At 35.5% G+C, this 229,036-nt stretch overlaps 5 protein-coding genes and 1 long non-coding RNA gene across 13 annotated transcripts; 1 reads left to right on the top strand and 5 right to left on the bottom strand.

The window, feature by feature from the left end:
• Positions 1–6,613: 6,613 nt before the first annotated feature.
• LOC127853245 (transcription initiation factor TFIID subunit 8-like) lies at positions 6,614–24,364 on the bottom strand. Its single transcript, XM_052387584.1, has 6 exons — positions 24,162–24,364; positions 12,559–12,657; positions 11,059–11,121; positions 8,717–8,841; positions 8,092–8,239; positions 6,614–7,382 (listed from the first exon to the last, which is right to left on the bottom strand). The coding sequence occupies exons 1-6, from the start codon at positions 24,286–24,288 to the stop codon at positions 7,144–7,146; spliced, it is 801 nt and encodes a 266-aa protein (XP_052243544.1). The 5' UTR covers positions 24,289–24,364; the 3' UTR covers positions 6,614–7,143.
• A 12,895-nt stretch (positions 24,365–37,259) lies between these two features.
• LOC127853228 (uncharacterized) lies at positions 37,260–83,769 on the top strand. 4 transcript variants are annotated; one of them, XM_052387521.1, is made up of 16 exons: positions 37,260–37,441; positions 39,607–39,791; positions 65,748–65,858; positions 66,424–66,501; positions 67,384–67,500; positions 67,662–67,933; positions 68,612–68,805; positions 70,684–70,889; positions 71,259–71,719; positions 72,088–72,218; positions 72,628–72,842; positions 73,188–73,414; positions 74,010–74,168; positions 74,616–74,745; positions 75,016–75,115; positions 75,280–83,769. In XM_052387521.1, exons 2-16 carry the CDS (start codon positions 39,639–39,641, stop codon positions 78,867–78,869), a joined length of 6,144 nt encoding a protein of 2,047 aa, XP_052243481.1. In that variant the 5' UTR covers positions 37,260–37,441; positions 39,607–39,638; the 3' UTR covers positions 78,870–83,769. The 4 variants fall into 4 exon arrangements, with proteins under 4 accessions (XP_052243481.1, XP_052243482.1, XP_052243479.1 ...); XM_052387522.1 differs by lacking the exons at positions 37,260–37,441; positions 39,607–39,791 and adding an exon at positions 45,168–45,806; XM_052387519.1 differs by lacking the exons at positions 37,260–37,441; positions 39,607–39,791 and adding an exon at positions 51,050–51,464.
• A 777-nt stretch (positions 83,770–84,546) lies between these two features.
• LOC127853247 (MOB kinase activator 2-like) lies at positions 84,547–136,949 on the bottom strand. 3 transcript variants are annotated; one of them, XM_052387587.1, is made up of 5 exons: positions 136,779–136,949; positions 96,288–96,454; positions 93,690–93,786; positions 91,490–91,614; positions 84,547–90,018 (listed from the first exon to the last, which is right to left on the bottom strand). In XM_052387587.1, exons 1-5 carry the CDS (start codon positions 136,793–136,795, stop codon positions 89,726–89,728), a joined length of 699 nt encoding a protein of 232 aa, XP_052243547.1. In that variant the 5' UTR covers positions 136,796–136,949; the 3' UTR covers positions 84,547–89,725. The 3 variants fall into 3 exon arrangements, with proteins under 3 accessions (XP_052243547.1, XP_052243545.1, XP_052243546.1); XM_052387585.1 differs by lacking the exon at positions 136,779–136,949 and adding an exon at positions 114,708–114,958; XM_052387586.1 differs by lacking the exon at positions 136,779–136,949 and adding an exon at positions 103,173–103,645.
• A 12,549-nt stretch (positions 136,950–149,498) lies between these two features.
• Positions 149,499–181,522, bottom strand: LOC127853233 (NAD-dependent protein deacetylase sirtuin-3-like). Of its 3 annotated transcripts, XM_052387554.1 has the most exons (12): positions 181,290–181,480; positions 174,363–174,543; positions 173,807–173,953; positions 169,406–169,641; positions 166,791–166,891; positions 166,554–166,604; positions 165,497–165,613; positions 162,897–163,017; positions 158,840–158,937; positions 157,958–158,008; positions 153,210–153,222; positions 152,319–152,505 (listed from the first exon to the last, which is right to left on the bottom strand). In XM_052387554.1, exons 1-12 carry the CDS (start codon positions 181,324–181,326, stop codon positions 152,453–152,455), a joined length of 1,206 nt encoding a protein of 401 aa, XP_052243514.1. In that variant the 5' UTR covers positions 181,327–181,480; the 3' UTR covers positions 152,319–152,452. The 3 variants fall into 3 exon arrangements, with proteins under 3 accessions (XP_052243512.1, XP_052243513.1, XP_052243514.1); XM_052387552.1 differs by lacking the exon at positions 153,210–153,222 and having other exon boundaries at positions 149,499–152,505; positions 181,290–181,522; XM_052387553.1 differs by lacking the exons at positions 153,210–153,222; positions 157,958–158,008 and having other exon boundaries at positions 149,499–152,505; positions 181,290–181,521.
• Positions 177,323–178,879, bottom strand: LOC127853251 (uncharacterized). The gene is made up of 2 exons (XR_008036542.1): positions 178,467–178,879; positions 177,323–177,772 (listed from the first exon to the last, which is right to left on the bottom strand). It is a non-coding gene; the product is annotated as an uncharacterized LOC127853251 (long non-coding RNA).
• Positions 181,523–182,560: 1,038 nt separating the features above from the next.
• LOC127853238 (ruvB-like 2) lies at positions 182,561–213,734 on the bottom strand. Its single transcript, XM_052387575.1, has 15 exons — positions 213,630–213,734; positions 206,051–206,105; positions 205,430–205,554; positions 203,738–203,810; positions 203,339–203,468; positions 203,100–203,166; positions 201,888–201,994; positions 201,427–201,520; positions 196,850–196,973; positions 194,570–194,664; positions 193,102–193,220; positions 191,792–191,911; positions 187,183–187,312; positions 183,478–183,601; positions 182,561–182,854 (listed from the first exon to the last, which is right to left on the bottom strand). Exons 1-15 carry the CDS (start codon positions 213,636–213,638, stop codon positions 182,829–182,831), a joined length of 1,398 nt encoding a protein of 465 aa, XP_052243535.1. The 5' UTR covers positions 213,639–213,734; the 3' UTR covers positions 182,561–182,828.
• Between the last annotated feature and the right edge of the window lie 15,302 nt (positions 213,735–229,036).

The raw sequence follows: 229,036 nt of genomic DNA, 5'->3' as shown, positions 1-229,036 counted from the left end.
AAAAAACAAATCCAAGGGAAGTAATAAGCTTTAAATGGACATACCGGTAATTATCTGACCTGCCAAATTATATATTTTTGTTAAATAAATCAAAGCAGTAGGCGGCATTGTGTTTCTGACAAACACATCAAGGTATAAGGTCAAGGTCATCCTTCAAGGTCTAAGGTCAAAAATACAAATCCAAGGGAAGTAATAAGCTTTAAAGGGAGATAATTATTCAATATTGAAAATAGCAACTTGATATTTGGCATGCATGTGTATCTCATGGAGCTGCACATTTTAAGTGGTGAATCTACAGTCAAGGTAGTGGCTTTTAATTATTTGCTACTAAAAATAGAGATTTGTTAGAGACAATTATTTTCAAGGGAAGTAATTTATATAATTATAAATCTCAGATTATATATTTCCCTACCAAGAATTTAAGTTCTTTTCACAGTTACTGTACAGATTTTTAGCTCATCTATTTTTTGAAAAAAAATTATGAGCTATTGTCATCACCTTGGCGTCGGCGTTGGCGTTGGCGTTGGCGTTGGCGTTGGCGTCGGCGTCCGGTTAAGTTTTGCGTTTAGGTCCACTTTTCTCAGAAAGTATCAATGCTATTGCATTCAAACTTGGTACACTTACTTACTATCATGAGGGGACTAGGCAGGCAAAGTTAGATAACTCTGGCGTGCATTTTGACAGAATTATGTGCCCTTTTTGTACTTAAAAAATTGCAAATTTTGGTTAAGTTTTGCGTTTAGTTCCACTTTTCTCAGTAAGTATCAATGCTATTGCATTCAAACTTGGTACACTTACTTACTATCATGAGGGGACTGGGCAGGCAAAGTTAGATAACTCTGGCATGCATTTTGACAGAATTATGTGCCCTTTTTATACTTAGAAAATTGACAATTTTGGTTAAGTTTTGTGTTTAGGTCCATTTTATTCCTTAAGCATCAAAGCTATTGCTTTCATACTTGCAACACTTACTAACTATCATAAGGGGACTGTGCAGGCAAAGTAATGTAACTCTGACTGGCATTTTGACAGAATTATGTGCCCTTTTTATACTTAGAAAATTGAAAATTTGATTAAGTTTTGTGTTTAGGTCCACTTTATTCCTACAGTATCAAAGCTATTGCTTTCATACTTGCAAGATTTATGAACTATCATAAGGGGACGGTGCAGGCAAAGTTATGTAACTCTGACTGGCATTTGGACGGAATTATGGGCCCTTTATACTTAGAAAATTGAAAATTTGGTTAAGATTTATGTTTTGGTCACTTTACCCCTAAAGTATCATAGATATTGCTTTCATACTTGGAACACTCACAAACTATCATAAGGGTACAGTAAAAGGACAAGTTGCATAACTCTGGTTGTCATTGTTACGGAATTATGGCCCTTTTTTGACTTAGTAACTTTTAATATATGGTTAAATTTTGTGTTTCGATCCACTCGAAGTATCAAGGCTATTGCTTTCAAACTTCAAATACTTACATGCTATCATGAGGTTACTGTACCTGGCAACTTGAATTTTACTTTGACCTTTGAATGACCTTGACTCTCAAGGTCAAATTATTAAATTTTGCTAAAATTGCCATAACTTCTTTATTTATGATTAGATTTGATTGATACTTTGATGAAACTACTCTTACCTGACATACCACAATAGACTTCACCCAAACCATCCCCCGTGCCCTCCCCCCCCTCCCCCCCCTCCCCCCCCCCCCCCTAATTTTTTTTTTTTTTTTTTTTTTTTTTATAAGATCATCTCACAAATGACCACCACACCCTCACACTATACCCCCACCCCACCCCCCCACCCCCCCCCCCAAATTTTTTTTTTGATTTTTTTTTTTTTTTTTTTTTTTTTTTTTAAGATCATCTCACAAATTATCACCACACCCTCACACTATACCCCCCCCCCCCCCCCGATTTTTTTTTTTTTTTTTTTTTTTTCGCTTTTTTGGAAGATAATGTAATAAATGTCCACAACCCCACACTATACACCCCTCTTCACTCCACTCCTCCCTCCTTTGTGATTGAAAATGAGAGTCCCTTCACCTTTAAAAAGAAAATAGATGAGCGGTCTGCACCCGCAAGGCGGTGCTCTTGTTTATTATTTATAACTCAAATGATTGATTTGTCAAAGTTTTTTTTAAATGATATAATTATCATTTCTTTCCTATATAGCAGCAAATGCTCTAAAATATGCAAAACTGTTACTTTAGAGCATTTCAACTCTTGTGTTCAAGTTAAACATGCGTTAATACAAACATTGAAGTGTTACATTAAAGTGTTAAGAACAAATACATTCATTATCGATGTCAACATGTATGGATATATTTTATTTATAATTTATAAACAAGGTTTAACTACTGTGAAAATGATTTATTTCAAATATTAACAATTTTTAAAAGCTTCTGTTACACAAGCAAATTAAAAAAATTGTTGCAAAATTGTTAATTATTTAACACTGCTATTTCAAAGCTGTTGGGCACATCAACAACCATTGCTGGGAAACCAAATCATCAAAATAGTTCTTTTCTTAGATATAAGTAATGGTAATCGTTATACCGGTATTATTCCATATTATTCAACAGTTTAGAAGTTACCTTTTTGACTCAATTATCACCACACTTGCGCAGAACATATAAACGTTTTTTTTTTTTATTTTCATTTTTTATTATTTCTGGACCAAGTTCTAAATTATTTGTTAAAAAAACTTTGCTGTAAGGTTTTGGGACAGTTTTGATAAGAAGTCTATTGTGAAACCCTGTAAAATTGCCTGCTCATTACAGTGAAGTTATTTGGGGTCGCAGGTGAGTGTCTAATGGACTTTGAAACTCCTGTTTGAAGTTAGGTACTTGGATGTGTCATTTGTTGGACAAAACATTTTGTATCATTAAAAATGGAGAAAAATGTTAATGGGGTCTTATATATTCAAAATATTGGGAGATTTTGTGTGCTAGCTAAACGTTAAATCATTATTAAATGTTACTGTTAGTTGTGTGCCGTGTGAAATACTTGGCCGTAAATGGTGATTTTATTATGCCCCCCTTCGAAGAAGAGGGGGTTTATTGCTTTGCTCATGTCGGTCGGTCTGTTGGTCGGTCGGTCCGTCCACAAGGTGGTTGTCAGACGATAACTCAAGAACGCTTGGGCCTAGGATCATGAAACTTCATAGGTACATTGATCATGACTCGCAGATGACCCCTTTTGATTTTGAGGTCAAAGGTCAAGGTGACCCGAAATAGTAAAATGGTTTTTGAATAATAACTCAAGAACGCATACGCCTAGGATCATGAAACTTCATGGGTAGATTGATCATGATTCGCAGATGACCCCTATTGATTTTGAGGTCACTAGGTCAAAGGTCAAGGTCACGGTGACCCAAAATAGTAAAATCGTTTATTGATGATAACTCAAGAATGCATACGCCTAGGATCATAAAACTTCATGGGTTGATTGATCATGACTCACAGATGACCCCTATTGATTTTGAGGTCACTAGGTCAAAGGTCAAGGCCACGGTGACCCGAAATAGTAAAATGGTTTTCGGATGATAACTCAAGAAGGTATATGCCTAGTTGTATATAAAGTTGATTATTGTTATTTGGCATTTACATTAATAAAATGTAAAAAGGGTTTGCTTTTGTGCATCTTATGATATGTTATAGATTCAGAAGTACACACTAGTGTTCATGTTGCTGGAGGGTTTTAAATTTTGTATTAAGATCAGAGAGAGAAAGTGCAAGAGACAAAGCTTCTACTCCAATATTTTAAGAGTTATTCTTAACTTAACTATCTTTTAACTGTATACTTAAACTTGGAACATAATAGATAAGTAGATCTAATATAGGGGATGTGCAGTACCTTAGAGCCATAACTTGTGCGCCATCTGCTTTTGGCGCTAAACTACAGATCCCATGTTGTTTTTTTCTTTTTGTTTGTTTTTGTACCTTTATTTTGTCCAGATTATATCATGAAAACCAAAAGAGACATAAATTGAAAAAGAATAAGCAGGTAAATATATTGAGGTCATGTACAGTGCACTAGAAATATGACTATTAAGCAGGTAAATCTAGTGAGGTCATGTACAATGCACTAAAAATATTACTATTAAGCACTTAAATCTATTGAGGTCATGTACCATGCACTTAAAATATGACTATTAAGCAGGTAAATCTAGTGAAGTCATGCACAATGCACTAGAAATATGACTATTAAGCAGGTAAATCTAGGTAAGTAATCCACAATGCACTAGAAATATGACTAATAAGCAGGTAGATCAAGTGAGGTCATGTACAAGCACAATAAATATGACTATTAAGCAGGTAAATCTAATGAGGTCATGAACAATGCACTAAAAATATGACTACATGTATTAAGCACATAAATCTTGTGATGTGATGTACAAGCACAATAAATATGACTATTAAGCAGGTAAATCTAGTGAGGTCATGTACCATGCACAAGAAATATGACTATTAAGCAGGTAAATCTAATGATGTCATGTACCATGCACAAGAAATATGACTATTAAGCAGGTAAATCTAATGATGTCATGTACCATGCACAAGAAATGACTATTAAGCAGGTAAATCTAATTATGTCACGTACATTGCACTAGAAATACAACTATTGCTTCCATATGTTCAGACTTTAGACCTTTGTCTATGTTACTTATTAAGTTGTGTCCGATACATTACTCAAAAACTAAAATAGTAATCACCATAAAACTATGTATGTTGATAAATCTATTCGGACGTAATCAACTTAAAACTTTATATTAAGGGACGGTGCAATACGCATGAGCCAAAACTATTGCTATTTTGCAATGCCCTTTGGTAATGTAGTACGTTAAATTTACCAACTATTGCTATTTTGCAATGTCCTGTTAATTTAGTACATTAAATTTTCCCATGGCAACAATTATATATCAACTTCAAATGTCATAGGAAGCTACCTCCCAATAGGAGAAAATGCTGCGGAAATATCCCCATAAATACAGCTTATAATTATTTGAGTAATCAAAGCCCTTATGAATTTGTATGCTGATTTTTTTCCAGGGTATATTTGAAGTACAATATTTGGTATGTCGTAGGTAGGAAGCTTCCATGGTTCGAAACCAGATTGTAAGCATTAACTAACAATGCCCACTGTCAAAGCACTATGCAGGTTCTATTTTACGCTCGACAGTATCCGTTTTGTTTTCCTTCTTTAACTTTCCCAGACATGTACATTTTGTAACTGGCATATTTACAACTTTATTTAATTACTCACCCATTACGAAAAATATCATTGTTTTTCGGGCATATCATGACCAAATCAACTTACTTCAAGCTTCATGTGAATCATTACAACTGATTTTTTCTTTGAAGTTAAACATGAATACCTAAACTTGCTGTTATTTTCGCTTAATTTTATTCTTTGAAAATTACTAATTGATAAAACTGGGGACAAACAAAAGATATCAGCTGTAACTTCTTATTTTTTGAAATTTTGCATTCTAGGAATTATTCTTTTACCAGTTTTGGGGTGTTGTTTTTGATCAGCTACAAGTATCTATTTTTACCGAAGATCTATTTTGTTTTCCCCTCCGGTAATCCACATTTTCTTCATGATTGCATTTATACCAGATTACCTCCGCACCGGCAAACAAGATAAACTTCGTGACAGGCATTCCAATTTAACTTTCTGATCAGGGTTCTTTGTTTACTTCATTAACGACATTCCAGGTGAAATGCCGGACCGGCGATCAAGGTTAAGCTCCTTGTTAATTTCTGAGGCACGTTTCAGTCTACATTTCTTACCAGGAGTTTCATTTCGACCTCATGAATCAAGTTCCAGGATTACTTCATGAACAGACATGAAATTTGGACCTTTAATTACCAAGCAACAAGCAGAAAGATTCCATCTGCGTAAATGGACAAGTTAAAGATGCATTAAAACCACCAGGATTTACATAATTTATGTTAATTTTAAAATAATTATTTCGAGATTGTTATTCCCTCTGACCAAAAACTATAATTAAATGTACTTACAATTCATTTGTTTGGTTTTACAATAGCTTGTCATTGAGCCAATAACAGAGGTTACGCTAGATAATGGAACAAGCACATTGCTGAGAAATAGACACTGCTCGATGTAAACCCTTTGTCAATTAGTCACATTAATTCAAGAAAATAAAGAGAATATGTCTTATTCAAAAGACTTCTTCTTTTTTCGAATTCTATGTTCAATAAATATTGAACATGTTACTGTGGGAAAAAAAAAACTGTCTTAGTCATTAATTATTTCTAGTTAACAATTAGTGCGAAAACTTATATATGTTCATCGATATAGTATCTTAAATTTTTTATACTTAATGGTTGTTGCATTTTTAGACTTGATTAAGTATATTGGTTTTATATTCATTGGTCTTATCAATGAAAGGTCGGCTAAATGTGCCATGACAGTTATGATAGCTGTTGACAACTGGTGAAAATAGAAGTGCTAAAGTCTATAGTATTGGCAAGATACAGTGAAGTTTTAGATGAAGTAAATATATTCAAGGAACAGTTGGCCGAATATAAGTTTTGCAAGAATATTAATACAAATAAATACATTGTAAAAGAAGAGGAAATGAAATATTAAATGTAATGAAAACAAAACATTTATAATCAATGTTTGCAATGTAAACAATTTTCCTTTTTATATTGACATAGTTCACAATAACATTGGAAAACTGTCCAATAACACAATTTGTAAACAGTAATGAGTGAACATAAAATGTCATCCCTTTGAATTTGTGTGTATTCATAATATAACATTGTCAATCACTATTTAAAATGTGGACAAGGTAACATTAATTTCGGCAAGCTTTGCCTGAAAGATGTTACAAATTACACAGAAATTTCAACTTGAACACATAAGAGCAAATATTTTATACAACTGTGTAAGCAATTAACAAAAATGTGAAATCTCCATAAACCTTCTTTTAAAATGCTTGGAGAATTTAGTCACTGCTGATGGTGAATATGAAGAATTTGTTAACCGAGTTAACAAAACAAGCACACAAACCCATGTCCACAAACATCGACAATCACTCACATTGTCAGTATAAATTCACATATTTTTCCGACATTGTTCCCAGTAAAGCTTCCAGATTCACACTCAGCTGATCTTATACTTCTTATACTTGGGCAGTTTCACGGGCTGCAGGTAAGGATTGTCAATGAGTTCAGGATCGACTGTCTCTGACTTCTGAGCCCTTGTGCCGGGCAGGTCTGGACGGGAACCCGAGCCCTGGCGTCCATACCCCTGTATGTCAGAGGCCTCAAGGGTGTCAAGGTCCTGGTCCTTGGGCAGCAAGGCGGCTAGGTAAGGCTGGGCATGGGTCTGCACAGCAATCACTGCACGGAGAGGATGTCAATAGTTGTTAACAGGATCTACACAGCTTTGGGAAAACTATATGTCAAACATTATTCAGTACGAATGTCAGTTTCTACCAAATAATTAACGTCAATAATAAAGGTAAATTTGAAATGATTTTAATTTGCTCAGCATGTTTTGTTTCACCATACAAGTGGGGTTTTCCGAAATCTACGGTACAAAATTCTTGAGTTTGTCTTTAATATTCAACAAAAGCTCATATATTAACCAATTGTCATAATTTCAGATTACATAACATCTACTATACACCCAGATCAGAATTAAACTATTAAAAGTACTACAATTAATTGTATTATGAACAACAGTTAACAGAAATAAAGCAGCTTTTAAGTGACCTCTTAACTTGTTCATATAAAATCCTATAAAAAAACTATTTATTTCACATGAGCTAATCTTATCTGTAATGAACATTATAAAATCATAAACTAAACTAGAAAAGTAAACCATATCCACTGAGTTTTCACAACATTGTTTTCACATGTTATGATTATTTCATTTTCCCTTGGAAAGCCATAATTAAGGGATCCTTCAATCATGTTTATTATTGGAAGATCAACACTTATCACATATAACTGACATGGTCAAAGCATACATGTATATGATGATGTGGGCATATGGAAACCTTGTCCATCAAGCATGAAACACGCAATTCTTATTGGATGGTCTTACATGGGAATAGAGAATTGTCATCCTTGAAGAGGCTCTGGGTCTCTCCAGTCTTGGCCACAAATCTTGTAAGAGCCCTCTCAGTGTCACGCTTGTAAGACGCAGCTTTTTCCCGGATCAGCTGGTACTCTGACACAGGTTGAGTACCACTCTGCAAGGCATACAGAGATAAAAATTATTTTTGAGCAACTTCTTAAAAAAAGACATTATACAATAAGAGTTACATAACCTGAGTGTGTTTGACAGTTTTGACAGTTTTCCATGAACTGTTTTACAAAGTATAACACCCAAGCAGGTCCATTGAACAAGCTTAAACACAGAAAAAAATGTATGTTTGCACTTCAAATTTTGCTCCTACAAATTCATCTTCAATGAAATTTGGTGCAAACAATTACCCCATGTCTCTGGTCACATCCAAATTCTTCATATTCACCATCAGCAGTGACTAAATTCTCCAAGCATTTTAAAAGAAGGTTTATGGAGATTTCACATTTTTGGAACATATTTAAATACAGACATTAACTGAATCATTTTCAGAAATTTTTTGAGGTTTGAAATTAAGAATTTCTGTACTGTAATTTTTATCAAATATCAAAAAGAAAGAAGCTTCAAATCTTGCTGTGTATACCTCTGTGCGTATGTATGTGTGGGGGTCAGGGAAGGGAGGCAGGTGTTCCGGTATGTGGGCAGGGTGGGGCTGATTCTCCCCTGCTGATAAGACCTTCTGTATGGGAGGTGCTGCAGTCTGGACAGCTGAAACATGACAGACCACAGTTGTTAATACAGGTATGTAGATACACAGTATGTTGACGTAAGAAATTATTTTATCCTACTTTGACAGCGAATTTGGTTGATTAAAGTCCTGGTGATTAAATTTATGCTATAAATCACAGCACATGCCGAATGGGGACTACTTTTTTCCCACACACCTTGCCACCTGTATTTTTCCGTAGAGTTAAGAATGGATCCGTTTTTTTGTGTGCAATATTAGATAAAACTAAGGTTGTAAACAAATGTAGTTCCTTGTATACGACAACTAAATGTTATATTGATGTCATAAAACTTTTAGATTTGCAATTCAATATGAATAAAATTGTAATTAACTAGAGCTTTGTCACAGACGTGACGTATACGGTATACCCCCACATGCCGCATTGACACAGACTATTTGGCATGCTGTCTTCACAAAACAAGAATCTAATTTATGGTGATTGTTAAGAATAATTATGCCATTATCATTTATGGCCATTTCGACCTTTAAACTCTTGAATTCTTTCGCATGACATGCCGTCCAAGGACTGTGAACAAAATTAATGTACAGAGTCATTTTAAAATCTCACAATAAATGACATAGTTATGGCCCGGACAAGCGCATTTATGGCCATTTATTTACTTTTGAACTCCAAGTGTGACCTTGACATTGGAGATATTGACGTTAATCTTTCGCATGACACATCGTCCAATGATTGTGAACAAATGTACCAGGTAACTTTCAAATCTCTCAATGAATGACATTGTTATGGCCCGGACAAGCTCATTTATGGCAATTTGTGAACTTTGAACTCAAAGTGTGACCTTGACCTTGGAGATATCGACGTAATTCGTTCATGCGCCACACACCGTCCAATGATGGTGAACAAATGTGCCAAATGATTTTAAAATCTCACAATAAATGACATAGTTATGGCCTGGACAAGCTCATTAATGGCCATATTTGACCTTTGAACTCAAAGTGTGACCTTGGCCTTGGAGATATCAACGTTTTCTTTCACTCGACACACGGTCCAATGATATTGAACAAATGTGCCAAATGATTTTAAAATCTCACAATGAACGACAAAGTTATGGCCCGGACAAGCTCATTAATGGCCATTTTTTACCTTTGAACTTAAAGTGTGACCTTGACCTTGGAGATATCGACGTAATTCTTTCGCTCGACACACCCGCCAATGATGGTGAACAAATGTGCCAAATGATTTTTAAAATCTCACAATGAACGACATAGTTATTGCCCGGACAAACTCATTTATGGCCATTTTTGATCTTTGAACTCATAGTGTGACCTTGACCTTGGAGATATCGACATAATCTATCGCGCTACACACCGTCCAATGCTGGTGAACAAATGTTTTTAAAATCTCACAATAAATGATAAAGTTATGGCCCGGACACGCATTTTACCTTTGAACCCTAAGTATGACCTTGACCTTGGAGATATCGACATACTTTTTTAACATGACACACTGTCCCATGATGGTGAACAAATGTGCCAAGTAATTTTAAAATCTAATGATACATGACAAAGTTTTGGTCCTGACAAACTTTCGGTGTGAAACACACTTAGTGACCCCGTGACCTAGTTTTCAACCCAGCATGACCCCTTTTCACACTTGACCTAGACATCATCTAGATACAACTTGTGACAAAGTTTGGTAAAGATTGGATGAAGTTTCGGGACAGACCGACAGACAGACCGACAGACAGACCGACCAACAGACAGACAAAGTGACTCCTATATAGCCCCATTACCAATGGTAATGGGGTATAATTACCAATGATAATGGGGGTATAATAACGCACGACTCTTTGTCACAGCACAATATTCTGATTTAAAAAAATGATTTTTTGATCAGCGTTTATTGTTGGAAACGCGGAGTAAAACACTGACCTTTGTTACACTACAGTCATTATCAAAGTACGACAAACACTCATGAAAACTAATTTTGTTTAAAAAAGGTTTACTGAATAAAAAGTGGGATAAATAGAATAATAGATTAGCCAAGGCTCGTGCTTTTTGTTTTCTAAGCATCGCATGATAACCTGATCTATAATCAGCACTAACTATTATTCTCTATATGTTATAAAATTGGTTACCTGTGAATACAAATTTGACAATCATGGTTACAAAATCTGATTACTTTAAAAAAAAAATTACTCAAGATAATAACTAATTTACAAAATTAAACTTACGTGAAATAAGAACAGTTTTTCCCCCTCTATTGGCATAGGCAGGAATTGAGTCAATATGAATCCCTGCAAACAAAGCAAATGTTTCTAAGCTTTCTTAAGCACCTGGCTTTCATAAGTTAAGAAAAAACAACACATTTAAAATAAGAAACTAAATTATTGGATAGGAGTCAAATAAACCAAACAGGGGTCAAGTAAAATGAAACACAAGAATAATTCTTTCTGAGTATTTCAAGAACCGGTAAACGATAAAAATTGCATTACAATGTAACTGTATAGACATGTTTGTAAACTATGCATGAGTTGCAGCCAAAATCTCAATATGTGCTGTTAATAAGAAACATTTTATTTAAGCTTCACATCTGACTAGTGTCACTAAACAGTCGACTTGGTGCCTCCTTTTCTAGCTGGTAAGCAGTATATCAGCTAATTGGATATCCTGCAGAAAATAAATGGACAGGTGCAAAGAAATATGCCTTTTTCAAGGCAGGCATATTAATGCTTTACTGGTCATTGCTCCCTCATGTACAACTTTATCGCCGGTACACAAGTACATGTGTACTAAAAATTACCTGGGGTACGTTTAATATACTAAAAAGTACCTTGGAGTATGGCCAGGTGCCTTAAAGTGTATTTTGTGTACCCATGGTAAATTGTAGTTTACTTAAGTGTACCCAAGGTACTTTTAATAAGACCTGAACCGAAAACAACAAATTGAGTCATATTAATACTCTAAAGTATTTGTTCAGTACTAACTTTAACTTAAACTTTGTGTCTAAGGCAATATTGCAGAGTCCTGAAAGCATCGGTAACAAGAGCTCCGTGGTTTGAGGCAAATGCCCCTCATCCCAAACAGGGCCTTGAAAAAGGATTTTGTGCAACAAAACTGACCATAAGAGTTTATCTTATCATATTATAGTGACTTGGCCACTGTAAGTAAGTTTTTAGTTGACACAGAATTATGCACTTCTGTTAAATCATAGATATAGTAAATGGGTTGAGAATTTTTTAGTATTATAACTAGGGGTCATCTACTTTCCAAGGCCAATGCACATGTTAAATATCAAGCCAATCCATCAATTCCTTGACGTGTCATTAATTGGAAACAATTTTATCACTTAATTGTGACAGTGACTTGTGCCCTAGTGACCCAAATTTCAATAGGGGTCATCTAGTGTCCAAGGCCAATGCACACGTGAAGTATCAAGCCAATCCGTCACTTTGTTGACAAGTTATTGATCAGATGCGATTTTCATACTTAATGTGACAGTGACCTTTGACCAAGTGACCCCAATTTCAAAGGGGTCATCTACATGTACTGTCCAAGGCCAATGCATATGTGAAGTATCAAGCCAATTGGAGTTATTAATCGGAAACAAACTGGTCTACAGACAGACAGACCAACCGACCCGACATCCAGCTAAACAATAGACCCCCTGTTCTTCGAAGGGGGGCATAAAAACCACTGCTCAAATTTTAAGTATTATGAAATAAGTTTGATACCCTGATCAATGAGTGCTGTCAGGACATCCGTAACCATGACTTCCGTTCGACCAGACAGTTCTGTGTAGGCCTTTGAACTTTTTCCTATTTCTGTTAGCACTGAAACCAATGTTGTATTAAACATAAAAAGTAAATATCAGCAAAGACAATTTTGAAAGAGGAAACATTATTGCTTAGATTTATATCAACACATGTTTATGTTAAATGCTTTCAAATTCTTTACAAGCATCTAACTACAATTAAGTTATGCTGCTCTGCTGCTTGAAAATATTGAATGTCATATATACATGTAATGTAATCATGATTACATTTTAACATTAAATCCTTATTTTGGACTCAAGTTTTAAACAAGAGCACCGCATAACGGGTGCCAACACTCAGCTGTGGGTGCATTTTTTAATAAATGAAAGCTTGTCAGAAAAAAATAATATTTATTTTTTTCTAGAGGTCACAGTGACCTTGACATTTGACCTAGTGACCCAAATATGGGTGAGGCGTGTAGAACTCATCAAGGTGAAGCTGCATATGAAGTTTCAAAGTTGTAGGTGGAAGCACTTTTATTTTATTTTATAGCCAATGTTCAAAACCTTGACAAAATGTCAAGGTTTTAGCACTATGCGGACGACGAGATGGCTAGGACAATGCCTCCGGTTTTCTCCGAAAACAGCCGAGCTAAAAAGTAAAACAAGAGCACCGCCTTGCGGGTGCAGACCGCTCATCTATTTTCTTTTTAAAGGTGAAGGGACTCTCAATTTCAATCACAAAGGAGGGAGGGGTGGAGTGAAGAGGGGTGTATAGTGTGGCGGTGTGGACATTTATAACATTATCTTCCAAAAATGCGGGAAAAAAAATGCAAAAAAAAAATAAAAATTCAGGGGTGGGGGAGGTGGGTGGGGGGGGGGAGGGGATTCTTGGGTGCGATGGTTAGACGGTATTTCAAAAATAAAATAATAAAAATAAATATTTGTGTTTTTTAACCGTTTCAAAGGGAGGGGGGGATTCCAGAGGGGGGGAGGGGGGGGGGGGACATGGGATGGTTTGGGTGGAGTCTATTGTGGTATGTCAGGTAAGAGTAGTTTTGTCAAAGTATCAATCAAATCTAATCATAAATAAAGAAGTTATGGCAATTTTAGCAAATTTTTATAGTTTTACCTTTAGAGTCAAGGTCATTCAAATGTCAAGGTAAAATTCAACTTGCCAGGTACAGTAACCTCATGATAGCATGAAAGTATTTGAAGTTTGAAAGCAATAGCGATGATAATTTAGAAGTAAAGTGGATCGAAACACAAAATTTAACCATATATTCAAAGTTACTAAGTCAAAAAAGGGCCATAATTCCATAAAAATGACAACCAGAGTTATGCAACTTGTCCTTTTACTGTACCCTTATGATAGTTTGCGAGTGTTCCAAGTATGAAAGCAATATCTATGATACTTTAGGGGTAAAAAGGACCAAAACACAAAACTTAACCAAATTTTCAATTTTCTAAGTATAAAGGGCCCATAATTCCGTCCAAATGCCAGTCAGAGTTACATAACTTTGCCTGCACAGTCCCCTTATGATAGTTAATAAGTGTTGCAAGTATGAAAGCAATAGCTTTGATACTGTAGGAATAAAGTGGACCTAAACACAAAACTAACCAAATGTTCAATTTTCTAAGTATAAAAAGGGCACATAATTCTGTCAAAATGCCAGTCAGAGTTACATAACTTTGCCTGCACAGTCCCCTTATAATAGTTAGTAAGTGTTGCAAGTATGAAAGCAATAGCTTTGATACTTAAGGAATAAAATGGACCAAAACACAAAACTTAACCAAAATTTTCAATTTTCTAAGTATAACATAATTCTGTCAAAATGCACGCCAGAGTTATCTAACTTTGCCTGCCCAGTCCCCTCATGATAGTAAGTAAGTGTACCAAGTTTGAATAAAATAGCATTGATACTTTCTGAGAAAAGTGGACCTAAACGCAAAATTTAACCGGACGCCGACGCCAAGGTGATGACAATAGCTCATAATTTTTTTTCAAAAAATAGATGAGCTAAAAAATGGTTTCAAAGCTTGTCGGATTGACTATTTTGTTGAAAGGTATTTTCCAGGTATAAAGTGTGATGCATGCTTGAGGTAAGTTGATGGCAAACAAAACAGTAGATTAACAATTCCTATTCATAAAAAATAGTTAACATCCATATCAACTAATCCGTAAATAAGTCATCATTTAACATTTTTATCAGATGCTGTTTTAATAAGAGAACATTCCAGAATAGCCATGTGATATCTTGTAGAATATTTAGTGTACTGTTCCAGAGAAAAGGGTTTCCTGCAAAAAATAAGAAAACCTGAAGTCGAACTGATATAGGATTCCAAACACACTCAAACAGTTCGACTCACAGAATTTACTATAACAAGGGCTGTTTGTAAAACATGCATGCCCCCCATATGGGCTGTCCTTTGTAGTGGCAGCCATTGTGTGAATATGATTTTTGTCACTGTGACCTTGACCTTTGACCTAGTGACCTGAAAATCAATAGGGGTCATCTGCGGGTCACGATCAATGTACCTATGAAGTGTCATAATCCTAGGCAAAGCGTTCTTGAGTTATCATCCGAAAATCATTTTACTATTTCGGGTCACCGTGACCTTGACCTTTGACCTTGTGACCTAAAAATCAATAGGGGTAATCTGCAAGTCATGATCAATCTACCTATGAAGTTTCATGATCCTAGGCGTATGCGTTCTTGAGTTATCATCCGAAAACCATTTTACTATTTCGGGTCACCGTGACCTTGCCCTTTGACCTAGTGACCTCAAAATCTATAGGGGTCATCTGCGAGTCATGATCAATCTACCCATGAAGTTTCATGATCCTAGGCGTATGCGTTCTTGAGTTATCATTCAAAAACCATTTTACTATTTCTGGTCACCGTGACCTTGACCTTTGACCTAGTGACCTCAAAATCAATAGGGGTCATCTGCGAGTCATGATCAATGTACCTATGAAGTTTCATGATCCTAGGCCCAAGCGTTCTTGAGTTATCATCTGACAACCACCTGGTGGACGGACCGACCGACAGACCGACCGACAAACCGACCGACAGACCGACATGAGCAAAGCAATATACCCCCTCTTCTTCGAAGGGGGGCATAATTAATTTCTCTACAACATACCTGTACACACAATATGACATTGTAGGACAGTGCTCAAGCTAGAATTTTAAAATGGCAGTGGGGTATATTGTCAAAAGGGCACTTCAAGCAGGTGATCATATTGTGCACAATGTTGTATATATATAAAATAATCATAAAATAATATTTTTTAATACATATATTTATATTATGTTATATCACAAGTATTGCTGTAAGATTACATTTATTTTATAGTTAATGAAAGTATACAATCAATGACAGTAAAATTTTGCGAATTTGTTTCAAATGAAAGTCTCTGTGTGATTTTTACCATTATTACTATGTTGTATGCTGATATTATCATAAATAATCAATTAAAATGACAGTTATGTAAAATGACAGCTATTTTATCAATTTAAAAAATCCCAATTTCACCAGACTCCTTTTCCCAAAATGGCAGGAAAAACACCTGACTATTAAGAACATATCACTTTCTGAAATGGTCAGAAGTGGGTGGAGTAATGTCAAATAATAATTCCTCATATTAGCATTGTAATTTGTATATTAAGTTTAGAACAATATGCAAAACTAAAATAACATATACTTCAGTGATACATGAACCAGTTCTAATAAAATCTTTCAAAACAAGGGCTGTTTGTAAAACATGCATGCCCCCCATATGGGCTGTCAGTTGTAGTGGCAGCCATTGTGTGAATACGTTTTTTGCCACTGTGACCTTGACCTTTGACCTAGTGACCTGAAAATCAAAAGGGGTCATCTGCCAGTCATGATCAATGTACGTATGAAGTTTCATGATCCTAGGCCTAATTAGTCTTGGGTTATCATCAGGAAACCATTTTACTGTTTCGAGTCACTGTGACCTTGACCTTTGACCTAGTGCCCTAAAAATTTATAGGGGTCATCTGCCAGTCATGATCAATATACCTATGAAGTTTCATGATCCTAGGTGTAAGCACTCTTGAGTTATCATCCGGAAAGCATTTTACTATTTCGAGTTACTGTGACCTTGACCTTTGACCTAGTGATCTGAAAATCAATAGGGGTCATCTGCCAATCATTATCACTGTACCTATGAAGTTTCATGCTCCTAGGCGTAAGCGTTCTTGAGTTATCATCCGGAAACCATTTTACTGTTTCGAGTCACTGTGACCTTTGACCTAGTGACCTGAAAATCTTATGGGTCATCTTCCGGTCATGATCAATGTTCCTATGAAGTTTCATGATCCTAGGCCTAAGCATTCTTGAGTTATCATCCGGAAACCATTTTACTGTTTCGAGTCACTGTGACCTTGACCTTTGACCTAGTGACCTAAAAATCAATAGGGGTCATCTGCCAGTCATGATCAATGTACCTATTAAGTTTCATGATCCTAGGTGTAAGCATTCTTGAGTTATGATCTGGAAACCATCTTACAATTTTGAGTCACTGTGACCTTGACCTTTGACCTAGTGACCTGAAAATCATAATCGCCAAGACCATAGCATCAGTTCTCTGCGTTAGGACCACGCGTTACCTCCGTACGCCTTCATTCCTTACTTAATTTCATTTTTAAAACAATTTTTTTTCAATCGTATACAGAATTCTATTCTCCTAAGCAAGATGTAATTTTTAAAACTGAACTCCAAATATAAACGCTACAAATCGGTATAAAGTACGAACCTGTTTACCATAAATATAGATTCTAAAACGGTATGATATTTGCAAAAGTTAAAGTTATAACTCACCGGGCTGCCCAAATTAGAAGAAAAACATAATTTAAATATCTGAAAACTACGTTACGTAGGCTTTCTAATGATATATAATTTGTCAAACTTGGCCGAGAAATGAAAGTATAATTTTAAAAAAGACGTGAGTGGGTACATCAAAATGTATAACCTCAGCGCTTCAATGTACGCTTATCGATAGCTACCGGTCGAGTGACAAAGTATCGACAAGCTATTTGCCGATACGGTCCCGTTTCATATCCGTCTCACCTAGAGTCCGTGATAAAGGGTGTCAGAAAATTTACCCCCAAGACAATTCACCCCCTGGACAATTCACCCCCAAAATTTGATTTCCTTGGACAATTGACCCACAAAGACAATTCACCTCCAAGACAATTCACCCCCATATTTTTATATGAGATTTTATTGTCATTTGATTTTGTCATATTTGAAAATAAGTTGTGAGCAGAGGGCTTGGGGTTATAATTTTGACTTTGCAGCACAATTCTGACGTGAAAATAATAAATGTAAAAGAAAGATGACATTGTCTTTTTTGTCAAATGCAATTCAACCAATGTATTTTTCTATAAACTGTGTTACAACATATAAAATTGAAATAAATTAAGTATTTAATATTTATAATATTTGTGCATATGTTTTAAATAATATTATTAGGTTACTATTTTATTATTAGAACTTTGTCAAATATTGAAGTTGATTAATTAGTTTCATTGAATTCTTAGAATTTTAAATTATCACAATTACTTATTTATTCATGTTAGATAGGATAATTAATTTAATAAAATACAATGGTTTAATTGATAAGAAAACCTTAATTAAAAAAGGAAATTTAATCTGGTTGGGAGCGTGCCATTAATGGGTATCACAATCAAGCATTCACACCCCTGACGAGGCTTTATCAAACAAAATGTCAAAACAGATTCATCAAAGTGTCAAAACAGATAAACAAAGAGTTCAGTTACACACATTGACAAATAATTATGTTGGCTGGGCAATTCTAATACCTGGTAATACCTGTATTAAAAAAATCCATTTTTGTTCACCTGATATTTTGATTATTATTTTTATTAAACTACCTATAAACATAAGTGTTTCATAAAAAAAATATTTATTTTTATTCTTATTATCCATTAAGTTGTTGGATTTCCTCTCATTGAAGGATAAGTGATAGAAGTTGTGTTTTGTAATGTTGTGTATTGAAACATATTTAAGTCTGCAAATATCAGTATTAATTTCAAATCCAGTAATTCACACGATTTTCTGTTATAATTTTTAAAATGCTACTTATACATGAGTACTTCATGATTTATTAAATCCACTATAATACCGCTACTATGGTCCTACTAAAAATGTTTTGAAATGTAATGTATTTTTTACAAAAATTGTACTCAGCTTAAGTCCACTTCAATCATACAGTACGGTATGTTAACTCATTCCGTACTACAGCCTTATCTCTAAGCAAACCCAATTAGTAACAGCCTTATCTACCACTAGATAATCAGTTCCCTCATCAGCTCTGAATGCCTGACAGATTATCTGTTTATAATTTGTATTGTTACCTTTAGTGGTGTGAAAAAGGTTGTTTTTAGGTGTTGTTACTTTGTTGACTGATTATGTGACAAATATTTAAAAATAAATTATAAAATATAGTAATATTATGAAAATTTCAAAATCTTGCATAACTTATCAAATAAAAAACATTGGATTATTTCCAAATAATGTATCCAATACCATTAATATTATTTATTTATACACTTTTTACAAATAAAAGCTGTTTTAATGAATAAAAAAAATCTTAAATAAAAAACAAAAACACATATTTAATTATTTAATGACATAAAAACAATAATAGAAAGCAAAGCTCGCATTACAGTAACACGTGTATTTGACTTTAGATCTACATGTTATTGTTTTGAAAAGTTTGGTATCTGCGCACGCAATAACCGGTTATCCGCAATATCCGGTTATCCGCAATATCCAAAACTGGAACTGGAAATTTTCGAAGTAAATAACCAGTGTCTCCTGATTGATCATAATGATAAAATAGATAAAAATGATCATATTTACGGCTTTTAAATATTTTAAAATTCTTCTCTGTATTTATTGTTACTAGAGCGCTATATTTCGAATAAAGCATCAGCATTCTTCGTGTAAAACATTTGTCTTCATTCAGGGACTTTCCCATTCGATGACGTCATCACCAGATTTATTCAAGTAACAAATGACATCACCGTTGTGTGTGTACATAGCAAGTGTCAACAACGACGGCTACTCACATTTTTTATTTAAAATGATAACAAAACAAGTAAGTGCTTTTATTTATTGGACGATTGCCATTGAGGAACAAACACACGATTGGTTCTGCATGTACTCAGGTACCAAACTTTTCAAAACAACAACCTGCACAGTCAAATACTCGATTTCATAATCATTTCATATTATAGTGTATTTATTTTTCTTTCACTGTCTAAGTCATGCATTACATTTAAATTTAAAGGTGGTAAATCACATTTGAGTATCATTTCAACATGACCAAATTTTATTATCTCATAAAAAATTATATATCAGTGGTTATAATATTCTAGATATCTATTCTCTTTTAATGAAAAAAATACAACAATTTAGCTTAATTTTTTTGCCTCACAAAATGGCATGATTCAAACAAATATTGCTACCTTTGACAATATCTCATAGTGAGGGAGATAGTGCCCTTATTGATATCTGAGCTAACCTTTCTGGTAAAGAACAATCTAAATTAATTATTTGATAATTACTACAAATAGTGCAATGTTTATAGATACTATAAAATGTGATTGATTCAAGCAATCAAACGATGTGATCAAATGTGATTAATCATATTTAAAACATAAATTCAAATAAGACATAAACTAGAGCTTTTTCACAGAAGTGAAGAATACCCCCAATTGCAGCATTGACACAGAATATTTTGCATGTTGTCTTCACAAAAAACAGCCGACAACATGCTCAATGTTTAAAATGCACTAAGTGACCCAATAACCTAGTTTTTGACCCGGAATGGCCCATGTTCGAACTTGACCTACACATCATCGAGATACATATTCTGACCAAGTATGGTGAAGATCGGATGAAAACTACTTGAATTAGAGAGCGGACATCATGCTGAATGTTAAATAAAGCACTAAGTGACCCCGTGACCTAGTTTTTGGCCCAGCATGGCCCATGTTTAAACTTGGCGTAGAGATCATAAAACTTCTGACCAAGTTTGGTGAAGATATTGGATGAAAACTACCGGTACTTGAATTAGGGAGCAGACAACATGCTGAATGTTTAAAACGCAATAAGTGATCCAATGACCTAGTTTTTGACCCGGCATAACCCATATTCAAACTTGATCTAGACATCATCTAGATACAACGTCTGACAAAGTTTGGTGAAGATCGGATGAAAACTACTTGAATTAGAGAGCGGACACCATGCTCAATGTTTAAAACGCACTAAGTGACCCCGTGACCTAGTTTTTGACCTGCCATGACCCATGTTCAAACTTGGCCTAGACATCATCTAGATACAACTTCTGACCAAGTTTGGTGAAGCTTGGATGAAAACTACTTGAATAAGGGGGCCGACACCATGCTCAATGTTTTAAACGCAAAGTGACCCTGTGACCTTGTTTTTGACCCGGGATGACCCATATTTGAACTTGACCTAGACATCATCTAGATACAAAATCTGACCAAGTTTGGTGAAGATCGGATGAAAACAACTTGAATTAGAGAGTGGACAATTAATACGGACCCACAGACCGACCGAACGACAAGCTCACACCTATATACCCCCCTTAACTTCGTTTGTGGGGGTATAATAACTTTGAGGTGGGTGACGTGACAGTTGCTACCTGTAGTACGGTGGCTGACTTGACAGTCTTTACTTTTGAGTACGGTGGGTGACGTGATAGTCGCTACCTTGAGTACGGCGGGTGGTGACAGTCGCTAACCAAAATGACTTTTAAACAGAAGTTAGGAATATACAAAGTAAATTAATCCTAGTTTTTTGGTACTTAAAAAAATAAAAATATACTTACAAGTCTAAAATTATCAAAGTGTTATATCAATGGTATTAAATAACATGTTTTGGTGGGTGACATAATTATCGCTGACCTACCTTGCATTTATTCCTCAATTATGGTAATTTTAAATTACTTTGACTTTAAATGCTCAAAAAGGAAAATAAAACAAATATGCTGCATGGCCCTTGTGAAATCTTAGTACAGTATGCAACATGGAGAAATCATTGCTGATGCCAGTGACGATGATGGGCACCTGAAAATTATAATTGAGAAGGTAGCAACAGTTGGATGTTCTAAATTTTTACATTGTATGTTCTAGTTGATTGTTTAGTGTTTAAAAGAGGTAATGCCAAGAACGTACATACTAGATTAAAATATATGTCCTTGGTATATACCAATCTTTGTATACTGCACAATTTGTTGATAGTTTCATGTGTTACGCAACTTTCACCTTCAATCTACCTTCTCTTCAGGTATACATAATTATCGAAGTATAGGTCACTTTATGGTTTAGATAATTACTTATAAATATATAAGAGTCATTTAGTTGCAAGGACTGTTCTGTTGCTCTTATCCACAGTTGGCATACATGCCATACGTCCCGGATTGTCCGGGACAGTCCCGAAAATGAAGTTGTCCCGCTGTCCGGGAAATCTGTCAAAAGTCCCGGAATTTACAAAATCCATATATACATGTACCTTATCTTAAGCTTAACTGCACCTCGAATCTGTGTATATCTGCAGCATCTCCATGACAATGCCTACCCGAATAGGCAGACTACGCTACCTGTCAAAATCGATCAATTAACAGGGGTCCTGTTATCATATCGATTGTCTCACGTTCGCGGTCAAACCGAAAAGGCGGCATTGTTTAATGTGGTTGTTAATTGACTTTAATCTACTACGTCATTATTTCCCGCTGCGTTAGGGCAAAGGATAGTTGTTCACACATCTGAAGTCCAACATCGCTGAGTAAACAATTAAAAGCAGTTTATGTTCGCACGTTACTGTTTTGTTGTATTTGTTTGATTGTGATTGGTTGTATGTATTGTGAATTGATTTGAGTTGAGGATCTAACGGTACTGTATTGTTGTATTTTTTATTATATAACTTTTATAAATGAATAAAGGCGTATCAACAACTACGCGTTACACACCAGTCTTAATAACAATAACGCAGTGACGTCACCATCTATGTTTAGAACGCTTAAACTGAAAACACGTGGCTTGTATCTAGTAACGGAAGTAGTAATGTTTAATTTGACGTTAATAGATCAAGTGTATTTCGGATAGGCTTTCTAACTTTTGCAATTAACGATGCGAAACAAGAAAAAACCTACCCAAAATGCATATGTCTATAAATATCGCTACATTTTATACATGTCCCGGAAAATCGGCAAAAGTCCCGGACATTTTAACTCAATGTCCCGGAATTGGTCTGAAAAATTATGGCATGTATGACAGTTGGTATTCAAACCATATATATTTTACCAGATTTGTGCAAAATAAGGTGATTTTATCTCAACTATAAACCGTCTGCAAATAAGCACCATTTTTACAAACAGAAGCTTTTGTGGGCTTTTCAAACATTACCTCATGTGAGCTTTTGAACTGACAACATACTGTTCTTAATCATAAGAAAATATCAATTAAATGTTATTTTTATTAAATTTTCCTAAGCAAGGTAATCATGCTATTATACAGCATTGCAGTTTACCTATATATTTTTCAAAAGGTCAGATAGCTTAATTGCAGAGCAACCCAGGCCAATATCATATGATCATTATTATCAGATGGCTCATGGGTGGATTCGGGTTCGAATCCCGATCTGACCTTCGTAGGTAAACCTGTGGTTGTAAGGTTGCAAATCTGTTGTGGGTGGGGTTTTGGGCTAAAAGTTCTGTTTATCAGGTCACATGAAACCCTTTAATATGGTCCGTTTGTTGTTTAATTGTTGATTAACATAATAATTAAAAGTTCATTTCCTTATTTTTTTTATACCAGTGCATATATTATTACAAGTCTTTGAGAACTTCACGTACGTTCTTCTGTTAGGAAGTGCCTATAATAATTATATATAAATATCTTTATTAAATAATTATATTTAAATATCATCTTTATTAAAGTTTGTGTTAGTTTCTTCTATTAAACATTAATCGAGCACGCATTTAGGCTTTGCCTTATTTCATATTTAGATATTGTTAAGAATAAAAACAAACATCAATAGATAAAAAGCACAGTTATTTTTCAATTGCAAGTAATTTTATGAAAAAAAGAAAGAAATTCTGAGAACATCTTAATATGCTTTTATTAGAACTTCATATACATTAAATAGAATACAAATAACTATCCTTTGAAAACAGATATTTGTAATTACTAAATCCTAAACAAACAGCAAAATAAAACAAAAAAATATATATGGGGGTGAATTGTCCAGGGAACAGGGGTGAATTATCTAGGGGGTGAATTGTCTCCTGGGGGTGAATTGTCTCGCTTCCCATGATAACACAATAAATTTTAAAGTTTTATTTTCAGAATATCTGTTAAGAATACATCTTACACATTTATAAGCATTTATTTATAGGAGCCTTACACCGATGACAATACCCAAAACGAGTACAAGTCTAACTGTAATTTTAATGTTTATAATTTCTGTTCATAAATTAATGAATTCTCGGTTTCTTACAGCTCTGTAACATCTCTGTGAGTGTTTCAATAGCCGATTCTTCTGCCACTCCAAAGCCAACTTCTGTACAGAGAGCTGCAACCGACACTTTTAGTGCCTTTCTCCTAGACTTTGAAAGGCTGTCCATTTTAAAATAGTTTTTTTAAACAAACATAGTTATCTTGCCATGGGCGCAGCCATGTTGAATTTCTCGAATAAAATCTATCGTCATCAACTACATAGGTAACGGCTATCGTTGTCGCTGTCGTAGTTTCCATTAAACTGTTTTTTACAGAATTTAGCGCTAATGCTCATTCCTACTTATCAAATCGTAATATCGTTGTAACAAAACTAGAATATTATATCCAACACAATCAAACTGGATAGATGATAATAATCCCCACAAACTGATGATCATATTAAGGGCGTCAGTATCACCAAAGACCTATACCTTATCTATAGGTCTTTGGTATAACACGCGGCAATTAGCTCAGTCTGCAAATTGCAGGCAAAATGAAAGTGGTAAAGGTCCAGACAATTTTAAGACTTAAATTATCGTTTTTAATCGCTAAAATGGCAGTTTAATTATACACGCATTAAGAGTTTCGGTATCTAGAAGATGACATAATAATTTGTTTTGATTGATTTAATATAATTGTGTATGAAATGTATGTATTTATAGTGTATACATGTACAGATTAAACGTGTTGTTGTTTTCAACGCAGCCAATATATAGACATCGTTGCAGTCAATAAGAAATCGTTGGAAAACGCAGCCAATATAGAAAAAGAACGAATACGCAGCCAATATAGAGATAGGAGGCAAAAACGTGTGCAGTTCGAGAATGACTGTATCAATAATTCGAAGGTTTTAATTAACAGTATATGCAATTTGCAGTCTGCGCCAATTGCCGCGTTTTATGCACAGCCATATTAAGGGCGTCAGTCGTCATACGTTGCGCGACAGGTGATCTGAAAGGATCCTGCCAACTGCCGCCAAGACAGCGTCCATTGCTTGCAAGCATTTCAGAATAGATCGTTCATTCTAGCAGTTTGAAACGATTCGAGAATCACAAAATCTTAAAATAGTAAACCAGCATCATTGATTTCGCAAAATAAAACTCGAAGATACTCAACTGCATACACAATCCATGACGTGGCACATACTTTTAACTATTTATTTTAAGATTTTTTCAGCATAATTATAATACACAACCACGTCCATTATAGGACTACTTCTATTAAGCGCCCACCCAGTTGCTGCAACGTAATATTTAGGTCGCAACGTCGGCAACCATTACCGAACGTTGCCACAACGTTGCATACAAAACATTACCCGGACGTTTCATCAAACGTTGCAGTATGGTTGTCGCAATTGTGTATATGAAAGTTTTCCCGACGTTTTTTTCCAACGTTGCTGCAAAGTTGTATTTAGGTTGCATTCAAACGTTGCAGTTTGGTTGTCACAATGGTGTATATGAAAGTTTTCCCGACGTTTTTTTACAACGTTGCTGCAACGTTGTATTTAGATTGCATTCAAACGTTGCAGTTTGGTTGTCACAATGGTGTATATGAAAGTTTTCCCGACGTTTTTTTTCCAACGTTGCAGCAACGTTGTATTTAGGTTGCATTCGAACGTTGCAGTTTGGTTGTACGAATGGTCTATATGAAAGTTTTCCCGACGTTTTTCCCAACGTTGCTGCGACGTTTTTTTCCCAACGTTGCTGCAACGTTGTATTTAGGTCGCATTAAAACGCAGTATTTTTAAATTCTATTTTTTTTTAATAATATAAAATAAAAATAAAATATTAACTGCCAACCGCTCTTTCGAGTATGATCGGCAGATATGCACATGGTCGAGTCCGTTTCCTTGAAAGAACCAGTACTTAGTGTCTAAAGAGGAGATAATAAAACGCTCTTCGAGTAGGAATCGAAGCATCAATGAAAATATGATTTCTTGTAAATTTTAGAAATTCATTTTTTTTTTATATTTTACAGATCAGTTGCTTAAACTTTAAGATGCTTAAGATTAACTTTAACTCAAAATCGCCGGATAAAATATTTTGGTTAAGTTGTGTTATGCATTAAAATGGTAGAATCTAGTTTCAAAGTTTCAACAAAAATAAATAGTCAACATTTTTGTCTGATACCTTCAATTGTCGCCGTGATGTAGTGGATGAGGTGTCCGCCTATCGATCGGGAGTTGGTGGGTTCGATTCCCTCTCGGGAGCCTTTCATTATCTCCTCTATAGATAGAGAATATATGGTTGGTGCCGAGATGAGGAAAGTTTAAGTGAGGCTTAGAAAAAGGAAATAGGACGAGCTGAATAAAGCTCGCGTTATTTTTCTTTTTCGGGCCGAACCGGATAAACTTTCTCCATTTCGGCACCAACCATGTATTCTATTTATCCTGCTTCATTACGTTGACACATTTTATCAAATACAAATGCCAAATTGACATAACAATATGATTAATCTTGTCGAGCCTCCTACATGTACACAACATTCCAGACGACCGATTAACTACCGATTATGTCACGTAAAATCTGGTTCGGTAATATATTTTAAAGAAGAAAAAAGGATGATATATAATATGACGATAACATTCATAATGCGCCCCAATAAATTTCAAAGGTCACATACTACCTTAGTATTAGAACATGTAAATCGTCACAGCGTGCGTAGGAATACACTACGTCCTGTTGACCGGAGATAGGAGCATTTATTCGACCCTGCTTTATTTGGTCAATGTTTACAACAGAGGCAGGATAAACATCAAATAATGGTTCTTTCTAAGAAACGAACTCGAAAATGTCCATAACTGCCGATACTAATCGAAAAAGCGATTGGCAGTAAATAAAAAAATATTATTATTTATATTATTAAAAAAATATAATTAAAAAATACTGCGTTTTAATGCGACCTAAATACAACGTTGCAGCAACGTTGGGAAAAAACGTTGCAGCAACGTTGGGTAAAAAACGTCGGGAAAACTTTCATATAGACCATTGGTACAACCAAACTGCAACGTTCGAATGCAACCTAAATACAACGTTGCAGCAACGTTGGATGCCCACTGGGCAGCTCAGTTCATGATAACCACATTAAGAAATGGGAACTGTGTATGCACAATCCGGCGGTTCAGGGGATAGTTTTTACAATGTTCAAATTCGATTTACTTATTGTTACCAGGTATGTGTATTAACATCTACTACACATACCTGTTGTTTCTTATTGTTGTTTTCCATGTGGATCCTCTTCGTCAGACTCTCATATGTTGAACATTCTTTTTGCCATCATGCATAAAAACATTTAATGGGAAATCATATAACACTCTATAACATAAACAAAGATAAAAATACTATTGTTTAAAATGTTTCCAAATGCAAATCACATGCAAATTAGTTAATAAATTTGCAATGAAAATTGATAATAAATGTAGGTAATATAGTGCCAATATACAGGGTCTAATATTGCCATCCTTAATACCTGGTAAATTCTCACTAAATGAGATTATTGACTTAGCAGTACATTGGGGACTTCTAAATTAAATGAATAGGCACCAAATTGCATTAAGCAATAGTTGGCCTTTTGGAACATCAATATGCGGTACATATCTCTGTGAATTATTCCATTTTCATTAATTAAAGCGAAACATCTTTTTTTCTTACTTATTATTACTCCATTAAGTACTTACTATGGCCTATTTGTTAAAGCACTAATCCCTTAATATCATGGAAACCCATGGGCACTTGTTGTGTAGTTTTACAATATTGTGTGACAAATTTCAACTGGCAACCTGAGGCTATAGGACAGAGGACATAGGCTATAGGACAGAATACTGACCACAATTGACCTGTCCTCAGGCACATAAACTGATTAAATCATTACCCGATTCTTTCGTTGAGTACGATCTCTTATTATGATCTCACGGCAATAAGATGACGACAGTGCGACAATACGATGGCGAGAATGCGAGAACGCGATGGCGAGAATGCGAGAGTGCAATAGTACGATGACGACAATGCGACAGTGCAACAATACGATGGCGACAGTGCGATAGTACGATGGCGACAATGCGATAGTCATATCGTACTGTCGCTATCGTATCATCGCATTCTCGTCATCGCATTCTCGCCATCGTATTGTCGCACTGTTGTCATCGTATTGTCACATTCTCGTCATCGTACTCTCGCGTTCTTGCCCTCTGGATTTTAATGTGAAACCACGATTGTCATAACGGTATTCCGTACCATTGCCCTCGTGCTTATAATCCAAACGTCAACAGTGCGAGACAACGGGTTACCATAACGGCACAACGTAATGTTCAGGGCAATTGGATCTCCAACGATAATACGACGAGCGGGAACTCTCGCTATAGGTGCTCTAGAGTTTGAAAAACCTTAATTTCACTCACTTGAATGTATGATTATTTCTGTAAAAACCCACATAATATCAATATAAATAATTGGCGTCGCACTGAAGTGCGGCGACTAGTATGTATTTACGTTTTTTTTTTCGCTTATGGGGGGTGAAATTATTTTACGGATCAATGTATATATTTTTGTTGTCAGAATATCTTGCATAGTGGTGATTTTTTTGTAAATTAGTGTAAATAAGTACTGCATTTGTGCCTATTACATTTACTACAACATTTATTGCCAATAATGCCAAGCTTATTATTTTAATGAATAACTGATCACAGGGACTGGGCGATAATAAAAGATCACAGGGACTGGGCAAATACGCGATCCGGTGAAACTTTCTGGTTTTGTATAAAAACAAAATTTCTTTGTTCCACTATCCTAGTAACCACCTAGTTACTAATAAAGGCACTATAGAGCGCGAAGCGCGACACGTATTATTAATTGTAATAATGAGTCTTGATAAAGGAAGCAGCCGCTTTGCAATGAGGAGCACCATCACAGCACCCCAGTCTCATTACTATCAAGTCCTCCTACATGTTTTTTTTAAGAACCACATATAGAAGGCCGCAGGCCTGGCCCGTATCTTGCCAGTGGTATGGACCCTTTGGTATGGACCTTTAACACCGCTCACTTTCCAGCGTTTAAACTTCCGGGTTTACATTTAAACCGACTATTAATAGCTTATTAATATCTTAGTTAGAAGATGATTTTTCAAGCGGTTCCGTAGTGTAGTGGTTAAACGCTCGCTTCACATGTGAGAGACCCAAGGTTCGAGTCCCAGTAGAATCAAATTATTTTATTTGTGTTCTATGTTAACTTTTTGTTTTGATGTAGACATTTTGTTTAAATAAATATAATGTTTTATGAAATTACGCTTACAAGATGAAGCAGATTTTTTAAAACCTACACAGTTCTGTTCCATTAATGAAAACTGCACACGGATGCCAGTAATTAAAAAACTAATGTAAATAAAATGAACTATAAAATATTTGGGGATTACAACACAAAATCATAGATAATGGTTATTTGGGGTTATAACACAACATCATAGATAATGGTTATTTGGGGGTTATAAAACAAAATCATAGATAATGGTTATACCAGTATCTTTTTCTATTTTGTTTAAAATAATCGGCCAATATATTAATATTTACAGTAGACAAAAATCGTTCCATGTAACTTCATTGAGTGCCTTTAACACTGAAATTCCCGACGCCCTTTGATGCTTTGCATCAATACTTATCTTGTTCATCGTAGTAATATTGTTCGATGACTATATGCGTCACCAAAAAACTTTGGCCACACTCTGCTACAGTGCCTGTTATGCAGTGTTATCCGTTACAGGATGCACGTGACAAAAGATAGGACAGACGGTGTATTTCATCATCGCTAACAGCCACAACTTAAACCTCGATAATTAATTTAACAAAAACTATATAATAATCTACAACTACATAATCACGCTGGGTATGTGGATACTTTGATAACAGATGGCACTTCGGTACCAGATAACAACAAAAGCCACGCGCGAGAGGTAAGTTCATCAGGTTTTTTTTTTAAGTTATATCATAAAGATAAGTTTTTTAGATAAGGCGCATGGTCGAGTTTATAAATGGTGTATCCTTTTCTATTGCAAAGAAAAACATCACGGAAGCATGGTAGATTTTTCCCCATACGAGTATTATTTGTATGTTGTGTTTTTTTTTCTAAATATCGTTTGCATTTAGATCGACGTTATGTTCATAAAAGGTAAGAACGGTCGCAAATTAAAATATAATACTAATATACATACCTAATCGTAGTGGAGCCATGTGAACGAATAAAACCGACTAGATTGGAATGAACGCTGTTCTGGCTTTTTCTTCCCGAATGTACGCTTAGGAAAAGCAAAATTTCGAGGCTGATTAGGAATACTCATTTTGAACATTAAAAAATTACATATAAGGTATTGTTTCAATGATTTCTAATCAAATAATAACTGTTATACTTAGAGAACAAACATATTTTCAATCAAATTAATGTTTTTACGCGTATATTTACTCAAAATTGTTTTAAGTGACAGTTACCTTTGAATTAAAGAGATCAATTAAAATTAAAAGAATAGCCTGTCCTTAATCAAAACACCGACAGTGCAATCACGGAAAAGAACAATAAAACAATAACCGCAATGACATTTACCCGGGCCCCTGGTTTATGACACTTAACAAGGGATATTGACACATCACTTATATAGTATTGGCATCCTCGGAGCAGACGGGGAGAAGACATGGCTTCTGCACTGACGGCGCGTGATTACAAAACTACTGGTTTTGGGGCTGCGATTTTGGGGGATTTTACGTTTTATTTATATAACGACGAATAGCCGAAATATTGGGGAGGCGACCGCCGCCCCTGCCGCCCCATTACGTTCGTCCCTGAGCGTCTAGAAAAAAGCCTTTGCAAACAGCGTAGACCCAGATGAGACGCATGATGCGGCGTCTCATCAAGGTCTGCGCTGTTTTCTTAAAGGAATTTCTGTTATACATATTCTAAATATAGAAATAAGTATACTAAAGAAATCTCTAAGTTTGGAAATAAATTGATCCAATTTAGAAGGATGGGAGAGTCCACTAGGCATAAATGGGTTAAGTAGGGCAGTTTTCAGTAAATGACATCCGTATGTGCACTTAGTAGTGGCGAACCACTTAATACAGGAACATCGTGAGTTTAACCCATTTATGCCTTGTGGACTCTCCCATCCTTCTAAATTGGATAAATTTATTTCCAAAATAAGGGGTGTCTAGTATATTTATTTCTATATTTAGAATATTTCTTACAGAAATTCCTTTAAGTAAACAGCGCAGACCCTGATTAGACGCCGCAACATGCGTTGTCTCACCTGGGTCTACGCTGTTTGCCAAGGCCTTTTTTTCTAGACGCTAGGCATAAATGGGTTAAAAAACTAACCGTCCTGATATGACTAAAATAATGTTGAAATGGATGAAAAAACAACAACAACAGACATTGTTGTCACATACATGCTTTAATAGCTGGACCTACCACCACTCCAAGACCGACGGCGAGCCCACAGGCTGACGCTCTTGTACAATGTGGTGAAAGGGCACGTACCAGCCATCCGAATTGAACACTACCTTAAGCCACTAAGGCCTAAACGTACAATTAGGACTAAGAAAAAAGAAGACTATATACATTAGAACATCGTGTGCAATCAATCTCAGTGCTTTCAACTGATTCAAGCAACAACTAATACCTTTAAAAACTCTTTCTTTGTAAGAACTACGCCTTAGTGGAATAAACTTAGTGACGATATCGTGAATTCTCAAACTACTGTATAGAACTTTTCAAACCCAGTGTATTCCAACATCAATATTGTCAAATCGTGCACTCACTTCCGTCGATTAAAAGCCAGAATTGGTATCTTCGACGTACCTATCCAGATTCAGACCCAGAACAAAACACGTTCGAACAAATAAGCTTTTGTTGGTATTTCGTACTTTATCTCTAAGAGTTGTAATGGTTGTCGGTTTCCGTTCAAATGGCACCAAAGACATTGATTCTGTTCGCTATAAAAGTTTGAAAATTGCCAAAGTAAGCGCCGTTGGTTAAATGCATTTATTTTATGCTTTCCGGTGGTTTATAGGGAAATATCAGTGAAATAAAACTGGTATTTCATTAAACAGTGAAAAATAACAGCGAAAAATATCGATATTTTTACTGTTTTACTGTGAAATGACGTCATTTTTTTCGACGAAATGACGTCATAAATCCAGCGAAATTATCCAGTTAAACTCTTTTACAATGTAAATAAACAGTGAAAAATTCATATAATAAAAAGAAAATTTGTTGGATTCGATGGAATATCGATTTTAATTCACTCGTTATCATATAAATATATATTTTCACTCGTGGCGCAAAATCGATATTCGAATCCAACAAATATCCTCTATTTATACATGTATTGGAATCATACTGCAAGTAGCGAAATATGCCAATGCACGAACACATGAAATCTTGAATATTAAATTTTGTTGACATTGGTCTTAGCTTTCGAATCTCTTTTTGATAATTGGCGTTTGATTGAATGAAGTGTTTACACCTTTGCTTGCTACATGTCAAAGCACAACTATTTGGAACATGGTTAAAGTAATATAATAGCTCATTAACGCGGGTGTAGTTTATTAAACAATAGTATCATGTTGGACAGCACTTAGGTGAAGTTCAATTATGGTCAGGAATGTAGCTCAGAACGAGTTCTTTTATCGATAGTCATTTATAAATCTGGATTTTATTAAATACTATGCTTTTGTTAATGCGCTGGTTAATAAGAAACTGTAATTTAATTCAAACTTGGACTAGTGTTTACGTTTTAAATATAAATTTATTCCGCTGTTCATATTTCTGGTTAGTTCCGTTTCTAGAAAAAAAATGTGTTTTAAACTTATATAATGAACTATAATGAGTCGTCTGTGCTCGTGTTTTGTATTTCTATTCAGACTTGTTTCTTATGATTATATCGTGCGTCGACAAATGCTTGACCGGTTGTTATACAGCCGGGCATAATTATTTTTATTTAAATAAATTTAGATACCATTTGAAAGTGTTGAGTGTGTTTGAGCAAAGTTTTTTGTCGTACAAAGAAATATTTTTTGTCATCTCTTGATCCACCCGACCTCATTTGTGCATTCCTACAATAATAATAACATGCAGCAGCGAAAATACACAACAGGGTGCTTTAAGATGGTATTGATCCGTTACGAATCGTTTTGTACGTTTGATAAAAACAGCTGGATTTCATCGAAAAGCTTAATGCTATTTTCCCAATTAAGGGTTGATACACGGAACATGAGTTTCATAGCTTTATTGGGTTAATAGTTCCGGTGTTTCTAAACATACGTAAACACGGTAATTGGAACTGTAAAGTAACTACAACATTGAATCCTCAGTTTGGAAACCAATATAACAATTAGGTGAGTCAATTAAGTGATTTACAAATAGATAAACTGTTATATCACTACATTATTTTCTACATGATTCTGACACGTATCAGCTGAAAGATTATTTCTTTGTGTGCGGATTATACATCCACCAATGGCGTCTTTATTTTGTTCGTTAAGTTTTGATTTGAATTCCTTATAATATGTAAGTACCTCTATGATAACCTTTATGGTATACAACTGAAAGTATATTGAATAAGGAGTTCGCCTAAAATGTATTCGCATACATACCTTCGTATTTAAATATGATTGTATAGTTAACGTTTTAATGTAAACGATTTAATAAAAAATAATTTTAAGCAAAACAGAGTGGATATTTCTGTGTTTTTCAATCTCATGTGACTACATTAACTTTGACAATATGTTCTCATTGTCTGGGGACCATGAACTAATGAACTTTGAATTTGATTCAAACAAATCCTTTACTTTATTGGCTTACACAAGTCTGTTCGCCAAAGCAAATGCCGAAGCCATTGCACCAATCGCTTTTAGTATACTATATTGCATTTCCTAGTATGCACATTTGACACGAGTGTCCCTGTGTTATAGTTTTCTTAGTAAACATTACATTAACCCATTTATGCCTAGTGGACTCTCCCATCCTTCTTAATTGGATCAATTTATTTCCAAAATTATGGATGTATCGTATATTTATTTCTATATTTCGAATATTTTTTTTTACAGAAATTCCTTTAAGCAAGCAGCGAAGACCCTGATGAGACGCCGCATCATGTGGTTTCTCATCTGAGTCTACGCTGTTTGCAAAGGCCCTTTTTCTAGACGCTATGCATAAATGTGTTAAGGTTTTGTAATTGTAATACAACCTTTTGATTTTCTGCACTTTCTTTTTTTCTCATATGTCAATTACCATATTCTCGATCCGAAATCAAAGTTTAATATAACTTAACCAAATAATCAAAGATTCTCAGAGATTCACGTTTCCAATCGTCAATCGTGCTTTTTCCCCCACCATTCTTCTTTGAACCAAGACTAATTTTGCATATATTTATACAAAAATTCGTTATATATACAGATACGAAAGTAATTTATGTGTAACAAATGGAATGAAGACAATATAAGCACATGCTTGTTGTTATCTCCCCTCGAACTACCTGATAAAGTATCAATTAACAAGCAATCTCTAAGCATAAACCATTATAGAAATAATACAAAATAAGGCACAAGGATATAATGCAATTTTTTAACATATAACTTTTCTGTGATTTATCTTGGAATGAGAAATGTGAACCAAATTTTTGTTTCACTTCACAAATTTCGGGCTTCCCAAGGGAACCCACATGTGCCGACAAGGAATATGCCATTACAACGCTGCATTTGAGAATCTTAGATTTTTCATAAACTAACGAAACTTATCGTATTTCTATACAGCACGGCTTTGGGATTAACAATTTACAAATTGGGCGTTATTTCAACATATTAATACTAAGGATGATCCCAACTTGGCAATGCAATCGTCTGTCTAAAAAAAACATACGCAACCGAATTCCTTTATACGTACAAACACGCAGTTACACTATTTTGTATCCATAAAACACCGTTATGTTGAAAACATCATTTTCTATTGATAGACATGATCGTGCGTTTGATATGCATTTATATTGGCTTAAATTTCTGATAATTTTAATACTTCATTTTTTTTCTCGAAAAGAATGAGGCTATCGTTGTCTTGCTGGTAAGTTGCCAATAAGCATTTGCAACCGTATGTGCAAATAGATGGGGGTTTCATTTAAAGTGCCAATACTTTATTTTAACTAATTTTAACCATGTATGCCAAGCGTCTAGAAAAAAGGCCTTGGCAAACATCGTAGACCCAGATGAGACGACGCTTGCTGCGGTCTGCGCTGTTTGCTTAAAGGAATTTCTGTAAGAATTATTATAAATATAGAAATAAATATATTAGACATCCCTCATTGTGGAAATAAATTCATCCAATTTAGAATGATAGGAGAGTCCACTAGGCATAAATGGGTTAATGTAATGTTCACTTCTTTTGATGTAAGTGGCTGCTTCCTTTCAACATTAAATTACGTCTACCTTATGGACACCAGTGTCGTACACTCTTTTCTTTTATCAATGAACAAATAATGCACACTTGAATGAGCAATCAAGAGAAAAAGAATGGTCCTTTTTAATTATTCATATATTCAATAGAAGAATATGAAACTGGTTTTTATGCAAATACTGTAATTCGAGACTGACAGCTGCATATTAATGTGAGTTATGATTGCTTTTACATGAAAGGTAAATATGGGCCGTGCTCTGTGAAAAGGGGGTTTAATGCAAGTGCGTAAAGTGTCGTCGCAGATTAGCCTGTACAGTCCGCACAGTCTAATCTGGGACGACACTTTAGGCATATGCATTAAACCCCCTTTTCACAGAGCGCAGCTCATATATTTTTAAGTGAGGTACCTTGTTTAAATTTAGTCATGGAAAAAAATACTGTTATGATGAATTTTGCAAAGTATATAACTTTCATCCAAACTACCTGCATTTCCTAGGTATCATTAACGCAGTGACAAGGTACATGAAAGTTAGAAGCTTTAATTTAATTATTTTTTTAAGCCTTTAATGAAAACCCGTCCTTAATGAATTATTACTTATATTGATATCTATAACATTGTTAAAACTGGAATACATATGGGCTTTTTTCAGACCGTTTCGCGCGATCAGGTTTATTAGAAAGTCTATAAACATACCCGACCTGTACTAAGTCCCTGTCCCCCTGATTTCTTAACGTCGCCGGATTGCTGGCGCCGCATTTCAACGATTCATATAAGACGCGTTCTGGGAAAACTGGGTTTAATGCATGTGCGTAAAGTGTCATTTTAACATTTCGTTTTAAAAATACTCTGTATCTTATACTCCACTTTATACAAATCAACTTTGATTATGATCTTCTGCAAGACCATTACATGAAATCAACACAGTCCGACTGTACTATCGTATTTAGTTTCCTTTGCATTGATGTTCCGTTTATATCCTTCTATGCAAAACAGCTCTACAAGTTCATTTCCCATGAATAGTTTAAATACGCACATTTAAATTTAAAAAACTGCAAAACTTGAAATGTAGAACATTTGAGGTTTAAGGGCATTTCAATCGGATGCATTTTGTTATGTTATCTTCAACTTATTATTTATTCTTGTAAGGCCCAATGTTTTAATCCATATATATCATTCAAAATGCCAACGAAACTGCAATATTTATTTTTTTTAATTACAAAATACACGATGTATGCTCTTTGATTTGCATTAACATCATGAACATAAAAACCGCCAAGGCAACATCGCGACCAACAAAACAAATACCTGTATAACTATGGTTTTATGTAAACTGTTTGTGTTAATATAAATCTATTTTAAAACCCTTTTAATGTGATTTTACCTTTGAATGGGTTCAAATTGATTACCAATCCGCGCCTTTTGTCAGAAAAGTCATAAAGGTGACTGTATGGATTACAGAAATAACACTTTCTTGTCAGTCATTTTCAATAGACGGAATATCATTGAGAGACAAATGTCTATCAAAGTGCATTCAAAGATTTTTTTAATGTCCGTTGCGAACAAATATTTCTTGTTGTAGGGACTGAATCGATATATGGAAATGACATGTTCACTTGGTTCCGTTAATAGATAATGTCAGTTGAAATTTGCAGGGAGGATAATGTCAGTTAAAATTTGCAAGGAGTCGTATTAATAAATTAACACTATATCGTGTGTAAACATACGGATTGGTTATCAGATTAATCTTAGCAGACGATAACAAGGCGCGATAAATAAAGGACTTTTTGCGGATATTAGAGAATGCAGGTGGTATACCGGGGTAAATGAGGACTAAAAGTACTTCTAAAACCTGCTATTGTAAGTATCAAAATAAGTCGTTTATTACCGTATAAACTGACAGTATACTGGTAATCACTGTTACGTATAATACGTGTGCTAACCTGCATGTTTAAATATACTTGTGATATAAACATTTTTTATTTATTTTAATGTTTGACATTTTCAATGGGTATTTCCTGATTGAAGCGTCGTCCAATCTTAGTAATCACATTGCCACTGTGTTCTCTTCTTCAGGAGATTTGTAATATGTAATTTTCAAAATTACATTTCCCAAATAATTGTCTCTTTACTCCATCAGGAGGACAGTATTCTGTGCGCATCCATCCATGAACACAAGTTGTACGTCCCTGTATGGCGTTATGAGGACTGGGCTCGGTGAATTCATTAACCCATTTATGCCCAGTGGACTCTCACACCCTTCTAAAGTGGATCAATTTATTTCCAAAAGTAGAGGTGTCTGGTATATTTATTTCTATATTTTGAATGTTTCTTACAGAAATTTTCTTTAAGCAAACAGCGCAGACCCAGATGAGACGCCGCATTATGCGTCGTCTCATCTGGGTCTACGCTGTTTGCAATATCCTTTTGTTCAGGACGCTAGGCATGAATGGGTTAAACTGCCGTCTACTTCCGCATCAATGACTTTTAAGAGACAGAATAGCATTTCTGTTGATAATGATTTGAACAGTTTCCAATTGTCATTGTTTCTGCAAATGTGTTCTAACGAAGAAATCACACCCGTGGCTTTTAGCAGCCCAGACTTCATTTGTCATGGTAATACATGTACCAATGGTCAAAGTTTCTGGCAGAACTAACATGACATAGGGATAACCGATGCATTTTTGGGCGTGGCAGGACATATGTTAAATGATCGTAAATGAACAACAGTTTATAACAGATTGCACTGCAATGGGGCGGGTTGCCTACATAATCTATCGGTGATCCTTAATTGGCTATTGACTTGGCTGTGTAGAAAGAAGAGTGAACGAAACAGAAATATACACGTCATATTTATAAATGAATATGCATTGAATTAAATTACACGGATTGTCGTTGGTGGCAGTATTTTGAGGATAATGAAAATATTGTGTGTGTTTTTTTAAATACGTTTTGTGCACACTAATACATTTAAAGAATTTATCGTGATGACAAACCATCTACTGGCAGTTGAAATAATGGTTAACAATGGTCAACAGTGGACCGTTTTCACCGTAAATGACTGCTTCCTTTCAAGATTAAATGGTGTCTACCTTATTTGCACCTTGGTCGAGCGCAATTTTTATTTCTATCGGTGAACAAATACTATTAAATGAGTCATCGATCAAAAATGATTGGCTTTTGTAATTAATAAACATTTTCAATACAGAATTTCAATACGCGCGTTTGAAGCTGTTTTCACGTTATTTAAGCATTTTCTATGAAAATATTTTGCTTCGTTGGTACCAGCTGCATATTAAAGGGGCCTTTTCACAGATTTTGGCATTTTTTAACTTATTCATTAAATGCTTTATATTGATAAATGTAAACATTGGATCGTAAAAGCTCCAGTAAAAAATCAAGAAAAAAATTTAAAAAGGGAAAAGAACATTGCCCGGAGCAGGTTTCGAACCAGTGACCCCTGGAGTCCTGCCAGAGTCTTGAAGTAAAAACGCTTTAGCCTACTGAGCTATTCCGCCGAGTACTCATTCTTGACGTATTTTTTACCTTATATAAGCAATCTTCGTAGTTTCACAAAATTTAACGACAAAAACAGAACTCTCCAAATTATTCAATCGTTTCGCGTTGCAACGCTTTATAATTTTTAGGTTTTAAAATCGTCAAAAGATGCATATAATGGCTATATTAGAGCATGGTTAATGTTTAGTATTACTATTTCCTCACAAATATCATAACTAAAACGAAAACTTACGAATCTGAAACAACTTTTTTCAATTTTGTCAATTTACCAAAGCGTGAAAAGATCCCTTTAATAGGCGTCATACTTCTTATAATGTAGAATGTAATTAAGCTTTGAAGTTTAAAGACGTTAGTCAAACCAGGTGTGAAATTATTGTTTATTTAACAGCAATATGCCTACTCGTTTGGACTCAGTCATCTTAGTTTTTGCAGCTAATTAGTATCGGAGTAGTAAATCACTTGCCAAAAGTGTTCATTTTTATTCACTTTTTAATTGTAATTTACAGGTGTCCCTAATAAGAACATCACCAAGGCATGAATGGGCAGACGACCGAATTTTCCGCGTGAAAAGACATTGCAGCCACGTCTACCACGTGAACTCCCGAGAATCACGCGTGCCGCCACGTTACTTATTCGTGAGCCCACGTTTCTCAGCCGTAGGGAGCTCACCTTCTTCAACGGAGGAAAACATGTAAGTGGAGCACATATTTCACAGTTATCGATTAACTGACACTTCGAAAAAAATCGCCTCTTTTACTTTGCTTGATTTACATATAATGTACTGTAAATTCCCGCGAAGAACAACCTATTTTAATAACATAGCTTTTGCATGAACTTAAACGATTTTATGCTTCACTTTTACTTTCAACTATGGCTATATTATATCCCCGTAATGAAGTAAGAGGGCATGTACCCCCCGTTACGATCTAACCTCAGGTACGCATGAATTATCATTGACGTCTGTATGCCTGTCAGTCTGTCCGTCTGCCTCTCTGTCAGTCTGTCCGTATACACAAACTTGGACGCAGGCGTCTCTTCAACTATTTCCTGTACTGCATTCAATCAAACGTCGATTGTTTCTTATGGTATTTACATCTTCGTGTGCGAGTTTTATCATCATTCGTTAAATATAACAAACGTTATGCCCCTTTTTACATTTATACATTATATTAATTCATTACTATTAATATAAACTTTAAGCAAAATAATTTCATGGATATATTAAGGTTCACAGATCTTATATTTGTATGTTACACCGTTAAAAGTCCTCTACAAAACCTTGGTCCTGTTGTCGTAACTTGGCGCGCTCCATGTGTGTTTTTTTAATATACTCTCTAGAATTATTACATGCAGCCCCAGAGGTGGGGATTCTTCGTCATCGTAGCGATACGAGAATTAATATCGGTTATTAATTTATTTGGCAATCAAGTGTCTTTGTAAACGTGTTATTTGGGTCAAAACAGACCTATGTTTAAAGAACAAAACAGTGATCCGTGTATTTATTATATCTTTGAAAATAGCTATGACCAGCGCTTTCCGGTGGGAGTAATAAAAGTAACGTTTGTGACAAAAATGTACTTTATATTGATTCTGGAATGACGTTCGGTAAAATATATTTATTCAATCAAAGCATAACTATGCTAGACAGGAATGCAACTGCAAGCACATGTCGCAATGAATTATTAATCAGTAACAATAACACAATATGGTTATTGACAACAATACTAATGACGTTATAAGATATTAAAACGTTTTAATTTAGAACCAATGTAAAGCACTGTAATGGCTAAGAATTAAGAGGAAATCCTTAACTCATTTATGCCTAGTGGACTCTCCCATCCTTCTAAATTGAATCAATTTATTTCCAAAATTAGGGATGTCTAGTATATTTATTTCTATATTTAGAATTTTTCTTACAAAAATTCCTTTCAGCAAACAGCGCAGACCATGATGAGACGCCGCATCGTGCGGCGTCTCATCTGGGTCTATGCTGTTTGCAACGGTATTTTTTTTAGACGCTAAGCATAATTGGGTTAAACATGAACATTATCAGCTGAAGTATACACCAGTAAAAATTAGCAGATCCGCAAACAAAAGTCAATATTATAATCTAAACATTAATTGTCAATGTTGAATGTTCCAAATGTAAATCCCTCAGATTTTACATCAACCACATGAAAGCATAAAATACGTTTGCGACGTTTATTAACAAAATAGTTTTCACAAAACTGAAAACTATCGATTGACTCATTCCGTGTTCTTTCATTTGTACCAAAATTTAATTTATTCTTTTAAAATGTTAACAACAATCATTTGGAAGCTCTTTAATCAAGCACTTTTTCTGAAGTTTTTCTATAATTAAAATTTATCTATTTACCGCTATTGACAGCTTTTGGTTTGGGCTGAATGAATCTTTAATCCTTTGTCAAATTAATTTATATCATTTGTGACAAGGAATCGATTACCCGCGGTCGTGAAATTAATTAAGAAATTTAATCTTGCATTCAATTTAATAATTGCATTGAAATTTCGAATATTAAGCGGTTACTGAAAAGGTTCATATAAACATTTAGCCCGACTCTAACTATGCGATTTTGCAGATTTTAAAGTTAGTATCTGACATTCTCGCCGTTATCGTTGTTTCCCAGTGGTTTCGTAATGCGAGTCTGGTATGCAGATATATTTTTACATGTTCGCATGGAATAATAACATGTCAACAAGATTTTACTTCCTATATTTTTGTTAAAATTTTATTCAAACAATTACTCACAACCTTTTTAAGTTTATACAATTTAAAAACTCATGTACTTTCAAACATTGACATTTACAGCACTATGTAATATTTCCCTTTAAAAACATACGTTTGAATTATTTTTGCCTTCAAGATTATACACTTGAGATGCGCTCGGGGAAAACAGGGCTTAATGCATGTTCGTAAAGTGTCAGTGCCATATTAGCAATCTGCACAGGCTAATCACGGACGATACTTTTCCCTAAACTGGATTTTCTTGTAGAAGTGACTTTCATTAAAATAAATAAAAGCGGAAAGTGATGTCCTTGATTAGCCTGTGCGGACTGCACAGGTTCCTCCAGGAGGACACTTTACGCACATGCTTTAAGCCCCGTTTTCCCAGAGTGCGGCTCATTAATCAACCTTTTGTATTATGTATAATGTATAATGTTGATCTTTAGTAAGAAAAAGTGTGTTGTATCATACTAGTACATTAACATTAGCTGTTTATACTAGTTTTTGAGTGACCGTTACTATAAAGACATCGTAACTGGATGAGAACACTGAGTCTGATGTGAAAGGCATGAAACATGTTTAGCCGTACATTGTTTACACGAAGAATACAAATATTGTACGAGAGGTTTTTGCGATTTTCTCGTGTAAAACTTTGATTAGTAAATCACTTTAAGTGATTGCTCATTTACATTTGTATACGTGTATGTACGTGTTTGATTTTTCATTAACATCTGACAAAAACTCTCGTCATTTGTATATGGGAAGCATAAGAGACAACGGAATTCCGAAATAAATGTATCAATAAAGACCTCCAGTATCACTGGGCGAATATAACCGCCTGTAACTGTTCATCGATATATTTGTTGCATTATGCGACAAAGAACAAGTAATTTATTGATAAATAATATCCGATCGAATCTAGTTCTTAATCATATGTTTCCAGTGAAATTTCCGGACAATGCAGGCGTCATGGTCCGTGGTCTGCATTGACGCTGACTTATTCATGTAGTTCTTTTAATCTTCCGGTGCGTCTCTCAAATGAGCAAGCGCAATTGACCGGTAATGAGAATCAGAACGATAATCATGTATGTTTGAAAGTAACCGATTACAGATCATAGAATTGTTATGTTTTTACGATGGTATATCGATGAACACTGTATTACATAAAATAACGAACATGAATTTGTCCTACATTTTGTCAGGGAGCATTTAAAGGGGCCTTTTCACAGATTTTGGCATGTATTGAAGTTTGTCATTAAATGCGTAATATTCATACATCGGATCTAAAAAAACTCCAGTAAAAAAAACAAGAATACAATTTAAAAAAAAGAAAAAAAGTAACCATCAACAGGGCTTCAACCACTGACCCCTGGAGTCCTGGAGTAAAAGTCTACCGCTTAGATCACTTGGCCATTCGTGCTCATACAAAGAGTGATGTTTTTTTATAGTTTATATAGGCAATCCTCGTAGTTTCACAAAATTTAACGACAACAACAGAACTCTCCAAATTATTAAATCGTTTCGCGTTGCAACGCTTTCTAATTTTCAGTTTTTTAAATCGTCAAAAGATGCATATAATGGATATTTTAGAGCATGGTAAATGTTCAGTATCACTGTTTCCTCACACATATCGTAACTTAAACAAAAATTTGCGAATGTGAAACAACGTTTTAAAGTTGTGTCAATTTACCAAAACCTAAAAAGGCCCTTTTAATAGCAGTTTCAATCTATTCACCGAACTTGTATGTTTCTGAACGAACTCATTGATGGAATGAAAAAAACCTTTGCCAATGACCCTCCGCGTTTTCACACCGCAACTTTTTTATGTCTGGATAGACTTAAGACTACATAATACATGTATGTAAGTTTTTCCGGGCACAATAAAAAGTTGCGAGTGTTAAGGACGGCAATCAATCGTGAATAAGTGTAAGGGACATCTAAATGCAAGTGCGAAGACGGAAATTGATCGTCTGTTATTGTACGTGGCGAACGTTAATTGTGAAGGACGGCACTTACTTGTGAATAAAGTTAAACATGAAGGCAATGAATCACGAGACAAGGCATTATAGTAAGGGACGACAAGACATTATAGTAAGGGGCGACAATACATTATAGCAAGGGACCACAATTCATTATAGTAAGGGACGACAATACATTATAGTAAGGGACGACAATACATTATAGTAAGGGACTACAATACATTATAGTAAGGGACGACAATACATTATAGTAAGGGACGACAAGATATTACAGTAAGGGACGACAATACATTATAGTAAGGGACGACAACATTATAGTAAGGGGCAACAATACATTATAGTAAGGGGCGACAAGAAATTATAGTAAGGGACGACAATACATTATAGTAAGGGACGACAATACATTATAGTAAGGGACGACAATACATTATAGTAAGGGACGAAACGACATTATAGTAAGGGACGACAAGACATTATAGTAAAAGACGACAAGACATTATAGTAAGGGGCGACAAGACATTATAGTAAGAGGCGACACTACATTATAGTAACTGTAAAGGACGATGGATAAGAGTGACGTAAGTCCGAGAAGGTGTGCTATTTCAAGCACAACAAACTGTCGTAAATGGTGACGTAAGGGAACATAATAACTAACTATAGTATGATATGATGTTAAAGTCGAAATGCTTATTAACACGATTTAGAATTTGCATTTAAGTGTTTATGATATAACATTTGATATGCCCTTATACTTTTTGAAGATAATAAGTACATTTAACTGTATAAAACAGTTTCAATTCATGTTGTCAAAACGATGAATAATGTTGCTTTTCAATACTCATTTAGATTAATACTTTGTGTTTATTCGTGTCATGTGTAATGCCTACAATAAACTTCAACATCATGTAAACGATTACACGTCGTTCTTTATGTGAGTCGCGTTTTGAGAAAACTGGGCATAATGCATGCGCGTAAAGTGTCATCCCAGATTAGCCTGTGCAGTCCGCACAGGCTAATCAGGGACGACACTTTCCGCCTCAACTTCATTTTCGGTAAGGAGGGGCTTTCTTGAAACTAAAAATACCATTAAAGCGGAAAGTGTCGTCCCTGATTAGCCTGTGCGGATTGCAAAGGCTAATCTGGGACGACGCTTTACGCACATGCATTAAACCCAGTTTGCTCAGAACAAGGCTCATGTGATGTCTGTTCAGAGAAGAATATATCAATAAAATTATATTAAATATCTAACAAAACGGTCTTCAAAAGAAATCATAATGCTATATCTACTACAATAACGATAAAATCGAAGGATCGCGTCTGTCCAATCTGTTTAAGGCTGGAGTGAATTGCGGGTACAGTCGAGATATTATTTTTGTGCAATATGACTTTATTGGCGAGGGAATTAATTGTTTTGAAATAGGTCATTCACATCTCTTTCGCCACACAGGGTGGCTTTATGTGTGCTTTCCGTTTCCGTTGATATAAACAGCGGCAATAATTTAATGAGGATTGTTTGTTGAGGTATTGTTACGAGCGGTGAGGTGGTTATTGTCAGGAATGTAAGATCTCGATTGAAATCATATTTTGCTTCACGATGGCGTGGATCATTTAGTTTTCCATTTCGATCTCGATTGCAAAACTTGATCACCTAAACCCGAAGTTAAAATAGGATTTAATTAGATTGTGACAAGAAGTAAGTAAACGATGTTGTCATAAAAAAGATATTTTGATATTGGGAACAGTGGGCAATGCATATAAGAGGAAACTTGACGTTGTTCATTAATTTTAAGTGGTAAAACATACTATCTAGCATACAGATTGTCTGTTTGTGTCAAATACTATTTTGAAGTAAGATTTAAAAACAAACAGTGACGTCATGTCCGATTTGGAGGACTTCCCTTGGTTTATCAAGGCGAGAAGCAAGATACTGCTCTCCACCTACATCCTCAAAAACGAACCGGAAGTAGCTGCATCGGGCTTCGTGAGTTTACATTTAAATTGTTAGCTTATGATAGGAAGTGGAAACCACCTACCTACGGTATATGTGTTTTAACCCATTTATGCCTAGCGTCTAGAAAAAAGCCTTGGCAAACAGCGTAGACCCAGATGCGACGCCGCATGATGCGGCGTCTCATCAAGGTCTGCGCTGTTTGCTTAAAGGAATTTCTGTTAGAAATATTCTAAATATAGAAATAAATATACTAGAAATTCCTAATTTTGGAAATAAATTGATCGAATTTAAAAGGATCGGAGAGTCCACTAGGCATAAATGGGTTAGGGTGACGTTTAGCCCCAGCTCTTATAAATTGCTCGTCTGTTTCTTTTCATGTTTACATAGTCTTTTTCCCATCAGACAGTGACAGCCAAAGTAACATATAGTATCGTGCTAAGTTTAAAGATATTGATATGATTTTGTTTGCGGTGATTTTTAAAGGCGCCGTGTTGTCATTCCGGTTTTACGCGTACTGAAACGTATGATTAAGTAATAGCAATTAAAGTACAATATCCCACGTGTATACGACGAACAATACCAAGCAATTTATTAGTATATCTATTTGCTGATCGACAACGGCCACTCGTGCAATCTGGAAAGACAAATGTCTGACGTTAGGCGATAAGTGTCCACTAAACGACTCGTATATCGCGCTATTCAGCCGCACTTGACAGCAGATGAACGCTCCGCAAGACAGATTCAAGTTAGGTACCCGCAAAATAAAGAATACGACACACCTTGGTAATCTCTATTTATTGATACCGTACTATCAATTGATACTATTCGTTCATTTTCATCGATCTTTGCAGTAACGGTGAAACAGAATCATGTTTAAGAAATGACGATCGTTCTCTTTGGCCAGCTAAATAGTACAAGGTATTTATCAGTAATCTTCTATCTGAAACTGATATAACCTGTACATATATGCGATTAAATACTTTCAATAGTACCACCTTCTAAGCGAAATACCACGTGTTTAACAGCATACGCCTTTTTGTTGTATATTATGGCAAGCGGCTCGACGCATAATCCCAAGAAACTAGGTTTATCATGAGAACCTAGGTTTTCAAATGAGAACCTAGGTTCTTGTGAAAACCTAGGATACCAAACGAGAACGTAAGTTCTCAGAATGAGAACCTAGGTTCCCATGAGAGCCTAGGTTCTCATGAGAACCTAAGTTCTATGTGTCTATGAGAACATAGGTTCTCATGAAAAACCTAGTTTCTCATAAGAACCTAGGTTCTCAAGCGTAAACTAAGGCTTTCAAATGAGAACCTACGTTCTCATGAAAACCTAGGTTCTCAAGAGAACCTAGGTTTTCATGAGAAACCTGGTTTCTTGTGATTTTATAAACCTAGTTTCTCATGAGAATCTAGGTTCTCATTAGAAACCTAGTTTCTTGGGATTATGCGTCGAACCGCTTGCCATAATTAACCTTCCATTGCTTTGTACACGCTGCCGGCATATGTGTAGAATGATAAGCAATAGACGTGAAACAGTGAATGTTTCTCCCCAAGAACATTTTTTTAACAATGTTCAGACAATGCTAAGTAATATTCAACGAACCGTGTAGGAAACTTCTCGAGAAATGAAATTAGTAAAGTAATCGGTCGACATTGGTCTAAACACGTTAATAAAAAATTAAACTGTTTATGAAATACATCTTTAATTGTAATATTATTTTGAGACTAAAAATTGAAAGAAATTCAGATCAATCGTTACATAATACATTGTTACAGCATTTAATGAGTTTCAGATATTCAGTTCCTTTGTTCGGGCCTCAAACGACTGTACGGTACAGTTTCCTATTTTAAGTATATCTGTGATATAGTAAGCAATCATAATGGTATAAATAAAAGTTTTATCTCTATTTATAATGTGTAATAATGTATTATTCAATCGTAAGATATCGGCAACACTGAGATAAAAACTTATGCACTAAAGACTTTGCAAACATATTTCAATAACTTGAGATATCTGCAAAAATCAAGTTTTTAACGGCGTTTATTTTCATTCTGTCCAGCCCGTCTGTAATCATATGTGAACCCCATTGATCCTGCGCCCTGAATAATATGTGTCTCGTATTCCAAACGAGCAAGTTTACGCCGTCCGGCGCGTAATTCTGAAAACCTAGGTTCTCATGAGAACCTAGGTTCTCAGAGAAAATAGGTTCTCATGAACCCTAGGTTATCATGAGAACCTAGGTTCTCTGAGAACCTAGGTTCTCAGAGAAAATAGGTTCTCATGAACCCTAGGTTTTCAGAGAACCTAGGTTTTCAGAGAATCTAGGTTCTCATGAGAACCAAGGTTCAATGTGAACCGAGGTTCTCATAATGAAAATCACTGATGTGACAAGCAGTTCGACGCATAATCCCAAGAAACTAGGTTTTTCATGAGAACCTAGGTTCTTATTCTGAGAACCTAGGTTTTCAAATGAGAACCTAGGTTCTCATGAAAACCTAGGTTCTCATTTGAAAACTTGGGTTCTTGAAGCAATGTGCAACCTAGGTTCTCATGCGAAACATAGTTTCTTGGGATTATGCGTCGAACCGCTTGCCATAGTACTAGTATATTATCAAACCGTGTTTTATTAATTTGGCACTTTAACTCTAGTTTACATAATAACTATAAGATGAAGTTCATAGTAATCATTCTTGTTTATGGTCAGTCCGCAATAACATTTTTCCATCGAACAGTTGCTTTACAAGAAACTGTTAATTTCATAATATTTTCAACATGGCTTCGTTGACCAGGCGAGGAGACGACAATAAATTATAATACTGTAATACTGGTAATTTACCGGTTGTGAACAGCCCCACTCTTTCTCTCTGAAATTCGCCTTGTCCAATCGGTCACTTCATGTGGCCTCGAATTTCAGACGATTATTTTACACAGAAAAGTATTTTTCCGCAGAATACGTTTTGGAAGAACTACTAAATAAGACAAGTTGGTTGTCAACTTTGCTGGTTTATTATAGTCGATTATACTGTCTTATTATACAATTAATTTTTTGTCGAACGTTCCCTTAGAGGGGCTTTTATATAAATCAATTGTATAGCATATTTATTCGAATAGGCGGCATTGGTATTTAGGCACATATAGCGACATTTAAAATACCGGCTATACGTATTTCAAAATTAAATTAAATTGCACAATATAAATGGCCTGTGTAAATTTGTTCATCCAGCGTTGATGAAGTATACTAGTACATGTATTTCATTATGATATTTATTGACTGTTTAAGTTCCTGTACCCCTTTCACTCGATTAAATGTTTTCATTGTTGTCTATTCACGCGTTGAATACAGATTGTCAACAGGCTTTAGATCGATAGCAAGCAGAATTTAAATTAAAAAATAATAATAAAATATCGCAAAACAATAACAAGAATGATAAAAAAGAAAAAGAAAGTGTTCTTATATTGTCTGTGACAATGATATTTTTAGTCGGAAGTAAGCCCTTGTTTGTAAACCCTTGTTTGTGTCTAAGCATATAGATTCTAATTGACGTTATATATTCCAAATCTGCAAACAGTTTGCCATGTTTGTTTGCAGATATTTAAGTCAAGTGCAATGCGGAGAGTAGACATGTTCCTCTTTCCTATTTGATATTTTATGGTATTTATTCATACGGCTTGTATAAATTCGTCGTTGTTTACAAGTGAGAAAGCGGTGAATTCAACTTTATATAAACGACATCGTTTACATTGAGTAAGGTATCGAACTACAACAAACTGTATATATATAAAAAGAATATTAAAGCCAGTAAAAAGCTGACAAAACCTTTCGAATAATTATCATGGCGAGATTATTTTTAATCATTCAAAACTGACTGCTGCTGACTTATGCTGCCAAATCAATATTTATTAATTTAAGCAATAAAGATGTATTGTAACTTCAAATGCAATTACAAAATCGCTAAGAAGCGCTGCGTAAGTGTGTTTGTAAATCAAAACTTTCCAACGACCGGACACATTTTTCGCATGATAGAGTAAGTATATTCTTCATGAGAAATGTCCACGCAATCGCTTTCAATCGTACGTCATTCACACAATCTTAAAAGTTGTATATATTCATTAAAAAATATTTTAAGATATTAAAGGGGAATATCTACGGTTAATACGGTGTTATATTTTCACAAATGAGATTTGTTAAATTATTTATCAAAAGCGTTACAAAAGCCTTATTATAATTCCAATTTCGATTGATTGTTATCGATAAACGTACCTATTTTTTTCTTAGTCGGGACTGTAATTAAAATACACATGTATAGAGCATAAAATATTTTTTAATATATGGTTATTCATTAGACAATTGTTATTTTATCAAACTGTGAACAAGTCCCTTGTTTCATCAATATGCCATTTTAACTTGCTTTATATTTACTCGAAACGAGGCACTTTTTATTTTTTTAATACTGTCTTTATTTAGGGCGAAACCCGTCGACAATCATCTTTAATGCAAATCGGATATTGGGTAGTAACAAAGCCGCTATGGTTGACTCCCAGTATGATTTTCTAGCGGTTATCATACCGAAATTAAACTTTTTTTAGATTCGCGGTTCCTAAATGAGTTCTAATCCAAACTGAACCACATTTGGTTACGGATAATCCACTCATTCTTAGCTTTATTTCAACTTCGTGAATGTTATTTGTCTAAATCTTATGTGTACGCTTTAAACCGTGACTTTACAAGACGTTTAACAAATACCGTCAAGGGAAACACTTAAAATGTCAACAATTTCTGACTGTTTGAGCCTGATTGATAAACAGTGTTAATATTTACACGTGCATATTTACCAGAACCACCTTCCAAAGTGTCATCCATGACATCAACCGCAGGCTTACAGTCGCCGTCGTGATGGTTAAGCTCTGGTCGAATTACCCGCTTGTCGCCGTCGTATACTGGGCCCCAATGTGATGGTTGTCAATCAACCCTATATTCATTGACAAAATTATGAATTTTTATGAGAGCATCAATGCGTCCCTAGCGTATTTTTATTTACTGAAAATTGAGCCAGTACGATAACTACTGAGGGTTAAAGTGGTGTCAGCATTATACGTGGTCAGCACAGTATGGCATGGTCTGTTCGTGTTCACATTGTTTAATATCTGTGTGTCAAGACTAATCAAGAGTGGATACATAATCTGAAACAACCACGTCACAGTTTAGTGCTTAAATACGTTATCGTTTTCAATACAATGTCAAGATAGCTGAATTACAGATTAAATAAAACTGTCTTGCAATAAATAATTATTCATCTCGAGAGTTTGTAAAACATCTCATCTTATGTGATTTATGAAAAACGATGACACTTAAAATATTTTGATAATTGATTCAACGTACCATATTATTATACCGGAATATCAGACCATGTATTAATGTGTCCTCCTGGGATGCGGGTTTATCATTTTTGAAGTTTAAAGTTAGCGCCGGAAATGCAGGATAAATACAAAATCTGTAAGAGAAATAACGGGACTGTACCCACTTTGTTGCGCAATACGAGTTCGCTGAGTATCCACCTTCCCGTGGAAAGGCGGAGACCCCCGGGCCTTACGGACGCCGAGTGGGACCAGTGGAGGCGACTGACGTCACTTCCGGTCTGTGTGCGCAGCACTGGCGCAAATCCGTTGGCTTTATTGCGACAGGTATAGATAAGGTGTGCGATGATGTTAAAACGGTATGAAATAAAGCGTTGTTCATATATAATGTTTGTTACTACCAGGTATATAGGTTTTAGCACGAATTTAATGATATTTCTTTATTTATCGAACTATTAGCATATTCAGTATGCATTGCATATTTATCTGAGCGCGGTTAAATATCAAAGTACTTCAAATGTTTCTAATTGAAAATTAATAGGATTTTGATATAGAAAAAAAGGCTGGCATTTTCAAGGTTAAATTGAACTCTATGCATCTGAGAGTGATACATTTCATCCACACATGGCTACATTATTTAGCAGATGGTAGAACATAAAGGTTTTATTGACGTCCATAGAATATCAAATGAAATACATAATGATGCATTTGTGCTGATGCTGTTTAATGGGTATCATGATATCAATGCGTATGTTGATCCCATTAATATTCCGATCCCATTAACCCATTTATGCCTAGTGGACTCTCCCATTCTTCTAAATTGGATCAATTTATTTCCAAAATTAGGAATGTCTAGTATACTTATTTCTAGACGCTATGCATAAATGGATTAAAATGTATGCAACCGACATGTTCGGAACGCGTGCAACGCCGGCCCGTTTCCGTCCCGAGGCAAACGAGAGTTAAATTAATATACTTGTACTTTCATGCAAACATGTTTTATTACCATGAATGTTGGTAGTCTGCATTGATTTTATATAAGTAAAAGTACTGCGTCTTATGGGAAAATATGTACACTACAGGACGAATCGTGTAAATTGATATTATAGAATGTATAATATAAAAAAAACTCGTTAATTGATAAAACTACAGAAGTCTGCGAAAGTGAAGTACTTTCCGATATGTAGTATACCATTGTAGAAACATTTAATCTCTTCAAACTTGCTCGATCAACACACGATTTTCTTGTTCTTTATGACGATGAATTATTAATTTATTAGTAAATGTTTACTTAATGATTTATCAAGACGGTTGAAGTACTGTATGAGTTCCATTCATAAGTTTTACAAGTTTCTCATAAAAATATAAAAACAATACTGAGTAGGCTAATTGATTGTAAAGTGTGTGTATATTTTGATAATTTACGCGTTGTCATAAAACAACACACTCATGTCAAATAATCTACATTGAAGCACCTGTTGCAAATATTAAGACTGTGTATAATAATTGATAAATGAATAAGACATATCGCATTTAGAATTTAAATTGTTGTTGTTATATTGTTATCCCATTTTCATCCAACTCGGATGATTGAATAAACATCTGTCAGAGAATTTATCAGCTTGTTAATTAAGCAAAAATCGATGCAACAAACACCGTTTCTTGGTTAAAAAGGACTGGATGATTATTAAAGTATCAAATGAACGTTATATCTATTAAAATATTCCATTCTTCGGATGAATTGCGGGAACCTAACCCGCGTTGAATACCCGAGTTCATTGATTAAAGGATTATTATTTCTTGTTGATTGAGTCCAGTGCAAGGCTGATGGCTGCCCATTAGGCGCGCGCATCGATGACTGTCAGCGTCTGCTTAGAGTCATCAGTAATATTAACGCACTATAAAGCTGTTGGCGGAACATAACTTTAATGCAATTCTGATTATCGCTTGGGTATTTTGTGTGGATCTTTGTGTCTTATTTTGGATGTAGAATGTTTGTTGGGTAGGGTTGACCATGCTATTGTGACCGTCGATCGGGCAGGGATTTATCGTGACGTTATCTTAGTAACTTACCCTGATCTATTGTGTTTGTAAATCTATGCTTGTAGTACGCCTATCCTTATTTAAATGGCAAGGTCGCCAATTGAGGTGAATGAAATTGGTTAAAGCGATATTCAGTAGCAAAAAAATGTAAAATTAATTGGTATAATTTTTAGCGTGTTCAAGGTTTCATAGTTGAACTAGATATTAACATGTATCTACATAATAACACCAGTATTTTAAAGTCATGAACTTCGTTATTTATACTTAGTGTTTGGAATTCATTAGTTATACTTAAATTAATAACGATTTAGTTCGGCTTTCGGATAGAAATGGATAAACATACGTGAATATCTGCGTGATAAAACGTTTCCCAAACTTGGCTTACTTCAGTGAACAAGCACGAAACGATAAAGAGCAATGTCAGTTAGTGTATGAAAGTGCATGTGATATTGGTCGTTTGAGATTCTTGACGATTCATATTCGGAAGCATGTTCCAACTGAAGCCCGGGGTACTAACAGGACTTTCAGACGATGAGCGTTACGACTGGGTCAAGCTCGTGACGTCACATCCGGTTATATTTCACGGAACGACGTTTTCATGCATTCAACGCGTAGGTGCCATTTTTAACGTAACTACGACTCAGCAAAGCCGCAAAGCCATGACACACCATTACTTACTTTGGCCATTTTCCTGAGTGCCTTTGTTTTAAACAAAACGTTTAGGAAAGTTTAAACGTTATATTACAACTTACCGTTTTGAGATATTGTTATAATTTTTACGCCAATTATCATTTCTCAAAATTGATACTTTACATGAATCACTCTTTTGATAATTCATTTGTATTGAAGATTGATTGAAGGAATTTGATAGTCCTAGATACTGAATTAATTGGGTTTCATGATAAGCTATGGCGTGTTGTTTCTTTAAATCTTAGTTTTTCTTCAAGTTTGAGATAGTAACAGGAGGAGTAAAATTTGTTGTGGTAGTGGTGCAGATGCTGCTGTTTTCGGTTTTGTTGGTGGTGGTTGATGGTGATGGTATATATAATTATAAATATTTTATTTGTAATGATTATTATTATTATTATTATTATTATTATTATTATTATTATTATTATTATTATTATTATTATTATTATTGTTGTTATTATTATTATTATTATTATTATCATTATTATTGTTATTTATTTATTTATTAATTATTTAATGGCGTGGTGGTGGTGATGGTGTAAGAAGTAGTATTATTAGTATTAGTATTAGTAGTATTAGTATTAGCATTAGTAGTAGAAGTAGTAGTATAAGTAGTAGTAGTAGTATAATTGGTAGTATAAGTAGTAGTAGTAGTAGTAGTAGTAGTAGTAGTAGTAGTAGTAGTAGTAGTAGTAGTAGTAGTAGTAGTAGTAGTAGTAGTAGTAGTAGTAGTAGTAGTAGTAGTAGTAGTAGTAGTAGTAGTAGTAGTAGTAGTAGTAGTAGTAGTAGTAGTAGTTGTAGTAGTAGTAGTAAGTTCGCAAATTATTAAGCACTATTAAGTTGTCATTAGTTTCTTTTTTAAATTTAACATTATTGTAAAATATGCATTTGAGACGCTATTTTTCCACAGAATCCCAATTGTTTGGATCTTCAACTTTTCAATCGCTTGGAGTGTGGAGGCAAGGATGATACGAATTATATTCTGTGGAGCCTCAACCTCACTGAACACCTTCTCGTGCAGGCTCATGGGTTCCCTCCATATGGCAATAAATTTGACCTCGAAGTTGTTGGTACCTGCATTCCCAGAGGATGTGTATCATCGTGCACATTGGAGACTGTACGAGCCGGAATCTCTTGTTCATTTGCTACTTAAGCCTATAGTACCCCGACTGGTCTCATTCGGCAGATGTTCACCTGTTGTAGTCTAGAAAGGTGATGGTAGATATCCTCTGTTGTGTTCTGACGAGGTACTTGTATAAGTCGGGGTAGATTTCTCCCGCTGTTCATCTTTCGTTCCCGGCTTTAAATAATGTCTGCCTCGTAACGCACGTGTTTGAGAGGGGATCCACTTCATTACAATTCTGATACTTTGTAGTGCTGCTGTTAGGCAATGAAGTTTGTTGGCTGTTGATGGTTCCAAGAATGACAAAGCATCCTTTAGGAAATCTCTCTGCGTCTTGATCTACATTGCTGCGGATGGTATTTAAAGCATAGATCATGGCTTCCATATTAACTATGTACTTTGTGCAGTAGTGTCCTGTTAGAAGTGCCTCTGCCCGCCACTGTCTGTCTGGTTACAACATGAACACTTCAGCTTTCCCTCTCGTGACTGAATCTTTTGTTGACCTATCTGGCTAGGCCCCTTATACATGTTTCATTTGGTTACCTTTGTTCAAGAATGGCAGCCGTCAGGGTCCTCTAGCGCACGTCAGACCTTTACGGTGAAATGGAGGACTGTGGTAAAGATGATCTATTGTATATTTGTATTTTACCTGGAGATTGGAGAATATTGGCTGTATGATTCAGGGCATCTACATTGCTGGTTACTGATCATGACGATACCCCGGCGTTGTTGTGTTTCTTAGAACCTGTGTCTGTTTACTCTGTTATATGGTGGCCCTCTGAGAAGTTTGTCTTCATAAGCTGCTTCGTGGCTTTACATTATTTTATATTCTCTAGAGGACGAATACCCGTAGTCTGTTCTAGCTCCTTTCTTGATGTGGATGTCACTGCAACAGCTAAGATGTGCAAACTCTGGTTCGTGACTCTGTCCAGAGGCTTCTGGTTTGACAGGGCAGCCGTATTGTTTAAATCAAAATTAACAATCCTAATCTCTTGTCGCCCATAATTAATGTATTTATTTATTAAATTGGCAGTAACCAAAATGCAACTTGTAGTTTGCGTGTTGGTGTTTATATTTAGCGACGTTATTGTGACGTGTGTTTGAATACTTCCTAGGCCTAAACCATAGGGGCCTTTTCACAGATTTTGGCAAGTATTGAAGCTTGTTATTTAATGCTTAATATTGATTATTTTTAAAATTGGACCTAAAAATCTCCAGTTAAAATAAACGAGAATACAGTTTAAAAAAGTAACCCCCAACTGGGCTCGAACCACTGTCCCCTGGAGTCCTGGAGAAAAAGTCTCCCGCCTAGTCCACTCGATCATCCGCACTCATGTTATCTGCGGATGTATTTTTACGTATATAAGCAATCCTCGTTGTTTCCCAAAATATAACGACAACAACAGAACTTTCCAAATTATTCAATCGTTTCGCGTTGCAACGCTTTATAATTTTCAGGTTTTCAAATTGTCAAAAGATGCATGGAATGGATATTTCAGAGGATGGTAAATGTTCAGTATTACTATTTCCTCATAAATATCACAACTAAAACGAAACTTTGCGAATCTGAAACGACTTTTTTAAAGGGGCCTTTTCACAGATTTTGGCATTTTTTTAACTTATTCATTGAATGCTTTATATTGATAAATGTAAACATTGGATCATAAAAGCTCCAGTAAAAAAATCAAGAAAAAAAAATAAAAAAAGGAAAAGAACATTGCCCGGAGCAGGTTTCGAACCAGTGACCCCTGGAGTCCTGCCAGAGTCCTGAAGTAAAAACGCATAAGCCTACTGAGCTATTCCGCCGAGTACACATTCATGACGTATTTTATACCTTATATAAGCAATCTTCGTAGTTTCACAAAATTTAACGGCAAAAACAGAACTCTCCAAATTATTCAATCGTTTCGCGTTGCAACGCTTTATAATTTTTAGGTTTTAAAATCGTCGAAAGATGCATATAATGGCTATATTAGAGCATGGTTAATGTTCAGTATTACTGTTTCCTCACAAATATCATAACTAAAACGAAAACTTACGAATCTGAAACAACTTTTTTCAATTTTGTCAATATACCAAAGCGTGAAAAGATCCCTTTAAATTTTGTAGGCAACAGACTAAATACATTTTATGAACACAAAGGAAGACAACTATGCTCATTAAAAAGTACAAGATAATTTGCATAACACAAAATTGGTCTCCCTTGTTTCGTTATCGCAAGCTGACGAGTATGCTCGCGCTTAAGTTATTGTGATCAATTCAGTAATGGAAAGGACTGAACATATTGTTTGATCTAGTGTAAAACATTACGTATTCCTGAAACAATATTGCTATAGTCCATATCTAGTGTAAAACATTACGTATTCCTGAAACAATATTGCTATAGTCCATATCTAGTGTAAAACATTACGTATTCCTGAAACAATATTGCTATAGTCCATATCTAGTGTAAAACATTACGTATTCCTGAAACATTATTGCTATAGTCCATTTGCAAAACACGGAGTCTATCAATCTATTTCGCAAATACACCAGCTGGATGAATGCTTTATTAACATGGCTTAAGTTTATTTATTGATCAGACTCAACACAACGATCAGAAAACACTCATAATTATTTTCCAACGAGCTGTAACGTGAGCATTGTTACATATCCACTACAACACTGCTTCACCATATACATAGTACACTATATGCAGCACCACTTTTGGACGATTCAACTTTTTTTGAATGACCAACAAAGGCTGGTAGTATTTGAACTGTTAAAAAAGTATCGTTTATTTTACCGATTTATAATAATCTGGTAATTGAGAAATGTTTTAATGTTTATTCACAAGTTTACAATAAGAACCAAAGTTTCATTGTTTATTCACAAGCTTTAACCGTAAACTACATCGACTACAATGCTTGTAGTTTTAACCAGTTGAGTTTGTTCTAAAAAGGCTGCTTGAAAAAAAACGTTAACTGTTTACACACACTGTCAGGAAAATTGAAAACTGTATGTTCATATGTCCGTGCTTCTATATTTACATGAGTATGCATGTGCATATGCCGTCTGTAAAATACAGTCTTTGACTTCATGACTCATAATCTCATACATACCTTCTATGGAGACGGTGGTATATGGGGTGGTTTGGACCTGTTCAATATATAACAGAAGTTGGCGTTGGAGATGGTGGTACATGGGATGGTTGGGACCTGTTCAATATATAACAGAAGTTGGTGTTGATATTTATAACATAAATACCATAACCAAAACCATAAACATGGCGGTATGATCCAACCATTATTAGTGGCATAAGTTTGTCCAGCGGTATAAATGATGCGAAAATGGGTATTATGCTTAATATGGGTCAATAGTGCTGCAGATCAGCCCGCGCCATCGCGCAGACATGTCATAGGTTTTATGGTCTGACGACGGACACGGTAGCATAAGACTGTGCAAATGTGTGGGCTTGGCTGGAGCTACTCTGGGCGCATATGAAATAAGACCCATTTTCGCATCACTAGGGTCAAATTCTAAAACGTTTACATGCGTTACGCTTCAAGTGAAATACATCAAAGCAACGCGTAAAGGCATCGTTATAACACGGTACTTATCAATTTTTTACATTTCATATGATGAACTCCTTAAAATGCTTCTTTAAATCACGTCAGTTTCGTATATATCGTACGTATTATCATTAGAATAATATATGTAGACGGACCATCCACGCTCTTGATAAAAAACACATAGATTGCCAGTTGTATACAGGATGGAGTTTATTTTCACTTCTTGCTTCTGTTATTTTGTTGCTATAAGGTGCGATTAAACACATAATGTAGCCATTTGACGGGTTTACCGCAGAGGCTAATCAATAACACGCGTTCGTTGCAGAGTTTAAACAAGTAAGTAATGTACTTGATGATTTATTTACATGGCTTCAGCTTGATAAATATTGCTCTCGAAAAATCATCCACCACAAAGGCTCCGTGTGACTATGGTACACGCTCACGGTCGTTCCAGTCATGTTCATTGAAAATAACAATTTCCACGCTTTTAGCAAACATTCAAACATTCAAAATGTTTTTCATAACAAACTTTAGCTTAACAATATTAAATAAGCAAATATATAAATCGAGAGATAGAATTTTCCTTACAAAAGCAATGAATGTAAAAACCCGCCGATCACTTTTCCCCTATCAAATATCTTTAATTGCCGTTCCGGACTCAGATTTTTATTATTTGCATCCGTTGTTAGTTAATGAGACTTTTTGAGAAGGGATTCTAAACACTGCTGCATAATTCATGGGTTTACTTAAGGCCGCATTGCTATAGGACTTTAAATTGATGCCTATAGATATAAACTTATTAAAAATATCGGAGCACTTTCATATCGTTCATATTCATAAGTGGGTTTCCAATGCGCATTGAGTGGTGTATATCTGCTCCATAGCGTTGAAATTGTTTTATTTTATACTTGAAATATGAAAATGATATATTAATATTTGATGTTCGAGCTCCGAGGTGATTAGTAAACCATGTTTTTGTGTGATTTAAATCAATATTTGTAGATATAAAGCGATTCTGTTGTCGGGCGATTTCAACAGAACACTGGCGGTTGTGAAAGCAGCGAAATAACTACAAACATGTTTGCAAAAAAGATCAGAGTTTCAGGGGATTAAGAAGTGGTTAATTTTGTCAGTAGTCAAGAGCTTTAAAACGAAAGAAAAAACAGTGTTATTATGTGCGTGTCATATACAATGGGGATTTTGATAGCTTGATGAAATATTATATGTTTGTAATTAAAATATAAATTTATTATAATAACTCGAGATTGTTTGTAAGAGAGATTTATCGTGGGATAAGTTTTACATTTATTTGTATTTAACTCCATCGGAATAAAGATACATCAATGCGCCGGATGTAATTTCGCGTGCCCAAGGATGCACGAGAATGTCCGTGATATTTGTCGGAATGCCGCGCGGTAGGGGGACGGGTTTCGGTCGGACCTTGGGGCCGGGGGCTGGGGATCAAGTTCAGAGACTAAGGCTTGAACCCATGCCTGCCCAGGTTTCACGCAGGCGGAAGTTGAAGAGACTCCAGATGATAAATACCAATGAAACCAACTCGAGGATTATCGCTTTATTGAAGGTAGACGAACGGTCATGTATTTGTATGATAACGTCGTGCCTCGAGAAGGGCTTTCATCCCATTATTAGGAATGTAGCTTTCTTAATAATAAATGTTAAAACTTGTCAATCGTCACGATCTTGTCGGTAAGGGCATTTAATTGTTCACGGTATCAACAAAGCACACGATCATTCACAGAGTTCTATCAAAAAATTCTTGAAATATATCTGAAGAAAAACAGTTTTTACATGTACCCTTACACATTGTAGCAACTACGGGTTGTATTATGTTATTTACAGATAATGTCGTTAGATTCAATGGGGCAAAATGAACTTCAAAGACAGTCAAATGCATTACGGTGTAATCAAATACGTCTAATGCTTTTTTCAATGTAAATATAATTTATGGACAGTTTTAGTCCTAGTTGGGAAAGAATACTATCTATGTTTCTTCATTCCGCGCTTCAATAGTTGGAATATTGGAATATTCATTTTAATTATTTAATTATTTAACTATTCTACTGAAACGTCGCGTGTTCACAACTGATAAGGTCGCAAAGCCCTAGGGTATCATACTAAGACGTGTGGGCATTTCATACGAAACAAAAGTATTTAACTATCAGCACTTCTATATAAAACAGTGTTTGTTATTAAGTGTTTAAATTGTATATGCATTCTATCAAAACACGTAATTTATATAATTGTGTCAATCATAAAAACAAAATTACTCAAAGCAGTCCTTAACTTATCAAAACACGTAATTTATATAATTGTGTCAATCATAAAAACAAAATTACTCAAAGCAGTCCTTAACTTTACCTTGGTTATTTAGGTATGTTAACATGACAAGTTTGTACTACGGAGGAACAAACCATGTGATATATATATATATATATATATATATATATATATATATATATATATATATATATATATATATATATATATATATATATATATATAAAGTATAAGATTATGTAAACATGGTTTTTATTCTATCATTTTTGTTATTTCGATATACAACAATTTATTTTACAACCTGTCATCACTATTTTTTTATTAATTGAACTGAATGAAAATTATCCAGGACAAGAAAAGAAACAAAACAAATACGTTTTGTATCTTTTACTTTCTGACTTCAAGACCTGGACTCGTTTTTACATAACTTCGTGAAGAGAAAACTTAAGAACTAAGAAAAATACTTATATTCATAGATTATCCGTATGTTTCATATCCGTCTGTTATTAGTACAACCTTAAAGTGCTGCATGTATTTGATTTTTTAAAGAAGATTTTTTACTAAACGGTCTTTATCTAAATGGTACATAAAACACCTTGATCTAAATAGTTCGCTAAAAACGTTATTGGTCTAAATAGTATAAACGGGAACGAATCGTCAAATATTCTAGAATCGGCCGATATTCGCATCCAAAATTACTATTCGAATATTCGAAAAGGCCTTGATCTGAATAGTTCAGAAAAAAAGAGATTAATCTGAATATGAATTAAAATTCCTTGATCTAACGGATTCATGAAAAAGAACTTGGTCTGAGTTGTTCACTAAAATACCTTTACACATATATCTATTGCGCGACGATGAAACAAAGTGGCTATCATGTCCCCCCGTATATCGATGTCTCTTCAAGTCTTGATGGGTTTGTTTGGCCCATTCAATGAAAACAGGCATTTAAATAATCTTCAGTTTTTTATTATCCCATACATCGGGAATGATAAATTCATATTAACGTCCTGTGTATGAAAAGATGTTTAACTTCAAACAATTTATTTATTTCAAACTTAAGATTGACAATTAGTAAACCCGAAGCTTTAAATGTCTGAGTTATGTATGCCTTTTTAAAGGCGAGCAATGGTCTGATTACAATTTTTGTTAAGAAAGTAAATGAAGGTGTGTTATGATTCATAATAAGCATTGACAAAAAAAAATATAATTGATCAGCGACACGCGTGTGCAAACGCGTATTTTTATGAAACCATGGTATGTTCATAAACAGAGACATTACGAAATTCAGCATTGAAAAAAATATGAGTAGATCTGTACAGATAATTGCGGAACTTGAGTAGATAACGAGAATATGACCGTCACTACTAAAAAGGTGTCACTTTATTGATGTCCTCAGCTTCGTTTAAATCTTATTTCGTTAAATCGTTCATTCTTTCGTTGGTTCGTTCGTTCGTTTACCTATCTATATTCATTCATCAGTCAATATCGATTTATATATATTATTTATTTGTTCAATAATTTGGTTATTTTATTCGGATGTTTTATTAATTTAAATCCTAAAGGGATCTGTTCACGGTTTGGTAAATTGACAAAATTGAAAAAAGTTGTTTCAGATTCGCAAATTTTCGTTTTAGTTATGATATTTGTGAGGAAACAGTAATACTGAACATTTACCATAGTCCAATATAGCCATTATATGTATCTTTTGACGATTTGAAAACCTAAACATTATAACGCGTTGCAACGCGAAACGATTGAATAATTTGGAGAGTTCTGTTGTTGTCATTTAAATTTACGAAACTACGAAGATTTCTTATATAACGTATAAAATACTTAAACTGTGTAAACCCGGCGGAATAGCCTAGCGGCCTAATGCGTTTTAACTTCAGACTAATTCCAGGACTCCGGGGGTCACTGGTTCGAGCCCTGGTACCGGCTACTTTTTTTTTCTTTTTTAAATTTTATTCTTGATTTTTTACTGGAGCTTTTAAGATCCAATGTTTACATTTACCAATATAAAGCATTTACTGACAAACTTCAAAATATGCCAAAATCTGTGAAAAGGCCCCTTTAATACCCAATAGTTAAATTATGGCCATTAATTTTATTAATATTCTTGAATACTTCAATGGCTATTTGGATTAAAATTTACGGTGTACTTGAGTTTTATGGAAAGATCAGGGCGTGAATTACAAGGCCAGATATTTGCTCGGTTTTCAATCGCAAATATTGAAGTTGAAATAAGTAGGAGTTTTCGATGAATTGTCATACAATTTCCAAATTTCATTTTCGTTCTTTCTAAAGATTAGGTTTATTAAGTAATGATTCGATCTGTGTGGATGAATGCTCTGCCTACCTTGTCATTGTATTCTGCCGTCTCAATGCGATTAGTTTGACTGAATAGCCCGTTGACACGTGCCATTGTGCGAAAAAATTAATCTATTTAATAAAAATTTCTGTTACGTGAAAACATTTGTTGGCGTTGAAAGTGTTGGTTTAAGCTCTTTTCAGTGCTCGTATGTATTCATAGCATCGATGCAAACATGAATTGAACTGAAACCCATATTTAATTTGTCGCTTTCATCATTTAAAGGGGTCTTTTCACAGATTTTGGCATTTTTTTAACTTATTCATTAAATGCTTTATATTGATAAATGATAACATTGGATCGTAAAAGCTCCAGTAAAAAATCAAGAAAAAAAAAAAAAAAAGGAAAAGAACATTGCCCGGAGCAGGTTTCGAACCAGTGACCCCTGGAGTCCTGCCAGAGTCCTAAAGTAAAAACGCTTTAGCCTACTGAGCTATTCCGCCGAGTAAACATTCTTGATGTATTTTATACGTTATATAAGCAATCTTCGTAGTTTCACAAAATTTAACGACAAAAACAGAACTCTCAAAATTATTCAATCGTTTCGCGTTGCAACGCTTTATAATTTTTAGGTTTTAAAATCGTCAAAAGATGCATATAATGGCTATATTAGAGCATGGTTAATGTTCAGTATTACTGTTTCCTCACAAATATCATAACTAAAACGAAAACTTACGAATCTGAAACAACTTTTTTCAATTTTGTCAATTTACCAAAGCGTGAAAAGATCCCTTTAACACAATGTGAGTGCCTAATATACATACATAGAGCCACGGTTGCGATGTGTCGTTTTTCAAATACTTCATGAATGTTCAACTACGTTTAGCTTATAACACGAGAGTCACATTTGCCAAATACTTGTATTATAAACACCAGTCGTTTGATACCTAATTATCTTATATTCAAAAAGGACTATGTATCAAACAATTCAACAGCACGTGATGTAATTATAGTGTAGACTAAGCTGTTGACAACGCACGACACCCACAATCGACTGCGCCTGTCAAAATAACATACAAAAACCCAAATAACATCGCTGTTTAATTAAAGCATATACATGGACTGTATTAGACCAGCCAACATAAAAGCATAACCTCTGATGTTTAGTATTGTGCAGTTTTTCAAAACTGGGAACTGCTCATCCCTCAAAAATTACAAAATAAATCAATATATGAATACAATAAGTCATACTAATGAAAAAGTAATAATATACAATTTAAAAAATAGCTCAAAATACCTTAATTAAGATGTTGCATGATATTTAAAAAGAAGCACCACATCTAGTTAATTTGTGAATTCGTTTTATTCGTATTAAGTGATCGAATGCGGCGGAAATGATTTATTGTTGTCGAATGCTACTTATTTCTCCTTTTCGAAGTGGATATGATTTTTTTTTGAATGCGTAGTGTTATTTCACTTCAAATGCGGAAATTGTTTATTATTGTCGAATGCGTAGTGTTTTTTTCCTCTTCGAATGCGGAAATAAGTTATTGTTGTCGAATGCGTAGTATGTTGTCTCTTCGAAAGCGGAAATGATTTATTGTTGTCGAATGTGTAGTTTTTTGTCTCTTCAAATGCGGAAATGAGTTATTATTATCGAATGCGAACTGTTTATTTTTCTCTTCAAATGCGGAAATGCGTTATTGTTGTCGAATGCGAAATGATTTCTCTTCTTCGAATGCGTACATGGTTCATCGTCTTCGTATGCGTATATGAGTTATCGTCTACAAATGGGCACATCGCGTGCTAATCGACAACATTCAGTAAATAACATCAAGTTTCCCGTCGATTCAATTAGCGACGTCACACTGTTTTCTTATTCACTCAACGTATGGCCATAATTTAAATAATCTTATAAAAGCCAAACGCCGCTTGAACTCAGAAACAATCTTTTAAATCGCTTCATAACCGGTGCACGGGCAGCTCTCGGGATTTCATGACATTAATTAGAATACCGTGATCAATGTTCAACCCTACTGTGTCTGGGATGAAATTTAAGATTCTTCATTGTTTGTTCACTATAATGCTTGTTGATTCATTTATTATAACCAATAATTTTTGGATTAAGATTTAATGCAACTTGATTCTAGAGACATTACTTCATGCGGGTATATGCGCGCATAACATATGTGTGAACCGTTGTTGGTATTCCGGAAACATTTTACGATTATATGAGCACATTTCCCTACATATGAACACTAATAGACAATAAAACTGATATTCCATTCATAATGTTCACAAAATGCAAATTTAAACAACATTGAACGCAGGTCTTAAATATAATGCTGAATTTAATCTTGAAGATGAAATTAATGATTGAATACTGCCACAGGCGGTCCTTTTAGGCTTTTCCCTGCTATGAAACAAGACAACAGCACACAGTCCGCAAACACTCTCCTAAAAAAGGTTGACAATGACCCATTCATTAACTCGACCATGGTTTATTGTCATTATCATGACGGGAGTTATTGTTCCGTCTTCGTCTTTCATGATTAAACATCAAAGCAATCCAGAGTGTACATTTGTATTTGAAGGCTGCAGAAGACGGCCGGAAGCGAGCCTCCACACTTCCGCCCTTGGAAAGGGAGCCAACGTTCCAACGGAAACCCAAACACTTCAACCCATATGAGGGAACATCCGAGGAGGTAAGAGCAGATGCAGTTTTTTCACGTAAGTATCTGAGCTAGAGTTCAAATCATTATTTGAATTCATCAATGTCATTATTTCGAAAGTTCAATGTCTCATTAAAACCTAGGTACATCCATTTATTCGCTTTACTTTTTCTAACAGATGAAATGACTTATGCGTATTACACATGTTAAGTGAATGATAAATTAATAGTAAATTAATATTTTAGGTAATCTATTTAAATCTCTCACTTCTCAATTTCATAGGACGGCTAGCGCAGTTGGTAGAGCGCTAAACAACCAATCCGAAGATATGATCACGGGATCGATTCATACCCCGCCCATAATACTTTTTTTGTTACGAAACTATGTACCCGGTATACTCCTATAAATCATCGTACACCTGCTTCAAATATAACAGCTGTCTGTTACTTCATTAATATCTTACAAAACAATGGCAGCGTCCCCAGGTGAAGTGTATAAATGTTGCCTTACCTCCGTTTTATGATCGAAATAATGATAATCTTCGGTGCAATACTAGTAGATCCCAACACAATCCGTGTATGTGCTGCTGTCCTTTCAGGCAGGGGACAGTCACTGGAACAAGAGCTACGAGAAAGTCAGCATCGAGGTGAACAATAAAGTCAAGACCCATCTCAAGGTATTCTGGATATCCGAAAATATTATAGGAATTTCGTTTTAAGGATCTAATACGTACAAAATTTAACCCGTGGGCGAAAATTGTATGCATGTAATAAAAACCCACATTTTTTATTCCACAATCGCTGTTTACTTTTCCACACATTTTCATTTAACACTCATTTCGAACACGTTTTTCATTGAACGCGTGCTCTGAGTGCATTTTTATTGAACACGCGCTCCGAACACATTACCGTGGGCACGCGTTAATCATTTATCACATGATACGTATGAAGTGAAGTTACAAAACACGCGCCTCATTCAAAGGAACGATATTCATGCACGTTTTACATTACATGTATCCACACAATTTGAACACAAGATATAAAAGGCACGCGATTCGAACACGTGTTCTAATATACACGTAATTCGAACATGTGTTGCATTTGGCACATATGCACATGTATATAATAATTGAGTCGCGTTCTGAGAAAACTGGGCATAATGCATGTGCGTAAAGTGTCGTCCCAGATTAGCCTGTGCAGTCCGCACAGGCTAATCAGGGACGACACTTTCCGCCTAAAATGGCTTTTTGCTAAGAAGAGACTTCATTTAAACGAATATGTCATAAAAAAGCATAAAGTGTCGTCCTTAATTAGCCTGTGTGGACTGCACAGTCTAATCTGGGACGACACTTTACGCACATGCATTATGCCCAGTTTTCTCAGAACACGACTAATTTATTTGGACATGAGATTACACTCTGCACGATACACAAAACACATATAACAAAAGGCAGACGACAGTCATATTTCGAACGCTACACATTATGCATAAATTAAACAGCGTTAGTCTTGCGTATTAAATAGGGAAGCATTAATTAGCGTTTCTGCCCCCATTTTAGCGTCAGTTGCTGCAGCGGTTCGAGCGGCGACTGCGGCGGATGGAGGAGGCTTTTGCGGGGGAGGACGGGGAGAGGCACGGGCGCGACTACCACCCCTGGGAGGGAAAGGCGAAACAGGTGAGCACAGCATAAGTATTGGTTTTATTTTATTAAGATCGAGTGTTTATATAAATATTACTTCGGTAAACCAGTTTCGTGTAAAGGTATTATTATTATTATTATTATTATTATTATTATTATTATATACATATTTGAAGTAAATTACAATTGCTATGCAGAAAAAGTCCGGAAAGAAAGACATATTTAGCAAGTATTCCGAGACAGGAGAGAATCGTGACGCTCAGCTACGGAAGAACGCGAAGGGCGACCAACCACTGCCTGAGATCGTGACCAAGGGTGTCGATGGGACCGGAAATGGCATGCAGAAAGGATCGTCAAACGGAACGTGTGATGACGCAAATGGTCACGTTAGTGATGACGAGAAATCTGACGACAGCTTGACGTCGCCCCGTCACGAAGAAAAGTTCGATGTAGTTGAAGTAAAATCGAGGTGATTATGGCACTATTTGTTCTTACTTCCATTAATTTGCTGCTTTTGCTAACGCTCTGGAAATAAACATGCGTGTTATATATGTAAAATAACTTTACTTAATCAATATAAGTATTTGAATATTAATAACAAACATTTAAAACGTATACATGTACATGTACATACATAATTATACATTTGTGAAATGTCTGTTATCAAAGTAACGACATAAAATCCACACATCGCATGCATGCTAAAACAAGCAAAAAAAACATAAACAAACGCAACTCGTTATGTTAATATCATTTCATGTTTTCAAACTATAATATGTCTTTCTGATTGACAACGACCTTTAACAGCTACAGTTTTTCTATGAAACTATCCAACTCGTCAATTTTTTAAGTCATCTCTTTGGAACCAGATAGTTGCTCGAGGTATCAAGACATTCAAGTAGATCTACTAAAAATAAGGTATCTTCGGTCGTCCATATTTGTTCTGTACAGTGAACCAAAGGTATCCACATTAGATTTTCAAAACTGTTGTGTCTAAATGGGATACGACATTGGACTGGAGTGGGCTCAGTGTGGGCAATATCAATACAAATTCAAACGCAAAATATTTGCTACTTAAAGGAGTCAATTAGACAATTACACAAAAAGTCACATCTATACAATCTGGTATTCACTTAATCTTTGCCAGGCTAAAATGGGAAAACTTTCGCACAATGGCTGTTAGTCCGGTGCAGACGCCGCATGTGGCCCGCCCAATGACTCGCGAGCAGACAAGATTGGGCTTCTCGGAGCGCATGTCCCGGATACTGCGCGGCCACGTGCATATCACGTGTCCTCTAAAGAACAGAGCTGTGCGCGTGTACTTATGTTCGGGATTCACAGGTAAGATGAATTCTGGAAAAAGTCCAAAATAAATTTAAATGAGAGAGTTATAACCCTTAGGTTGCAATGAACATTAATAAAATATATTGGGAGATAGGCGCAATAAAGATTTAATTTTTAATTTTTATGTTAACAAAACGTATTAAGACATTAACATCTTAAAAACTTTCGAAAATAAGCTAAAATATGACAACCCGACGTATTACCAATTTACCACCAACTTGTTTTGTTAACCCTGTCTTCATCAAACATACAAAGCATGAGCATGAGACCTCAACACTTTTAGTTTACTATTATATTTGTGTACACACGCTTGAGGTTATCGCTCATACTTTGCAAGAAAACGCATTCGTTGACCAGATGGAAGATAAAGACTTCATTTTGGCCCATTCTTACCAGACTAGTCTAGTTTAGTGTGGCTAGTCTGAGTTGAAGTGAAATATTTAACAGACATAAATCACCAGCAACAACATTCACATATGTGTCGCACGCTGAACAGTTTGTACGCACAATCGTAAGAGCTGATCTCTATCACGGCTTATGGTCGGATGAGCACTGTTGGAACTCATGGCCCTCTTGTTCCCCCAACAGACGATCGCGTCAACGGTTACGAAGTCCGAATTGCTGTAATAAATAATTTGTAGGGTGAGCCCATAGCTCTCTCCGCGAGAGTTTCGAACATTGTCAGGTGTCAGCACTCTAAACTCGACTTGTTTATCACCTCTGACACACCCGTCTGTAGATTGTTCACGGAAGTGTTTATGGCGCACACATCCACTTAAAAATGAGTGATAACCACTTTAATTCGAATAAAACAGACGTTGTAAATTAAAAACGGTAACGAGCGTTTCTACAGGATTTGAATGTGCACTTACATGTTATTTAACCCATGTATGCATAGCGTCTAGAAAAAGGTCTTGGCAAACAGCGTAGACCCAGATGAGACGCCGCATGATGCGGCGTCTCATCTGGGTCTGCGCTGTTTGCTTAAAGGAATTTCTGTAAGAATTATTCTAAATATAGAAATAAATATACTAGACATCCCTAGTTTTGGAAATAAATTGATTTAGAAGGATGGGAGAGTCCACTAGGCATACATGGGTTCAACGTGTCGCCATGACTTTCATATAAAGCAATACTAGAGGGTCAGAGGCCCACGTCGCTAACCTTAGGCTTCAGGAAACTCAACTGCTCTCAGCGACTTTTGAGATGTTTCCTTAACCATTTTCAAACTTGGCCAAGATATCAAGAGGATATTCACAAGGTTTTACTATAGCCATATAAGGAAAATGCCCAGCCCCATGGCGGCCAAGTTTTTCAAGGGACAGGAACCATTCTTAAACTCAAATGTCCTGACCAAGTTTCATGAATATTGGACTGAACATGTGATGTGTAGAGGGTTAACAAGGTTTTGCTATAGCCGTTTAAGGAAAAGTCCCCCCCCCCCCTTGGCGGCCATTAAAAAAAACGGAACAATTTTCTAACACGTCCAATATATCACTGGTACAAATCTTATGACCAAGTTTCTTGAAAATCGGACAATACATGAGGCCTCTAGAGTATTAGCAAGGCAAATGTTGACGAGGCACGACGGACAGGAGCTCACCATGAGCACGTTGATTTCTACAATGCCTATTAAACGAAATACTAATATTCGAATAGTGTTTACGCACAGTATGACCTTCTATGCGCGCATTGTTGTTTTCCCTTTATATTGATGTCCAAAACTTTCAACAGTACAACATCATCGGTTTGTAGGAAAGATTGAATCGACGTCGTGTTGCACCAAAGTCCGCACTGACGTCCAGCGCGACGTCGTCCGGAAATATTTTGCTTGACGTGTATGATTAATTATAAACTGTGTTCTATGTTTGGCAGAATCCGAGGCGGAGAGAACAGTTCTTACGGAGCGAGTGTTTCCGGAACTGCGAGAGTTCTGCGCGCTCCATGGACGCGAGTTCCAGATGGTTGACCCGTACTGGGGATTGCGTACCGCCGACGCCGAAGATCACAGCCTACCGGCGGTCTGCCTGGAGCAGCTGGAGCGGTGTTCCAAGGACCCCCTTCAGCCCGTACATGCCGTTGTGAGCCCTTATGTATTTTAGAATTTGTGGGAACTGATTTACATGATTTTGCATGTCTTTTTATAATTTAATTATTTTTAATTTAAATGTTTATGTTTAAACGGGCTTATAAAAAGTATCAAATATACATTTTAAACTAAATATGCTCCCTTTACTGATTAAAATACCGGTATACTGCCGTTAAGTCTTATTTGTAAGGATGCTTGTCATTATTTTTTTCGTAATTTGTTTCGATGAATATCTCATACCTACATTAAAATGTATTATACTAAACCTATACATTAATATTTAAAGATGCGCCTGCTTTAGTACTGTACATACGGGTTGTTTTAAAATATTATACGGTCTGAACTCTTATGATTACTAAAGGTGATATTGACGGACAAGTACGGTACGCCAGTGCTTCCGAACTCTCTACAAGCAGACGACTTCGAGACGCTGTACAACCGTGTGTACCAGTCCACGAAAAGTCAGCGGTCAGCAATCGCGCAACAGATAGCCGCCATTGAGGAGACATTGCCAACAGGAAGTGACGGGGGCAACGAACAGCGCGTAAGTGTCACTAGCATAGAGGGGCAAGCCAGTAAACCGGCTGATACAAAAGAAACAAAGGGAGTCGCAAAAATGGCAAGCGATACGGCGGAAAATACTGTATCTCAGCTCCCGGAAGGTGTCAGACTGTCGCGGAAAGAAGCGGAGAAACGCGACCAGCAGCAAGTGAAAGCGCTAAAGGATAAGCTCAGTCTTCTACCGGAACCGGAACTTCTACAAGAATGGTATCGCCGTGACGACAACTCACAGACGCCTGTTTATCGTTTGCAGCCTATCAGGTATTTACGGAGAATGTCACAGGAATGTTAATGATTTGTTTGTATTTTTTTATTTAAACCAAAATGTTTGGGTTATAAACGTTACAGTTAAAGTACCACATTCAAATAAACTACCAAAATATGTTACAAGACAGATACTGAATCAAGGAAATGCATGTGTGTATACTATAGTGAGAATAATTTGTTTTGGCACATAAATTAAGTTTCGATCTGACTCAATATTTTGACTATTTAATCTAGTAGTACCGGGGTACTTTCAAATCATAGTTTAAACAATACTTGGATTTTGAAAGAACCCAATATTCCTCTAACAATAAAGAGCATACGAATTTCTAGCACGCATTCATCTGGCTGCACTCTATCCCCAGCTCGCTAATCAAGGACTACGGTCGCGGGGACGCGGGCAGGAGGGAGCAGACGAGACAAGCGTGGGAGGAGGTGCGCATCAAACTGATCAACATGATCGACCTCTATGGACACACGCACTATCGGAAGTCGTGTACGTTATTTCACTGTTACCAGTCACCCGTCTTAGATAGTCCCTATGTACCAGTGACACGTCTTCTCAGATCTTACGACAAACTTGAATTCCGACTCAAAATTCCGACTCACAAAAATGTACATTTAGTTTCTGTACGTTCATAAAATAAATGGTATGTGAAGATTGAACGAACATGATAAGAAAGACTGAAATTTAAATATCTTAAAAATTAGTGCTTTACAATTACACTATGAATGCATCGTAACGGACATTTTTTTCGCACGATATTTTTGATAAGACGATATTTTTTATAAGACGATATTTTTGATAAGACGATATTTTTGATAAGACGATATGTTTGTATAGAAGGCTTACCTTAGTGTTGTATATTTACAATTTCAATATAACACTGGTGTTTCATTTCCAGTACTTGAGATTGAGCTCGATCACCTGTTTAACGACCCTGGTTTCCATGGAGACCACTGTATCGTTGTCAACAGAACGTTTGATGACATTGACGCCAAACTTGACGACTTTGGCGCAGACGACTTTACGGATGTGACGTCAACAAAGCCGTTCCAGATTAATGTAGAAGCGCGAAATCGCTTGAGAAAGCTTCGACAAGAAATAATTCCTTCCAAGGTGATGTCTTGGAAATAACGTGTGTCTTTGTGTCCAGACCATTTCCCGATTTTTTAAATTGATGAGCGCGCGCGAGAAATACAGAATAATTTAGGTGGTATGATACCGGACTTAGAACAAAAGTCATCAGTTTTTAATTTATGGTTTAGCAACTTTAGCAAAGGTTTTAATTCGTTTGGATCCTATTACTGTCTCAACGAAATAGTTGTTGTTGGTAAAATGTCAAATCTGTATTAAAGGAAAATCCAATGTTAGTCATCATTATCATGCTAGTAATTAGTTGTATTTTCTTGATGACTTCGTTTACGATATTGTAAAAACGCGTATGTCTTGTGATATTTCTAGGTGAATGATCAGCAAATCTTTAATTTCCCGACGGTTTGGGTGCCAGGTGGCGTACGTATCGGCGGTGAGCGCTTTCACCAGATGTACTTGGACCGCATGTGCCGCCAGGTGTGTGACGTCATGAAGCGGCGTCTGCTCGACAGCTTCCGAGAGGAGGGAGTAGACACTGTGGAAGAAAATGAATTGTTCGCAGAAGTTGCCGAGCATGTGTTATTCTTTCAAGACCGGTAATTGACAGTCATAAAATGAGTCGTGTTCTGAGAAAACTGGGAATAATGCATGTGCGTAAAGTGTCGTCCCAGATTAGCATGTGCAGTCCGCACAGGCTAAAATCAGGGACGACACTTTCCGCCTTAACTGGATTTTCGTGTAGTAGAGACTTCCTTTAAACGAAAAATACCATAAAAAGGAAAGTGCCGTCCCTGATTAACCTGTGCGGACTGCACAGGCTAATCTGTGACAACACTTTACGCATATGCATTAGGCACAGTTTTCTCAGAACGCGACTCAAATCAGCAGCCCCTAAATGTGAAGATTTCGAACAAAAAATCTGAACTGTAAATACCATTTTTACATTTCTCGAACGACGATTCCACGTGTAATCAGTATTTAAACCGCGAATTGTATTTTTTTTTAAAGAAGAAAATATGAATTTTCTTACATTGCAGAAGTTACTAAATACATCTCGAGTTAGCTTCGAAAGCACTTTGACCATTTCTTTTAATTGTGAAATTCATTTGAAATTTATGACACGTTATTTAAAATTTTAGGCGCTTTTTATTTATTCACGTTTAAATATCTTATTATTTCATTTCTTCTTAGTTCACGGCGATTTCAGGGCATGAAGGAAACTCTGCAAGTAATCAAAGGGTACACTCGCTCAAATTGTCACGCGCCGCTGATCGTGCACGGGAAACCCGGATGTGGGAAGTCCGCAGTTCTTGCCAAGGCGGCGAAGGAGACTTTCAAGTGGCTGAAAGGGTTCGCATTTATTTTGAGAGAATATCACCAATCTTTGATTCGAAAGGCTTATAAATTAAGACTCGTCAAGTAAAAATGTGCCTATGAGACCACAAAACATGGCGCGAATAGATAGCGGACATGGTAGTTGCTGACAAGATTGCGCCTGTGCGAAGGAAGGTCTGCGGCTACAGTGACCGCAAAATGCCACAAGACTTAATTTCGCATAACGCGGCTCAATAATATGGAAATCCCCCCCCCCCCTTCTAACTCTAAAATTTATTTCAAATGCGGAAATGGACACTTGACAATACAACTGCATACCTTACAGCAATTGAATTTTAAATCGCACATTCTTACATAAACATAAATAGATTTTATGTAAGCTCTGATTATTGATATTTGCACATAGCCAGTTTCGCCCCCCCTCCCCTCTATCCAAAAAAAAGTGTTTTTGACCTTTTTCAGGAAGTCAGCTTGCGTTTTGGTGCGCTCTGTAGGAGCAACTCAAGCTTCCCGTAATATTCGGCATCTCCTGTATGACATATGCCGTCAGCTGTGCGTCGCATATAACGTCAGTCACACCAGTGTGCCTACGGTAATCGTATATTTATTATATAATATATATGTATTAGGTGAACTGGATAAATATTTCTCTACAATTGATGTAGTTGGAACATATCAGTAATTAACAGCATGAGAGAGCAGTGATTCAAAAAAGAAAGAAAGTTAATTAGTAAATAATTGATGAAATAAACAGATAAGAAAATTATTAAATTAACACATAAGGCAATTCTTATACACAGCTTTAAGCGTTTAAAAGTTTAACAAGTTCATAAGAAAAATCACAAAATTCTATGTTGGGTAGGACTATGTGAGCCTGGTCAACGATCTGACCACCCGGCTGTCTCTGGCCAAAAGTGAGCGGCCACTGGTCATCTACTTGGACGCCCTGGATAGACTAAAAGGTCAATGCACATAGATGCAATCAAAACGTGCTGTATTGTATAACTTTTATTTGATTTATCTTTTAATTTAAATGTCTTCGAGTTTTCAAAAATTAATAGTTTACACATTATTTCGTCATCTTTTAAACTTCTTTAATAAAGGATTTTGTATAACCTGTTTATAGATGATCACCACGGTCGAACGCTGTCATGGTTACCCAAGGTGCTTCCCGATCACGTTCACGTGATAGTCTCTACTTTACCAGACGACAATTTGGAAATTCTGCCGAGCGCGAAGTCGTTACTAGGCGATGATACGGGCATGTTCCTGGAGATCCCGGACTTACAGGAATCTGACAGCATGGTTATCATGAACCACCTGTGCAATATCCATAATCACTCTCTGACTCAATCACAATTTGACATACGTTTTAATATGCTCAATAAATGTCCTTCGCCTCTGTATCTTACATTAATTTTCGAAGATGCGCTAAATTGGCGGTCTTATACAGAAATTAATGAATCGAAACTTCCAGACACTGTCAAAAAGTTTGCAGCAGTGAAATTTGTTCAGATGGAGGTAAAGTTTGGAGAAGCTTTCGTGCGGCGCGCTCTTGGTTATGTCACAGCGGCTCGCAACGGACTCACAGACCACGAGATGCTGGATCTGCTGTCACTTGATGACACCGTTATGGCGGAAGTCGCTACCTCACATCCGCTTGTTCGACGTCGCATTCCTCCGTCAATGTGGTTAAGACTTCGAAAAGAACTAAGTATGTACCTGTGTGAGATAAGCGCCGATAACGTGCGGACTATTCAGTGGGCGCATTCGGATTTCCACGAGGCGGCAGTGGAACGCTATCTCAAGCAGCGAGACAAGGCGCCGTCATATCATAAGGCAGTGGCGGAATACTTCAGTGGAGTATGGGTGGACAAACCTAAACCATTTCCCGGAAGTGAAAAGGGCGTTTTGAGGCACGTGGCTCTCCAACCTTTGTGTTGGCAACCTAAGGACGCGAAGAATGACGGTGCCGCTCGCGTTTACAATCTCAGGAAGATTAACGAACTTCCACATCACTTGCTGCGATCGCAACAGACTCAATTGTATAAATCTGAAGCAATGTGCAATTTTGAATGGGTGCTTGCGAAGTTGTGTGGAACGTCACTGCGCGGTCTCGTCGAGGAGTACCACATTGGCCTTGAAGCTGACCCTTTGGACCAAGACCTGAAGCTTCTTTCTGATACGCTCCAGCTCTCGGCTACCGCTGTGCTTCGCGACCCCCGCCAGCTGGCCGGCCAGTTAGTGGGACGCCTACAAGGGATCGTAAATCGCGATGTTCCAGCGACCCCCGGCGATCCTCCCAAGTACCCATATTTGCACGCACTGGTTGCTCAAGCCAAGAACACGTCCATACCTGCTTTAGTTCCTTCAATATGCTGCCTCACCGAGCCAGGTGGAATCTTGTACGATCTACTCTGTGGTCACACCAAGCAGATCACTGCCGTTACAACAACAACGGATGCACAAAAGGCGCTGACGGCGGCAGAGGATAACACCCTGAAAGTATGGGATCTAAAATCAGGAAAAGTGTCTGCTACTATACACGAATTTGGTAAACATGTAAGCATACTAAGGACGGCACTGAATAATAAATACGTTATCGCTGTGGAGGCCAATATCATCCGAATATGGTCTTTAATGACAAAGGAACGTTGTCTCGTAATTGATCAGTACCTAGACCCGCCAGTTATCAGCATTGCGAGCGAAGGAAAACTTCTCGTGGCATTTTTTGACGGCGTCGGAGCTTTAAGGACATGGGACCTTGAGGATAATTTCAAACACGTATCTGAGACAAAAATTGAAGGCACTCGCGTATACAGCGACAATGCCGTTGTGCTAGCTCAGAACTCGTACGGCGATTACGTCTTACATGCCTTCAGGGGAAGCAACTCCGCTACGATTCAGCACGCGCGGACCGGCAAGGTCATCCATAAGCTGCAATGTCACGACAACTCCTCGAGCATCGTGGCTCTGGCCATCACCCGCGACTACATGATCCTGGCCTGCAGGCAGCAGTATATGAAGCTGCACGAGATCCACCAGCTGGAGATGTTCGACGCAAAGAAGGGCAAATATCTTCGGAGCATACGTGGATGCATGCAGGACAGCTTCTCCGAGATTCACATCAACCTGGTCGGATCGCACGCCATTGCAGTGTGCGCGTCCGAGGCAAGCAATACGTCCAATATCATGATATGGAACTTGGAAACGGAGGACCATAAACATCTCGCAAAGCATTCTGGTGTGTCCACTGTTAGCGCGTGCGCCGACTTCAGATATTGTCTTACAGCGCAAAAGGGAGATAACACACTTAAAATTTGGAACATCAGCAAATTTATCAATCTGCCGATGCCAAAACTTAAAAAGTCGTTAGGTGTGGCAGAAATCCACCCAATGGTTGATAATCCAAGGTACGCTGTAGCACGCCAAGTTAACCACGGACCCATCAGTATTTGGAACGTTGCGAAGGCGAAGTGTCTTGCGAACGCCGTCCGCATTGAACGCGGGCTTTCGGAGTCCTCGGACGTTGTCCTTATACGGAACTGCAATGTGGTCATTCTCACTGAGAGGGGGTTGAAAGACTCTAAACCTGTGTTTAAGACCGTGCTGATTTATGACCTCCGGGCAAAGCGCTACACAAAGAAGCTTACCAGTTGTAACGTTGTACCGTCTCAAGCACACGAGTACTTCCTGCTGGATGACGAGACGCTACTGGGCCCAGCGGAAACCAGAAACCATCTGATCACATGGAGTCTAGTAACGGGTAAAGAACTGTATCGAGTGCGGACTCAGTTTAGCGATATCGGCCTAAAGGGAAATATACGGGACGTCGATTTGGATCACTCGATGCAAATGCGAGCGAGCACAGCGAAGCTTACACCGTGGGACAGACGCACGGAGAGCAGCTCCGCGAAACGAAGACGGCGGGAAAAGGAACGCGATGAGGAAAAGAGAAATTTAGAGGAGAGACAGAAGGAAAAGCAAAACGGAATAGAACAGTTCATTGTGAGTGGCAATCTTAACATAGTTGTAGCATCGTTCTTTGCACACCACCTAGTAGTATTTAATCTTAGCTCCAAGCTACACACACAGACGCTTGAGAATGAGAACTCCATGCTGTTCCTGCATGTCGCTGCGCTCAACTTCGACGGTTGCTGTCTGGTACATGCGAACTATGACGAGGCGTCCAAGGTCAGCTACGTCTCTCTGTGGGACACCGAATCCGGGCAGGTGAAAAAGCGCCTTAAGAATGAAACAGACGTCCTTGCTATTGCCATTACCGACGATGGCAACAGAGTGGTTTTTGGTAAAGCGAACAAGGAACTACGCATTTGGGATCCAAATAGGAAATCCTCGGACTCTATGAAGAGTATCAAAGGATATGACAGTCTAGAATTCAATGTGAACAGTAGAATATTTATCCTGAACGATGGTACGCGTGCGGTTGTTTTCGCGGGGGACATTTCACTTTGGGACCTGGAGAACGCAACGCTTCTGGCCGCCTTCACGCCGGACACGCGCATCGAGGTGGTCAGCGTCGCAATGAGTGGTCAGCTGATCACTATGGGCGTGCACGAGTTCCCCGAGTTGATCGTGCTCAAGATGAGCGGAAGGGACGTGAAGCCGATCGCAGACACCGAACACGAGGACCTGTTCGGCGAAACCACGGGCGACACGTCCGACGAGGAGGAGGAAGACGAAGGGGAAGCGTGACGTGATATTTAATGGAACGTCGCTTTGGGAACATTGGTTTAAATGCATGGGTGTAGTGTCATCCCAGATTAGTCTGTGAGTCCGCACAGGCTAATCAGAGACAACACTTTACGCCTAGACTAAATTTTCAATTAGAAGAGACTTTCTTCAAACACACGAACAATTCGATAACATAAAATTTTAATCATTGATTAGCCTGTGCGGACTTCACGGGCTAATCTGGGATGGCACTTAGTGTACTTAGCACAGTCAAGTTTCCCCAGAACGCGGATAAATTGATTCCGTTCCGTCCTCGGATCAAAACTGCGGAAATCTGAATCCACATGTTAGGTAGCATGAACTATGACCGACCTCTCGATATAGCCATGTGTGCAGTGATCTTGTACTTTAAATTCGGCAGACGTTGATAATTTATCTACATGTATGTGGTTTAAGTCACAGTAAATGCTAACATGCACAAAACGGTACATTGTATTTTATCAACAAGCAATTTCAATATATTGCAATATTTAGTGCATTTTAATATATTGTTTGTACACAGACAAATATTTAGTTGTTTGTATGACTGAGTTTATTAAGTTAACAGTTAGATAGCTATTTACTCTTCATTCGTGTACTTCGTGGTGATTATAATAGGAGTCACGTTCTGAGAAAACTGGGCTTAATGCTTGTGCGTAAAGTGTCGTCTCAGATTAGCCTGTGCAGTCCGCACAGGCTAATCAGTGATTACACTTTCCGCTTTTACATTTAAATGAAGGCTCTTCTTAGCAAAACTCCAATTTTGGCGGAAAGTGTCGTCCCTGATAAGCCTGTGACAACACTACGCACATGCATTAAGCCCAGTTTTCTCAGAACAAGACACATATTATGATCACTTGAACGACTCTGTGATATTGGCTGTCTTTCGCTTATGCAAAATTAGTGTATTACTTGTTCAAATGATGATTTTCGAAAAAGAAATATATTTCTCGTTGTAATTATTAAGCAAATATGGTAGACCCATATAGTTGTCAATTCTTTATAATAAAATTGTTATGTATTGATATATTTTAAATCAGATCGTAGTTATTTGCATCTTTCATTCAGGTTTTACCCATGAATACACATGTATTTTGAACTAGAACTATGCCGGAAGTTACCTTGTTTTACTATTTGTGTGCTATTCTTATATATGTGTGTCGCGTTCTGAGAAAACTGGGCATAATGCCTATGCGTAGTGACATCCCAGATTTGCCTGTGCAAGATTTTCGGTAAGAAGGGACTTCCTTTAAACGAAAAATACCATAAGAGCGGAAAGTGTCGTCCCTGATTAGCCTGTGCGGACTGCACAGGCTAATCTGTGACAACACTTTACGCACATGCATTATGCCTAGTTTTCTCAGAATTTGACACATATATATGACATGTTTTAACATATATATTTAACTGTAGCAGAATAATTGTATGTTGCTCAATGTATATTTTATACAAACATATTTTTTGGTAAAACTGTTAAAGCAGAGACGTAACTTTAGGCTAAAAGAACTGTAGCAAAGCTGCCTCATCAGGAGCAAAGGTTAAGCACATAGTAAGTGTGAGAAGTGTTAATAAAGTCTACAGTATGCAACACGTGCTGCATAATATTTGTTACAAGCAACGGTTAATGCAGTGCACTAAAGTGTACTTTGGAGTACTATTTAAATTGAATGTTCAATTTGTATTTGCCAGTCATCATTCATGTCATGTTTTTAAGTGTTTACATGTCTTTACCACCAAAATCACTTGATATTACTATAAATGCTTTTAACAGAACAATCTTTTGGTGCTTTTTGAATGATGTATTGCTCTTGTTTGTATTTAAATCTGCATTTTTTTCCTTCTTTGCATTAAATAATATACCATTAGTTTATTAGTTTTGCTTTAACTAATAAAATGTATTTTTACTATGTTTTACTTGATAAATATTAATCGCAAACAAACTGAATTGAAAGTCTTTATAATAGACAAAATAGTAAAGTTCTTATTTAGAGGTTGCATTCCCTGTACCTCAACTGTTAGCTTTAATACTGTAAGCTACATTTATCTTTCACTACTTCAAACAAAAATCAATTATAGCCCACCAACAATATGAAGATGCATAAATGGAATAAAGTATCACAAAATATATCAATAAACACTAAATATAATTATGTTGTTGTTGTTTTTTCCCATTTTATTTTGATTTTTAGTTGTGAGCGTTAGAAAAAACAATATATATTTTAACTCGCCGCTGCGCCACTCGTGAAAATATCATTTTCTATGATCACTCGTGAATTAAAATCCATATTCCACCAAATCCTACAAAAAATAGTTCTGATAAAACAATGAAAATTATCAATAATTTTCACTGTTATTTTTCACTGTTTGAAACAGCGAAATATCAGTTTTATTTCACAGAATTCAATGTGAACAGTAGAATATTTATCCTGAACGATGGTACGCGTGCGGTTGTTTTCGCGGGGGACATTTCACTTTGGGACCTGGAGAACGCAACGCTTCTGGCCGCCTTCACGCCGGACACGCGCATCGAGGTGGTCAGCGTCGCAATGAGTGGTCAGCTGATCACTATGGGCGTGCACGAGTTCCCCGAGTTGATCGTGCTCAAGATGAGCGGAAGGGACGTGAAGCCGATCGCAGACACCGAACACGAGGACCTGTTCGGCGAAACCACGGGCGACACGTCCGACGAGGAGGAGGAAGACGAAGGGGAAGCGTGACGTGATATTTAATGGAACGTCGCTTTGGGAACATTGGTTTAAATGCATGGGTGTAGTGTCATCCCAGATTAGTCTGTGAGTCCGCACAGGCTAATCAGAGACAACACTTTACGCCTAGACTAAATTTTCAATTAGAAGAGACTTTCTTCAAACACACGAACAATTCGATAACATAAAATTTTAATCATTGATTAGCCTGTGCGGACTTCACGGGCTAATCTGGGATGGCACTTAGTGTACTTAGCACAGTCAAGTTTCCCCAGAACGCGGATAAATTGATTCCGTTCCGTCCTCGGATCAAAACTGCGGAAATCTGAATCCACATGTTAGGTAGCATGAACTATGACCGACCTCTCGATATAGCCATGTGTGCAGTGATCTTGTACTTTAAATTCGGCAGACGTTGATAATTTATCTACATGTATGTGGTTTAAGTCACAGTAAATGCTAACATGCACAAAACGGTACATTGTATTTTATCAACAAGCAATTTCAATATATTGCAATATTTAGTGCATTTTAATATATTGTTTGTACACAGACAAATATTTAGTTGTTTGTATGACTGAGTTTATTAAGTTAACAGTTAGATAGCTATTTACTCTTCATTCGTGTACTTCGTGGTGATTATAATAGGAGTCACGTTCTGAGAAAACTGGGCTTAATGCTTGTGCGTAAAGTGTCGTCTCAGATTAGCCTGTGCAGTCCGCACAGGCTAATCAGTGATTACACTTTCCGCTTTTACATTTAAATGAAGGCTCTTCTTAGCAAAACTCCAATTTTGGCGGAAAGTGTCGTCCCTGATAAGCCTGTGACAACACTACGCACATGCATTAAGCCCAGTTTTCTCAGAACAAGACACATATTATGATCACTTGAACGACTCTGTGATATTGGCTGTCTTTCGCTTATGCAAAATTAGTGTATTACTTGTTCAAATGATGATTTTCGAAAAAGAAATATATTTCTCGTTGTAATTATTAAGCAAATATGGTAGACCCATATAGTTGTCAATTCTTTATAATAAAATTGTTATGTATTGATATATTTTAAATCAGATCGTAGTTATTTGCATCTTTCATTCAGGTTTTACCCATGAATACACATGTATTTTGAACTAGAACTATGCCGGAAGTTACCTTGTTTTACTATTTGTGTGCTATTCTTATATATGTGTGTCGCGTTCTGAGAAAACTGGGCATAATGCCTATGCGTAGTGACATCCCAGATTTGCCTGTGCAAGATTTTCGGTAAGAAGGGACTTCCTTTAAACGAAAAATACCATAAGAGCGGAAAGTGTCGTCCCTGATTAGCCTGTGCGGACTGCACAGGCTAATCTGTGACAACACTTTACGCACATGCATTATGCCTAGTTTTCTCAGAATTTGACACATATATATGACATGTTTTAACATATATATTTAACTGTAGCAGAATAATTGTATGTTGCTCAATGTATATTTTATACAAACATATTTTTTGGTAAAACTGTTAAAGCAGAGACGTAACTTTAGGCTAAAAGAACTGTAGCAAAGCTGCCTCATCAGGAGCAAAGGTTAAGCACATAGTAAGTGTGAGAAGTGTTAATAAAGTCTACAGTATGCAACACGTGCTGCATAATATTTGTTACAAGCAACGGTTAATGCAGTGCACTAAAGTGTACTTTGAAGTACTATTTAAATTGAATGTTCAATTTGTATTTGCCAGTCATCATTCATGTCATGTTTTTAAGTGTTTACATGTCTTTACCACCAAAATCACTTGATATTACTATAAATGCTTTTAACAGAACAATCTTTTGGTGCTTTTTGAATGATGTATTGCTCTTGTTTGTATTTAAATCTGCATTTTTTTCCTTCTTTGCATTAAATAATATACCATTAGTTTATTAGTTTTGCTTTAACTAATAAAATGTATTTTTACTATGTTTTACTTGATAAATATTAATCGCAAACAAACTGAATTGAAAGTCTTTATAATAGACAAAATAGTAAAGTTCTTATTTAGAGGTTGCATTCCCTGTACCTCAACTGTTAGCTTTAATACTGTAAGCTACATTTATCTTTCACTACTTCAAACAAAAATCAATTATAGCCCACCAACAATATGAAGATGCATAAATGGAATAAAGTATCACAAAATATATCAATAAACACTAAATATAATTATGTTGTTGTTGTTTTTTCCCATTTTATTTTGATTTTTAGTTGTGAGCGTTAGAAAAAACAATATATATTTTAACTCGCCGCTGCGCCACTCGTGAAAATATCATTTTCTATGATCACTCGTGAATTAAAATCCATATTCCACCAAATCCTACAAAAAATAGTTCTGATAAAACAATGAAAATTATCAATAATTTTCACTGTTATTTTTCACTGTTTGAAACAGCGAAATATCAGTTTTATTTCACTGATAACATTTTGCAATTAGTATTTTCAATATGCTGATGAGCAGTGGGTAGATTTAGAAACACAATGCCCCCTGTTGCGCCGCTTTGAAATAAAATTTCAATATATCATTTCATTTGGCAGGTTTAGAAATGATCTCCCTTTTAAAGGTTATTACTTCCCTTGTATTGTATTTTTGACCTTGAAGGATGACCTTGACTTGACCTTTCACCACTCAAAATGTGCAGCTTCATGAGATACACATGCATGCCAAATATCAAGTTGCTATCATCAATATTGCAAAAGTTATGGCCAATGTTAAAGTTTTCGGATGGACGGATAGACAGACAGACTGATGGACATTTCGACTGCTATATTCCACCCTACCGGCGGCATAAAAATGTTGCTTAACAATAAGCCCATTATTTCTAAATGCAGGATTTAGTTGGCAATGACACTGACAAATCTCTTTTGTACATGACACTGGATTTCATTTGTGGGGACGCTTTTGACAATTAATATAAATGAATGTTAATGATGATGTAAATCAGATGATTTTGATTTTGTTTGCAAACATGTTTAATGGTATATATTCTCGCAAAAACATAAAACAAGAACAGTAACATTTCACCATAAGATATGTGACAAGTTGTCTCCCTTGTACTATTAGAATGCTGCAACCAAAACACATCCCTTAGCTTGGCGCTTGGTTTATGTAGGATTTTCTCCATTTACAATTATAGCTGTGATCAGTTAAAATACAAACACTTTTTCTGGGCATGTTTCATCATTCTAAGCGTTTACTAGTACCAAGTGTAAATATGTCAGATCCATTTTCAGTATAATCGCCCAAACAATAATTTTGTGACCAATATCTCCACACAAGTCATGCGACCATGTTGGGACGTGACCAGCTCTCTTCAAACGGGCTAGCCAAGACGCTGTAGATAAAATGATCCTTGTTCTGGGAATACTGGGCATAATGCATGTGCGTAAAGTGTTGTCCCAGATTAGCCTGTGCAGTCCACACAGGCTAATTAGGGACGACACTTTCCGCTTTTATGACATTTTTCGTTCTCTTCTAAGCAAAAATCCAATTTAGGCGGAAAGATTTGTCACTGATTAGCCTGTTCGGACTGCACAGGATAATCTGGGACGACACTTAACGCACATGCATTATGCCCAGTTTTCTTAGAAAGCGACTCAAATTTATAGCCAAATAATTATTTTTAGAAATATACATGTCATAAAGAAAATAATTCAAAATGACTCTTTGACAAATTGATTAAGTCAACTTGGTATTTCAGTATTTTGCGTACAGGTAATTAATACATAAACCTATTTCTTACAGACCTATTCTGTGTGAGTTCTCAAAACCAAACAAGGGTGTGTTTTGGATGCAGCACTGAATCCGTGCTGGAGGGAACCAAACATATACACCATCGTAAATAACAATCATACATCAATTATACCAAAACAAGAACAACAATAAACAATATTTTACTTTTGGTATCATAATGACTGTTTTGTGTCAAACAACAATGTGGCAAATCTTTTAGATTAACTGTCACATGGAATTTATATTTATAAAAAAAAGTTTGTATACGATAACACTTTGAAACATTACATACTTTTTATGCTCTCCTTTACATTATACTGCTAAATTCAGTATTCCAAAAAAGCTTCAAAAAAAGATCTGTCATAAATAAAATGTAATTCACTTCAAATTAAAATACAAAACTTTCACAATAAATACATAACAGATGGGCAGAAAAATGCAAAGTTTTGTTAAACTAGGAAAACACATCTTGAGAAAAATAATTGTACTGTTAATCGTTTTTGATATGATTCTAGCTATCATTTTGAAGTAAAATTGCACAATTTAATATTAATGACATGTTGATCTAGGAGAAGAAAATTTCAACAAATGGCAAACTGCTACCAGACAAGAGGTAAAACAACTATATACTTAACATTGAAGCATGCGTACTTGCACAGATATACTTGTCATGAATATACAATGTAGTAACAAAGATATCTCCTAGTGCACAAGCAAGATAAGTCGCTGACTATATCGCCAATCAAACTGGATTTCTAAATTTAAGACAGTTGTTGGCATGTTATTGGGACCAATGACAACAGAGTACCTAGGTGTCACAGAACAAGGAATTTTGTATATAATCATATATTTGATGATAGTAATTTTCTGTCTTTACATAATGAAATAAAATCAATGCATGTTATTATCAACATTTTTCCATTTTAATACTGTTATATATATCATGTGCCCATTTTTTTTTACCAACCGGAACCATTTTAAAACTTGTCCAAGATATCATGGCGACAAATCTTCTGACCAAGTTTCATGATGATCAGACAATACATGAGGCCTCTAGAGTATTAACACAGTTTTACTTAGGCAATATTAAGAAAAATGCCCCACCCCTGGTAGCCATGTTTTTCAACCAACCGGAACCATTTTCAAACTCATCTCAGATATAATTGGTACAAATCTTCAAAAAGTTTCATTATGATAGGACTATAAATGTGACCTCTAGAGTGTAAACAAGGTTTTAGTATAGCCATAGTAGGAAAAATGCCCCGCTCCTGGTAGCCATGTTTTTTAACCAATTGGAACCATTTTGAACTTGTCAAAGATATAGTAGGCACAAATCTTCTGGCCAAATGACATTAAGATCGGACAATAAATGTGGCATCTTGAGTGTTTACAAGGCAAATGTTGAAAATGCACAATGGACAAAAAGCTCAGGAGAGCTAAAACAGATGGTATAATGACAGTTATTAAGGCATAGGTGTCAGTAATAAATGCAAAGTAGTCTTTTTGTTGCAATTATGTGAAATTATTTAATAGATTTTAGTACCCACTGTGAACTCTTTTATACTTCTTGGTTATGAGAAAATTGCATATACAACATGGCATTAATAAAATAGTTCCAAGATTATACTAAACAAACAAATATTCAACAAAAGTAGGTATTGCATAATTTTGCCTAGCAGAAGTACGATACAAGAAAGAAACCTGCAGTGGAAAAACAATAATGGACATCAAAGCACACAAACTTGTCTGAAAGCATGATCAATATTGATATAGGCTTTCAAGATATTTTTTAATCATGCCAACAAAACATCATGTCACAGAAAATGCACCCAGTCTCAGTATGGCTATTTTGCTAGCAAAATAATGCATGTACAAAAATGGACGCTGTCGTTTTTTCTGAATTTTTTCTCTACTGACAGTATTAAATTACTTCTCCAAAAGTCTATTATAATATATAAGTTACAAACATAAATGCTTCATAAATTATGGAAGCAATAACAGGACATACACTCAATTATCACATCTAAACAACTTAACAAAACTTCTTATAATTTACATTTCACAATATATTCTTTCTCAATACCCACCAAGCATCAAGTCTCGTTATCCATTATAAGTGATCATTCTGATATACAAAGGATGACGAATAATTTGTTGACACACATTCAAGCAAATCATACAAAGAAGTGTTTAAAAAAGATCAACAGAAACAACAGTGATTGCATACTGCATTCAAGCCAGTAAGACCTGACGTGACTGTGTGGTATTGTTACACACAGATGCCTATTGCACTCTACATATCAAGTGTCTCTCTAATATGCTTGGTATATTAATATCATAGAGTCATAGAACAATTCAATATATAATCTAACTCTGAATAGAAAGTATTGATAATGAGGTGATGTTAAAGATGACTTTTTTTACAATTGTATATGTTTGAAGTTAAAGAATGAACAAGAGATGTGTTTGTCAGAAACACAATGCCCCCTAATGGGCCGCTTTTGTTGTTGTTGACCTTTGACCTTGAAGGATGACCTTGACCACCACTTAAAATGTGCAGCTCCATGAGATACACGTGCATCCCAAATATCAAGTTGTTATCTTCAATATTGCAAAAGTTATTCAATATTGCAAAACTTTAACCTAAAACTTTAACCTTAATTAAAGTTTTGGGACAGAATGACAGACAGACAGACAGGCAAAAAACAATATACCTGCGATCATTCGATCCGGGGGCATAAAAAAAAGAATGCACCCTTTATATTTGTGTATGGCAACTAACTTGTGTACAATCATCTTAACAAAGATTTCTTTGTACTGAATGGATAAATACACAGGCTCTTAGTTATAAAAAGCTAGACTTATCATGTTATTGCTTGTAATGACAATTCCTCATATTGTCATTAATATGTAAAGTAATAATTTAAAGGGTTTAAGAAACCACTACATAAAGAAAGCATTTCATACTATGAGAACATTATTTGATAAATGCATTTTTTCAGTTTAATAAACATGTATTAATGTTAAAAATCAAGCTTTACGAAAACTGTTTGACTTCACTTGTTTATCTATATTTGGTACATAGATATTAATTTTGCAGTATAACCTTCAAGTGAGAACGTTCATGTCTCTAGACTAGCAGACAGAACAGTTATACCATCCTATAATTTAATTCACAAACATTTGTTTAGTATTACCACTAAGCATCATGGACTTTTCAATGATACTAAAATGAAACCCATTTACAATCCAAGTCATGTGGAAACAACTTCTTAGGTCCATATGATATTATTGAATGCACTTTGACTCCTCATGATTTTAATGTCACCACAATTTTTGCTAAGAAATACAAGTTGCTGCTTTAATAACGCTTCATGTAAGTATTCACTAATGTTACAAACATAGATCTGACTAGAGATCAAAGGGTCAACTATTGTCAAAAACACCTATCCATTTACATCCCTACAGGTAAAATAAACAACGAAAGTTATGGATAAAACAAGAGATGTGTCTGTCAGAAACACAATGCCCCCTATTGCGCCGCTTTGAAGCCATATATTTGACCTTTGACCTAGAAGGATGACCTTCACCTTGACCATTCACCACTCAAAATGTGCAGCTCCATGAGATACACATGCATGCCAAATATCAAGTTGCAATCTTCAATATTGCAAAAGTTAACCTTGGTTAAAGTTTTGTGACAGAATGACAGGCCAAAAACAATATACCCCCTATCATTCGATCCCGGGCCATAACAATATCAACAATCCATCTCAAAATTGTAAGTTGCACAGTTTTAATGATATTATTGTACAAAGAGTTAAATCAAAAGCTAAATGCGGACACATTTTTTATTTTATAACAAAACATTATTCATTAAAATATTTTAAAGAAAAATATAACTTGAAATAAAAACCTTTTATCCTGAAAACAGCAACAGATTATATTGATATGAAGTTTCCTTCTTCAAAATAAGACAAGATATGTTTTGAACTGATGTCTACATAATTTGAGTACAGACATCATATTCACATTGATTGATTACACAATCAAAAAGTAAACAATTTAATAGTATTTCAATGCACACCATAACTTAATTTAAATAGTACCGGATTCGTACCTCAAAAACTTATGATAATTTTGGCAAGGTTTTTGAAAAACTCAATTGAAAATAATAATAAACATTGATGTTAATAAGTCTGATATCCATAATGTAGGATTAAGTATGGCAAGCGTATACATTTCATTTGTGGGTTGAAATGGTGTAGCATAATTATGTCACGCACACTAGCTTCATGTATCAACAGCTAAAGTGAATGAATGTCCGTCTGAGAATCTGTGTCAGGAAGTATGAGAAGTCTACTAGCTGCTACGTGTCCATGGTAACAGTGGCTAGGTTCTCAGCATCTGCTGTGGAGCATCCCCCCTCTCGTTCTGATTTGGGTCCGGTAACTGCTTGATTAACGCTTTCAAAAGTTCGTTTAACATTTCATAGTCTTTTTCCTCCATCAGGTCAAAGCGGCTGTTAAACACCATGAAGTGCGTGAACAAGCTGTTCATGTGGCCGTTCAGGTTCAGCGCCAGCAGTTCTTTGTAGTGAACGTGATATATATGAGCGATAATGTGTAGGAGATATTTGTGTATTTTCTTCACTGTGGCTTCAAACGTGGGTGGAAACTGGTGACCTGAAAACGCATTAAGAATTACTGGGTAAGAACACAGCAAATAGTGGCATACAATATCAGCATCTTTGCATTTTTACAGGCAAAATTGGTTCTTTTTTGCCATAGAACAGCCAGTGTTTTCTATTGAACTAATTCAGCTCTACTATAATGTAATCTTATGTATCTGTTTGCCCAACAAACAACAGCAAACAGAACATTATAATCAACATCCCTCAACACAAAAAAAGGTAGACTGACGAGAAAAACATCATATGGATTGTTATGCAACAATGCTTGTTTACTGATTTTGTTTCTGATGTATTCTAATTTATATACAGACGGAGGTAAATGCTCTAAACAAACAGTTTTAACTTGACATGCACCAGCCTGAAGCAGTATTGAATTACTTATATTAAGCTTATTCATGGGCAATTGTCCATAATAGAATCAAACCAACCGTGAAAATGACACTTGAAATTCAGATTCATTTTATTGTAAATAGAAACATTAATAAATAAAGCTTTCATAAGTAATTTTTTACATGATGACATTGTCGAAAAACTGTGTTCCATTGAATGTGACTTTTATTGGTTATCAACCTTATAGTTGCTTTGTCTCTGCATTATTAAGTGGTTTTGACAGGATGTTACAAAAACAGTGGGCAATGTACAGCAAATAATTAACTTATGTGCTTTCTTATTTACTATTACATCATACTTTATTAAAAAAAAGTTTTTTCAATACCAAATTATTTTTTCACACATATATAGAGAATGCAAGTGAAACATTTTGAGATGATACTTTTTTGTAGGTTTGCAACTTCATTCAGATGAAGAATAACAATAATATGTTTTTCTTTTTTAACCAAAGTTTACACTTTACTTGTCATTTATGACATCAGAAGGCCGAATACACTACCCCAAAATTATAATGAACTGAATTACTATGCTCATTGAATGCATATCACCAAGATGCTGATGATGAAAATCATCATTTTAAGGGTATTTTTTCCCGCTCTGTCTAAATCGTAATATCTAGATTTTAATCTTGTAGGTTGGATAAAAGCACAAAATTAGCAGTTGCATAATGCACAAACCAATGCATTCAGGTCTAAAGCATGAATATTTAATCGACCATTTGAAATATAAAAACACAGTTTATAAAATGATACTTTTTTGTGCTGCACGTGTCAGGTCCTGAATATGCCATTGAAATTCATATAGCATGCACAGTCTCCAGAAACAAATGCATCATTTAAACATAAGCTGCAGTAGCTGCATCAAGGTTGACGAAATGTAATACTGCCTTTAATTACTGCAAAGTCCCAGTTTTACAAATAATGTAGAACACTTCAGAATGTGGTTTATTTTGGTACTTTTATACTTGTTTTTACATGCTTTCGGATATCATGGGGCATATGAACAACTGATATGGCTACACATCTCCCTCTTAAGGATTACATTACTGATTACAAAACTGCAGATCATCCTACCAAACTTGGTTGGGAAAGTGGACTCATCTGAGATTATTTTCTGTATATGCAATGTGACGAGGTCAACATATTGTGGGCCCGTCTCTTTCCCTCTCTTTCCTCTATCATCAGTCCAACAAAATTGCCTGAAAACAAATGATGAATGCATGAATCATCATTAATAAATAATTTCTACAAAAATATTCTTTGTTGAAATCAGCAATTTGTTTTTAAACAAGATCAAGTACTTTTTGTAATCCCTGTAATAATGAGAATGATTTTCATTACACACAAAAAAACAATTAGTTATTATTTTTTACAGAATGACTGATGATCTAGACACAACCCAGAAAGGTAGATTTCAATTGAAAACAAAGTAAACCCTGCAACAGTTTTTGGATGAGGTTACAAAAATCAAATCCTAATGACGTGATATGACTTATCAACAGTACATGGTACACCATACCAATAGAGCCCTACTGCGTCATTGAGTGATTTAGACACTGATGAAATGTCTCTTCTATAGCTGTCTCATTGTAATTAGATACTGGGGTGTGTTAAAGGAAGATTTAAATATGAAAGCAGCACACTGCAAATCGCTTAGTTGCTTATTGCACACATACAGCATTACTTTTCTTTACATGAACATAAATTGAACGTTTCCATAAATGGTCAATGGGCGTATGCATTTGATTGCATTTGAGACCGTCAGACGGCAAACATGTCATCAGTTACAGTTTTTGTAAAGGCAGCTAGATTAGCAAACCAAGAAGAGGATGTGTGTTTTTGCATTGATGAGTAAGAACCTGGCAAGGACACACTACACACCCATGTTTCAATATATATGTACAAAAACATCCTTGTTTACTGTAAAATCACTTTTTAAGTTGTTAAAAATATGAATATCCGGTCCAAGTGCAATAGCTCGTTTACCAAGGTACATGTAAGTAAAAGAAAGATACTTTTACTTGGAGAAAAGGCTGATTGAAACAGATGTACATAAATTACCTTAAAGTGTTATTAATTTTAATTGTAATTCACATACACTTTTTGAAATGCTATTCAATATTTGGAACTTGATTGCCAGCTTTATGTATTGTAACTATTCAATTAATTGCCAATGGTGTACCTGTAAAACCTGTTGAGAAAATCTAACAACATCATGATTTTATGATAATGATGCATTTAAACATAATGTTTTACAAACAATACAGCTCATCCACAACTAAATCTTCTATACTTTTCACCATATATATAGCTAAGTCCATACACTTGTCATGATATAGTTTGCAATGGTCATGTTGATGTTTTTATCTTCTGAATGTCATATTTTCTGAACACTTCTGGCAGAACATTTTGCTTTACATAAATGATGCCCTTATGTTACTTAAATGGCCAGCTTGCTGAATGTTGGTAACTTCATATCTTGTTTGAAATTGATCATTATGAAGATGATTTCCTTTCAAAGATATGCATTATAATCTAAGAATTATTCTTAAATAAAAAGTCCCTTCCACATTATTGCAAGATGAATGTACAAAATAAACATGGTCTTTAGTTACATCAATTTCACAATAAAGTTTGCTAAGTTTAAATCTGCAGGGGCACTGAAGACAGTTAACATTTGTTATCCAAAATAAAATGATTAATTACAGATGGTTAAAACAAGTTCTTATAAAAAAAAATTAAGCAAACAATCTAATGAAAAACATGGCCTGTACATTTTATCATGGTTTATATTTATTGCCTGGTTTGCATTTAGCAGCAAGTCTGTATGATTGTATCTACATGTTAGACATGCTTACATGGTAGCAGTTAACAACACGTTACTATCAAACTAATACAGACTTACTTAACAATGCAACAACTTATGAGTTTCCTAATTTTAAACCATACAATTCTACTTAAATAAAAACATCAATTAAAATAACCATACCTGGGATTAAACTTCAGTTTGGGTTCTAGTAATTTTAATGAGGTCATAATAACACAGAACAAACCAAAAGGATCCTAAAGGGGCTGAGATTCTGGCTCTACCATTAGAGCATTGGGACAAATCTTCTGCAACCTTTCATGATGATTGAGCAGTAAATGTGATCTCTAGTTAAGAGTTCACATGTTTAATTGCACGACCATCAAAAGGCCATCACAAAAGCTCATAATTTGTACATTGAGCTAATATGAGCTAAACTAAAAGTTGGAATGCTCTACAGCGACATACACATTGCCCGGGCCTGTCATTGTTGCACATGTTTCATTGGTGCAGAACTCTGATACAACGCTGTACATCAGGTTGACATGATTGAAGAAGGAGACCGCTGAAACAGACATCATAAATTAGTTAATGGCAACCATTACCGCACACATCTATTATTAGTTTTCATGATTAATTTACACAAAACCATCATTGTCATTTTATAACAAAACATCTATAAATATTTTTATAAAGCTAAAATGTCTTATTTACACAAAATCGACAGTAATTTTATCACAAATCTCAAACCAGATCTGCTGCATATATATCATTATCAGTATTAAACAAGTTGTTCCTTGTTTATAAAGTTAAAAACAAGAATATCAGTGAAACTGATGGATGCTCCCCGATGATGCGCTTTGTCAATCTATGTGTTAATAACCACCTAAACAAGAAATGTGTTTGCAAGAAACACTATGTCCCCTTCTGCGCCGCTTTGAATTATTTTTTTGACCTTTGACCTTGAAGATTGACCTTGACCTTTCACCACTCAAAATGTGCGGCTCCATGAGATACCCATGCATGCCAAATATCAAGTTGGTATCTTCAATATTGCCAAAGTATTCATAAAATGAGCGATTTTGGCCACATATACTTGACCTCTGACCTTGAAGGATTACCTTGACCTTTCACCACTCAAAAAGTGAAGCTCCATGAGATACACATGCATGCCATATATCAAGTTGGTATCTTCAATATTGCCAAAGTATTCATAAAATGAGCGATTTTGGTCACATATATTTGACCTCTGACCTTGAAGGATGACCTTGGCCTTGACCTTTCACCACTCAAAATATGTGGCTCTATGAGATACACATGCATGCCAAATATCAAGTTGCTATCTTCAATATTGCAAAAGTATTCATAAAATGAGCGATTTTGGCCACATATATTTGACCTCTGACCTTGAAGAATGACCTTGACCTTTCACCACTAAAATGTGCAGCTCCATGAGATACACATGCATGCCAAATATCAAGTTGCTATCTTGAATATTGAAAAAGTTATTGCAAATGCTAAAGTTGGAGCAAACAGATCAACAGACCAACGTACAGACCAACAGACAGGGCAAAAACCCACTATAGTGGGTGGGGGACATAAAAAATCTATTATCAGCCTTGGCGACCTTGACCCAAGTGACCTCAAACCTCATCAAAAGGTATAGGTCCATGCAAGGTACCTACATGCCAAATTTGAAAGCCATTGGTAAAGTATTGAAGGCGCTTTGAGAAACGGTAGCAAAAGTGTGACGGAAGGAAGTGTATTACTAGCCTCGGTGACCTTGACCCCAGTGACCTCAAACCTAATCAAAAGGTAGAGGTTCATGCATGGTACCTACATGCTAAATATGAAAGCGATTGGTAAAGTATTGAAGGTGCTATGAGAAACGGTTGCAAAAGTGTGAAGGAAGGAAGCAAGTAAGGAATAACGGAACTACAAACTGGCAACTATATGCTCCACCGAAAATATTTTCGGGGAGCATAAAAACAATTATAAAACATTGTGCAACCATTTGGTCAACCACAATCTAGCAATAATGTTATTAAAAGCTTTTCTCTACTTTTTGCATCAAGCCATGACATTAATTTGCATTGATATCCAATATCAAAACTTCATAAATAAATGAATGAAAACAGGATTTCAGAGATGTTATTCACATTTATTTCATTTGTTTCCGAAACATAATACTGCTTAGAACAGCATTTTTTTCAGATAAGAGGAGACAAAGTCTTCTGCATATATCTTCTCTCAGTGAAATGTGTGCCACAAATCATACATCACAATTATTGAATCACTGAATGCACACAGACTATTTACTGCCTACCATACTCTGCCAGCGAATTTTTTTTTTAAGCGATCCAAGTTAGAGACTTATGGGAGCCAAGCCATAAAGCTGTTCAATACATTTGGGACGTGCTCTGTAAAAAAAGGGGTTTAATGCATTTGCGTAAAGCTTCATCCCAGATAAGCCTGTGCAGTCCACACAGGCTAATCAGGAACAACACTTTCTGCTTTATGATATTTTCTGTTTAAAGAAAGTCTTTTCTTAGCAAAAATCCAGTTTAGTCTGAAAGTTTCGTCACTGATTAGCCTGCGTGGACTGCACAGGCTAATCTGAGATGACACTTTATGCACATGCACTAAACCCCCTTTGTTACAGAGCCCAGCTCATTAACATGACAATGACCCCCTAATTATTTTGCTGGCATCACATTTGTATTCCAGGAAATGCAGAATTTCATTTAGTACCTCTTATGATATGGTGCAATCTTTTTGTCTCTGTCAAGATTGACAAGAAAAATTGGTAGAGACCAACCAGTCAAGCCAGAAAGTTAACCAGTAAAGTTTTATGTACTTGCATCACTTCTGATTGAGTTATTACTGTTCATTTTTCAGTTTATGAATTTAAAGTACGAAGTAAGTAGCCGTTGATTTAAAGCCTCTTGTTTCTGTTAAGACAATTTGTTTAAGAAACAAATCAGGGCTGAAAGCTGTTCAATTCATTTTCATTAACTTGCATCACTGCTGAAAGATTTAAATTACTTATAAAGCATTACTGCTTACCATGCGTTGCAAGCCACTCGTTTCTGTCAAGACACTCTGGTAGTGAAACTAGACTATGGAAGTCAGTATCTGTAATACGTTCCTGTACAAACTGGGCCTCTAGGTACTGTCTATACTCATCATGTGGGGGAGGGGTGGGCGAATCCTTGTCCTTCCTCCGACCCTTCCTGAAACAACATAACATAACAATGACAATAGGTTACCAGCACAATAGGTTACAAGGAAAATGCATTACCATGATATAAGGTTACTATCATGACAATGAGTAACCATGACATGGGTTGCAATGACTGGATTACCATGACAGGTATCAATTACGATGGGTTACAACTTAGTTTTTATAACAATGTGTTACCATGACAATTGGTTATGACCATGAACTGTTGGCAGTGTTCTTTTAATAATTTTGATATGATGTTTTGAAAATACTGAAGAAGGTCAGACAAGATAGACATACATGTATGAGTGATATTTTATTTTTAATGCAAAAATTAACAAAACTCTGGAATTTCTTTTTTTTTCAATTTTGTATACATTTGTATTTGTACCTTAAAAAGATTAATGTAGATACTTAGATATTATTAACAAGAGCACCGCCTTGCGGGTGCAGACCGCTCATCTATTTTCTTTTTAAAGGTGAACGGACTCTCATTTTCAATCACAAAGGAGGGAGGGGTGGAGTGAAGAGGGGTGTATAGTGTGGGGGTGAGGTGGGGGGGGGGGGGGGTACAGTGTGAGGATGTGGTGGTAATTTGTGAGATGATCTTACAAAAAAAAAAAAAAAATTTAGGGGGGGGGATTCGGGTGGGGAAAGGGTGGGGGGGTGGGGTGGGGATTCTTGGGTGCGATGGTTGGACGGTATTTCAAACATAAAATAAGAAAAAAAAATAGTTGTTTTTTAACCGTTAAAAAAAAAAATTGGGGGGGGGGGGTGGGGGGGTATAGTGTGAGGGTGTGGTGGTCATTTGTGAGATGATCTTAAAAAAAAAAAAAAAAAAAAAAATATATAGGGGGGGGGGATTCGGGGGGGGGGGGGGGGGGCACGGGGATGGTTTGGGTGGAGTCTATTGTGGTATGTCAGGTAAGAGTAGTTTTGTCAAAGTATCAATCAAATCTAATCATAAATAAAGAAGTTATGGCAATTTTAGCAAAATTTAATAATTTGACCTTGAGAGTGAAGGTCATTCAAAGGTCAAGGTCAAATTCAACTTGCCAGGTACAGAAACATCATGATAGCATGAAAGTATTTGAAGTTTGAAAGCAATAGCCTTGATACTGTAGGAATAAAGTGGACCTAAACACAAAACTTAACCAAATTTTCAATTTTTTAAGTATAAAAAGGGCACATAATTCTGTCAAAATGCCAGTCAGAGTTACATTACTTTGCCTGCACAGTCCCCTTATGATAGTTAGTAAGTGTTGCAAGTATGAAAGCAATAGCTTTGATACTTAAGGAATAAAATGGACCTAAACACAAAACTTAACCAAAATTTTCAATTTTCTAAGTATAAAAAGGGCACATAATTCTGTCAAAATGCACGCCAGAGTTATCTAACTTTGCCAGCCCAGTTCCCTCATGATAGAAAGTAAGTGTACCAAGTTTGAATGCAATAGCATTGATACTTTCTGAAAAAAGTGGACCTAAACGCAAAACTTAACCAAAATTTTCAATTTTCTAAGTATAAAAAGGGCACATAATTCAGTTAAAATGCACGCCAGAGTTATCTAACTTTGCCTGCCCAGTCCCCTCATGATAGTAAGTAAGTGTACCAAGTTTGAATGCAATAGCATTGATACTTTCTGAGAAAAGTGGACCTAAACGCAAAACTTAACCGGACGCCGACGCCGACGCCAAGGTGATGACAATAGCTCATAATTTTTTTTCAAAAAATAGATGAGCTAAAAATTACTGACTTAAACTTTAAAATCAATGTATTTTTTTTACAGTAACAAGATGTGTTTGTGAAACACAATGTCCCCCTATATATGACCTTGACCTTGTGAAGGATGACCTTGACCTTGTGAAGGATGACCTTGACCTTGTGAAGGATGACCTTGACCTTTCACCACTCAAAATGTGCAGCTCCATGAGATACACATGCATGCCAAATATCAAGTTGCTATCTTCAATATTGCAAAAGTATTCATAAAATAAACGATTTGGGCCACATATATTTGACCTCTGACCTTGAAGGATGACCTTGACCTTTCAACACTCAAAATTTGCAGCTCCATAAGATACACATGCATGCCAAATATCAAGTTGCTATCTTCAATATTGCAAAAGTATTCATAAAATAAGTGATTTGGGCCACATATATTTGACCTCTGACCTTGAAGGATGACCTTGACCTTTCACCACTCAAAATGTGCAGCTCCATAAGATACACATGCATGCCAAATATCAAGTTGCTATCTTCAATATTGCAAAAGTATTCATAAAATGAGCGATTTTGGCCACATATATTTGACCTCTGACCTTGAAGGATGACCTTGACCTTTCACCACTCAAAATGTGCAGCTTCATAAGATACACATGCATGCAAAATATGAAGTTGCTATCTTCAATATAGCAAAAGTTATTGCAAAATGTTAAAGTTGGCGCAAACAGACCAACAGACAGACCAACAGACCAACAGACAGACAGGGCAAAAACAATAAAAATGCTGCACAGAACTAACTTATCTGTAGTCCCTACAAACAGGATTACCCATAAGGTAAGATAGGCAAATTCCTATGGGCCCCGCGACTTTTGGGGGCCCCATAAGACCGTGACAAAAGATTTTGTACTTATGTACTCAGCCTAATTACTTGACATAGCCAATTATTGTATATCTATGTTATGTGGCTTGGCACTGGTAGGCTTATTTAAAAGAGTGAAATTGACTGAGGGCTGGTGTTCTGGAAGGCACTAAGCCGACAAGGGGCGTGGGCCGGGGCCCCAAACATTGCACCTCCTATGGGCCTCTGATTCGCTAATCCAGAACTGCCTATAAATATTGATCACTAACATCATTTGTATTCACTTATACCAAATTAATTTATTTTTAGCTACTGTATTGTTAGATACAGGTCATACAAAGCAATTTCTTGTTCATACTGAATGGTAACCAAGAATGTAATTGCTGCTGGATGATTAAAAGCAGCCTCAATTTCTTCTAAAAATAAACTGCAGTGTTCTCATGTCTAAAGCTAGCACCAACAGTCCTACATTAGTGAACTTTTAGGGTGACAAAATGGGTGAAAATATGATCATACCATAACAATCATTATGTTAATCCATATAATGTTCCATAAAAATTGCCAGTCTATGGATTTTGCGCTCTGGCTTTTGGACAGCTGTTGCTATTCACCTTCACGCAAAAGCAGTGGCAGGGAACTATAAGGTAAACAACCTAAGCTGATCACATTATTTGGAAATCCCCCAAGTTATATTTATACAAGTCATATTTAGCTCAAATATGTTCAGCTTTGGTGTTGTAAAATAGGTAATATCAATAAAAAATTATTTATCTGGCTTGTTGGAGCATACATTTAAATTACAAACACATCATTTTATGCTCTAATTTTAAGCAATTTGTTTGTGCTGATAATGTTTTTTTAGTCCTTTTTACGCAGGCAGAATAAAGCAACCTTCTGTATGGTATTCCTAATGCATACACGTCATATTGAACAAGTAAAAACCGCATTTAAATTAGATCATTATTGCTACTTAAGTCGAAATAAGAGGATTTAGCTAATGGGGTAAAAATACAAATACATTCTTAAACAAGGGCTGTTTGTAAAACATGCATGCCCCCCATATGGGCTGTCCGTTGTAGTGGCAGCCATTGTGTGAATACGATTGTCACTGTGACCTTGACCTTTGACCTAGTGACCTGAAAATCAATAGGGGTCATCTGCGAGTCACGATCAATGTACCTATGAAGTGTCATGATCCTAGGCAAAAGCGTTGTTGAGTTATCATCCGAAAATCATTTTACTATTTCGGGTCACCGTGACCTTGACCTTTGACCTTGCGACCTCAAAATCAATAGGGGTCATCTGCAAGTCATGATCAATCTAACTATGAAGTTTCATGATCCTAGGCGTATGCTTTCTCGAGTTATCATCCGAAAACCATTTTACTATTTCGGGTCACCGTGACCTTGACCTTTGACCTAGTGACCTCAAAATCAAAAGGGGTCATCTGCGAGTTATGATCAATCTACCCATGAAGTTTCATGATCCTAGGCGTATGCATTCTTGAGTTATCATCCAGAAACCATTTTACTATTTCGGGTCACCGTGACCTTGACCTTTGACCTAGTGACCTCAAAATCAATAGGGGTCATCTGCAAGTCATGATCAATCTACCCATGAAGTTTCATGATCCTAGGCGTATGCGTTCTTGAGTTATCATTCAAAAACCATTTTACTATTTCGGGTCACCGTGACCTTGTCCTTTGACCTAGTGACCTCAAAATCAATAGGGGTCATCTGCGAGTCATGATCAATGTACCTATGAAGTTTCATGATCCTAGGCCCAAGCGTTCTTAAGTTATCGTCTGACAACCACCTGGTGGACGGACCGACCGACAGACCGACATGAGCAAAGCAATATACCCCCTCTTCTTCGAAGGGGGGCATAAAAAAAATCTATACATGAAGTGCAAAATAAAAATCAAATTCCAACAGACCATTGAGCTCTAGCTTTCTTCCTCATCCCCTCACCAAAGAAGTTGATATGTTTTCCAAAGTATTCCATTCTTACAAACAAATAAATACTACACTCAACCAGGATTTCATTAAAAGCAAAATGCTATAAATAAGTGCACACCATCAAACTCTAAACAAATGGATGTTTGCCATTATATTCAAACGCTATTGTTTTTGAATGAGTATGTCACTCTGTTCCATACAAAATGTTAACATAAAATCACCGTTTTTTACAAGACCAAGGCAGGTTTTCAGTGAATGGTGCATATTGGCCACACTTCTGAGTGGATACACACAATATACCAATGTTATTGATACCATTCAATGTTCCAAAATAGAGCCACCTGTCAGAAGCATGTTCATAAACAAGGACTAAGGCATACAATCATGTCCTTTATAATGATTTCAAGCAAAATAGTCCTATTGAAGGTTGTTAGAAGGTTACAAGACAGAAACACACTGTTCAGTAAATGCTTGAATATTAAACACAGTATATTTTTTAATTTGATTTTCTTATCTTTTTCAAATATCATAGTGCAATTGTAAAAATAACAAATTTGTTAATATAGCTTTAATTTTCTACCCATATTTTCAGTTTTTGTGTGCTCAACATGTGTCCATGTGAAGAAAGCTGACCACCAGTGAGACAATCATCAGACATGTATCCACACAAGCTTAGATTGGATTGTTTCACCAATTTAGCCTGAAATCACTCGTGAAGATAAAGAATTATTTCACTCTCCCAATAGAGGTTCATAAACAACCAAAGTCATTTAATTTGTGGTAGGTTATCACACAATTTCCCAACTTTGCCCAAACAAGTATAGTTATCATTATCTTAGATTTCAACTATGTTAAGCAAGTTTTTAATTCATGGCATCCATGTGACATTCTCATGAAAAATGTTTAGGTCATGCTTTTGCACATTGATGTTCTTAAAAATGATATACATTTTGTATCTACTAAAAACACATGCTGTTATTGTTTCATCAATTTGTTGCCCAAATGGGAAAAGTACCCGTACTGTACTAATTGGGAAAAATAAGCACACAAAAAATTCCCAAATTGCTCAAACCAATTCCAACATTCATTTACATGCATTGTTGGCTCAAAATGTTCTGTTTCAGTGCTCATTATATTTTTTCACTTGCAAACAATGCACCTATGGAACGAAATTTTGTAGTTTTTCTACAATTGAGAAAGTAAAGAAGGAAAAAAATGTCTGTGAATACATAAATGTTATTGTTCATATTAAGCTCGTGTCCATTTAAACTTTTCTGTTCTGTTCTGTTTAATGCATCATTCACTGATGCCCTGTTCAAAATGTTTAGTACTTCAGTTGCACAGACATAAGCATGCTTAATGACAGTTACAACACCATAAATATAAACACTGCATGCATTAGTGATTATAAAAAACAAATTAATTTTCCATTAAATAACTTGTTTATCACGCAACTACAAAACATTAATGATACAATGAACACATTATAACAAGTTCATTTACATATTCATTGCCTGTTTTACAACACCTGAATGCATTTGCAAAAGGAAATCACTACCACATTTAATAATGAACTGCAACAATACAAGAATATGGAACACATAAAAGAAATTATCTCAGTGTAAAAGCTGAAAAGCTTTTTGATAAAAAGGTCATTTTTCTAGTCTTATAGTCCTTTGGACTATTACCCTTGAGTAATTTTATAGTGCACACATTTGTTGTACAGACTGAAATACAGATATAATCACTTCTAATAAATATGAACACATTATTTTAACAATTATTAAAATTTGTGCAAGCTTTGTCCAAGAATTTTGCTAGTTAGGCACAGGTGCAAAGCAGTTACATAGAGAACATTTCTAATAGGTTTTTATGACGTTTTTGAATTTGTATCTATTATTTTCATGCAATTAAAAAAAATTATTAAAGAGTTTGTGTGCATATTTAGACTTGGGAATTATTGCACGGCATTATTGTTATTTTTATAACACAATTTGGATGACCAGGAAATGTTTGCACATGAAGTAGGAAATGCAACAACGTAAGATAGGCAATTAACAATTTTTCATTTAGTAAATAAGATATAATTATGACAGTACCATGTTCATCCTTGTTTATTTGAATGAAATTTCATCAATTGTTTAACTGGTAATAGCAAAACTTACCATAAGGAAATACACTTACCAGAAATTGAACACAAACAACATTCCGGTAGTCATCACAAAAACTGAGGATCTCTCAAAATTTACAATGTCAATTTATAGTGCACAGCCAATTTCATTAAATTTCACAAAACCACCGACACTTCTTGTATCATCAAATCATGGTCATATCCTACACCTCATTCTGGTTAAGTGTATTATTCCTAGTTTCCTGTATTATGTATATTGTCACTGATTAATGTCCGCCCTGGCCTTCACATAGGATGACTTCTACATTATAAATACACCACACACAGCAGGTCCTCCCCAGCACTTCAGGTTGCAAATTGCCAACATAATTATTGCCTGTCTGAATGTCCATTAATATGATTTGTACTGAAAACCACCCTCTCATGCTGGCAGTCAGAACCAAGGATACTGTACCACTCAAATTTGTGGGCAAGATACCTACTGTATATGCAAGTACACTAGTGTATGCTCCTACTAAGAATGATTAGATAGGTGCAATATTCAGCCCAGCACATGCAAAGATATTCAAAAGGATAAACACTATCAATAAGTGTACTAAACCACTAGATTATGGCCAATGACAAGATAACTTTCTGACATGGTTTAAAAAAAAAGATTTTATAGGTACATTCAAAACAAAGGTTTCTTCCAAAATATATGTTTATTAACTTCTAACAATAGATGTATAAGACGTGCAACAGAAAAGATGCATCAAAGGCCTTTATGATTTCTCAGAATTATCATCCCAACAGTATCCTACTCTCCAAAAATGCTCTTCAATTTACTACTATTTTTAGGATAAAAGTCAAGTGCGTACAACTGTATTAACTTCCATGATGTACAATCTACTGATAGTTATCTATCAAAACCACTTTCATACTTTAAATAAAAAACAAATAAAATTTTGTACATAACACATCGGTTTTTAAGTTTTTCCAAAAATTTACTTCCTTTTTAATCCCAAATTTCACATCAAATTGTATGTGGACAAATATTAGACCCCAAATCCAACCAAATTAGCATCAGTTTAATACCAACAAGGGACAAAATTGTCACAAAACCAGGTTTTCAACTCAAATTGTGACCTTGACCTTGAAGATATTGACGTAATTCTTTCACGCGACACACCGTCCAATGATGGTTAACAAAGGTGCTAAATGATTATAAAATCTCACAATGATTAACATAGTTATGGCCAGGACAAGCTCATATATGGCCATTTTGGACCTTTGAACTTAATGTGTGGCCTTGACCTTGGAGATATTGACGTAATTCTTTCACGCGACACACCGTCCAATGATGGTGAACAAAATTAACGTGCCAAATGATTATAAAATCTCACAATGATTGACATAGTTATGGCCCGGACAAGCTCATTTAAGCCATTTGTGACCTTTGAACTCAAAGTGTGACCTTGACCTAGGAGATATTGACGTAATTCTTTCGCTTGACACACCGTCCAATGATTGTGAACAAATGTGCCAAATTTTAAAATCTCACAATGAACAACATAGTTTTGGCCCGGACAAGCTTGTTCCGCACGCCTGCCAGCGCGCCCCCCTACCCGCCCGCAGACATTCACCAATCTAATAACCAGTTTTTTTGAAAACCTGGTTAAAAATGTTAACAGCTTACAAATAAAACCAATACAGTATTACACAATAGCTTTTAAATGTATGTGACTTTGAAATAATGCACTCACTAACCTGATAATATTACACCATATATTACATGGGCAATCAGACACATGACTGTATGTCTGTACCTTATTACACAATTTTTAACAAAGGTATTGATGTCTGGATGTATCTAGTACATTGTACATCTGCCAGGGACTGGCATGGATATGGAGGTCAGTATCTAGTACATTGTATGTCAGCCAAGGACTGGCATGACATAAAGACTTCCTCAAAATAATCTGCACAAGCATTAACTCTTTCAGTGCTGGAACCAAATTTTGAAGGCCTTTGCAAACAGTTTGGATCCAGATGAGGCGCCACAGAACGTGGCGTCTCATCAGGATCCAAACTGTTTGCTATTCTGATAGTAGTCTTTGAAAAAAATCGAAGAAAATGCTTATTTTAGTAATTCAGCAGACAACATTTAAGCAGACGACAAATTTCCCAGCATGCAAAGGGTTAACCTATTGTTTCTGATTTACAAATAAGCTTCACTCTGGGAAAACAGGGTTTAATGCATGTGCATGCTGGGAAATTTGTCGTCTGCTAAAATGTCATCTGCTGAATTTCTAAAATTAGCATTTTCTCTGATTTTTTTTTCAAAGAATACTATCAGAATAGCAAACAGTTTGGATCCTGATGAGACGCCACATTCTGTGGCGTCTCATCTGGATCTAAACTGTTTGCAAAGGCCTTCAAAATTCGGTTCCAGCAGTGAAAGGGTTAATGCATGTGCATTAAGAATCGTCCCCCATCCAGTGAGTCGATGCAGGCTATTCTTGAACAACACTCTCCATATAGACAGGAATTTTTGCTTAGAAGTGACTTCCTTTAAACAGAAAATTCCATGAAAACAGGAAGTGTAGTCTCTGCGGGCGGCAATGGCTAACCACGGACAACACTCAAATCAAATGGACTCCGCACTGTTTTTCAAGAAAGAGGCTATACAAGTCAACCAGAGCTCCAGATATTTTTTTCAGCCGAGGGGTATTTCACTCATGAAATTTTTAATTGATGAGTATAAATCAAAATCCGATAATTTTAAGAAGTATTTATTTTCAAATGATCAGAATTAATAATAAACTGTACATGTACTGTTAACTCGCTATAACAAGCAGTCTTGTACACAATAAAGCAATCACTTTTGTTTTATGAAAAAAAAAATTATGGTATGTTTGCCCTTGGCTTATAAGCAGCCAATAATCTCTTTTTCCGTTTGATTTAGCAAGCCACTGTTTAGCACACACTGGCTCAATTTTTAGCCACGGGAAACATTCTTTCCAGTTAAAAATAGTCTTGTCTGTGACCTTATTTCCGTCATGTTTTTCTGCACCGATTTTATAACATCTGTTAATATAATGTCAATATTATGGCGTACTATTTTTTCTTGTGTTTCCACTGACGATGTCGACTTAAAAAATCGACCATTTTTAACTGGCTCGCCATTTCTTTTTGGTTTATTTACATGACAATAAAACACATACACATGCAGATGCTGCGGCATACATCACAAAATGAAAAGCGCTTTCGGGACAGAGACTGTCCGTCAGGCGGCCGAGATCATGACAGTCATATGAAAAATAAGCAAGCAGCAAGTTTTCGCATTACATTATGATTCAAGTGTATTCGTTGATTGCAAACCGGATTTCAATATATCTAACAGGCAGGGATCATATTTTCCCGCAACATCAATCGGTCCGGATTTAAATGGGGAAAAAGTGTCCGAAAATATATATCCGAAATCATGAAAAATTACGTTAAATATATACCATTGATTTTGCTATTCATGAAGATGGTATAATTAATGTACAAGTTAAAATCCCTTTGGCATTTTTTAAAACGGAACATACGAGTTTTCTCAATTTGTTTTATCATTTGCTATTTCATTGACATTGGTTGTTTCGTGTGCTGTTTTATCTGACTGTTTTTCATCGTTGTCAATATTATTAGTCTGTGTAAGTCTATACCGATGTTTTAAAGTGTTGTCGACTCGATAATAGCTTACAATCATGCACTGAACCAAACAAATGTCTGTGCATAGATTTGTTACTGACAATAAAAAAGCCAAATAGTTAAGAAATAATTTGTGTACGTAATAGTTTGTTGTCGAATGACCCACGCCCGATATTTAAGATGCGTAGGGATTAAATCGCGAGTGCCAAGCACGAGTGATTTGAAACCTCGCATCTAAACTTCCGGTCGTGGGTTATTCAACAAAAACAATAAAGAACACGAATTATTTCGATTCTAACACGATTTTTACTTAAGATTTATACAATGTATATTATTAATGGTGTGTACTATTTTATGTTCCGCCCATAAAAATAACTTTCGGCTGATCTGTCTATCAGATCCGCAACTTCATTTATTTATTGCCGAATTATTACGCTGGTGGAAAATGTATCGGCATATTTTGTTTAATTACAGCACGTGCTGTACGTGTATGAGGTCCGCCCACAATTATTGCAAAATATCCGATTTTTTTCTTTTTTTTATGAAAGTTTAATGTATCATGCATGAAATGCAAAATTTCCACGAGGATAACGTCGAGGTTTTCATCTCAGAAGTAAATGTCAACGATTTTATCCTGGACGAGAACACATTACGGACCGATTAGTGTGCTAGGTATAAGCCAGTGAAATCATCGATTGATATTATCGCGGGGTTATTCACACATGACTAATACACAACCACGCGAATCTTCGCTGCTTGGGGTCATATTCTGATACTAGTCGGCTGACGTGCAATAAACTGGTTCTGACCGGTTTATAGACTGCAGATAATGGTTTATCACACCTAATCGAGATAAGAATGTAATTAGGGTGTGCACTGTGTAATCGATTTCATGACATGGGAATTTTAGCAAACAGAATTAGACCGACTGTTTGGGATTTTCAATCGGTCTTTCATCACCTCAATCGGTCTAGGACCGACAAAACCGAAAAAAATATGATCCCTGCTAACAGGTTAAACATGTGCTTAGTCAGAATGGTAAGCGGGTGGTATCTGTACAACTTGTTTATTATATGTCGGCTGCCATTTATAAAGTGCTTGAAGGAAAAAGTTTTATCCATAGTGCCACACAAGAGATGAACTGAAAGCAAAAATTATATGCTTGACGTTGGGCGATTCGTGTTTTATTGAATGTGATGTCAAATGTTCGTACCATAAGCGTATATCGATTCTCAACAATGCAGCGGGGAGCCTGTATCGTCAACATCGGCCTTTATCGTTGGCCAAAATGAAATGATACCATTCTGACTGAGGAGTAAATGAGATCGGGAACCACATTCTATACATAGATGGTGATAACAGTACGTTTTTACCGCAGTGAACACAATGACGGGAATTAGTCATGTTTACATGAATTTACATGCATGTATACACCGCTAATACGCATTGAAATTGTACACGATGCTGAATCCGAATTTGGCCAGGAGTTTTTTATGCAACCAATTTTTTAATCATGCGTATTTTCTTTTGTTTCATTTGTATTTTACGCAAATACACATCTTAATTGGCCCTCTGTATACAACAGCTTCACACTCCGCTTCTGATGTGTATCAAGCAAAATATTATAATGCTTATTAATATTAAAATTCATAATAATCATGAACAAAAAAATGATGAAGAAAACATTAAGACATCATTTGAAAGTTTCTAAAGTAATAGTGTAAACAATAAACACTCTATTTGTTCAAACTAGTATTAGCAATGGAATTTTAATCATTCTTAATAGCCTTTTTTTGAATTGCCAAATCAATCACTCATTTGAAATTCAGTCAAAAACATTATGCAAAAATAACGAAGAAAAGCAACTAGTTGAAACCACCAGGTGGCTGATGTGATCAGATCACTAAACACAATCCACCTCATTACAACTGACAGTGAACCTCCTCATTACATTATACCTTGTATATCGGACAACTTTTGATGGTGACTCCAAATAAGATCTTAATTATACTGATTGTACTTGTTGAAAAATGTTTGATAGGAACAACATAGCATCATGTCAAGGCATGTTTAAAAGAGTAAACAAGAGATGTGTTTGTCAGTAACACAATGCCCCCTTTTGCGCCGCTCTGAAATAAAATTTCAATATATCATTTGGCAGGTTTAGAAATTATTTCCCTTTTAAAGCTTATTACTTCCCTTTGATTGTATTTTATGACTTTTGACCTTGAAGGATGACCTTGACCTTTCACCACTCCAAATGTGCAGCTTCATGAGATACACATGCATGACAAATATAAAGTTGCTATCTTCAATATTGCAAAAGTTATGGCCAATGTTCAAGTTTTCGGACGGACACACAGACTGACAGACTGACTGACTGACAGATGGACAGTTCAACTGCTATATGCCACCCTACCGGGGGCATAAAAATACCATGTTTTAAATCATACAAAAAAACTCACAAAATAAACAAGTGCACACACCTGTATGCAAATTTGATGCACTTATGTAAAAGTGCACAGTGAATATCTGACAGTTTGGGCTCTTAATGAATGTTTTATCAAGCCTTCAAACATGATGAGTTTTTAACGATCAAAATTATAAGTTGCAGTACATTTTTATTCACATTTTGATTAACACCAAATTTATAATTTAAAGCACATTTAATAACAAACTTGCAAACTTAACTTGTATCATTTAAACTTTTTGATATATATTATCAACTCAAAAAATCATAAAAACTTGCTGATAAGAAAACAACATAACCAGTATAGCTACCCTAATCAAAACATTAATTAATCAAATGCACATGCAAAAGTACCTATTATTCAATTCATTTCACAATGAAATCCCTTCTATGGAAAGTTAACCTTTTCAGTACAATATGAGTTAACCCTTTCCCACTCAGAGGCAAAGTGAAAATGGATATGTGCAAACAGCATAAAACCAGAACAGCCTGCAAGTAACTTGCAGTCTGTTCAGGTTTTATGCTGTTTGCTGCTCAGCAGTATCTAAGGGTTGGAAAAGAAACCTTTAAAACTTGAATAAGTAAGAAAGGTATTTAAGTAAATGTAACTTTCTAAGGGACTACACATGCTTCAATACCACAGTTGTAAAATACAACAATCAGCAGCTCATTTTTGGGGGGTCAAAATGATCCTAACTTTAATCAATAGGATTACAGAGTGATGACTAATATTTTGGATGTTTTGTTCTGAACAAATGAACAAATTTAGCCCCATTAAATCTTCATGCATTTAAATCAGTGTTCAGCACTAACAAATCTGAGTAAGGAGTCCTTTGGAAACTTTTGACTAAAAGTTAACTTTTGAAAACCAGTGAACACCTGGGTTAGACAGCTATGCAGCATAAGCAAAAACAATAAAGTGATAGATATATCCTGATGTGCTCCGGATGGAGGATGTAGCCAAGTGGGATGTGAAACTGACAGAGGCATACAGCTATCAGCCATTTGATTGACAGCCACTTACTTGTATCCAGCCATAGCTTTAATAATGACCATGGTTTATCTTGCATAAACATTTAAGTTCAATAGACTATACACACAAACAGGAATTTATTTATGATACTAAATATAATCTTCATGGTTACCAAGACCATAACATCATAATTAGTTTGTGGTTAATTTTCCCCTTGAAGAAAAGAAAAAATATTTTCAAATTTTTGAGTGTTTGTTTTGTTTTGTTTTAAAACAAGTGACTACTGATTCTCGCTTTGTAGAAATTAACAAATTTAAAGTTCAAAACCCCATCTTTGTTCTTACACTGAAATCATGAATTTCTGTCCATATGAAATATTGAAATATGAATAATTTAATTGTGAACTGCTTTTTTGCAAGATATTTGAAGCAGAAACAATACATGAAAAATCTACATGACACCAAATAAAGACAAGCTCGGCTGGCGTGTGCAACACTGCTGATCCAGATACAAGATACGATCATTAAAACTAGATCTTGCTGGGTATACAGAAATAAATCCTTTGTTAGACGAAACTAATGTTTCACATTTCTCACTAAATGTATTGAATTCAAAAATGGCAAACAGAAAAACAACGATAATATAAAAGCTTGGTTGGTGCACAGGAAAGAAAGCCCTGACAATTCTGACCACAGATAACGTGAAACAAACAAAGCCTTAATTTCAACATGCAATAATTATGGTCATTTGTTGTAACTGACCAAGTTAGAGGCCACACGCTAACAAACTGGATATCAACAATAATACAGCTGTCTGGCACAGTTTATGCCTTCATGCCATCATATGACATTTGTAGGTTACGAGGCCGAAGCTTTAGTTGTTAACATGTGTAGCTATTAGACTAGTAACTGAATTTCTAATTAACAATATGTGACCTCACATCACATTTATAGCAATAATCGATGTATACATGTACATGTAACCTTACAAACAATATGGAACATTTCCATTTAGTAAATGTTTCTAAAGAACACAATAACGTATTGTAACAAGAAATGTATTTGTCAGAAACACAATGCCCCCTACTGCACGGCTTTGATTTTTTTAATTTTTTTTTTATCATTTGGCAGGTTCAGATAAATATCTCTCTTTGAAGCTTATTACTTCCCTTGAATTTTTATTTTTTTACCTTTGACCCTGAAGCGACATAGAAGTAATGAGAATTTTTCGAAACCAAAACGCAAAACCAAAATGCAAAGTGTGACGGAAAGACGGACGGTCTAATCACTATTATGCCCTCCTTTAGGGGCATAAAAAAAAGTTTACATAATCATAATTTTTTACACAAATTACAGAGACTTGTTCACAAATTGTCAAAAAGATAGGGAACAAAATCAGGGGTGTGATTGAGGCAAAGTCAGAGGGGAGGAAAATTCTGTCAACTGATTTTTACTACGGAGTGGCGCGCATAACGCAATGGCAAACCTTAAAACAGACATTAAAATAAACAACTTCTTGGACTTCATAACAAAGTTTCTTTATAAAAACCTGTTAAACTTCACATTTAACATACTGAGGATGCAAAGTAAACAGTTAAGTATTTATTATGATCAATAGCAGCAGTTTTTCAATGTATTGAATTACAGTTAATGGGCTAAATATAAACAAACACACTTGAGTGTCCTTCTTGTGTTAATGATGTATTAACTGAGTTAAATTAATATATTTAATTTGTTCACCTTTCAATATCTTGCATTTCTCATCTTCACTCAGTTCAACGCTATTTCAGTAAACTGAACAGCGTGACAAACATAATAAAGTAGAATATGCAAATGAATCTGATTAAACACAGACCCACAGACATATAAATCAAATCATGTTTGTCTATTTCCATGTTCGAACGATACTCTTCTAAATTGTTTTACTTCGCGAGTAGACTCAACTCCAATTTGCAAACACTGGTTTCAGTTACTCAAATTCTTAACAAAATATGTGATGCTTGTATCTAAAACTTTTTTGTTGACAAACACATTTCATTATTCCTATCAGACTAGGTGATGTCAGTTGTTTATTCGATTGCTATTTGTCATTTCAATAATCTTAATTTTCTCTTCACAACGGCGCCATTTGCAACAAATAAGCTGAGCGCATTTTAAAAAAACGATTTTAATTGGAAGATTGGGAAACGACAGCCAATTATATCGCTCGTTTTAAAAATGCTTAGGCAGAATCTACCAGTGTAAAATGCGGAGAGATTTCGCAGGCCGCGGATATTTCGGGCTGCTTATGAAATACGTCCGTGGAATCGGTGGTAGCCCCTCTCCCCCACATTTTTTTAAACGAATTTATGCGAATCTCATAAGTGACCTCCGGGACAACCCGATCCTCGGAAATCCGCGGAAAAATCACACCCCTGAAAATAACTGTGCTGTCTGGTCAGGAGCTGCCCGGTTCTTATGAAATCAGTGACCAGTTGTCTTACTTTATTATGGACAGTGTTGCTCCTGGCAAGACTGTTTTAGTGCATGCTGGTCTGGAGCAACACCTAAGACCCATTTTTCCATGAAGCAGCTCTTATTGAACTAGCCTTTACTAACACTTTATCCTGTATGTATAGTAATTTTGTAAACATGCATGTTAAGGGTGTGGACTATATCTTCAGAATTAATGTCCTGTTTAACAATATCCTTTGTGTAATTTAATGATTAAGCAGCTCAATTTATAATGGAAAAGCAGTAAAACAATAGTGACAATGAATTTAATAATAGATTGCACAAATACGTTAGTTATTCTTAAATGACTTGGAAGCAATCCATGTTGACAAGCACTACCAGATACCCATGATAACGTGCAGACAAACAAAAAACAGACAGTACTTGACTAGATTACAGAAGAAAATACCAATTTAAAGAAATCTTAAAATTGAGTGTAACTCTATGTGTAATTAGTAATGTATTAATCAAGAATAATATTTATGCGCTTAGTCAAGAGAATTTCATTTGCATAAGTTTCAGCAATATTTTATTAAACCTTATATGGGAAACGCACTCAAAGCTGACTGACAAATACCGCGGTATTAAATTGTACATTTCAATTGATATGACACTTGAACTAAATCTTAATGAAGTAAACCTGTTAAGTAGCAAATGGTAACATTAATTATGCAATTGTTTTAGTTTAATGTTAGGCTACACACATTTAGACAGTGATTGAAAAAGTCTATAAAAAACAAAAACACGAGGTCAAAGATGGCCTAGATCATTGACATGTGTTATTTGAAGTGGCCAGTATCAAACCCGGGCGTCTATTAAAAAGACTACAATATAATTTCACATAGCAAATAAAAATTCAATTTAAAAGAATTTACCTTATACCCAAGCAAAACAAATGTTGACCCAGATGCATCATTTGGAAATACTTAGTAAATGCGCCCTATATGTTGCTATATTATGTCAAACATCACTATTTGCCTTTTTGTTTAAGAGATGTATTTTTTCACTGCATAAGTTTATATAAATTATGTGACCCTCTGTAATGGTCATTTCCTATGAATGATTTGAACAAGGATTGAAGAGGACTGCTAAACAACACAACACTGAAAATATTAAACCAATTAAACTTGTGGTTTCAAAGAAGGTTTTTAGTAATTTCCTTTCAGTGTATGTAAATCAATTTAACCTCAGGCATCACCTGTTTTGACTCAAGGGACTAGATTTTACAAAACTTTTTACTGGACCTCCAACTGATGCTTTATACCAAATATCAAAGCCGTGGGACCAAGTGAAGAAATTTTATTAAATTATTTACTAAATCAGTCTTATACAAATATTAGTTGACCCATGGACCAAAGGGGCATGATTAACCCTTTCCCCATCAGAAGCAAAGTGAAAATGGCTTTTGCAACCAACATAAAACCAGAACAGCCTGCGAGTAACTCGCAGACTGTTCAGGTTTTATGCTGTTTGCTGATCATCAGTATCTAATGGTTGGAAATGAAGCCTTTAAAACTTGAACTTAGTAATAAAGGTCTTTAATTAAATTTAACTTTCTAAGGGACTACAAATGCGTCAAAATTATTTATCTAAGTGGGAAAGAGTTTAAACACACAAAATGCTTCACCTGTCTTTTGTTGTTTAAGAGAAGATTTTTTTAAGTTACATTTGTATTTACTTTTTAAGTCTGTAAAAATCATGTGATAAATTTGGCAGGGCCAGTTTTACTCTTGTGGCGTTACAATGATTTAACAATCATTAACATGAGAAGGAAAACACGATAAAATATATAATTGTTTTGTATTTTGAATAATAATTTGAAACACCCATCGATTTACTCCCATGAATATCAATTGCAATCAATAGTTAATTTGCTATTGAGCAATCAGTTAAAAAACAATATGTTATTATCAAATATTCATAAACTATTCTACTGTTTTTTAAACAAATATAAACAAAACAGAAACAAATATACTATTACCATTTCAGCACAGTAAATATTCCCATCATATTAGTTTTCTTTGAATGACATTCAATCATAGGGAATTACATGCTTTTTAAACAACATTAGCCAGAAAACATTTTGTCATCCAACTGACAGGTCACATGCATTAGTCGATGTTTATTTTAGCTATTACAACTTAAGGTCACCACAGTGATTGATAATATCACCCCATTTTCACTTCACCAGATAATCACGTTTAACAAACACCACACGATAAATTAACCACAAGGTATATAAATATATACTTCATAAACACTGCTTTTGATTGGACGAAAAAATGGGCTGGTTTTTTCCTGTGAACTGAGTGGTAGATATAAATATAACTTGGTAATCAAAATGAAAACAAACATTGAGCACTAAAAGAACAACCATGAGACATATTGGTAAATTTCTAAATGCATTAACATGTCCTGGATTAGGTTCATAGCATGTCCTTGAAAAGTTAACTCACATGGCAACACTAAACCTGGATTAATTGTCAATATAAATGTACCTATTATTATTTAATTGAATGTACAACTATGTTTCTTGAATGCACAATACTCGTAATACAGATTAAAGAAAACTTGAGGGGATCAATCATGTAATGATTGGTAAACCATGCATAACTGCAATTATATAATTATTTTTTTTATAATTAAAATCACCTGTACAAGCAGAATAATTTTAAAATTGAATAATAAACATATTATTTAAAATGGGAGATTTAGGCCTACATAAAACAGGTATTTCTAGAATGAACTCAATCTATCTGACTGATGCAGAAATGTTCGCCAGATCCAACAGGTTCATGCTCTTAACCCAAACTGAAAAACATTAAATAAATTACAGGTAAACATTGATAGCCACACCCTTTGGTTGTTTTGCAAATGGTTTATAATTCACCTATTATGCAGTCCTGTGTGCTTCTTTACGACTGCAGAAGTAAAACCAGTCCCATGATTGGTTAACACTGAAATTAATTGACAATTATCCACTGGTCAAAGATGTTTATTAGTTGACACAGATTGTTATGCCCCCCCCCCCCCCCCGAATCGAAAGGGGGGGGGGGATATTGTTTTTGGCTTGTCTGTCATTCATTCAGTGTGTGTCCCAACTTTTGCATTATTGAAGATAGCAACTTCATATTTGGCATGCATGTGTATCTCATGGAGCTGCACGATTTGAGTGGTGAAAGGTCAAGGTCATCCTTCAAGGTCAAAGGTCAAATTAATGGCTTCAAAGCGGCGCAATAGGGGGCATTGTGTTTCTGACAAACGCATCTCTTGTTTTGTCATTCATTTTTTAAAGTATAATGTCTTCAAATATGTTAAACTGAAATATTAAACTGAAACATTCTCATTTTTGCCGATCAGAACAGAAGATTTTAAAGCATTATTATTTATTAACAAATTGGTATTTTCAATATACAGGTATGTCTAAGTTGCTAGCATTTAACGGGTCTTTTATTTCGAAAATCATTGAGAGAATGTTGGAAAATAGTAAATCTGTGAACATTGTCACTTTTATGGCAGGTAGCAAACAATTAGGTTAAACATTACATTGCATGGCTGTGAAAATGTCATGGTTATATTCAGAAACTCCTTTTAAATAGTATTTTTTCCATTATGAAAAGTTTAAGTTTTAATATCCAAGCAAATTTTTAAAGCAAATAATTATTTCCTGACGCAAAGAGGGCTTTAGGTTATTTTATCTTTTGATTGACTTACTTTTGATTCAAAGGTTAACTTACACTAAACACTCACCTGGATTATTGGTTAAACCAATTACGCACTTTAATCGATCAAAAATATGTACCAAGATTTGTATTGCGTAATGTTACGTACTGGGACGATTTTTAAAGCCTTTTTATTATTTTCAATGCGTAAATACGCAGATACGCATCTTATCTGGAGCTCTGAACTGTGGAAACCAGGCCTCCAACGGGGATTTAATGAATATGCGTAAAGCGTTGTCCCAGATTAGACTGTGCAGTCTGCACAGACTAATCAGGGACGACAATTTTCACTTCTTTGGTATTTTCCGTTTACAGAAAGTCTCTTCCTTGCAAAAATCCAGTTTATGCGGTATTAGTGTCGTCCCTGATTAGCCAGTGCGGACTGCACAAGCTAATCTGGGATGACACTAATTACAAAGAAGCATTAAACCCCCTTTTCACAGAGCATGGCTAAATTAAGTTAAATAATTACAACATCACTTATGTTGAAGCAAAGAATTATTTAAACAGCAGCAAAATAACTGATTTATTATGATCTATGATTTAGGTTTTTATTGAGTTCATTTTTGCATGCATTTGGTTTGAATGTAAAATAAAGGATATTGCTGTCACATTTAAATGATATATATTAAAAGATAAAACTGTTCTGGTTGAGGCTTTAAAATCAATTGGTGTCATACACGATTTTGCTGAAAATAAATAAAATTATAAATTAACAAGGGCTGTTTGTAAAACATGCATGCCCCCCATATGGTCTCTCCATTGTAGTGGCAGCCATTGTGTGAATATGTTTTTTGTCACTGTGACCTTGACCTTTGACCTAGTGACCTGAAAATCAATAGGTACTGCGAGTCATGATCAATGTACCTATGAAGTTTCATGATCCTAGGAATAAGCGCTCTTGAGTTATCATCGGGAAACCATTTTACTATTTCGGGTCACCGTGAACTTGACCTTTGACCTAGTGACCTCAAAATCGATAGGGGTCATCTTTGAGTCATGATCAATGTACCCATGAAGTTTCATGATCCTAGCCATAAGCGTTCTTGAGTTATCATCCGGAAACCATTTTACTATTTCGGGTCAGCATGACCTTGACCTTTGACCAAGTGACCTCAAAATCAATAGGGGTCATCTGCGAGTCATGATCAATGTACCTATGAAGTTTCATGATCCTAGACATAAGCGTTCTTGAGTTATCATCCAGTAATCATTTTACTATTTCAGGTCACCGTGACCTTGACCTTTGATATAGTGACCTGAAAATCAATAGGGGTCAACTGCGAGTCATGATCAAACTACCTATCAAGTTTCATGATCCTAGGCATAAGCCTTCTTGAGTTATCATCCCGAAACCATTTTACTTTTTCGGGTCACTGTGACCTTGACCTTTGACCTAGTGACCTGAAAATCAATAGGGGTCACCTGCAGGTCATGATCAATCTACCTATTAAGTTTCATGATCCTAGGCCTAAGCATTCTTGAGTTATCATCCGGAAACCATTTTACTATTTCGGGTCACTGTGACCTTTGACCTAGAGACCTCAAAATCAATAGGGGTCATCTGCGAGTCATGATCAATGTACCTATGAAGTTTCATGATCCTAGGCCCAAGCGTTCTTGAGTTATCATCCGGAAACCATTTTACTATTTCGGGTCACCCTGACCTTTGACCTAGTGACCTGAAAATCAATAGGGGTTATCTGCCAGCCATTATCAATCTACCTACAAAGTTTCATGATCCTAGGCATAAGCGTTCTTGAGTTATCATCCGGAAACCATTTTACTATTTCGGGTCACTGTGACCTTGACCTTTGACCTAGTGACCTGAAAATCAATAGGGGTCATCTGCGAGTCATGATCAATCTACCTATCAAGTTTCATGATCCTAGGCCTAAGCGTTCTTGAGTTATCATCCGGAAACTATTTTACTATTTCGGGTCACTGTGACCTTGACCTTCGACCTAGTGACCTCAAAATCAATAGGAGTCATCTGCGAGTCATGATCAAAGTACCTATGAAGTTTCATGATCCTAGGCCCAAGCGTTCTTGAGTTATCATCCGGGAACCACCTAGTGGACAGACCGACCGACCGACATGTGCAAAGCAATATACCCCCTCTTCTTCGAAGGGGTTATAAAAAGGTATGATTAAAACTTTGTCTTGACCTTTACTTGCACTCTTAGGGTAAAACTGAATCCTTTCTTTAAAAGGTAAAGGTTTTACTTTCTCTAAATGGGAAAGTTTAATACTGTAAAACCATTAAATTTCGTGTGGTACAAATTTGTGTGGATTTCGTTGTTCCGCTGAACCACGAATTTAGGTACCAAAGATTATTTTTACATTTTAAATCCGAACTCGGTCCTTTTCGAATGTCATTGCCGACATTCTTTATTGTTTTCGGTTATCTGAGATATTTGATTGAGATATGCTAGGTAATACAATATGTTCTTTTCTTGATAAGTGTTTGGTTAATAATACTTTTTAAATCAAGCACAGAATTTAAACTATACATCAACGATTGTTCTCTTTTACATGACGTCGTCAAATTAACAGTTTGCAGATTTATTACATATGTCAATTAGTGCCAATTAAAGTTAAAAGAGACATAACGGTTTTCACACCTGTATTTTGGGGACCTTATTACTCAATTGTTACTACTAGGGGACCGATTGAGCAGAGAATTGCAAATTTTGTCAAAACAACATTGATGGCAATTAGCGAGCGGGGACCCACAAGATCGCCGCTTATTCCCTCTTATCAACAATTATCGGCAACACTTTCATGGCTCAGTGCACATTAATCACAAGCCTTGCTGTCAACACACATTAACAGATTATTCTTCGTTATTACTCTGGTTGTTTTAAGAAAAGTTTAATTATTTGGACTGTCAATCTTCCCCGAAAATTTGAAATCCACGAAATTACGTGTAAACGAATGAGTTGTTTTTTTTATTAAACCACGAAATTTCATACCGATGAATTTCTTTCATTTACAGTATTTCACATAAGTATGTATGCAAACTTGGAGCAGTATGAATAAATTCTTCATTTTAAAAAATGTGTACTAAATGATTGAGTAAGTTCTTGGACTCAGAGCCAGTTTGTTTACCTTGGAATTTGCGAAGATATCACATCTTCTTCATCAGCTGATTACTGGCTTACTGACGTCACAGTCACATGACCAGTGAAGGGTCACGTAATGAAGACTGTCATAAATTAGGGTAGCTCGAGTCCCTTGTCCCTGTTAAGTGATGGCTGCGGCTGTTTGATCTCAATGGCTTCTTTTACTTTGCAAAGCGATCCTTCACCTTTCATGTGACTGTGACGTCAGTTAGCCAGTAATCAGCTGATGAAGAAGATGTGATATCTTCGAAAATTCCAAGGTAAACAAACCGGCTCTGAGTCCAAGAACTTACTCAATCATGCATTAACCAGAGCAGAGAAACCTCCATGAGCGTATACCTAATGGTTCGCGCTTTAGTTACAGCATAGCATATTTGCCTTTTTTGATAAACCAAAACCAGAATGAAACGGGCATTGCCAACGAGACATTTAAATGTTCTGTGGATGAAAATAAAGAGAAATGTTGTTCAATTTGCTGTTTGACATATGGCAGTTGAAAAAACATTTTTGTATATTTAGATATGTTTCTGAATATAGTTTTATAACACAAAAAACACTTACCAGTACCGATCACAACATCATTCAAGTTAATAATTTGCATGTTTGTCAATATACATCGATTTTGGCTTATTAGAATATACCATCTAAATGTTATGTCGTATTCCAATATACAGACATGGTTGTTACCCTATTTATACACATCTATGGAATAATAATACAATAATAACAATAGTAAACAATAGAAATGTATAATATCTATCTTATACCATCTGTAAAACTGCAATATGATTGCACGTGATGCAGGTTAATTGGAAGGGAGGCAACAATAAACACGTTACATTCAACCATTGACAAAATATGGCAAAGGGATTACACCCAACAATTGCTGTCGGAATAACTCAAGATCCCCATGAAATTGAAGTATTTAATTGATGTTATACTGTAATTGTTGACATGTCCGATCTTGGAGCAATATTATGACTAAAAATTCTTTGTCAACTTTGTAGGTCATATTAATTGGTAGACCAGGAAAATCAGACTTCCGTTAATATTGAGCCTTGGGTGGATATATAAACTTCGAGTTTTTGCAAGCAAATGTGAATCTGCATTTTCTAATGGTGGACATTTGTGACAATTTTTTTCAAAATCCATAAATAGTTGGCATTAATAGACAGGAAACTTTGCACCAACAGTCAGACAGACAGATAGACTGTCAGTATGACTGCTATATGCCGCCATCTTCAAGTAACCTCAAACAATGCGTGAGGTTCCAATGGTTGTATTAACAGTAATATGGAAATGTTGCATATTCACCTTAGCAACGGCATTATCCGACATTGGTGGGTTGCAGGGCTCAAATTATTCCATGAATAGATAAGTTAAATAAAGTTATGATATAAAAAGAAGTTATGCTCATCTAACAACAAATAATTATGTCTTTCGCCTACAGGTGATGAAAAAAACCTGCAAAAGCTATAGAAGTGCCCCCCCCCCTCACCCCCCCCAAAAAAAAACACCACAAAACACCACCACCAACAACAACTTCTGATTCACCTGATTCTAGACTAATCTGAAAAAACATGTCAAACCTATATATGTATATCAAGTATATAGTATGTATGTATGCCACAACTGTACTTACAGCATTCTTCTTAAGGTAAACATGAACATTCCACATTGTTGTTCCATCCAAAACCTCATTTTTCACCCTTCAAGGAAAGCTTCATCTTTGTATTTTGTGATTTTGACAACCTATGTCCATCAAAAACCTGTAGTTGAACAGTCCCTGTAACTTTTGTTATTAAACTATTTAACAAATAGCTAAAAGGTGATTTATATGCTAGCAATTTATTATGTAAAAAAATATTTTCTAAACAGTCAGAATAAAATATGACCAAGAATTATGCTATGAAAATTGTATAACATGAAAGTGAATTCAATTACATGATTTTATGTCTGTACAAATTATGCAATTCTCCGATGAAAAAACAATGTTTATAAAAATTATTAAAGACTGTACTGACATATTGCTGCAATTGTAAATGCACTTCTCGAAGCAAAGCAAAATGATGATCATATGTATTCTGACACTATGCAAAGACAAAGTTTTGTCTTCTGCTAACAGTAATTATTGATCAGTTAGCATAATAAAATCATCTTATTCAGCTAATAATTTATGCATAAGCCAGTCCATTTCACACCAGTCTTAAACACCAAGCATGAGATGTCATAAACAGGACCACACCTTTAGTGGTACCACAGATATAACCTTCAAATCATACTATGATCACTTTAGACACATATTACAACCACAAACAAATTGATTCTAAAACGCATTATATTCCAATAACACCATACATAATCAAGTTTTTGGACATGCAAAATACCAGCTGTCACCATATACTTCAATAACATAATGTAAATCATCAGCCAAAGGTAACTTGCATAGATGGGATATATAAATTCACATTGTCCCATCTAATCAGCAGGATGAAAGGGAAGGATTCCTTGAAAACTAAACAAACAGTTCCATAAACCCATACATGCACCATAAGGCCATAGAGTCACCCCATTCTAGCCAACCCTAAACTTGCCATATAAACATTAGTTTATGGCCCATATAAACATGTTCAAACAATGTCAAGGTTCAGCCAGGTTTAGCTGAAATGATGCAATAAATTTACTCAAGATGACTTAAGCCAGTTTATTAACTGATTAAAACTCCTCCACAGCTCTTCAGTCCTGCCATAACATAATTCTTGTACAAATCTAATTTTGTACAAATGAGATGGTACATTTATACACTAAAGCAGTGAACATCTGACTTTCTAAATTCGTTTTTTAACTACGAAGTCATGCCTTTGATCAATTTATCGAAGTTTAATTTATTTGTTATCATTAATCATGAAAACTTAAGAATTTGTCAAAATATTTATTACCAATATGACATTTGCAAAATCCTTTCAATTAAGTAAAACCAGGATATGTGAGTATCATCAACCATTGATGATTTATTTAATCTTTATTTTGAATACATTCAATTTATTATAGAAATTACAATAAAATCCAAATTTAAAAAAAGAAGTGTTTGTTCGTGTAAGCATTTTTATGTCCACCAGTATATACCGGTACTGGGGGACATATTGTTTTTGCCCTGTCTGTTGGTTTGTTTGTGTGTTTGTTTGCGTCAAACTTTAACATTTGCCATAACATGTGCAATATTGAAGATAGCAACCTTCTATTTGGCATGCATGTGTACCTCATTGAAGTGCACATTTTGAGTGGTGAAAAGTCAAGGTCAATGTCATCCTTCAAGGTCAAAGGTCAAATATATGGGTCAAAATCGCTCATTTAATATACACTTTTGCAATATTGTACATAGCAACTTGGCAACTTGCTATATGGCATGCATGTGTATCTCATGGAGTTGCACATTTTGAGTGGTGCAAGGTCAAGGTCATGCTTCCAGGTCAAAGGTCAAATGTATGGGTCGAAATCTGCAATATTGAAGATAGCAACTTCAAATTTGCACTATTGGTGATAGCAACTTGATATTTGGCATGCATATGTATCTCATGGAGCTGCACATTTTTTGTGGTGAAAAGTCAAGGCCAAGGTCATCCTGTTTGCGTTAACACCGTTTATGCTAGATTGCTGGTCAGAACCATGGGAAAGCAGAGCATGCACCATTATTTATATGATGTCTATTCTGGATTTGCATTACTTTTGTTAGAGCAATTGTCTATAGGTTAACATTATTTCATTAATGTTAATGTACTTGTTGTGTAAAAACATTGTGTAAATAATTGCATTATATGCTATTTAGTACTTATTATTACAAAAGTTACTCTTGCTTATAAATGCTTGGTATTTTGGGCTGGAGTCCTTAATCTTTCAAAAAATATTGTCATTGTCATCTTTGTCCTTTGCATTGACAGTTTAGTACCGTCAATGACATTTCCAATGCCAGTAATCATAAGTAAATCAGGATACCTACTGGTGGGCATTGTGTTTCACAAACTGATTTTGATTACATTTTGGTCTTGTTTGAAATTCATTAGTACATCTTATTGTTCTTATGTATTTAAATTTAGCACAAAAACAAATTATACATTTAAGATCCGTAATGATGCAGTCAGCAATTTTTGTTAAATGGTGGTGATAGTTATATGACATATTGAATTAATGAGCTACAGATAAAAAAAGAGCGATGATTGCCACGTATTGCACACCTGAGCTCAAGGAACACCAATGGTAGAAGGCGTGAACTGGTGACAAAGCTTTTGACCCCTACTTGACCTAGATTTAGACAATGTCAGGATAAACATTCTGACCAAGTTTCAACACGATTTCATATAAAATAAAGGCCTCTAGAGTGGTGACCAGCTTAAGGACAATGCACATTCTCAACAACACAGACAGAACATAGTGCGATCTCAGAAGAGCTAATAAAATATCATAATATAGAACACTAAACATTAATCAATGACTAGCAAATATATTAATGTAACTAAAAACTGCCCTATCCTTGTTTGACAGAATGGTAGGGGGATAAAGGTAGTACCGTAGTAATAATGTCATGACCAATCATGAAGCCATAGCCCTCACATTTGCTGAACAGCAAATACAAACTGAGCTATATGAAAAATAATTTACATGTACAATTTTACATATACATGTACTTCAAAGTCTATGACCAGTTTATTGAACAAAAAAGTGTATCTTCATCTTATTACATACAGCATTTTTGTTAACAAACATTCATGAATATGAACTCGAAAATATAACACAAAGTGTATGCAGTCTTTTAAAGACCATACAAACAATCAAGAAGGGCATGTTTCCATATTATTTATGTCCTTGGTGCAATTGAACCATTAACCACTCCTATTGATTTCTGTCAGGCAAGACCAAATCCATACAGCTAATAATCATCCAACATACAGTGAGCTGCAACCTGGACACACATAAAACCATGGGTTAAGTCAATACATTTGTACAAAACTTTTGACAGGAAATTAGCTGTTGCAATAAATTTACAATTCAGAAACCACAAATACATCAACTATTGCATTACCAACACCCCTCAATGCCAGGATCAATATAAGAATTTACTACGAATGACGGCTTTAAAATGGTGCCCAACATATCTTCTTGACTAGATAGAATCGTGCCAAAACTTTGAATAGGGGTTTCCTGAAATTTCAAAAACAAATGTCCAATCAGTTGAAATCTACACATTTTATGATAGCTGTTGAATACATTTGTAAGTGTAACATGAGGGCTCTCTTTTATGAGTCTGAATTTAGAAAAGACCTGTATTTTCTAGTTTACTGCGTGGCATACCCTGTTAATATTTTAAGTTAAACAAGGGCTGTTTGTAAAACATGCATGCCCCCCTATATGGGCTATAAGTTGTAGTAGCAGCCATTGTGTGAATACGTTTTTTGTCACTGTGAATGGTGGTGGTGGTGGTGGTTGTGGTGGTGGTGGTGGTAGCAGAAGAAATAGTAGTAGTAGTAGTAGTAGTAGTAGTAGTAGTAGTAGTAGTAGTAGTAGAGTAGTAGTAGTAGTAGTAGTAGTAGTAGTAGTAGTAGTAGTAGTAGTAGTAGTAGTAGAAGTACCGTACATTCGCGGCCATAAGTCTACCTCGGCCATAAGTCGAGGGGTATAATGTGGCTAGAAAAACTTGGTTTTTTGCCTTGACTCTGCCATAAGTCGGGGGGTAAATTTCCTCAATATCTCGGACATGTTTAAGTGACGTTTTAGTCATGGTTCTGAGGGCTTTTGTACCGGCAGTTGACATTTTTTGGGATATTAATAATAAGAATATATTTAAAACGATACATTCAACGTTTCATTTACTAATTATCACGAAAAATATATTTTATTGTTCAAAATCATAATAACATATCATTCATTATTTCGAACTTTATATATATTTCACAAATTAAAATTATTATCCCATTTAATGTAATAACTTTCAGCGTTTATATTATGAGCAGATGTTTTTGTATTCAAATGTTAGTGCTATTGATGTGAAAATTCTGTAAAATCTTGAACGCAGAAATTCATTATATGGTCAAAATAATTGTAACTTGCTCTCAAATAATCAACAACGCTTTTGCCATTATGCGTGAAACACGTGAATTTACCAACACTCGCATCGCTCGCTATATTCGTAAATCACGAGATACCCGAGGAATATTTTCTGCATTCTGGAAAAACGTCTTATCTAATAATACTTAGCAGATAATCGAAAGTAATTGTGTATTTAATATGTCCAATTACACTTTTTAATAATCCAGGGTGAGTGCGTAATATTATTATAATCAAACAATGAATGAAATCTTCACTCAGATAAGATCTATTTATTTACGAAACGATTATGCATTAATTGTGGGACAGTTGTGAATAAATCAACGAAACCACACCTTCATCCAATCAAAAAATATACCATGTGACGTTGAACAATAGCGATTGGTTAAAGGCGTATCCAACGATCGAGTAATTATTTTTGATTGGTCAGAAGTAGTTTGTAGCAGAACCGTTGTGCATATCATTAACGGATAACTATTTTAGGCGTAACGCAATAAAGACAAATGATCGAAAGGATGCCAACACTACACTTTACACTTTGATTTTAGTCAAAAGGCCGAGAAGCGATAATTGGTTGCATAAAGACACCTGCACCTGTTGACAGTTTGTATTTACACGGATTAACTTTAAATGGGTACAAGTGTCAGCAGTCGATTTTCTATTGTTCTTAGCAGACAACGGACGATGTATCGATAGATAGACAAATTGCTATGTATAATTTTCGCCACTTTACTGTATGTCACAAATGTTTAATATTTTCGTAGTTATTTTTACATGTTTTTATTTGGACTTATTACGAAGATTAATGAATTCAAAAACCAATGTAAACATGAGTATTTTGTTATCGGCGGACATTTAAGTAAAAGACGAGTCGGCCTTACCGTAAACAGTCATCATTCCTCCGCTTCGGAGATTTATTACTTTAAATAAAAAACGGCACAGAAATATGTTTTATTTGATTTTTAGTTTATTTGTATTTGAATACATCATGAGCATGGAAGAAATTTTGACGAGTTGGACTTTTCAAAGTCAATTATTAAGGTGTTGAAATTTTCCATCGAGGATATTTGAGCTACAGTAGGACCAATGCACGAATTTACGGTAGTAGTAGTAGAGTAGTATCAATATTAAGATTGTAGTCTGTCAGTAGTAGTAGTAGTAGTAATACGTCCCGTCAGTAGTAGTAGTAGTAGTAGTAGTCGAGTTGAGTCAATTTTAGGCGCGTAGTCGAGTAGTAGTAGTAGTAGTAGTAGTAGAAGTAGTAGTAGTAGTAGTAGTAGTAGTAGTAGTAGTAGTAGTAGTAGTAGAGTAGTAGTAGTAGAAGTAGTAGTAGTAGTAGTAGTAGTAGTAGTAGTAGTAGTGTAGTAGTAGTAGTAGTAGTAGTAGTAGTAGTAGTAGTAGAAGTAGTAGTAGTAGTGGTGGTAGTAGTAGTAGTAGTAGAAGTAGTAGTAGTAGTAGTAGTACCAGTAGTAGTAGTAGTAGAAGTAGTAGTAGTAGTAGTAGTAGTAGTAGTAGTAGTAGTATAGTAGTAGTAGTATGCATTACACAAATGCTGTTAGCCTTATGTTATGCCGCTTTAATAATCGCGAAGCATACGCTATATTAGGAGACGTGCGGTGCGAGTGGTACGCTGTAGAGAAAAGAGGACAACAGTTTAAAGTCACACTTTATTCTTTTGCAGCTACATTTCTTTTTTCTTTTTTTTCATATAACAAACACAACAGAATTATCAAAACATATTAAAATTCCAATAATTAAACATTTTCTCATAATTAATCTATAATTGGGGAAAATTAGCTTTTATGGAGAGAACTCGCTTTGCTTTGAATAGTAACTTAATGAAAACAATATCTTAAACTAATTATAAATCATTACAGATACAATAATAACAGACACTGCATTTGTTTGTTTATATATATCAATTACATATATTTTATATCAGTAATATTTTTGATATGCAAATAGTAAAATTACTGTGTAGCTTATTTTCGATACAAATAATAAATATAAGAATGAACTTATAATAACAGTTTTCATAAGAAGAGATACATTAATGAGCAGTGAAAATGTAATATTTCCCATAGTTAATTTTGTTAACTTACACATAAATATTTAAGGTAATGCAATCTAAAATTGCCAAACAGAAAAGTAATCATTTAACCCAGAATATAAGTTAACATGTTATTTTATCTAAAACAAACAAATATACAATTAAATGTCTTACCTGTAGAGAAAAGAGGACAACAATTTAAAGTCACACTTTATTCTTTTGCAGCTACATTTCTTTTGCTGCTATGTGACTTTACGTGTCCTTAAATAGTACTTTCCTCCCAGGTGTCAAAATGACACTATGACATGAGGTGACAATTTGTACCTTTTTAAGAACATAAAAATAAACATAAATATTTGCCAAAGGGAAATTTTGCAGAAGATATTTTTATTTACTATTGTGGAAAAACATATTGTGGTAATAAAAATAACAATTCAAAGATTTCAACTAGCCTAAGGTGAATGCTTAAGATACAATGAACAATTTTAAACAATGGCCTTTGTTTGTAAATTACTACAATTATTTGTCTTGGGAGTAACAATGTAAAATTACCAAACCTTATTTGTCTGGAAATAACAATAATCATGTAACAATGCAGATTTTAGTTATAACAATCCTAAATTACCAAATAATGTAAAATATGCAAATAAATTGTATTATTGTATATATAATAATATTTTAACTTTTATAACAATGTAAAATTAATAGTAACACTATTAAATTACTAAAAATGTAAAATATGCAAATAAATTGTATTATTTTATTATTAATTATATTTTAACTTTTATAACAATGTAAAATTGGTTGTGACAATATTAAATTAGCTAATTAAATTATTTCGTTTTCCCACATCAAATTATTAATAAATTATATTTTATATGGGGTGCATAATACTTACATTTGGTAAAATTTAATTATATTACAAGGGAGGCAAATCTGTAACAATAAATTTAAACTTATTGCATTTGTTTCCCCTGTAGTGTATTACCTCCCCTGTCCTGCTTATATTTATATTAATCAACAAAATTAAACATTATCACAATATTTAATATACAAAATATACAAAAAATCTCATATTCTGATAATATTTTTACTGATCCACTGTATTTTACTAAAAGGATTATGTTTCATTGGACTGATAATTATAGATTTAGGATTACAGACCAGTTGGTTCAGTAATATTGTTCAGAGTGTGCCCTGTTGGCCGCATATGCATTCTTGAATTATCATTCAAAAACCATTTTACTATTTCGAGTCACCGTGACCTTGACCTTTGACCTAGTGACCTCAAAATCAATAGGGGTCATCTGCGAGTCATGATCAATGTACCTATTAAGTTTCATGAGCAAAGCAATATACCCCCTCTTCTTCGAAGGGGGGCATAAACATCAGTATCCACCCCAAAAAATGTTTGCTATTATGATTTATAATAGCATTACATGTAGCAAAATACCTATACCAAGTTCAGATTGCAATAACAGGGTGCATAATGAATGGGGTTCACCGAGGTTTAAACACGGGCTGGACAGAATGTAAACACACCGTAAATTTCAAAGGGCCATAACTCTGTGAAAAATCATCCGACCAGAACCCACTGATAATATGCACATCTCCTCTTGGTAGTGAAGCTTCCCATAAAGTTTAATTGAATTCCTGTCATTAGTTGCTGAGAAATAGCCCGGACAAAAATTGTGCACAGGCGGACACACGGACGGACAGACGAAGCGGCGACTATATGCTCCCCCCAACATTTTTGGGGGGAGCATACAAATTGTTTAAAAATGTTATTTGAAGAGATATTTCACTGATCTCAAAATCGACCCTGGACGGCTCAAATCCGATTTTCAGAAAATCATCCGAATAATGGACACCCCTGTAGTATAGTTTTAAACTATGATTGTTACTTAATAGGAGGCCTTGAAAAATCCAAAAATTCGAATTTGCGAGTGAAGTTTACAGTCGGGCGAGTTAAGTTTGTACAATATTTGTCCGAATGGGTGAGTTTTTCCCATTGAGAAATATATAGTCAGTTCCAGAACTCCTGCCTTATCTATACAAATTGCGAACTATTTATTTAACCAACAAAAAATAGGTTTAGTATACTTTGAGTACTGTGTATCGGTGGGTACGACGTATCGATGTAAACAAAAACATGCTGAATGTCTGCCCAAAACCTTTTTAGTTCCAGTGCTGATTGTTTACAAGTTTTTCCCCCACTGTATTATTAACAAAAATTACCGATAAATGGCCTATCTACGGGTAAGTAGGTTCTCTTATATAACAAAATACAATGTAATTCACAAAATCGTGCACAGTTGCATAAGTAATTTGTGAAGGATTGAGAATGTATTTCCCGATTTTCTATTGCTATTTTACCGAATAGAACCATGCCATGGTAAAATGACATCATGTGGTGATGCGCACGTTAGATGGTGTTGTATTTTTACATACATGTATATGGGCATGCTACTACGATTACGATTACTCGCTCAAACTTCATGGATTTAACAGTCAATTGAAATAAAATGTTTCTTTTTTCTCGAATATTTTACCAGGGTGTTTCCAATTAACCCCTGGGTCAAAAGTAATGGGGGTTGGGGTGGGGCCGGGTCAAAGATTTTCACTATTTTTTTTATGTTATTTTACATTAACTTCTTCATTTCTACAACGATTTACTTCAAATTGATACTGAACATGTCTTATGACAATACGGTTAATCTCAACTATGCATGGCCCGATTATTAACCCTGAGGCGCCCCTGGGTCAAACATGCGGCGTGGGGATCTGTGTCGGTCTCTGTAACGCTATTTCTAGTTCGTTATATTACGATTCAATTTTTTTATTTGGAGACAAAGGCTTCATACACCGATACGCGGCTACACAAAGAAACTGCACTATTATTTTTACAATGCAAACAACATTACGGGCACAGTAAAATTTATTTTTGAAATCGGCTGCGCTAGTTTGCTACATGTCAGTGCTCTTAGCTAATTGATTAATAGTGAAAAAGACAATTTAAGATATTGGTTATTCCATGAAGAATAAAATTTTAATGTATTTTTTTTTTATCAATAAAATAAAAAATATATAACAGCTAGGTCCTTTTTACCTGGGAAATAAATGCTTATCCAGAGTATTGCTAATTTGCTACACTACCGACAATATTTAAACTGTAATTTCAGCATTTTTTCTTACCCAATTCAGAAAAGTACAGAACATACCAATTTGGAAACAAGAGCACCCCAGAACGAGTGCCATGCTCGGCTACGGGTGCAGTTTTGAATAAATGAAAGCTTGTCAGAATTTTATATTTTTTTTAGAGGTCACAGTGGCTTGACCTCTGACCTAGTGACCCCAAAATGGGCGTGGCAATGTAAAACTCATCAAGGTGCATCTACATATGAAGTTTCAAAGTTGTAGGTGGAAGCCTTTGATTTTAGAGCCAATGTTAGGGTTTTAACACGACGCTTACGGCGGACGTCAGACGACATGACGAGCTGGCTATGACAATACCTCAGGTTTTCTCTGAAAACGCCGAGCTAAAAATTAGCGCGAAAAACCCTGAAATTGGGAAAATTCGCTTCGTGAAATCTCCCGATTGGGAGTTATGGGTCTTTTCAATTGCTAGGTATCAATAGGCTTAGCACAACACAACTCAAATATTGATACAATTCATTTTGGCTCGACATGTTCAACTTCAGTGTCAGTGCTCATTTTATTTGTTAACTGGCAGATAATGCACTTTTGAAACAAAATTAACGAAATTTTCCTTTCTTTTGGGAATTTATTAGACTGCAATTTGGAATTTTGTTGTAGTTTTTCTTTAATTGGGAAAGTACCTTTTACGGGTACTTTATAAACAAGGGAAAAAATAACTCAGGGGTTTTCCTCGCTTCATTGGAAAGAGGCCCTAGCCTATGGATTTTGAGAAGAAATTGCTAATTTTGGGAAGAAATCTAGCTAAAATTACTGCTTTGGGAAATGTAAAGCTGGTGTAAGTTAGGATTTTTGGGAAAACTGCATGATTTTAAAATTTTCAATTGGGAAGGGGTCTTTAATAGGCCCCTGTTATATACCGTAATTACTCTATGTTTTCAGACACTCCTTTTTTAAGCAAAAATTTTTTTTTTTCGTGACTCTTAATTTTCGGACACACGAGTTTTAATCCATAATTAATGTCTCTAAGTTTTCGGACAGTATATTTTACAGCGCTATTTTACCAAATTTCTGTCCTGTTTTCGATATCTAAATGACACTTGATCATGGGGTTTTACAACAAGATTAACATAATAAAACATGGCAGGTGCATGCCTGAGGGCAACGGACCATTACATTTGCGTCCTTGGGTAAATAACCTTGTAAACCGGTATTAAACAATGGTTTCGCCCGATAGCATAAGCGTTATGACTATTACCACGGGTACTGCCAATTAACTGTTCAATTATCTACCACAATGGTACTACCCCTTCTCAGTTAAATAACTGTGACAAATACTAAACGCCTTCAAAGTGTGATGCACCCTATTGCAAGTTTTAGGAACAATGCAAGCTGTTAGACAACAACTATTAGAAATGAACAAACAAAGAATTCATTGTTTGCTTTTTTTATTGCGTTAATTACAGGTACATACTAGCGAGTATCAGTACATCACATGCTCATCTTTGAACTCGTTGGTCAAAGTACAACCTTGTAGTAATCTTTCTGTCAAATAAATTAGCATTTAAAATTATTTAAAATGCAGTGCAAACATATATAACTGTAATTTATACTATATGGCATGGTATTTTACAAGCGCGTGCTATTACCGGTAGTTGTTGATACAACTGACGCTATTTTCGGACACTTCAATTTTCGACTAAGTTTTCGGACACCAGAATTTTGTGAATATTTTTCGTAACTAAGTTTTCGGACACGAACAAATTTAATTATTTTTAAGTGTCCGAAAACATAGAGTAATTACGGTAAGGCTGAAAACCCCTGTCACTGTATTTTGATGCATTATATATACATAGGACTGTATTCATAGACGCTCTACATATACCTAAAAGAAAAAACTCATCCTTCATTTTCTTGTTGTTCTGTTTTTCGACTGTATACGAGTAAAGAATTCTAATTGTTTGTATAACTGATTGATAAGTGATTGTTGGACTAATATAAGTTAACAACCGCTATTAAAATGGCTTCTCTTATATTTTTATCATATCTATTCAGGCCTTGATTTTTTTTCCAGAGCCACTTGCCCTGCAGGGCGAGTAGGCCTGACTATCTTAAAGGCACTTCAATCTTCTTGCCCTGCATTTAAAAGAAATATAACAAGGGCTTTTTGTAAAACATGCATTCCCCCCATAAGGGCTCTACGTTGTAGTGACAGCCATTGTGTGAATATGTTGTTTTGTCACAGTGACCTTGACCTTTGACCTAGTGACCTGAAAATTGATAGGGGTCATCTGCGAGTTATGATCAATGTACCTATGAAGTTTCATGATCCTAGGCATAAGCGTTCTTGAGTTATCATCCGGAAACCATTTTACTATTTTGGGTCACCGTGACCTTGACCTTTGACCTAGTGACCTGAAAATCGATAGGGGTCATCTGCGAGTTATGATCAATGTACCTATGAAGTTTCATGATCCTAAGCATAAGCGTTCTTGAGGTATCATCCGGAAACCATGTTACTATTTCGGGTCACCATAACCTTGACCTTTGACCTAGTGACCTCAAAATCAATAGGGGTCATCTGCAAGTCATGATCAATGTACCTATGAAGTTTCATGATCCAAGGCATAAGCGTTCTTGAGTTATCATCTGGAAACCATTTTACTATTTTGGGTCACCATGACCTTGACCTTTGACCTAGTGACCTGAAAATCAATAGGGGTCATCTGCGAGTCATGATCAATGTACCTATGAAGTTTCATGATCCTAGGCATAAGCGTTTTTGAGTTATCATCCGGAAACCATTTTACTATTTCGGGTCACCGTGACCTTGACGTTTGACCTAGTGACCTGAAAATCGATAGGGGTCATCTGCGAGCTATGATCAATGTACCTATGAAGTTTAGTGATCCTAAGCATAAGCGTTCTTGAGTTATCATCCAGAAACCATGTTACTATTTCGGGTCACCATAACCTTGACCTTTGACCTAGTGACCTCAAAATCAATAGGGGTCATCTGCGAGTCATGATCAATGTACCTATGAAGTTTCATGATCCTAGGCATAAGCGTTCTTGAGTTATCATCTGGAAACCATTTTACTATTTTGGGTCACCATGACCTTGACCTTTGACCTAGTGACCTGAAAATCAATAGGGGTCATCTGCGAGTCATGATCAATCTACCTATCATGTTTCATGATCCTAGGAATAAGCGTTCAGTTATCATCCGGAAACCATTTTACTATTTCGGGTCACCGTGACCTTGACCTTTGACCTAGTGACCTGAAAATCAATAGGGTTCATCTGCGAGTCATGATCAATCTACCTATCAAGTTTCATGATCCTAGGCATAAGCGTTCTTGAGTTATCATCCGGAAACCATTTTACTATTTTGGGTCACCGTGACCTTGACCTTTGACCTAGTGACCTCAAAATCAATAGGGGTCATCTGCGAGTCCTGTTCAATCTACCTATCAAGTTTCATGATCCTAGGCCTAAGCGTTCTTGAGTAATCATCCGAAAACCATTTTACTATTTCGGGTCACTGTGACCTTGGCCTTTGACCTAGTGACCTGAAAATCAATAGGGGTCATCTGCGAGTCATGATCAATCTACCTATCAAGTTTCATGATCCTAGGCCTAAGCGTTCTTGAGATATCATCCGGAAACCATTTTACTATTCGGGTCACCGTGACCTTGACCTTTGACCTAGTGACCTCAAAATCAATAGGGGTCATCTGCGAGTCATGATCAATGTACCTATGAAGTTTCATGATCCTAGGCTCAAGCGTTCTTGAGTTATCGTCTGACAACCACCTGGTGGACGGACGGACAGACCGACCGACAGACCGACATGAGCAAAGCAATATACCCCCTCTTCTTCGAAGGGGGGCATAATTAAATATAAGTAGCAACCCCTACTTATTGCAGATTATCAGATGATTGATCTGGAATTCAGAGGAATTCCAATACCAGTGTGACTTTTTTTCTTCATAAAACTTACAGCTGAAAAATTCTCTTTTGAATGCACTCAAATCATATATAGTCTGTATAATAATTGGCTGTTATTTTCCATTCACATCAATGAAAACCAATACTAAGCTGCTCCCACTGATGGGTGTGACCATGGTTCTCTTTGTTTTGATTTACGGAAATGTTAACTCTGATGAATATTAATGAGCGTGGGTTGGATCGCTCAGGCAAAGTTTAAATTTTATAATGATATAAGCCGCATTTTTCTAGGACTTGCATATATCTTATGGAGGCTCCGGAGAAAGTTGGTGTATTACGATTGGTTGATAAGTCGATAGCGTGCATGTGTATTTTCAAAATCTGAACACTCGGCTTTTTCCAGTGCAAAAACTTACACATTTTCATGAACCGTCGACGTGTTTGAATCTTTGGATCAATACCATTACTATGTGAGCATTCCATATACTTGTTATGTACAAAACGACTTAAAATAATTTTTTTATTTGTATTTGTACCATATCAGGTAAGTTGTTTTAATTTGCACTTTAGTGATATATGCAGTGATTTTTTTACCTCTGCGTCCAGCGTCCTAGACGCAAAACAATTGCCGTAGACGCAAAGTTTAAGAATATGTGCATCCAAAGGACGCATGCTTTTTTCAAGTAACAAGTCCGTCCGAAATCTTATTGGTTATTATTGCACTTTCCATAAGGGGTAAAATGTAGGTAAACACGGTGTTGCGTCAAAATTGCACCGTTCTTAATAATCAGATAATCAGTTGCTTAGAACCAATGAAATTCGTCGTTAGTAAACTGTCTAGGGGTAAGCGGTGTAGTAGTAAAAATTTACGTTGTAAGTGACGTAGCGATTATCGTCTGCAAAAATGGGTCCAAAGCGAAAACACAATAGCGAAGGCCAACGGATTTTATTCGTTTTTTTTTTCAAAGTGATTCAAACGCATCTACAGGGACAACCAGTACGACCGTTTCCAGCGAAGAACCACATAATGAAAATGGTTCTAAAAAAGCTAGAAAATAACAGACCAAATGGTAAAAACTGTTTAGCTGGCTTGCCTTTGACGAGTGCACAAACAGTTTATATTGTAAATTATGCACTGATGCTAAAAAGTTAAATGGCATGACTAAAAATGCACAATGCACGAATTTTCAGCAATTAACTCTAACAAGACATGCTTCTTTGCCCGAGCACAAAATGTTAATTGAAGCACCCGTCTTGTAAAAAGACCTAAGTGTATGTTTTAAATGCCTTGTGCTAGTCAGCATATTTGTTATTGCCAACATTACATGTATGTGTTATGCTCTTCCTTAGCTAAGAGACCATTTAAAACCTGGTTACTGCTTCTCATTTGTTATGTGTGTGTGTGTGTTTTGTTGCTAAATTCATCAATGGACAATACTTGGGACTCACACTTTCAGTTTGGGACTCACACATTTTTAGTCCAGCCAGTCCCAGGACTCACATATATTACATTGTAAAAAAATCACTGTATGTGTATACTCTTTTTGTGTTTATTCACACCAAAAAATAGTTTATGTTGCTAATATTACTGATTATGCCAAAAAATAGTTTATGTTGCTAATATTACTGATTAAAGTGCCGCCCTGAATCAGGGCGGTACGTTTCTATGAAATATCTTGTTACCAGTTGCAACTCCCGGTGACCCGGAGGGTCAATAGCTGGGAGTTGGATTATTGCAACTTACTAGACATGGATTTAACAGGAATCAAATGAATCTTTGAAGGTAATTAGTATGTGACATAAACTGTTTGCATTAATTCAGAAATATTGTTACTCGTTTTCTTAACCGCTAAATAAGCGGTTACCGGATCATATTATAATTTTGATGCAGACGATTTTTTGTGTTAAACTTCATGCAACGAAATTCGCTTGTTTTTTTTTAGCCTTACCCCATAAACCAATCCATGGTATCGCGCAGATACTCGGGTATTCTGTCCAGCTTGGTATTTTTACATTTAATTCACTTCTTTCTAAATTGACAGCAGCAAATGCAATCAAAGTTTGGAAAATTGCAAAAAATGGCGAAGTTAGAAGCAAGGAAACTTGAAGAGTACTCAAGATGCATAAATTTACATTACCCTTCGCCTTACAATAAAACGGTTACATGCTACTATACTAAATTTCATTCTCTAAACCGTGTTCTTTGTACTTCTGATGTATTTAGTCATTTTGATGTTGTTATTATCATATGACACTTTTGTTCTTTTATAGGGTTTTATAAGGTGTACAAGCTGGAAAAGTGTACATCATTTATCTCTGAAAAGGTCCATCAAAGCTTTGCTTTATGGATTTCTTTACATTTTATTTTTCATTTTTTTAAGAAAGTCATTGAACATCTTAACCATATAGCTTTGATTTTAATAGGTACTAAGCAGCTCAAGTAGAACAAATAAATATTTTAAAATGTAAAAGTATATTAAAAAGCTATCACTACACATCGCCCATCAGGACTGATAGTTTTGTAACAGGGTATCCATCTGACACTAATCCTTTAATAATACTAATCAAATCAAGACTGTGAGAGAGTATCAGTGTGGGGGCTAATTGGTGAGTGAATGAAGTTACTAACACTGCTTGTTTTTATGTGAGATGTTTTAGCTATAGAGTTCACTGGTTTGATACACTAGTTAGTATAGTGTCATTCTTTCATACAGCCTCATAAGAGATAGATGTAATTTCAAATTGGCATTTTCCATTTGCCAGTATCTATTTATTCTAAGACTCAGTCTTCAGATCACTGGTGAGTGTACTTTTTATGTCCCCCACCACTATAGTGGGGGACATATTTTTGCCCTGTCTGTTGGTCTGTTTGGTCAAACTTTAACATTTGCCATAACTTTTGCAATATTGAAGATAGCAACTTGATATTTGGCATGCATGTGTATCTCATGGAGCTGCACATTTTGAGTGATGAAAAGTCATGGTCATCCTTCAAGATCAACGGTAAAAAAAAAGTAAAAGCTGTGCAGAAGGGGACATAGTGTTTCTGACCAACACATTTCTTGTTTGTTCATATAACTACATAGTATTGTATTGTTTATTGTATTGTATTGTTTATTGTAATACAAATGTATTTGCCTGATTATTGTGTATTTCGATGCAATATTAATTTGATATTGTATTTTGAATTTGTTAACAATAATTGTTTTTGTTAATTTCAGACCATCATTTTTACCATTGTCGACATATATAAAATAAATATTATATACAATAAACCCACTTGTGTTATAAAATTACACAACCCGCTACAGTATATTGTATAATAGATTTTCAGATACCATCACAAATTTCAACAAGAGGGCCTGAAAGGTCAAAAGTCGCTCACCTGAGAGGAAAGGAACTGACCTGTTCTGCGCAGCCCAAGATGTCATTAGAACAAAATGTTCTTACCAACTTTCATGACTAGTGAACACCCTGGCAGCCATGTTTTTCATCAGACCAGAACCATTTTCATACACATCCAAGATATCATTTAAACAAAGTTTCATGAAGATTCATGAAGCCATATAAGGAAAAATGCCCCGCCACCTGGTGGCCACGTTTTTCAAGCAACTGGAACCATTTTCGAACTTGTCCAAGATATCATTGGGAAAATCTTCTGACAAAGTTTCATGATGATCGGAAAATAAATATGGCTTCTAGAGTGTTAACAAGGTTTTACTATAGCTATATAAGGAAAAATGCCACACGCCCTTGGCGGCCATGTTTTTCCACCAACCAGAACCATTTTCAAACTCATCCAAGATATCATTGGTACAAATCTTGTGACCAAGTTTCATGATGATTGGACAATAAATGTGGCCTCTAGAGTGTTAATAAGGTTTTACTGAAGCAATATATAGCCATATAAAAATGTGTGGCCTCTAAAGTGTTAACAAGGTTTTACTATAGCCATATAAAAAAAACACCCTGCCACCCTGGCGGCCATGTTTTTCAACCAACAGGCATCATTTTAAACTCTTCCAAGATATTTTTAGGATGAATCTTCTGACCAAGTTTCATGAAGATCAGACAATAAATGTGGCCTCTAGAGTGTAACCAAGATTTTATTATAGCCATATATAGCCATATAAGGAAAAATGCCCCGCCATTTGGCAGCCATGTTTTTCAAGCAAACGTAACCATTTTTGAACTCATTCAAGATATCATTGAGACCAATCTTCTGACCAAATTTCATGAATATTGGACAGTAAATGTGGCCTCTAGAGTGTTAACAAGGTTTTACTCAAGCCATATATTTAGCCATATAAGGAAAAATGCCCCGCCCCCTGGTGGCCATGTTTTTTAAAGCAACCGAATCCATTTTCGAACTCATCCAAGATATCATTGGTACAATTCTTCTCACCAAGTTTCATGAAGATCAGAAAATAAATGTGGCCTCTAGAGTGTTAACAAGGTTTTACTATAGCCATATAAGGAAAAATGCCCCGCCACCTGGCGGCCATGTTTTTCAACCAACCGGCATCATTTTTGAACTTGTCCAAGATATTATTAGGATGAATCTTCTGACCAAGTTTCATGACGATCGGACAATAAAGGTGCTCTCTAGAGTGTTAACAAGATTTGACTATAGCCATATAAGGAAAAATGCCCTGCCCCTTGGTGGCCATGTTTTTAAAGAAACCAAAACCATTTTCGAACTCATCCAGGATATCATTGGGACAATTCGTCTGACCAAGTTTCATGAAGATCGGAAAATAAATGTGGCCGCTAGAGTGTTAACAAGGTTTTACTATAGCCATATAAGGAAAAACGCCCCGCCCCCTGGCGGCCATGTTTTTCAGCCAACTGGCATCATTTTTTAACTCGTCCAAGATATCATTGGGATGATTCTTCTGACCAAGTTCCATGAAGATCGGAAATAAATGTGGCCTCTAGAGTGTTAACAAGATTTTACTATAGCCATATAAGGAAAAATGCCCCGCCCCTTGGTAGCCATGTTTTTCAAGCAAACGTAACCATTTTCGAACTCATCCAAGATATCATTGAGACCAATCTTCTGACCAAATTTCAGGAAGATTGGACAATAAATGTGGCCTTGAGAATGTTAACAAGGCAAATGTTGACGCCGCACAACGGACAAAGCATGACGGACAAAAGGCGATCACAAAAGCAACTAAGAGCACGTTGTGCTCCGGTGAGCTAAAAAGCAACAAAAAGTGTTATTTGTCTGTACAATATAACTGGTATATCATATTTTAATATGTTATTACTTTAAAGAAAAGTATCTATAAACAAGAGTGCCAAACTGTCACAGCATACGCCCGTTTGAAGGTTTTGGACAACTAGATAACTTAACCATGACCCATATTTGAACTTGACCTACATATCACATGGCACAACTTCTGACCAAATTTGATTAAGATCGGATGAAAACTACTTCATTTAGAGAGCGGACACCATGCTAAATGCTTGAAATGCACTAAGTGACTCGTGACCTAGTTTTTGACCCAGCATGACCCATATTTAAACTTGATCTTGATATCATTTAGACACATGGAATTCCTTCAAAAAACATTAGTAAAACGCACAGGCTCAGCAACAATCTCTCTATTTTTACAGCAGAACTTTTGGCATTTAAATACTCTCTGTGCTGGATATTGGTCAATAAACCTACTAAAACTGCTATTTTATCAGACTCAATGTCATCTCTTGAGTCTATAAAAAACAGAAATAGCAGATCTAGGCCTGATATTTGAGCTAGCATTTTGGAACTTCATCAACAGTGCCTAGATAAATCTTTAAAGGTCACATTAGTATGGTGTCCAGCACATGTCAACATCAGTGGGAATGAGCAGGCCGACAGGGGGGCCAAAGAGGGCCTCTTGAGGGGGGGCGTAGATGCTGGGGAACCCCTGGCACCTACTGAGATCTACTCCCTGACAAAGAAATTTGTAATGGGAGAGTGGGATCTCCGGACCGACAATTTGTCTTCCTGTCGACATACTTTTACCAGACCTGTGAAAACCCTAAGGCCGCCTGACAGATACTCGGCAAGCATTGTGCTTGACAGAGCCATCATGCGCCTGAGGATGGGAACCACCCTATTACCCGGTGGCGCGGGAAAGTATGTCCTCGGTATAGACCCTGTATGTCCTAGGTGCCAGGAACCTCTCACTGCGCCCCATATGCTGCTGCACTGTCCTAACCATAAGGCGCAGAGGGACCACCTCGAAGCTGCATTGCACTCCCATGGACTAGTTTTTAACCTCTCTAACGTGCTAGACCCCAAGGGAGCAGCTAGGGGCCCGGTCTTCTCTGCCCTTGCCAAATACCTTCTGGATTGTCAGATAACTGACAAAATCTAGGTCATTGGGGGAGGGAGAGCAGCCAACACCCACCTAATTATTCAGTCTTGTGACTGTTTTTCTTTTAAACTGTGTAATCTTTGCACAAAACTGATGTAATCTAATAATTGTGTTGGTTTTGTGTCTCTTTTACACAACTTTTTTTTTAGTTTTTAATGGGTTTATTGTTCTACCCCGCCCTTTCTAAATCAGGCCAATGGCATTGACCTGATCTTCTTTATTTTGATACATTTTTTATGAGAGTATGACGTTAGTCCACCATTTACATTTGTCAGTTTTTAATATAATCATATTTTATGGCATTTCTTACTACAAGAAAGGACGAGGCTGTCCAGTAACCTGGGATTGTTGGCTGCATTGCACCCCCTCTCTTCCCCTTTGACACCCCACACTTTCCCCTTCAAACTCGAAGAGCCATGTCGGACTGGAGTGCACGGTGCAGGGCCTTATACCATGAAAAACACTTATTTAGCACTATCCAGGGTAATACCGATCCCTTGGTATTATTGTCGACTTTGTTGATACTGCTAATTTGTACCTTGTAGTACATTTAATCTTGTTATAACTGCTATTTTGTGTAGCAAATTTCCTTATTTTTGTGTAAAACTGCTATCTTATATAGCAAATTGCCTTAATTTTTTTCTCAATACTGCTATTCCTACACCATAGCAAACATTTTACTCTGTATTACACTAATTCATGTTAAAATTGCTATTTTATATAGCAAATTTCCTTAATTTCATATTAAATTGCTATTTTATATAGCAAATTGCCTCGGTTTTTCTTTTTAATTGCCATTTTACATACCATACAAGGTACTTTAGTACTATTTCCTCCATTGTTATCACCAATATATAAATAATATTGGTTGGATTAGAGCTTTTTGGGTTTGTTTTAATGCATCTAGGTAATATTTGGTCTTTTTATCATTTTACATCATACCTTTTTATAATCTTCCTTCAATTGTATACAAACCATTTTCCATTTACCGTGCACTCCCTCTGGTCCTGGGGAAACAACCATTGTAGACTCCATCACCACAATTACCTCCCTTAGTTCAACTGAGTGACATCACCCCTGCTGGCTCTTTTTCCCCCACTCACACCGGCCTACACTTTCAAAAATCTCTTCTTCTTTCAACCCTCCAGGGTGGCAACATGTATTTTGAATATATAAACGCATATTAGTACTGTACATATCGTAAATAATGTACTTTTTGTACAAGTTTAGTTGTTTTTGTCTCATTTTTAACTGTAAAGCACATTGTTTTACCCTTTATTCTTATGTGGCCCTATAAAGGTGACCGTTTGGAGACACGTAAGTCATTACCCTTAACATATAAGTTTTTTTTAACTAAACTCACTTTTAAATATTGTTTTAACGCCACTCTGGGGGGACTTCTCTTCTCCATAGCCCATTCCTCTTTAAGTTCCATACAGACAGGGTCTTAGGTTGGAGCATCACGGCTATATTCCCTGTCTGCAAGTGTTCAACATTGTGCCACACTTAAAAATACATGCTAATCTTAATACTAAATATAATTTATTGCATTACCAATCTCAATTGTTTGTTAGAAACTATATTATTGCATGTTTACATGCAAATCCCCTTCCTTTTTTCTTATGAGATCTATTAAAACAGGCTCTACCTTACCCTTTTAGTTAAGGTTTACAAATCTCTATATCTTACCATCGCTTAGAGCTCCGCGCATAACATTTAGCTTAAACAACAAATTACACATATCTATAAGTTATTATGTATGTAGATATATAGTGGCCATGTTTAACCACTTTGTGATCTGTAAAAACCTAAAATATTAATATTTTTTGCATATATTATACATATTACACTTTCGTGTACTTTTTTCTCTCCCTAGAACATTGAATTAAAAGTATTATTATGTTAATTTTAATAATAAAACTACAGATCACAAAGTCTAGACTCCAACAAACCCATTGCAGTATATACTGAACAGTGGGTCTAGTAATGATGATGCAACATACAACAGTATGTGTGTTTTCATCATCTTTACTTATAAAAATTGGGCTATTCTTTCTCTCTCTCCTTCTTAAAAAAAAACAAAATCAATCAATAACATACAATAACAACATCATATTAATAATAATAATTAATAAGAAGTACAGTAACATAACATAAACATAGTAATTTATAACTATAAGCTCTTTTGGATTTATTCATCCTTTTTCTTTCATTTTTATATTTCCTACATAGAAAATATTACTGTTTACCTTTTCAACATGCAATGTTAAGGTCGTCCGCCGTGGGAAAATTCTATTTATAAATGGATATACTTGTAATTCTTAATAAGAAATTTCGGCCAATCAGCAATCGTTTTAAAAGTGTATCAACCAATAAAAACGCCGCTTTTTAACAGCGTTAGGCACAGCCAGTGTAAAGTACTGCGTTTTTAACGCTTTTTAAATAAAGATATTTTTAAACGAATAGATTTTTATTAAGGCTAGCACCCACACTGCAAAGTTTTCTATTTATATCAATGGTACAGCCCAGTAAAATTGGGCTGTCCATTTTATGGCCGTTTTCGACCTTTTTATGCAGAGTTTTATGTTAAGCAGTGTGCTCGGGCAATGGTTTATTAACGGAAGTCCCGAGGGTAAACAATCCCATTTGTTGTTGTTTAGACACAACTTCTGACAAAGTTTGGTGAAGATCGGATAAAAAATACTTCAATTAGAGAGCGGACAACATGCTAAATCCCTGAAATGCACAAAGTGACCCCGTGACCTAGTTTTTGACCAGGCATGACCCAAATTCGAACTCGACCAAGAGATTGTCTAAATAAAACTTCTTACCAAGTTTGGTGAAGATCGGATGAAAACTACTTCAATTAGACAGCGGACACCATGTTAAATGCTTGAAATGCCAAAAGTGACCGGTGACCTAGTTTTTTACCCAGCTTGACCCATATTTAAACTTGATCTTGATATCATTTAGACACAACTTCTGACCAAGTTTGGTGAAGATCAGATGAAAACTACTTCAATTAGAGAGCGGACAACATGCTAAATCCTTGAAATGCACTAAGTGACCCCGTGACCTACTTTTTGACTTGGTATGACCCATATTCGAACTTGACCTAGATATTGTCTAGATACAACTTCTTACTAAGTTTGGTGAACATGGCATGAAAACTACTTCAATTAGAGAGCGGACACCATGCTAAATCCTTGAAATGCACTAAGTGACCCCTTGACCTAGTTTTTGGCCCAGCATGACCCATATTCAAACTTGACCTAGATATTGTCTAGATACAACTTCTGACCAAGTTTGGTGAAGATCGGATGCAAACTACATCAATTAGAGAGCGGACACCATGCTCAATCCTTGAAATGTCCTTATTGACTTCACAACCTAGTTTTTGACCCGGCATGACCCATATTCGAACTTGACCTAGATTTTGTCTAGATACAAGTTCTGATCAAGTTTGTTGAAGATCACATTAAAACTACTTCAATTAGAGAGCGGACACCATGCTTAATCCTTGAAATGCACCAAGTGACCCCATGACCAAGTTTTTGACCCAGCATTACCCTTTTCAAACTTGACCTAGATATTGTCAAGATACAACTTTTGACCAAGTTTGGTGAAGGGTGGATGAAAATTACTTCAATAAGAGAGCGGACACCATGCTAAATGCTTGAAATGCCAAAAGTGACTCGTGACCTAGTTTTTTACCCAGCATGACCCATATTTAAACTTGATCTAGATATCATTAAGACACAACTTCTGACAAAGTTTGGTGAAGATCTGATAAAAAATACTTCAATTAGAGAGCGGACAACATGCTAAATCCTTGAAATGCATGAAGTGACCCCGTGACCTAGTTTTTGACCAGGCATGACCCAAATTCGTACTTGACCAAGAGATTGTCTAGATACAACTTCTTACCAAGTTTGGTGAAGATCGCATGAAAACTACTTCAATTAGAGAGCGGACACCATGCTAAATCCTTGAAATGCACTAAGTGACCCCGTGACCTAGTTTTCGGCCCAGCATGACCCATATTCGAACTTAACCTAGAGATTGTCTGGATACAACTTCTGACCAAGTTTGTTGAAGATCGGATGAAAATTACTTCAATAAGAGAGCGGACACCATGCTAAATACAGTCAAACCTGAATTCAGCGGTCAGTCAAGGGAAATGATCAAAGTGACCGTTGTCCACAGGTGACCGTTGAATTCAGATCACAATTTTAAGAAGGTTGGTCAGTTGGTAGTATTACTACGTCTTAACCCCACCCAGTCGTTTGCATACATTGTAAAACAAATGCTTATTGCATTAACAAAGCATAATAACAGCATTAACTTACGCGTGTACATTGAATAATAGAGAAAAATATCTTTTAGATTGATTTAATTTCGTATTGTTAAATTAAACAATGACTTTATCAATGCTGGTATAATTGTTTACTCATGCATCTCATTCATTCAGTAAATAAAGCTTGTCACGTTCCGTTGACGTCACGTCCGTAAAAGTCAAAAAAGCGGATTCGGTGTCATAAACCGATAGTACAGTGTAATCGTACCGTTCTAATTTAAAGAAATAGCAGTCATTTAATTTAGTTATAATTACTTTCAACAAGTCATAAACTCTGATATATTTTCTTTTGAAGATACCCCCATAATTATCCCCGGAAAAGAAACCTTCTCAACACCTTATAATTTGTTTACTCGCAGCAGGCCGCTTTTATAATATCATAGACAATTACCGCTTTCAGACGCTTTAAACGCAAAATAGACGGACAAATAATGTGCTGTGTTTTTAATTTTCGCGACTCCAGACGACTGACGCGTGACCGTTGATTTCAGGTCAAACATGAATTTCGGAGTGGGGGGGGGGGGGGTGGGGGCCACCCGCCAGCCAAGGGTGAAACTATAATACGTCTCATTTTCAAAACGGGCGTATAAAAAGGCTCTTTTAAAGAAACAACATTAACTATATTTTATTTTAAAAAAATCATTACAAAAAACACATTTTCCAGGATTATGTACCATCTTATTTATTAAAAGATAAACATTGATATATTTTAACAAAGAAAAATTTCACAAACATACATGTCTAAATTAGAAGAAAGCTTAAGATAAAGCACTTACAAGTTTTATGGACTCCTATTAACTATGAATAAAAAGATAATACATGTAATAGTAGAATGCTTAAATATATGAAGCTATCAGAATATGATTAAAAGGGCTGGCAAATTATCACAATGACAGAACTCCAACAAGAGACCATACAAGTCTATGTCCAGACTATATTGGAAGCCATACTGTTGTTTTTCCTACATTATTTAAGCAAATTTCTTCATATCATTGCCAGTACATAGATACAAAAATCAAAAAGTAACCGTCAGACCTTCCACTAAGTAAGTTTAAAGTATCACACAATTAATGAATTTGAAATACTTCTCTGAATAATCTGTGCTTTTCAAAAATGCTTTTTTACAGTTTTAACCGTCGTATATATTAATTTGGACTTATTATATGTTAATTGACACCCATATAGATAATTTATTACTAATTCAAATTAATTAACACACAGTTCTGAACGTTTGTTTGATTGTTAATAATACAGGTAACATATCTGCCAGGAAAGAAACCATATCCATGTGTGCATGACACAGTTAAAAATACTGTTAAAATGATAATAAACATAATCACTTTCAATGAAAAAGTCATAGAAATATTCTTACAATAAAAAAGTATAGAAATAAAATACCAAAATACATTCAAAACATGCAATCAAGTTATCATTATAGTAAGATATTGTATTCCAAGGTTCCATTTTACAGTGTTTAATTAACAATAAACAATCGCAAACGCAACCTTATGGCCTTTTTTAAAACCAATACGTTTCTTTACACATTATTAATCATTATCAATTCTGAACCGTCCAGTAAAACTCATAATTAAATAACGTATAAAATTGTTGTTGGTACTAATTGAGTTACAAAGTTGGATCTTTGAAGTTAGTTTTTTATTTTCATGAACTTTTAAGAGACGCCTCCTGAATAATTCAATGACATGTTACTATACCCACATTTTACATGTGCCCTATCATAACTACACAAACCACTTTAAATTTTCAAAATAAAAAAGATGGTCACAGTAGTAAGAAGTAGTATTCCCTGATTCTGACTGCAGCAAGTTGTAATCACCATGATTGACAGAAGTTGAAAACAATGCTTAACTTGAAGAATATTTAATGTAGGAGAATTCAAACCGGACAACAATGCATGCAAGTTTGAATGTTGAAAGCAGAAAATTCTAGGAATAAACTTTGCTGGACAAAAGTGTGTCTACAGACAGACGTATTGACAGACGGAAGGATAAACGGATTAACAGACATATGGCCATGATGATTACAGTATACTTCATCTACTTTGAGGGAGGTATAATAAGATGTCTCATAAATTATTACTTATTCTGCAGTTTTACAATGGTCCGATAACAAAAAGCGTATGTGAATAATTGATGTCTCTGACAATAAAGGGAAATACAGCGAAAAAGACGCATCAACCCATTTATTCCACTGATTCAAAACTTTAATTGTAACTGAAAATAACGTTGATTCAAGTTATGATTTTTTTAGTATGGGATGTGTAGAAAAATACAGTTAAAACAAGGGCTGTTTGTATAACATGCATGCCCCCATATGGGCTGTCAGTTGTAGTGGCAGCCATCATGTGAATACGGTTTTTGTCTCTGTGACCTTGACCTTTGACCTAGTGACCTGAAAATCATTAAGGGTCATCTGTCAGTCATGATCAATGTACCTATGAAGTTTCATGATCCTAGGCCTAATTATTCTTGAGTTATCATCAGGAAACCATTTTACTGTTTTGAGTAACTGTGACCTTGACCTTTGACGGGGGTCATCTGCCAGTCATGATCAATGCACCTATGAAGTTTCATGATCCTAGGCATAAGCATTCTTGAGTTATCATACGGAAACCATTTTACAATTTCGAGTCATTGTGACCTTGACCTTTGACCTAGTGACCTGAAAATCAATAGGGGTCATCTGCCAGTCATGATCAATGTACCTATGAAGTTTCATGATCCTAGGCGTAAGCATTCTTGAGTTATCATCAGCAAACCATTTTACTGTTTCGAGTCACTGTGACCTTTGACCTAGTGACCTGAAAATCAATAGGGGTCATCTGCAAGTCATGATCAATGTTCCTATAAAGTTTCATGATCCTAGGCGTAAGCATTCTTGAGTTATCATCCGCAATCCATTTTACTGTTTCCAGTCACTGTGACCTTGACCTTTGATCTAGTGACCTGAAAATCAATAGGGGTCATCTGCCAGTCATGATCAATGTACCTATGAAGTTTCATGATCCTAGGCTTAAGCATTCTTGAGTTATCATCCGGAAACCATTTTATTGTTTTGAGTCACTGTGACCTTGACCTTTGATCTAGTGACCTGAAAATCAGTTGGGGTTATCTGCCAGTCATGATTAATCTACCTATGAAGTTTCATGATCCTAGGCGTAAGCGTTCTTGAGTTATCATCCGGAAACCATCTGGTGGACGGACGGACCGACCGACCGACATGAGCAAAACAATATACCTCCTCTTCTTCAAAGGGGGGCATAATAATGGCAAACAATGAACACAACAAAATCAATATACAGATCGTTATAGACAAAATTTCATTAATATTAACACAAATTTTCTATCAAGAAAATCTCTAATATACTTTTTAAAGATCTGTAAAGTCAAGATGAATTGGGATGAACAGTGATAAGCAATCATAATTTGATCAATGTTTTAAATGAAGGATAATTTAAAAATGTGTCATGGTACACTTTGTTATGGCTTGCTCACTGAACAAATTAACGCACTTTATGTTCAATTATCAACCCTTAAATAAAACAAGAGCACCGCCTTGCGGGTGCAGACCGCTCATCTATTTTCTTTTTAAAGGTGAAGGGACTCTCAATCTTAATCACAAAGGAGGGAGAGGTGGAGTGAAGAGGGGTGTATAGTGTGGGGGTGTGGACATTTATTACACTATCTTCCAAAAATGCGGAAAAAAAAATGAAAAAAAAACAACAAACATTCGGGGGTGGGGGGGTGGGTGGAGGAGAGGAAATTCTTGGGTACGATGGTTGGACGGTATTATTTCAAAAATAAAATAATAAAAATAAATATTTGTGTTTTTTAACCGTTGGTGGTCATTTGTGAGATGATCTTAAAAAAAAAAAAAAAAAATTGGGGGGGGGGGGGGGATTCGGGGGGGGGGGGGGGGGGGGGGGGGAGAGGGCATGTTTTTGAACAAACACAATCAATTTCGAATCCATCCCAGATATCATAAATGCCCTTTATTTGTTCTGAGCAAGTACTTTTTTTCACTAAACTTCTGCAGGTCAGCCCACCAAAATCCAACACTTAAAAATGGATAGGACAAGAAATGCTTACAGATCAATCAACCAACTAATAGACCAACCAACTTGGGGACTCCAGTGAACCCCATCAAACTTTGATTGTTGGGGTATATTACAACTTTGTGAATATGCATGGATATAACATTACTATATTTACCATACCATTTAAAGCCACACACCTTATTTGGCTTAGAAAATTTAAGAATAAATAAGAAACATTTTATATATATGCCAATTAGAATATATCTGGTGGTTACAAGGTAGTAATCCGTCTTTTTTGCGATTAACAACTTGAAAAAAAATCGCGTATGTCGAAACGGATGTTTACGTCTAGAAATCCTACTTTCGGTTTTAAAAGCGGTACCTTTTGAAAAATAATAAATTATTTGCTAACTAGGCTATAGATTTAATTGTATCTAAGCCAATTATAATATATATGGTGGGTACAAGGTAGAAATCCGTATTTTTTTAGCTTTAAAACTTAAAAATAATCACGTTTTTCGAAATTGACGCACACATGTATATGTATGAAAATCCTACTTTCGGTTTTAAAAGCCATTTGAAAAATGATAAATTTCTTGCTAACTAGGCTATAGATTTAACGACAATTTTGTACACTTTCAAATAGCATCCATATGTATTGATTAACGTGTATTTCATTTCAAGGTGTGTGGCTTTAAATGTCAGAATATGAACTTACATGTACAACTAGGACATTTACATGTAATCATGACTGCTATATTCTACACCTTTACCAGAGAATATTCTATTTGTGTTCAAGTTTTACTAAAACTTCCTGAACATGAACATTGCAGTGTACTCGAGCATGATGAAGTGTAAGATATGCAGAAAATGAAACAACAGTTATAATGAAGAGGACATTCAATTCAGCCTTGCTATTTAAATGAAGTCTTTATAAAACAAAAATAGCTAAACAATGTTACAGCATTGCTAACGCAATTCTAAATGCCAATCACTGAGATATAACTGTGTCTTAGCCATTATAATGCTTCTAATTGTTAATGCAGTTATCTGCAGCCTTGCAAAGTTTAGTCTGTGGGTGTTGAGAGACCAGATCCACTCTCAGGTACAAGATAATTGCATGATGGAGATGATGGAGTCTTGTCAATTTTATGCCTGTAGCTGATCTTTGGAATGTCAGCTGAGCCTGACCTAAACACGTCATGAGCCTTGTAGTCAATAGAACTGCTAAGCGTTCGCACATTAGTACGATGGAATGGGCCAATTCCTTTCACTTTGTTACTCTGCCTTCTCGAGTAGCCATACGGGACTGCGTTGACAGAGTTTAAATCAGGTTTCTTTTGTTTGTCCATGGCACCTGGTGAAGGGCGATCTTTCAATGTTATTCTACTTTTACCGTGCTTCTTTCCACGTCTTTTCTTTTTTTTATGAGATGCAAGATTTGCATACTTTTCAAAAGAGCGTGCAGTTCTTTCTGATAAGACCTTGGATCCCTTATCATTGCTATTTGAGCTTCCAACTGAGCCAGGTATGGACTGTGCATATGACCTTGACTTTAACTGCGTGATGTCATTTACAATTGGAAACATATCATCAGTGAAAACCACATTTTCTTGCCATGTTTTTTGTGCTGAGCTTAAATTGTCGCTGGATTTGTTATGTCGAACAAATGGCTCAACAACCGGTATTGGTTTTTCCCGTATAATTCTGGCTACAGCAGGAATATCTGGACCATTAGATGATTCTGATTGTGGAACATCTTCCACATAATATCCGCTAGAAATCGCACTGTCACTTCTCACTTTCTTTATTTCCTCTTGTAAAATAACAGATTTACTTTTCATAGACCTATTATTACTAAAACTGTTTTCTTTCTTGGTCAGCGGTATAGGGTTTAGGCCATATTTCATCAAAATGGCAGTTCTTTCTGACATTAAACCTATTTTCCCTTCATGTTGAATCTTTTCATTTAATTTTCCTTTCCCATTAAAAAAATTGTTATTCTCAAACTCTTCCACAACTTTGCCTGTATTTTCATTTGATTCCTGTTCTGTTTTACAAGTTCCTTGCTCTAATGCTGTTACTTCATTCAAATGATGGGTACTGGGTTTATTTATCTCATTTTCAGACTGACTTTGTTCATAAACATCATTTGTTTTTTGGAATAAATTATCCTTATTTAATAGTGTAACAGAATGTTTACCTTTAGTTTTCTTAGTTCTTTTGTCTTCTGTTTTTTCAAGCATATCATTGTTTTGAACTTGTTCTGCTTTTATTTCACTTTCACTAATATAATTTGCTTGTTTCAATCGCAGAACTTTACTTGTTGCAAACCTTTCTTCACTTTTATCATTTATGTTTGTTTTATGTGTATTCAAATCTGATTGTTTTTCAGTCTTCAATTGATCTGACTTTTCATTATTGATTTCATGGAAAGCTGCTTTAACTTCAGTCATAACAGTTCTTGTTTCTTTTGGAAGAGGAGGTTTCTTCATATTGGATTTTATTTTATCACTTATTACAGACTCAGATTTTATGCTTCTACCTGACATATTACCTGCAAGTGTCACTGAATTTGGTTTTGCAATTCGTTGTGTACTCAATGAATGCACATTTCTTTTGTTTCCATCATTTGACTTAGCACTTGAACTACTTTGTAATAACGCATTTTTATTGTTTGACACATACTTTTTTCTGTGATTATTCCCCCTGAATATTCTTTCATTATCTTCTTCTGAAGATTCAGAGGAAGTGACATCACTCTCACTTTCAGTGCTCTCCTCAGAAGAAGAGTCCTCAGTATACAAGGTGAAGGTCTGTCTATTTCTATTGGCCTGAGTGCTATAGTTTCTTGTTTGGCTTGAGGGTGGGGCTGGTGGGGGCTTCTTGTTCAGCTGAAAACAACAAAAACATAATAAGAGTTTTACAATATGGTTTATATCTTGTCCCAAACAGGTATTGGCAAGGTTTTAACAAATACGTTTTTAATTATGTTTTACACATTTTTTGAAAACTAACAATGCCAATAATTTTCTATTACTATTTTCTGGTGCAAAATATCATTTAACAAAGTGAACTTTTACCTACATCTATGACAATGCATGCTTCAATGAATGCATCTGGTAGTGACAACAGCTTACTCAAAACCAAGTGTGCAAAAACTAGAGACAAAATATAACATGACAAAGACAGCAAGCATTTTATTTGAAACCAATCATGCTTAAGTACTTATTATTCCTGACATCTGCAACCATTTGAAACCAAAAACAACCTCCATGCATAGTGATACAAAAACTCTTGGTATTTCTATAATTAAAATGCAATTTTAGTACAAAAAAATGCAAGTTGATACTGTGAAGAATTCTTAATTAATTACTACACAAATGAAAGGAATGACTATTAACCTATTCTTAAAAAAAGTCAAATAAAAAAATACCAGTTATGAAATGGTGTTGATAATAAATTTTTTTTTATCTGAATTTGGCTCAAATTTTAGAGGGTACAGGGATATGCTATATACTGGGAAAACATGCAACATGAATTTTAAAACACCTATACTGGAATATGAAAGCAAAAGGACAAGGCTTATATGACTTACATGTTGATTTACACTGAAAATAGCACAATGAAATACATACATGTATTCAAGATAAGCTTACAACAGGAAACACAGGAACTAAAAATTGGTTTGAAATTGAAAAGGAAAAAAATGCCCTGCCCCTGGAAGCCATATTTTTCAACCAACCGGAAACATTTTCAAACTCGTCCAAGATATCATTGGCAAAAATCTTCTGACCAAATTTCATGAAGATCAGACAATAAATGTGGCCTCTATAGTGTTAACATGCAAATTCGTTGAATTGATATCCCCTGCGAATATACTTCTGGACACAAATATTTCTGGACGGATGGACAACGCCAACGTGCATCATCCTCTTATCCATTTATATCCTCATACCAAGTTTCACTGAAATCTGTCAAAGCACTTCCAAGATATGGCTCCGGACACACAAAAAAAGCATTTTTTCAAGATACAAAATGCCATAACTCCGTTATAAACAGATGGTGTACGATGCCATTTGGCGTGCATCATCCTCTTATCCATATATATACTCATACCAAGTTTCAATGAAATGCGCCAAAGCACTTTCAAGATATGGTTCCGGACACAAAAGTGACGGCCGGACGCACGGAAAGACAGACAAAGCCAAAACAATATCCCTCCCCCTATGGCATGGGATAACAAGGTTGTACTATAGCCATATAAGGAAAAATGCCCCGCCTCTGGCGGCCATGTTTTTAAAACAATTGGAACCATTTTCGAACTCATCCAAGATATCATTTGAACAATAATTCTGACCCAATTTCATAAAGATCAGACAATAAATGTGGCGTATAGTGAGTAAAAAAGGCAATAGATGATACCTCCCACAATGCATGACGCATGACGAACAAAAGGCCATCACAAAGGCTCACCACGAGTACATTTGTGCTCAGGTGGGCTAAAAACCTGGCTAAATTTATGTACTTTCAGTTTCGCCTCAGATCATCCTAATCAGGGACAAAACTTTCCTTTTGTTATATAATTTTTCATTAATAAGTCTCTTCTAAATAAAAATTAAATAGGCACATAAAGTGTAATCTCAGATTAGCTTAAGCAGAATTCACAGCCTTATCTGGGACTATACTTTACGCTCATGCATTAAGCCTAGTTTTCCAAGAGAGCGCCTCATATTAAATTGAACATTAACCCGAGTACTGGTATTAGACATGATTGTATAAACCACTGTTGACAAATGTTCATATCAAATACAATTGCAGTATATATATATCATATGGATTTATTACAAAATTTCTTAACAAATTTAAAAAGTCGGACACTTGATTAGATATCACAGATCACCAAGTTTACCAATAAACATTTACATTCTTTTTACAATAGTATGGCTTGCTGGAAAAAACTCAGTATGTGAAAAATGTGCCCTTTTATAATTATTGTTTTAGTAAGATTTTTTTTCATTGACAATATAACTCTAAAATGTATTTAAATGTTACTACTAATTTTTTGGGCCATGTAGGCTTATCAAAGTAAAATGTTTAACATACATTTATCATATGCAAAAACATGAGTATTAAAAAAGCTAGCAATGTTATGGCAACATTTTCTGTCTGTACTAGAGTGCACTTCTACATATTGAATTATAGCATTGTAGATATTGAAACAATACAGGTATCATAGACTACAATATAACCAAAAGATAAATACCATGCATTGCTAAACACATTAATCATTTACATGCAATCCAGACAATAGATTGACAATCAATTGAAGTCCCTGAACATGTAAATACTGAATGCCCAAAAAGTATTGTCTTCATAAGTGTTTTTTCCTTAAGAGTTTTGGAAAACAGTTTTATTTATTTAATTTTTAATGTATTAATGCTTGCCACATTATCAACATTAACAAAGGGCAATAACTCTGTAAAATACTGATGAGAGAGTTATAAACTTTCTTACTAAACATTCTCTCTTTTAACCATCTATCATCATATAAACAGAAGTTTCTGTTGAATATGTTCAATATTTGCAGAGTTAAACTCCACACAAGAAACAAAAAGTAAACAACTCCCAAAATACGTGTTATAGAGTTCAAGTTCTTGTACACCGCGCTTCTTCTTAATGTCCTTAACAAACGTGCAAAGTTTTATTTAATACCATCAAAACTAAGAGCATTACACTCCACGCAAGAAAATTTACTTAAGCGAAATAACTCTATCAATAATAAAGAGAGAGTTATGGTACTTGCTCTCTTCCATTTGCTTTAAAGCCATCTATCATTATACATTGTATGTTCTTTCATTTGAGTCCCTTCAATACATCACGTGAAATGCTTGGCACAAGATACAGATGATGCGACTACTAGATTATTCCACTTAATGGCAGCATTCCTATCATTTAGCATTTATAGTTGGTTGTAAATTATGTTCAGCCAATGTAATAATAAATGTTAATGTTCAACATTTTGTGTCTTGAATACTTAAGATGGAAATACTGGAATAAATAAATGGCATTCATCTCAATTTGCAAGTTAGCAAAACCAGTCAATGGAATGTGTACTCAAACCAGTCAATGGAATGTGTACAAAACCAGTAAATGGAATGAGTACAAAACCAGTCAATGGAATGTGTACAAAAACCAGTCAATGGAATGTGTACAAAACCAGTCAATGGAATGTGTACTCAAACTAGTCAATGGAATGTGTACAAAACCAGTCAATGGAATGTGTACTCAAACCAGTCAATGGAATGTGTACAAAACCAGTCAATGGAATGTGTACAAAACCAGTCAATGGAATGTGTACAAAACCAATCAATGAAATGTGTACAAAACCAGTCAATGGAATATATACTCAATATTATATCTGCCCCTTATGATTATAGTGATTCTGAAATAAATGTATATATTTCAATTTTTGTTCAATTTATTTGAAGTAGGACACGAGTAAAGAATGGCATAACATTCATTGAACATTTTCATAGTATGAATGCCAATAGCGAAATAAGTGATGGAACAACCACCTTCAAATCTAAAAATTATAGAAGATAAATCTTCATCCAAAACTGTCCTACAGTCAAACAGCATAATACATGAGTCATATTGCAGGAACATTTGGTTGCATGCACATATGTTAAGTCCTCTCGCACTTCAGCCTCAATTGATTTAAGAACAAACTTTCCCCCTCAATGGAATGAATCATTGTAAACAAGAGATGTGTTCATCAGAAACACAATGCCCCCTATTGCGCCGCTTTGAACAAAAAAAATCTTTTTGACCTTTGACCTTGAAGAATGACCTTGACCTTGAACTTCCACCACTCAAAATGTGCAGCTTCATGAGAACGCCGCTTTGACATTAAAAAAAAATAAATTGACCTTAGAACTTGAAGGATGACCTTGACCTTTCACCACTGAAAATGTGCAGCTCCGTGAGATGCACATGCATGCCAAATATCAAGTTGCTATCTTAAATATTGAAAAAGTTATGGCCAATGTTAAAGTTTTCGGACGGACAGACGCCATATATTTGACATTTTTCCTTGAAGGATGACCTTGACCTTCACCTTTCACCACTCAAAATGTTCAGCTCCATGAGATACACATGCATGCCAAATATCAAGTTGCTATCTTCAATAGTGACAAAGTTATGGCCAATGTTAAATTTTTTGGATGATCGGACAGACGCCATATATTAGACATTTGACCTTGAAGGATGACCTTGACCTTCACCTTTCACCACTCAAAATTTGAAGCTCTGTGAGATGCACATGCATGCCAAATATCAAGTTGCTATCTTCAATATTGAAAAAGTTATGGCCATTAAAGTTTTTGGACGGACGGACGGACAGACTGACTGACATACACACATACTGACATACTGACGGACAGTTCAACTGCTATATGCCACCCTACCGGGAGCATAAAAACATCCTTAAAACAGAAAATACTATAAATAACAAGACTATTGCCAAGCAATAAAAGTCCCCTACCGGCTCCACCATTGTCAAAAATTCCACCATTGTCAGATTTTGTTTTTATTTGACGCCATAGCAACCAGAATTTTTGACGTAGGAACAAAATGAAATAACGTGCATAATGTCCATATTGCCATCTCTCCATGTTTCAAGTTTAATGAAAAATATTAAGAACTTTTAAAGTTATTGCAGATTCCAGAAAACCACCATTTTCAACAGTTTTTCTAGTCTATTTGTTGCCATAGCAACCAGAATTGTTGACGTAGGAACAAAATGAAATGAGTGCATAATGTCCATATATCCATCTATCCATGTTTCATGTTTCATGAAAAAATATGAAGAACTTTAAAAGTTATCGCAGAATCCAGAAAACCACCATTTTCAGCAGTATTTCTAGTCTATTTGCTGCCATAGCAACCAGAATTGTTGACGTAGGAACAAAATGAAGTAACGTGCATAATGTCCATATTTCCATCTATCCATGTATCAAGTTTCATGAAAAAATATGAAGAACTTTAAAAGTTATCGCAGGATCCAGAAAAGTGTGACAGACAGACAGACACACTCACAGAGCGAAAACCATAAGTCCCCTCCGGTGAAACCGGAAGGGGACTGAAAAGTGCATCCCCAATTAGCTATTATGGATGGCTAAGGCAGATCCAAGGCAATACTTACTAACGTGCATGAAACCTTGTTTCCTCACAATATGGCCTACATAAACTTCACATCCGACATGTCTAACACATACAATGTGTATACACAAGTGTGCAAGAGGTGTAGCTCTAAGAGTCTAGAGGTGGAAACAGAAGACTTACCTGGTTTCCAGCGGGTTTAATTGGCTTGCCTTTATCAGGCAAGCGTTTGGCCTATATAGTATGAATACAAATAATTAAAACAAGGAAAATGAAAAGATAATTAATTGAGATGGAATCTTGCATTTGTAAATGGATTTAAAATGTCAATTACAAATAGTATGTTTGTCATGTTTTAAATAACCAGATGGCACAAAATCTTGTCAAAAAAAAAGACAAATATTAATATTGGAATATGATTCTAATGCTGCCATTTTTTCAATTGTGATTTTCATATTGAATGTAGTATATTATGAATAAAACTGTTATAGACAAAAGAGCAATTGTCATAATGGTACGCACAATAAGATAATATATATTTTTGGAGAATAAGACTGGTTTATCATTTTGACCGGTGACCTTGAATTGTGAACCTGACCTTTGACTTTGTACTTGTGTGAGCCATTTCTGTTCGCAGTTTGCTTAGAAATTCTTCCAAGTTATTTGAAATTCCTAGTTATGCTCATGTTTTTGCCATTACACCACAAAATGGAAGTTTTTTTAAACTGGCACATAAAATAATGACCTTCTTACTGCTATTACTGATGAACATTAAGTAATGTTGTTGATAATGGGATTATTATTGTGAGTGTTATTGAGATTATTAATATTATTATCATTATTATTATTAAACAACAGGACACGCAAAATGTTACAGAAAAAAGCAACAAACACAAAATAACATACAAACTTAAAACAGATTACAAAAAAACTGAATATAAGTGAGGTTAAAAAACTCAAACTGAAACCACTCTGGACTTCTAGAACTGAATATATGTTGTGTTCCTCCAATTGAAGATGACTCTTGATTACTATGCACACCATACCAGCATGAGGTTTACTTACAATGGTAAAGGTGCCTTCCTGTCTAGTTATGAGCTCCACCATATCCTGGGTCCATCCCACCTGGCCTGCAAACTTCACCATCTCCTCTATTAGGTCACCTGCAAATAGTGATTGCAAAAAAACAATAACCACATGCAAACCTTACTGTCTCCTATGTTAGGTCACCTGCAAATAGTGATTGCAAAAAAACAATGACCACCTGCAAACCTCACTGTCTCCTATGTTAGGTCACCTGCAAATAGGGATTGCAAAAAAACATTGACCACCTGCAAACCTCACTGTCTCCTATATTAGGTCACCTGCAAATAATGATTGCAATTCAAAATTACATGAACTCCTGGAAACTTCGCCATCTCCTTTAAAAGGTCACCCGCAGAGAGTGATTGCTATGCATTCATTAGATAACCTGTATATAGTGATCAATCTCTTCTTATAAGGTAACCAACAAATAGTAACAAGAGCTGTCAGAGGACAGCGTGCTTGACTATTCGAGTGCTTGACAGTATAACGTAAGCCATCATGGAGAAATTGTTCATATTCAATAATTGATTAGACGATTTTTCAAAAATAAAAAAAGGAAAAAAAAAAAATTGGGGGGGAGGGTGGGTAGGGGGGTTAAGAGGGGGGTTTAATGTGGGGTGTGGTCATTTATAAGACGATCTTTAAAAAAAAAAAAATGAAAAAAAAAAAAAATTGGGGGGGGGGGGTAGGGGGTTTTGAGAGGGGGTTATAATGTGGGGTGTGGTATTTATTAGATGATCTTTAAACAAGAGCTGTCAGAGGACAGCGCGCTCGACTATTCGAGTGTTTGACAGTATAACGTAAGCCATCATGGGAAATTGTTCATATTCAATCATTTATTAGACGATCTTTCAAAAATAAAAAAAGGAAAAAAAAAAAATTTGTTTGGGGGGGGGGAGGTTGAGAGGGGGTATAATGTGGGGTGTGGTCATTTATTAGACGATCTTTCAAAAATAAAAAAAGGAAAACAAAAATTTGTTAGGGGGGGGGGTAGGGGGGGTAGGGGGGGTGAGAGGGGGGTATAATGTGGGGTGTGGTAATTTATTAGATGATCATTAAACAAACAAAACAATTTCGGGGGGGGTGGGGGTGAGAGGGGGGGGGGGGTATAATGTGGGGTGTGGTAATTTATTAGATGATGTTTAAGAAAACAAAAACAAAATGTTTTAGGGGGGGGGAGGATGGGGGGGGGGGGGAAGGGATTCTGGGTAGGGGCGTTGGGTTTTTGTTTGGGTGGAATCCATTGTGGTATTCAAGGAAGTGTTGTTTTGTCAAAGTAATAATAAAATGTGATCATAAATAAAGAAGTTATGGCAATTTAAGCAAAATGTTCAATTATCTAAGTCTAAAAGGGGCCATAATTATGTAAAAATGCTTGATACAGTGGTCTGCTCTTGTTCATAGTTTGGGGTCATGTTGGTAAACAAGTATGCAAGATATAAAAGCAATATGTCAAACAATATAGGAAATATTTAGGGTAGTACGCATACTTTAATATAGATTTATCAATAATATGCATATTCTAAGTATAAAAGGGGCAATAATTATGACAAAATGCTTGATAGAGTTATCTGCTCTTGTTTATAGGTTGGGGTGATGTTGGTAAACAAGTATGCAAAATATGAAAGCAATATGTCAAGGGACAATGAAAATAAATGGGGTAGTACGAAAACTTTAACATTTGCTGCATATTCTAAGTGGAAAAGGGGCCATAATTATGACAATATGTTTGATAGAGTTGTCTGCTCTTGTTTATAGGTTAGGTCATGTTGGTTAACAAATACGCAAAATATGAAAGCAATATGTCAAGGGACAATGAAAATAATTGGGGTAGTACGAAAACATTTGCACGCTAATGCTAACGGAAACGGCACGGAAACGCCGACGTGAGTAGGATAGCTCCACTATATATATTTCATTTAAAATAGTCGAGCTAAAAAAGGGATTTTTTTTTTGGGGGGGGGTGGGGGGGGGGGGCAGGGATTCTGGGTTGGGGCGTGGGGTATTGTTTCGGTGGAATCGATTGTGTTATTCAGGTAAGTGTTGTTTTGTCAAAGTATCAATAAAATCTGATCATAAATAAAGAAGTTATGACATTGTAAGCAAAATGTTCAATTATCTAAGTACAAAAGGGGCAATAATTCTGTCAAAATGCTTGATACAGTTGTCTGCTCTTGTTTATAGGTTGGGGTCATGTTGGTAAACAAGTTTGCAAAATATGAAAGCAATATGTCAAGGAACACAGGAAATATTTGGGGTAGTAGGCAAACTTTAACATATATTTATCAATAATATGCATATTCTAAGTATAAAAGGGGCAATAATTCTGTCAAAATGCTTGATACAGTTGTCTGCTCTTGTTTATTGGTTGGGGTCATGATGGTAAACAAGTATGCAAAATATGAAAGCAATATGTCAAGGGACACAGGAAAAATTTGGGGTAGTACGCAAACTTTAACATAGATTTATCAATAATATGCATATTCTAAGTATAAAAGGGGCAATAATTCTGTCAAAATACTTGATACAGTTGTCTGCTCTTGTTTATAGGTTGGTGTCATGATTGTTAACAAGTATGTAAAATATGAAAGCAATATGTCAAGGGACACAGGAAAAATTTGGGGTAGTACGCAAACTTTAACATAGATTTATCAATAATATGCATATTCTTAGTATTAAAGGGGCAATAATTCTGTCAAAATACTTGATACAGTTGTCTGCTCTTGTTTATAGGTTGGTGTCATGATTGTTAACAAGTATGTAAAATATGAAAGCAATATGTCAAGGGACATCGAAAATATTTGGGGTAGTAGGCAAACTTTAACATTTGCACGCAAACGCCGACGCCGGGGTGAGTAGGATAGCTCCACTATATATATATTTCATATATAATAGTCGAGCTAAAAATGACCCCCTGCACACTTCTCCATCTCAATAATGTGTCCTGCATCCAGTATTTGGAATATTGCATGACAACCTGCCTATAGTGATTGCAATATTGTTGAGTACCTGCAAGAAATGTCTCAATCAAAACATAGTTTCATATGCAAATTTTTTTGCATACCATCCTCACCTGCAAAAACTTATTGCCGTTTTACATAAGCATATGTAAAATGTAACTGTGAAAACTTGTGTATCCCTTGCGCATTTTTTAACCTTGAAGTGGCAACCTTGATTGTGTGCCAGAGTGACATAATCAAGTCTTCATCATATCAATTTAACGAACTTTACATTGTTGCCCATTAAGAGTCCGAAAAATGCTTCAATGGGTAAAGGAGAAATTAAACATAAATCGAAAAAAGGCTCAAACTTTTTACCTTGAAATATCTTGACCTTGAGACAGCATGACTGACTTATCATTTAAATTATAGTACAAAATAGTGGCTCAAACTTTTGACCTTAAAGTTTAACCATGACCTTGGGCAGGCTTTTCTGATATATGACTTATGCACATCATCTAAAAGAACTAAACTAAAAGGGTATAAGTGACATGGAGCAGACACAACAAAAGAGGCTTAAACGTTTGACCTTAGGGTACGTTCTTGAGCCACCAAGATTGACTTGTGCCTTCTGCTCATTTACTGCAAGTTTAATGACAATTATTCCAAATGTATAGGAGAAATGCAGTTTCCACAAAAAACGAGGCTGAAACCAAGTAGTCTAACCTTGACCTTGAACCAGCATGATTTACTTGTGCCTTTTGCACATTGTCTTAATCTGCCGTTTGCACATTTTCTGAAAGTTAAAGGACAATTATTCCATAGGTATGGAAGAAATACAGTTTACATGAAAACGGAGGCTGAAAACTGTACTATCTAGTATGACCTTGACCTTGAACCAGCATGATTTACTTGTGCCTTCTTTACATTGTCTTACTGCCTTCAACATATATGTCAAGTTTCATAAAATCCTTCAAAGGATTTAGGTGATATGGGGCAAACACAAAAGTGCTGCTGACAAACTTGCAAAATGACTCAAGGATATTAGCAATTTCTATAATCCCCCTACTTCTTTACAGCGAGGTATTAATGATTACCTGCAGCAACAACATCCTGTGGTCTACCATTATACCGGAAAGGTCCAACTGCCTCACGATTGAAGAGAATTCTCGGAACACTCTGACGAACAGTGTCTATAATGCCAGCAAACGGTTGAACCTGGACAGAGAACAAGAATGCTTTCAATGCTTATAACACAACATGCAAATGTAAACGAGTCCCGTTTTGAGATAACTGGGCATAATGAATTTACGTAAAGTGTTGTCCCAGATTAGCCTGTGCAGTCCACACAGGCTAATCAGGGACGACACTTTTCGCTTTTATGACAATTTTCGTTTAAATGAAGTATCTTTTTAACAAAAATCCAATTTAGGCGGAAAGTGTCGTCCCAGATTAGCCTGTGCGGACTGCACAGGCTAATTTGGGACAACACTTTACGCACATGCATTATGCCCAGTTTTCTCAGAACACGACTCAAATTATGAAATTAATCATGCACTTTGTTCAACACGTATTTATAATTACACAGAATTCAGTAACCTGCAAAATGCTTCCATTTAATGACATAATGTTTACTGAATATCTGTATATATAACAAGAGTGCATAAAATACGCATTAACTTTTACTGGTATCACTTTTGTTTCAATCACAACTAAACTTAAGATACACACATACTTGTTAAAGTTTGTATCTGTACTGATGTTGAATGAGGCATGACTAGATTACCAGTATTTATACAATGTCAAAAGTGATTGTACACATAGCCAAAACACCAGATGTTGTTGTTGACACATTGATTAACTGAACCCCAAACAAAGTCAACATATTGCAGACTACCATTCTCCTATACCTCAAGTGAAGTTCAAAATATTGCAGACTACCATTCTCCTATACCTCAAGTGAAGTTCAACATATTGCAGACTACCATTCTCCTATACCTCAAGTGAAGTTCAACATATTGCAGACTACCATTCTCCTATACCTCAAGTGAAGTTCAACATATTGCAGACTACCATTCTCCTATACCTCAAGTGAAGTTCAACATATTGCAGACTACCATTCTCCTATACCTCAAGTGAACAAAGTCAACATATTGCAGACTACCATTCTCCTATACCTCAAGTGAAGTTCAACATATTGCAGACTACCATTCTCCTATACCTCAAGTGAAGTTCAACATATTGCAGACTACCATTCTCCTATACCTCAAGTGAAGTTCAACATATTGCAGACTACCATTCTCCTATACCTCAAGTGAAGTTCAACATATTGCAGACTACCATTCTCCTATACCTCAAGTGAAGTTCAACATATTGCAGACTACCATTCTCCTATACACTTCAACACCGTTATTTCGAACACCGATAATCCGAAGTCACCGTTATTTCGAAGTATTTTTCCGGTCCCGAATTTGGTTCTTCTTTGTTTAATGTAAAATTTCATTGTTAATCCGAACTTCGTTAAACCGAACAAATCGTTAATTCGAAGTGATTCTGTCGGTCCCGACAATATAATTCGCACCTAATCATCAATCTTTAATCCGAAGTCAAAGCTGCAAAACGATAAGCAAAATTTCACACCTTTGTCGTCTGGGCGTGGCGCGTCAAAAGCTGATAATTACTCCTTTGTCGTCTGCGCGTAGACGTTAATTTTATAATGTCAACAAAAGCCGATAATTACTATTTATGTCGTTTTGCATTCTTTTGTAACAAATAAACGTGTCACGTTAGGTCCGAGTAAATGTCCAATGAAATTCATCTTATATAAACTCTACCTTCTGCGAGCAAACACGGGCAGAAGTGAGTGCTTCAATGTCCTTGACACATTGGAGAAATATGTTACACGCGTCCAGTTTTGTGCTGCTAAGTCCAGTGTTCAGAGAGACATCGCGTCTTATTTTCAAAAAATGTTAATACATTTCCGAAAATGTATTCATCTGTATTTACATGTATGACAATTTGTGCTATTCGTTATATTTAATATGGTCTGATAATTTGTGCTATTCGTTATATTTTATATGTTCTGATAATAAGTGCATATTCATTATATTTAATATGTTCTGTACTTAGAGAAAACCTAAAAAGGAGAACAAGAATCGTTTTATTCCTTCGTTTGTTACAAGAAGAAATCTATTGCCATCTGACTAGTTTACGTTTTTAAGTAAACCAATTATTAATAGTAGCGTGTAACCGAACCATGCGAATTCCACAACGTTTTATTATTACAGAATCAAATAAGTCGTCTGTCAAATGTTTATTTCGAATTATCGTTAATTCGAAGTTTTTTTAATGGTCCCGACGACTTCGAAATAACGGTGTTGAAGTGTACCTCAAGTGAAGTTCAACATATTGCAGACTACCATTCTCCTATACCTCAAGTGAAGTTCAACATATTGCAGACTACCATTCTCCTATACCTCAAGTGAACAAAGTCAACATATTGCAGACTACCATTCTCCTATACCTCAAGTGAAGTTCAACATATTGCAGACTACCATTCTCCTATACCTCAAGTGAAGTCAACATATTGCAGACTACCATTCTCCTATACCTCAAGTGAAGTTCAACATATTGCAGACTACCATTCTCCTATACCTCAAGTGAAGTCAACATATTGCAGACTACCATTCTCCTATACCTCAAGTGAAGTGCCCATGACTATCACCATATCTGACTGCAGCATGTCCTTCATATAGCTGTAGAACTTACGGGGTAGATCCTCGCCAAAAAACACTATGTCTGGCTTCATAATACCCTGTAGGCGACAAACAATAATGACATAAATTTGGCATGTTATTGTCCTTTTTTGTCAATGTTTCCTTTTGGAAAATGTAAAGGGTTGTTTGACGACGGCAGGATGGGCTTGAGATTTGTTTAACTTTATTGCAAGCAAAATAGTGACAATGCCCATTGATCCAGATCTTACTCAATTTCTGCATATTACAAACAAAGAAAACTGGACAATTCTGTATGGATCTCTCTGGTTTTGTGAATCTACTGCAACAGTCTTTAGTTGAGACAATTTTGCAAATTCTTAGTAATATTTTCATTTATATTTATATTTTCTAAATAAATGTGTGTTCTGTTTTCATAATTTTATATACTTATATTTTTTCCATAAATGCAGCATATAACTGCAGCTTATTGCAATAAATGAATATGAATAATAGAATATAATCAACATATTGCTTATTGACTTAAGTGGCAACCCATTGATTACATCTATAAGGGTTGGCAATTAAGTATCTCTTAAGTCTAAAGAATTACCTCATTGTTTTAACAAGCAAGTCACTCTTGTGGAGATTAGTTCCTCTTCAACAGTTGCTTTTTATTATTGCTTTATATGTATAACAAGTTGGGTTGCTAATTAATGCATGTAACCAAAATAAAGGGATGTAACAAAGCCATTCTTGGTTGAGACGGGATGTTTGCAGCAACACGCCATAGTGGCCTTGGGGAAACCCATTTTTTAGTTCTGATAAAATATATCAGTCTACAATTTGTTAATATCTTTTTTCATTGTCATCCGAATAATACTATCTAGAGGCTTAAGTATTAGTATCTCCATTAGAAAAATGCACTGTAACACTCAAACCAAAACAAAAACATGTATTTATGTAATAAATACCTTTTATGGATATTCCAGCAAACATACAGTGTTTGTAATAATGCGTATGAGAACATCTTTTACTTACCACACATCCTCTTGTAGAGCATCTTGGCAGTTTGTCGGTAAATATCTTTTCCTGTACACAAAAATTACTTTAATTATGGCTTTTCACACCTACAATAAATCTAAAAGTTTAAAAACAATATAAACTTTATTCTGTTGAAAAATGGGAAAAATACTCTTTGCATTTTTTTTTAAAAACACATATAATTTAAAAAAAATTCATCATTTCAAGGTGTTCAAAATGATAATGATAAATGACCTTGATTTCCGAGCCCTGCACAGTCTGTCTGCAGTTTGTACATGTTGCCGTGGCAAACGTGCCATGAGCCTCCACCACTTTGTCCTCTGGCAATCCCGCCACTGTAATGGGGCAAACATTGGAGCTTTGTACTGAGAAAACTGGGCTTAATGCATGTGTATCCAGTGTTGTGCGGAATGTGCAGGCTAATTGTGGACAATATTTGATGCTTAAATTTAATGTTCATTTATATGAAGTCCCTTTTGAACTAAAATCCTGTCTAGGCGGAAAGTGTCCATGATTTAGCTGTGCGGACCACAATACTTTAGGCACATAAATTAAGCCCTTTTTCCCAGAAAAGGGCCAATTTTTATAATAGAGAGCTTGTATTACAGATAAAAAATAGTCTCTAACTATTAATTTGTCCACTTGTATCCCTGCTGATGAGACCCCAAAGTGTAATTTAAATCACCTGCAAACATATCGTTATTAACAAGACTATAGACAGTAAATCTTTAGTCTTCCATTTACAATTATGACTCAGTGTGCGAATTTCACTTTTGAAACCACTAGCCCGTTCGGGCTACCAGATGGAATTGTTTACTAGCCCGAACCAAAGTTTACTAGCCCAAACTGCTCAGTCTGGACCAAGCAAATGATGGACATTAAGTATTAAAATGTGGTGTTAATTGTCACATGTCTTCATTTTTAGCCTGGTGTCATGTGTCACAGCTAATTTCTGTTTTGATAGTTTCACAGTGTTAAAATGACAGAAATAAGAAAAGGTCCATTAGCTAGATAGATAGATAGATAGATTTATTTCGGCATAGGAAGCATATACATTTTTGTTATACTGGTAGTACCCAATATTGTCTGCAAAATCTTTATATAATTATGTCCCAGCGCTTCCGTTAATGGACGTCCGGGCGTAAATTACGCCCCAAACCGGCAGTTTTACGTCCGTTTTACAAATGGTGGTAGTCACTTGGACGTCCGATAATCCCTATGTTTTCTAATACACGGGTCGTACAAATCACAACAGTTAATCTGGTCATTCATTCTGTTAACCGCGCTCCGCGCTTAATCGCCATAAAAGCGACATGAGGTAATAGATCACCCACTGATATTAAAGTATCAAATAATAAAGTCACATTACACAGCCTTGTATGCTGACACAGATGCAACACGAGAAATTCTCTGGTAACTTTCCAGTTGCCAAACTGAGCTGTTCAGCGTCCAATCGGTAACGTGAATGCATATGTGGGCAGGTTTAACTGGCGATCATTATTTTTCATTGATGCCAGTCTTTAAGTTGGCGTTTATCGCAGATTGATTTACAAGGAATCACAGTTTTAAAATTTACGTAATATCCATCGTAATTAAACAGTACATGAAAGACGGTCTCGGGCATCATCATCACCTCTTTTTCACCGTAAACAATTACTTAAACAACAATTGTTCCTAATGAGAAGTTAAATGCAAATGGTGAGCAATTAATTATGTATGGCGAGAAATTTGTGAAAACAATACCCATTACAAATTGTATGCCGTAGCAATTTAATTTCAGTACAAGTATATTTCATCATGTACATTTATAGAACTGAATTACACAATTTTTCTACAGCCACGTGATAATATTTTTAAGTCCCTTTGTACACATCTGCACCATTCACTATACATGATGCCATGTAAAACACGTGATTTAATAAGAGCGCATAATTGTTGCTGACAGAGCAAATTTCCACGCATGGAAAGCGTGCCTGGGTAGATCCTCATTTTAAGTGCACGGTGTAAAAAACAAGCGTCATTAAAACTCTCGTCATGTCAACATAATCCGGAAGGTGAGGAAACGCGATACGACCCTAAATAAACGCTAGATATGGTTCAAACAATGGATTAAAATAATATATTTGAGCATTTTAATTTTTCAAAAGTTGGAAAAATCACTAGCCCGATCGGGCAAGTACCTAGGGAAATTCAGTAGCCCGAAACGAGAACAACTAGCCCCGGGCTATCGGCCTAGTGCGAATTTCAACACTGCTGACTTTGCATGTAAACAGAGTATATCCATTCCACAGCAAGAACAAAGTTTGGTTAACACAATCAATATAAAACTTTTGAGATATGTTAAGCAAACGGTGTTTGCTTAAAGTGTAAATTCAAACTACAGAAAAACATATCAACCAAACATAATTAGAGAGATGCTAAATTTGCATAATTATTGTTGTCGTTTATGTATATTAAAGAAACATCCAGGAAGAAACTAAATACCACTTCTTCAAATAGTACATAAAAACAAGTATTTTTACTTTGTTGTACAAGCCAATTATTTTCAATGCAAAATGATAACTATATGAGCCGCGTTCTAAGAAAACGGGGCATAATGCTTGTGCGTAAATTGTCATCCCAGATTAGCCTTTGCAGTCTGCACAGGCTAATCAGGTACGACACTTTCCGCTTTTATGACATTGTTTGTTTAAATAAAGTCTCGTCTTAGCAAAAATCAAATTTAGGCGAAAAGTGTCGTCCCTGATAGCCTGTGCAGACTGCACAGGCTAATCTGGGACGACACTTTACGCACATGCATTAGGCCCAGTTTTCTCAGAACACGACTCATATACTTGATAAATACATACATCTTTCCATTCCATCAATATTCTGTGTGTACATGCGTAGTAGTAGACCCTTGTCATGCAGCAGCCTCACAAAGTAGTGAATGTAGTTTGGTCGGTACTTTCCTGATGGGTAAAGTTCTTTTGCCAATGTGAAGAAGGGACGTGGGTTTACGTGGAAATAATCAATGTCAAAGATGGCCTCTGGGTAGGGGATTTTGTATTGTTGTAAGTTGTCATACAATCCAGTACCAGGAGATCTGGAAGGACAGTATGGTTACTAGAATGGTCAACAGAAGCACAAGCCTGTGCTAGGCACTATTGTAGTTTGAGACCGAGTTTGCTAAGGTCATCAGTTATACATTATAAGGCTGTTTTGATTTTATTGACTAAATGTAATACCTGTAAAACAAGAGAGCCAGATTTGTTTGCATTTATTCATAGTGTTATATTAGCTTGGTATTTATAAAACAATATTTAACTATTTTCTTTAATGAAAACAAGTTAACCCCATGACATTTTGACCACATATTCACATTTGAACAACATTGGTGGAAAAGCATAAGATTTTTACATACAATATACCACACATTTTGGTGCCAGATATTTTTAAAAGTCAGTTTTCTATTTAAAAGTCTTTTTATATCATGTGACACTTGGGGTGTTGTCAGTTTTGTTCCAACTATTAAATAGGGCATAATTGTTACAAGCTTTGTACTGGACCACTGCATCAGGCTCTAAAGTTTTAACTTTGTACATATACAGAAACAAAGCCGACCCCAGGGAAAGAAAAAATTCGACTCCTAGGACATGATTTGAACAAATTTGGTAGTGGACCACCATATGATGTAGCATGCCAAGTATGACACCTCTTGGCGCTGAAGTCTAAGATACATGTATGAATAGTTTTAGATATTTTACTCTTTCAATATAACAAAAAAAAAACAAGTTACCCCCTGGGTTGGGCCAAAATTGATTCACAAGGCATGATTTGAACACAATTTATAGAGGACCATCATATGATAATACATGCCAAATAGTACACTTTTGGGTATTGTTGTTTTAGTATTTTAACAGTTTAAAAAAAAAAATACAAACGTCCATTTAAATCATCTGATCAAATCAAATGGAAACCCTCACACAAATGTAAATACAACATGTACAATCAGGAAGTGCTTCATTTTAAAATTGTGTTAATAAATTCAAGTAGTTGCTGGTGTATCAAAAACCTTCTTGGGCTATTCAGTGCATTTAAGCACAATATGACCCACATACATACTATAGCTCTTTCAACCATCCAATAATCAACATAAAGGAAGTATCACAAACTGATAACATCGCTGTGCTGTGAACAAATTGGTGTCATTCAATTGGTAAACTACCTTTTCAATAGACCTGTCAATACCAATTGAACGCACCCACAACATACATACAACATTTAGTGCAAGACCTCACTATGAGCTGTTAAACATGTACTGGTATTCAAAACAATTGCAGTATCTATACAAATGCAAATAGTCTGAGAAGATTAAGATTTCTGAAATATCATAATCTGTGAAGATTGCTGAAATATCTTAACGGTAATAAACTAATTTTTAAATTCCTTTTTATGATTTTTTAATTAAAATTGGAAGTCTGACACTTCATTTTATTGTATTTTCCGTAAGAAGTTTATGCCAACTTTTTTTATAAAAGATATGACTATTTTGTTTTCAATTTTCATATAGGATGATAGTATCATTGCCTTTACTGCAGTAGGAAAATCCTAAACAATATTTATTACCAGTGTATTCCAAATAACACTGGTTTGTAACAGCAGATAGTATAGGTTTTATTTTAATTAATAAATTGTTTTATTTCCATTTTCCTTCATAGACCTTAACAAAGGCTATATATAATGAGCAGCATAGTGCAACATTGGGTACTACCGGGTATGTCATATCATGTAAAATGAGACCCAGATAAGTCGAGATCAGCCTACGAATTCAGACAGCCTGGTTAGGTTCTATACTGTCCACTAAAAAGTCACGCAAGGTTTTGTTGTCTTATTCGCAGATATTGTGACGGAGGCGGAGGTATAGCTATAGCTACACGGATCGGATATGTCCAAAGACCCATCTTCGCATTATACTGCTCATATCTGGAGGTACACTATTTGGATATGTGCTACGGGCCATTTTCACATGATGTAGCTCAACATTAATATGATATGTTAGTTGTTTCTATTATGCAAAATACATTTGCCAACTACTCACAAGCCATAACATACGTACTTAGTGATACAACATATCTTTAACCTACAATCTACAGTGTATATTTGTGCCACTCCTGAAAAGAACCAAATTTTCCAAAAACAAGTTAGTATGCTACATTTAGTAACTGAAGTGTATGATATATCAAAGCCTATAAATAATGTTCACCAAAATAGTAACTTAATCATGCAAAGTTATTTTAAAAAATTGTCATGTTATGCATTAGTGCATAATTCCATAATAACTCAAAGTTTTTGGACACCCTCTTTTTTGCCAAAATAATTATTTTTCGTGATTCAAGGTCATAAAACTTGGCAGATGCATGCCTTGTGGCGATGGACCATAACATTTGCGTAATTGGGTAAATAACCCTTTATACCAACAGCATTTGAAATGATATCGTATTAAGGAAGCAGTATATTAAATGTTTTTATTTTTTGCGTAGTATAATTTCAGGCAAGAGTTAGAAAAGCTGTTTAGTTGTATTTATTTAAAATATTTAAAAGAAGAGCAAATCTCAATAAAACTATTGTGCTTTTGTTTATTGATTTAATTTCAATAAATTATGATTTTCAGACACTTTATTATTGTCTCTAAATTTTTGAACACCTTAATTTTTTAATTTTTTATTTTCCGTATCTAGATTTTAAGACACAATTTCTTTGGAGTATTTACGGCATTTTTTATTTTCAGGCAAAATAACTTTTTTCAATAATGTATTATGCAGAATGAAGAGAAATATTCACTGCTCTAGCTCAGCATTCAATATATTACATAAACAATTGCATATAAAAAATACATACAAAACATTATAAAACCAATTCATTTAATTGTGATGAAATAACTAAAATGTTAATAAATACACATTTAATAGATTATTTCAGTAAAGAGTGTATGAATGTACCAGGGTATATATTTATGTAGTCCTAGGCCTCTAATAATGATATGTGTCTTGTTCTGTGAAAGCTGGTCATAATGCATGTGCGTAAAGTGTCGTCCCAGATTAGCCTGTGCAGTCCGCACAGGCTAATCAGGGACAACACTTTCCGCTTAAATGGTATTTTCCGTTTAAAGGAAGTCCCTTTTTACCGAAAATCTAGTTTAAGTGGAAAGTGTCGTCCCTGATTAGCCTGTGCAGACTGCACAGGCTAATCTGGGACGACAATTTATGCACATGCAATATGCCCAGTTTTCTCAGAACAAGACACATATATCTTATGGTGTGCAGACATCAAAACTCAGACCCTTATATTGGACCAAAGCAAGGTCATTTTCTATGTTGAAGTCAATGAAAAGTATTCTAACACGCCACACAACTTGTTTTCTATAGACAAAGAAGAAAATCATGTGTGGGTTATACTGCAATAAATTATGGGTGGGGCTTAATATTTCGAAAATAGTTCTGAATAAATAAAGAAAATATTGCAGTAAAATGCACGTGCTAAAACCCTCTCTAAAAGAAATGTAATAAATGTAGCATGTATATACATGTAATGAAAAAACAAATTGTATATTTGGTGATAAGTGGCATAACCCCGCCTGCAAAGAATGTTATTTGTTAAGAAACCTAATTAAGAAAACATTTATAGCATGCCAGCTTTTCAGTAGCATCAATAAACGTGACGTCATTTAGTTTCTACGATTGTTGTTCTTAATGAAAATGACGTCATTTGCAAAATATTTATGAATGAAAACGACGTCATATGTTTGTACAATTCAATGATGTCACTAAATATTGAACTTTGTACTAAGAAGGGCGGAGTATTAAAAAATATAGTTCACGTCCGAAAGCTTGAACCAAATCAATCAGAATCGTGTTAGAATCGAGATAATATTTTTCTATGATGGTTTGTTGTTGAATAACCCACAGTAAGGAGTATAGATGCGTGTTATCAAATCACTCGTGCTTCGCACTTGTGATTTACTTCCTACGTATCTATACTTCTTACTGTGGGTTATTCGACAACAAACCATGATAGAAAAATATTATTTCTTAAATATAATTTATCAGCTCAGGCAAGAGATTAATCAATTGTTTTGTCATTATTTTGTTTTCAAATGAAGAGGATTCAGCTGCCTCTCCCTGTGTTGCTACTGCACTCTAGAAAATATTTAAAACGTGCTTAATATAATATTCAATTTTTTTGTATGACAATGTGAGTTAATGGCCCACCTAAAGTCTGGGATGCCGCTGGGTGTACTGATGCCAGCGCCTGCCACCACCACAACGTTCTTCACCCCCTCTGTTGCCAGTAACCTTGCTGCATCAGACACACTCTTCACTGCAGCATTGGTGCCAGCTCGACTGGATAACAGCCTCCTTAGTAACACAGTGTCAGTATTGAAGTAAACATGTATAAATTATAATACAAGTGGAGATGTGAAATTTTGAAAACACTCCAAGGAAGGAAAATACCCCTCCTCCTTTAAGGGTTCACCACAACTCTTCATTTTTAAGAAGAAAACTTTGCATTCAAAAGGAGCAAATCAGGATGAAAGTACATTTAAGTCCTCCTTGTCTTACTATACACAAGACTTTTAGCTTGATAATCATAAACAATTTTACATAGAGTTTCTGCTGAAATAACTACACACTATTTGATTGAGTGTATAAAACTATGCATACTTATGTCAAGGTCCTCAAACAAGCGTCGAACAGCTATGACAACTTTATATGACAGTAAAGTCTTACAATTCAAGTCAAACTCTTTGAATTGTTAAAACTGTACCTTGGTGTTCCACTGGTTTTCCCGTCTTTCAAGGACAGTCTCTGCAAGCCTGCCGCCAGGGCAGTGTCTGACTGTGTTTTGTACACAGGACTGCTGTTGGGGTGAATGGCCCGCACAGGGTTACCAAGGGGTTTCTGTCTTGACCCTGCTGAAGGTACCCTTTCCCCTACCCCAACTGCTCCTGGTAAAAGGACATTTATATCCTGATGGTAGAGCATAAAACTGGGTTTACATGATCAATTGCAATAATAGATTTTATGTAAATCTAAGCAATTTGGCAAGAAGCTCGACTTTTGCTGTCTGGGTTACACAAATCTAAATTAAAAACTTTTTGTTTTCACTTTCATTTCATGTCTATGGTGTTTTTAGGAGTCTTTTTAGTTTTCTTTATACACTCTCTACTTATTTATTTATTAATTTATTTTATAAAAGATGATGTTTTTAAAAATGGCTTAATGAATTAAAGATCTATACATGTCAATCAATAAGCATTATGCTTCAGCATAAACATTGAGACATTTAGATTTTATTTATAACACTTACAACCAGTACACTGAAACTAGATTCCGTGAAGTAACAATAATTTTATTAGTAAAAATTATGCGTTAAAAATTCAGATATATTGAAATCATTGATACCAAATACATGTAGTGGCATATAGCATTTATCATATTGATGTATAAATATTTTTTATACAATACTCATGAATATCTCAATACATTTCTTAATGTTTGTGGTTGAAACGGGTTCATTTTCTGTTAAATAAATGTTCTACAATTTATTGCCTACAATTTATTTCAAACATTAGAAATTCAATTTAAAGTCTAAGTAAATATTGTATAGTCAGATCAAGAGAAAACTACTGCAAAATTAAGTGCCTATCTGACCATTCTCTAACCAACACATTTCATTGAAAGTTTCTATGCAATTAAAAGATGTCATCGAGAATGCTATTAACATATGAGAACCTACTTTTCCATTGTCAACACATATAAATAAACTAGTCTAAGAGCATTGTTGGATAAAGTAACCAAAGAAATTATCCGCTGAAGATATTCGCTTTTATGGACAAAAGTTGTATTTTTGTTTACAAAGTATTAAGCTAACACAACCGTGAATGTGTTGAATTTCAACTGAACATAGGCAATTAATACAATTATCGTATAAACATGGATTTGAGGATGCCTTGACCCACAGCTTTGGTGTCAATTGGACAGTTCCTCAGAAACATTATTGCAGTGCTGAAACTCTGTTACTCAAAACATTGCGTAGGTCAATACGTGAATCCCGGAAAAACTACTTTTTTGGAAAAACCCACTAATCTGCTGGTACAAAAAAAGCTGACCCATTTATAATCCTTCCAAAATCACACACTGTATCAACCGTTATGATGTAAAGTAAGCTATCATTGGTTGATATAATGGACCAGCGTTGTTTGTACCGAGGTGATTAGCGGGTTTTTCTAAACTTGTGTTTTTCCGAGAGTCTATTAAACTATCATGTGATTGTTGGTTGTAGAATGTAGGTAGTTTTTAATTGTAGATGTTCTTAATGAACTGGATTGGGGGGGGGGGGATTAAAAGTGGTCGTCAAATGTAGGTACCGTAATTACTCAAGTTTTCGGACACTTAAAAATAAAAACCATTCGTGTCCAAACATTTAGATACAAAAAAATATTTAAAATGTATGAGTGTCCGAAAATTTAGAGACATGTTTGTCATGTTTGTTTGTCAATTATTATATTGAAATACAAGAGATGTGTTTGTCAGAAACTCAATTCACCCTACTGCGCCGCTTTGATTAATTTTTTTATTTTATCATATCCCTTTAAAAAATCTTACTTCCCTTGTAAAAATGATCTGTACCTGCCAAATGATAAATAGAAATTATCTCCCTTTTAAGCTTGTCACTTCCCTTAGATTTTATTAACTTTGACCTTGAAGGATGACCTTGACCTTTCACCTCTAATGTGCAGCTCCATGAGATACACATGCATGCCAAATATCAAGTTGCTATCTTCAATATTGCAAAAGTTATGGCCAATGTTTAAGTTTTCGGACCGACGCACAGACTGACAGACAGACAGACAGACGGACCGACAGACAGTTCAACTGCTATATGCCACCCTACAGGGGGCATAAAAATCAATCAATAAATGTGCCATAATTTATTGCAATGTACTCTCATTTCTCTGCTTTAAATACATTACAACTTCACTTATTTGCAATCTCATACCTGAAATGAATAAAACAACCATGCTGCTTTGTGAATACGATTTCATTCCAAATACTGTTGGGTAAAACCATTGTTTATTAAAATTATTATCAGTATACATGGTAATCTTTCCAATTACACGATTGTAATCGTCCATTGCCCTCAGGGGCCTGGGCATTCTAAACCAGGTTTTATGACCTTAAAAGCCGGATCTTAGCTGCTTGATTTTGCGGTGGTAATATGTAAACCTGCATTAACTAGTGGGCTGGGTTTATCTACCAGTGATTTGCTGCTAACATTTAGAGTGTTAATAAATAGAAACACGTGTTTGAGCAGACAGCATACTTGGTATAGTATAGAATCTGTATTTACATGTAAACTTGATTTGAGTCATTCGCTAGCTATTGGCTGAAAGAAGTTCATAACCTTTCAAGTGGGCGGTGCTTAGCATTTACAGGGAAATTTGAATTTCAAGCAGACAACAACAACTTTTTTCTATAAGTCAATAACTATATAACTAACAAGAGTGCCAAACTGTCACAAGATACGCCCGTTTGAAGGTTTAGGACAACTTGATAACTTTATCATGACCCATATTTGAACTTGACCTACGTATCATGTAGACACAACTTCTGACCAAATTTGGTGAAGATCGGATGAAAACTACTTCAATTTGAGAGCGGACACCATGCTAAATCCTTGAAATACACTAAGTGACCCCGTGACCTAGTTTTTGACCCGGCATGACCCATATTCGAACTTGACCTAGATATTGTCTAGATACAACTTCAGACCAAGTTTTGTGAAGATTGGATGAAAACTACTTCAATTAGAGAGCGGACACCATGCTCAATTCTTGAAATGCACTAAGTGACCCTGTGACCTAGTTTTTGACCCAGAATGATCCATATTCGAACTTGACCTAGATATTGTCTAGATACAACTTCTGACCAAGTTTGGTGATGCTAAATGCTTGAAATGCACTAATTGACCTCATGACCTTGTTTTTGACCCGGCATTACCCATATTTAAACTTGACCTGGATATCATTTAGACACAACTTCTGACCAAATTTGGTGAAGATCGGATGAAAACAACTTCAATTAGAGAGCGGACACCATGCTAAATCCTTGAAATACACTAAGTGACCCCGTGACCTAGTTTTTGACCCGGCATGGCCCATATTCGAACTTGACCTAGATATTGTCTAGATACAACTTCAGACCAAGTTTTGTGAAGATTGGATGAAAACTACTTCAATTAGAGAGCGGACACCATGCTCAATTCTTGAAATGCACTAAGTGACCTGTGACCTAGTTTTTGACCCGGAATGATCCATATTCGAACTTGACCTAGATATTGTCTAGATACAACTTCTGACCAAGTTTGGTGAAGATCAGATAAAAACAACTTCAATTAGAGAGCGGACACCATGCTAAATCATTGAAATGCACTAAGTGACCCCGTGACCTAGATTTTTACCCCGCATGACTCATAACCGAACTTAACCTAGATATTGTCTAGATACAACTTCTGACCAAGTTTGGTGAAGATCGGATGAAAACTATTTGAAATAGAGAGCGTACACTGCTGTGGATGCCGCCAGCCGCCTGCCCGCCCACCGCCAAGGGTGAAACTATAATACGTCCTGTTTTTAGAAACGGGCGTATAAAAAGGATTTATAGGTGTTGCGAAAGGTGTTAGGTGTTGCGCGCTTAGCAACGATAAAATTATACGCTTTTCCATTCTTTTTTAAGGTACCGGTAAAGTTCAATCGTCCCAAAATAATTGACTGGCACAACATAAAATTAGAGTCCGGACAAAGTAAAATGCACTAATTGACCCTTTGACCTAGTTTTTGACCCAGCATGACCCATATTCGGACTTGACCTAGATATCAACTAGATGCAACTACTGACCAAGTTTGGTGAAGATCGGATGAATACAATTTGAATTAGAGTCCGGACAAAGTGGCGCCGTTGAAAATGCACTAATTGACCCTATGACCTAGTTTTTGACCCGGCATGACCCATATTCGAACTTGGCCTATATATCAACTAGATGCAACTGCTGACCAAGTTTGGTGAAGATCGGATGAATACAATTTGAAATAGAGTCCGGACAAAGTGGCCCCTTTGAAAATGCACTTATTGACCCTATGACCTAGTTTTTGACCCGGCATGACCCATATTCGAACTTGGCCTAGATATCAACTAGATGCAACTGCTGACCAAGTTTGGTGAAGATCGGATGAATACAATTTGAATTAGAGTCCGGACAAAGTGATGCCTTCCGCCCGCCGCCCGCCCGCCCGCCCGCCAAGGGGTTTCACATAATACGTCCCGTATTTTATACGGGCGTATAAAAATCACCAAATTACACGTACCGGTACATATTTTTTGTATACCAAAGTATATGTATGCCAAATTTCATTGGAAAATATTAAATAAAAACTGCAATATTATGAAAAAATCATTTTTGTTTTCTGCTGTTAACACACCAGTGTACAGTTGAATAGTAGACATTTTGTGAGTTTGGGTACATTTTATACTGCTTCTCCGGTGTTTAAGCCTGTTGTAAACTCCATGATCAAAGGGTCACAGATAAGTGTAATCAGGGCAGAAATCTAGTAAATAAGCGCTGTAAAATATACTGTCCAAAAAATTGGAGTTGTTAAATATGACGAAAACCCGTATGTCCGAAAATATAGAATCACGAAAAATATTTTTTTTGGCTAAAAAATGGGGTGTCAGAAAACTGACTCAGGGATGGAAATTAGTGGTTGCCCGCGAGCCCGGAGCAAATAGATTTTGGCCTGGGCAGCTCAATTTCAAAAGTTGGTAGTCCGGCTGGGCAACTAACTTTTTTGAATCTTGAAACAATTCAGTGCAATGAAAATTGAATACAAATTTGCGACCATGGATCAATACTGATTTAAATAATATTCATTATTAAGGCATAGGAAATCAGGCTCATAATTATAAATAATCCTTTAAAAGTGTGTCATGTGAGCAATGTTATGTAATTATCTATTATTTTATTTAAAGAATGTAGTAGGTACATATGACATGAAATGTACATTTTATCTGGGCTCGTTATTCTGTGGCTGGGCAACCAACATACTAAAGATGGTTGCCCGTGCTGGAAACCAATAGTAAAAAGTTAGTTCCCATCCATGAGTGTCCAAAAACTTAGAGCAATTACGGTAGTTGTATATGTAGATGTTAACGTCCACAGATAAGAGTGTACTTTTAGAGTTTTTTTTATCAATTTTGTTTATTATAACAATACATGAATATTTATCATTGTAAATTGTGCACATATTGTAGTTATTAAATTGTAAATCAAATTGAATTCAACTGCAAAAAACAATAACACTTCACACAAATCAGGTTGATTAGGGGCACAACAAATGGCCACTTCAAAACTTTGTTTCCTCTTCAGGGGACAAAAATATTTATAAATTGCACTCGTCCTGCAGGACAAGTGCATTAAAATTTTCACTCGTCCTGCAAACACATGCACTTGTTCTTCAAATATGTGTGAAAGAAAGATTGCAAAGGACTGATATGACTAACAATGTTTCCTATATCACTGCTAAAATGCTGCTTACTTAGTTATTCATGCCAGCTGATCACAGAAGAAATGTTAACTTACTTTATTTATGAGGAACACAAAATAAATAAATGAAGACAAATTTGTTTTTTCCTTTTTCTAATGCTTGCGTGCTTTCCATTTCGGATGGTTGAACATCGCTCCTGCCCCCTTTAAAGAACGCTCGTATGTCAGACATTTTTCAGATGAAATTCAGACTGGTTGAAAACGGTACTTCGCAGTAAAATAATTCTTTAAAAAAAGCAATATTTACAGTGAATGAAGTCAGATGGTTCCCTGTCAACATGGACGCGCAAAGTTTACATTAAAAAGCCAATATTTACTCCGGGACACAGTCTCGCATAACAACGCGCACCTGCTGTATGAAATTTACAATTACGATTTCCGGTTCATTTGCGTTCTACTTTCGGAATAGATATGCTTTAAGAAATGATTTTATTTAATGAAAAAGAGTCTTACTGGTCAGAAAATACATATTTTAACATCAGTTTTTTTTCACTCGTCCTGTAGGACGAGAGCTTTAGGGAAATTCACTCGTCCTTTCAAGATATTACTCATCAATACGAGCGGACGAGTGGAATTTTTGTCCCCTGCTCTTCACAGAGAAATTTCTGGACTTCTCAGGACTTGCAGATCTTATCAAGCCACTGATAAGTATTTAACCTGCAAGTTTGATGGATTTCGGGGCAATGATAGTAAATTGGCTATCCTTTTAGATTATGTGGACATTATATCAGTTATTTCTTTGCAAACTAAGAGCCTCAATAGTGGTTGATATTTATGCCCGAAACAAGAAACATACCCCATTTCAGAGACTCTGAACATAACATTAACAAAAACTTTCTGACATATGTTCAGTATTTCTTACTTTAACATTAAAGTAAATAAAATCATTATTTATAGAAAATTTATATATTTTCTCATATTTACTTATCAATTTGAAATAAAAAATATCAACGCATTGAAATATATTGCAACTTCGAAAAAAGCGTTGTTTGTAATAAATTTTAATATCTCTCTAATCCGGACAGTATTATCCGAAATAACTGTCCATTATATCGTAACCACCTGTAATGGTATTTATATAAAACAACATACCTTTTCTTACAGTCGCCATGAGGATTTGTAATCGCATTTTAAGTAAACATACCCTCCATTTGGGGTACGTTTATAAAAGACAGGAAACACTACAAATAAATAAAGTGGAGTTTTTTAGTTGCCAAAACCTTCGACGCCATGTTGATCATAGAAACTGAGAATATTACACCCTACTGTGAAATGTGGTTACAATCCACCGCAACCAGGTCAGCATTAAACGCGAGTTTTCTTTTACCCAACTATCGCCGAAGGTGTTACACAAATTGACTGTGATGCAGATTGCACAGGTTTGTCTGACACCATTGGAAAAGTAATTGAGGATTTTCCAATATTATTGATTAGATGTCTATCTATCTATCTATCATCTGTTGTAATATCAGTGTACAGACGTTATTGCACTATTGTCAGTTGGTCCACAATCATGAGATTGCGAGTTCAATTCAGAGCATTGAGCATTTGTCCCACAATTATTTGTATGACCCAAAAAACAGACTAAGGATTGTATAGCCATTTGATACAGTTCAGCTGTAGGATCTAACCAAATTGAGGTTTTATTATGGCTTTCTTGTTAGCACAGATGTTTGTATACATGCTTTTCACAATAAGCTACCCAATTTGTATGTCTATTCCCGGCGCATGTTTGAATGATAATCCCCATAGCCAACATGTGGGATATCGTCAAGGTACTTCAGTTTACCAAAACGCACAAGACCACAGCACAAATTGATTTTCATTGCGGAAAACTGCAGGTATAATTAATAGAATAGTCTAAATTTTTGTGAGTCTAGTAGTTTAATTATGTAGAAGTGATAAAAACATCAGCTCTTACTTAATGATTATCAGGCACACAAGGACCTCATAACCTTCAAATTCATAAACACTTATGTCTGCAGGAAGGTGTTACATAACATAAAGTAATTGTACAGAATTCCATTTGAACATTTTCTAACATGTCAACCAAATTACTATCTGTTACAACTTTTAGTGTTTATATCTCAAATACCCAGTAGATAATAACTTTTGCTATCATAATATGATGGTCTTCAACATCACACACAAGTACTTATTTGAATGATAAATAGTAATGGTAGCATTTGTTAATAAACCATGAGGATTAAAACTTCATGTTCACATACAAACAGCTCTGATTGAGGAATTAAATAGAACTGTTTAAAATTTTCTGTGCTCACAATACTAATTAAACAATAAAATCACGATAAAATTGACTTAAACTAACTGATTATCTCATACAAAAAACAACAAAACATGTATTTTCTTCATACCAAATATTTATTACAAAGGAAAATATAAGTACCATAAGTTCAATGAAATGGTCCGCAATGCAATTTTCAATATCCAAGTAAAATCTAATGTACAGTTCAGCATATTTTTCACATTCATTCGCCTTTTTTTCTACTGTCTCTGGTGAAGGAGAAAGCAGAAAAATTATATGCATTTTATCAAGTTCAGAACACAAAACATGAAACAGTCAAGTTTTCAAAAATATTCACATCTTATGAACACAAACACAACATCAGCTCAACTGGTTTCCATGGTACCGGTATCTGAAACACAAAAACATAAATTACTTATTATGCTAAACTTTTATAAACAAACACACTAATGTTCGGTAGAAAGTGGTAACATAAACTACTAAATAGTATTAAACAAAATTGAGATGATAAATGCTGATAATCTCTTGAAATATTCTTTATTTTTGGAATTGTTCTAAGATATTGTTTGATTCAGAGATCATTAACCCTTTCCCACTTAGATATGTATTTTGACGCATTTGTTGTCCCTTAGATAGTTACATTTAATTAAATACCTTTTGTACTAAATTCAAGTTTTAAAGGCTTCATTTCCAACCCTTACTTATTGATGAGCAGCAAACATCATAGAACCTGAAAAGACTGCGATTTACTCGCAGGCTGTACTGGTTTTATTCTGGTTGCAAAATTTTCACTTTGCTTCTTATTGGGGAAAGGGTTAAAAGATAATAAAAAGTTTTAAAACAAACAACCACAATTTAATACCATACAAGTTAAAAATGATGAGAAGCAAATTGTTTGAAACAACCTCATACTTAAGCATCCTAGATCCCTTCCTTAGGAACATTCTTATTGTACATGCTTTTGTATATATAACAAATGCTCTCAAATTATTTCACAAGTTCATCAGTGCAAACCTGTCTGAGAGAGCTCGTTGAACATGAACTCCTGTTGGTATTCCTTGAGGAACTGTGTGGAGCGAGATTCATCCAAGAACAGAGAGTAGACACGCTTGATATCATCAACATCAACCTCTGTGGCCTGTAACAGTACCACAGTGGACTTAAGAATATACTATCGCTTCTACTTAACAGTACATGTCATACTTTGTCGTAAAACTAAATAGTACTTGTTGCGCTTAAGTTTAATTTGATTTTTATAAAATGTATGTAGATTGCTGGAACAATTATTGAATAGCTCCCAATATTGTGCAATATATTCTTCAAAACTAGAGATGTGTTTGTCAGAAACACTATGCCCCCTACTGCGCCGCTTTGATTTATATAATGTGCTTTTATCATTTGGCAGGTACAGATAATTTTTACAAGGGAATTAATATTTTTTAAGGGATATAATTAAAAAATATTACTTCCCTTCTAAAAATGATTTGTACCTGCCTAATGATAATTACAAATTATCTACCTTTACAGCTTGTACTTCCCTTGGATTATTTTTTTTGACCTTTGACCTTGAAGGATGACCTTGACATTTCACCACTCAAAATGTACCAGCTCCTTGAGATACAAATGCATGCCAAGCATTAAGTTGCTATCTTCAATATTGAAAAAGCTATGGCCAATGTTAAAGTTTTCAGACGGATGGAAAGACAGACAGACAGACGGACGGACTGACTGTCAGTGAGTTCAACTGCTATATGCCATCCTATTGGGGGCATAAAAAGAGAAATAACTTACATATTCACATGAAAAATTATACAATTGTTAATTTGTGGTATGGGATAAAAATTATTATAAGTGAAAACCAAAAAAAAAATCTTTTTAAATGATGGAAGCGCAAATTAATTCACAGAGAATTTTAAATTGCTGTAACTTTTTTTATGCTGATATAGTTGTTCTAACTAGTATTGTAAACAGCAAAACAGATATAAGTGAATTGCATATTTGAAATTGTACATGGTAACAGAATGCCAAAACTGTATGTTTTAACACCTTTAATAACCATTCTGCAAGTCTGTTTGTCTTCAAATTTGTTCAGTGTAATAAAAAGATATATACAGAGTTGTGGATATGTGTTACCATATTTCAATGGTAGAGAATAAAGCAAGTTATGTTTCATGGGCTACACTCTTCTATATCAGCCATAATAGTTTCATTGACAGCCCTTCATTAAAATGTATTCCTCCAGCACATCTATGCTACTATGTGTATTCATATTAACATGTGATTCAATTAAGCTTTACTTGAATAACTCAATGAAAAGAACAGCATGTAGATTTGACAAACTCCATATTGCTTTCTTAAAACTGCAAAGCAAGAACAATATGAAACAAGAGCTGTCAGAGGACAGCGCGCTCGACTATTCAAGTGCTTGACAGTATAACATAAGCCTTCATGGGGAAATTGTTCATATTCAATAATTTATTAGACGATCTTTCAACAATAAAAAAAGGAAAAAAAATAAAAAAAGGAAAAAAAAAAAAAATTTTTTTTTGGGGGGGGGGGGGGGGGTTGAGAGGGGTTTAATGTGGGGTGTGGTCATTTATTAGACGATCTTTCAAAAAAAAAAAAAAAATAAAAAAAAAAAATTTTGGGGGGGGTGAGAGGGGGGTTTAATGTGGGGTGTGGTAATTCATTAGATGATGTTTAAAAATAAAAAAAAATTGGGGGGGGGGGGGGGTAGAGGGGTTAGGAGGGTGGGGGGGTATAATGTGGGGTGTGGTAATTTATTAGATGATGTTTGAAAAAAATATATTGGGGGGGGGGGGGAGAGGGATTCTGGGTAGGGGCGTGGGGTATTGTTTGGGTGGAATCCATTGTGGTATTCAGGTAAGTGTTGTTTTGTCAAAGTAATAATAAAATGTGATCATAAATAAACAAGTTATGGCAATTTAAGCAAAATGTTCAATTATCTAAGTGTAAAAGGGGCCATAATTATGTCAAAATGCTTGATATAGTGGTCTTCTCTTGTTTATAGGTTGGGGTCATGTTGGTAAACAAGTTTGCAACATGTAATAGCAATATGTCAAAGGATATAGGAAATATGTAGGGTAGTACGCAACCTTTAACAAAGATTTATCAATAATATGCATATTCTAAGTATAAAAGGGGCAATAATTATGACAAAATGCTTGATAGAGTTGTCTGCTCTTGTTTATAGTTTGGGGTGATGTTGGTAGACAAGTATGCAAAATATGAAAGCAATATGTAAAGGGACAAAGAAAATATTTGGGGTAGTACAAAAACTTTAACATTTGCCGCATATTCTAAGTGGAAAAGGGGCCATAATTATGACAAAATGCTTGATAGAGTTGTCTGCTCTTATTTATAGGTTGGGGTCATGTTGGTAAACAAGTATGCAAAATATGAAAGCAATATGTCAAGGAACAATGAAAATAATTGGGGTAGTACGAAAACTTTAACATTTGCACGCTAACGCAGACGCTAAAGCTAATGCAGACGCTCACGCAGACGCCAGGATGAGTAGGATAGCTCCACTATAAATATTTCATATATAATAGTCGAGCTAACAAGAGATGTGTTTGTCAAAAACACAATGCCTCCTACTGCACCGCTTTGAATTATTGGTTTTAAGCACTACTGGCCCAAGGCCGGAAGAGCTTATGTAATGCCGTGGTTTCCGTCGTCTGTCCGTGCGACTTTTTCTTGTTTACGCGATAAAGTCCACAGTTTTCATCCAATTCTTTTCAATCTTGTTCAGTGTCTTTATATTAATGAGGAATCAAACACTATTGAAAATGGGTAACATCAGAGTAAAAAGTCCAGAATTATCTCCCCTTGAATTTTAGAAAATTGTGAAATAAGGCTTGTTTACGCAATAAAGTCCACAGTTTTCATCCAATTATTTCCCAACTTGCACAGTGTCTTTATCTGAATGATGAGTCAAACCCTATTGAAAATGAGCAAATGAGTTATAAGTCCAGAATTATATCCCCTTGAATTTGAGAAAAAAATGAAAATTCAGTTTTTTTATGTTATAAAGTCCATAATTTTCATCCAATTCTTGGCAAACCTGCACAGTGTCTTTGTATCAATGAGGACTCAAACCCTTTTTTAAAAAGAGCAATATCGAAGCAATAAGTCCAGAATAACTTCCCCTTGAATATGAGAAAATTTTGAAATCCTGCTTGTTTACGCAATTAATTCCACAGTTTTCATCCACTTATCTCCAAATTTGCACAGTATCTTTATATCAATGAGGACTTGAACCCTATTGAATATGAGCAGTATCGGAGAAATAAGTACACAATAATCTCCCCTTGAATTTGAGAAAATTCTCCTTGTTTGCACGATTAAGTACACAGTTTCCATCTTATTATTTCCAAACTTGCAGTGTTTATAGCAGTAGAGCGATCCAGGCCCTCATGGGCCACTTGTTTATCATTTGGCAGGTACAGATAATTATCTCCCTTTGAAGCTTATTACTTCACTTGGATTTGTTTTTTTGACCTTTGACCTTGAAGGATGACCTTGATCTTTCACCACTCAAAATGTTCAGCTCCATGAAATTCACATGCATGCCAAATATCAAGAAACTTAAACGCAAAGTGTGACGGAAAGACAGACGACCGGTCCGATCACTATATGCCCTCCTTCGGGGGCATAAAAACTACATATAAGAGGAGAAAATCGAGCACAACCCACCTTGCGTTTGCGTGCCACAAGATTGGCAGTGGTGATCAGCTGGATGGAGTAACGTAGCGAGGTCTCCATGCCGATACGGGTCAACACGGTCATGGCGTCGTCTGTCATCTCCACATCCTCCTCCTCACACCTGCAAGTGTACAGCTATGTATCAACATGTGTGATATTCATAAGTGTGATAGGTGATGTACAGCTATGTATCAACATGTGTGATATTCATAAGTGTGATAGGTGATGTACAGCTATGTATCAACATGTGTGATATTCATAGGTGTGATAGGTGATGTACAGCTATGTATCAACATGTGTGATATTCATAGGTGTGATAGGTGATGTACAGCTATGTATCAACATGTTTGATATTCATAGGTGTGATAGGCAATATTTATCAGTGATACCTGATGTTCATGAGTGAAAGGTGATTATCATGTGAGAAAGGAAATATTTATAGGTGTGATGGGTAATTATTATGTGTTATAGGTAATATTCATATAAGTGACAGTGATTCATAGCAGTAATAGGTAATAACCAATATTGATGTTTGATACATGATATTCAAAGGTGTGATAGGTGATATTAATAAGTGTGATAGTAATTCATAGGTGTGATAGTAATTAATAGGTATGATATGCCCTATTACTTCTCCTAGTAAAAGAAGCATATTTTTCAACATAATAAATTTAAATAGTTGTCTTGTAGAATATTGAGAAACACTACTCAAATATCAACTATCTTCAGTGCTTTTTTCTCCACAAAAATATGATATCTTAAAACGGCACCATTCCCAATGAGACCATTTGTCCCAATTTCAAAATAACAAATTCCAAATTCACAACAAGAGGGCCAAAATGGCCCTAATTCGCTCACCTGAGAGGAGTCGGTTCATTCAATCTTTACCAAATGTCAAACTTTACCTAGATATTGTCCAGACAAATATCCTGGTCAAGTTTCATCATTATTGAACCAAAACTATGGCGCATGGAGTGTTTTTATTTTTGTAAGATTTGACCTGGTTACCTATATTTTGAGTTGACCCCCCCTAACCAAACATCAAACTTTGCTTACAAAAATAAAAATGACCAAGATTCATAAAATCTGAAACAAAATTGTGACCTCTAGTGTTTACAAGGATTTTGTATAATACTATGAAAATTTGGACAATCCAAGGGCAATAATTATGGCATTTATTGTGTGATTTTACTCATTATCAAACTTGACTGAGATCTTTCAGCAACTTTGATAAAGAATGCTTGAGAAATGTGAATGCTAGAGTGTTTACAAACAAAATGTGGACGGACCGACGGCGGACAAAGACCAATTCTAAAACCTCACTTGAGCAATCAGGTGGGCTAAAGTGTGCTTCACCGATCTGAGCCATTTTTCAAATTGTCAGAGAAATCAATAAAACAGAGATATCAATAAAACCAATGTATTGACTAAGTTTCACAATGATTAGGCAAATAATGTGACTTCTATACTGTTCGATCACATGGTTTCTCTCTAGTCACATAAGGAAAACTGCCCCATCCCCCTGGCAGCCGTGTTTTTTGATCGATCGGGACCATTTGCGAACTCATCTGAGATATATATAAAACCAATCTTTTCACCAAGTTTCATGATGATTGGGCAAATAATGTGAAAACTCCCCCCCCCCCGGCAGCCATGTTATTCAACTGACCGGAACCATTTTCGAACTCAACTCTTGTATCAAGGAAACAAATGTTCTGACCAAATTTCATGAAAATTGGGCCAAAAATGTGACTTCTAGAGTGTTCATATGTTTTCACTATATACATATTGAGAAAAATGCCCCGCCCACTGGCATCCATGTTTTTTCACCAATCTGGACCATTTTCAATCTCGTCCGAGATATCAATAAAACCAATGTTTTGACAAACTTTCATGATGATTGGGCAAAAATTGTGACTTCTAGAGTGTTTACAAGGTTTCACTATAGCCAAATAAGGAAAACTGCCCCGCCTACTGGCGGCCATGTTTTTCAATGGACCAGAACCACTTTTGAACTCAACCAACATATCATTAAGGCAAACATTGTGACCAAATATCATGAAAATTGGGCCAAAAATGTGACTTGTAGATTGTTCACATGTTTTCACTATATACATAGAGAAAAATGCCCCGCCCACTGGCGGCCATGTTTTTTCACCAATCTGGACCATTTTCGAACTTATTCGAGATATCAATAAAACCAATGGTTTGACCAACTTTCATGTTGATTAGACAAAAATTGTGACTTATAGAGTGTTTACAAGGTTTCTCTTTAGCCGAATAAGGAAAACTGCCCCGCCCACTGGCGGCCATGTTTTTCAACAGACCGGAACCACTTTTGAACTCAACCAACATATCATTTAAGCAAACATTTTCACAAAGTTACATGAAGATTGGGCATGAAATGTGACTTCCACAGTTTTAACAAGTTTTTTCTTTTTTTTGACCTAGTGACCTAGTTTTTGACCCAGCATGACCAGTTTCAAACTCGATCGAGATATTATTGGGACAAATCTTCTGACTAAGTTTCATGAAGATCAGACAATAAATGTGGCCTCTAGAGTGTTTACGAACAAATGTGGATGGACGGACGATGGACGGACGGACGACGGACAAAGACCGGTCACAATCAGGTGAGCTAAAAAATGCCCAATTTGCAGAAAAAAATTGGTGATGACTTGGGTATGCACATGTCAACCCCTTTCGTCAAAACATCGCAGTCTACGCAATAAGGTAGTATACATGCTAAGCGTGTTTTTACAACCAACAATCCATTTTTGTCCGGATTTTCTGTTTACTCAGTACTGTCTACAATATAATAACTGCTTCAATAATGAATCATTTAAAAGACCGTTATGATAGCGATACAGCATGTTTGATTTGAAATGTCTATTCAAAATCATTCGCTTTATAATTTAGATAAAATGTACAACGAATGTTATATAATTCACTACACTACTTAGTTTTTATAAAAAAATCTATACATCCATCTTACATAAGCAGCATAATTTAAGCGCGCTTTTTATTAGAACAAAGAATGAACAGTCAAAACGAAATATACACAACTTATGCACTGTTTATTTAAAGCACGACTTTGATAACATGGCATTAACATTAAAATTCAAAGGCATGTTTCGGATTACAAATTAAATTATGTTCATTAGAGAATGCAACAAATCATTTGCAGTTTTTGGTAATTAAATAATTAATAATTTTTTAAACAGCTTTACCTGTCGTAACACTTGTCGAAATACATATTTTGTCAATATGAAGCATGAACTGCACAATTTCCACGAGGATTACATCAGGTTGCCATCAACAGTTTCCTAAGTAACTGGCCACGATTTTTTGGCTTAGGAGTACACCATAAGGAATGATTAGTGTGGTAGGTATAGCAACGCCAACAAACTGCCACAAAACCACTGAAACTATCCATTGAAAATGAGACTGGGTTATTCACACATTACTGATTCACAATTGTTCGCATCTTCAGTGCCTTGAAGCCATACTTGTTAAGCAGTACAGGCCTTTTCCGCTCAATTTTGGGAAAACACCACACTGGAATTTTGGGAATTTCGCGTCGTGAAAAAACCCAGTTTGGGAAAAAAATTAATCGCAAAACTGGCTCAATTGGGAAAAATAATCGCATGTAAAAAGTGTTTCTTATAATTCAAAGAAGCCGTTAACTGGTAAATAACAACTATTTTGATAACATTTTATTAAAATTTTACAAAATATTATAAACATGTGTGATAAGTGTTGTTTTTTTATCTGATTTTGGGGAAAAGGCCTGGCCTTTTTTGAGGTGAAAAAAATCGGGGGAAAATAAGGAAAGTCTTAAATAATCAATCAAACATATATTACTGTTTTTAAAACAAATTCAAGGCAACAGATAATTTAATTATGCAATATTTTTATATTTTCTTCACTGGATCAGCTTATTTAAAGGTTTAAAAAAAAAAGAAAAAGATTTGCATTGGGAATGGGGCCGAATTTCAGACCCGTGGCATAGAGCGGAAAAGGCTTGCAGTATGTAACCAATTTCGATGTAAAATGAAAACAGCCAAACAAATTACTGGTACTGATTATCAATCGCGCATTTATACAATTCTGACTATGAAAATTTGGGATTATGTATCAAATATTGAGTCCAGTGCATAGTTGTCAGATGTTGATTATAGCAAAGTTTCATCGATGGTCGAGTCTTCTGACGCAAACCTGGTTCATTCAGAGACAGGTTATCATGCAGAACATGCGGCTCAAGAGCCCCAATCTAGATATTTGATACTTTCAAGCATGGCTGAAGAATACATTTTAAAGAGTGTTTGGGTAAATAAACTTGTTGTTAAGTATTGATAGAAACAGGATTTTGCAGGAAATCATTCACCACTTTGATGTTAATATGCAACTTATTATTTTACATTTTTTTAAGTTTTCAGCATAATATATAAATTTCCCAATTTGGATGAGAACGTCGCTCATTTTCCAAATTTGGCCGGTACTGTAACCATTCCCAAAGAGGTGAGAAACACCCAGATCTTCACAACACAATCAGAATTATGATTATTCTGCCTCAGACTTGTAAGCATAAATATCATACCTAATCTTCAGGATCAGCTTGATTTCTTTCTCCTCATATGGTACTGTGGAGATGATGAGAAGTCTGTCTAGCAGATCTATGGGGATACCATGAGGACTCTGGTAGTTAGTGCCTCGAATTCTATAATGTAACAAGATAATGTGTTTAACCCATTTATGCCTAGTAGACTCTCCCATCTTTCTAAATTGGATGAATTTATTTCTAAAATTAGGGATGTCTAGTATATTTATTTCTATATTTAGAATATTTCTTACAGAAATACCTTTAAGCAAACAGCGCAGACCCTGATGAGACGCCGTATTATGCGGCGTCTCATCTGGGTCTACGCTGTTTGCCAAGGCCTTTTTTCTAGACACTAGGCATAAATGGTATAAGCAAGGAGTATGTAACTAAGAGAAACTTTGCGGGTGTTTTCATAATTGGCCCAATTGAATCAGTCGAAAGTGGGTGAATGTCAAGGGTCAAGGTCAAAATGAGTCATGTGGAAGTGTTAAGACTTTCCCACTTAGATATGTATTTTCACCCATTTGTAGTCCCTTAGAAAGTTAAATTAATTTAAAGACCTTTCTTACTAGCTTCAATTTTCAAAGGCTTCATTTCCAACCCTTAGATACCGATGAGCAGCAAACAGCATAAAACCTGAACAGACAGTGAGTCACTCGCAGGCTGTTTGGTTTTCTGCTGTTTCAACTTGCACATAGCTATTTTCATTTTGCTTTTTAGTGGGAAAGGGTTAAAAATGTTCAATAAGATCATCAATTCAAGACCAAAGTAAGTGGTTTTGATGCTAGAAGAAGTGACATGTTGGGTTCAACAAGAACTTGGGCCATATGATTTAGTTAAAGTTCTAAAAAAGGTCAATTTCAAGATAAAAATGAGTTCAGGTGATACGGGTGAGCTGAAAGATGACATCATTATAAGTATCAAACCTGTGTATAAAGCATTAGTGATGTCATACAAAATGTTTCATTTCTACCGACCCTTGTACAGACGGGATGGACGAACTGAAACATTAAAAATAAAACCAACAGACAATAGCTTTGTGTCCTATTATCTGTAGATGCAGAGGGCATAAAACACAGTTAATACAATCATCTGTTGATAAAATTGCTTGACCTTAGTAAACATTATTTATTTGAGCAAACCATCCTGATGAAACAAAGATTTGTTTGCACTTAGAAATATTTGTTATTATTTATTGGCTAATATGTTGCCACCGACAAATGTCTAAGTAAGCCCTGCAGTGTGCAATTTGTGCTTGTAATTCTCCTGATCCCGTAGCGGTATGACCATTGCTTGGTTGTGCTCACCGAGTGATGCCTCTGTTAGTGGCCATGATCAAGATGGGAGCCATGTCACTCTCTAGAGCTCGGTTGAGGAAGGAGAAACTCTCAATGTCCAACATGTGAACCTCATCGATGAACAATACCTGAAACATGTTGTATATTTATTCACATTTCTTTAGAGTACTAGACTAAGGTGACTTACATCCCGCACCACTTTTTCAGATTCGTATAGGGGCACATAACTCAGTTATGTATAGATGACCGGAGATAAAGAGTCTTGTATATCTTAACTCAGGAATGTATAGATGACCGGAGATAAAGAGTCTTGTATATCTTAACTCAGGAATGTATAGATGACCGGAGATAAAGAGTCTTGTATATCTTAACTCAGGAATGTATAGATGACCGGAGATAAAGAGTCTTGTATATCTTAACTCAGGAATGTATAGATGACCGGAGATAAAGAGTCTTGTATATCGTAACTTCATGGTGATATTATAAATTATTTTAAAACAAATTAAAAACATTGCTTGAAAATGTAACAGCACACTCCAATAGCAAATGTGTACAGACCTACAAACCAAAAGAGAGACTGCTATATACCCCCTCCCTGCAGAGATAAACATCAACTTGCATAGACTGATACATACCCCCTCCCTGCAGTGATAAACATCAACTTGCATAGACTGCTATATACCCCCTCCCTGCAGTGATAAACATCAACTTGCATAGACTGCTATATACCCACTCCCTGCAGAGATAAACATCAACTTGCATAGACTGCTATATACCCCCTCCCTGCAGAGATAAACATCAACTTGCAAAGACTGCTATATACCCCCTCCCTGCAGAGATAAACATCAACTTGCATAGACTGCTATATACCCATTCCCTACAGTGATAAACATCAACTTGCATAGACTGCTATATACCCCCTCCCTGCAGTGATAAACATCAACTTGCATAGACTGCTATATACCCCCTCCCCGCAGAGATAAACATCAACTTGCATGCACTGTACTAGCTTGTTTGCATTTTTTTTCCCCCGAACTAATATTCTTATTGTTAGCAATACATGGTGATAAAAGTGGTTGAGACTTTGGCCTGTATTCACCAACCTATTCTAAGACTAAGTCTAAAAATTCAGAACATTCTTAAAACTGAAATTTACTAAAACTACCGGAAAGTCAAATCTAACACGACAGTAACAACTATAATTATAGGATTCTTTTTAAGAACAATATGTTAATAATATAAGCACCATTTGTAGCCTGCATTATATCATATTTTGAGGTATTTTTCTTGGTTCTAAGTCTATTCTTTATTCTTAAGTCTAAAAATCGGTTGGTGAATACAGACCCTGATTTCAGTCACTGTCTGTTTGGTTAAAGGTTGAGGCTTCATTCACAGTTTTAGATGTTTGTTTATGCTAGACAGAAACCCATGTGCAACATGTATACTTATTTACTTATTAATTGCTAAACAAGTTTACCCCAGGGACAATTTCTGCCTTGCCTTCCTCTCTCCACTCGGCCACCTTGCCGTTGATCTGTTCACGCACCTCAGACTTGATCTCTCCAGTGTCACCTGAACAGGAACAAGGACATAACTTGCAATTACAGACAAGATTGTCAGGTATACCAATCATATCCATTATCACAATTTAGGTATTTCACCAAGACATTCTTTTTGGGGGAAAGAGTATTCCTCATTCCCAATAACCCCCTTGATTGATTTATTCGTTAGAACATTTCTCTAAAGATAACCAAAAGCCAACTGTATTTGAGTGCCATGTTGTTAGTGTTTTTCCCAGGCCGTTTTAGCGTGGCGCTGCGCCATGCCCTTTTTTGAAGCGCCACGCTGCCCCTATTCAAAGCCATTTAGCGCCACGCTGCCCTTTCCAAAGGCTGCCGCCCTGCCCTTTCATGAGCACCCGCTGTTTCCGCCCTAATTGATAACATCTTAATTGCCCTTTTACCAAACTTCTAGTTGACTAGTATCAGATTATGGCCCCAAGGCAGCAAAGATTCGTGCGGTTGTGAATTAGTCATGCGTGAATAACCCAGTGTCAATATCAATCGATAATGTCAAAGGCTATGTTATACCAAGCGCACTAATCGGTTGGTAATGTGTACTCCTCCACGATAAAATCGTGGACTGTTACTTTGGAGACTTTTGATGAAAAGCTTGATGTTATTCTCGTGGAAATTGTGCATTTCATGCATAATTCAGTTATATCATATATATACCAGCTCTAATTATATTATTAGATGACGACAAATGTTGATTCTGATTGGATGATTAAAATACACTGTTACTGTTTTCAATCCACATTTACCGCAAGTAATCGGTGACTGATAAGATAATTGATTGCACTTTGTTATCGGATTATAAGAAATACAGTGTACAAACACATGTTCAGCGTGTTTATTCTTCGTATGTCTGTCAATAAACCGGGCTACCGCTCTTATAGATTTATAGTAAACCCGGCAGGCGACAGCTAGAAAAATTCAGTATCCAGATGAAAAATTTTGGTAGCCCCCGGGCTCCGGGCAATGGATTTGTCGGACACTGATCAAAACCCATATCTTTACGCATAATTACATTTAAAAACACAAACAAATAAATTATTTATCGTTATTGTCTTTAAGAAAATTAATTATTGAAATAATTACTGAGACATATACTAACAAAACAAAACGCGAATTGCGTATAAGGCCGACGTATTATATGATTTTACATTGCTATGCGCACCTTTCACTCACATCATTTTAACAAGATGGCGGACTATACAGAATTAAATTGTGACTCAGCAAAATGGCAAATAACGTTGTAAACGATCGAATTTAAGATGGAGATCATGCATTTAGAAGGAATTAATGAAATAATAATCAACGATGCATAAACATGTTTTAGATAGCAACAACATATTTATTTGTAATTACTCAGTTGATGAATGTAACGGAAACGATTGTTTGCATATTGTTAGCGCTCAGTTTACTCGCAAGATTATCGTTACAAAATGGGATAAGACAAACATGATTTCATTTATATGTTAGTGCATCTGTGTATAATCAAATTCATATGCATAATATTGCATAAATTTTGGGGGGAGCATATAGTTGCCGCTTCGTTTGTCTGTCCGTGTGTCTGTGTGTCCGTCCGTGCACAATTTTTGTCCGGGCTATTTCTCAGCAACTAATGACCGGAATTCAATGAAACTTTATGGGAAGCTTCACTACCAAGAGGAGATGTGCATATTATCAGCGGGTTCTGGTCGGATGATTTTTTACAGACTTATGGCCCTTTGAAATTTTCTATAAAAAATTCTTGTCCCCCCAACTACTGTGCCCTCAAGACGTTTCCTTTTATCTGAATATATAGTGCAATATTGTGACCAAAAAAAACCTTTGGGGAGCATCACCCGTCTCCGACGGTTTCTTGTTATGTTTGTCGTGCTGTACAGTTTATTGAAACAGCATGGAACTTACATGTACATTGCATGGTAAATATATTAATATAAATCAAAGTAAGTTAAATACGTCAATTACCATTAAATGTGCTTGTTTATAATTTTTTGTTTTTTCTACAACTGCCTCTGATGCTATTACGTGTTTCTCCCTAATTCAGGTATTCACGGAACATTTTTGCCCTTTTTTGCCTAAACTGCGCGCCATTAAGTGCCCTTTCGAAAGTAATGCGCCATGCCCCTTTGCCCTCCTGGGAAAAACACTAGTTGTAAGTGCTGCGTGGCTGGTTGTTACAAATGTACCAGAGAAGAGTGCCAGGAACCCCTGAGTCCTGCTGTTGATGACGTCTATCTCATGCAGGGTAACTGTGTGCACAACCTCCTTCCTCTTCTGGAGCTCCCCCTCGGGACACTGGACAAATTTTGTCTGAAGGAAACAATATTCATTCTCACTATGGACAAACTTCATCTAAGGTTTTACAACATACCATACATTCAGGTTTTGTACTGGCTGAACACGTTTCTTTACCAGATTAACATCAGCAAAATACCTCCAACAAAACAATAATAGAAACTGTTTCTCTCTATTTTCAGTAAGAATTACCTTGACTCAGTCATCTGACTGTAAGCTACCTCAACAGAGTTACGCTTGTTTTTTTCCAAAGTTTAATCAAACAAGAGGGCCATGATGGCCCTGAATCGCTCACCTGACTCATTAAGATCAGATGAAAACTATGACCTCTATTGTCTACACAATGTTTTTCTATGCTTTGACCTAGTGACCTAGTTCCTGACTCTAGATGACCCAAATACAATCCCAATCCAGATTTCATCAAGATAAACATTCTGACCACAGTTCATAAATATTGGATGAAAACTGTGACCTCTATTGTCAACACAAGGTTTTTCTATTTATTTGAACTAGATTTTTACCCCAGATGACCCAAATACAATCCCACCCAGATTTCATCAAGAATTCTGACCAAATTTCATAAAGGTTGGATGAAAACTGTGATCTCTAATGTCTACACAAGGTTTTTCTATTATTTGACCTAGTGACCTAGTTTTTGACCCCAGATGACCCAAATAAAATCCCAACCCAGATTTCATCAAGATAAACATTCTGACCAAATTTCATAAAGATTGGATGAAAACTGTGACCTCTATTGTCTACAGAAGGTTGTTCTATTATTTGACCTAGTGACCTTGTTTTTGACCCCAGATGACCCAAATACAATCCCAAACCGGATTTCATCAAGATAAACATTTTGACCAAATTTCATCAAGATTGGATGCAAACTGTGACCTCTACTGTCTACACAAACAAATTGTTGACGGACGGACGCACAGACACACGCAGGCACGCACAACGGACGCCGGACATCACACGATCACATAAGCTCACCGTGTCACTTCATGACAGGTGACCTAAAAATATGTGTCGGAGATAAACATGAACAGTTGTGGTTAAAATCCCATAGAAACAAGGGCTGTTTGTAAAACATGCATGCCCCCCTATATGGGCTATAAGTTGTAGTAGCAGCCATTGTGTGAATACTTTTTGTCACTGTGAATGGTGGTGGTGGTGGTGGTGGTGAAGTTGTAGTAGTAGTAGTAGTAGTAGTAGTAGTAGTAGTAGTAGTAGTAGTAGTAGTAGTAGTAGTAGTAATAGTAGTTGTAGTAGTAGTAGTAGTAGTAGTAGTAGTAGTAGTAGTAGTAGTAGTAGTAGTAGTAGTAGTAGTAGAAGTAGTAGTAGAAGTAGTAGTAGTAGTAGTAGTAGTAGTAGTAGTAGTAGTAGTGGTAGTAGTAGTAGTAGTAGTAGTGGTAAAAGTAGTAGTAGTAGTGGCAGTAGTAGTAGAAATAGTAGACGTGGTGGTGGTGGTGGTGGTGGTGGTAGTAGTACTAGTAGTAGTAGTACTAGTAGTAGTAGTAGTAGTAGTAGTAGTAGTAGTAGTAGTAGTAGTAGTAGTAGTAGTAGTAGTAGTGGTAGTAGTAGTAGAAGTAGTAGTAGTAGTAGTAGTAGTAGAAGTAGTAGTAGTAGTAGTAGTAGTAGTAGTAGTAGTAGTAGTAGTAGTAGTAGCAGTAGCAGTAGCAGTAGCAGTAGCAGCATTACAAGACCAATACTTAAGAATGATCAAATGGGAAAAGGTAACATAGCACCAGCAGTAAATATGGGGCTCATTTACAGGTCAGATTTGGAATCTCTGCTGTAAAATGAGATTTTGAATGAATTAAAGGGAGGCAAATCTGTAATAAAAAGAACATGCATAAACCGTAGTTGTTTCCCTTGTTTGAACCATGCTAAATACTTACAAGTTTGGAAAGAATTGGATGAAAAATTTGGACTTTATTGCATAAACACCATTTTCTCAATTCAAGGGGAGGTAATTCTGTACTTCATGGACCAATAATGCTCATTTTTTGTAGGGTTCGTGTCCTCATTGATATAAAGACACTGTGCAAATTTGGAAAGGATCGGACAAAAAATGTGGAAGATTTTTGAAATTTTTTACAAAATAGGCAAAAACGAATAAACATGCAAAGTTCAACGAGCTCCTGCGGCCATGTTTTTTGACAAATCAAATTTCTTTGAACAACTTTTTCAGGGGAGCCCTCAAAGGTCATCCCTGTGAAATTTTTTGAAAATCTGATGAGCGGTTTCTGACAAGAAGATTTTTTAAGGTTTTTACCATATATGGTCATGGCGGCCATCTTGGTTATGCGATCAAATTTTTTTTAACAATTCTTTTGTCCCATGACCTAGGGATGCTCCACATGAAATTTAGTTTAAATTGGCTCAATGGTTTAGTAGAAGAAGATGTTTACAAATTGTTTACGGACGGACGGACGGACAGACGGACGCCGGACGCTGAGTGATCACAATAGCTCACCTCGAGCTATCGCTCAGGTGAGCTAAAAAGGTGAATGCAAACTTAAATTATTCACATTCAACTGCCTATTTAACATATCATGCCATTCCCCAACAAAATACCCAGGACTTTCAACCTCTTAAAATCCTGGCAGTGTTTTTTTCACCATTTTGGGAATGGGACCAGGTCCCTTTGGATTGGGAAAATTTGCAGCGTTTTGACCAAAATTGGCAAATTAGTGTTATTGTTGTTGTTGTCCTAAAAAATGCTTCGAAATTGAGAATACAAGTGTTTTCAATATTATATTTACTAAGGTTGAACTTATATGTATGTGATATGGAGAAAATGATGAGATCTAAAAACAAATTAATTAAGCTCCCATTTTGGAAAAATATATACTTTTTTCCATTGGGAATGGGGCCGATTACGGGACCCAATTTTGAATGAAAAAAAACAACGCCTGGTTAATAAAGATGCTTTATTTGGGAAACAATTTTTCTTACTAGACTGGCAATATAAGAAATATTGTTTGTTAGTTTGGTTATATTTTGTGTGGTATTTAACAGAGTTTTAATGATATCATGGTAGTCAGTTAACCAACTCACATATTTCCTGTGTAATCTTGTTTACCAGTAATAAGTGCACATGATCGAGTCAAATTCTGAGATAACTGGGCATAATGTATGTGGGTAAAAGTGTCGTCCCAGATTAGCCTGTGCAGTCCACACAGGTTAATCAGGGACAACACTTTTTACTTTTATGCCATTTTTTGTTGAAATAGAGTCTCTTCTTACCAAAAATCCAATTTAGGCCGAAAGTGTCGTCCCTAATTAGCCTGTGTGATCTGCACAGGCTAATCTGGGACAAGACTTTACGCGCATGCATTATGTCCAGTTTTCTCAGAACACGACTCAATTATGCAAGTAACTGACAACTTCCTCACTTCAATCAGAGGAAGGGGAGGAATGAACATTAAAAGCTGTTCAAGGCTGATCCTTAAACGAGTTATGAGGATATGTCAGGGTTCAAACCTGAGATTTTAGGAATGTAGTCAACTAACTAAGCTAAACACAGTCAATCTTGTGGATGCAACTACTTGAATTAAGCAACGTTTGTCATGAGCGCTACTTTTAATTTCACCCGAGCGTTTTCACTCTATTTCGATATTGTATTAAGCATCAGTATTCTAATACCAATCCGAATTGGTGTCCGAATCTTGGATTTTACAACTTCTTGGGAGAAAATCTGTTGACCGTTAAGGGACTTCCTTGATCAATGATTTATCGTTAGTTTGATGTTATCAAAAGAAAGTTGCTTCCTGTCAAGACGCCAGAAAAAACACTTTCTTGCCCATAAAGGCTTCCTTGGTCTAATGATCAACTTGCTAAACCAATTGTGATATAGCACAAGCATAGCTCCGCCTCTTAATCTTTTATAAAAGGAAGGTGAAGTTAACAGTTAAGTGCATTACCCGATGCGCTGATATTGAACATGTGATTCACCCATGCTCTGACCCTATTTAACTTGAAAACAATATCAGAGAGAGGCCGAGAAATTCCTATACACCAGTTTCCTGTACATTTTCAAAAAATGGCAAATGTTTGTGTTTACAAAATTCTTAAACACATTTATCATCGAGATTTTTTGGATGATTACAAGTTATCAAATAGAAAGATTATGATATTTTTAACAACATTTCTGGATTATTAAATATAATGTAAATGCTATCGGTATATGAATTTGATAGTGATGATGGTATGTGTTTTTTCCCCAGAGTGGTATTCTTTTTAAAGACCATTATATTGAGAGACCACTTTTGGTTAATCCTTTGATTGGTCGCTTCATACAAGATTGACTGTATTTTCAATCAAAGCTAAAGCACACAGTTTTTGTTCATATGGACTGAATCACAAAACTAGCTTACAAAATGTAAACAATTTCAATTGCAATTTCTAAAACAAATTGCTGATACAGAGGAAACCTCTCATGTCTCCCAAGATCAATGATTACCTGTGCACCCATTGCATCATAGTCCCTTGCCCTGGTAAATGAGCGCCCCAACTTGGTGATCTTGCCTGTGGCTTTGTCAATAGTTATAATATCACTGAAAATGTAAGAAAAGTTATAAGACAACACAGATAGTGCACCTTAACATTACACAATGAAACCAATAAATGTTGTGGTACATTGATTAGTTTCCACATTACTGGCATTAGTCATACCTTTCTGAATCGAAACTTGAGACCATTTTTGAAAACAATATCAATAAAGAGATTTATAATTTCATACTGCGAAAGCTGCAGTTGCAAAGGTTCCAAATCTAATTTATTGTAATTAATATCTATTCAATTATAATTAATTGCACATGTACTTTAGAACTAAATGAAACCAAGTTTTGTTTGTTATTAGTAGCATATCAGAATTTAGGAAGTGAAAATAGAATTTACAACAATAAATAACATCTTCCCTACCCAGCTTGCACCTTTTCTTTTGTGAGGGATTCTATCATTTTTTGACCGAGGTCATATATAGTTTCCATTTCTGTTGTCTTTAAGGTCAATTTTCCAACTTTGGCACCCTGTTAAACATGTAAAAATAATATCAATATTATATGAGTATAAATAGCAACTAGAGCTTTGTCACAGACCTGACGAATGCCCCCACATGAAGAGCAGATGAAAAGTACTTGAAATAGGGAACACCATGCTGAATGTGTAAAACGCACTAAGTGACCCCGTGACCTAGTTTTTGGCCCGGCATGGCCCATATTCGTACATGGCCTAGAGATCATCTAGATGAAACTTCTGACAAAGTTTGGTGATGCGCGGATGATAAGTACTTGAAATAGAGAAAAAATATAGAGAATATTATGTGAGTTTTGGATAAAGATCAAGTTTATCATGCGAGGCTTAGAACCGATGTAGCGCTAGGCTTGCCGAGCGCTAACATGGTATGTGCCGAGCATGATAAACTTGATCTTTATCCAAAACTCACATAATATTCTATTTATCCTATTATTTTGTGGTCGTTTATCGTTCAAAAAGAGTAAAAATACTTTAAAATTCAAAGAAACAGCGCTGGTTTTCCAAGTTGACTCCGAAGTGTTTGTTTTCTTCAACGTCATCATTTGCTATGACGTCACATTGAAACATATAGTGTTCTTAAGATAGAGATCGGAAAACCATGGTCTAAAAATAGCGTTAGTATAAAGGTCAAGTTTATACGATCGTTGTTATACTATCGATTTTCATCTGGTAATAGGATAAAAAACTTCTGACCAAGTTTGGTGAAGATCGGATGAAAACAATTTGAATTAGAGAGCGGACGCTTAATATGGACCGCCCAACCAACCAACCGACAGACAGACCGACAGACAATTTCACTCCTATATACCTCCCTAAACTTCGTTTGTGGGGGTATAACTATACCATAAGAGACTATTTTCTGTTAATATGTTCTTAAAAGCAACTGTTTGTAATCAATATCTTTACAACGTGATGTCATGAAAAAATGCCCATTGCATAAAAAAAAAATTGTATCTTGATTTTCTACAGAAATTGTGTTTTTACTATGGCAAAACTGCTTGAGTAGAAAATATTAATTTAATACTGAAAATTCTATTAATACATTACATTAAATACCATAGACCCTCATTAGTAAAAGATTGTTGGCTTTCAACTAACAGTGCCAGTTGCTGGGCGGTCTATCTGTATCTCCACCACTTCTCCTTCTATGATTTCCGTCTCCTCCCTAAACATCACAACAGAAAAACAACATAATCCACAATAATAATAATAATCCAACAATAATTGACGTTACCAGGCAAAATCTTGGTTAAATCTTTGAATAACCTTAAAAAAAATATCTGCACCATCCCATTATTCAAACCATTAAAATGTATAAAATTCAATTATTTTCTTACTTGATGCGTACACCAATAGATTTCCTGAAAGCTTGTGTAAGTGCCTCTGTTTTGCCCATCTCAAGTGAAAAGATCTCGCTGCCAGCAATACTGGTGAATGGTGTGTCAGACCCTAGCGCCTGGGCCATACCTGTTTAAAAAAGCAATCTTATGCATAACAATGTTTTATAACACGGCAAAAAGAGATTCATAATCCCTAAAAACATTGCTATTTATCTTCATGATAACTGTTAAAATTATATTACACATATCATTTTTTAAAGAATAATTTTTTTTATTTAACATTTAAGCTGAATTTATATATATTATTATATATATTAAATACATAGAAATCACATTTTCCATTTTGTTTAAACTATTCTTGAACCTTCAACTGTTTCATATATCATTAGTCATTACCCATTGCTATTGCTGTTTTTCCTGTGCCTGGGTGCCCGGCTATCAACAAAGCTCGGCCAGCTATCTTTCCTTCCTGTAAATAACATGTTTTATTTTAAATATGAACTCAGTTTACAAAGTTAACTGTGGACAATTCATTCAATCACCTAACATGTGTTCTAAGCATAATTATATTGTGCTGAGTGAATGAACTTTTCATTTTTAAAATTTGGGGTCCACATTTGACCAGAAGGGATGCAACACAAAGCTAATGAACAAGGGAATGTTAAAATACAGCTGAAATTTGGTATGTAAATGACTTGCAAAATATCCAAAACTAAGATAATTTTACTTTTTATATATATTATAACTAAATAATAATAGTTTGAACAAAACATTCAACATAAACAAAAGTTCAGATTACAGAGCTCATCTGTGAGTTAAAAGTACACATACGTTCAGTAGTAATCTCATTAAATTAACTATTTAAGCAGACTTCCCGAAACTCCCTTCGACCTACGGACATGTCCGACACAAACAGTCGAGGGTCGATCGAAATTCTTAAGTCGTCGCCCCAAAATGTCCGACCACAAATATTTTTGGGTTTTCCCAAGAAATTAAAAGTATTTATACAACATTGCCGAAATATGGCGGAATACGCACTTTGCCGATTTTGTGAAATACAAGATTTTGTAAAATTCGAATGTATTCAACGGTCACTTAACCCGCTGTTGATTGGTCCAAAGTCGTCTTGTCAAAAATCGGAAATAATCTGTCCGTGCTCGGTGAAAAATGTTCTAGAAATACATTTGGTTCCCTGCTTATTGTTGACGAGTAAATAAATGCATGCTTCAAGCCGGGATCGGTACATTTGACCATCATTCGATTGAGTTTTAGTTTAAACAAAAGTGAAAGTTAAACAAAGTAACAGCATGCAGTTATCAACAATACCAAGGAACATGCACGGAGTTTAATTTTCCTTTTTTTGAATTAAGTAAATTTGTAGTAAATAAGTAAATATACATAATGTGATAGTTTTTTGAATGTCGCAAAGCCTGAAAATCTAAAACGAGTGGCAGATGCAAACACCCGTGAGCTAGTGGAAAAAATAAGAGGATAATAAAGCGCCCTCTCGTAAATTCGTTGAGTCTTGGAAGACAGGCAGACCATGAATTTAAACAAATTATTTTGTTACTCAAAACAATGTGATTAACTTAAGAATAAACTGATGTTATCGTTTCTTTCGTGAGCAATTGCCCCCAAGGAGCCCGAGCCTGGACACTCGCAGAACGATGAAGACGACTGGGAACAAGTCGACAGTGAAGATGACATTAAGCTTTTAAATAGATACGATACAGATAGTGATTTTATCAGTGACTTTAATAATGAGGAAGTGGATGTTAACAAACTTTGTTTCTTTACTTTGTTGCTCAAAGTAATATGATAAAAAATAAAATGATAAAGCAATATTTACACATTTCTAATTATTTACCCTTTTCTCAGTTTTGTTTGAATTTCACATATGTTCTTTGGTCTGACAGAATAACCTAAGGTCTGACAGAAAATTCTGACCAGTCAGACCAAATGTCTGACTGAAGGCTGTTGAGTTTCGGGAAGTCTGTTTAAGGTATTTCAGTCGCCAAGGCAAAACATTGGGAATCTGACCAGTTTCTCTGTCAACATTGATTGATAGCCCTTAGGAAAATAAAATACCTTGATCATTTCCAGTATGACTCCCGCAGCCCGTCTGGCATCCACCTGTCCAACCATTCCCTGCGACACATTGCGAGCTTCAAGTGCATCATCAAGGCCGAGTCCACGGATGTGTGAGTGGGCTCCTACAGTGGATTGAATATAAGAAAAGATAAGAATAACAAGTAATCGTGTTTTATTATTTAACCAGGAATTTTTTGCTCATTTAAGAAAAGAACTGGTGCTATACAAATAGGGAAAAATCAGCATGAAAAAAACTGAAATTGGGAAAATTTGCATCATGAAGTCTTCAGATTGGGAAATGGTGTATTTGATTTGTTGCTAACAATTTTAATACCTTAAAATTGAAAACTAAGCAATTTCAAGTTGCCACTCTTATATTAAGTTAATAACTTAGGTTAAAGCCATAGAGCTGCATAGGGAAATTAACTAAATGTTGAATTTAATTCATTTAACAAAAAAAACTTTTTTTAAACCTTCAATCGAGATTTTTTCGGACAGCAATAGGGATTTTTTGAGGTTTCCCTTTTGGGAAAGTGCCATTTTAGTACTTCATAAAGAAGGTAAAAATCGCTAAGTAATATATGCATTATGGTACCATATTTGTGTGAAAATGCTTACCGATTCGTTCTATTCTGGTAACTTCTCTAATTTCTTGAACCTTGTCAGCTGTTGGCTATGTAATTAAAAAATGACAAATGTAACAAACAATGCAAGTGATCAATCTTTTACATTTTTATTACGAAAACAATTTTACAATAAAGTAATTACTGATTCTACATCATATTAGATAACAGATATCAATCTGTTTTATATGTCATCATTATATATGTCGTCATTATATTGGAAGAAATGTTGTAATACATTTTAAATATTTAAATGAAATGATATTGTTATAGACTTATTAAACCAACATACTGATAAAAGGATTGTTTTTTCTAAATTATTGGCACTTTATATTACCATTGTTACTTTGCCTATAAGTTTTTTTACCATAATTATATTTCATTGATGCGTTGAAATTAAATTTAAACAAGAGCACCGCCTTGCGGGTGCAGACCGCTCATCTATTTTCTTTTTAAAGGTGAAGGGACTCTCATTTTCAATCACAAAGGAGGGAGGAGTGGAGTGAAGAGGGGTGTATAGTGTGGGGTTGTGGACATTTATTACATTATCTTCCAAAAAAGCGAAAAAAAAAAAAAAAAAAAAAAAAAATCGGGGGGGGGGGGGGGTATAGTGTGAGGGTGTGGTGATAATTTGTGAGATGATCTTAAAAAAAAAAAAAAAAAAAAAAAAAAATCAAAAAAAAAATTTGGGGGGGGGGTGGGGGGGTGGGGTGGGGGTATAGTGTGAGGGTGTGGTGGTCATTTGTGAGATGATCTTATAAAAAAAAAAAAAAAAAAAAAAAATTAGGGGGGGGGGGAGGGGGGGAGGGGGGGGGAGGGCACGGGGGATGGTTTGGGTGAAGTCTATTGTGGTATGTCAGGTAAGAGTAGTTTCATCAAAGTATCAATCAAATCTAATCATAAATAAAGAAGTTATGGCAATTTTAGCAAAATTTAATAATTTGACCTTGAGAGTCAAGGTCATTCAAAGGTCAAAGTAAAATTCAAGTTGCCAGGTACAGTAACCTCATGATAGCATGTAAGTATTTGAAGTTTGAAAGCAATAGCCTTGATACTTCGAGTGGATCGAAACACAAAATTTAACCATATATTAAAAGTTACTAAGTCAAAAAAGGGCCATAATTCCGTAACAATGACAACCAGAGTTATGCAACTTGTCCTTTTACTGTACCCTTATGATAGTTTGTGAGTGTTCCAAGTATGAAAGCAATATCTATGATACTTTAGGGGTAAAGTGACCAAAACATAAATCTTAACCAAATTTTCAATTTTCTAAGTATAAAGGGCCCATAATTCCGTCCAAATGCCAGTCAGAGTTACATAACTTTGCCTGCACCGTCCCCTTATGATAGTTCATAAATCTTGCAAGTATGAAAGCAATAGCTTTGATACTGTAGGAATAAAGTGGACCTAAACACAAAACTTAATCAAATTTTCAATTTTCTAAGTATAAAAAGGGCACATAATTCTGTCAAAATGCCAGTCAGAGTTACATTACTTTGCCTGCACAGTCCCCTTATGATAGTTAGTAAGTGTTGCAAGTATGAAAGCAATAGCTTTGATGCTTAAGGAATAAAATGGACCTAAACACAAAACTTAACCAAAATTGTCAATTTTCTAAGTATAAAAAGGGCACATAATTCTGTCAAAATGCATGCCAGAGTTATCTAACTTTGCCTGCCCAGTCCCCTCATGATAGTAAGTAAGTGTACCAAGTTTGAATGCAATAGCATTGATACTTACTGAGAAAAGTGGAACTAAACGCAAAACTTAACCAAAATTTGCAATTTTTTAAGTACAAAAAGGGCACATAATTCTGTCAAAATGCACGCCAGAGTTATCTAACTTTGCCTGCCTAGTCCCCTCATGATAGTAAGTAAGTGTACCAAGTTTGAATGCAATAGCATTGATACTTTCTGAGAAAAGTGGACCTTAACGCAAAACTTAACCGGACGCCGACGCCAACGCCAACGCCAACGCCAACGCCAACGCCGACGCCAAGGTGATGACAATAGCTCATAATTTTTTTTCAAAAAATAGATGAGCTAAAAAACAACATTTATTTGATTAAAGTTTCAAAATAAAAAATACTTATTTAAGTTTTATCAGATATGGCTGATAATTTCCAAAATTATTGAGTGGCCAAGCAATGGGAATCAATGAAACTACTGGATATAAGTACTAACTAAAATATGATTTCAATAGTTTATGCACTCAAGTTGAGCCTTGGGGCATATTTATAAGCATTTATAGACAGTGTTCCTTGCAAAATAAAGGAAATATTACTTTTAATTCATTGTGTATTGGTATACAACAATTTCCTGTTAGAATATTTGGGGGAAAACATAAGATTATTAATGAAAACTTGTCTACTAAAATTTTGCGACTGATAAGGGAAAAAATAGCAACCTTCAGTTTCCGAAAAACAATATGTCACGGTTTCCGCAAAACACGATGGTTGCACCTAAAGATTTTGGTGTAACGGACTATTACTGGTTGATAAATGAATGAATTTGATTTTCATCTGAACAAGAGATGTGTTTTTTAGAAACACAGTGCCCCCTACTGCGCCACTTTGAAGACAAATATTTGACCTGTGACCTTGAAGGATGACCTTGACCTTTCACTACTCAAAATGTGCTGCTCCATGAGATACACATGCATGCCAAATATCAGGTTGATATCTTCAATATTGCAAAACTTTTTAAAGTTAAACTTTAACCAAGGTTAAAGATTTGGGACAGAATGACAGACAGACTGGCCAAAAACAGTATATCCCCCATCATTTGATCCGAGGGCATAAAAATTGGTGATTTAAAGGCTGATAAACTTGAAATATGAATGCTATTTTGTCTTTTGGTATATGTCTACCAAAACATCTGTATGATCATTAATTTCTGTATCCACTCGTTAAATTTTGGCAGACACAAGATTTAATCAAAATTCTTATGTTTTCCACAAATGTTCGTCCACTTCCTCGTTGAATACTAATATATAAATGATTTAAACGTAATATTTCATTAATTTCAGTCAAGACCACTGTCTATAACAGGTGCCATTGCTCGGCTGCTAGTGTTTTTCCCAGGAGGGCAAAGGGGCATGGCGCATTACTTTCAAAAAGGGCATTTTAGCGCGCAGTTTAGGCAAAAAAGGGCAAAAACGTTTCCTGAATAACTGAATTATGGGGAAACATGTAATCACATCAGAAGCAGTTGTGGAAAAAATAACATATAAACAAGCACATTTAATGGTAATTGATGTATTTAACTTACTATGATTTATATTAATATATTTATCTTGCAATGTACATTTAAGTTCCATGCTGTTTCAATAAACTGTACAGCATGACAAACATAATAAAGCAATATATGCATATGAATCTGATTATACCCAGATCCACTAACATATAAATGAAACCATGTTTGTCTTATCCCATTTTCTAACAATAATCTTGCCAGATGTTTAAAAAAACATTGCGAGTAAATTGATCGCTAACAATATGCAAACATTCGTTGCCGTGACATACATCCACCAAGTAGATTACAAATAAATAAATAATGTTGTTGCTATCTAAAACATTTTTATGCATCGTTGATTATCACAGACATTTCATTTATTCCTTCTTAATGTATAACCTCCATCGTTAATTTCATCGTTTACGACGTTATTTGCCATTTTTGCCGAGTCACAATTTAATTCTGTATAGTCCGCCATGTTGTTAAAATGTCAAATGATGTAAGCGACAGGTGCGCATAGCAACGTTAAATCGTATACACGATTCGAATTTTGTTAAATTAGTATACGTCTCAGTAATTTATATTTCAATAATTAGATCTAATTATCTTAAAGACAAAAACGATAAAGAATAAATTTGTTTGTGTTTTTAAATGTAATTATGCGTAAAATATATGTTTTGATATAACTGAATAATGCATGCAATGCACAATTGCCACGAGAATAACATTGAGTTTTTCATCAAAAGTCTCCGAAGTAACGATTTTATCGTGGAGGAGTACACACTGTCGACCGAAAAGTGCGCTTGGTATAACATAGCCTCTGGCATTATCAATTGATACTGACACAGGGTTATTCACGCATGACTAATTCACAGCTTTGGAGCAGGCAGTAAGACCTACCTATAAATCAAGCACTGTAATAGATTAAATCTGCTCAATTAATATATTTGATTAGACGTTGACGTCTCTCAAGTAAATCAAGCACAGTCGGAGCGTCACAGACAATCAAGGACGCTGATTTTGCGGACCAAGTTAGGTCATAAGGCAATTAAGATATTATCGATAAGGGCGCGTTGGGAAATTTGCCTTTGAAAAGGGCAGAGTGGCTATCCGTGAGGGCGGCATGACTTTTCGCCACGCTAAAATGGCCTGGGAAAAACACTAGCTGCTGATGCAGTTTTGAATAAATGAAAGCTGTTTGGATTTTATTTAGAGGTCACAGTGACCTTGACATTTGACCTAGTGACCCAAAAATGGGTGTGGCGTGTTGAACTCATCAAGGTGCATCTACATATGAAGTTTCAAAGTTGAAGGTGGAAGCACTTGGATTTTAGAGCCAATGTTCAAAAGGTTAACAAAATGTTACTGTCTCTATAAATAGCTATAAATAGCTAATGTTGAACTGTTATGACTGTAAACCGACTTTAAATAAAAGTTTGTATCCTGTATCTTGTTAAGGTTTTAGCACGACGCGGACGGCGGACAACAGGACAAGCTGGCTATTACAATACCTGGGTTTTTCTCAGAAAACAGCCAAGCTAAGCAAGAGCACCGCATAACGGGTGCCACGCTTGGCTGCGGGTGCAGTTTTGAATAAATAAAAGCTTGACAGATTTTTTTTATAGAGGTCACAGTGACCATGACCTTTGACCTAGTGACCCAAAAATGGGTGTGGCATGTAGAATTCATCAATGTGCTGCTACATATGAAGTATCAAAGTTGTAGGTTGAAGCACTTCGATTTTAGAGCCAATGTTCAAAACCTTGACAAAATGTTAAGGTTTTAGCATGACACGGACGGCTGACACTACACGACGAGCTGGCTATGACAATACCTCGGGTTCTCTCCGAAAACAGCCGAGCTAAAAACCCATAACAAACCTTTGGTTTACAATTGAAATTTTTTTAAGATTTATTGTCCATGTTTGTTTCTGATTAAAATTCTAAGTGACTCAGGGCTAGCGCAGGCCTAAAATTTCTTTTAGCCAACCAATTTTGGTTTATCAGCGAACAAAAAACTGGTTAATAATTAGATGTTTTCAACAAAAATTTATGACATTTCAGCATTTTTTTAAATCAGATTTTTCTTGAGCCAAATTCACAACATTTACACAAAAGGCTTTAAGGGCAAACGACAGCACCAGCCCTAAGACTGCTTTTCACTATTTTTTAAATCACACTGCAAATTTTATAAAGCATTCCAGTAATATATTTAGTTAATAATTAACTATATTGTTGTAAGATTTTAACATAATACTATTTATGCACTATTTATACTTTTTATGTTCAGCTTAAACCTTTCATATCATTATTATATGCAGTGCTCCAGCCAGCTTTTCAAAATAGAGGGGAGCTTCCCCAAAAAGGGCAAATTTCACGTGTAATTTTGGAAAATAGGGCATTTGGTTATAAATATACTTAAGTATATACTTTGCTTATACTATATACTTATGAATTGTAAACATTAGTGCATTGGATGTTTTCACCAATTGTATGCTGTTCCTCATTTTGTGTAATGAAATTATAATAAATATATTACTATCTACATTGGCGCTAAGGAACACAACTTTGTAGCCAATTTCATAACCGACTTGGGCTAGCATCCGACTACACGCATTAGAGATATGTAGATATCATATTTCTTTCCGGTGTGTGTGTGGGGGGGGAGGGATTTTGACGTTTTTTATCACCTATCATCATTGAACTGCATGTTAATCTTTCAGGTTCCAGTTTAAGCATCAGAGACCTTGTAGAAGAAATGAAGAAAACATTAAATAAATTCAGGGGTTTCACTGGGTCAAATAAATGTTGTGACTGTCACCACTAAATTTGTTACTTTGAATAACTGTGAGCCAATGTTTTTCCACAATAGTAATATTAATTAAAACAATAATCTATATTGAAAAATTTAAAGTCTGAACAATGATCAATGTCACCATGAAGTAGCATCCAGTCTGGAGATAAAAAATGAAACATACTAGTATATATATTTATTTTACAACACGTTATTTCAACTAATGTCAACAACGTTGACAGTTTTGTTAGGTCGCGAAAATATATGACATTATTAAAATTACATTTTACTTGCAGAGTGATAAATTCTCCATCCAAACAAGCTCTTTATTTGTTGAAATAACAACTGTCTGCCCCTATTCATGTTAAAATGCATCATGATTGAGGACAGACAGTGTTTTAAAGTTCAGAAATAAAACCCAAACACAAATATGTTTTTTAATGCCGTAATTTCGGACTTAAAATTAACCGCATATTCGCATTAAAAAAAAGATGATTAATTTTCAAATTTTAATATGTGTTTTGAATAAAAAATCACTATTTTGGCAAACAAAAAATCATAGCCAAAGAATTCATAAGTTTACAAAAATCAATAGTGCCGAGATGGATTTCATTCGAGTGTGATTGTGTCTAACCAAGCGTGACCTCAGAGATAATCTTCCACAGCATGTTACTATCGTCTGCAACAAAAGGCTACCGGTAACTAATGATCTGATAACAAACCATGCCCTTGGGGCTTGTTTGTTCACAATGTGTTTGGCAGTCATGTACCGGTAAGGGTGTTATCTGTGTATTCATGTCGATGTTTCTGGCGATTTAAAGATCTACGGCCGGAAAACAGGAATTTAGAGACCAAAAGGGCATTTGACAAAAAATAGAGGGGCGCTTTTTAAGGGGGCAAATTTTAGAGGGGCGCAGCGCCCTTCTATTTATTGCTAGCTGGAGCACTGATATGTGATTTTGGATTAAAGCATTTTCTGTCAAAACATACATTATTCCATCTCCAAACCATTCAAGCCTATTGTAATACACAGACTATATCCGGAACCTTCGTAAAATATAGAAAATCATTAATTCAAAACCTTGGCTATCAGATTGACAACAGGTTTAGTATTAAGTGTTTGTTTTGAGTATTTCTCCACAAATGATTCGAAAATTGATGTAAATGATAACATATTCTGTTTGTTACAATGTTTAGGTTAATTGAACTTGAATTACAGACATACATGAGACATAATCTTTGACATGATAGAATTTGTTTTAAAGAAGAACCCTGAGCTGTACGTATGTACTCATAAAAGCTCAGAGCATTCATTAAGAACTATCACTTAATTTCTTAATCTATTTGTGGATGCCCAAATTTCGGATTAGAGATTTCGGACAAACATTGAAATTAAGCACTAATAGCGGTATTGGCCCTCACATCTAAAATGACTATTAGTCAACATCTGTAAACTATGTATTACATGTTACCATATGCTATTAGGATTCGTAATAACGATATTTAATGTGGGTTGCACTTGAACAAAACAATAGACATGCTTACCACCGCCATTTTGGTATCTTCCGGACTGCGTCAAACAAATTGCTAATATTTGTATGACACATTTAGCATAGAATAACCAGTCCATACTTAGTTACCCATCGGCGTCTGCAAGGGATATAACTCTAGAAACTTCTGGAAAAAAACGTGTTTGGATATGCAAAGATCTATAAATACACGTGTTGCTTGCAGGGACCTATACAAACGTATAGGTCACTGTTGCTTGATAGATCTTTTGGATATGATTCCGATCGAAAACCAATGTTATCAAATCTATCAGCGCTTTTATTAATTTCAACAGCTTTTAACGACTTCCAAGTTAATATATCCTAAGACCATTGATAGGTCTTTGATATATCTAAACCGTTCGAAACACAGGTGGTTAGCGTGTGACTATGATATTAATTAGTGAAAACATCATTTTGAATGATAAATTATCAAGTCACAGGTCCCGGGGGTAACTTCCTGTATACGGTTATATAGGGGTGTGCCGATTTTATGGGGTGTGTTTTTCGACTAAAATTATAGATATGGGTATGGTTTTTAGCATCTAAGTATAGATATGGGTATTTAAATCAGAAATTTGCTTGTATATAAATGCATATAGATTTGAAAGTATCAGTATCAAAATGGGTATGATAAATTCCATTCTTGTATATAAATGGGTATCAAAAAGTAAATTTTAGTAGATCTAGCTGGAAAGATATAATAGCAAATTCAATAAGTAAACTGTATTGATATGAAAGAGATTAAAATTGTAGAATGAAATGTGTCCACTTTATCAAATTCTAGTATTTAAATGGGTCCAGTTTATCAAACTTCTTTTATTGAAATGGGTCCACTTTCTCAATGGTATCGTATACAAATGGATATGCTTTTTCAAAAATCTTGTATCAAAATGGATCTACTTTATCAGAGTTCCGGTATAAAAATGGGTCACATTTCGCAAGTCTCAGCGGGACACCCCTTCCCTAAAATTTGGGAAGATACCCCCCCCCCCGGTCACAGGTGGTTAGCGCGTGGCTATGATATTAATTTAATAGTGAAAACATCATTTTGAATGATAAATAATCATATTATAACGAAAAATAAACTTTTATGAAAAAAAAATCACTATCAAATATATAATGTATGATATATATATATATTTGATAGTGAATTTTTTTAAAGAAAAGTTGATTTTTCGTTATAATATGATTATTTATTATTAAAAATGATGTTTTCACTAATTAATATCATAGCCACACGCTAACCACCAGTGAATCAACTTATACGAAAATCAACTTTTCTGAAAAAATATTTTTTCACTATCAAATATAATATATATAACAAGGTATTCAACTCAAAATGACCCGAAAACGGGGTGCATCGCTTTGAACTTTTAACTTCATCAATTGTGCAGCGATTTTCACGAACTTGGTCTTATTCAACGCAGAAATGGATTTCTTTTCTGGAAATGTACACATCTTGCAAGATTTTTACAAATGCGGGGTCTAGAGTCAGTGGTCAAATTTTAAGAAATCCAGGTACCTATGTTTGTATAGGTCCCTGAGAAATCACACGATACACTACTCATGTGACCTACTCGTTGTCGATCAGACCCGATTTATGAATGAAATCTTCAGGTGTAAAGACACACCTTCGCATTGGACCAATGAAATCACTCGTGTGTTTAAAATGTCGGCCAGTTGAAATGCACGTAAAATTCTTGCAAGATATGTAAATTTCCAGAAAGAAAATTCATTTCTGCGTTGAATAAGACATGCAGAGTTCGTGAAAATTGCTGCACAATTGATGAAGTTGTGGCTGTTGTCGGGTCATTTTAGTTGAATACGTTGTTATAAATATATTTGTTAGTGAAACAAAAAATCTGAAAAGTTTATTTTTCGTTATAATTTAATTATTTAAAATTCAAAATGATGTTTTCATTAATTAATATCATAGCAACACGCTAACCACATGTGGTTTGAAAGGGGACATTTCCTATTTCTGAACCACAGGTGGTTATAGCGTGTGGTTATGATATTAACAGGGAACTACAGTAAAAACACAATTTTGAATGTAAAATAATCAAATTAAATAACAAAAATCAACTTCTTTAAACAAAATAAACTATAAAATGGATATATATCTATATATATAATTGATTGTGAAATATTTTTTTCAGACAAGTTGATGTTTCGTTATATTTTGACTGTCTTTCATCAAAAATGATGTTTTTACTAATTAATATCATACTGTAGGTCCCTGTTAATATCATAACCACACGCTAACCACCTGTGTTCTCAACCATTTGCTAGGTGAAATAAAAGAAAAATAAATTTTATTGAAAATATGCAATGAAATACACGTATAACCTCGAATGGTCAGTTTTGACGCAAATAAGAAAAAAAGCAATTGCAAAAATTTGATTGTCATACAAAAATAATGTCAAACTTACACTGATACCCCTTCTTTGTTAACAACATATGCGCCTTCACTACATTACTACAAGATGACTAGAAACAAAGATTAACTTTTAAATCCAATTATTCACGAAAATTCAACCGATAAAAGGACGCATTGTAAAATATTTACCGGTTATGTAGTTATGACGGATTATATAAAGTGGAAATGAATCCGTGATCAAATTTTAACACTCTGCTTCGCAGCCTCAATCCCCTAATACATACCCTGCTCTCCATAAAATACTCAGTATTTCGTATTTGACGCGAAACCGAAATATATTGTACTCGTTGCTTCACACAAGGCTCTAAAAGACATTGGGTCGTCTCTTGATAAGGGCTGTCTTGTATCTCGCACTATTTCCGGTAGCCTTATTACATACACGCCCTCTTAGGGACGTTTGGCACCTGGGAAAGTCCAGTTGCATACGATACACATCTTATTGACAACTATATACGGTGGGTTCTGACGACGGGTAAGTCTACATATGAGCAATTACACGGATTTGAATCGAGAATAGGTTGTTTGCATTCTGCAGACCTATACATGCTCGTACAAACATTTATCGTCGCAAATTGAACAAACACGACATCCACTGTTTAAAAGACATCGTAGGTAAATGGTTATTAACTTATTATACGTTGAAGTGAACTGGAAAAAAAATCTTCAATTAAATGTCCACTACCATGATGTCCACTACTCTGCCATGTTAGAAGCTGATGTTTTGTAGTCTGACAGGACCAAAACGTGAAATCTGTTGGCCCATTTAATGATGCAGTAACAACTTAAAAGAGACATTCTATGAAGCATTTGAACCCAAATTTTCCAGCATTTAGAGATTGTGCGAGGCCAAACGTCCTTTCGTTTAAGAAGCTGCCTTATGTGACACCTGATGCGATTAATCTGCGATGCATCACCTCATCACGTCTCGTAATAAATACACATGCTGATGTTGACCTCTAGGTCTTCCAGCTTGCTCTGAGGGTCCACTGTATTTCTCTTGGTGTATCCAGTGTCGTTTTCATCACCCAGTCAATGACTAGCGAGAAAATCATAGGATAGAGAAGGCAACCCTGCCTAACCCCGGTGCATACTATGAAAGGTTCAGAGAGGTCCATGTCGTTGATGACTTAGCAGAGGTTGTTGTTGTACAGGCTCCGAATTGTGTTTACCATCTTGCTTGGGATGCCGTAGTGCATCAGTATTTTCCAGATCGTGTCTCTGTCCACTGTGTCGAACGCCTTCTTGAAGTTTATGAAGTTGACATACAGCGGACAGTTCCATTCAATGGATTGGTCGATGATAATTCGAAGCGTTGCAATCTGGTCTGCACATCATCTTCCTGCGCTGAAGCCTGTTTGCTCTTCTCTATGAGATTGTTGGCTTCCGCTTTCATTCTCTCTAGAATGATTCTCGATAATACCTTGCAGGGCATGGATAGCAGATGGATACCTCGCCAGTTGTTGTAGTCGCTCAGGTTTCCTTTCTTTGGAAGCTTCACAAGATATCATGTCTGCCACTATACAGGAACTTCTTCTGTGTCCCAGATCTGTTGGATGAGGTCAAACATGATGTCAGCACTGACGTCTGTCGATGCCTTCATCGCTTCTGTTGGGATTTTGTCAGGCCCTGGGGTTTTCCTGCTCTTTATCTTGTTGATGGCTTTTGTGATTTCCTGTTAGGTTATTGGTCCTGTTCTCATTTCCAGGTTAAGACCATCTTCTATGGTGGGGTTTGCGTAACTGGTGTCCCGTTCAGGAGTTCATCAAAGTGCTCCTTCCACCATTTCAGCTGGTCTTCTGGCTTGATCAGGATGTTTCCATTTCGGTCTTTCACTGGCATGTTTGAGTTGCTTTGGCGTCCTGCTAGCTTGCGAGTTATCTGGTAAAGGGTAGCCATGTCATTTTGTTGTGCAGCTTTTTCTGCTTCAGCTGCTTGGTGGTAAATCATTGTGCGTTTGTCTTGTCTGCAGCTTTTTTTAACCTCCTTTTATAAGGTTCTTTATTCGCTCATGACTGTTCTCTGGTTTTTGCTTGGAGAAGCCTTTGACGAATTGCTCGTGTTTTTTTTCAATCTTATTGATGGTTCTGAGATCAAGGTCTTGTGGGTGTGAGTTCGGAAGCCGAGCCTTTTTTCACAGACAGATGTGAAGGTATTCTTTACCTGGTCCCATTTCTTCTCCAGGGAGTCAGCATCTGCATCCGCCAGAGCTTCGTATTTGTTTCTCAGACGGATGAAGACTCTTGCTTGTCCTGAGGCGTCTTCAGTATGGCGATATCGAAGCGTGACTTTTGAAGTTCCATTGCTTTCTGTTTTGGGCATACAAAAGTTGCATACAATGTTCAGAAGTTGTTAATAAATAAATTTGACATTGTGACATATTTTCTTAGACCCACATGACCGAATCTCGAATTCTGCTAATTTATCATTGTAACACATGTTTTGACCAAGTTGCATGAAGTTAGTGTAATAAATGTGGCCTCTAGATTGCTTACAGGCTTTTTTCCTTGACCCTTTGACCTAGTTTATGAACTTGGCCAAAAATGTCACTGGAAATAATGTTCTTATAAAGTTTCGTGAAGATTGGGCAATAAGTGCGGCATTTAGTGTTCACAAAACAAAAGTGACACCTAAATGACTAAAGGCGACATTGAGAATATTGTGCAGGACAGACTAATATACATGTATGAACATGTTATGTCTTTCCTTTGACTTAAAGCATGTGTTGCCTTTCGCTCTCGAAAGCAAAAATGTTTACCTGAGCTGTTTGCGAAAAACATTGTTTCGATATACTTTTTAATGTTTCAATATGTTGTCTTTAGTGCCAAATTAATAGAACACATTAGTTCTTTTCTCTTTCAAAACCAAAACAAATGCTGCCAGTCATTTCAAAATTTTATTCTGTACATAATTGGATTTCATAAGCTGAAATGGACAACTGGTCAATAATAAATTGACAAAAATACAAAAATATACAAAAGTATTCGCACATGGGCGAAGTCTGCATTTTTACAACAACTGATTAATATGGCACATGATATATACAATGTACATAAACAATTTGAATGCATGTCAATAATATCACAAATTGTAATTATTTCTAAATTAGATATTGCATTATCAGTGGATATAGAAAACTTTTTGAAAATCTTGAACAATCATACAAAACAAACTCAAATGCCGGACATTTCAAATTCTATGCCAATGTCCAAACATTCACAGCAATAAGCATGACGAGCGTGTACACAAATGTGTATGTTTGCTATTTCGAAGTGATAAGAGATAATTCTTAAGAATGCATAATGTGAGGACTTCTCCAGAATTGAGTGTGTTGCCTTAAAAAAAATACCATTGCAAATACATTGAGCAAGTGAATCTATATGAGTCGTGTCCTGAATAAACTGGGCATAATGCATGTGCGTAAAGTGTTGTCCCAGATTAGCCTGTTCAGTCCGCAAAGGCTAATCAGGGACGACACTTCGCTTTTATGGTATTTTTAGTTTCAAGGAAGTCGCTCCTTACCGAAAATCAAGTTTAGGTGGAAAGTGTTGTCCCTGATTAGCCTGTGCGGACTGAACATGCTAATCTGGGACAACACTTTACGCGACTCATAGATGAGCCAGTCCCTGAGAAAGCCAGGCTCAATGTCTGTGCATACAGTGTTGAACCACGTTGCTCTTTTCCACCAGAACTGGAGTTTCGTTCATACGAGACTTCCTTTAAATGAAAAATTCCATAAAAGCAGAAAGTGTTGTCCCTGATAAGCCTGAGCGCACTTCGAAGGAAATACTTTGAATGTAGTTTAAGCACATGCATTAAGCCCTTTTTTCATGACTGATTTTGAGACTGGCTTAAATATCTTGACAACTATAAATTCTTATTTTTAAGGCAGATGATAGGCAAGATTGTCTGACGGACTAGTAATGGTTTTTGACCAAAACACTGAGCCAATTTTACATCAGAATCTCAACTAAACTGTAGCTGACAATTAAATACCCCGGTATATAACACACTACATTTACCAGCAACTCTTAGCAAGCATGGTTCAATGCATTGAATTGATATCCCCCGCCCAAAATAAATTTTGTGACAGAAGGAAAGACTGACTGACGGAGAACGCCAATTCTTCATCCCTTCACCTCTGGTGGTGGGTAATAAACGACCCTAGTCAACTCGTACCCGATTTGGTCAACTCGTACTTGAGTCATTTTTCAGATTGGTCAACTCGTACCTTTTTAATATTTGTTCTTTATGGAAACAAATTGCGATGGGTGTTTGCATGCATTAGATGTTTTTTATGTTTATCGCAGGTACGATTTGACCAAAGTTATATTTTGGCATAGACTAACATAACTTGTATGTTTTTTTTACCAGGGTACGATATGACTAATTAAAGGGGCATTTTCACAGATTTTGGCATTTTTTAACTTATTCATTAAATGCTTTATATCGATAAATGTAAACATTGGATCGTAAAAGCTCCAGTAAAAAATCAAGAATAAAATTAAAAAAAGGAAAAGAATATTGCCCGGACCAGGTTTCGAACCAGTGACCCCTGGAGTCCTGCCAGAGTCCTGAAGTAAAAACGCTTTAGCCTACTGAGCTATTCCGCCGAGTACATATACACGAAGTATTTTATACCTTATATAAGCAATCTTCTTATTTTCACAAAATTTAAGGACAAAAACAGAACTCTCCAAATTATTCAATCGTTTCGCGTTGCAAAGCTTTATAATTTTTAGGTTTTAAAATCGTCAAAAGATGCATATAATGGCTATATTAGACCATGGTAAATGTTCAGTATTACTGTTTCCTCACAAATATCATAACTAAAACGAAAATTTGCGAATCTGAAACAACTTTTTTCAATTTTGTCAATTTACCAAAGCGTGAAAAGATCCCTTTAAAGTAATTACCTAAGTATATATATATTTATTTTGTTTCTTATTAATATGTCCAATATACAAAGATTATATTATCTAAGAAATATATAGAAATCATTCATCGTTCAAAATATATATTTATTAACAACTATCATTATCGATGTTAAAAGAAAAAATCTTACGGTATGAATCAGTAAAATATTTGTTAACTTCTTCCATTGCATAATTTTTATATATATTACCAAATTGCAAAATAATTATCATTCATGTCGTTACACTTGTGTATTAGTTAATAAATGTTGTTGTTGTTGTTGATATATATGCCTCAGATTATGGTTCGTCTGAAAATTGAGTCCATGATCTAATCAATTAATTAACACCTAAAATACTTATTAACACCACGTGACACGGGTCGTTAATATCGTTATTTACCTAATCTTCACCTTTGTTAATATTGATTAACACATTACTCTAACGTACATTTAGTCGTGTTAATATGTCAATTGCGGAAGAGAAACCTATCACCGAAGACGTAATTTATCATATATATGGGTCATTTTGGTTTGCTTATACAATACATAGTCTTTTTAATTGAAAAGGCAGACGAAATCGACTAAGGTTATAATATAAATTGACGTTTTATCTCTCCATTTGGAGACCGTTTACATAATTTACGAAATTGGCCTTTAAGTTGCGCTGCTTAACATTTTAATATTTATATAATTAAATAATAATAATCTTATACCTTAATGTATTTATCACAGTTGCTACTTCACACAGCGCAATACACGCGAGAATTATTGGAAGTTGATCAGTTTAGTAAATTGAATATTGATGATGTTTTTATTGAGATTTAATGATGTTTATATGAATTTTAAATTTATTTGCCTATGCAGGGATAAACAAGATTACAATAAATTAGATAATCCGACAGACGGTGGTTATGTATTGCTGAATAAAAGAACCACAAACAACGCAAGAAGTTACACTCAAAATCTCATAATCTTAATGATTATAATACACATATTAATGTACAAATAATTTATAAATTTAATATTATATATAAGCTTATATATAAAATAATAAATGATGCACTTTATATTGTGTACATTATAATTTAGACTTTACATACTCACCCGTTCCAAATAGTTTATTATAAATGATTATAGCTAGTAATAATGATAAAATAATAATAACTGAATAGTTATATTTTATTTAGATGTTTTTATTATATACAATTGACAAATTCAATTAAACTAACCAGTTCCACAAAGCCGATGCTGCCAACGTTCACAAACGTCGCGGACCCGATACCGTATATACGTATTTACTGACGCTATATATTATAAAGGTGTAAATACCATCAGTGAAAACAAAACAAAAAAGGTTTGTATTCCTCAGTTTACGCTTCTATAGAGGTCCGTTTATCGAATGAAACTTATTAAAAAAATTATAAAGGGATTACTTACCAGATTTACAGTGTCTGTGTTGCCATCTATCACATTCATCGCACATAATGGCCTTACACTCATCGGAAACAATATATCCACAAACAACACAAACACAGTCCCTATCTCCCTCATCCATGATGAAGCAGATTAATTAAACAAAACACTTTTAAATTATAATCCACGATAAACAATAAATGATATTAAGTCCAAGACATGAAACACAGAGTCCGTATTTAGTTTCAAGATATTAATGATTAAAGCCAATCTGCAAAGTCTTTATGTAGTAATTTGGGGATTTACTCATTTAAAAGTGAGAAAAACATACTCCTTTAACTTCAAAGTGGATCATACCTTTAATTGGTCAAGTCATCATGCGGTGTTTACAATCAAACATTTCATCAAAGAAAATGCCGACAACTTCCGCGCGTGTCATTTTAGATGCACGACAAACTAATTGTTTAACAAATCGCCGACGGTCCTGTTGTCATAAAGGTGTTATTAGTCAACATTTAATCAAACAAAACGCCGACAAACACGTCCTTTATAATTATACACGTGTGAAAAATAATGAACTTTTTAACCTTTATCTATATTCATATCAAAATCATATACCAGAACATATTTCACGTATTTGATATATATAAATAATTTTTAGGAGGGTACGTGTTGACCAATTCGGGTACGAGTTGACTAGTGGGGGTACGAGTTGACCAAAAATCGGGTACGAGTTGACCAAATCGGGTACGAGTTGACCGAAGGTACGAGTTGACTTAGGTACGAGTTGACTAGCTCCCAATTTGTGCATTGAAGTATTTCTTTTTTCTGAGCATAGCAAAAACATGTCTTCACACATAAACACACTATCACAGATTGTATATAAAAATTTGCTACCTAAGTCATTTGACATAAATAAAGATTTTTCTTAAGGAAAGATCTAGATCTCAATAGATACAGGGTGCAGCTCAAAAGAGGAGGGTGAAGACGCAACAATCAAGTGACTTTATTTAGTATCAGTTTAACAAGGACTGTTTGTAAAACATGCATGCCCCCCATATGGGCTGTCCGTTGTACTGGCGCACATTGTGTGGATACGACTTTTGTCACTGTGACCTTGACCTTTGACCTAGTGACCTCAAAATCAACAGGGGTCATCTGCAAGTCACGATCAATGTACCTATGAAGTGTCATGATCCTAGGCAAAAGCGTTCTTGAGTTATCATCCGAAAATCATTTTACTATTTCGGGTCACTGTGACCTTGACCTTTGACCTTGTGACCTCAAAATCAATAGGGGTCATCTGCTAGTCATGATCAATCTACCTATGAAGTTTCATGATCATAGGCTTATGCGTTCTTGAGTTATCATCCGAAAATCATTTTACTATTTCGGGTCACCTTGACCTTTGACCTAGTGACCTGAACATCAATAGGGGTCATCTGCGAGTCATGATCAATCTACCTATAAAGTTGCATGATCCTAGGCATATGCGTTCTTGAATTATCATCCGAAAATCATTTTACTATTTCGGGTCACCGTGAACTTGACCTTTGACTTAGTGACCTCAAAATCTATAGGGGTCATCTGCGAGTCATGATCAATCTACCCATGAAGTTTCATGATCCTAGGCGTATGCGTTCTTGAGTTATCATCCGGAAACCATTTTACTATTTCGGGTCACCGTGAACTTGACCTTTGACCTAGTGACCTCAAAATCAATAGGGGTCATCTGCGAGTCATGATCAATCTACCCATGAAGTTTCATGATCTTAGGCGTATGCGTTCTTGAGTAATCATCCCGAAGCCATTTTACTATTTCAGGTCACCGTGACCTTGACCTAGTGACCTCAAAATCAATAGGGGTCATCTGCAAGTCATGATCAATGTACCTATGAAGTTTCATGATCCTAGGCCCAAGCGTTCTTGAGTTATCGTTTGACAACCACCTGGTGGACGGACGGACCGACCGACCTACCGACCGACCGACCTACCTACCTACCGACCGACATGAGCAAAACAATATACCCCCTCTTCTTCGAAGGGGGGGCATAATAAATCTTAAGAATTTCTCTGCTAAACACTCATAACAAAGACTTGTGTATGATAGTCCATTCATTTTTCTTAGTATATTCATAGGTAATATATTTGTTTTTAAAAGAAGTATAAATTCAAACGATTTTCACAATTCTTTGTTTTGACCAACCCAACAAGGCAGGAGGGGAAACCATACCAAGACATCGCGTTACAACCTGCTATTTCATTGTTATTTCTTTCATTGTTTTATTCACATTGCTTGGAAAAAATGTAAACAAAATTTATTTTGCAAAAAAAGTGTAACAAAATAAACAATGCCGATAAACACAGAAAAATGTACAGGGTCTTTTCAATCAAGTAATATGACCCGAAACTTGCACAAATATTATGCCATATGCAACCAGCATAGCAACAGACCAGCATGTACATCTGCTCAGCCTCGTTAGGTGCTTCCCTGACCCCTAATGAGATCATGAAACCTTATGTAACCTTAAAGCTGACAGAGTGGACACTGACCAGAATGGTCTAGGGCTATGCTGGCTACAAATAAAAAAGACCCATATTCCCATGACACACGTAATTTATAAATCTTATTTTTAACTAAATAAATGTTCAGAATGATATGCAAAATACACTGCAGCAGTGATTCAGCTAGGCCTAAATTTGAGGGCGCCCCGCCCTACCCTCCCGAACCTCCGCCCTGCCCCCCCTCGCAACAACAATTTTTTTTTTTTTTTTTTTTTACATATGATAATTGATAAATCTCGTATTACATTACAAGTAACTAATTTATTTCATTGTGTAGACATTATATTTAAATGGTTTAATAATAATGGGAATAATATATTCCAACAATAATTAATAACATATAAATTAAAATGCATGTGGAAGCATTCCAGAAAAGCCCGTGCACTCGAAAGTGCCCTTTTGACAAAATTCTACGCGTCGAAAGTGCCCTTTTGGCAAAAAAGCCACCCTGCCCTTTTTAAATCCTAGCTGGAGCACTGCTGCAGTAAAAAAATTGACAGAATGTAAGCATATTGCTTAAATAAATACATTTGAAACATGGCAAGCAGTCCTGCTGCAAAACTTGTACAGGTTTGAGTTAGCAATTTAACTTAAAAAATATATATATTAAACTTCAATACTATAGTAGGAAACCAGTCCTTCATCATGCAATCATTTTAACAGCACTAAAACATTTTTGAAGCAATCGTTGTACAGTTATTAAAGACACTTAAAGATATACTTAAGAGAACACATTCAATCTCATTGTGCATAAAAGATAGATTTCACAGTGTTAATTTGCATCCAAATTATATTAAAAAATTCCACATTAAATCCCTATACTATTCACAGCATCATCAAGATCATGTTCAAATTCTACCATTTGATTATCTATGGAACTTAAATGAGCAGCACTGTTCCTGTGACCACTTGACAGCGGTCGTACCTGGTTATTTGTTAGAACATGATTTTGTTGACTACCGCTATACATAAATACTGATGGTGGAGCATCGCCACTACTAATGTTGTGAAGGTTAAGGAACATCACAAGCTATGAAGATGGTTGTTCCCTCTGCAGTAAGAAAACACAAAATGAGGGTATTCATATTCTAGTTTTTTTTTTAAAAAGCTCAACATTTGTCTTCCATGGTTAGTGTATTGGTTCATTTGAATATGTCTTAGTTCAAAATTAGGTCACTCAGTCTTAAGTGCAAAATGAGTTCAAGTTATGTGAGTGTAAAGAGTGGTTGCATGGACGTATCAAATCTTTTTATTAAGTACCATTGATGTTCATCTTATAGTTAATTTGGATAACTCAAGCAAGCATAAGTCCAACAGCAAAATGTAAAAATGAGGTCATGTGATTTGGGTGAGTATTTTGCATAGAGTGTAAACAAGGAAAATGTTGACGTCGCAAAAAGTACAATGAAAAAAAAGCAATCACAAAAGCTCACCTGTACATTGTGCTCAGGTGAGCTTAAAAACAAAATGATACAAGAACATCGCCTAGCGGGTGCAGACCGCTCATCTATTTTTCATTTTGTAAGGTTAAGGGACCTATATCAATACTTCAATCCAACAGGGTGGTGGAGTGGGATGGACAGGGGTGTATAGTGTGGGGTTGTGGTCATTTATTACTTAAAACTTAATAACTCAAAAATAAGAAAAACATGAATGGTATAAATAGTGAATAAATAGTGTGCTCTAGTGTTAACAAGGTTTTACTAAAGCGATATAAGAAAAAAACAAGAATATTAGTAAAACTGATGGATGCTCCCCAATGATGCTTTGTCGATATAGATGTAAAATGTGTGGAAAAAAGTGTGACCTTAAGAAAATCTATTACTAGCCTCGGTAACCTTGACCGCAGTGACGTCAAACCTCATCAAAAGGTAGAGGTCCATGCAAGGTACCTTCAAGCCAAATATGTAAGATATAGGTAAAATATTGAAGGCGCTATGAGAAACTGTAACACAAGTGTAATGGAAAATCTATTATTAGCCTCGGTGACCTTGACCCCAATGACTCATCAATAGGTAGTCCATGCAAGGTACCTACATGCCAAATATGTAAGAAATCAGTAAAATATTGAAGGCGCTATGAGAAACTGTAACAAAGTGTGACGGAAGGAAGTACGGAAGTACAAACTGGCAACTATATGCTTCCCACATATATATATATATATATATATCATAAATATTTACTATTATAAATAGCATTCATATTACTTGACTGGAAATTTACTTACAGATAAATTTCAAAGTCAAGTTCACTTACAATTGTTTCTTGAAAAAGAAGATGTCTGATTTTTTTCCAGCATTTTGTCTTTCCTTTGCAAGAGATCGTCTGATATATCACCAAAGTAACTCAAATTTATCAAAATCAGTCCCACAAGGGCCATAACTCTGAAAAACATGGAATCTCAAGAGTCGTCTACAGGCGTCTCCTTTAGATTTAAATGGTCTCTTTGTATCTGGGGCGACTGCATGATTCTGGTCCTGTCTTATCTGCTGATTAAATCTGAAATGAAAAGGTGTAATAATGAATGGCCAAAGAGGATGAAATGACAGAAGTGAATGACATGGAATCAATATTGTATCTTTAGACATGATTATAGTTTCAACAAATCTAATTGTTCATTCCCCCACAATACATTAAATTTATATTATATTTGAAACAATACATATCTAGAGCATTGTCACAGACGTGACGTATACCCCCACGTGCCGCATTGACAGAGACTATTTTGCATGCTGTCTTTACAAAACAAGAGAATCTAATTTATGGTGATTTTTAAGAATTATTATGCCATTATCATTTATAGCCATCTTGACCTTTGAACTCTTGATTCTTTCACAGGACACGCCGTCCAATGACTGTGAACAAAATTAATGTACAGAGTCATTTTAAAATCTCACAATGAATGACATAGTTATGGCCCAGACAAGATCATTTATAGCCATTTTTGACCTTTTAACTAAAAGTGTGACCTTGACCTTTGAGATATTGACGTAATTCTTTCACGCGACACACCGTCCAATGATGGTTAACAAAAGAGCCAAATGGTTTTAAAATCTCAAAATAAACGTCATAGTTATGACCCCGACAAGCTCATTTATGGCCATTTTTGACCTTTGAACTCAGAGTGTTACCTTGATCTTGGAGATATTGATGAACAGTGACCCCGCGTTTATCCGGACACGTCCGTTCCGGAAGAAATTTCCGGATAAATGAAACTTCTGGATTATCGAACCAGTGCCGTTTCAATAGTTAGATATTTAACTTATGACATAATCCTTATGTTTATGTACATTTACATACTTATTTCGCATCAAGAATGATATTTTCTTGTTACGCAAAAACGCGTAACCGAATTTTAGTACATTTACACTCATGACGTAAAGCTTTGTGAATGTTACAATCACACAGCAAGCGTTGATAGCTAAGTATTGAATCGATTTTTTGTTGCTGTATACACTTTCCATGAGGACTGCGTGTGTCTTGTGTGATACTGCCGCAGTTAAATACAAGAAGGCCATGATGGCCCTGAATCGCTCACCTGACTAACCAAATACAATCCCAACCCAGATTTCATCAAGATAAACATTCTGACCAAATTTCATAAAGATTAGATGAAAACTGTGACCTCTATTGTTTACACAAGGTTTTTCTATTATTTGACCTAGTGACCTAGTTTTTGACCCCAGGCGACCCAAATACAATCCCAACCCAGATTTCATCAAGATGAACATTCTGATCAAATTTTATAAAGATTGGATGAAAACTGTGACCTCTATTGTCTTCACAAGGTTTTACTATTATTTGACCTAGTGACCTAGTTTTTGACCCTAGATGACCCAAATAAAATCTCAACCCAGATTTCATCAAGATAAACATTCTGACCAAATTTCATGTGTCATTTAAGATGAATTGTGTAATACCGACATCAATTAAGAATACTGCGCTTGGACGCTTTAAAAAAATGTGGAATGCATCAAATTGAATGTCAAATTCCGATTGTATTAGAAAAAACTGTTATTTTATATAAATAAATCAAGCACGTACACTAAGCAAAAAAAAAAAAGAAGATATT

This window comes from Dreissena polymorpha, chromosome 12, assembly GCF_020536995.1.
Source record: "Dreissena polymorpha isolate Duluth1 chromosome 12, UMN_Dpol_1.0, whole genome shotgun sequence".
NCBI classification, from domain to species: Eukaryota; Metazoa; Mollusca; class Bivalvia; order Myida; family Dreissenidae; genus Dreissena; species Dreissena polymorpha.
Note: the sequence above shows the minus strand (reverse complement) of the source record. Positions and strands in the feature narration are given on the sequence as shown.

Coding starts and splice junctions, on each gene's coding strand:
- LOC127853245 (XM_052387584.1), bottom strand. CDS start 24,288: ATGGACAGCCTTTCAAAGTCTAGGAGAAAGGCACTAAAAGTGTCGGTT. Junction 8,842..11,058: donor AAAAACTGTTCTTATTTCAC/GTAAGTTTAATT, acceptor GTCATGTTTCAG/CTGTCCAGACTGCAGCACCT. Junction 8,240..8,716: donor ACACATACATACGCACAGAG/GTATACACAGCA, acceptor TATGCCTTGCAG/AGTGGTACTCAACCTGTGTC.
- LOC127853228 (XM_052387519.1), top strand. CDS start 51,255: ATGCAGGATAAATACAAAATCTGTAAGAGAAATAACGGGACTGTACCC. Junction 65,859..66,423: donor ATGAGGGAACATCCGAGGAG/GTAAGAGCAGAT, acceptor CTGTCCTTTCAG/GCAGGGGACAGTCACTGGAA. Junction 70,890..71,258: donor TTCAGCCCGTACATGCCGTT/GTGAGCCCTTAT, acceptor TGATTACTAAAG/GTGATATTGACGGACAAGTA.
- LOC127853247 (XM_052387585.1), bottom strand. CDS start 114,766: ATGATTGAATGTCATTCAAAGAAAACTAATATGATGGGAATATTTACT. Junction 96,455..114,707: donor ATATTTACTGTGCTGAAATG/GTAATAGTATAT, acceptor ATGTTGTTTCAG/GAAGGGTCGGAGGAAGGACA. Junction 91,615..93,689: donor ATGACAGGCCCGGGCAATGT/GTATGTCGCTGT, acceptor ATTTGTTTTCAG/GCAATTTTGTTGGACTGATG.
- LOC127853233 (XM_052387552.1), bottom strand. CDS start 181,326: ATGCGATTACAAATCCTCATGGCGACTGTAAGAAAAG. Junction 166,605..166,790: donor TGCAGGGCTCGGAAATCAAG/GTCATTTATCAT, acceptor TTTTGTGTACAG/GAAAAGATATTTACCGACAA. Junction 158,009..158,839: donor AGGAAGGCACCTTTACCATT/GTAAGTAAACCT, acceptor CATACTATATAG/GCCAAACGCTTGCCTGATAA.
- LOC127853238 (XM_052387575.1), bottom strand. Junction 196,974..201,426: donor ATGATGCAATGGGTGCACAG/GTAATCATTGAT, acceptor TGTTTCCTTCAG/ACAAAATTTGTCCAGTGTCC. Junction 191,912..193,101: donor ACTAACAGAGGCATCACTCG/GTGAGCACAACC, acceptor GTTACATTATAG/AATTCGAGGCACTAACTACC.